The sequence below is a fragment of the Leuciscus leuciscus genome (genome assembly GCF_965113295.1).
Source record: "Leuciscus leuciscus genome assembly, chromosome: 10".
In the NCBI taxonomy this organism is placed as follows: domain Eukaryota; kingdom Metazoa; phylum Chordata; class Actinopteri; order Cypriniformes; family Leuciscidae; genus Leuciscus; species Leuciscus leuciscus.
This window is the reverse complement of record NC_138734.1, coordinates 33054417-33277558: the sequence shown is the minus strand read 5'-3', so window position 1 is coordinate 33277558 and position 223142 is coordinate 33054417. Positions and strand designations below refer to the sequence as shown.

General features: G+C 36.6%; 12 protein-coding genes across 23 annotated transcripts in view; 8 read left to right on the top strand and 4 right to left on the bottom strand.

The window, feature by feature from the left end:
• Nucleotides 1-8652, bottom strand: part of LOC309507620 (chitin synthase chs-2-like) — an 8997-nt gene extending 345 nt beyond the window's left edge. Inside the window, exons 1-13 of the mRNA XM_082181925.1 lie at nt 8500-8652; nt 8069-8204; nt 7761-7949; nt 6643-7661; nt 5736-5825; nt 5483-5662; nt 5229-5403; nt 5054-5155; nt 4822-4963; nt 1077-1277; nt 703-987; nt 411-590; nt 1-314 (exon numbers count right to left, since the gene is read on the bottom strand). The exon at nt 1-314 is cut by the window's left edge and continues 74 nt beyond it. Of these exons, the coding sequence (XP_082038051.1) occupies nt 1-314; nt 411-590; nt 703-987; nt 1077-1277; nt 4822-4963; nt 5054-5155; nt 5229-5403; nt 5483-5662; nt 5736-5825; nt 6643-7661; nt 7761-7949; nt 8069-8204; nt 8500-8528 (3042 nt within the window). The 5' untranslated portion in view covers nt 8529-8652. The remainder of the gene's footprint in view (nt 315-410; nt 591-702; nt 988-1076; nt 1278-4821; nt 4964-5053; nt 5156-5228; nt 5404-5482; nt 5663-5735; nt 5826-6642; nt 7662-7760; nt 7950-8068; nt 8205-8499) is intronic.
• A 14170-nt stretch (nt 8653-22822) lies between these two features.
• nr1h4 (nuclear receptor subfamily 1, group H, member 4) lies at nt 22823-37323 on the bottom strand. 3 transcript variants are annotated; one of them, XM_082181961.1, is made up of 10 exons: nt 37173-37323; nt 35611-35787; nt 32966-33343; nt 30075-30215; nt 29413-29549; nt 28885-28983; nt 28532-28631; nt 28009-28155; nt 25040-25153; nt 22823-23380 (listed from the first exon to the last, which is right to left on the bottom strand). In XM_082181961.1, exons 2-10 carry the CDS (start codon nt 35705-35707, stop codon nt 23142-23144), a joined length of 1452 nt encoding a protein of 483 aa, XP_082038087.1. In that variant the 5' UTR covers nt 35708-35787; nt 37173-37323; the 3' UTR covers nt 22823-23141. The 3 variants fall into 3 exon arrangements, with proteins under 3 accessions (XP_082038087.1, XP_082038088.1, XP_082038089.1); XM_082181962.1 differs by having other exon boundaries at nt 35611-35784; nt 37173-37303; XM_082181963.1 differs by lacking the exons at nt 35611-35787; nt 37173-37323 and adding an exon at nt 35136-35513.
• Nucleotides 37324-41009: 3686 nt separating this feature from the next.
• slc17a8 (solute carrier family 17 member 8) lies at nt 41010-56210 on the bottom strand. Its single transcript, XM_082181960.1, has 11 exons — nt 56099-56210; nt 55037-55155; nt 53373-53487; nt 52818-52905; nt 51079-51165; nt 50715-50857; nt 50464-50613; nt 50232-50364; nt 46707-46817; nt 46326-46453; nt 41010-43388 (listed from the first exon to the last, which is right to left on the bottom strand). The coding sequence occupies exons 1-11, from the start codon at nt 56144-56146 to the stop codon at nt 43044-43046; spliced, it is 1467 nt and encodes a 488-aa protein (XP_082038086.1). The 5' UTR covers nt 56147-56210; the 3' UTR covers nt 41010-43043.
• Nucleotides 56211-63027: 6817 nt separating this feature from the next.
• bmal2 (basic helix-loop-helix ARNT like 2) lies at nt 63028-89224 on the top strand. Its single transcript, XM_082181952.1, has 17 exons — nt 63028-63354; nt 74550-74676; nt 75994-76047; nt 76149-76190; nt 76416-76573; nt 76729-76808; nt 76966-77058; nt 77688-77805; nt 80174-80320; nt 81173-81413; nt 82371-82477; nt 83086-83236; nt 83354-83421; nt 83858-83975; nt 84350-84440; nt 84529-84628; nt 85310-89224. Exons 1-17 carry the CDS (start codon nt 63297-63299, stop codon nt 85459-85461), a joined length of 1905 nt encoding a protein of 634 aa, XP_082038078.1. The 5' UTR covers nt 63028-63296; the 3' UTR covers nt 85462-89224.
• An 846-nt stretch (nt 89225-90070) lies between these two features.
• LOC309507674 (guanylyl cyclase inhibitory protein) lies at nt 90071-98231 on the top strand. Its single transcript, XM_082182018.1, has 5 exons — nt 90071-90882; nt 96638-96770; nt 97213-97362; nt 97506-97611; nt 97739-98231. The coding sequence occupies exons 1-5, from the start codon at nt 90806-90808 to the stop codon at nt 97858-97860; spliced, it is 588 nt and encodes a 195-aa protein (XP_082038144.1). The 5' UTR covers nt 90071-90805; the 3' UTR covers nt 97861-98231.
• Nucleotides 98232-99333: 1102 nt separating this feature from the next.
• ppfibp1b (PPFIA binding protein 1b) lies at nt 99334-132312 on the top strand. 3 transcript variants are annotated; one of them, XM_082181926.1, is made up of 27 exons: nt 99334-99475; nt 105921-106004; nt 106743-106948; nt 107615-107701; nt 108248-108361; nt 109695-109826; nt 111772-111864; nt 114363-114480; nt 114885-114929; nt 119433-119494; nt 119570-119654; nt 121179-121318; nt 122387-122487; nt 122936-122995; nt 123202-123262; nt 123549-123720; nt 125521-125662; nt 126358-126489; nt 126693-126843; nt 126977-127088; nt 127243-127331; nt 127995-128117; nt 128204-128329; nt 129410-129598; nt 129698-129865; nt 131005-131070; nt 131315-132312. In XM_082181926.1, exons 2-27 carry the CDS (start codon nt 105941-105943, stop codon nt 131399-131401), a joined length of 2925 nt encoding a protein of 974 aa, XP_082038052.1. In that variant the 5' UTR covers nt 99334-99475; nt 105921-105940; the 3' UTR covers nt 131402-132312. The 3 variants fall into 3 exon arrangements, with proteins under 3 accessions (XP_082038052.1, XP_082038053.1, XP_082038054.1); XM_082181927.1 differs by lacking the exon at nt 114885-114929; XM_082181928.1 differs by lacking the exon at nt 122936-122995.
• Nucleotides 132313-133140: 828 nt separating this feature from the next.
• On the top strand, nt 133141-137326 carry endouc (endonuclease, polyU-specific C). The gene is made up of 8 exons (XM_082182002.1): nt 133141-133336; nt 133745-133804; nt 133914-134013; nt 134098-134209; nt 135191-135312; nt 135815-135927; nt 136023-136173; nt 136279-137326. Exons 1-8 carry the CDS (start codon nt 133326-133328, stop codon nt 136537-136539), a joined length of 930 nt encoding a protein of 309 aa, XP_082038128.1. The 5' UTR covers nt 133141-133325; the 3' UTR covers nt 136540-137326.
• An 813-nt stretch (nt 137327-138139) lies between these two features.
• On the top strand, nt 138140-159581 carry polr3b (polymerase (RNA) III (DNA directed) polypeptide B). The gene is made up of 28 exons (XM_082181924.1): nt 138140-138347; nt 138451-138483; nt 138973-139029; nt 139162-139226; nt 139924-139999; nt 140139-140239; nt 140337-140428; nt 140558-140675; nt 140848-140956; nt 142646-142768; nt 144982-145098; nt 145705-145839; nt 147938-148099; nt 148536-148736; nt 148929-149091; nt 149683-149836; nt 149965-150039; nt 150162-150260; nt 150734-150861; nt 152588-152797; nt 153015-153173; nt 153305-153422; nt 153566-153708; nt 156520-156623; nt 158156-158322; nt 158638-158751; nt 158838-159011; nt 159133-159581. Exons 1-28 carry the CDS (start codon nt 138282-138284, stop codon nt 159260-159262), a joined length of 3393 nt encoding a protein of 1130 aa, XP_082038050.1. The 5' UTR covers nt 138140-138281; the 3' UTR covers nt 159263-159581.
• Nucleotides 159582-161944: 2363 nt separating this feature from the next.
• Nucleotides 161945-181437, top strand: rfx4 (regulatory factor X, 4). Of its 2 annotated transcripts, none has more exons than XM_082181948.1 (18): nt 161945-162564; nt 165011-165097; nt 165356-165416; nt 166141-166264; nt 167060-167121; nt 168007-168220; nt 168756-168833; nt 169001-169164; nt 171073-171173; nt 171269-171327; nt 171440-171584; nt 172143-172237; nt 173047-173164; nt 173952-174071; nt 176453-176614; nt 176825-176951; nt 177055-177190; nt 180176-181437. In XM_082181948.1, the coding sequence occupies exons 1-18, from the start codon at nt 162522-162524 to the stop codon at nt 180443-180445; spliced, it is 2166 nt and encodes a 721-aa protein (XP_082038074.1). In that variant the 5' UTR covers nt 161945-162521; the 3' UTR covers nt 180446-181437. The 2 variants fall into 2 exon arrangements, with proteins under 2 accessions (XP_082038074.1, XP_082038073.1); XM_082181947.1 differs by having other exon boundaries at nt 176786-176951.
• A 1012-nt stretch (nt 181438-182449) lies between these two features.
• ric8b (RIC8 guanine nucleotide exchange factor B) lies at nt 182450-196881 on the top strand. Its single transcript, XM_082181956.1, has 10 exons — nt 182450-182640; nt 184551-184598; nt 184741-185358; nt 188771-188865; nt 191739-191889; nt 191970-192065; nt 192171-192315; nt 192445-192589; nt 192746-192865; nt 195907-196881. The coding sequence occupies exons 1-10, from the start codon at nt 182557-182559 to the stop codon at nt 196010-196012; spliced, it is 1608 nt and encodes a 535-aa protein (XP_082038082.1). The 5' UTR covers nt 182450-182556; the 3' UTR covers nt 196013-196881.
• A 300-nt stretch (nt 196882-197181) lies between these two features.
• LOC309507656 (NAD-dependent protein deacetylase sirtuin-3) lies at nt 197182-211615 on the bottom strand. Of its 7 annotated transcripts, XM_082181992.1 has the most exons (10): nt 210196-211615; nt 208025-208097; nt 207203-207322; nt 204435-204555; nt 203086-203269; nt 201556-201735; nt 201248-201480; nt 199861-199961; nt 199616-199777; nt 197182-198815 (listed from the first exon to the last, which is right to left on the bottom strand). In XM_082181992.1, exons 5-10 carry the CDS (start codon nt 203259-203261, stop codon nt 198528-198530), a joined length of 1140 nt encoding a protein of 379 aa, XP_082038118.1. In that variant the 5' UTR covers nt 203262-203269; nt 204435-204555; nt 207203-207322; nt 208025-208097; nt 210196-211615; the 3' UTR covers nt 197182-198527. The 7 variants fall into 7 exon arrangements, with proteins under 7 accessions (XP_082038118.1, XP_082038119.1, XP_082038114.1 ...); XM_082181993.1 differs by lacking the exon at nt 207203-207322; XM_082181988.1 differs by lacking the exon at nt 210196-211615 and having other exon boundaries at nt 208025-208260.
• On the top strand, nt 209794-214144 carry tmem263 (transmembrane protein 263). Its single transcript, XM_082182021.1, has 3 exons — nt 209794-210041; nt 211641-211711; nt 212705-214144. Exons 2-3 carry the CDS (start codon nt 211648-211650, stop codon nt 213001-213003), a joined length of 363 nt encoding a protein of 120 aa, XP_082038147.1. The 5' UTR covers nt 209794-210041; nt 211641-211647; the 3' UTR covers nt 213004-214144.
• The last annotated feature ends 8998 nt before the right edge of the window (nt 214145-223142 follow it).

Below are 223142 nucleotides of genomic sequence, written 5' to 3'. Positions count from 1 at the left end.
ATCTTCTTCAGATTCCAAACATGGACATTTGCAACATGTGGCATTCATGACCTTCTTCTTGATGGTATCGACTGCTGTAGTCTTAGCCTGGCCGCCGGTTTCACGAGTGCCCCACGTGACATTGTTCATGTTGACTATAGAGTAAATGGCCAAGAGTAAATACCCGCTGGGAATGCAGAGGAAGTATAACAACCCATAGATGACCAGTGAGAACTCCTGAGGGTGTAAAGCTGCCGTAATGATGTACAACACCACCATGCCGATGAGGAACAGACCACTGGGGGTCAGAAAAGTTTTTTGCCTCACTAAATCCCCTATGAGAGTAGAAATGAGGAAATAAAGTATGTGCAGTCTAAAAATATTGATGTTCTGAATCGTTTTTTACGCATGAAAAAAGACACAGCCGTTACCTATGATGCAGAGAATTGTTCCCGCCATGAGAAATGCGTAGAACACACTCATAATTGCTGCAATTTTAATCTGCATGTCAGATGTCAGTTTGAAGCACAAGATGAGATAGACAGTAGGGGGCACTATGGCCATAGCAAGAGCAATATTTTCACCGATTCCCAAAATGAACACAAAGCTTCCTGCAAGATAAAGAAAGCACTTTAATTAGCCCTTTTTTTCTGCTATAAAACAGCACACTGAATCTAATGCAAATAAATGACAGTCAATTTTTCTATGAAAGCAAAACCTTACCTGATATCATGAGACAGATAGTTGCAGGGCCCAAGATGGAAGCTGCCATACTGATAATCTGGTACAAGATGTAAAGTTTTGAGATAGAGCTGTTCCTCTCAGAGGTCAGTCCTCCTGAGCCCAAGAGGTCGATGGTGTTGGCCATGGTAGAAGGTCCCCAGCGTCTGCGCTGGTTGTAGAACTCTTTAAAATCCTGAGGCGCATTAGTGTAGGCATCAGATGCTGCATTATACTCAACCCTCCACCCCTGCTGCAGAAGCAGAGTGCATAACCAGCGGTCCTCACCTGACGTTACACGGAAAAGAGGGTGAATTTGTTTAGTCTAGGCTGAATTTATATTATTTGTCATGTGGTTAGCTTCATGTAGACATTACCTTGATCATACTGGACGTAGTGGCTGGCTTCACTTGCTTTAGTTGTATACCTCTTCATGACGTTGTCATCCATGAGTGCGGCTCCTCTGAAAAGACTGAAACATCCAGGGCTGCACAGTACACAGCCGAACACGTGCTCTGCAGTCTTTTGCAGCCAGTGGCCTACTGCATATTCAAACTTCTGATACCACACCATGGGCCCTTTAAGCATAATATCTTATTAGTCAGTTTATCACCTTTATAATTTTTCTATACATAAGTAGTTGCAAGTGCAGTTTTCTTTAGAATAGATGAGTGGATCTCAGATTTTACAATGGTCATCAAGCGGCGAAATAGTTAAACATAGACATCGTACCATATTTAATGTAGATGTTTCCATAGTTTTCAAAGATGAGTGCATGTCTATATTTGCGACTAGTTTCTACCAAATGACAGATGAATTTGGTGGAAAATAGCACCTATGAGTATAGGTGTAATGATTCATGTCTGTGTTCCTCTGTCTTGTCCCGTGTTTAGCAGTTCCCCATTATGTTGATTAGTCTCCCCAGGTGTTTCTGATTAACCACGCCCCCTTGTTATCTTGTTTAGATTGTTTGCCCATGTATTTAAGCCCTGTGTCTAGTCTCAGTCTTTGTGAGTTCTTGTTATTGTATGTTGGCTGTTTGGGTCCTGTGTCCCGAGTCTAAGTTTGTCTAGTTTTGGATTTATTTAATAAAGTTTGCTGCATGTAGATCCTGCTTCCTCCTATCATTCAACCCCAATGTTACAATAGGTATCATAACTGGCTTTATCCCTACAGACAACACATACAGCTCAGACATATTTGGTTGTTATCTTGATTTTATTTTATTTAAAAAATGTAATTTATTTATTTTGATTGATTCTCTTTGAATGCTTTTTCTAATTTATTTTATTATTATTAGTTTTATCTGGTTAATTATTCTTCACACTTCCTCTGCCTCACACTTTGAAAACCATTCTAGAAAAGTTTTTTAAAAGTTTGGATTCCAGGAAGATTTTAAAAATGTTTTTGAAAGAAGTCTCTTATGCTCACCAAGGTTGCATTTATTTGATAAAAAATACAGTAAAAACAGTCATATTAGAGTTGTATGGCTTTTAGTCAATGCCTATTAGCTTCATATAGTCCATAGTAGTGTACTCCTTAAAGTTGATGTGAAATAAAATTACAATTTAAAATAAATATTTATTTTATTAATATATTTAATATTGTTATTGTTATTAACAGTATTATATACTGTTATTGGAGTTCTGTGCTAGTTACAGCTTGTCCATAACGAACATAAGGGCGTCCATCAGTGCACGTGGCAGCAGGACGCCCTAGGCCGGAGGTCGATGATCGACTTTGTGCTCGTTTCATCTGGCCTCCGGCTGTATGTCTTGGACACTCGGGTGAAGAGAGGGGCGATCAACCTGTCAACCGATCACCACCTGATGGTGAGTTGGATCCGATTGCCGGGGAGGAGGCTGGACAGACTCGGCAGGCCCAAACGTACTGTGAGGGTCTGTTGGGAACGTTTGGCGGAGTCCCCTGTCAGAGAGAGCTTCAACTTCCACCTCCGGCGGAGCTTCGACCGAATCCCGAGGGAGTCTGGAGATATTGAGTCTGAGTGGACCATGTTCTCCACCTCCATTGTCGACGCGGCCACTCAGAGCTGTGGCCGTAAGGTCTCCGGTGCCTGTCGAGGCGGCAATCCCCGAACCCGGTGGTGGACACCGGAAGTAAGGGATGCCGTCAAGCTGAAGAAGGAGTCCTGGCTGGCTTGTGGGACTTGACGGGTACCGGCAGGCCAAGCGGACTGCAGCCCGGGGGGTTGTGGAGGCAAAAAATCGGGCTTGGGAAAAGTTCGGTGAGGCCATGGAGAATGACTATCGGTTGGCCTCGAAGAGATTCTGGCAAACCGTCCGGCGCCTCAGGAGGGGGAAACAGTGCCCTACCAACACTGTTTACAGTGGAGATGGGCAGCTGTTGACCTCAACTGGGGATGTCGTCGGCCGGTGGAAGGAATACTTAGAGGATCTCCTCAATCCCACCGACACGTCTTCCATTGAGGAAGCAGAGGCTGGGGGCTCGGAGGTGGACTCGTCCATCACCCAAGCTGAAGTCTCCGAGGTAGTTAAGAAGCTCCTCGGTGGCAAGGCACCGGCGGTGGATGAGATCCACCCTGAGTACCTCAAGTCTCTGGATGTTGTGGGGCTGTCTTGGCTGACATGCCTCTGCAGCATCGCGTGGCAGTCGGGGACAGTACCTTTGGGCTGGCAGACCGGGGTGGTTGTCCCTCTTTTTAAGAAGGGGGACCGGAGGGTGTGTTCCAACTACAGGGGGATCACACTTATCAGCCTCCCCGGGAAAGTCTATGCCAGGGTACTGGAGAGGAGAATACGGCCGATAGTAGAACCTCGGATTCAGGAGGAACAGTGCGGTTTCCGTCCCGGTCGTGGAACACTGGACCAGCTCTATACCCTCTCCAGGGTGCTGGAATGTTCATGGGAGTTTGCCCAACCAGTCCACATGTGCTTTGTGGATTTGGAGAAGGCATTCGACCGTGTCCCTTGCGGCATCCTGTGGAGGGTGCTCTGGGAGTATGGGGTCAGGGGCCTTTTGCTCAGGGGCCCTGTATGACTGGAGCAGGAGCTTGGTTTGCATTGCCGGCAATAAGTCAGACTGTTTCCCGGTGCATGTTGGACTCTGGCAGGGCTGCCCTTTGTCACCGGTTCTGTTCATAATTTTTATGGACAGAATTTCTAGGCGCAGCCAGGGGCCGGAGGGTGTCAGGTTTGGGGACCACACGATTTCGTCTCTGCTTTTTGCGGATGATGTTGTCGTGTTGGCCCCATCAGACCAGGACCTTCAGCATTCACTGGGGTGGTTTGCAGCCGAGTGTGAAGCGACTGGGATGAGAATTATGGGGTGGATGGGCGATCCCTTAGAGATAGGGTGAGAAGCTCAGTCACTCGGGAGGAGCTCAGAGTAGAGCCGCTGCTCCTCCACATCGAGAGGGGTCAGCTGAGGTGGCTCGGGCATCTGTTCCGGAAGCTTCCTGGACGCCTTCCCGGGAAGGTGTTCCGGGCACGTCCCACCGGGAGGAGGCCCCGGGGAAGATCTAGGACACGCTGGAGGAACTATGTCTCCCAGCTGGCCTGGGAACGCCGCGGGATCCACCCGGAAGAGCTGGAGGAAGTGTCTAGGGAGAGGGAAGTCTGGGCATCTCTGCTTAGACTGCTGCCCCCCGCGACCCGGCCCCGGATAAGCGGAAGAAGATGTATGTATGTATGTATATATTTTGCAATAGTAATTCCTGTGATGGCAAAACTGAATTTTCAGCATCATTACTCTAGTCTTCAGTGTCACATGATCCTTCAAAAATCATTAATACACAGATTTTCAGCTCAAGAAACATTTCCTATTATTATCAGTGCTGAAAACAGTTGTGCTGCTTAACAATTAAATATAACCATGAAACATTTTTTCAGGATTCTTTGATAAATAGTTCAAAGTAACAGCTTTTATTTAAAATATAAATATTTTGTAACATTGTAAATGTCTTTAAATGTGCCCTTGCTGAAAGTATTAATTTTATATATATATATATATATATATAAATAAATAATCTTACTGAACCAAAACTATTCTATTCTAGATGTTTAGAAAATTTTGCAGTAATGAATCAAAAACAATAAAATGACCTGATAAAAATGGTTTATACTTAATATATATATATCCAACCTGTGCCTGTTGGATGAATCCTGCCACAGGCAGCCCCAACCTCTGGGTAGAGTTTCAGTCTGTCAATTAATAGCATGACTGCGGATGGCTGGAAATCAGTATCCCCATCCAGGGCCAAGATATACGTGTTCTCCTTCTCTCTCTAATGAGCATTAAAAACATTCAGAGTCTAGCTGATATTGTATTATTCTGTAGAAATACTTGTGGTGAACTTTAAAGTTAAGCATCTAACCTTCAGTTTCTCCTTAAGGTCATCCAGTCCTTCTCCTACCTCAAACTTTTTGAAGTACTGTCTGTTAAGTCTCCAACCAAAAATGTAATACAAGTACATTATCTGCAAACACAGATGATTAGTGAAGTTCTGGGCTCAAAACATCTGCACCTGTGTTTAGCTGCATGACCCTTACCTGAGACCATCTTTTTTTGTGACGAATAAGTTGCTTGTCTTTGAAGTGAACCATTATCACATTGCCATTAGGAAGGGTGTATTCCAGACGACCTCCATAGGGGGTGTTTATGATCTTCTGCCATGGTAGTGGTGGCGTCTGCTTGAATATACATGGATCCTCCTCACTAAAAATGCTAATGCATGTGAAGTATATTATTAGATTAGTTTTTCCCATAAATTCTCAGTAACCATAAACATAAAGAGGATTCTTACGTGTAAACTTCTTTAATTACATCCACAAGAATTTCAGCGTATTCATTTGCATGGCGCTCCCTTCCATTATCAACATCTATGAAAGCGTCATCAAAATAAATATGGAATTCAAACTCGACGTCTCTTTGTTTGTTGGTCTTGGGATTGTATTTGTCGGTCTTGGGCCTGTATTTATCGAGCCTGGTAGTAAAAGAAATAGTATTCAATTACAAGTACAATTCAATTGAGACTGAACGAGTAAGTGTATGTTTACCTGAACATAGAGATGATTATCTTCATCATTTCATCGTAGGTCTCATGCCACATCGTTGCACACAGAAACACTCTGATGGTTTCTTCTGTGCTGAGGAACACATATTAAGAAATCCAAAGGAAAATTGTAATTCCTCAGAGGTCGCTCTCAGATACATTTAGTTTAATTACTAACATTTGTAAAATTAGAAGCAAGTGAATCAATTGTTAGTTGACATACAGTAAAAGTATAAATCTACAAAATTACAGTGCATGGCATAGCTGTGATCATTTGGATTTGGAAGAATGTGATAAGACGTGTTTGAGTTCATATTAAAATTCTTTTTTTTTTTATTTACTCAAGCAATTCCAGTTTTATTGCAAACTTTGGTATTTTGGCGAGTGTACAGTCTGAGATGCTGAAACTCTTTTAAAACTACAGAGGGGATACATGTCAAATTAAAGTATTTTTGTCAGACGAAACATTTGAGAAGCTGGAGACTTTAGCAAAACTCCATTTACTCTCCTTTTAATCTCACTGATGTCTTCACATTAAAAAAATCTCATTTGTAAATTTTAATGGGAACACATTTACTGTGTAAAATGCTTTGATTAAGATAAGTTTGTCTAATTTGTCTAAATATATTAAAAATAAAGCACTAAAAAGTAAAATATTTTTTTAAGGACACAAGTGCATCACAACATTACAGTATGAAAATGGGTATTTAATTACTTTGCATTTAATGGTGTTATTAAAATATTAGTGTTTTTATAGATGGACATGAAGTAAGAGTCAGATAATCTAAATGTAAAAACAATGAGAATGCACCATTAAATATTCAACATCGATACAGATCATTTAAAAATCTCTAATGACTGATATGAACAATATGCAACCATATTTAGAGTTAGAAAGTTGAAACACTTACCACCGTTTCTCCTTGATTTTCTTTCTGATTTCAAAACGGGTGTTCAGCAACATGGACTGTTCCAGAAACGCTCCTTCATACATGCGTCGCACGAACAGATCTTGGGTTCTTTCTATTCGATGGAGCTTCAGGAACCAGATGTAAAATGTACTGAGCATGAGTCCCAACCACCAGCTCAGAGCAGAACAGATCAAACACGCCAGTCCTCCTGTACTCATTTCTTTCACAATGTTCCTGGCTTGTAGAGTATTTGTAGCATCAGTCAACATCAACCGCAACAATGTATCACTGGATTTCGACTGAACGTTCTCAAAACAAGTAGAAGTTTGATTAGGCTCTGGGAGTTTAAATGCAAGTGGAATCAAAAACACTGCCAAAACTGCAATCGAGGCCATGTACATGGGCAAAGCGAAGCTGTGGTGCAGGGAGTGCATCTTGCAAGCCACAACTACAAACCAGCGGCACAGCGCAGAGGATACAATCTGGAGCGCCACCAATGAAATAATGACTGTTGATCCGTCGAAGACGGATTCGACCGATTTCCAGTTCTGACCAGACAGAGGTACATAAGCTACAACTACAGCTGAAGTAATCAGGATTCTCATCAAACTGGAGATGATGCACACCACATTACGGGACTGAGCGATGTCTTTGGAAATGTCCTCTAGAAATGAGATGGAGAAGAGCGTGCTGTAGTTTTCCCACCAGTTCACAGAAACACAGATGGTCCCCACAATGGCAAGGCCAATTGATATTCCCATCTGAGGGGAATCTTTGATTTCCAGATAACTGACTGCAAAAAGCACATAGCCCAGGACGATTAAGGAAATGGAGCTTACGGGGAGCATTATAAGCCGCTTCCTCTCTTTGGCGAGGCACTCAGCGACTACCTGGAACACTGCTGACAGGATGCTTACACTGTTTAGGATCATCACATTAGTGACAATGTCAAAGTGTGGCATGGCTACTACTGTTAGAACTGCAGCTCCCAATGCTACCAGGAACTCAACAAACAGGACCTAGAGCAAAGATCAAATCAAAGTCAGAAAGGTTACTGCCATAACAATCCATTTCTCTGCTACTATACATCTGTTTAAAAAAAACTTTTGTTTGCTTACCCAAAAAACAGTTTTTTTAGAGGGCATGGCTGCACTCTTGAAAATGAACTTCCATGTGCTTTTTAGCAAAAGGAGAACACTCGGCCCAACCAGAACAAAGCCAATGCCAAGTAGGGCAGCCGGCTTCTTTTCTGAACATATAATCTCAGTTTTATTGTTCCCAAATGTTATCAAAAGCAAAAATGATGTCTGTAAAGAAAAAAAATGTGTTTCAGTCAAACCGAGCCTTTTGTGTATATTCAATAGACAAGTTAATTGTTATCCTATAATCCAAAAATGATTAGCCAATGATTATAAAAGCAGCTCACTTTACTGAGCAGCGCAAGGGCAAAGACAAGTACGCCAACAATGGCACACGAGAACCATTTCAAACACCGCACTCGTTTCTTTGGCATCTGCTCATCTTGAATTATCGGCACTTCTCTGCATGCATCCCAAGATCGCCTGTTTGGGAAAAAAAAGGGAATAGATTAATGGAAATTTTAAAGTTCACTTGAACGAGAAATTTAAAAGATGTACAAAATGTTTTGGTATTGATCATGCTAGAGAGATTGAAGGAATATATGCCAGGAATAGGTAAAGAATTGTTCTTTATAAAGAAATCAATTTGAGAGAAAGTGGAATATTAAAAAATTTTTATTCGAAAATAAGCATTTAGCTGCATAATTAAATGTTTGTGGAGATCTTAATTTTAATTATTTAATGTAAGTTTGATAAATGAAAAACAAAAAATTATTACCTGAATTCATGTCTCTGCTGCTTTTCCATAGTGATGTTTGCAAGGCAGCAAAAACCTTTGATTGACCATATGTAAAACAGACCAGAGCCTTATAACCAGGTGGGAGGGAGTTTCTATGCTGTGACTGTGATCTTTACATATAAATCATCTACCTGTGCATGTTCAGTTTAATTTCCCACTCCCTTTAATGATGAAAAGAGTTTCTCAAATATTTTAAGCGACTTACCGGATTTACAACTACATGGTCAAACAAATGTGGTAAATTCCTTTTAATTACAGATTATACTATGACACACAATTACAGGGAAGAAATATTGTAATGCCACACTATACAGCGACATTCTAGATAATTCTCTGCTTCCAACTAATGGCATTCTCATGCACACAATATGCATAAGGAAATGGAGTCCGTGCGAAATAACTAGTTGACTTACAGCACACAAAGACCAAATGAGCATATGCAAAGAACATTAATGTAACTGTCGATATGCAAGATATAAACTGATCAGAAACATTAAAACCTCTGAAAGGTAAAGTGAATAACATTGATTATATCATTACAATGGCATCTGACAAGGTGTGGGATATATTCGGCCACAAGTGAACAGTCAGTTTTTGAATTTCATGTGTTGGAAGCAGGAAAAATGGGCGAGCGAAAAGATCTGAGTGATTTTGACCAGGGACAAAGATGACTGGGTCAGATCATCTCCAAAATGGCAAGTCTTGTGGGGTATTCCCGGGACGCATTGGTTAGTACCTAGCAAAAGTGGTGCAAGGAAGGACAACTGGTGAACTTTAGATATGGTCACTGTCTTCCACTGAACTGCCTCTGTGAGTGTTATGTATGTGCGACCAAAGTCTCTTATATAAAGTCTTTGGCGCGACTCAAATGCTTTGCTCTCACTCAGGTATCAAAGCTGTTGTCGGTTAATTTGACTAATGAACATTCGCCTCGACTTTTTCAAATGTGATAAGACTTTAAAATTGTATTTAGTTTAGTCAATGTCACTATGGTTATAGTTGATAGATCCTGTTACGTTCATACAGAGAGTAGTAGGGGTTATCAAGGGATTTTCATCTAGAAAAACAAGGAAGAAATGTTTCTAAAATTATGCAAGCATGAGCACAATTTGAAATGTACTGATTAACTGCCTAGTGAAATTTTTATTGTGGGGTGGGGGCCAACTGTAATGCTGTTGACCCTGAGCATCATAAATGGGCAGTGGAGCAATGGAAGAAGGTTGTTTGGTCTGATGAATCACATTTTTTAAGATCAGGTGGATGCCCAGGTGCATGTGCATAGTTTACCAGGGGAACAGACATTTGGACAAATCAAGTCAAGTCAAGTCAAGTATATTTGTATAGCGCTTTTCACAATACAGATTGTATCAAAGCAGCTACACAGTATTAAATTAAAATAATACAACAAAGTTTGTTTCAAGAGGAATTTATTGATTGATAAAATTAAATTAAATATCCCCAAAATATCCCCCAAAAAAACAATAGCAACAAATCTGATCCATAGAGACCCCTCCTCACATCTTGCAGAACTTAGAGGATCTGCTGCTATTGTTTTTGTGCCAGATATCACATAAAACATTCAGAGGACTTGTGGAGGACTTGTGGAGGACATGTGGAGGACATGTGAAGTCCATGCCTCGATGCATCAGAGCTGTTTTGGCAGTCTGATGAGGTCCTGATATACGCATGTGGCTCTAATGTTGTGGCTGATCAGTGTACAAGGAAGAAGGAAATTCAAAATTTAAGGAGAAATCCCTTCATGATCTAGGGTTTCCATTAATACGCTACGAGTAAAACATTCATGAGACAACAAGGAAACTGATATTTTGAAAAAAAGAGTTGGCCTTTGATCAAATTATTTTCTGAAACTCTTAGATCAGGAAGACTATAGCCCTATTCGCACTGGATTAGTATTATCTGGGGACCTCTTGTGATTTAGAAATTACCCACCCACATCTGAATTTCGTGTGGCGCATTCGCACGGGATAAACGAAGCCTGTGATTTTACTCGAAATTACTGACATATCTCCCGGATATGATGTCAACTGGCTATTGCTTGGAAATATCTTGTCGTTATTATAGGTCTGTATGATATAACATAAACAGAAGAATGTTCCTTACCGCATGCTGCTATACATGTCTGTAAGGAACATGGAACAATGACCCGCTGCTCACCCCTCACAGCCAACATTCACTGGCAAAATCCTATAGCTACGATCCGCTTATTTGGGACTATTTCGGCTACAAAAAGAGGTACTTTAACTGTAGTGTTATAAAGTTGTGGATGGTTGTCTTTTTTTAAAAGTATTTTGTCTTTTATTTTTCGTGTTCGCATTTATGAGGAAAACGTGACCGTTCTTCATAACGGACGCGACCGCTCTGAACGCAGCACTAAAAGACTGCTTTAAAACTTTCACAGATACCTAAAACAGAAAGCACAAAGCCTTTCTTTAAAACGAATTTCGTTTTGTAGTAATTGTATCTTAATTTTAATCAGTGTTTTATTATCCAATTTCCTGGATTTAATAAGTAAGTAGCCATTCAAGACACGGAGGGCGCCAGCGCCTCAACTGAACAGCGCTATCATCCATGAACCGAAACTCAGCGTATAATAGCCTACTCTCCTCACACACGTAAAAAAAAAAAAAATAAAAATAAAAAAAAAAAAAATATATATATATATATATATATATATATATATATATATATATATATATATATATATATATTTATTATCTACAGAAATCTCTACTTTTAAACAAAACCATTCAAAACAAAATAAAATTAAATGTGCATTTCTCTCCAGCGCGTTCACTAGTCTAGATACTGCGAAGATCGTGAGTCAGTAGCCTATCGTCATCTTTGCAGCCGACACAGAAAACACTTGTTTATTAATAAACAATTAAAATGTTTCATTGCAATAGTTTACATATTCAGAATCATTACTTTTGCTGGTTCTTAGTGACAGCTTTTAGGTGCCGTTTACATGAACGCGTCACTGCATCAGCACCAGAGAGAGAGAGAGAGAGAGAGAGAGAGAGAGAGAGAGATTTCATTTACTTATTTTTAGGAATTATAGCCTAATGAACAAACAAATATATATATTAAGAGCGCCGCCACGTTGTATTGCGTAGAACGTTCACCAAATTCTTACAGAAATATGTTCTAAATATTGCAATGTTTTTTTTTTCCAATATCGTGCAGCCCTAGTGTAGGCTAGCCATGACCCTCCACCCAAATACGATCAAAACACTCCAACGCAATCTCCATTCTTCGCGAAAGATGGATAAAAAAGCGGACAGAAAAAAAAAAAAACATTGACAAAATTATAAATGACTCCCAAATCACAGAGATGCCGATTCGCACGGGACTAATATTATCACAGGACCTCGGTGTTCGGCGAAATATGGTAGGTCATTTGCGGGGGAATTTTTACTTTACAAATTACAGACATGGCCGATTCGCACGGGATTAAGATCACAGACAATCTCCGCGATTATTACAAATTACTAGAGGTCACCAGGTAATACTTATCCCGTGCGAATAGGGCTTATGATTCTGTAACTTCACTTCATAGCTAGGACAAGGGCTTTCATAGGACCCACCAAGAGAGGTGTAATCAATCTTGAGACCCAGCAAACACTTTTCAAACTTTAAAAGTTAAAGAGCTAAATAGACCTATGATCTATTTTAGTTAATCTTTTACTGTCCTTGTCAAATTACAGAGATGGCTGTATTTATGAGGCTAATGATGCATTGGCATGGAACCAGTTGTTCTGACGGATTCATCTGACTGATTTGGCTACTCAGAATTATCCATTACAAAACTGACTCAAGTCATTTGTTTCTGAATCTGAAGCCTGTCTAAAATAGTTAGTTACTTTTTTCATCATATGTGATCCAGTTGTGTCGTAGGTTGTTGTCTCCTATTCATGGGTTTCATCAGGTCCCTTTCCACAGGTGTATAAAATCAAGCACCTAGATTATGAATGCAGACTGCATTGTGCTTGATTAATACACCTGTGGAAAGGGACCGGATGAAATCCATGAATACCTGTCACAATCCTCAGTCACTAGTCCTGTCACCACTGCACTACATTTCCCATGATCCTTCTGGCACCCACACTCATCAATCATCCACACCTGCCATCATTCACCTTCATCAGCTCCACTCCACTCAAGTCTGCTTCACACACTCATACTTGATACCTACACTGTTAGAAATTTCTTGTAATTTTACAGGAAATTCCTGGCTAATAGTTGCCGTAAATTTACTGTGAACAGTATACAGGACTGTTATTGTAATACAACATCCCTACTGTAATTAATTACAATAATCATGTAAATTTACTGGTATTTGCCAGGAATTTCCTGTAATTTCACAGGATAGAATACTGTAAATATTACAGCAAAATTTTATATTTACGGCAACTCAGTAGCCAGGAATTTCCTGTAATTTCACAGGACAAATCAATATACTGTAAAACATTAGTATAAATATTACAAGTAAAAAGCTGTCATTTTCCGTATTGGCCAATTAAAAACACAACAATGGTATATTTTCTTTTTTTATTAACAAACTGTGCAAAAATACATATTACAAAAGTATCCACTTTATCACACACAAACAAAATTTTACTTTTAAAGGGATACTCCACTTTTTTTGGGGAAATAGGCTCATTTTACAACTCCACCAGAGTTAAACAGTTGAGTTTTACCATTTTCGAATCCATTCAGCTGATCTCTGGGTCTTTAGAAGAATGTCAGAGTTTTTGGTCCCATTGACTTCCATAGTATATATTTTTTCCTACTATGGAAGTCAATGGGACCAAAAACTGTCTGGTTACTGACATTCTTCTAAAGACCCAGAGATCGGCTGAATGGATTCGAAAATGGTAAAACTCAACTGTTTAACTCTGGGGGAGCTGTAAAATGAGCCTATTTCCCAAAAAAGTGGAGTATCCCTTTAATGAAGAAGCTCACTTCCAGACGTCCAGGCAGCCTATCATCAGGGGGAACACGATGATATGGAACAAAGGTGTCCAGCCAGACTTGAACTGCATAGGGGAAGTTGTTCATGTTACTATCCCATAGAGCTGCACGATTCTGGCTAAAATGAGAATCGCGATTTTTTTGCTTGGAATCAAGATCACGATTCTCTCACGATTCTGAAAAGCTTTATTATTTTAAAGATCTACAAATCCTGAACATTAGGTTACCAAACAAGATAGAAACAAAATAAGACATAAAACGCTTGCTTCAGTCAAATTTAAATAAATGCAGTAAACAAAAAGAATGTAATATTTAAATAGATAAAAAATGACAATTAAACATTGACAACATTCAAAGGCATTACGCCAGGCTAGACCTATTAAAGATTCTTAGCAAGAAACACTATCAACATTTTTGGGTATGGTGTTGCGTTGAATAGCGTTGCTTTTATAGACGTTTGTTTCGACTGGCCGCTGGTACTTTGTGATTGAGCAGTTTTGTTTTTAACCATCTCATACTGTGGTTTAATTGAGATAAATTTATAATAACTTTGCTTTTCATTTATTACTGAAAGCTCAGTTGAAGTTTTTCGATAGCTACTACATTAAAAACTACTAGCCTGACTGATAAAGTTCACACATTATTTAAAACAAGTGAACAGTCAGTAATAAAATAAGAACAAATACACACATTACATAACATGAATACTAAATAAAGTTTACAAAGTCTAACAGTATATTCAGGTAGGCTACATAAATTAATAATTAAGCCTAAATGTAAAATAACACCATTTGTCACTGTATAAATTGAATATAGTTTAATCTTTGTTAAAGCTGTATTTTATTGTTTTATTTAAATCAATGACACAGAAAACAGTATACATAATATTAAGTGTGTGCTGTCACTTTAAGACCGACTGCACGGACCGAAAAAAACGGACAAATAGCCGTTTCTTTCTCAGCTGTTCACATATGACATAAACGAGAGAATACTTGTCGAGATGGTCATTTAGACCGGTATGTTGACAATTTTGTGTTTATGTGTCCGTTCAAGGGCAAGGAAACGCGAAAGAGGAATCAATTCTGCATTCGAGCGCTGTCTGAAACGCACCTCTCTTTCACTGCGCTTCGAGTGTGTGTGGCTGTGCATAGGTACACATATGAGAATGATGGATTCACTTTACAGTAAGGGGACATGAATTATCATGAATTCATGCATGAATTATGCATTCATATCTCATGAATCATCAGGAACTAACACGAGTTCAACATTTTTCATTCATGACTTCATGGGTGAACAACACCTTAATTAAAACATTAACCAAGATGGGTAAATCATCATGAATTATGATTTATTACGCATGATCATGATGTTTTCTTTGTTCAATCTCTCGGTCACTTGGTCTATTTCCATGACTCTTCACTGATCTTCGGAATTTAAAAATGGCGGGCGGGCGGTGCAGAGTGCAGAAGATCCTTCCGGAAATGCGTAGGAGGAAACGCGATGCTATCCAGCCGACCAATCACAGATCTTGCGGTCCGCGTCGCCGCGACGCGCAGTTACATTTTTGAGGAGGTGCGCGGGTACGGCGAAGGGTACGATGTATGGTACACGTCAACGCGTATGCTACGCCGTACCTTCTACGCGAACCCGAAGCAGAAGTATAAATTGGCCTTTAGGCTACGTTACAAGCTCAGCTCTACTCGATTCTACTCACCATGTTTGTTTTTCCATTGAAAATAGTGCCGTGTATCTGCATTTGGTAACGTTACCATTTTCTTTATGGATTGAGTAACTTAAAGAAGACGCCGCTTCACCGCGGTCGGTTCAGGTTTATAACGTCGTTACCCGGGAGTGAGCGGGGCGAGTTGTTGAGCTAACGTTATATCTAACATTACTCTAGCTAATGTTACTGAAATATACCAAGCGAAAAATTGTGAATATCTCGTACCTTGTAGCTGCATGTGGTAACTTTTTTCCGTATGGGTTGAGTAAGAAGACGCCACTTCACCGCGGTCAGTTCATAGTGTTGTTTTACCGGGAGTGAGCGAGTCGAGTCGGGGCGAACGTCACAGAAGCTAATGTCACTGAAATATACCAAACGAAACAATCACCACTCATATGACCGGTATTAATATATCCATAGACTTATAAAAATAGATTTCATGTTAACGTTTCATACCTGAGATGTGTTCCTTCCAAAAGCTGCTTCTTCCAAAAGTGTTTGATTCTGGTGCCGTTGGCCGCCACGGTACCGCGCAATTTCAAAATTCAAATCGCAGCAATCCCACAATGCTATGCGGTGGCTGTAAAATAATGCTTCTACAGTGTAGTTACAACAAAATTACAGGACTGTCCATAAATTTCCCATCATGCATTTGTATTTACAATAAAAACATGAATACAATATGTTGTTGTAAATTTTATTGTAAAAATTACATCAATTGCTTCCTGTGGAAAACTAGGCCTAACCTATGCATTGAACTGTCTCGTCCTTCGTCATTTTCAGTCTCCTGTTCATCATCGTCTGCCAGTCTCCAGTTACTTCTCTCTGTCACCTACAAAAGATAAGACTTTCATTCACATGCCAAGTATCACCAGAACTATCTGCAATCCAGAGACTCACCTGCTGATAACCGGTGTCATTCAATACACTCCATTCAGAGTTTACCTTTGTCTGCATTCTTTTGTTCCATGACAATATCAATACAAACAAACAAGAAAAAAACTATTACAATATAAATCTATCAGTTATGAAATCTGTTCTTCAACTTAATCATGAATCACTTCCTTCTGTAGAACACAAACATTGATTAGTGAATGATCAATTGATTCAGTTCACAAAACCAGGCAAAAAGATTTGTTCAGATTCTAACAATAAGCTTATCTATTGTTCAGCCCACTTGCAGTTGACAGCCGGAAAATGTTTCAGTAAATGACTTTGGTCTCTTCGTCACACAGTTAACATGTTTGAAATGTCATGAAGGTGAGTAAATGATGACTTGATGTTTACATTTTTGTTGGTAAACTATCGCTTTAATTCAAGTTAATTGCAGTGACACATCTAAAAAAAAGGATAGTTCACTCAAAAAATGTTTTACTCACCCTCGTGTCGTTCCAAACCCGTGAGACTTCCGTTCATCTTCGGAACACAAACACAAACCTCATTGGTTCTTTCAGAAGCTCAAATGGCTTCGTAACACACGAGAATAAACCTAATGCCTTCTCGCGTGTGAAGTGAACATGCTTGAGCTTCCGTTTACCCCAACCGATGTGTGAGTTGATCAGTGTTGGGTAAGTTACTTAAAAAAAGTAATTAGTTATAGTTACTAGTTACTTCTCACAAAAAGTAACTGCGTTAGTAACTGAATTACATCATTACAAAAGTAACTAATTACCAGGGAAAGTAACTATTGAGTTACTTAAAAAAAAAAAAAAAAGTTTAAATATAAGAAATTTCTTGGATACCCCCAATATGAAATGTTAAATGAATGAAATTGACACTAAATAGAACATCTTATTATTATAAAACATTGTACACTAATCTACACTATTTAAATGTTGCTGTGGGACAATGTGAGAGACACCTATTAAGGCTACGTTCACACTGCAGGGCTAAATGCTCAATTCCGATTTTTTGAAAAAATTCGATTTTTTTGCAAGGCCGTTCACATTTCCAATTAAATGCGACCTTTTGTGATCTCCTGTGTGAACGTGAAATGACCCAGAAGTGACCCGCATGCGCAGAAGAGTACTCAACGGTCAACGACGTCACTTGTTGTTTGCGGAAGTAGGCAAGTAGCTAAACTTTAACTGTGATTCTCTCTCACACACACACACACACACACACACACACACACGAGCACGCGCAGCGACCGTTACACAAGAGCCAGACAGCAGCCGCTGACCTATCTAATATCAGATTCAGCACAAATAAGTTAACATAACGTATATATAATGGCCGTGGGATTTTTTTTTTTATTATTAACGGGCTCGTCGAGGTCGACCCGTTCGGCAGATTTACCTCAGCTCGACGAATATGCAGTCCGTTTTCAAACCGACGACTACTTCAACGCAGAATTATGACGTTTTCCGCGTATCAATGACGTGCGGGTCGGATACATGCGACCTGGCCGTTCAGACTGAAGTCGCATTTCAAAAGATCGGATATGTATCGGATTTGGGACCACATACCCAAGTGGCCTGGGTCGCATTTGAAAAGATCGGATCTGTGTCGTTCAGACTGTCATGAAAAGATCAAATACAGGTCGCATAGGGGCAAAAAAATCGGAATTGGGTCGTTTCAGCCTGCAGTGTGAACGTAGCCTAACTTAAATATTAAAATATTATCATTACTATAGTGCAACAATAAAACAATATGGTTTAGAACTTTTAATATTTATTGCACAGACCACAACTGGCCAACAAATAAGTCTAAAAATAAATTATGCTTCTTAAGAAATGTACCAAAAATAAATAAATAGTAGCCTAATAAAAATATACATACACATACACTGGTGCATATAATTAAAATGATAAAACTCACACACCTTTACAACTGGTAGACATTCTGTATAGCCTACTTCAAGTATTTTCTTCCTCACAATAGTAAGTTTAACAAAAAGTGCTCTCAATATAATACTGAACAATGTATCAACATAAATAATAATAATACAATATAATCTTTTGAGGGGTTTATTTTTATAACCTACAGAGAACGTCATCATCAGAGGTTATTTTAGCCAAATTAGTCGTGTTTGCCACAGGAGCTCACAACCGTCAAACAAATATGTTTGAACGTTCCCTGCAGGTTATTTTGGAGTTTATGTTATATAAACTAATTAAAATATTGCATATGATACCATATGCTACAGAGATTATTCAAATGCTGATATGTGTAATTTATTTATAAATAAAGTATTTATGCTCGGACACATTCGGTCTCTGTCGCGCACTGTCGAGTGCGTTCTCGGACACACTCGGTCTCTCTCGCGCACTGTCGAGCGCGTTCTCGGACACATTCGGTCTCTCTCGCGCACTGTCGAGCACGTTCTCGGACACACTCGGTCTCTCTCGCGCACTGTCGAGCGCGTTCTCGGACACATTCGGTCTCTCTCGCGCACTGTCGAGCACGTTCTCGGACACACTCGGTCTCTCTCGCGCACTGTCGAGCACGCTCGCGGCATTCGCCTCGCTTTTGTCGAGTCCCGCGCCTCATAAACACTCACAACACCAGAGAAAAAACTTTGCAGCTCCTATGGCTGAGAGAGAGCCTACTCGGATGAAAACCGCTTCAGTGAGCTCAATTATAGTAACGCCGCATTTTTATTGACAGTAACGGTAACGGCGTTGTAATGGAGGAAGCAGTAATTAGTTTGATTACTCGTTACTGAAAAAAATAACGCCGTTAGTAACGCCGTTTATTTATAACGCCGTTATTCCCATCACTGGAGTTGATCAATGTTTATATGTAAATAAAAGCCTAAATTTAATCTGTTCGTCATTTAAAGAGATTGTCTCTTCAGAAAATGTGAACTAATAGTCCAGTCATTGTATGAAAAAAGGTAGGACAAATTGCAACAGAAGCAAACTCAACTGATTTTGTATCCTCAATATGCCCTGAGTAAAAAATAAATAAAAAAGCCCAGAAGAATCCCATTAGGGGAAAGTTTAGAAAAAGACCCAAATATAGCCTATTCATACGCCTATTCATTCTTTTTCTCACATGAATAGGGTAAAAAAAATGTACCTTTAGATATCACCATGAAAATTACTGAGTTGATTACTTGCATCAAAACAAACAAAAAATGTATTACAAGTTTTTTGAAATTGTTTGTTAACATGGGCAACCGGTGCATAATCTAATTACATATGTGCTAATTTGCATAAATACCACAACAGATCTAAACATTGGGCACAGCCAGTTGAAAATGTCTTGTTGAATCTTGTTGACATATAAGAGTAAAAGACTTAATGTTCTGAGCATTAATGAGCATGAGCATTAATACATAGAGGCAGGAATAAGTACTTTAAACCAGCCTTTGGGGCTGGGTCCATGGGACTGACTCTTTTTCGAAACTTTCCCCTAATGGGATTCTCCGGGGCTTTATTTTCCTTATTCAGGACATATTGAGGATACAAAATCAGTTGAGTTTGCTTCTGTTGCAATTTGTCCTAGGTTGACCCCCATTTTGGCTTAAAATGACAGGACTATAAACCGCTCAATTCATTTGGAATAGATTTACAATCTCTTTATGAATGTTTTGAAGCATCAAAGTGGTAGTTGCGTGTTGCTGTCAAAAGAGGGCCCAAAAGCGCTCAGATTTAATAAAAAAGATGAACGAAAGTTTTACGGCTTTGGAACGACATGAGGGTGAGTAATTAATGACAGAATTTTCATTTTTGGGTGAACTAATCTTTTAAGGTTGGGCACAGGTGTATGGGAAGGGTCAAATTATTTGTAATTATTACAGAAATTCATTACAGCTATATTACAGGTAGATGTTTTTTCATTGTACTTCTATTTAAAAAATAAAACAAAAACAAATCATTAACTTAAATGTAAGGCCATTACATTTGGATGACAAATAAGACACTTAAATGGATAGTTCATCCCTAAATACAAATTCTGTCATTTACTCACCCTCAAGTTTTTCCAAACCTGTATAAATGTCTTTGTTCTGCTGTACTCAAAGGAAGATATTTGGAAGAATGTTTGTAACCAAGCAGATCTCTGGCCACATTGACTACTACCATAGTATTTTTATTGATTTTTTCTACTGTGGTTGTCAGTGTCTCTTTGACATAACGACAACACGGTCTTCTCTAATGCAGTTCAACTAGGCCGTGTCCCCTTTTTGCATATTCCATGGGTGGAGATTATTTAAATGAGTAACATTATAACTTCACAAAGCCCGGAAAAAAATGTGTTGTAGTTCAAACGAGTCGTTCGTTGTAGTTCTTGGAAAGTGGATTCTGTTAAATAAAATATCTCCCTTTGGAGTGGAGCTTCGATCGTAACCTTGCAGATCTTTATTATGCTCGAACAGCAACATTACACACTAACTCAATTTGAAAAAGTGAAAAAGCATAATAGGACCCCTTTAAAGCTCATAGTGGCATTATCTGTAGCTGTCCTGATATATAATGCAGTTATAACTGGAATCCAGACTTTGTTGGGACAGCATTCTTGCAATGCACAGAGAAAAGCCATTTTTAAGATAAAGATCGAGGCACTCTTCATCTGTGACATGCTCACTTACAGAATCAGACATTGCCGCAGATTATTATTATATCGCTTGGTTTGTTGGTCCGTTGGGTCGGATTGCTTTCTCACCTCAAACGAACCGCCTCAGAGTTTTTCCATTGAGTGTGAATGCCGTGTTTAGGCCTAAATGAACCCAATTAAGGCAAAAAACGCACCAGGTTCCGAAACAAACGCTCGAAACGAGCCAGGTGTGAAAACGTGCTGAGTGGGACCGAAAGCCTTCCCAGAAGAATGAAATTGTAATGAAGGACTAATCCTATTTTAATAAAGTTTTGAAATACCGTTCAAAAAAGCACACATGGGTGCATTCAGGTGTCCATGTACTTTTGGCCATATAGTATTTAACATCTGCTTTTTTGGCTATGTAGGCCTATACCATCACATCAACACTTACCCTTCACTTTTTTCACTTGCTCATGAATTTGATGAAAACGTATTGGATGGAATTCTGTCATTAATTACTCACCCTCATGTTGTTCCAAACCCGTAAGACTTTCGTTCATCTTCGGAACACAAATGAAGATCTTTTTGATGAAATCTGAGAGCTTTCTGTCCTTCAATTGGCAGCTATGTAAATACCACTTTGACGCTACAAAAATTTCTTAAAGAGTTGAAATCATAAAACTAATCCATATGAGCGATTTGGTCAAATTTTCTGAAGAGAAATAATCACTTTATATGATGAACAGATTGAATCTAGGCTTTTATTCACAAACAATGATCAAATCACACATCAGTTGTGGTCAACAGAAGCTCAAGAATGTTCTCTTGACGTGCGAAAACCAATGAGGTTCATTCTCGTGTGTTACAGCAAGAGGTTTGTTCTCGCGCGTCAAGCAGGTTCGGTTGAGCTTTTGTTTGTTTGTTGGTCAATGATTATATGTGAATAAAAGCCTAAATTAAATCTGTTGTTGTTCATATAAAACGATCATGTCTCTTCAGAAAATTTGGGCTAAACCGCTCATATGAATTAGTTTTACGATCCCTTTACGAACTTTTTGTAGTGTCAAAGTGGTTTACGTAGCTGTCTATTGAGGGACCGAAACTAGGGTGCTTTCACATCTGTAGTTGGGTTCATTTGGTCCGGACCAAGGGCGAAAAATGATACTTTGTAGCATTTTTCAGGCGTTTTGGTTCCTTTTCACACCACACTGATCGCTCTGGTCCGAATCAGTTTATGAGCTGATAAAACGAACCAAAATGCAGTCACGTGACAACATCCACATCACTCGTTGGCTAGATGTGTCTTGAACGCATTTCCATAACTGCACTTCGTTTGGTCAGACTTTAACGTGCGGGAAAATTCCAACAGAACTCCTGGAAGTAAACAAAGAGGTGGAAAATACGGCAGACAAACGCCGCTGTTTACTATGGAGAGACGACTGCGTGGGCTGATTGTATCCTTGGTCATATTGTATTATATAGTTTGTCTACACCACTTTAGACAAACAATAATATTTGAGAATGAAGCAAGGATGCGGCTCGAAAATAATGTTCATAATTTCTATCAGGCTCCTCACCTCCTCACAACTCCAAGTTTGTCCGCGAGCTGCCAAACTGTCAACAAACATTTCTCCTCATCCTATAGGCCTAATGCATGTATTCATTTGAAGTAAAAGACAAATGAAGTTTCTTCATTTGAAGAAAAGATCTTCATTTGTGTTTCGAAGATGAACGAAAGTCTTACGGTTTTGGAACAACACGAGGGTGAGTAATTAATGACAGAATTTTCTTTTTTGGGTGAACTTTCATGGTTTTGTGCTCTGTAAGTTACATGGGTCCTTTGTGTCCTCATATATTTGGCCATATAGTGTATCACTGAATCTCTATGAATGAATCTGTATGTATGTACTCATAATGCTGTTTATAAAGTATACAGTGGTAAACACCAACTTCCAGATAAACACATAGGCTATTTATGCACAGAAGAAGACTGGAAATTTACATGATTTTCAAAATGTGAAAGAGTGACCACAGGTCAGGAAGTACAGATTTTGAGAACCTTAAAATATTTAGATGAATTACACAATACACAAACAGACATAAAGTGTAAAAAGCCATGTAATCCTCAGATTAAGCAGATTTGAAACAAATCAAGTAGCAAAGGCCAGGTAAACATTTACAAAGGTATTACAATATCAAAATGTGTCCCTCAATCTTTTCTTGAAGAGCTGATAATGTCTTAAAATAATTTGTACTTCCTGCTTTACTTGACATTTGGCAATGTATACCGTTTACATTTTATACTTTAACAGTCAAATTCTCTCAAAAGTGTAAACTCCTTTATTTGGCAGCTTAGTTAAAGTCTTTGGTATTTCTCCTTCATTCACCCATTTCCCCCCCTGCATTTTCTGTCACAAAGTCACTGAACGTCCCAGATCTCACAGAGGAGGGGGGTGAACTTGTGGTCACTCATGCGCCATGACTCTAGCATTTCGGCGTGGTGGTGGTTGAGGGTGCGAAGCTCAGTTAGACGACCGAGAAGCCTTGCAAAGTGCTGGGGCTCCTGAGGGTGCTGTAGCTTACAGACCTTCCTCAGCACCTCCAACATGGGATCCTGCAGACGCTCCACTGCCTGCTGGTCTTTTACATATGGCCTGTCTGTGGTTAGATAGAACAGTTTCAGTCAAATTGAACAAAATTTTTTTGTGGCCTTCTAAAGCTTAAAACAATGACAAAAATGTGGTAGCTTCTCTATTGTGAATTTATTAATCATTAACCATTTAACTTATTATTAGAACAGAACAAATTGCATAATTGCTCAATTACATAAGAACCAAAAGTGGGTTTTAGATGGTTTAAAGGTACAGAAAGCAATTTCTTTGAAACATTGTTGATATTTGAAACACACCCCTCCCGTCATTGCTCCGCCCCCCAAAATGCACGAACATGCAATGCAAGAGTGGATGTCTCTTTATTGTAGCTGAAGAGAAGCAAAATAATGCTTTGGGAAAAATAAAGCGAAGATGACGAACGAAAGACAAGGAAGAACAAAAAATGAACATACCAAAAAGTACACGAGTATATACAGTACAGGCCAAAAGTTTGGAAACATTACTATTTTAAATGTTTTTGAAAGAAGTTTCTTCTGCTCATCAAGCCTGCATTTATTTGATCAAAAATACAGGAAAAAAATTATATTGTGATATATTATTATAATTTAAAATAATTGGTTTTCAATTTATTATACTTTAAATTATCATTTATTTCTGTGATGCAAAGCTGAATTTTCAGGATCATTACTCCAGTCTATCACATGATCCTTTAGAAATCATTCTAATATGATGATTCATTATCAAAGTTGGAAACAGTTCTGCTGCTTAATATTTTTTCATAACCTGCAATACTTTTTTTAGGATACTTTGATGGATAAAAAGTAAAAAAAAAAAAAAAAAGAAGCAAATGTTTTAAAAATAGAAATCTTTTGTAACAACAATTTACACTACTGGTCAGTAATTTGGGGTCAGTAATTTTCTTTCTTTCTTTTTTTGAAATAAATCAATACTTTTATTCAGCAAGGATGTGTTAAATTGATAAAAAGTGATAGTAAAGAAGACTGGATGTCACGTGACACTGAAGACTGGAGTAATGATGCTGAAAATTCAGCTTTGCATCACAGAAATAAATGATAATTTAAAATATAATAAATTGAAAACCAATTATTTAAAATTGTAATAATATATCACAATATTACATTTTTTTTTTCTGTATTTTTGATCAAATAAATGCAGGCTTTCAAAAACATTGGTTTGATGGTAATGTTTCCAAACTTTTGGCCTGTACTGTACAAAAAATAATTTGTTGTTATTCGGCAGAAGCACACCAGCTCCAGACAAACAATGACACTAAAAACTGTCCTGTAACTATAGCTCACATTACAAAATAGCATATTGGTTCAAAATCAACATATCAGAATGATTTCTGAAGGATAATGTGACTGAAGACTGCTGAAAATTCAGCTTTGCCATCACAGGAATAAATTACATTTTTAAAATATATTAAAATAGAAAACTTTTATTTGAAATTGTATTAATATTTCATAATATTACTGTTTTAACTGTATTTTTGATCAAATAAACACAACCTTGTTGAGCACAATATACTTTTTTTCAAAAAACATTAAAAAATCTTACCGTACCCAAACTTTTGCACGATTGTGTTCTTTTATTTTGCTCAAATAAGAAATAAACCAAACTAAACTAATTAATCAGCGTTCTGCAACTTTTTATTTCGAACATTAAGTGACAGATATCTGCTCACCTGGTGAGAGGATTGTGATGGCAGTAAGTAAAGCATGTTCCTCTTGCATCATCTGCAGCTCCCCAATGCTTTTATAGAAGTTAAACATGGGTGTCATAAACTCTTCAGATATTCCTGAGGAAATAAAGCGATTCATGAAGATATACACCGAGCTTTGCAATTATTTTCTAAATCACTCTATTGAAAGTCCAGTAATGACAACATGAAAACAGCAGTCATTTATTACCTCAGCCACCTGTAACCACTCCAAAACATATTTCTTAGAAGCTATATACATTTAAAAATAACATGCTGAGCCCATGCGCATATTTACATACTGGATATTACTAAAGTTAAATGAAGCATGCATTCTTTTACGTGGCACTAATCATACCTCCATAAATTCTTAAATTTTTTGAGCTTCAATAAATAAATCTGAGTCACACTTTTAAGTATTCAGTTGTAAAACTGTCTTTGTTAAATGTACAACATTTATTTGTTTTAGAAATGGCCTGTTTCATTCTAGGGCCTCAGGGAGGCAGTGTTGCCTATATTTAAAAGCAACAGTGAGTGTCCTATGGATTTATTGAATCACACAATTTCAGGATCCAGAATCCACCCATCCATCATTAAAAAACATTCATGGCTACATTTCATCTTATGCACTATTTGATTACATTTTCTTGTTTTCCCTTTAACAATATGTAATATTCTTAAAACATGATAAATTAAGCAAATTTTTGTAAGATAATAAGACTTAATTGTTTTCAGATATTACATCTTGAATTTACAGTATAAATTTCACTCAAGTTTGGTTTGAATTATACTTTAAATGAGATATACTATTTGCCTGTGAGATAAGGCAAAGACAATCATTTAAAATACATTTTTAAAGGGTTAGTTCACCCAAAAATGAAAATTCTGTCATTACCCTCATGTCGTTCCAAACCCGTAAGACTTTCGTTCATCTTCGGAACACAAATGAAGATATTTTTAATGAAATCTGAGCGATTTCTGTCCCTCCATTGACGGTCTATGTGTTCCGAAGATGAACGAAAGTCTTACGGGTTTGGAACGACATGAGGCTGAGTAATCAGTGACAGAATTTTCATTTTTGGGTGAACTAACCCTTTAAAAGAAATATTCATATCTTGTGATAGTAAGTTAAAAGATTATATATCTAATTTTAAGCTGTTTGGTTAGATTTATTATTTAAATGACATTTAAAAAAACAAAAACAATTTGTCAGTGAGGCATAAGAAAAATCAAATTAATTTAAAATCCATTCTTAAAATAATATTTCATATCTTTTGTAAGAAATGTATACAATTTGACAAAAACGAGAAATAAGAGGGGTCAGGGGTCGTGACCTTGTTGCTTTGTGTTGTCTGTTAGGTCCGAGCTGATCTGAATCTGGCCTCGGATCCCCACAGCTGTGCGTTTCCACATTCAGTGGGATTCTCGGTAACAGCAGTTCCATTTGAAGCCTGCATTTGAAGGGCTTTCCTGTGTTTTGTGCGAGGTCTTTGTCTTTATCATTATCATTGATATAATTATCATACTTTGCTGGCTATGCAAGCCGAGAGCTCTTTTCTGATGTAAAGCATTCAGTGTGAAGAGCCGTAAGGGTTTGGTTTCCAGACCGACCAATCAGGGAAACCCGACACACCGAAGACGCACTGATGCAGCTGGGACATTAAAAACATGACTTAACAATTCAGCTTACCAAAATGTTAATATGAAAGAAAAACAGTGCTGGAGTGTAACGAACTTTTCAGAAACTCAGTATAAACAAACAGTCGCCACCCGCCTCGAGAGATGAAATGATCACAGCACGCAGACTCCTTTCTCAGTTTCATTCATTTCCCTTCAGATGAAAGGATAACCTTTGTCATAACTTTCCAAAAAAAGAGAGCAAAAAAAACACTGACACTGACGCACTTCACGCTAGAGAAATGTCAGAGGCGCTGAGAGCCAGAGAGTGGGACAATAGGCCTCTCGATGTTTAGATAGAGAACAATAGTCTCTTTAGACAGTGCATCTATTTTTCCCCCGCTGGCCTTTTGCGTGAATATTCCCAAGCCCATGCTGGAGGACTCAAAACGGTGTACACCACTCTGCATTCATCTGTCTGTTCAGAAATATCACTAACTGGACGGATCGTCACAGCTTTTCAAATACTGAGAGGCTGAAAGCAACCGTCTTTGAAATAAAGGTGATTCAGCGTGGAGTAAACGTGGGGCAACAACAATGAGATGAACATTCTGTCATTTACTCAGCTTCAAGTTGTTCCAAACCTGTATAGGTTTCTTTATTCAGCTGAACAGATAAAAATATATTTAGAAGAATATGGGTAACCAAACAGTTGATGAGCCCCACTGACTTCCATAGTAGGAACCAAAATACTATGGTAGTCAATGGGGCATGAAATCTGCTTGGTTACAAACATTCTTCTAAATATCTTCCTTCGTGTACAGCAGAACTAAGACATGTATACAGGTTTGAAACTATTTGAGGGTGAGTAAACGATGACAGAATTTGTATTTTTGGGTGAACTATCCCTTTAAGAGAAAGAATTGATTGTGCATCCTACTGTAACACAACAAAGTGTTCTACACAATTCGATGTGATATAAAGCAGAAGATATGATATTCACTAGCAACATGCTGTATGAGGGCTTTCCTCTTTATGCTGTTCCTGGCAGTCATCCACTGCTTAGACTTCTGTGAAACCGAAACCAGTTGGACTTTTACACGTGTAACATACACCACGCGATTATCAATGGCAAATTTCCTGACGTTATTTAGGGCGGACAGATACATTATTAATATAACTTGCCCATTGAACTTTATGAACTTTGTTCTGGGCTTTAAGGGACTCAACAAGTAGTTTGAAACCCAATCCCAGAGTCATGATTCCTTTGAACACTCCATAGAAGCAGTTCATGAATCATGCTGTAAATTATGCTGCAATCCAAATAATGAGCTTACCGCTCCTTCTGATCCTGTCCTCCAGCACCTCTGTGTGTCCGTTGGGCAGTTTCTTGGTGAAAACCTGGGCCGAACGCAGGAACATCGCCTCTACGGCGGAACCTTTCAATAAAGCGATCTGATCTTCGTGATCCAGAGACTGAAAACCTGCTCCGAAAACAAGAACCTGAGTATGTTTGCTTAGAACTGGTGGAGTTTATTGCAACCTCTTCATAGGACATCAGTGTAATATAAAAAGTGTCACATGACCTTATCTTGAACTATGTGATCTTGTTTTAGTTTTTTTCAAACAAGTTGTATAGATACTACTATACACTGTAAAGAAATATGATCAATAACTTACGACAACATGTGTTTTTACATTGCTTTAACTTTTTTTTATAAGTTATACAAAATTCAAATCATTTTTCTAAAAGTCAGTTTAATGTAATATTGAAGTTGAAATTACTTAAACATCCAAGTTGATTGTACTTAAAAATTTAAGGCAGCAACTCTAGAATTCTAGAATTAGAAATAACAGTACCTGGTATGTTTTTTGTGAACTCAACCAGCACCTGGACGTGACTAGTTGCCATTTCGGTCAGTAGAAGGAAGTTTTCTTCTGTGTTAAATTGCTCTTGTAGCTATGGACATTAGAAGGGGAAAACAATATCAGCATGCAAATAAGCCACTGTTTTGTGACATTGGGGTGGCAATAACCTTGGTTATATAATGATTTAACAGAGATAAGAAAAGGCAAAGTTGTTTACTGATTTTAACAGTAGCATTTGAATGCTTTGTACATTAGTGAATCATAAAAAGATAAAAGAATGTGATCTAAAATAAGATAAGTAAGGGCGTAAGGTTGATGGGGTTTTTTATTTTCAGAAGGCATACCAGTTTTTTTGCCATATCCTGGGGGATGCGATGTTTGTTGTGAGCGTCAACTATATAACTTATTAAAGCCTGCTGGTCTTGGCTCAGTTCTAAATTTTCCTGAAATGAGAAAATGTGGCAAAGTCAAAATGTATAAACCTTTTTTTTTTTTCTGCATTTGGATCAGGGGGAATTCAGATACATGGACTAAAGAATAAACTAGCCAACTAGGTGTCAACTAGCCAACTTTTGTAACCGTATATGTGGGCAAAAGTAAGAAGAATGATATTTTGTCACCATGGTGAAGAGAATCATTGAGATTGTCCTTTAACCTTTTATAGCACTTCAATAAAAGTTGCCATAGAACACCCTTAACTTTAGTTTGCAATTATACCTGAAAAGTTATATTATAACAAGCATGGCATCAAGGAAACTGTATCTCAAAAACTAAAGTTGAATGAATCAAAAAGTGACATTTTTGCATCATTTGTTTTTCTAGAAACTCACAACTGATTATAATAATAACCCAATCAGTACCTGCGCTCTTACCTGGGAGGGTTTTGTGGTAGATACAACCTGTTTAGCATCTCTACTATCACCAGCATCATCCCCTATACTTTCGTCAGATGAGGCTTTTGTGTTTTTCCTCAGTCTTTTGGATTTGCACTGGATTTCGGTTAACAAGCCTGAGGATGCAAATACAAAAGAGATACATAAACTAGACTGACATACTACAAGCAATCTGTTTCTTATCAAGTTTTATGAACAATATCTTTTGAACGACAGACTCTGTTGTATGCTAATTAAAAAATAATGATTCTACGTAACAATTCAATATTTTCATCCATCCTATTCATGTGAAACTTTTCTATACAGGTGGAGCTGGGGAATGTGGAGGGTTTCTGAAAGCACACTGCAACTGCTAATGCCATGTATTTGAAGGTTCAGCCCGTGAACTCATTGGCTACTGATACAGCAGGAACCAATCAGCTGTGCCCTACAAAAAATGATGTGATTATGAGCAGGTTGAGTTAGGACCTATTAGCCTGCGCCATCTAGAGTTTCAAGACAGAACTTTGTATTTATTGAAAATGGCTGTTTTACGGATCAAAAAGGCCTACGAAATCAGAAATCATCTGATTTCACATTATCGCGTGACTTTCAGGCTGGCGAGGAACAAAGTTTACAAGGTTTGCAGTGCTTTTACTCACATTCTGCAAGCATGCCCATCTCTTTGCACTTCCTGAGTCGACACTCTTGGCATTTCCTGCGCATGTACATGTCCATCTCACAGTTTCCTCCACTCTTACACTTATATACAGCATTCTTTGTGATACTCCTCCTGAAGAAACCTTAGAAGAAATACCATTGCATCAATAACATAGTTATGGACGTCTTCCTTTTCAATAATTTTTTGATGTCTTCTTTTTGCTTATTTTATTATTATTACTAATTACTATTGTTACAAAGTTATTATTTAGGAAAAAATCACATTTTGTTATTTGCATTTAACATTGTTTTTTGTATTGCACACCTATAGAACAGACCTGAAATCCATTTTAGGGTCACAATTTACCCCCTAAAATCCACTGTTTTAGTAAATATGTATTTTTAGGGTTTTTTTCACTCATCATACTGTCAGTTGTCTGACACACAGATGGCAAGAATATACATACAAAAGCATTCAGGTGCAAAATTCATTGCTAAATAATTTGCTCTATAACCATTCTCTTATTCTGAAAACTAGTAAAAATACTAGAAGCAAAAGTGGCTACAAGCCTAGACTATTAGCAGAGACAAGAAGGTCAATTTGTAAACACAGATCAAGGAATAGGTTCATTGCAGCCCAGTACATGTAACGTATATGGTGTAATGTTTAAGACATTACGTTCAGTACTGTAATACCGATACTCCTGGATGCTTGATTTCCAGTTCTAGGCAGCAGACAAACATGTGCAGTTGTTTTTGGAACAGGTAATTATTCCAGCATGAACCCATGAGCACAATGACACACATTAACTTTGCATGGTGGCGTGTGGCTCTGGTTGCCTACATCATTATTCAGCAGAAAGCTGAGAGGGAACCCAATCCAAACTGAACGTGAAGGTGCAAACCCAGCCAACCCTATGGGACTCGGGACACATAGCCCAGAATCTGCCCTTTGGGCATTGTCCATGCACAGGTGGAATTACACTTGCAGTCATTCAGCCAATGATTTTCCAAAGAGCTAAAATTGGCGCATGCATGGGGTATACATGTCATTTATTGCGTCCTTCATAAGTTATGTAGCCATGGCTGCACTTTAAGACTAGGCACACTGCAATATGGAGGTTTAAAGAGGTCACAGAACAAAGGGTGCAACTGCACATGTTATATATCAAATAAAAAAAATGGCAAAGCTATGTTTGACCTTAAAGGTTATGTGTCATTTCTATGCCTCTTGCGTGAAATAATGTAGCAAAAATAATTGTTTTCAAAACAACTTTCCATTATGTCTTCTTTGAGTGAGGCAGTTAGTCCCGCTCCAAACTTAATAATAATAAACAAGAATTGCCAAATGATGAGAACTTTCTTTGTTCAAAATTAACAAAACGTCATACATTTTTATTGCAAAACATGACATTGCAAATTGTCTTAACCTGATTTACTTTGGTGAGCCTACTATACGTTTTTTATTTTTTAGACCAGTCGGGATGGTTTTCGCGGGAAATTGCGTAGGCCTACGTCACTCGAGCATGCGTTTGTTCTATCCGTAAACAGAGAAAAGTGTTCCAGCAACTTTCTAGGTAAGTTATCACAACCAGCGAACCAAAGCAAAAAGGTTGACATGGAGTAGCTAAATCTTAAACCTCCGGGGAATCACCCGTTTAAAACCTCCGAACAGACTCAGAGCCTGCTGGCAAAAAGAGAATGTGTCAAAGCTCGTAATAAAACGAGCAACAGGATTGGCTCGGCTTGTCGGAGATGGCGAGAACTGAGGAATTTGAAATGTTGTAAAAGCGAGAGATTGTGTTTTTATTACTCAACAGGAGAGTATAGGAATTTTATTGAACAGAAATTGCCATATGTAACAGATTGTAGAGCATTATCTGTGAAGGGTCATTTTATTATGGGTTTCCATAGCAATGTGCTGGAATTTATTTTCAAGGAAGAAAGTTACTGTGTCTATTTCTAAACTGGTTATGTCTCTAAAGCTTAGTAGTAAATCTTTTATTAGCTGTAGGATAATCTTTATCTCTTATAGTTATGAGAAAAAAACATCTGCACAGTCTGAAGCATAACCAAAACACTGTTCTTCCGCAAAACAGTTTTTTTTTTTTTTTTACTGCTAGAGGTCAAAAGTTACATAGTGTAATAAAAGAAAAGAAAAAAGATGCAATCCAATAATAGGCTAATAGTAGCTATACAGCAACACTAACACCATATTGACATTTCAACATATTTAAATGATTCATATTTATATAAAAACTATTAGCCTACTGAGAAAATCATAATTTGTATCTTTATCTACAATGTTGTCAAATGAACAACCTGTAACTATACTGATCTCAGTATAGCCTTTATAGTTAAGCCTGGGTGTCAAACTCAGTCCATGGAGGGTCACAGCCCTGCAGAGTTTAGCTTAAACCTCAATTAAACACACCTGATCCAGCTAATCAAGTCCTTCAGGCTCATTTGAAAAACAGCGCGCGGAAATGTAGTCCGATCCGATTCAAGAAAGTAGCCTATAATTTATATGCTGATTCTTTTTAGTCAAGCATAACCATACACCGCAACCAGTCTTGTCAGGTTCCCGAACTAATGACTAAGCATATTTTGGAGAATCAAAAACTAGTGTAGTCCGATTCCTCATAATAATAATCTAATGAATCGGTTCTTTTTAGTGAATCAAACACAAACGGCTTACACACGGGTGTCAAACTTAGTTCCTGGAGGGCCACAGTCCTTCATAGTTTAGTTTAGTTCCAACCTTGCTCCAACACACATACCTAACAGAACCGTGGAACCGAATCTGAATAAGAACTAAGAACGGTTCCCAGCCCTGTGAAAAGCTTGAGCGTGCCAAATAACGGCTGCACAATAAAAGTAAAATGGGATTCACCTTTACATCCTTCACATGTGAGTGCATTGTAGTGATACCCTGATGCTGTATCTCCACAGACAACACACAGTTCTTCGCCTTTGCTCCTTCCGGAGTGGGCTGCATGTCTGGACCTTTTACACGCAGTCGGGACTACAGGGCAAGACTCGTCGAGCTCATTATCAAAGCTGCCTTCCAACGGCCCTTTCCTCATCTCAAACACATTGGATGTAGAGTACCACTCCTCCCCACTGTACTGTGAGTAGCAATGCTGATTGGAGTAGTATGATGGTGATGACATGGAGGGCTCCACCGAGGTGTACTGCATGCTGGGATAGCTGGTGAAGGGCATGACCTCCTGGTCATGTAGCAAAGGACTGTTCTGCTCTGCCAGAATATCTGAGGAGAAGATGGCAAGAGTGAGTAGTGCTTGTCAGTTTACATGTGTCATGGAGAAGCAAAGATCAGGTTAACCTTACTGATTTAGCCCAGCACAAAGTGCTAATAGTTCTTATGCCAACAGGACGATTAGTGAAACTACAACACACTGAGGTACTGTTACCTTGCAGACACCCTCAGAGCCATTCAAATCTCCACTACTGATAAGTGAGTATTAAAAACATAACCAGCCTCTATCTAAATAGTAGCAGGAGATTTTGTGACACGTACTGTACATAATACAGAAGTCGAACACACCCAGAAATAAAACAAGAAATCATTAACCAAGATCTTTTTTTTTTTTTATACACAAGATCACTGTCTGAGGGTTTTGATTATATATTTTTGATATATTTTTGATAACAATTTTGGTTTGTCGATATTTGATAATTGTTACTTTTGTGGGTAGTAGGTTTAAAAGCATTCACTTGCAGACTTTTTCGGCTCTATTAATAAACAACAAGTAGGGATGCACGATATATCAGCCACCATATTGGTATTAGCCGGTATATGTTTATTTTTAATTGTATCGTTATCGGCCTGATAAGAAAATCTGGCCGATATATTAAAGCCGATAAATATGCACCAGATGTGCACTGTTTACCATGATGGTTTTGAATTGCTTGAAATATAATTGGAATCACTTCAAAAAATACAGTTAAGTGCAATACGCAGTGCAAATCTGTCATATAGGCTACATAACATTGTAATGAGAACATTATAATTGTGTGCTTGAGACCAAAAATTATATACAAATTTGGATTTAGATTTATCGGCCAAGATATCATTTATCGGTATAGGCCACAATTTTCATATTGGTGCATCCTTAAAAGACAAGTAACACTTTATGCATGTACACAAATGGATACAGAAGCGCTGAGCCAATGCATTAGTTTCCACTCCAAGGGGTGCTAGAGTTCATTTCAAATATCTAGTCAGCATTAATTGAAAACTCACCCTATCCATTTTCTAAATTAAGTTTAGAGATCTTACTCTGATCGATTCATCATTGCATACGTTTAATTTTTCTTTTTAATTTGAGCTTGTAATTGTTCATTTTTCCATTGAAACGTATGCCGAACTTCTCCTATCGTTTAGTATAAGCCCCGCCCCTTTCTTACAATCATCTACAAGCTCGCATACAGATCTGCCTCCATCCAATCAACAACCGAACCGATGGATACAACCTAGTCCCCGGCCTACGTTTATTTCATTTTCGATAATTAACACAGAAGAACAGATTTGTTGCTACTTCTATTACATTGCGACTTTAAACCGCATTTGTTATTATTTAGGTTACTTAGTTGCTGTAAACATGTTGACTTTAATTAACTTGCTTAGCAAGATTTTCTTTACATTGACCATAAAAGAAGACATTTTATGCTAATAACCGCTACAGCGCCTCATGTGGCAGCATTGAGAATTTTTACACGTTCTGTTACGTATTGCGCTATGAATTGTGGTCTGAACAATGATGCTGGAAATAAAGTTAAAATAGTGTCTAAAAATGTTGCTTTCGTTAAGTATGTTTCAAGCCTAGCTCTTTCAGTCATCAGGTCATCTGCTCTTTTCCTTTTTTATATTCATTATTAACAAATATTAAAAAAAAAATTTTTGCCCAAATGTAGTTCAGTTTCTAAAAATGTTTCACTACAAACTCAACTTTCAAGTAAAAAGCCATCTAAAAAGTTTGTACTATATTCATAACACAATATATTATGAGCACTGTGTCAGTATCATGAGTGGTACCGACCTGAACCCTTCTCCTGAACCATGGCCATTTCAGTGCGACCCAGTAAGGGTACTGATGATCATTAGCTGTATCGATTCCTAACCATCCAACTATATTCCTTCAACTCCTCAGCATGTGTCTTTGTGTCTCTTTTCACAAAGTATTACTGTTCCTGAACACTCGAAATCCTCAGAAGTGCTAGTGTGAACAAAGGTTGCTATAGTTGCTCATTAACCTGACAGTCACAGTTCCCGGTCTCATAACAGGTAGGATCGATCTAGTTTTATAAATGTCATAGGACAAAACATGCTGACGCGTGGTGGTAAAATTAAAGGTGACAGTTTCACTTTTTTGCTTCTACTAATAACAGATATTTGCTTCAGTTAGTTTCATAGTTTCTGACTCATAGTTTTATTACATCACCCATGGCAAAATATATAGGATTAGCAAAACATAAGAAAGAAATCAGTGTGAATTTCCAATATGGCCTACTCACCAAAAAAGTGTGAGCCCTCTGATAGAGGGAATGCATCGCTGGTTGGGATCTGTAAAGGTCCCACCACATTGACGTCATGGCCCACCCACTCATTCATTCAGAAGCCTGTGTGTTGAGTCTTGGCGTCCAAAGATCCCTCAGTTCAGAATGGAAATGATGGGGTTAATCCTGTTTCTTCTAGACAAATGGAGGAAGTGATTTCTTTACTTGCACATGGAGGAAAGTTTTATTGCAAATTAAGGTATTGACGCAATCTAGTAAAACACATAAATTGTTACACTTTGGTTTAGGTGCAATATTCAGGACAAAAAACAGTGATTAACCTTTTATACTACAGCAATATCATTCAGAATTCATTCAGGTTCCCTTGTGAAACCATTCAGGAGGACAATGTCCTGTTAATCTTATGGTTGTAACTGTTAGAAGTCATTTCAGATATGCAGGACATAATTATCGTGTTTTTTTTTGTTTGTTTTTTTTCAATGGGAAATACTAGAAATAATTGCAGTGATCTTTGCACCATTTCCAGCTCTGGTCATTTTATTTAGCACACCTGAACAATCTGCCACTAAATTTCATGTTACGTTCCCACTTTAGTCTAGGGGATGTCTGCTTTTTCCCTGTTTTTCAATAGCTAAATTACCTATCGTCGTCTTTTGGATTATTCACACTATGTTTTGATAGAACAGCACAATATCTCATCCAGTAATCTCAGATTCTTCTCTATAGGCCAGGTTAGACCAGGCAACAATATCATTTTTATAAAAACATAGTGTTTAATAATCCTGGTTAACAGGTTTAATAATCCTGACAGGTAGAGAGGGATCATTTAGTGTTCGCCTACCTTTTGTGGCTGAAATGAAATCTATATTAGATTAATGTTCAGAAGTTTTACTACATTGGGACTTTAAATGAGGTTTTAATTACTTTAAGTTTCAGCACTATGAAATTAGGTTTTAATTACTTTTGCTTCACAGTGCTATTACTTTAAGAAACCAGAAACTGAACAAAATGAACTTGTCCAGTAATGTTGTGTGTGCTTAAAAGTTCTTAAAATATCAAAATTAGCATTTCTTCTTATGTTCTTTTGAAACCGTATAAAGCAATTCTAGCACCATTCCTTTGAAAACTTTGGAGGTAACACACCATCTTACGCCCAGCTGCAATGCTCTTTTTCCATCAACAGTGCCGTTTTATGATGTTCACGCCTTTCTTGTAAATAATAGAAGATGAAACACTGGTTCTTTTAAGAAAAGTAACAGTGTTGTGATTTAGGATATGTGGACAAGGCCACAGTGTCACAAGCTACTATTAGACCAGGCCTCAACCATTAGCGATATTGATTGATACATCAGTCACAACAACCAGTTTCCCATTTTTTATATGCAATTAATCCAATCTATAATTTCCCATGAGCTTACATGCTCATACACACGGAGGGTCTCATAACATAGTGCAATTTCAAATCAGTAAATCTCTTCACCCACCCTCGCCAAAAGTTATATAAGCTATCAAAGCTGATTTATTTTAGTAACAAATAATAAGAAATGTTATTTTCTTACCTATTGCTTTAACAGACGCGGTGTGCTCTGTGGTCCCGTTTTGATATTCAAAGCCATCAGTATTTTGGAAGAGGCATCAAGCTTTGTGTGTAACTAGACAGTTCTCGGATGGGGTCATGGGGAAAAGGGACAGTGGTTATTAATTAAACGATCTCTCTGTTTCTCCTCATGAGTAGTAGCAGTCCCTCCCTCTCCCATGTGCTCCAAACTTTGGCTGACAGGCCTACAAACGCAGCATTACCTCCTTAATAGTGAGAGATAACCCGTCCAGCACACCCTTCTTCCCAACACATTCCCCAGTGATGCACCCCCACATACCCCTCATGTAAACACAATTATTACTGAATAACGCCAGTCTCTCATGCAATTCAAAGCATTTGGATAGAAGCACATCAGCTCTATTTTGGCTCATGACTGAAAACTTTGATATCCGATACTTGTCTTCAAATTATAAGCTTGATCTTTGATGGTTTGGTTCAAAATCATGCATTGCAATTTGGTCATATTACATGAAGAGAACAGTAGACTACTTCAGGGTCTGATGAATTGCTCAATGACCAATTATATTGCAACTTGGCTCATGATATTCTAAACAGGCATGATGACACATTTGGTAACACATGGCAGGCTGACACTAGTGTCAATTGCTGGAAATAAACTTTAGACGATCTGTTTCACTGCGCTTCTCAAAGACCGTTCCATACTATACACTGAAATGCACATTTACTAGAAACGTTTGCATCATTTGTGTTCCTAACTTTGAGATTATTAGAATGTTTTCAATCTTCCAAGGATTTTTTAGGAATACTCCATATACTTCATTAATAAATTCATAATTTTTTTGTAATATTATGCTTATTAAACTATAACTTTCGAAAACATTAAATTGGATTACATTTCTAAAATGTTTAGCATTTTTTGTATTATGTTGGGTCCTCTAAATAAATGAATAAAAATAATTGATTTGACAAAAAAAAAATACTTTGCTACTTGACTGCAACAAAATTTAAAAACTGTTTGCAGAACCCCCAATATATTTCTCGAAATAAAAAATTGAGACAATCACCACAATACACTGTAAAAAGACGTTGTAAATAAAACTATTAAAGTATATTTTACAAGAAAATACTACTCAAAATGTCACGTTAAATTCAATGTGTTATTTGCCGTTATTTTACTAGCAATTCAATACTAATACTAGCAGTTCAAATAGCTTAAAATTAAATCCTTCATCAATTTTTTTTGGTGTACAAATGCATAGATGATGTACTCTTTGAAAAAAAGTTTTAATGTGGTAAAACCCAAGGGATCTTGACTCAATTTTAAAGAACACTTTATGCCAAAAAATGCATAATACTTTCATGTTGTTATTTAAATTTGATCTGCTGTTTACACGCTGTTTAATTCATAAAATTAATTCATTAAAAGTAAGTCCATAAAATGATGGAAACCCTTAAAAGGCTCTATATATGAAGCGCCTGACAGAAACCCTATAAGGTTCTATATAAAACCAAGAGTGTATAATTTCTTCTCTATGCCGTGACATTTAGGTGAGTCACACCCCACTTGTGAGGTGTAATTTGACCAAAACGTGATGAAGTCCTGCATCTCAGTATAATTGCAAATGTATCTAAAAACAAGCTCTTAATCATTTACCGGCTGTTGCTCCATCCAAAGAGGGCCCTTCTGAGTCAACAGACAGCACTCTGAAATAAACAAAACCTTTGCCATAGGCTGGCAGTCGTTCTGAGCATGAAGGGTGGGGGAGGTATGGATGGCCTTGTGTGAAGGACACGCTCATGGCACCATTTAAATATCTTTTAACGCTATCATCAAACACTTCAGCTATTTTGTGAGTCACGCGGCACACACAACAGATTTAAATGCACTTTTTTTAAATGAAATTTCTCATCAAAAATACTTTTTGCTGTCTTATTGAGGTGTCCAAGTGAATGTAGCGAGCGCTTAATCTTTCTCTATGTATGTAGTTTGATAAACCTAAGCCAAAGCAAACTAAAAGGTCTGAAATGCAAGAATGTGCTATCTCTAATACATTCTGAGTAATTACAGCTACAATAATGGAGAGTAGCTATCACCTAAAGCCCCTTTATGTTTGACATCTGATAGTTAATCTCAAATAAAAAGTGCTTACTGCTTTAGAACCGCACATCAAATCATAAAAGGTAGATGTAGAGATAAGACCATCAAACAGTACTACAAACCAGTGAGAGGCTGCATATCAGCATGTTAAACATGAGCTGTCAAGGACTGTGGCGCAAAAAATGCCATTACACACCATAACAAGGTCCACAACCTTGAACTTTCCCAAGATTTACCCAAAAAAGTCAACCAAGCACATCAAATGATGGTGCATTGAATTACTGAAAACACACATTGCTGAAGTGTCACTTTACTCTGATCTATTCTTTAGGCTGTGCTGGAACTAGAGATTCAAGAAGTTGAATCTTGAGGGCTGAATAACAAAGTTTCCACATACGGTTTATGTTTGATTATGGTGGCACTGTTATTTGCACATTTTATGGTGGCAGTTACATTTAAAAGTTATTTTTTAATGTTCTTAAACTGGATAAAATAAAATTTGCATTAGGGATTTCATTGAATTTTCTTTTTATAAAGTGTATCCATACAATTATTAAACATTTTTATTTAGTGAAATAAAGCTGAAATTAAATAAAATATAAATATGTAAATATTTTTTTTTAAATAGACAAAAATGTAAAAAAAAAAATAGTAATCTAATTTTACTAACTAAATAAAAAATAAAACTAAGGTAAGACTGTCTAAAACTGAAATTAAATAAATTAAACCTAAATAAACCTTTTACAATTATAATTCAATATTAATAAAAACTATAATAGTATATAAATAATATACTAAAATAAACCTATCAAGGGAGAACACTCTTTTCAGTAGACTACATTTGTTAATTTATTTATTTATTTACTTGTATTAATTGAGAGTAAACTTTTTTTAAAGAATTTTTTTATATTTATTTAATCTTTTGGACCAATTATGAAATGTATACTGTATACACTTTTTTTTTTTTTACGCTCGGCAGTTTTCTGTGACGTTACGTTCAGAATGTCAGTACAAATCCTATTTTTGTGCATATCCGATTGAAATCAGATCAGATTTAGCAAGTGTGAACGGTCAAAAATCACGTGAAATGCATTCAAATGTCTATCTCTGATTGAATTTTGCGTTGTTTAGGTGACTTTCTCACGGCAAGTAAAACGTAAACGTCAGGCGTTGTTACAGGAAACACGCTGAAAGTTGCTGCAGAAACAAGGTTGTGTTGTTGCAAAGTGCCAGACAAGCAGAAAATGACAATATAATGGAGACCGGTTTTGAAACCGGTGGAGACGACAGCACAGAATAAAGCCGCACATTCCAACCTCCTACTGTTCTGCTGCTGTCGCCCCAAGACGCAGTAGTCCAGCTATTGTCATGTTGTTAATAAGACAACCTCTATTGCAAACCCCTCTATGTTGCTGTTATTGTCTTTGGCGTAAACCTACCAATGCAACGTCATTGCCATAGAAACCAATGCGGATATTCCGGAAAACGGAAGAGCGGCATGGACACACAAATCTGATCTAAACAGTTGCAATACACAATGTGGAGAGCCAATGATTTAGATTGGATACCCAAATAAGCAGATTTGGACTGACAGTGTGAACGTAGCCAAAGTGTCATTTTAACGCCCCAGTAAAGAGATTATTAAAAAATAATATTTGTTGCCAAGTAGTTCACGAAGCTTTGGGTGGTCAGACTAATTTGTTGTGTACAACTGTAAAATGCTGCTGTGAGTGTGAACATGTGTTTAAGAATAGCGATAATGCAAAGGATGTTTACTCCCACATGACAGAAACCAGGAAAGTTCTGTTAGCTCCCAACAAAGACAAAGTGAGCTAATTTAAGAATCCCAGTGTAAACAAGCTGTTTTCTCTGAGAAAGAACATGGCGTGGGCTAGAAGTCTCGGTTACGTGTACTTCGATTTCTTTTGTTCCACACTCAACTCATTAATAGAGTAAGATGCTGTTTAAAGAAGAGCAACCGCTGCTGCAATGTAATGTGCCAAACAGAATGAATTATGCATGTAATCTGAGCCATATTAAAATCCTACTAGCCGGCATTATTTTCTATCACATATAATTGAATTAAAGTAAAAGATCAATTGAAAGCATTTTTTTTTTATTCTCCTCCAAATAAACACTTAAAGAGACATCAGTTACAATGATGCAATGGTAAAGTGCACATTTCAAACAATCATCTTAACATCCATGTAAGCGATGAAATGTCTTTTCATAACCGGTATTGTGCAAAAAAAAAAGGTGGGGGAAAATCAGGCACATTGCGGATTTTTAATTTTTTTAAATGAAATCCATATTCAATTTAATAAGTTCTTCAGTACTAAAATGGTTAATTTCTACATATTCAACCACACATAAACTTCATCCATGCTCTCCCACCTAAACATATGTAAACGATAAACTGAACAATGAGATATTAATGGTGGTCATACTGCATTTTTCAAAGGCATTTCACTAAATACACATCCCTTTTCAGACCATTATTAACTTTCAGGATAATACAAGGACCGATATTTTCTGAGAAGTGTTAATCAAAACCAGCAAAAAGGTTTGTGGAGGCTGCACAACTGCATGCAAGAAAAGCCATGGAAAAATGTTTAACCTGCTTATGAACTATACGTCTGCTTTGTTTGCATAGCTGACAAATAAAAAAGAACTGATGCATTTTTTTGCTGTCAGCCTTATAATACGGTAGATATAAAAAGTTAAGATTAAGTTTAATTTATTCTGACATGGTCTATTTTACTGTAAAGCTTTTCAATGCATGTGTTTGTTCTTTGTTCTGTTTCCAGACTAAATTACAGTATCCTCAAAAGTATTTGGACACTTAAGCCAGACTTAATATATGAATGTCATTGCATGGGTACAAAAAATATCAAATCTAGTGGCACTTATTTTAGAAATGTTTAGAAATATAGCACAAGCACACTTTTTAAACAAACGATTCACAAAAAGTTATATAAATACAATTAGGACTATCTGCAAGTAACAGTGAAATCCGTTTTGAGAAAGTTCTAGAATGATTTGATAGCAGATGCCACGGTTTGATATTTATTATCTAATGCGAAGGCATTCAGACATTTTTAAGTGTCACTTTAATATCCACCTTTTGGGACCACTATATATAGACTACATTTTAAATATCTTTTTTCTATTTTAATATATTTTAAAATGTAATTTATTCATTCAAAGCAGACATTACTCCAGTCTTCAGTGTCACATGATCCTTCAGAAATTTTAATCATTCTAATCCTTCAGAAATCATTCTTAAAACATGATCCTTCATTCCTTGTGGAAACCGTAATACGTTTTTCAGGATTCTTCAATGAAAAGAAAGTTTAAAAGAACTGCATTTATATTAAAACCGAAATCTTCTGTAACATTATAAATGTCTTTACTGTCACTTTTGATCGATTTAATGCATCCTTGCTGGATAAATATTAATTTCTTTTAAAAAAAAGACAAACTTTAGAATGATAGTGTAGACTCCAGTTGAAACTTTCTTCACGGCTACAAATCTCCATCATGTCAAATTATCTACTCAGATCTGTCTCATGTGACTCTTCCTTCAGGTTCTACAGCAGGGTGAAATAATTAAGGAAGCCATCCAAAATATTTCTTCACAACTCAAATCTACTGTTGTGTCGAACGTCAAGTGAAATGCTGTAGCCCCTGGTTTGGGGTTATTTCTGCAGTTGCTTAAATAAATACTCCTACACCTCACCATTCAGTCTTGGGCGTTCGATAACCAAAATGTCATTGCTGGTTCTGATATTCCCCATTTTCATAATGATTTGATCCGTGATCTTCTTCATCAGCTTGCATGGTCACGCCTCTCTTCTTCTTCCAGCCTTGCCTGCGGCCTGCAGAGTTCTCTGTTGTTCCGTAGGTCTTCTGCTTGGTCGCCAGGACACTGTCGCTGCTGGGTTCGGTCTCATTAGCCAGCTCATCTTCCCCGATGATGCCGCATTTCTCATCACTAGTGCTCTCAGGATCAGCCCAGTCCTGCTTTTCACCAGAGGCAAAGATGGCATAGAAGATCACGCCAGTGTAATGCACCATGGATGCGATCATAAACACGTGCTGCCACTCCAGGCGAGTCTGTTGAAGACACAAATGTAATGAGGATATGCGATATATTATATACACGTGCAATATTTGTTATTCAAGGAGTGCTTTGTTCCAAAGTAAAATAAAGCTGATGGTGTACTTGTTTGCTCTGTAGTTTATGAACCTAAAACCTTCTGGTTACTTTCCTAGTTTTTATAATAACTTCACTACACTGTATAAAAGTGAAAATGTGCGGTTGTTACCTTTAAAGTATAATTTCTACCTGATCTGATCAATGAAATATATTTTTGCTGGTGTAACCTAATGTAGTCAGGTTGATTTTTATTATATTCCTTTTTTCTTTTCTTACATTAATGAATTGAATGAAACCAATATATTTTCGGTTACCTGTGAAAACATGTTTACAGTTGCAGTACACTATAGATCAGTGATCAACCTTTTTGACTCAAATGCCCCTTGTTATCCAACATAATATTTAAAGGCTACCTGATATAGGCTATTTCCGGTATTTCTGCCTTAAATTATGACAGATTTTTTTATTAACAAATTCTTATGTATTTCAATTTAAATAACCACGATTCATTTTGAGAATTTTCAAGAACCGTGTTCTTCAATAAAAACATTTTTATTACAAAAACAGTTATTGGGATTTTTTTATTTTTTATTTTATTTATTGTTTTCATTATATTATAATATTAGGTTACACTTTATTTTAAGGTGTCTTTGTTACACTAATTATTTAAGTTATATTAAGTAACTACATGTACTTACTATAGGGTTAGATTAGGGTTTGGTTTGGGGTAGGGGTGCGCCGATCCGATATTCGGTATCGGTATTAGTCCGATACTGGCCAAAATCACTGGATCGGATATTGCATGAATCGCGGGAGTATAACCCGATCCGATACGATCACGTCCCTTAGTCCTAAATTGTCATACAAATGCTTAACAACACCTGAGAGACATGCCGTAAAGAGAGATGAGCAACACGCGTCACGCAGCGTTGCCAGATTTTCACATACAAATCCCGTCCAATTGCTTCTTAAAAATAGCCAATCGCGTTTCGGGGTGGGAGAGACCGCGGACTTGGCAACACTGGCATCACGTGAACGGTAGCTAGAGGTGAGTGAGGTAAGCCCTCTCAGCAATTAAGTTATCATGTCAGCTGTGTGGAGTTATTTAAAATAAGACGCGATACGTTCATAATTAATAAACTACAGAACAGCGCGAGCAGGAAGCGGCGCGCCTCACGCGGGCACGGCTTATGCTCCGAGAACGGATTACTGCACTAGTGATATAAAACGCATCTTCCCCATGAACAACACAAAGTAAATACACTCGCACGTAACACACACACACACACACACACATGTCTGTTAACTTAAGCAATACTTTTAATAAGGTAGTCTAATATTTTTCTGACTAACAAATTACTGACACAGTAAAGGGTAGATTTAAATAAATAAAAACGAAATTTAAATAAAGAAAAACGAAATTTAATTAAAGAAAAAAACGAATTTAAATAAAGAAAAACGAAATTAAGTTAAATTAAAAATGAGATTAATTTAGATTGATAATAAGGGGTAAAAAGCTTAATACATTTTGTTTCTATTGTTCTATTTTCCACAATGTCAAAGCAACGCAGCTTAACCCAAAATACAAGCTCGCAGGCATGCACTTCTGTCCTTACAAACTCCGCTGTTCTGCGCTCTAGCCAGAGAATACTACCGTTGCAGGAACACTTTAGTAGGCCAACTCAAGAAGCATCAAATAACGAGGTTGGGTTCCTTCAACTGTCCATCCTATTAAAAATGGCTAGGCCTTATAAGATAGTTGTAAAAAAGAGTTCTCGGAGCATATAAGCCCTGCCCGCGTGAGGCGCGCCGCTTCCCACTCGCGCTGTTCTGTAGTTTATTCAAAGTTTATTCATTCTGAACGTGTCTCGTCTCGTGTGTCTATCTATATTTCGTCAGATTTTATAGTGTTGAACATATTCAAGCGCGAATGAGAACCATTTCGAGGGGGATGCCAGGTGTAAAAAAAATAAAATAAAAAAAACGAATATTCGAATGTCAAATTCTCAAATCGAATACCAACCCACCGAACGAATATTCGAATAGTCGGGTACAGCCCTATGACTACATAAGAGTTTTGTGTTACATCCAGTTTTTGGCACTGGAATTATAATTTTTGTTTTATTTGCACAGTTGCACTTTAAATTTCATTAATTGAATGGTGCTGAATAATTAAAAATGCTGCTACAAGTTCTGTTTAAAAATTGTTTTAATAAAAATTAAGCAGCAGTATTGCACAACTGAGTCATGTTGTGGGCTACTTATATAGAACATTTATTGCACTGTTTGAGCATGATGCTTTTTAGATGGCTAGGTTAAGCAGTGCATCCTCCTGACAAATGTGTTATTAACAGCTTAATTAAGAAAAAAATATATGGTATTGTATCGGTATCGACAGATACTCAATTGTGTGTTATCGGTATCGGTATCGGACATGAAAAAGTGGTATCGAGCCACCCCTAGTTTGGGGTTAGTTTCATGTAATTATGCATCATTTAAAGTTATTACTATAGTAACTGCGTGTAACATGTAACGATGACACTGTAAAATAAAGTGTTACCTAATACTATATAAGAAACACATTTCAATTTGCATATTTTATTTTAGATTAGAGATCAATTATTTTAATATATTAATAACAATTATTCAATTAAATACTTTTTTACTTGAGGCACCCTTGTAAGTTTAATGAGGCCCCCTAGTGGGCCCCAGCCGACGAGCAACACTGCTATAAATATTCATGTCATGTATTTAAATACCCAGGAATATTCACACACTCAAAAATTCCCTTTGTCTAATATAAGGAAAAAGACATGTTGCGTGAGATTGTATCTCTTAGGTTAGAAAAATAATACATATTGTTCTCTATGCACAAGGATAATCTGATTTAGTACCTTGTGTTTAGTAAGTGCTCCGACGATGAGGGGGCAAACCATGCCAGACAGGGTGCCTACTCCATTAGAGATGCCCATAAGAATACTGGCATAGCGAGGAGCAATGTCCAGATGGTTTACATTGAATCCTGTGTTGTAAAACAGAAATACATTTCACATATTTAGATGTTCTCCTGTGTAATTTCAGAAACTAATATTGCAGGTTGCATCATCATGCACTTTATACTTTGTTGTTCTTCCCCTATAACTGAGCAACAAAGAAAATTTCAAGAATTTTTTTTTTACCATATTTTGAAGGAAAGGTTAGACTCAAACAAAGCAAAACGACAAAGGGTGATGTTGACTGACACTCTGGTGACTGACACCCGTCTCATGAGTCACCTGATATCGCAAATCCACTGAAGCCTACTGCCAGGATGAGGAATGAGATGGCCACTGCACGTGTGTGTGAGAACCCGACCACCAGCAGCAACGTGGCCTCCATGCCAAAACCTATGGATGATGGCAGAAGTCAGATCAGTGTGTCTTTATACCTGTTCTCGTTCCTTGGCCTGCGTGCTTCTCGCGTTTTAATCGCAAAAATGCATTCTGTGTGAATAGCCTCAGGGATAGTTCGCCCAAAAATGAAAATTCTGTCGTAATTTACTCACCCTCAATTTGTTCCAAACCTGTATGAATTTCTGGTAACACTTTATTTTACGGTGCCCTTGATACAGAGTAATTACTTAATTAATTACTTAGTAATAGACTTTGTAATAACATGTAACAAAATGTACTTAACATGTAACTAAGTTATGGAACAGCCTATACTTACAGATTGTAATTACGCACATGTAATAGGCAGCTACTGTTACACATGTGTAACAAGCCGAGTCTGTTACATATTACATACACATTACTTGTATGTAACATAAAGTAAAGTGTATCAAGATTGTACTAAAGTGCACTTCCTGTGTATCTACAAATGGTATCCATCTGAATTAACCCACTAGATCATAGCTTAAATACATGCATTAGCTTCCTAATTACATTGCAATTACAAAATATTACACAGGTATAAGCTACGTAAAATAAAGTGTATCAAGAATGTACTTAAGTGTACTTTGTGTATACATACCTTATCCATCTCTGCCTTACTTTGATTTAACTCACTAGTTCACAGCTTAAATGCATGCAGTAGTTTCCTAATTACATTGTAATTACATAATATTACACAGGGATAAGCTACGTAAAATAAAGTGTATCAAGAATGTACTTAAGTGTACTTTGTGTATACATACCCTATCTTTATCTGCCTTAGTTTGATTTAACTCACTAGTTCACAGCTTAAATGCATGCAGTAGTTTCCTAATTACATTGTAATTACATAATATTACACAGGGATGAGCTACGTAAAATAAAGTGTATCAAGAATGTACTTAAGTGTACTTTGTGTATACATACCTTATCCATCTCTGCCTTAGTTTGATTTTACTCACTAGTTCACAACTTAAATGCATGCAGTAGAGTTCTCAACGGGTCGGGTCGGCCCGACAAACCCGACGGGACCCGCGGGTTCGGTCCGGGTTCGGGTCGGAAATATAAGCAAATGACTCAGGTCGGGTCGGACCTCGGGCTTAATCTTTTCCGCTCAGTGAAAAAAACAACAACAACAAACAATTTTTTATTAATCATCGCTGCTGTTCACCGTAAAGAAAGTCTGGCTGCTGCGTGCAACGTGCATCATGGAGAGGGGTGGGGGCAGACCTGACGCCGCTGCGTGCAAGCCTTTAGCCTGGAGAAGATGGAGTTGGTGAAAAGTAAACTTGCCGCAGGTGAATTCACCGTCGCTACTACAGGAGTGGGAAAATCAGAGGTCTGGAAAGTGTTTATTGTTTGTATTGTTAAAAGGCGTGAACATTAAAGGTTGATTTGAATTCCCGTCTGCTGGTCATGATAATAGGTGTATGAAAAAAAAAAAAAAAAAAAAAACGCGGGTTCGGGCAGATAATTCAAGTTGATGTGTCGGGTTACATCGGGTCCGGGCTTTAAAAACCACGGGCCGGGTCGGGTCGGGTTGTAATTTTCAGGCCCGTTGAGAACTCTAGCATGCAGTAGTTTCCTAATTACATTGTAATTACATAATATTACACAGGGATAAGCTACGTAAAATAAAGTGTATCAAGAATGTACTTAAGTGTACTTTGTGTATACATACCTTATCCATCTCTGCCTTACTTGGATTTAACTCACTAGTTCACAGCTTAAATGCATGCAGTCGTTTCCTAATTACATTGTAATTACATAATGTTACACAGGGATGAGCTACGTAAAATAAAGTGTATCAAGAATGTACTTAAGTGTACTTTGTGTATACATACCTTATCTTTCTCTGCCTTAGTTTGATTTAACTCACTAGTTCACAGCTTAAATGCATGCAGTAGTTTCCTTATTACACTGTAATTACATAATATTACACAGGTATAAGCTACGTAAAATAAAGTGTATCAAGAATGTACTTAAGTGTACTTCATGTGTATCTATAAACCTCATCCAACTCGGCTTGTTACACATGTGTAACAGTAGCTGCCTATTACATGTGTGTAATTACAATCTGTAAGTACAGGCTGTTCCATAACTTAGTTACATGTTAAGTACATTTTGTTACATGTTATTACAACGTCTATTACTAAGTACCTAATTAAGTAATTACTCTGTATCAAGGGCACCGTAAAATAAAGTGTTACCGAATTTCTTTCTTCTGAAGAAGATATTTTGAAGAATATCAATAACCAAACAGTTCGATGGGCCCCATTGACTTCCATAGTATTTTTTTCCCCATACTATGGAAGTCAATGGGGTCCATCAACTGTTACCCATATTCTTCAAAATATCATCTTTTGTGTTCAACAGAAGAAAGAACTTCAAACAGGTTTGGAACTACTTGAGGGTGAGTAAATTACGACTGAATTTAAATTTTTTGGGTGACCCGGCCTAAACACTATGAAGTTTAACCTTTAAAACGAGACTTTAAAAGCAATAAGGCGTTACGTGAACTGCTCCTGTTTTTTTTGTTGTTTTTTTTTGTTTTTTACATGTAAATGTGTGTATTTTTATACTTTCTCTTATCCCAATAAAATATGCATACACTCTTAAAAATAAAGGTTCCAAAAGGTGGACTTCACAGTAATGCCATAGAAGAACGAACCATTTTGGTTATCCCAAAGAACCTTTCAGTAAACAATTCTTAAAATAAATTTTTTTTCTTAATGTGAAGAACATTTGGTAACACTTTATTTTGATGGTCCCCTTTAGACATTCTGTTGACTATAAGTAACTTTGCACCTAAATGTCAACTAACTCTAAGTTTATTAAGTACTAGTAAACTGCAGTATGTACTAGGATATTTTGGGGATATTTAATTTAATTTTATCAATCAATAAATTCCTCTTGAAACAAACTTTGTTGTATTATTTTAATTTAATACTGTGAAGCTGCTTTGATACAATCTGTATTGTGAAAAGCGCTATACAAATAAACTTGACTTGACTTGACTTGACTTAAACTGTATGCTTAATATCTGCTAACACTTTATTTTGATGCTCCCCCAACAGACATTATACTGACTAAGTAACTTTGCAAGTACATGCCAATTTATTCTTCTAACCCTTAACTCCTTATTCTACTAACTCTAATCCTACCCCTAAAAGTCTACTAATACTCAAGGTGGAACGTTATGTACAGTCAAAAGAATATCTAAAGGGGACCCTGTTTGTAATCAAACATTTTTCCACTGTAAAGAACTTAGTAATGGAAAAGTTCCATGGATGTTAAAGGTTCTTCATGAAACCATAAGTGTATGTGTATGTGTAATTCTCAACCAATGGTGTGAGTTTGGGGCGGGGCTTCATGGAGAGCTTAGCATACCTCCACAGTTCATGATTTTTCGCACGTTTGTAGTAGAGAGGATTTTCCGACTCCTCAGGAAGTCAGCCAGCTGACCTCCTATGGGCACAATGATCGTCATCACCATGTGCGGCACCGCTGACAAAAGGCCCACCTGAAACAGTCCAACATCTATTAGTTAGCCTATTTCTAGAGGAAATTGTTAATTTAAATCACTGATATTTCTGTACGTATAAATCACATAACAGCTCACTTTGCTAATGGGGAACCCAAAGACCTCTTCAAAGTACGCTGGCTGACTAATAAGCAGGAGGTAGAAGGTCCAGCTGCGGCAGAAGTTTGCCACAATGATGGCGTAGACAGGCATAGATGTAAAAAATTTACGCCAAGGAGTTTTAAATTTCTACAAAGAGAATATTTGAATAAATATATGGGGAAAAACCTCCTTCTCTGTATAACAATGTGCTTATTGTACCAAATGCATGACAGAAGACTTAGAACTACCTCAGTAGAACTCATTAAATTGGCTCCTTCCCCAATAGAGGCCTCTATATATGTTCTTTCTTCTTCACTGATGGTGGGATGTATCGCTGGGCTATTATAAGCCAGCAGGAGCCAGAAGATATACCATATAATGCCAAACACACCTGGATATGAGCACATAACCACATATCACTTATGTATCACACACTTGATCTTTGAATGTCACATTATCACACTGTCCACTAAATGTAGTAAATGTACATATTTTGGAATGATGAGCTATACAGCTGACTGGGAAATCAATCTAAATCATTGGAGTTATCGCTTATTTTTGGTGTATAAATCATTCTTTACCAATACATTTCAAAGGCTAATCCTAACTCACCATATATATAGAAGACAGAGGGCCAGCCCACATACTGCACTAATATTCCAGCCAGTGGCATGGCTATCACAGCTCCTGCATAAGATCCTGTCAACCAGAACACACACACACAAGTGTAATTAAGAAAGTTCAATTAAAAGGGAGGACATTAATCAACCTGTAATATTCACCTCGCATGACAGTTCAATCATTTAAAGCCATTGCGGGGGTTTCCTTTTAGATGACAGAGGAAAACCGAGTGGTTCAGCTTTGAGAAAGCAGATTTGGTTTTGTAAATTTTTACTAGGGATGCACCGATAATATTTTAGTATAATAATACTGATAACCAATAATTCTTTATATTTGAAAGCCGATAACCGATATATTGGCCGATAAATTTAAATCCAAATTATTATATAATATTTGAGAGCCTGATTACAAAAGCAAAAGTCTCACCATTAAAAGCCATATCTCAAGCACACAATTATATTCTCATTATAATTTTATGTAGCCTATATGACAGACTTGTGCTGCACTTAACTGTATTTTCCTTTTTTGAAGTGATTTCAATCCTATTTCAAGCAATTCAAAACCATCATGGTGAGCATCTGAAGTGCCTTAGCTGAAGGAAATCTATTATTTATCGGCTTTAATATATCGGCCAGATTTTCTTAGGCCTGTAATAGTAACATTAAAAACAAACATATATTGACCGAGACCCATAAGGTGGCCGATATATCGTTCATCCCTAATTTTCACTGTAATATATTTTACATTTAGCTTCAGATTCTCATAAATTTGAGGAAACTTTGTAGCGATAAATGCCCGAAAGCATTCAAGTCCTTCACACCTCCGTGCAACACGTGCCTCTGCCTTAAGCAGCACAGCAGCAGGAAATGAGATTTTAATGAAAAGGTGCCTTAATGTATATTTTATTACTGGGATGCACTTGTAAACCTTCCTGTTTGGCGCAGGAGAGGATTCTCGAGTGAGCTTTTGAACATAGAAGAGGGCGCTGCTTAATTTGTGTCATCAGGAGAAAGCCTCTTAAACATACAGAAGGTGAAGCTGTGTACGGATCTTAATTTAGTTATGATGTCAAGAGCTGTTTGAAGCAGAGGTTGTCATGGCACCTGTTTATTGTGCAAGATTTGAATGCATTTTAAGGGGCAATGAGCATTGGAATATAGACCCTCAGTTGGCTCTGATACTGGTCAACTGGACTGTGAGCAGTTTAATTCTAATGCAGAAACAGGTATAAACCCATCCCTTTTGGGGTTAAGCGCCTTGAAGTATTACATCAAAGTGCCGCGAGAGCGATTCGAAAGCATACGGAACCACATAGGATTGTGGGAAATCAAAGGCAGTGAAGGATACATCTATGCTGCCTTCAAAAATCGATCAGATGCAGGTTTCTCAAGAGACAGGAAGGGAAGCTAACATTGGAATTAGACGTGCCTTGATGCCTTCCTACCCTGGAATGCAGCCTCCGGAAGCAGCATTTTTAAGTTTTCGGATGCAGCCATTGAATCATTCACTCAACGATTCAAACAGTGATTCATTCAGGATTCACCACTACTGTGTTGATCAGAGACGTAATGGTTGTTCTGCTTTGGCTTCGTTTGAAACCATTTTTCGTTGGTAATGATAATAAATACATTGATAAAGTAAATAGTTTGTGTTTTCTTGTAATTTCTAAAACATTAAACGTCTCCTGACCATTTCTATCAATAATAGGCCTATTTCACAAACCTACTCACCACAGAATGAGGTAGTAGCCAGACGACTTCTCTCCAGCGGAGGAGCCCATTTGCTCCACATCCCATGGCAGGCTGGATATGTGACACCCTGTTAACATCATGCACTGTTAGTATCTTTTATTAATGTTTTTTAAACCAAAATGGCTGATTCTAATGACCATTTAAATGAATACTTAAAGAAACAATTCACCCATATAATGACTTAATGAATAATAAACCTTCATCACTCAAAAGCTACTGTATCGTATGGCTTCAAATGACTTAAAATATAGTGTGTGACTACTTTTATGGTGCCTTAAGCTATTTGTAGAGCTTAAAAAATAAGCATATGGAAAAAGACTATGTACATATTCTCTTCTGATCTTGTGTGAAAAGAAAAAAAATAATTGAGAATGACAGAATTATTTTTTTTACTGATCAATAAATAACGTACAATTTACAATGAGTATGTAATATACAAAGTTACGGTATATGTAAATGAATTTTTTAAATGTTCATAATTTATGACGTGACATATTTGAAGATGTGATTTGAAGATCGCTGATGACCACTCACCTCCACCAGACCTTGTAAGATTCGCACAAACAAGACACAGCCGTAGTGAACCCTGGCGGCTGACGGAATAAACATGTTTAGCAATGACGTCAAGAAAATGGCTGCTCCGAACACCCTGAGAAACAATTCAGAGACATTTGGTATGTTAGTTAATTCAGGTATTAAATTGAAATTAAATTGATTTAAAATGAAGCAATGTAAAATCAATGAAGCCATAAATAATGTAGAATTAAATAGGATTGTTGTGGAAAGACATGCACAGTCAGGACAGGTAATTCCATAATGGTCTCTGAATAACTGAATTTAATAAATCTAACAACAGTTCTGGAATTCTGAAAGACATTAATCATTAGTAAATTAGTGACACCTAAAGAGTAATTTTTGTAACTTGAACCTTGTGACAGAACCTTTTAAAGTCACCAATTGACAAGTCTTGTTTTTTATGCAATATTGCAGTATTTATTATTTATGATTTATCCATTCACATCATTCTTTTTTCTTAACAAATTCATGTGCCCTCGTAATCTTTAATCAAAATATATTGCACATGCAACAACATATCTTCTCTGATGATGGGTTTACTGGCACAAAGGCGGGACATGCAACAACATATCTTTTCTGATGATGGGTTTACTGGCACAAGGGCGGGACAACCTGTCACTCAAATGAGATCATAGCTATGATCTGGGGGAAAAAAACTACAATAATGATCCAATCAATTCCTGACGGCCAAAACCAAGTTTCGCCCTATATATACATATATTGTTCAAGAAGCTGTTTCACTCGGACATACATCAAAAGACTATCACAACTTCCGTTTCATGGCAACTTCAATATCACAAGACAGTATCATAATGCATTAGAATTTCACTGAAGTTGAAGCGTCAGTGCAACCATCATTTTAAAAGAATATTGGAGTTACAGTTGAATATATTTTGTTTTATTCAGGAACTTTATGTTCATGACATGACATGACCATAGGTAAACATTTTTGAACTATTTAGTCTAGTGGTACAGCTTTTATTTAGCATGCACAGGTTCAAATCCTGATTGATCATATATGCATAATGCAAATGACCTGTGGACAGTGCAACTTGACTGGACTGACCAAATAAAAATATAAAAAATACCTTGAATATTCATGCAATTTAATTATCACAGACCTATTTTTGCATTCAAAATCCACTTTGCTCAAAATCCCATTAGTTTGAATGGGCATGATGCTTGTGATTCTAATGATTTTAGAGGCCCTGCACACTCTCACACAGCTACATCACCGAAGAGAGTCATTTTGGTTCATTCATTTATCCTTTATCTCCATTTAATCCATCCATCTGCCTCTTTTTTTTTTTCCAAAACACTGTGTAAGTGACACTTGTAATATTCTAGTGGCTGGTGTTTCAGCGAGAGATCTGCTGCTGGATCTTTCATTATTAACTCTGTCAGCCACGTGTCCTCTTTTCCTGTGAGGCTTTTATTACAAGACCGCTATCGCCCCTCTAATCAACACACGGCACAAATTTAACCCTCGCGGCCCTGACCACTGTGGTCCCTTGGGTCTTGAAACACCTCTGAACATTGAATGTAATATGAGAGTTATACTTTAACATGCGTTTTCCTTCCAAAACGTGGCGTGGAGGCCCGTGCATCAAGATGAGGCTCACCTGTTAGCTGCTAGCTTATTGGAGATGAATCCTCCAGGGATCTGAGTGACAATGTAGCCCCAGAAAAAAGAGCCATGTATCAATCCCACTGTCTCTGGATCCCAATTAAACTGAGCTGGCTAAAGGACACAAACATCAGAGAAGACCATATTAGCTTGAAAATATATAACAAAAAAAATACAAACTTGTTGCACATTTTTCCGTATAATAGGGAAAATTCAGGTTGATTTATCACAAGACATACATAGTAAAATGACCTTGTTAATATGTGTGTGTGAGTCATGTCTTCTTCCCAATATCTCTTATGACAGGAAATTACAGGAAATTGTGTCCGCTAACTACCAAACAAATCATTGATGAGAATAAAGAATCTGTCCTTTGAACTTGATAGCTGAAGAAGTAAAATGTATTGTCTTGACTGTCTAAACTTTTCGTGCCAAGGAACTGATTATAGGGACTCACTATGTAAAAAAAATATATTAAAGCTGTATATTTTCATGTATTAAGACCAATTGACTGTGTGAGAAAAATATTTATCGTGATCAAATCAAGCAATTATTTTCCAATATATACACGTATATATATATATATATATGTGTGTGTGTGTGTGTGTGTGTGTGTGTGTGTGTGTGTGTGTGTGTGTGTGATTGGAAAATAATTTGTTTAATTTGTGAAAAAAAATTATATATAGTGTATTTATATAGGATATATATATATATATATATATAGAGAGAGAGAGAGAGAGAGATGTATATATTATATATATATATATATATATATATATATATACACACACACATTCACACAAATACATCTGATAAAAAAATAGATACACTATATATAATTTTCTTTCACAAACTGTTAAAAATTGGAGCTGTCAATATAACAATTTCTACATTTATTTAATTTCCAGCCAGTTTTTTTTAAATCAGAATAAAAAAATAAAATATGTTGAATTAAGAAAATGTGGTAAATTATTAAGATAAATTTGATTGTACTAAAAATAAGATGCGGGATGTATGGGAATGCCATTATTTTCATTTGATATTTTCCTGGTTTCACCTGCATGACGGCAGTCCCGTTGATGTAGACAGTGTTGTTGTTAACCATTTCTACAATGGCCACACCGAGGTTGCAGCGGATGCCAAACGAGATGCAAAAGCCAAGTCCGCTGAGCATGGCGATGATGTAACGTTTGGGAAGGCCAAAGCAGCCACAATCCAAAAGGGGTGGGCTACGATTAGGGGCTGCCACTGGCCGGCCATCTTCTGTCAGCTCAATGTTGTCCTCTTCATCCACATTAGTGCCATCAATCTTCCTACCATGGGATAACAAATGGTTTAGAAATGGCTTGTGGTAAAAACGGAAAAAATTGCATGTCTAACAAATTAAGTTGTGGAGTTCTGTCATGACAACTCTCGGAGTGTTTGGCATGGTAATGGATATAACAATGCCGATATGTAGAAAGTACAGGACTTGCTACACATGACACCCTGCTGTGAGCAAGTAAGATGCTGCTGCTGTACAATAGCATCCTTGAATTACCCATAGCAGATATATACAGGTGGAGCTGGGGAAGGTGGAGGGTTTATGAAAGTGCGCTGCAACCGCTACAGCAAATGCTGACCAAGTATTTGAAGGTTGAGCAGCGAGCTCATTGGCTACTGATACAGCAGGAACCAATCAGCTAGGCCCTATAGAGAATGATGTGATTGCAAGCAGAATGAGTTACGGAACTATCAGCTTTTGCCATCTTGAGTTTCATGACAGAACTTTGTATTAATGTTCAAGACATATATAAGAGATATCAGGTTTTTAATCTCTTCTTATGTCGTAGATATTAAATACAGAATGTATGGACAGTTGGACACCAAGAAAGCTATATAAGATTTTTTGAATTTCTGGCCAAGGTTCAAAGTGAATGTATTAGGTTTGTGCATGATGATGTAGTGATAGTGTGCTAGATGCCGTGGCAACAGTTTGAACTGGACTGCTTTTTGGATTGCAAATTTATCTTTAGCTTTACCCATATTATGATGTACTGGATGGACAGAGTAAATATTGGTTTCCAGAGTGTGGAGTAGAAAAGGTCACATTGCATTTGGTGTTCCCCCCTCTCGCCTGCACGCACCTGTTCCATTACTGAACCTGCATCTTTCCTCTCATCCCCCACCTCACAGGAATTACTTTCATCTGTCTATTTTGAAATGCACACCTGAGTTCTTCCATGTACAGAAGAAGGAGCTCACTAAAAGCTGGATACTGGCAGATTGTGAATGGAAGATCAAGAGGAATCATTTTAAGAGCCATATGTTTGTTAACGCTGTTATTGCACAAAAGCCACTTTAAGATGAAGTCTGGTGCACACTCGAAACGGACCTCACACAATTTTCTTTTTCTATTGTGAACAATGCACACACTTATTCAGATCAGAAAAACTTTATTTTCCGTCTCTGTTTTTTGGTTTTAAATGAAAACTCTCCAGACACTTCTTATCATTTTGATTTTAGTATGAATGACTATAGATTATTTTATTTTTTTTCATAAGATAAAAAAATAAAAGAATTAAAGTCAAAAGTAATCAATAACACAGATGTGGAGAGTTAAAAAACTGTAACCTATATCACCTCTTAAATCATAATGTCATGTTGTAGGCTATATAACTGCTCAATGTGCATCGCTGTTGCCATCAACAGACAATAGCAGCTTATATATTAGAAAGATTTAGCCAAGATAATACATTATTCTCATTTCACCACAAAAAAGTAAAAATAAGATGCCATGTAGATACCATTCTATCTGAGCATTGCATTCTCTCAAATAATACCTGTGGTAAACTGTCACTACACTTATTTTCTATTATGGACATAATTATAATTAATTATAATGATTATATTAATACATATAATTAATTATATTAATATATAATATATTGTTTTTGGAAATGGCAGTGCTCTTGAGCAACTGTTACACAACTCTACTTTGACTTATTCATTCAAATATGGTGCATTTGCTTAGTTAATACACAAATCTAAATGTACTGTACAGTTTAAACATGGAAGAATTAAGTAGGAATTACAATAAATATTGCATGACTTTATTATTTGGTGTGCCCATATATTCAGTTTTGCCATTTACACTAGCTAGATGCCCTGGCAATATTACTCAGACAGGAAATGATTTACATTATCTCACATATTAAGCTGTCTAATGTGCATGCAATTTAAGAGACATACATCTCGCTCTTACATGGAATCTTCAGTTTTTTAATCTCTTCAGATGAACTAGATATTAAATATGTATGGATACACCTATAACACTATATAATGTTTTTGAATTACTAGCCAAGGTTCAAAGTGTATTTATTAGGTTTGTGCATGATGATGAAGAGATATTTAAAAGCATGAATCTTACATTTATAATGTAAGGTTTTCTTATTTATTCCTTTCTTTGAGAAACAATTTGTAACAGTTTTTTAAACATTATGGCATATTTAAAACAAATTATTGAAAATATATATATTTAGCAAAATTATACCAAAATCCAAATACCTATATTATAAACATCATATCTATCTATGTACTATACATCCTGTACTTTATTTATTTTACCATTTTATATATATATATATATATATATATATATATATATATATATATATATATATATATATATATATATATATATATATTATCATTATTATTATTATTATTAGGCTATTTCTCTCAAAAATCAGCTGCTCAATAAATTTTGAGTTGATTTCTAAATTCTATATCATTTCCAATTTCATTCAATATACCTAAAGCATGATACAGTAAATGTGCACAAGCAATCTTCTCACATCTTCCTTTCAGCGCTTATAGTTTCCAATTCAACTGCCATCACACTTACTTCTGTAGGTTCCCCAGAGAGTCGCCCACATTGTTCTTCAACTCCTCCTTCCCCGGGTTGAGCTTCTCCTTTAGACCCGCAAACCCCCCCAGTGGCATCTCTCCTTCCCTTGCACTTCTGTCCCTCAAACACTTGTCTTCTCACTCTTCTGCTCTTGCAGAAAAAAACAGCAGGATATCCACTAGGCGCTGGTGCGCATCCTCTCCTGAGCTGGACTGAGATGCTCTAGGTGTGCTGGAGGGGAGGAGGAGGAGGAGAGATGCCGAGCCAGGGACGACAAGAAGACGCACGGAGAGAAAGAAGAGGAGGGACTTTGGTTTTTGACGGTCTGGGTACAATCCTTCATGCGGTTTGGCCACAGAACATCCAGAAACAAGGCACAAGGAGAGAAACGGGACGAATCCAGGTGTCTTTGGTTCAGTGTATCAGCATTGCGAAAGTTATGCTGACATGCATCAATAATGGAAACTCCAACGTTCTCCTCGGGTCCCCTCACAGACAGTGACAGAAGATGCCGAACACCTGCCTCTTCTCCAACCCCTCCCTTTTCGGTCTTCTTGGCTATACAACAGCAGGCCCAAAAGAGTGACTAGCAGAACTCATCAAATATTGATAGAGAAGTCAAGGATCGCAGGCTCGAGGTTGTATGATATGAGCAGGTGTAACAAGACACTGCGTCCTACAGTCCCAGTCTAACCCTTATCCCGAGGAACCGTTCCAGGGGTTCACTGGTCAAACGTATCAACGTCAACAACCAAACACTGACATAAAGGTTCAAACTGTGAGTGCCAATGTTCAAATCTCACAGTCGCAATGGAATTCTATTGCTTTTGTGAGTGAAGCACTGCACCTTTTTCCTGTGAAAGCCTCTTTTAGGCAATAATCATCAAAAACGCAGTGTGCTTTAAAAATTCATATATTGAGGTCTAAAAAATTCATTGGTAGTCTGTATGGTGTTGCGCTAGACTTCCAGGCTCTGTTTCACCGATGCTTGTATGCCATAAATAAAATCTGTCTCATTGAAGGTCTGCCATTCAGTGCAAGACCCTGAAGTCATGAATAACTGCAGAAATCACGATTTTTAGGCTACTATTTTCATATACAATCAAAATCAACAGGTGTTCAAAAATAACATAACAAGGTTCCTGTTGGTTGCGCAATACTGACAATGATTTGGCAGACAAAATAATTTTGAATTTTAATAATATTGCTCCAATGTTTTCCTCCAAAATAAATAATGATAAAAGGTTATGTCTTATGGCGACATTTCTTTTTCTCAAGAAATTGAACCTCGTTAGACTGGTTTTTCTTTCTGGACAATTACACAACCTAGACTTTTTTACTTTTTTGGTAATACTTTGCAATAAGGTTTCATTTGTTAACATTAGTTAACATGAATTAATAATGAACAATTCTTCTAAAGCATTTATTATTCTAAAATTAAAATTAATTTCAACATTTACTAATACATTCTTAAAATCAAAAGTTGTATTTGTTAACATTTGTTAATGCATTGTGAACCAACATGGACAATGAACAGCTGTATTTGTATTAACTAACATTAACAAAGATTAATACATAGCATAACAAATGTTTTGTTCATTGTTAGTTTATGTTAATTAATACATTAATGAGACCTAATTGTAAAATGTTACCAATTTTTTTAATTTGTTGATTTTTTATGTTTTTTGAATAACATGGCAAAAAGGTTCCATGTCAGTGACCCATATACTTTTACTAAAAATTATTTATTATTTTGTTATTTTCATGTAGTGATACTATTGTCCATGACACTTTCTGTTTTTAAATAACAGAGTGACATCTAGTGGTTCACAGGAGTTCAAACATTGATGGGTCCCATTGACTTCCATATAATTTTCCCCCCATGGAAGTCAATGGGGCCCATTAACTGTTTGGTAGGTTACCCATATTCTTTCAAATATCTTCTTTTGTGTTCAGCAGAAAAAAGAAACTCATTCAGGTTTGGAAAAACTTGAGGGTGAGTTAATGATGACACAATTTTCATTTTTAGGGTGAACTGTCCCTATAAGTGTTCAATTATATTTGAGCTTTACTGTGCTGGAGACTATCAGGGTTTTAAAAAGAAATTCATGAAGCATTTGTCTTGCATCATACATCATACTTTATGGCCAGTTTAAAGCATTAGACGCAACAAATAAAAATAAAATAATAATTTTGACCTATATGCAAATATCACAAAGCACACAATCTTTATGTAGCCTATGCTTTTCCTGTGACTCATTTATTCTCCAAGCTCTTCGTCATTATTATAAGGGCTTTTAAAAAACATATTTATAGAGAAAAAACGTGCAATTACCTGGTGAAACATACATATATAGAGCTGAGCAAATTTACTAAACTACAGAAATTCTTTACTTTTCTAGGCTTGGAAATAATGATTGAATTGCTTGTGGGTATTTGTGTTGTTTGTGGCTATAAAACAGCAGTGTCAGTTTTAGTTGCAGCTACATCTATGAGATCAACAGAGTAAAATAAAAATGATTAAGATGTGCAACTCTTGTCCACTAGTTGGCGCTAGTGTTCATTTTTCCATTCAGAGTTGGTTATGCTTAATCAACCGTGTAGTAGACTGTAGATGCAAACAGGGAGGGTAGTACGGTTTTGTCAGTTTTTTAATCATAAGACAAAAATAACTCAAAATAAACCCTCATATATATATATATATATATATATATATATATATATATATATATATATATATATTAGGCTACCTTTTTTATTGCTGATCTCACAATATACTTTAAAACCCTTACAAACGTGACAATGTTAAAGCTTTTCAAATGAATGTTACTGCCCTAATATTAGCACTTATTATCCCAATATATTTGTGTCTTATATATATGTGTGTGTGTGTGTGTGTGTGTGTGTGTGTGTTCATTTTAGGTTTTAGATGTTGTTATTCTGTTTCACATAGGCTACTCTGAACTGTATCCTACTACAATTACATATATTTGCCTTGTAGCCTACTCTTTACATTGTACGTCTATAATTGAACTAAATAAAACAAATGCAAAGACACTTCCATAAGATACATTTAAATGTAGTTTCTTCAGATCACAATGATTAGAATCGAAATAAGAACAGATGCCGCATTAAGAACAGTCTTTATTTTTTCACGTGACCACCCCCCCCCCCCCCCCCCCACACACACACACACACACACACACACTCGATTTTCAAATATACAATAGTTCCTCTTAAAAAATTTATGAAATTTAAATAGACATTTAAAAACATTATATAAAGGGGCGTTTCATGTAAAAAAAAAAACATGCCATTTCACTTTTTTATTTCAAAGATATTACCAATATAGCTATCATCGTTTTTATTAATTTAGTTAACAGCATGAACGTTTGATTGACTACATCAAACAGTTTGATTGACGAGTTTTTTTCATTAAATAATATTTCCCGGTGAAAGCATTACTCAAATGACTACTAAAATTGAACAGGTAAATTTGATTGCCACAATGAATAAAAACAAAACAGTAGAATTCTCAATTTTAAAATGTCAATGTGATTTGTAAGTTTTTGTAGGCTACTTGAAGTAGAATAGTAGATTTCTAAAATATAAATTTGCTGCAAACAAATATGAGAATATTTACAGGCGATGTAAGACATTCTTACAATCGCTCCTTTTATGACATAAAAGGCTTTAAAATATGTTGACACTCTTAACCAAATAGAATAGGGAGCCTAACTAAGGTTTTTTTTATTTCATTTTTTTTTTATTTTTTTTATAGGCTACTGATAAACTTACCCCAACAAATAATCAAAACGACAGGCCTATGTTACTTATGTACTTTCAGGTAATGCCTTAATAAAACAAACAGTTCTAGTCTAAATATAAATATGATGGTGCAGAAGCTGAATGCGACATGGTCGAATCACATTGCTGCAATCGAAAGGATGACAGTGTCCAGCAGCAGCCGTTCCGTTCAGGACCCGCATACCGCCATCGCATCCGTGACCGCATTTTTCTCGGCTTGCGTAACATATCGCGTGACTTACTAGGTTAGTAACGTGAGGGTAAGGACAGCACGAGAAGGCGGTGTGATGATGGTAGGAGGAGATTGTGCGCCGTCGTCTTCCGCGTTTCCCGGGATTTCAACCACTGTCCTGCATACATCGTGTCCTCTCCTTGCACGTTTTTACGCTCAGCCCACCCTCCCAATTCAGTTAGTTGAAAAGAAAAATAATTGAATCAATATACAGGCCTCGCCGTCCCCCCCCTCCTTTTTCTCTCTCCCCCCTTTGCAAATAACCACCGCCTTCGGTTCTCCACATGCAGCATCGGAGTCCTGGGCCGCGGCGTACCGGCTCCAGCCATGTCGGCGAGGAATACAGCGACTGGTGGCGGTGACGGAGCGACGGGGGAAAAGACAGGTAACGCCGCCTGAAACAATACAAGTTACGTTAGTCCACCCTCAACGGGTCCGCATGAAGTTGGGTGTAATTGCGCTGTGTGCCGGCCGGGCGGAGGAGAGGGGAGATCTCGGTGTTCCCCGCTGATTGGTTTGCACACTCGCGTTCGCAGCGAAACTAGGTCAGTAGTTCAGTAGAGCGAACTCTAGCAAACACAAGCAGGGCTGCGTAGGAGCCGCTCTCAGAGGCACATTTTGATCTTTAACGCCGCGTTTAATCACATATTCTGGTTTTAATGTGACTGACAGGCACGTATTTTAAATGTAGGATGTTTTTCTGTAGATATTTTGCGAGGCCTTGGCTGATTGGCTGCCGTCGCATTCAGTCAGTTCAGTTGTGGTTTATTTTAAACGTCTTAATACATTTATTTACATTGCTACTGGCGACTTTTTCTTTTTTGTTTTGTTGAACTTTGTTTCGTTCATATGGCCAACTATTTTTATATACAGGTTATATTTTCCTAAACCTACTCCGAGATCGAGAAAAAAAAAAAGGAATCGGATCTTATCCGGAAAAACACGTCAAATCGACGATTTACTGTGTTTACATTTGCGTATAAGGGTTGGAAATAGTAATGTAGCTGTTCTGTTCGCCATTCTGATACATATGTTTTAATTATTCATGTTCCCTAACAAATTTAGCTATTCTTTTAATAGTACTTTTGAGGAATAATGTTTGTAGAAATAAGTAATGTTTTGAACTCAGCACTCTATTGTTTAACACGAAATATACAAAGTAACGTTAATCAGAAATTAAATATAAAATTCTGACTATTAACTGAGACATAAATGCATTTAAAAAGAAAACAGTAAGTTAAATGGTAAACAAACAGAAAATGTGATGACTATTAACTGATTCCTTGAATTATTTTGTATAATATATTACTGATTACCACAAACCCCATGTATCTCTAAACGTTGTCATAACCAATCAAAAAGTAGTAAAAAAAAAATTGGTTTATTTTAAGATTGATATGTTCTCGGTTCTCAACCATTAGCTTACAAATAGAAAACTAGGCTATAATGCTGGTTTCATACTTGCAATGCTGGTTTCATTGACTTCTCACTGTTTTGATAGTGAAATGAGTTCACAAAATCAAAAAAGATCACCAAAACTCTGTCTAGCACAGATGCCTTTCCCCTAGTGAATTCAATGAGTGAAACTGCATGTTGTTGTGACGTAAATGTGAATCATTCGCATTGTGAGGTCATCGTGCTGCCTGATGTAGTCTGATTTCTTGTAACGTGACCTTGTAACGTGACGGTTGTGTAATATGTAGGTCAAACACTTACACAGCGCACGTGCAGGCTTGGGCTGTGATGCCCTCCTCTTCTTCAGGCGTTGCTTTCTCTTTTCAGCCTAACACAATCAGTGAGCCTTTGCATAACTAGCCTATAAACAATCCGAAACAAAGCTGTTTAATGTAATAGGACAATTGTGCTAATAATTCCTGCTAAACGTGTAACCTAAATCTGCTGCCAGTTTGGTTTGTCTGGTCTCGTGACAGACACCCCCTCCCTTCCCCAACACTGAGAAACGTGACTGGAATTTAGGGTCTTATCTGGAAAGTGTGTCTCTTAGGTAACTGGCCTTTTGAGTTATAGTTTCCAGTCATTTCACTGATAGGCGTTTTTTTCAGGTCAGTTATTTATTTTCTGGCCCATCTGATAAATTATAACTTAGCTGACAAATAAATGCACTTGCCTTGGCAAATTGTCTGGGAATAATTCATGGAGGAAGAAGACAGCATAACATCAATACCTTCATCTCGATTTAATGTGGGGTATACCTCAATGACAATATATATTAATATTTGGAGATAATAAAGAGAATAAAATGTTAATTAAAAGTGCATTGCAAAAACAATGCAGTGCATTAGAAAAATGCACATAGAATGAGCTGAAGTCCTACATTTACAATATTATATTTAATATATTATTTATTATATTTAATTCTTTATAATTAATTTATTTTATTTAGTGCTGTCAAATCGATTAATCGCATCTGACATAAAAAATATTATACATATGTCTGTGTGCATGTGTGTATATATACATACTGTATACACACACATATATATGTTTATGTACATGTATGTATTGTCGAGTTGACTGGAGACTGTTATATTCAGACATGATTCACTAACACACAGACACTGACTGAGTGTTTTTGACCAAAGGGTTTGGAAACATTTAGGATTCAGTTATGATTAATTAAAAAATCCATCACAGTTTAAATATGTATCGGAGGTATACAGTATAAACACAGACATAAAACATCAAATGTTTTAATAGAAGTTCATAGTCTTTATGTATTCATAAAAGTAGGTCAGAAGAACAGGGGTGTATTACGATGCTTTTGCACTGTTTAATCAACACTTTGACCACTGCATGTCTAGCTGTAGATGTATGTCTGATGTAGATGAAATGTGTTGCACTATGGCTTGCTACACCTGATTCTGAGCTACAGGGAAGACTTTACATCTCAGAGGACCTTATTGCATGAAAGTCACGGAGAGCAAGTATTTGTTGTATTAGTCAGTAAATTTGTTTGAGAAATGTTATCGCAATTTATAATCTATTCTTTTTAAGGAATAAGGAACTGTATTTTAGTACAATTAAAATGAGAATTATTCAGCTGAGCATTTAAGATTGTAGTATTAGTGGGTCATCCCTGTAAGTGTTGAATATACACTTTGTCATGGTCCTTGAAGAGGTTCTCTGATTTGAATGGCGAGGCTATTTTGAGTATGCGTTTGATTAAACTGAATAGAGAGTTCTTTTCATGGTCTCGTTCTTAAGGACCTCTTTACATCATTGTTTTTAAATCCTGGAGATCATTGTCAGGAGTGATTGTTTGGCTGTCAGTCTTTCAGATTATCCCATCGCAACTCTTTGTGTCAGTTTTGTGGCTTTCACTCAACTTCCTCTCCTGTCAAAGAGATGGTTTCCGGTTGCCTACATGTCTATCAGAAAATCATGTGATTGTTGATTATGCTATTTAGATGTTAAGCATTTTAACTGATTGTCTTGCCTAGTTTCACGTTCTTGGTTATTCATGTTTGTATAGTGATTATTATTTTAGTTAAAGGAGTAACAGCGTCAAGCAAGTTTATCCAGTTTATAACAAATCCACATCAGAATAATTTCTTGTCATCAAAATCTGTGACTAGGTGTGTTATAATAAAATATAATCAAACTTTCTTAACTAAAACATGCAATACAAAGTGTAATTGGCAGATAAAAGGATTAGAAGCAATAATAATTAGTACATTAAAATTTAAAAGTCAATGCCACAATTTTTCTTATACATTAAGAGGTAAACACAAAAAAGCGTGAGACTGAAACTCATGTGATCCATTAGAAATATGTACGGTTTGTAAAAAGAATGATACTTTTATATAGCTACATAATACTTTTATACTTTTATTGTTGAATTTTTGAGTTAGTTTAATTAGTAAATGCTTTTTAAAATAGTGCTCTAGCTTATGAATGTGGTGGTTACAGCCCTGTATTAATTGCCCAATTATCAAAATGCTAAAGTGTTCTAAATTGTCAGCTGTGGAGGCAAGGCACTTTTGTAATTTGTTAGAAAAATTAGGTCATGTCTAAACTTGAATACCTTTTTTAAACTAATTTGTCACGTTTATGGATTCCCACATTTCTTGAGTAAAAATTAAGCGTTTTGAAATTAGGGAAAGTTGAAGTCATTTTCACAACATTAATAGCCTATGAAAAAGTCTGGAAATAAACATCAGTGCCTTCTGAGTTTTGCTTTCGTCATACAGAAAATCTGCTGTTTATTGCCAAGATGCTTCAACTGGCTTGGTTTGTGGTTTAAAACAACCTAGACATTAGTAATCGACATTTTGGCTTTAGTGACAGGAATGTGCCAGTGTTTTATTCAACCATGGGAAGAATTAACATGGTTTTTCATTTAAATCAGGGTTTCTCAAACTCGGTCCTGGAGGGCCACTGTCCTGCACAGTTTAGCTCCAACCCTGATCAAACACACCTGAGCAAGCTAATCAATTCGCGTCCCAATTCGCATACTATCCGTCCTAAATAGTATTCGAAAATAGAATTAGTACGTCCCAAATCGTAGTATGTTGAAATGAGTGTTCCAAAGATACCCGGATGGTCTACTATTTCCGGTCAGAATCCGAAGTGCAGATCGATGCACACAATAATGGCTAATATTGCCCACAACCCATCGGGCGTTGGACGAGGATTCGGTTAGAACTACAAACACGAGTGAAAAGTGTTAAAAAACTACAGACATGGAGGACGCGCGAGTCTGGCGGTTATTTTTTTTATTTAACCTTTATTTATCCAGGTAAACTGTTTGAGAACCACTTCTCATTTACAAACATGACCTGGGCCAGAGGCTACAAGAATAAATAGGACATACTGTACAACTGTACATAGTTGAACACATGACACATAGAACAAGCAATTGAATTAAGAAAGGTAGACAACAAAGAAAAGAGAAAAATAAAAATAATAAAGTGCTTAAATATGTATGTATAAATATGATTCATGATTGTCAGCAGGAACAATCCCGGTTATGTAGAGAGGTTTAGATAAAGGGGTTTGAGTGATTCATTATCAGTATCTAACCTGACGAATTTTTATTCGTTGTCTACATTATATTTCATCTGCAGATGCATTGTGAACTTTTGTAAAGATACGTTTTAGCCATTAACTTTTAAATGCATCATTATATTCAAATTGCAAACACATGAGGAGAGTCTCCGCATGAAAGACCCATGACTGGCAGATAAACGTGCAAATACATTTCTCTCTGAAACGGTAGGAAATTAAATTAGATTGAATGGAGGATTTTAACTGTGACAAGATGATTGACAGGGCAGTTTGCGGTGACAGGATGCACGCGACAGATCTGTCCGTTAAAATGACGAAATAGTATGTCCCAAAGCTTGCCTACTCTTTTGCTACACACTCAAAAGTATGTACTTTTTCTTCACAAAAAGAGTACATACTTATAGGGCGTAGTATAAGTAGGCGAATTGGGACGCAGCGAATGTCTTCAGGATCACTAGAAAGTAGAAACTCACAGCTAGGTGTGTTTGTCAGGGTTGGAGCTAAACTGTGCAGGACAGTGGCCCTCCAGGACCGAGTTTGAGAAACCCTGATCTAAATAATCAATCATTTGTTGTTACATTTTAATAAGGCACTAAACCATTTGTCAATTTCACAGTTTATCAGTAACCATAGCTTTTCTTTTTAAGCTTAAACCTCACACAACTAATAATTGCAAGATGTCTGTTTATTTAATCAATATTTCATTATATATATTTCATATATTTATTTATTTAGTTGTTTTTGGCAAGTAGCCATTTAATAAGTGGAGTAATCTACAAAATAAATCCATTCAGGTTGATAGCAGACCCCTCTGCCACAGTGACTTTTTATCTCTCAATTCTGACTTTTCTTCTCTCACAATTGTGTCTGTTGGTCTTAGAGGCTTAACGCAACAGGTGAAGCAGGTGGAAAAACAGATTGCACTGTGAAAGCCTGTTCATGAATAAGTTGCTCTGCTCACAGGGAGTTTGTGAATGGATTTTGGTGGTCAATGGCTATAACAGATGACAAATACAGCTTCATAATGTCCCTTGGTGGCAGGTAAAAAAAAAAAAGTCATACCAAAGTTTTTTTTCACAAATACTATGATCACCTCATGTGAAGTGAGTTTTTTCCGATTTATAAAGTCAGAATTGCGTGATATAACTTCAGAATTGCAAGATAGAAAGTCCAATTCTGAGATTAAAATAATGTTTTTTTGCTCAGAATTGCAAATTAATATCTTTCAATTCTGACTTTATAACTCGTAATTGCAACTTTACAGTATATCACACAACTCTGAGACAAAAAGTCAGAATTGCGAGTTTATATCACGTAATTACGAGAAGAAAAATAATAACAATGCATTGGCGGAAACAATGTTCCATACCCTCTGTTTCATGTCGGGGTTCTGATCACCCTGCTGTGATTTATTTTTGGGATTACTTACGTTTTTGTGTCACGAGTGATATATTGATTTAAAATGAAAAGCTGATTTGGCAGCGCAAGTTATTGTGATACCCAACTTAAAGATGAGAGAGCTGATAACACGATGTTATGACCTGTCTAAGCTCAGGCCGCGAATCACAAATCATTCTTCACTCGCAAAACCTCAAAGATGCCAGCCAGCTAGATAACTTAACCATGTTGTAGACTTGTAGTCAAGACCGCCTAAACCGAGACCAAGACACTACCAAGACCAGAGGGTATCGAGACCAAGACAAGACCAAGACCAAGACAGACCAAGTCAAGACCAAGACCAAGTCGAGACCAAGACCGAGACCAAGTCGAGACCGGAGGGGAAAAAAAACAGACTAGTGTTGAAGCTAAGCAACTTGTATGAATTCAAGAACAGCAGCATACTAGGGTTCAGCCGCAGTTTACATTCAATACATATTAGACGGTATTACTTCAACTACACAGGCAGAACAATACAGAGACAGACCATGTCATGTGTGTGACTGTGAGCTCACTGTAAATGTTTTTGCAGACTGGGTGAGATCAACTATGTGTAGCAATTGCATGACGGCTGTTACTGCACTATTAGAGGATTGAGACTCCCTTAACTTTTGAGTACTGTTGAGGACTGACATGACTGGTACTGATGGTTCATCTGACAAAACATCAAACACCTCCAACACCATCTTGCTCCTCCAACAACTGTCTAAAGAATGAGAAATATGTAACCAATTGAAATTATACTTAATGTGTAGATGAAATCGTAACATCAAATTAAAGATACAAAATTATAAACTTGGATTAGGCCTAATGTTTAGTCAACACAACGGAGATATGCAGATGATATTTAAAAGACCATTTATTTAGTCTAACACCATCTTAAATACAATACTGTAATCAAACAACACACACACACAGAGAGATATCAAAGTCACAAATTCATCTAAGCAAATGCCTGCCTATCTCTGCCGATTTCGGAGTCTCCAAATGAATCCATTCTGCAACTTTTAAATACATAATTCAATTTTTAAAAACGAAATTATAGGCTTAAGTAGTCGTTTTGTCGCTATGGTTACACACACACACACACACACCGTTGGCGGTGCGCTCAAAGTCATCTGTCCGTTGTGCAGTTACTCAAAATCTCCTGAATGAAGTTAAAACCCATCATGTCACTGATATGTGTTTTTTAATTCAAGTGATCAAAGTGCCCGTTGCCGCCGCGATCAGTGGCGCGGATAAAGTGTTTTCTGGTGTGGCTCGCGCACACGCCGAACTTTCACTCGGACGCGCGCTTCAATCCATTCCGTTGCGGATAATAATGTTGCATTATCGAACGTTGTGTCGTCGTGGATATTGTAGTATTGTATTGCTAAATTCTCCGACCACTATGTCGGTCTGAGACAGCGAGACCTAGACAAGACCGAGAGGTCCGAGACCAAGACCAAAGACCGTCAAGACCGAGACCACGTAAAAGTGGTCTCAAGACCGGTCTCGAGACATACATACATCACTACCATGTTGACATATTTAAAGTTTTTGCAAAACACTATGATCAGCTAACAAATGACAATGCGTCAACAGTAGTTATTATAGAACCATGTGTTTACCTGTCAAACATTTAGCTGAACTGTCACTTAAATGCTTAACTCAGGTTGATGAAGCGCAAAATACCAAGGTGTGGTGCCAAAAGTGTGCTAAAATCGATTCCCTGTCCTACTTTCATGCACTTTTGTCACATTTCTTTGCACAATGGTTGAAGTAAATAAATTGAGTTTGGACATGTTTCTCATGCAACTCTATGGTCACAGCGTAAAGTATAGGCTAATGAATAATTACCTCACCTTATGACATGATCATTTTTCTTTGTGATTTTTCACAGTAACCGTTTTTTCAAGTAATTTAGTTGGACTATCTAGTACTGACTTGACTACTGAGACACTTTTTCAATATGTGGGTGTGTATTGCTTTTAATGCTTTTAAAGAGTATAATTACACTTACAATGGATTTGTTTTGAGAACGAAGCAGGTAAGGTTAATATGTTGAGTGATGTTCTTCGTTTTGAGGTTGAATACTTACTACTTTGGAATATGATTGTTCCATTCCTACGCACATGCATGCATGTACAGTACAGGCCAAAAGTTTGGAAACATTACTATTTTTAATGTTTTTGAAAGAAGTTTCTTCTGCTCATCAAGCCTGCATTTATTTGATCAAAAATACAGAAAAAAACAGTAATATTGTGAAATATTATTACAACTTAAAATAATAGTTTTCTATTTGAATATCCTTTAAAAAATAATTTATTCCTGTGGTGCAAAGCTGAATTTTCAGGATCATTACTCCAGTCTTCAGTGTCACATGTGACATCCAGTCTATCACATGATCCTTTAGAAATCATTCTAATATTCTGATTTATTATGAGTGTTGGAAACAGTTCTGCTGCCTAGTATATTTGATGAATAAAAGGTTAAAAAGAACTGCATTTATTCAAAATAAAAAAATATTTTCTAATAATATAAATCTTCTTTACTATCACTTTTTTTAATCAATTTAACACATCCTTGCTGAATAAAAGTATTGATTTATTTCAAAAAAAGAAAAGAAAAAAATTACTGACCAGTAGTGTATATTGTTGTTACAAAAGATTTCAATTTTTTTTTAAATGGCTTCTTTTTTTTTTTACTTCAAAAAAAAAAAATTATTCAACAAAGTATCCTAAAAAAGTATCACAGTTTATGAAAAAAATATTAAGCAGCAGAACTGTTTCCAACTTTGATAATGAATCATCATATTAGAATGATTTCTAAAGGATCATGTGATAGACTGGAGTAATGATCCTGAAAATTCAGCTTTGCATCACCGGAATAAATAATTTTTTAAAGTATATTCAAATATAAAACTATTATTTTAAGTTGTAATAATATTTCACAATATTACAGTTTTTTCTGTATTTTTGATCAAATAAATGCAGGCTTGATGAGCAGAAGAAACTTCTTTCAAAAACATAGTTATACAATAGTAATGTTTCCAAACTTTTGGCCTGTACTGTATGTATGCATGCATGTGTATTCGTTTGAATGGTCCTTGAAAATCTTCACATCAGTGTGAATAGTGAGTCAGTGAAATGGCCTTTCTCTTGTGCAAATGACATCACGCAGTTGTCATGAGCGCTAGCATCTAAATGCAGGTCAGTGGAGTCCAGATAATATCATGAGCCAGTGAAAGACGGAGCTCTTCATTGTTGGGTACGGCCTCATAAAACCAAATAATCCCACCGCAGATCTTCACTCCAGCGCACAGAATTAAAAATCAGGTTGTTGCCGATCTGTTAATGTCTATTTAGGTCACAAGGCTTGCAGAGGACTGTTAAATATAGGAGCCAGGGCCACAAGCTGTGTTTGGCCTGGCCCGTGCCATTGTCGCCCGTACTGTACACATGCCCGAGGACGAGTGTGTCTGTTGGTCTTAGAGGCTTAAAGGAACAGGTGAAGCAGGCGGGAAAAACAGATTGCACTGTGAAAGCCTGTTCATGAATAAGTTGCTCTACTCGCTGGGAGTTTGTGAATGGATTTTGGTGGTCAATGGCTATAACAGATGGTGAATACAGCTTCATTATGTCCCTTGGTGGCAGGAAGTGCTGCAGAGTTTGATTTTTAAAAAAGTCACACTGCAGTTATTCCAACAAATATTATGATTGCGATATGAACTGAAATGAACCGCCCTCATGTGAAGTGAGTTTTTTCTCTTTGTAACTTTACTTCATCATGGACTAGGCTAGTTGTTGTTATTTTTTCAATAATATATATTTTTTTGATTTAAAGTAATTATTATTGATTGTCATAATTCGATTAAAGTAATTATTATTGATTGTCATAATAATAATAATAATAATAATAATGATAATTACACAATTTATTATCATTATTGAATTTTATAATATAGTAGTAACATTTCTGTTTACATTTCTTTACTTTGAGTTTGGTAAAAAAGATTTAGGCCTATGTTTGTTGTTTTCAATATGCTTTCCATTCTTGTGAAATGTTGTCATCCCCTTTGGTTCCCCAGTTGTGTTATTTGATTTGTTTAGTGATAATGTGGTGAAAAAGTAAAGAGAAGCTGGTGCACTTTGAATTCACAATGCATTTCAACTCCGCAAAATCATGTCGTGAACCAAACCACTCTTTTTTTCTTTTTAATGTTTATATATTTATTATGCACTGCAATTTCATTGTATACCTGATGTGCAATGACAAAGACTCTTATCTTATCACCTGCTAGAGTTTGTGTGGAGTACTTACCCTTTAACTTTGAACATATTTGTTTAAATTGCACTTTTCTACATTTTAATAATCACACTAGGCCAGTTAGCCATGGATTTTTTTTCTTTCGATAAATAGAAAACAAAACTGAAATGGTATCTATTGACGTTAAGAGATTTTTTTTCCATCAGATTCCAGTGCCTTCATTTGAAAGAGTAACTAAATACTGCTGAGTGAAAAAAAAAAACCTTTTTTTTAATTTATTTTTTGCCAAAACCCAGAAGCTAAATCTGTTTGAACTCAATGACTGTATGGTGTTTTGTCCTCAGACTGGATGTAATGTAAATAAACCTAGATACACGGCCATAAAGGCTTCTGGTTTTGAAGCCTTGTTTGTACAGGAGGCCAAAGACCGTATAAGAATTGATGTTTCATTGTCTAAATGGGCCGATAGATGAGCATAAAGGAAGGAGTGATGTAAGTTCTAGCGGTGGTGAAGTAGGTTGTCTGTATTGTGCTTATGGTCGGCTTGCCTCAATACAGCAAGTAGTTCTCTCTGAACTTTCTGGGTTTCTGGGTTTTAAGATTACTCTCTAAAAATGTTTGTTTTGTTTTGTTTTTCTTGTGACTGCTTTCACAAGATAAAAATGTCCTGTTTATTATTTAGGTCGCCACACAGGAAAAAAGTATCATTCTGAATTCACATAAAAATCTGTTATGAAATGTATTCCACGGTGCCCTGGTTCCAATATGTAGCACGTAGTTGAACTTTGCAGTCCTGCCTACTTCACAATGTTTTGGCACGTTTCTTTTTGTCACTTTACTAAAATAAATCCCTCCCACTAATGGCAGGAGATGCATTAGAGGAACCCCAGGGCCTCTCCGTCTCTCTGTCTGGTTTGATGACCCCCACCTCAGTCATCGGCATGGCCTCAGGCATGGAGCTGCCCAGGAAACGGAAAGGCAGCATGGACATCCCGTAAGTAAATTTTTTAATATTTTTTTATTTGTTTTTACTAGTAGTGACTAGTGCTTTGACAAAAATATGACAGTAACTGTGCATATCACAATATTGTTATTTTCGCAGTAAAATAAAATGAAAGATGCAATGTTTTGTATATTAACAATGTAAATAACAGTATGGTATTGCCTTTTTTAAATAATAAAATTACTCCAATGATTAATTTTATATACACCATTTTTTAGAAGTTGTTTTATTTTGAAAGAAATTAATACTTTTATCCAGCAAGGAGCACAGATTATTATTATTTTTATCAAATGTGACATTTATAATTTCATTTATAATAAGTAAATGCTGTTCTTTTGAACTTTCTATTCATCAAGGATTCCTGAAAAAAATAAAATAAATTATCATGGTTTTCACAAAAGAATTAAGCAGTTTCAGCTGTAATAATAAAATCAGCATATTAGCATGATTTCTGAAGGATCATGTGACCCTGAAGACTAATAATGATGCTGAGCATTTATCTTTGCCATCACAGGAATAAATGACATTTTAATTATTTATTAAAAAGTTATTTTAATTTATAATAGTATTTCACAATATTACTGTTTTGCTGTATTTTTGATCAAATAAATGCAGCTTTGATGAGCATAAGAGACTTCTTTCTTTGAATGGTAGTGTAATTTATTCCTAAACATTTTTTATTTTTATTATTTAACTCTATTTATCTCCTTTGTATAGTTTATTTGTTTATTAGGAAGTTGATAGACACAAAGCAAAAGTAATGTTTGTTCATAAGTTAATTAATATGGCAACAGTGCAAAAACATCTTCATATTGTATAACTTTATAACATGAATACAAATAGATAGTTCTGTCTCTTAATTCTGATTGGTCACTTGTACATACTTGCATATCTGTTTAATTCTATTAATTTGGCAAATTGAGAAGGTGTACTAAAGCTGTAAATAGCTGATCTTTTGGGATTTGCCTAACAATATATTAACTTGCCTCTGCCTCTTTGATTTTTGCATTATTCTCTATTTTTATGTTTTATTTTTTTGTAAAAAACTGTGCTTCCCACATAAATGACTATATATATGCCATACCCCCCAGCCACTAGTGTCTAGAAAGAGTATATATGTGGGTGTGAGATATTGGGCTGATTTGTATGACTAACATCCTCTTGTTTGGCCTGTTGTCCCCCGTCCTGCTTTTCTGAATGAGCCGAGATGTGTTGGGAAGGGAAGTGCGTGGTCTGTGTATAATGTCCTATTTGAATCACGGCAGCATTTCATGAGTCACTTTACTCATCTCACCACTTTCTTTCCAGAGAAACAAAATCTGCATCAAATCTAGACGAGGATATGGAGGATGATCAGGAAAGGTATTGTGCCAATTATCGATACCAAGTATGACTCGCCCTGATCCACAATTTTATTCTTTATTTTTAACGTCTGTATGCCTTTTATTATTTTGTTTTTATAGATCAGAAGGAGACGACCAGCACTTAAAAATTAAGTGCATCAGGTACTTATTGTCTCTAAATATTTATGGGGATTATTTATTTGTTTGTACTTTATTTATTCTCATTTACCCCCTTTATTTTTCTCCCTTTATTTATTTATTTATTTGTTCCCCTTTTTATTTGCAGTTTCAAGTCCCAATGAAACTCAAAGACTTAAGTAGTTTATTGACGTTATATTTCAGCAACGTTGAGTATCTTGGTACTTACGACATAATGTCGTCTTTTAGGGAACCTCACAGTCAGATCGAGAAACGACGGCGAGATAAGATGAATAACTTGATTGACGAGTTGGCAGCAATGATTCCCACCTGTAACCCCATGTCCCGAAAGCTTGACAAGCTCACTGTGTTACGAATGGCTGTCCAGCACCTCAAATCACTCAAAGGTACCTAGACACCTGTCTTTACAATTAGCTTTTCTATGTAGACTAGCATGCACAAAGATTAATATTGAGCTTAAAAATGTATTTTTCCTCATGAATACGTAATTAAAGCATAACAAACATGGTCATACAGTGGTGTAATGGAGTCCTGTTTTTAGGAGCGACCAACTCCTTTGCAGAAGCCAATTACAAACCTGCATTCCTCCCAGATGATGAGCTCAAGCACCTTGTCCTAAGGGTAAATCCTACAATTGTGCCTATGTCTTGAATATGCATACTATAGGAGAAGAAATATCACAGCAAATATTGATAATGTGGGTGGAAGGACATTTTGACTGTTTGCAATTGCGAAATGACAACGTTAAACTCAAGCGATCTCTCCCTCTCTTGTCCAGGCTGCGGATGGATTTCTCTTTGTGGTTGGCTGTGATCGTGGAAAAATTGTCTTCTTCTCAGAATCTGTTTCAAAAATCCTGAACTACTGTCGGGTAGGAGAATTTGACTCTAAAAAGAGCAACTATTTGCCAAGTATTTTCAATTGAAAGTAGCTAAAGGCCGCTCAAAAAAATCACTAAATGTCACCAGATGACGTAATTCACCAACTGTCTGCAGTTTACATCGTATTTTTTACATCGGTTTTCTCTCAGTGCTCACATACTGTAATTTTTATATAATATATGGCCACCAAATGTCCAATACAGCTGTTCTTATTTACATATTTTCTGTCAGACAATGGAACGAGTATGATAGCAGTCCAAAAATTTGCTAGATTTGTTGCTAGTCGCTATTTTGAAGAAGAAATAAGTTGCTACAGAGATCTGAAAAAAGTCGCTAAATTGGAATTCAATCCTGTGCACATATGTCTATAAAAACAATTTCAATCCTTTAAGCATAAGATTTTTGTTTAAAGGGTTTTATGAGGTCACAAGTAACATAAATCAGTCTAGAATGTCCAAACATTTTACTGGTGGTATAATATTTGAAGTATTTTGAGGACCGTTAAAAAAAAAAAAAATCATTAGTTTACCTGATGATAACAGTTAAGCTGATGATATTGTGAACTGTTAGCAGAATATATTAGTCAGATCATGGCTCATTTGAATATTTTTCTCCCCAGACTGAGTTAATTGGACAGAGCCTGTTTGATTATGTTCATCCAAAGGACATTGGAAAAGTGAAGGAACAGCTGTCTGCCTCTGAACTCTACCCACGGGAGCGCCTCATAGATGCCAAAAGTAAGCATATTTAGGCTATGTTCACACTTAGCGTCTTTTTTCAAACTGCCAGCGTCTGTTCTACATTATAACCCTATGGAGTAAACCGTTTTTTCAAAAAAGTCCTGAGCGCTTTTTTAGACGCCACCGCCGGCGTCTTTTTCTGCAGCTCAGAGCGTCTTTTTAAGTTGAAAAAAGTTCAACTTTTCTGAAAAGAACGCCCTACGTCAAGCGCCTTTTTGACAGCTGACCAATGACAAGCGAGTAGCGAGACCTGTCGTTTCCATAACAACAAGAACAACTGTCTGTCGTGCACCCACAAACGTCTTTGTGAACCGACATTCTCCTCCCCGGTAACTTCAAAAGCCAACGCAAGAGCCAACTTTCTCTTTCTTGACATTTTTTGCATCACACAGCACTAGGCTACTGTTGCAGCTCTTGTTATAGCAGCCCGGTCTCACCCCAAAACGTCATATACTGACGCGTCTTGACCATGCGTCAACATACGACGAAAAGGGTACCCCTTTAACGTCAATATGAGACGCAGACAGAAGCGCACCAGCAGCGCCTCCTAGCGGTACCCTAACGCATACCTAAACCTACCCATAACCCGAATCGTCACATATGGACGTTATGGGGGTACCCTTTTCGTCGTATGTTGACGCATGGTCAAGACGCGTCAGTATATGCGCCAGCCACAAAAGACGCGCTCGGCTGCTATTTGTAACCGAACGCTGCCAGCGTTTTTTTTTGCTAAAAAAACGCCGTTGTCAACTTTTTCTTGTCAAAAAAGACGCTAAGTGTGAACATAGCCTTAAGCCGTATAAATGTTATGTGTCAAGTATACATGCTTCCTTAATGCTTTTAAGTGCTTAAACAGTTTTATGTCTTTACGTGCTTAGACAGTTTTATGTTTTTCCGTGCTTATACAGTTTTATGTCTTTCCGTATACACTGTGTTCAACCTGCTTAAAGGTAGGGTAGGTAATCCTTTTTCTAAAAAAAAAACATTCCAAATTTGTTTAAACTGTCTTTATATACCAATACATAATTAAAATATAAGTACTCTGAAAAAGAAAATATAAAAATCGAGTGACTGTAGACCTTTTAATCTGCAATAAACACAGCTCATTATTTCCATTCACTCCACCCCCTCCCTTCTGAGCTCCTTCCAAAGCCACGCCCCCAAAACACATGAACGCGCGACGCCAAATGCTCAGGCTCAGCTGGAACAAGACGCATTTATTACCTGAGACGAGTGGAGAGGAAGGAGCGCAGTACATACAGTGACATCATGTCAGAATCACATGTAATAAAATACCTAACTTTATCACTATGAATATAAACAAATGAGATTTATTTTAGTACTCACTATCAAGCTAGCATATCGATAATGGTAAAGTTTCATTCGGTAACGAGCTATATTTATAAGGCAAAACTAAAAACAGGTTGCATTGATACACGTTTTTCCATTACCATCAGTTACACTGTGATGAAGGTGAATTTCGTGTAAGATTCATAACATATACAGTGTTTTGCATGTAAGAGTTTCCATGATGAAAACATTGTTGACTCTAATGAAGACTAACGTACACTCCGAGTCCGGAGACAAGTACCGCATCGTCGGCTCGAGGACAGGTCCGGGGTTGAGGGCGAAGCAGAGGAGGTCGTTCAAGAGTGCGGGCAGGGTCCGAGGAAGTAGTTTTTGCCTTGTTTGCCTTCGCTGACTGCATATGCAGGTGCTTTGAGCTGAATATTTCCGGGAACGGTGACATGTGATGAGTGCACGCAGGGCAGCGCGCGCAGTGGGGCTCGGGGCGGGCACGAGACATGAAGGCATCTGATTGGTTCTTTACATTCGCACCGAATGGCAGTGATTGGTCAGAGTTTTTACTGTCCTGCAGCTGCTACAGAGGTCTGATTTTTTTCATTCCTTTTTCTAAACACATAATGTATTGACTACTATCAGGATGGAAGGACCATTTCACCCAGTATAAAAAAAAGTGTTTCTGAACAGGATTACCTACCCTACCTTTAATAAACAAAGTAAACACTACCATTTAAAAGTTGTTTTGGAAAGAAGTCTCTCATGAGTGTTTAAAGTGTTAGTTTATTATTCGTTTATTACCTTCCCACATGTTTCAAACCTGGATCCTGGCAAAAAAGCACAATTAAAAGTAGTCCATATGACCCATGGGCTGCATTTGAAGCCCTTCGAAGCCATAAAATTGCTTTTTGTAAAGAAAACAGGATTGCTTTTTTGTAAGGATTTGGAACAACATGAGGGTGAGTAAATGATAACAGAACACAAATTTTTTGGGGAAGCATTCCTTTAACCAATCCAACTCTCTCGTGTGTGTGTGTGTGTGTGTGTGTGTGTGTGTGTGTAGCGGGGTTGCAGGTACAGGCTGATCTACCTGTCGGAGCGGCTCGGCTGTGCTCTGGAGCCCGGCGCTCATTCTTCTGCCGAATGAAGTACAATAAAGTTAGCATTAAAGAGGAGAAGGACTTTCAGGCTGGTGCCTCAAAAAAGAAAGGTCAGTAGAATTACAATTTTACAGTCAAGTTGTTAAAGGTAGTTTTCTAAATCCAGAGATGACATTAAATGAATCAGAAGAGACTTGTGTTCATGAAGCTAATCGACTGTGTTGAAACACATTACTAAAGTGTTTTGTGATTGCTCTGTAAAAAAAAAAAGAAATAGTAGAAATTAAAATAAAGTTTCAATTTCCTTGACTTCAGACCGCATATGAGCGGAAAACATCTTCATGTCTCTGTTCTTGCTGAGAACCAGTTATCCAAGTGGTCATTTTGTGACGTGTTGATGACGTGGCCTGCATATTTACTCCATTACACACGTCATCTTTTCTTCTTTCTTCTCGCCACATGCAGTAGTGTGAGCACAGCTTGTGGGATTTTATTCCGACAGCTGTATCCCTACAAACTTGGATAGTTGGATAGTGACTTCACTTTGGAAAGTGTTGTGCTGTGATGTCTGGACTTGGATAGCATTGATGTTTCTGTTCTTGGTGAGCATAGTCTTTTCCAAACTGGCCCAAGCAGTTAGTTGACTAGTCATTCAGACAGCCCCGTAAAGCTATGCATTGATTATTTTTATGCATTAAACATGCATTATCAACTATTTTTTCAAAAACACAATTTGTTCAACATGTTAAGCAAAAGCTTATATTTAAGCTTAGTGTCACTTTTGGCACAGTACAAAAAAAACAAAAAAAACATGTTTTTCACCACACGTTTTTAGATTAAATAGAGCAAATCGAAAAGGGAAGGAAACGTGCACCTTGTGACCCTCTTTAACAACATATGGTGGAACATTTGGCTCACAGCTCACCTGTAAATTGATTCGTGTTGATTGGCTGCCCCATCAGAGTCCCAGCGGTACTGCACCGTGCACTGCACGGGATACATGCGTGTCTGGCCCACACGCCAGCTGGGCACGGAGGGGGAGGCCGAGGTTGACAAAGAGAGCTCACACTTCAGTTGCCTGGTAGCAGTGGGCCGTGTGCACCCCCACACCCTCCCGCAGGCCAACGGAGAGATCAAGGTCAAGCCCACCGAATTTGTCACCCGCTACGCCATGGATGGCAAATTCACCTTTGTGGATCAACGGTTAGTTTACCCTCGTTTTAGGGTAAAACGAAATGTTTTTTTTTTCTTTTTTGTTTTTTTTACTTGGAATCATAGTCGTTTGCACAAAAATAGCCTCACAGTATGTAATTACCTTCATTTATTCAGTAGTAAGTTGACTTTACGTGGACACGACATTCTCACTAGAGGGCGACATGTGTTTTCTTATCAAAACTTGTATTAGTTTGGCACTTGTTAAAGGGAGACAACTATATTTAGTTGTAACGTTGGGGAGTAACTACACTGTAAAAAATGTTTTTTTGAAGTTGTAAAAAAAGGATTATTGGAGTATGATTTACAAGAAAATAGTCTTTCTACTACAAAATTTCATACTTAATTCAATGTTACTTGCCGTTTGTTTGCAATTATTTGTGAAATTTACTAGCAGAGAAAATTTGAGTAAATCATAAACCATTTTTCCTAATAGTATACTTCACAGTATTTTTCAGTAATCTATGTAAATTATTTAAAATATAATAAAAAATAATACAAATTAAAATATAATAAATATATAATACAAATACTTTTATATAATAAGAATAATTATGAAAAAAAATCATTCCAGTTTTTTCGCTTTTTAATCTGCTCAAGTTTGAAAATCGTTCAATGATAATTGAAGCTGATAATTTAAGATGAACTGTATAATTTCTGGTGTACCAAATATAATGAATGCTTTGAAACCGTCTTTTATTTATGTATTTTTTTATTTATTTTTGTAAACATCATCTGCAATTGGTCGGAAATGCAAATAGTCCCGCCCCAGACTCACAGCACTGCTGTCATGTAAGGATAGCCGAGATTCGAAGTTTTGATAGTGCCACAGTGTTTACACTTTCTCTGGGAAATCAACCTGTCAATGGTTTACTCACAGTTGCCTCTGCATGTTGTGACAGGGGAAAGTATTTAGCAAGTATTTATCCATTTGTATTATGCACACAGAGCCACCATTATTCTAGGTTACTTACCCCAGGAGCTGCTAGGCACATCCTGCTATGAATACTTCCACCTGGACGACCTGCCTCATTTGGCGGATAGACACAGAAAAGGTACAGTGCGTCTAGATTCTTACTATTAGGAACAGTGGAGCTGTAAACAGAGTTTCCTGAAAGTATTTTCCAAGAATCTGGGCAGATTGCCTAGAACAGAGAAGGACACGAGTAGCCAAATCCTCATCATCCATCATTAATCATTAGTCTTACTTCTAAAGAACATTAGAACAGCTTTCAATGGCAGATACGCATGGCCAGTGCCTCAGAGAGATCCTCGTAGATTTATATTGGATTACATGCATGCATGTGCAAGTACAAAAAAAGAAAAACGGTCATTGTTTACTTGCACTCGTGTAAATCCAATCCTGTATATGTTGATGGTACTGACCACTCGTCCAAATAAGGAAAGTGAATGAGGGCCCGTCAAGTTCCTCAAAATATAAAATGAGGGTTAAATTGACTGCTTTTTGGAGCTTTGACAGCCTGGATCTCCATTTACTTTCATTATATGCAAATTAGTGATCTGTACATTCAACATTATATTTGTGTTCTATCAGAAATAAAAAGTCATATGGAATTGGAATTTTGTGAGTAAATGACATAAAATTTTATTTTTGGGTGCACTATCCCTTTAATGTGTCATTTTGGTTGCTTCCTTTTTACAGTGCTGAGGAGTAAAGAAAAGATTGAGACAAATTGCTATAAGTTCAAAACGAAATATGGCTCTTTCGTTACTTTACAAAGTCAGTGGTTTAGTTTTATAAATCCCTGGACCAAAGAAGTAGAATACATAGTGTCAACCAACACAGTTATATCGTAAGTACCCTTTTTTGCTTTTACTCAGTATCGATGTCATGATTCAACCTGTCGAAGCCAAATTCTGAGATCGATGAGATAACAGATTATTATCGACTCTTTTTCCACCTGACTCAGCGGTAAAAGTAATCCAGGTGGATCAGGGGATAAAGCCGAACAGCCTAGCAGTTCCAAGGCCTCGGAGGGTGAGTATTAAGATCTACCAATGTTGTCAATATGGTTAGTTTCTAGGCGTGTGCCTATAATTTACATATTGGATTGCAAGATCATACACAAGGGAAAAGAGACAAATAGAAATACAAATGGGTTATTCAACGTGCCAGCTGTATGAATGGAAGTCTAGTCTTCCAGTTAAAAGAGCCAGTCACCTTTTTAGATAGATGCATCTCCATTTGTTTTGTTGTTAGGTTATTATTTTTTTTGTTGCTTTGCTTTTTTTTGTGTTTTTTTTAACTGTAGTTGTATGCCCTTTGCATGCATAAAAAAAGCTGCTCAGAGGACATTACCAAGACAGACGCAAACAGCATTTTTCCCCCCCTGTGTTTCGCAAGCCTCTGTTATTATTAACTTTAAACATATCTGACTCTGGTCCGATAGTAATTTTTGTGTTTTGTTTTGTAGATGATGCCAAGAAGTCTCAACAATTTCCAATCATCCCAGGGATCTCCAGTGCATCAGGCATGATTTACGCTGGATGCATAGGGACCCAAATCGCTAATGAGATAATGGACTATAATAGGTAAACCAATTATGTAGATTCCTTTCCATTATTATTATTATTATACGTGATTTACAGTGAAATATTACAAGCAATGAAAATTGCAAATGGATTGAATGTAAACTAGTTATCCAACAAATTACTTAAATTGTAAGGTCAATTAGTTTAAGTTTTCCTTCTGTATTTAATATAAAATAAAATAAATCAGATTTGACTTTTGATTTTTTTAGCAGCAGTGTTTTGGCGTACTGTACTTTATCTGTTGTTGCCAGGCAGTTTGCATGGTAAAAGATACTTGGAAGCACTGCGTCAATTAGTCAGTTTTGATAATATGCAGTTCCGCACATCCCTAAAGAAAAGATCTTTGAATTCTGATGTCACGCTGTTTTCTTAAGGATGAACTCCTCACCATCCAGCGGCAATACAAGTCCGTTCAGTGTACTGCAGGACAAGTCTCCACTGGCCCTTGCGCAGGCCAGCAGCAACGTGAGTCTGCCGAACAACTGTCTGTGTGTTTAGAAATGATTTTGTGCTTTATTGCATTCTAACACAACTGTACTCCTCATGCTGTAAGGTGCCAAATGGGGAAGCAACAGACGTGGAGATGCCTGGCAAATCAAGCTCAGAGGATGAAGCGCGGGGTGGGCCCTTCACAACGGGTGAAAATCTCATGGGTAGATAAAAGCACTATATTGCATTTAGTCATGTGGTACTAAAGATATTATAGCTTGTCAAGAACATGTCTGGGTTTTTCCTGGATGGGGGAGGATTGTTTTGTAAAAAGAAAATTAAGCCTGTTTTTTAAAACAGCTTTTTGTTTCACATTATGTAGTTTTGTTTTGTTTATTCTCATTCATATTGATTCTCATAATACAGTAATATGAATTACATTTATGCATTTGCCAGATGCTTTTATCCAAAGCAATTTATTCATCATGATAGACATTGTATCAGTTTTTGCTAAGAAATTAACTCGTGACCTTGGCCAGGCAAGCTATGAGAATCATGTTTATTATTAATATTATTTGGTATCAAATATATATATATATTTGATGAATCATTAGTAAAACGCTGATAAATCTTTTTGTCATGGAAGATGAATGATAATTGGGCCAAATTTTAAATCTATGCTGTTGACTAAAGACAAATTCATTAAAAACTAAAATCAATACTTTTTTGTTTTACAGTTGTTCTTATAAAATGTAGATGTTTTGTCCCTTTTGTTTTTAGAAATAAGTGTGGAAATCTTTTTGAAATTATGTTGCGCTAAAGATACTGTGCAATACTTTGCTTTAACCAAATAAAATATGGCACTCAGTTTTTTTCCATTCTCTTCCTCTGTGTCTGTCCTCCAGAGGGAAGCTCTCAGTTGGATCTTGAGGGAGTTCCTGGGTTGGCCGCTCTAAGCACTGATGAGGCAGCCATGGCAGTCATTATGAGCTTACTGGAGACCGATGCCAACCTGGGTGAAGCCGTGGACTTTAACGAGATGCACTGGTCTCTGTGAACACACAGCTCAATTTTTTTTGTTTTTTAAGACCCGTCTTATCTGGAGCTTTTTAAAATTAACCATCCATTAATTTTCACTAGGCAGCCAGCCTTCAACAATTCTTTGACTTATATGTTTTTAATTTATTAGTGTTTTTAAATGCGTATGGACAAGCTGCGTGGCAGGTTATCTAATGTGGCTGGCCTTGGATGGTGGATCTCTCGGAGTACCTTAAGCTGAGTACCTTAAGCAACAGGACCAGGTTTTATGTGGTCTGGTGTGCATTTCTTCATCTCAGCTCTGAGGTCACTCTTACCCCTTGGCAAGGATCAGAAAGGAGAGACGTTATTGGCCTGTTTTGCCATGTTGAGGAACACATGCCTCAGCCAAGCCATAAGGCAAGAACTAAAATGCTTCACTGTGATCCAGTGGCGTAAGGATTTCAAAATAGTTTCCTTAGTCAATCAACACTTGAACTGTACATGGATGCTTTGAGGCAAAGCTGGACTGATTTTTTTTTTTTATATATATGTGCGTGTGTGTATATATATAATATATATATAAACAAACGACATAGGATTCCTTTGGCAAGGGAAGCCTGGTAGTTAATTTTCCCTTTTAGAGCATAAATTGTCTTGAATTCAATGTTTCATGATGAACAACAGTGGAACAATTGGGAGGGGTATTGGTGAGCGCTTGTGGTTATTTGTAAAACAGAACTACTTGAAAATACTGTGTGGAAAAATTGGATGTTTGAGGATCACCGTTAGGCCTGACATTTGTTTTGTTTTTTTCCTCTCTAGTCTACAAATCTGTGTGCGAATGTGTGCTTTTCTGTCAGACCTTAGTCTGACCTGCCAGGGCTACGCTACTCTTGAAATAGGGCCGTCACTACAATTCACAGGGCCTGGGACAACTTTTTTTTACTGATGGGCCCAGTGAGTAAGCTGTATTATAGATATAGAGGATCTGGGAAAATGTTCCCAGTTTTCTCCCCTTCAGGTGTATAATTAGATCTTCTGTTCTGAAGGAATGCCTGGATGGAGATCAGCAACCAGTAAAATGGTGATTGGAAATTGGACAAAGTTGTCCGCAAATAAGGGCAGGGTCTCTCAGGGAACAATTCATGGAAACCCCGTCTCAAAATCCTTTGTCGGATCAGCCAAGTACAACTTTTTAGACACTTGTGTAAAGATGTGTTCAAACTTAAACTTTGTTCTTGGCTTCATTCTTTCATTAGGTCTTGTTCAGTTATGTGCAAAGAGGTATAACATGCTTATGTGAGAAGCATTTAGTAGGTGATTGTTTAAACTTTGTATTTTAGAATTATATCCCATAATGTAATTATGGGAATACATTTATTTCTACTAAACTTCAAAATACTAACAATCACTTTGTATAGTGTAAAACTCAACAATAGAGTAATGGGGAGAGATGGTCGCAACTTCTTCTTGCTTCAAGCCAAGATTTATTATAAATCCAACCATGAAGTCATGATGGTAACCTACTTTAAAAAGTATAATTAACCATAAAATGACCATCTATAATAATTTACTCACCCTCATGTCTTTTTCAAACCTGTGTGACTTTCTTTTATGGGACAAGTTTAGAATTAGAAGAATGTTAACAGCACTTTTTTTTCCCCAAGTAATGAAAGTCGATTGTGACCAGGGGCTGTCAAGCTTAAATGCGGACTAAAAATAATCATAGAAGTATAGTCCATAAGATCTGTACGCTAATTTAAATACAACTTCCACCTCTGTAGATCTCATTTGTGACATTTTCTTGGTTTCAGGGTTGCGTTTTACCTTATCTTAAGGCTGGAATACACTATACAACTTTTGCCCTGATTTACGTTCGTAGAGTGTGATCCTCAGTCGGTCAATGTATGACGTTGTTTGCTCTGAGTTCTTGTTGTATGATGCCTAGTAATTTAAAATCTGTTCAGATTTAAAGTCGTATACTGTATATCAGCCATTTGGAAAAAAAGAAAACTCTTTTAGAACAACAAGAAAGTCATGGAAATGTAATTTTTGGCCGTACTCTTACTTTAACCTAAGGCAAGAGACCTAAGAACATGTTTTTACAGTTTTTAAATGGTATTACATTAATCTTTGAATAGATCTATCAAAGGACAATGTCCACGGCAGATTTCAGCCTCGAAAACATGACACCTCATTTTGGGCAAATGACCTTTATAGGCTGTTAAAATGATTGAATGATTCCCTTTCTTATAACAATTCCCTGTTTTTTATATTATAATTGAGTTCTTATTTGCATATGCACATCCTCGGGATACTGATTCTCTCTCTGTCTTGCTCTTTCTATGTTTCGCACTCTCTTGTAACAAATATTTTCCAAAACAGTTTCTCTCGGGTAATCGTTCAGCTCAGTGAATTCACATTTCAGCCTGGCTTTGTATCCGACTTTGCACATTTTCTTCCCAAATTTTGCTTCCCTTGTTTCTGGTGACCTTTAAATCAGGCGGTCAGCGTACTGTACTGCTTTACTGTGACGGTGCATATGTGCCACAGGAGTCTCATGACCTGGTGATGGAAATGGCCGATTTTGACCAATTATACCAAAGCAATTTGACCCCATATAGACATATTTCAAGTACCCTTAACGCTCAGCTGCCCTGTGCTGTCAGATGTCTTGTGATTCTGTGACTATGGTGTGAGCTGCTTTTAAAAATGTCTTCATATCATTGTCTGCTCTGCCACATGCTGCCAAGAGCTTACTTGAAGGGAGGAACCCACCCAGCCCATCCAGCGGAAATGAAATCCCGCTAGATGATGTGAACGTAATGGGTTTATATTGTGAAAATAAGTCTTGCCGCGATCCATTGCTCACCCAACGCTTGGCTTTGTAAACGTACCGTATTGCCCTGAAATACAAAAGTGTAATTTCCTTAAACCTGACTGAAATTTCATGGGATCAACTGTAAGTGCTTGTCATACAGGTGGTTAGATGTGTTAGCCAATCACAGTTCTTGTAAGATGGCCATGTTTTGATGGGGCGGTTACAGCCTTAGGCACAGGAACAGCTGCTTTGTTCGTCCCAATGTACGAGCGTTGAGCCATAACTGCAGGCTGGTCCTAAAAGAGGTAAAATGACAATTGTGATTTTTATTACTATCCACTCCCCCACTTAGCGTAACTGTTTTTTAACGTGACTATGTTCTGTTTGGACTGTCGTTCTGCTGTTGCACTCGGCAGAAATCAAGTACTGTACATGAGTTTAAACCACAGACCTTTTCTGTCGCTTTTGTTCTAATTTCAGATCTCTCTCTTTATGTAGAATTTCTTGATTTTATATTGTTCCAGTACATTCATGCATGCCTTTTTGTGTACCCTTTGCTTTTCTTTTCTTCTTTTGTTGTTCTGTTAGCTGTCTAATGGTATTGGATAAAGGTTTTTGCCTTACAAGACAGTGAAAGACTTGTACGTTGTTCTGTTTCTCTTTGATTGTTGAGTGTGTGATGAAATGGGTTTGGATACTCTGAAGACTGTTCATCATTTCCGTGAATATCTCAGTCGGGGAGCAGCCGTTGGGTCAAGCCACCAGATCTGCATGCGTGCGCCTCGTCGCTCTGTCCAGGGGCCTCGTCCAGGGAGGGCCCTTTTTGTCTTTTGCTTATTTCCTTCTCCTCTGTTTGTTATCAAGCATTGGTATGATGCCATCGCTGCTGCTGTCAACAAGTCTGGTTAGTAGCGGAGAATCTGTCTCTCCAGATTGACATGTAAAAAGATTCTTAAATAAACAACATTAGTTTCCTGTACATCTGTGTTGGTTTGTCATGTGTTGAAAATACCTTTTAAATTTTGCATTAGCACACTTGCTTGTATGTTTAAACACTACTGCTCAAAAGTAAGTGTTAGTAAGATGTTTTTTTGAAAGCAGTTAATACTTTTATTCAGCGAGGATGCATTCAATTGATCAAAAGTGACTGTAAAAATGTTTGTTACATATCATTTTATCAATGTAGGCTAATTTCTATTCATCAAAGAATCCTGCAAAACAATGTATCAGTTTCTACAAAAATATTAAGTAACAATTGTTTTCAGCATTGAGAATAATAAGAGTTTCTTGAGCATCAAATCAGCATATTTGATTTCTGAAGGATCATGTGACACTAATGATGCTGAAACTTCAGCTTTGATATCACAGAAATTACATTTTAAAATACTGTATATTATGGTAGAAAAGTTGTTTCAAAATCTAATAATGTTCCACAATATTACTGTTTTTATTGTATTTTTTATCAAATAAATGCAACCTTGATGGGCATTAGAGACTGCTTACAAAAACTTTTTTATTTTTTATTACTGTCCCCAAACTTTTTATTTTATTTTTCTTACAAAATGAAAACGATTGCAATTTTCAGTTCTTAATTGTAAAGTTTGATTTAAAAAGTTCAACAAAAAGCTACGAAGAGACTCCAGAAAGAGTGTTCTTCAGTTCAAGGGTATTAAGCATTTTCTGGATGGTCATTTTTTTCAGCGTTTGATTGATCATTTGCATGGTGTTAGGGGGAAACATGTCCATACTTGCTCAATATATCATATTTTGATGCAAATATTAATTTTCTACTCCTAGATTTATTTATTTAGGGTTGAACTTAATTAAAATTATTTAATCATTTAAAATGTTAATAATAGTTTAAAATTAATACGTAAATAATGTGTAAATATTAGTTTATTATTGCATTCTTAGGGAATAAATTGGATCAGAACTTAACTAATGACTTTCCTCCAATTTCTTTGAATTACTTTTCAGGAAATTCTTCTTCCGGTCATCCCAATTCAAATTCCAATTTTCAGATAGGAAATCAATAGCACATTCAAATTTCACCTTCGCACTTCTTAAGCGGTTGAGCGTATTGCGAGAACAATGCTGACTCAAATGATGAATCTAGATCAACCACAATCTTCCGTGAGCATCTTTGATGGTCTTCGTCCCCGTCCACTTTTCTGAGAATATTCACAAGCTTTCTCAGCAACAAGCACAAAATGGTTTTTACTATTTGTTAACTAGGTCACCAGAACAAGTCCGCTCACAAGCAACTGACGCTTGATGCGTCAAAGGAAAATATGGAGATTCAAACAATGTTTTATGTAATGTTCTGCATAATCCTCAACTGCTGCTGGAGAAGCTAGTGGATTTCAAGTGTCACTCATGTAATGTGTCTTTGAGATAATTCATTTGTGTCACTCACCTGCCTGTTGCCCTCCTGTGGGGAGATTACTTTAGTTTAATTTCACAGATGCAGAAGGGTCTTGGTAAGAATGATTAATTAAGAGAGAAGTAAGCTGGGCTTTGCTATATATGCGCCTCTGCCGTTGTTGATTTTGTTGCACTGATGAAGATGGGACAGACTGCAACCTTACCCTGCAGAAAAGGTGGTACCTACGTCACCGAGCTTTATGAATGGTTCAGGTAAGTGTGCAAAATATTAACTAGGTGACTACTATGACAGCAGCTGGTCTTTAGGGAAAAATAGGATACGTAAGCATGGGTTCATGTCATCTGAGATGCTTTTATACAAGACAACCCCGACCCCATTCTGGGACTTTATTATTGGAGAGTAATTACACAGCTGTAAAATGTGTCAAGAATGGGTAATGCTATACTGGAGATTTTTTATTATAGGCCATAAAATGCCAACCATGACTGTAAAATCAAATAAACTCCATCTCAGTATAAGTAGGTCATCTGCTTGTAATTTTGACCTTTAGCCAGTCTTTTTCCTGGAACATTTCAGTTCATGATGTGCATAAGACAATTGCTTTTTTAATAATCATTCATAATGTTGCTGTGTTCTAGAAATCATGCTGACAGAACACAGCGTCTTAAAGTTATTAAGTGTCTTAGTAATTACTATTTTACATTGGATATATATATTAATGGCTTTTTTTTTGTACTGCAACTATACTACAAGTGAACTTATAGATAGGCCTATACTACTGACAGTTTAGATAAATACTTGTTCCACATATTTTTGTAAATGAAAGTACACTTTCATCTGAAGTAGGCTATACTCCAGGACCAGTAGGCTACTACTGGTTTAGTAGTTTAATACTGCTATTGTAATAGACAAGAATTGTATGGGCCTACTTGTAAGTTTTCTTTAGCCCTTTCACGCATAGTGGTCACTACAGTGGACAGCTATTAAAAAAGCATTTTCTTGAATTTGCACGGGTTTTTATGGCAAAGTTGCACATCAGCCTCTTCATTGGACCCTGGTGCATCATCCTATAAATTGCAACCAAGTGGCAAGCCTTTGTGTTTCGATTTTTTCCCCCTGATGGCCAAGGGTCAGCCAGACATGCCAAGTTGCTCCGGAATATCCACCCATTCCTTCTATCCTACGAGACTCTTGTAGGTAAAAAAAAAATATTGCAGCATCAAGCAATATCTAATGAGTCATATCACAGTAAAATTTTCCAAGTTTTGATTTTAGATTGAGAGAAAACTCTGATTAATCACATGTCCACTGTAGTGGACATCATGCATCAATTGCTATATTTCAGCTACAATTCATAATTATAATGTGAATATTGTTTTTGAAACTTAAAAACTTAATCTGCAGTGACTTTTTTTACTGTAAATACATGTATTTGTATTATTAGAATGTAATTTTCATTGACATCGAAAAAAGTCATGTGATTACATAATGTATGACACTTGTAATGCATTACTTTGCTTGTTAGATCAAAAAGTAATCTGATTACGTAATGCATGTTACTTGTAATGCGTTTCTTTACTCATAACATCAAAAAGTAATCTGATTACGTAATGTGCGTTATTGTAATGCATTTCTTTACTCATAACATCAAAAAGTAATCTGATTACATAATGCATGTGACTTGTAATGCCTTTCTTTACTTGGTAATGCAAGCTTACCAAGCTTTACTTGGTACATCAGAAAGTAAACTGATTAGGTAATGCACATTACTTGTAGCTAATTACTTGTTAGATCAAAAAGTAATCTGATTAGGTAATGCATGTTACTTGTAACACATTACTTTACTTGTAACATCAAAAAAGTAATCTGAATGGGTTATGCATGTTACTTGTAATGCATTACCCCCAACACTGATCATTTCAGATGAGATTGAAAAAACGTATCGCTAGGTTTTCTCAGAGGAGGGCTATGATAGAAATGTGCATGTCCATCTTGAACATAATCAGAATTATCAGCTAATAAGGGTAAATCTCCATACTCTGGTGCACTGGAGGGAGCATCTGAGTGGTTTCCACAGTTGTACCTTGACAGGCTGTAGAAAATTCTGATGGAATCACGTCCTCATGTTCTGATATCAAAGATACGCGAAGTGCAACTTGTATGAAGTTGTATGAAGCCTTTGCAATATTTTGCATTTATATTTTTTGTATATATTTTATCGTTTTCACATGATTTAATATAATTTTATTGATTAGTTTGTTAAATTCACATACTTTATCTGTTTGATTATTGTCTTATATTTAATACAGTATATCTTCAGTTTAAACCATAACCGCATGCTGTCCACTCAAGTGGACATCTGAAGATCTCTTTGAAAAATTTGTTAAAAAAATTAAAATTAAAATCAATTCTTGTTTTTCATGCCCTAAGAGCAATAAAAACACATAGGAAAAAAATCCTGACTGAGGTTATCATAATTCATGCATGAAAGGGTTAGGTAAACTTGTAGTTTACAATTTAAATATTATTTCTGCACTTTAAGTATAGCCTACTAATATGTTCCTTTTTTGGTATTTATACCTTTAACTGGAATATACCTTTAACTCTTTCCCAACCAGCATTTTTTTTATTTATTTTTTAAATATTTGAACATGCAATAGCCTATGTCAAGAAAGAGTGTCTGTGATTTATTTTATTTTAATTTTATTCTAGCTTCATGCATTTCTATCAACACTTGAGTGTGGGTTAGTTTTATTTATTTTTTTAAATTAAAAGCAACATATTGAACAAAAAGATGAGAATATTGTGTTTTGTCAAAGACTACATCCGGATCAGATTCAGTCAGAGTAATTCCATATTAAGCAATGCTTCTATTGCTTGTTTCTGCTGCTTCTTCAGATGTGTGTTGATCAGTCTGTAGCCTACTCTTTCAGAAGATTCATAATCGCGCCATTTAAAAAACGAAAAAAAGATTAGCATTAGCTATAGCGATCATATTAAGCTCCTCCTCATCAAGAGCGAACATATGGAGCTCTATTAAATATGAAGCATAAGACCGCCGACTTCATACACATCTCAGAATTGCTCAGAACAGAAGATAACAACAGACGCATTTTGTAATCTGTGAGTATATACTTGGGGTGGTTAAACCCTTGAATCTGATTATTGTCAAATTCCCCTGATATTTGTGAAGATCACCTCACATTATAAACGTCAAATGATATAGATTTTAACAGAGGTGGACAGTAACAAAGTACATTTACTTGAGTAGGCTATTGTTCTTAAATACACCTTTTGAGTAGGCTATCTGTAGGCTAACGTTACTTTACTTAAGGATTATTTTTTCTGGAAACTTTTTACTTTAACTTCATTAGCCTACATTTTAAAGACAAATATCGTACTTTTTACTCCACTACATTTCTGTCAAGGTCCTTGAGTAGAAAGTAGTAACCTCAGTCAGTGGATGATGGTGGTTGCAGGGGTTGCATTTTGGTTGGAAATGAAAGTCGGTTTGACGTCAGAACCCGACTGATGTTGGTTTCTGACGTCAACCCGTTTTACATTTTCAACCACAATACAACGTCTGTCCAACGTTGGAGATTTACGTCAATCTGGCGTTGGATTCTGACATCAACGTGATATTCATTTTCAACGTTGGGTTTGGTCTTCTAAATGCGAATTTTGTCATTGTTTTGGTGCACACGGGCACCAGGGGGGTGCGAAACGACCCCCATTCAACCCGAAATAAGTAATATAACCATTCCAATGACTCCGAAGCTGTTCAGTTAAGGTAAAAAAGTTACTTAGAGCACCTTTAAATAGTGAAAGTGAAAGTGAAAGTGACACGTGACGGCCAAGTATGGTAACCCATACTTGGAATTTTACCTCTGCATTTAACCCATCCAAGTTAATGCACACACATTCGGAGCAGAGTAGTGAGTAGTTAACACACACACACTGCAAATGTGGATACACACACCCAGAGCAGCGGGCAGCCTTTGTGTGGCGCCCGGGGAGCAATTAGGGGTTAGGTGCCTTGCTCAAGGGCACCTCAGTCATTTCCCACCGGTTCTGGAATCGAACCAGCAACCTTTGGGTTACCAGTTCAACTCCCTAACCACTAGGCCATGACTGCCTGTACGTCGTAGGCTGTGTGTAGCGCGCGTACTGTAACAACGCGTCAATTCTACGCGGACGCAAGCGCTGTGATTGGTCTGCCAGAACCCCTCCCTCAGGGTTTCACATGCTCCCTAGGTGCGCGTCAACGCGGACAACAACGCAGAAGTATACATTAAAACCAACACGTTGCCTACGGCGTATAGGCTCCGGCGTAGGTCCGACGCAGAAGTATAATGAGGTACGCCGAAGGGTACGCGCGCTACACACAGCCTACGACGTAGCTACGGCGGCAGTTCGACGCAGAAGTATAAATAGGCCTTAAGGCTAACATATTCATACGAAAGCCAAAAAACTTTAAAGCAGGGCTCAGTAGTTTCGGGATTTCTTCGCTGTATTCTCGCTTTTTGTTCGCAGGTTTCTCTCTAGAGCTCCCCCCACAGCTTCGGAATATATATTTGACAACACTGTTGTAAAAACTCGTTGGCGATTCTCAGACACCAGAGGCTAGTAGATCAACGACATCAAAGCAGATGGGACATTCTTTAAAATGTCTTCATTCGGGTTCGAACAGCGTGAGGGAGCGCAATAATGACAGCATTTTAGCAGATTTCTTTTGGCCGTAAAGCAATTGTTTACATCGCGAGACCACCTGATATCACGCGAGACTTCCTGACGCGGCGGCCGGCGGCCCGCCGGCAAGTGCGGATTTTCCGCTCACGGGCACCAGGGGGGTGCGAAACGACCACCATTCAACCCGAAATAAGTAATATAACCATTCCAATGACTCCGAAGCTGTTCAGTTAAGGTAAAAAAGTTACTTAGAGCACCTTTAAATAGGGCACTATTTGAGGGAACAGCCATTTGGGTGTCCGAAACCATTGTGGACGTTATTGAGTGCACTTATTCAATCTCACATTCTAGAAGTTCTAGAAATAAATTTGTGAAATAAAATAATGCATTGACATTTACTTTTTACTTTTGATACTTTTAAAAACAAGTAATATTTGACCAGTAGTATCTGTACTTTCACTCAAGTAACGAAGTTGTGTCTGCCTACTTTGTCCACATCTGGATTTTATACTTCTCCCTTGGCTAGGGCCTAGGCCTAGGGGTGATGAAAAAAGGGATTTTTTTTTTTTAATCTAATTTGTATCTTTGTTCCAGGCCAGCTAGTATATATTCTAAAAGTATATTTCTGAGAAGGCCTACATAAAATGTAGACTGAAGTACACTTTCTTATTTTTAGTTTATAAGAAGTATACTAGTAATAGCACACTTGAATAAACTTGTTTTTTAAGGGTCATGTTTATGTTCGCTGATCAATATGTGAATAAAAGCCTAAATTCAATCTGTTCATCATATAAAAGCGATCTCGTCTCTTCATAAAATTTGGACGAAACCACTCGATTCAAATGGATTAGTTTTACGATCTCTTTATGAACTTTTTGAAGCGTAAAGTGGTAGTTGTGTGGACTGTCAATGAAGGGTCAGATATCGCTCAGATTTCATTAAAAATATCTTAATTTGTGTTCTGAAAATAAACGAAAGTCTTATGGGTTTGGAACAACATGAGGGTGAGTAATTAATGAAAGATTTACATTTGTGGGCGAACTATCCCTTTAAATGTCCTAATTGAACTAATGTCAAATCCTGACTTAATCTAAACCCTGTCTGTGAAACCAGGCCTAAATGTTGTATAAAACGTGTCTCAAGTCAATAAATATTAATCAGTGGTTTAAGATAAAAACTTTTTAATATCAGTTTAGTTTTAAATTACACTGTTATACCTTTAGCTTTATAAATACCTCTTCAGATAAAAATATATATATATATATATATTTCTAAATATTTTATAAAATGTGTCCACTATGTGCTTATGTCTGGCAGGAAATTCCTGAATGAGTGTCCCAGTGGACTGATCACTCTCCATGAGTTCCGACGTCACTTCTGCAATGGAACCGTGGGAAAAGAGTCAGCGGAGTATGCAGAGCAGATATTCCGCACGCTAGATAACAATGGGGTATTACACAGCTCAAAACCAAATAAGCTTTGAGGCCTGACACATCTGATGTTTTAAGCCTGGTGTTTTAAGTGGAATCATTTTTCACACTGCCTTTACAAAACATGCATGTTGACTGAGACATGCATGACACTCTACTGACCCTTGTTCCTTTTTTACAGAACAGATTTTTAAAAAATGAATAAGATGGTTCATGTTTGTCAGAAAAGTGGACCCAAAAAAGTATTTGAACACATGTTGAAAAAAACAAAAACAAAAAACAAACATGTTATGTTATGAACATCTACAATTGTGTTCTGCAGTAGGCTACTCTTATGCTAAAATATCACTTTAAGAGAGTTTGATTCTTAAGATTAGTCCCAAATCATGACAGAAATGTGTTTTTTCTCCACACTTTCTCGCTATTTGTTTAAAAAGTGTGATTATGATTGCCATATAACAGGATGGAGTTGTGGACTTCAGAGAATATGTGACGGCTATCAGCATGTTGATCGAGGGCACAACGGTGGAGAAACTGCGCTGGTCCTTCAAACTCTACGACAAAGACAAAGATGGAGCCATCACACGGTCAGAGATGCTTGAAATCATGCAAGTAAGTGATTATAGTTCAACTCTATTACTTGCTATTCTAATTTGATTTTTACCATCAAATCGAATTCCATGGTGTTTGTTTACTCGATTCCGGATTGCTCCACTAGAGGGCAATATATAATCAGAATGAAATGCTGTTCTCAGGCTGTGTACAAGATGAGCGTCGCAGCATCACTGACCAAGCCTAACCCGCTCACTGCTGAAGAGTGCACCAATAGGATATTTTTACGGCTGGACAAAGATAATAATGGTACATTGCTATCTAAAGTACCCCAAGTCATTTCGACCACTCTTAAAATCCAAAGCACTGAACTGTACCAGCGCAAATTACAGTTTACAGAAAGTTATGTTCATTCTTTGTCTTTCCGTTTCTATAGCCATAATCAGCCAAGATGAATTCATTGAAGGTGCGCTGAAAGATGAATGGATCAGAGAGATGCTGGAGTGTGATCCAAGCATAGTGAAGATGGAGAGGACTCTCAAAGGCCACGCAGTATAAAACTGTGGGACTATTAACATTAAGGAGGTCGTGGCTGTTGGTACAGCATTGAATGTGATGGGACTGTTTTGGGAATGCCTTAAAGATGAGAAGTTCATGCATTATTCAGTATATTTAGTTTGAATTAATGTAGACCTAAATGAACACAATCAATGACACTCAAGTTTTAATTCTAATATTAGATGTATATTACATGTTTATGTAATTTTTTTTCCAATAATGAAATAATGGATGAACAAACACCAAATATTTTTTTTTAGCAAATCACAATGTAAATCTTTTTTCAATGTGAATTTACATAGGACATCTAAATAACAAAAATATTCGTTTTATTAGGTTCTTATAAGGCTGTTTTCAGAATAAATACGTCACTGCCCATCACAAGTTACTTTTATTTTTTTTTACTTGCAGCTTTTAACTTGACTAGGCTGCATCCCAAATCCCAAATCCCATACCCATAACCCATACCCAAACAGTAGGCCTATGTGACAAAAGAAGTAGGCTATGTCCGAATTCACACTCGTACAAAGTTAGGCAAAAATACCTGGATGACCTACTTCTTATTCTGAAGTGTGCATACGATGGACACTTTACTATCCCATGAGGCCACGGGAGAGGATTTATGAATGGCTTTTTTTTATTTAATTTTTTTTATTTATGAATGGCAGTGAAGCAATGCAACTGACTCTGGTAGGTCACATGATAACAACATGGCGGATGTAGTACGTCCAGATTACATTCATACTAAAGAATTTACTCTTTTTGTTGTGAAGTAATTACTTATTCAAAATAAGTACCTACTCAAGAGATGCGATTTCGGACGCAACCATGAGTCTCAGTCTCACCTCCTTAAGTTGCGTAAGTAAAACATTTATTACTTATTGATTACAAAATACTAAAATAATTTGACATATCAATAATTATTAAAAATAATCAGATTATTTTGTGCCATTTTATATTTGCATTAGAGGAATTTTTTCATGCAATCGTTTTTTTAATTTTTATTATGACTTGCTATCACAGCTTCAGCTCCCTATATGGTCAGTATTCTACAATGAATTGTGTTCTGCGCATTACTCTTCTACTTTTCTCACAAGTTACACAGAATCTGAAATCTCTTGGCAGAGAGATACAACTTAGCAGTTGATTTATGAAAAACACTTCAAACGTGGTCAAAAGTTTATCTTTTTATTTTATTTTTTTGGCATGATTCACCATATTTGTGTTGACATTTTCACAATAGCCTCAGAAGTATTGCCAACGCAAACATACACGTTATACGTTATTAATGCTATACTATGGCGAAGGCTCATTGTGAATATTAATTAGATAGCGGTGACGCAGTATGATAGCAGACTTATGGCGAAAAACTGTTTAGTGAATATTAATTAGGTTGCTCGATGACCATCCAATGGTAAAGACGTGGCTTATGAATATTAAGCAACAAGCCTTCGCCGTAGTAGGATGTTCCCTGCCTATGACGTCCCACATTCCCACTTCCATTGTCGACATGGCGCTGGCGAGGTGGGAACACCAACTACGGAAAGAGCAAATCCCGTAAAAAAAACAAGGAAAAGATTACATTTTCATACTTTAGACGGCAGTCCAAAATTTGGTAAGCAATCTCAACATACTTTTTGTCAGAATAATTTACAAGTATTTGTTCTCTGTGAATTTACTTGCTTTTCTAAACTTGCTTGAGTAGCAAACTTGCTTGTAATTGTGTCAAAATCTTTTTTTTTTCGTCGTTGTTAAAAGTACATGACAGAAAATTTCATAAGTTAGTTTTGTGCGGTGGTTATGCTATTATATTATCATGTCTTCACAAGTAGTAATATTTCCATAGCCTAAGGGATTGATTACAAACAGCATTTATGTACATGTGCATGAGGTTAAATTCAGAAAACTGGATCGCTAAAGAGATGTTTAGAGGTATTGTACAATACTTAACACAAAACACAAGGCATATTTTAAACTATTTAAGAAATATTAAGAAACATAAGGTATGATTTGAAGAGCAGAACTGTAGGTAGCGGTTGTGTTTGTGAAGAAGTGATTCACACATTCCACGTAGCCACAGAAGAACAAGAGCTGCTGTTACACGAGTTTCCTTTACTTCATCCTCACCTGTGATCTGGACTGAAAAAAACATACAGAACATGTCACTTTTTAGCTATGCAGTCTACAGAAACATTTTCCTCTATTAAAATGAACTTTTGTGATGGGTGAAAGTTAAAGGGGATATATCAGTGCCTATATGGTTTTGAGTCAAGTCAATAACAAAGGTGTGTTGTGTAGTTTTTACTTGTGTAGTAGTATAAGATTATATATTTTAATTAAAAGATTTAACTGCATTCTCAACAATTAATTATTTGTTGACCAAAACAGTGTTTAGAATTTTTGTTTTTCACATTCAGTTTCGTGATTTTTGTGGTTTGTTCTATGTTTGAAATTTACTAGAAAACCTATAATAGACTGTTTAAAGACCAGTTCAATTGTGATATGTGACATGTTCTGCAACTGGGGCAGTCATGAAATTTAGCTGTATCCTTTCAATAAAGGAGTTTAAAAAATAAATAATTTTAGCTATTGAAATAGACTTTCAGAAATAAATTGACCTGCGCTCTGGTACCATGGAGAACATATATGGAACATTTTCATTCCACAAAAGGTTATTTATAGTGGAAAAAGTTTCTTTAGATTATTGCACATTTTTAAAACTATGAAAAAAGTTTTTTTTTTAAGAACTGTTGACTGTAAGGTTCTTTGGGAAACCCACAATTATTCTATGGCATCACTGCAAAAAAACAAAACCCTTTTGGAACCTTAGGAGTGTGGATAAATTGTCTCTGCAGTGACTTAACTTTAAACCTTGTCCTTGTAATTGCTCTGATAATGCCATTTTCTGAATCCATGTCAGTCACACATCTGTCAAATTGGTGTGATGTTTACAGTAAATGTCTCCATTGAAAGACTTCAAAGCGCATCATTTGCAGGTGATGTTCTTATTTGTTGTTTGATTCTTGTGCTTGTAGCCCAAAGTAAGTCCGACTCTGCAGCTTTCATCACACCATCTCTTTTCTGTTGTGCAACTAAATTCTTTTACCATCTTGAAGGGCTAAATCACATGAGTGCATGTGAGGCTTTGATATTTGCATTTTGCAGACACATCTGTGCATTCTTTTATATTTTTACTGTTACCTATAGATAGCACATGGAACGCCTTGACTACAGACAGACATCCCCTCTCTGTTCCATGCGGTTATGTGAAGTATGATGCATCATATTCTACGACAACGCCTTGGCTTGGCTTTCATATCAGTGTCAGATGGGTGTCCCTTTAGATGGGTTGAGCGTGTGAGCCCAGTCAGCGGTGGTGTTTCATTGGCAGCTTATGTATAAAACTCTGCTTAGTGACGCCCCAGTATAGCCACAAATATGTAAAAGTGGATTTCAAAATTTTTTATGTTCCATTCTGTTTCTATTTCTGATATATCTAAGAAAAGGAGCCTGTTGTAACCAGGGGCTGTCCTCCTCCTACATGCAAAGGCTGGACTGAAGGCTTGTGCACATCTGTGTTTCTCTAGTTCTTGCACGGGACCCAAACATCTTTTATAACTCTCAGCTTGGCTCAAATGCAGCAATTACGTGTGATTGCTTTTTTCATAGATGTGAAACCTTTGTACAGACGAAAGATGTAGAAAAACATATACTCGCACCATCAATGTGACAAAAACACTATTAATTGAAAGAAAAAAAGGAATGTATCATGGCAATACCATGTTTTTGTTGTGTAGAACATGTATGTACCATGGTATTCTTTGAACTATATATGATGCTCAATATTTTACAAAAGTTTTGGGTCAGTCAGATTTTTTAAAGCTGTTGGAAGAAGTCTCATATGCTCACCAAAGAAAAATACAGTAAATATTGTGCAATATTATTACAATTTAAAAAGTCTTCAGTGTCACATGATCCTTCAGAAATCATTCTAAAATGCTGATTTGCTGCTCAAGAAACATTTCTTCGTATGGTCAACAGTTAATATTTTTGTGGAAACTGATACATTTTTTGAGAATTTTTTTTTTATGAATAAAAAGTTCAAAAGAACATAATTTATTTGAAATGTAAACTATTGTACTGTCACATTTAAAAAAAAAGAAGCATGATTTAACATTTATCATTAACATATCTATTATTTTCTGCCAATGTTGGAGATTTTTTAAAATATATATATTTTTATTATTGCTTGATATTGAATATTTAATTGTGCATTCTAATTTCACCTATTTTTACATTTAGATTACCTTTTCTATCATCTAACACTAAAATGAATCTCTAAAAACAATAATTAAATAACACTGAACGTTAAATGTAATCTTTACCAAATCGCTAAATGAATATACATTTTTAATTCTATACATTGCTTTGTTATTAGGGTTTCTAATTAATTTAGCAGAAATAGTACAGAATTTGTAAGAATTTTCTTGATCCAGATATTATATCAGCATTTACTAGAAAGCTTGGCATGCATATTTATTTATCAGATGAGCATGTGCTTATGGGTCCATTAAAAATGTCTTTCCCATGACTCTCCAGCATGCTTCTATGCTTGCTTTAGCTTGACTTGAGGCAAGTTTGCTGGCTTACACGGCTCGCCTGCCATAAATGCTTTTATTTCTGTTGAGATGAATGACCCGAAGGCTGCTATTTTTCTCCAGCATGTGCCAGCAGAGGTTTTTCTGTCAGTCAGTCAGAGCGCTTCAGAGAGGAATAGTAGCTAATGCGGCTCAAACAGAGTGTGTGGCGTGGATAAAGTTCATACACACAATGCCCCCTTAGGTGCCCGACTGATGGATTTGAAAGGCCATTAGAATTTCTTTCCCCTTATTCTCACTCTCATGCTCATATTCATAACTTTTTATTCTGTGCCATCTTGAGCCCATTTCAAGAAAAACATAAAAATGCTAATATTTACTTTCCAAAAACAGAGTTGACTGCTTCCTTTTGACTATTGCTCCTACATACTTGTGTTCTGTGAGTCTAGGAAAATGTTTCCAAACAAACGACAGGCTTCGTTATAGTTTCGTCCCACTTAATGTCATTATTGGCATGATTTCTCCTCAGATTTGTTCCAAGCATCGTTGAAACACTTACTTCATGATTGTCCTTTGTCTGTGGTTTTAAACTAGTGTTTTGCACATGCATAAATAGTCTTGTTGTTCGATCTGAACCTAGAGTCTTGATATTTCTGTTTGTCTTCATCCGATTCTGAGAGGAAATATGAGGTTCATAAAGGTTCATGCTTTTTGCAGGCTGGAAGCCACCGTTTTCCCGCCATGAGAGGAAATTCCAGTCATGCAAAATTCTGCAATGCAAAGCAACCTGTGCTTAGCTTGTGCTTGAGTCTATGCTGCGTGGTTGTTAGCTCACAACAATCTTGGTTGTAATGATGCAAGCTCTATAGCAGAATTATTATAATGAACTGAAACTAAAACAAAACCCATAAGAAAAAGTTGTTGCCTGAATTTTGAAATAAACATGAACATGAAACATGAAAAAAAAAAAAAAAATATTATATATATATTATATATTATATTATATTATATATTATATATATATATATATATATATATATATATATATAAAACATATATTATTTCAGCTACTTGCTGTGGCAACATTTCTCATTTTGGTTTAGTTTAACTTGATGTGCTAAAATAACATATCTCTATATATAGATTTTTAAAAACACAAAATTACTAAAACTTTAGAATTAAAAGGGAAAATAAAATAAAAACTAATTCAAAATATTAATAAAAACAATAATAATATATATTATACCTAATATAATTTTGTAAATAATATCAAAATTTTAAAATAAAACCCAAAATGACTAAAACTAAAATGAAAATGAAAAGGATATAGAATACAAACTATAATAGTATCTTGACGACACTAAAATAACACTACATGATGATATTAATGTAGATAGACAGAATTGTTTAGAAGCGTGCTGGAAAAATTGCACCAAATCTCACTGTGGGAACATGTGATGTTTGGATAGCACAGCTTTTCTAGACATAACATGAGTCTCTACACACGTTTTTGATTTGTTATTTACATAAACGGTTAAGTTAACCGATTGAAACTCCATAATAGTTTGGACTTTAGTCTTAAATCAGACAATTATTTTAACAACTGAACTTTTTACATGGCGCATTAGTTGACTCCTTGATTTTTTTATAGCATCTTTGAAAACTTTGACTTTGCTTGATCCACTTTTCTTTTGACAGAATGGCTATGTTCACACAGTCAGTGTGTTTGGGATTGAAGAGCTTATTTACTAACAAGTGAGGCTCTCATATCAGCAGATGGTTCGGATGGGTAACCTCAGTCCCCTTTTCTAACTTGCAGTGGCCTTGTGTAATGTCTGAAACCATAGCGACAGGATACTAATTTTTAAGATACAATTTTTGTTTTTTTGTTTAGTTTTGCAACTATGCATAAAAACTCCCACTTAAGGCCCTTTCACTCCAAGGTCAATAACTATAACAATAATGATAAAGATATAGTTTTAAAAATCATTCTAAATATAAAAGAATAGCAGAGTCCACAGCACGACTATAACGATAATGACACAGAGAAATGATATCGTTGGAATCACTTTCAGAACGATTTTTTCCCAACTGATGAACGATAAAAACATCCAATCAGAATCCCTCCTACTTTAAAGAGTTTATAGTTATCGTTCTTGGGGTAAACGGGCCTTTTATAGCACATATTGCGTACTTTTTGATCTGTATATATTAACCGTTGGCCTGTTATGTTTGTGCATTACGGCAGAGAGCTTTAACAACACTGGTGGATGGGATATCAGAACATGACAGGGTGTCTCTTCACCTCCTTGTTTTGAGGATTAAAACTGAGAGAATGCCGCCGCTGTATTCCCGGGCCATGAGCCAAAAGGGCCTAACAATGTGTCCCCGCTAGTCCCCCAACAAAGTACCCAGTGTCCCCTGCAGCAGCACAAGCACTGTGCCAATAATTGAAATAAATGGCTCAGTTATTCTTTAAAATCTGTGGCTAATGGTTGGAGCTCGACTGCGTTACCCAGGGAACAGCAGAGAGCTGAGAACCAGCTAACCTTTCACCCAAAGGATGTGTTTTGCTCTCTGGAACCACCATAGGGAGACCTGTTTCAGATAAATACGCTTTTAGATACAAACATCATTGGGAAGGTTGAGAAATATAGACATTTCGATAAGCGCTCGTGTTAGTCGGCATTGATATTTTTGTTATTCAACCATAAAACCTCATGCAAAATAGTTTCTGTGCTCACATCAGTGTTAAAGCTATTGCAAATCATAAATATAAATAAAGTTGAAATAAAATACTATATAAAAAGAATTATTTATTTTTTTTATTTATTTTTGTAGAAATGTTGCTTTGGCAACTAACTAAATTAAAATAAGTTGAAGTTGAAGAACTAAATGACTAAAACACAAACTAAACTACAAATAAAATAAAACCTAAATAGAACTGTTTAAAAAACAAACTAATAAAATAATAAAGCTAAATAGTATTATAATTACTAAAACCAAAATAAAATTAAAGCTAAATAGAAATAAAAAAAATTAAGACAAATAAACATGACAAAAGCACATAAAATAACTAGGCTAAAACTTATACTAAAATTACTAAAACTAAAGAATATGAATAAATTCTATAATATAAATAATACTAAAACAACTCTAGTTCATATTTGTCTGTGTATTCGGCCTCTGTATACAGAATGTTATTCTGTTCATCCTATATGGCTCTAGATTCTGTTAAATTCACCAACAACTGAAATTTTTTGTGTCCATGTAATACTTTCCTGAGAGTTTAAAAACATTAATCATATCTCAAACCAGCAGCACATTCGCATCGCTTTCTGTCTCATTCTGTCCCTAAGCCGTCAGAAGGTTTCTATTAATGCATTTAGAGATGACTTAAATGCAGTTTATACTGTCTAGTGTCGACTGTAAAATTTGTTCTGCTATTTTCCCTTTATACAGGATTAACAGTGTTGAACAAGATGATGTCTGATGCCAGTGACATGTTGGCAGCCGCCTTGGAGCAAATGGATGGTATCATAGCGGGTAAAGCTTTTTAATATTTGTATTAAACATAAAATTTTTTAAATGAAACATCTATTCCAAATGCAACTGTCCCTACACATTTAAATCTGACAAAATAATTCACTTCACGTTGGTGAATTTGTTCATTCTTTCCGGAATGGAAATATTCTGCAGTGGTACAAAGAAAATCTCAGACTCAATTTCATGAAACCTTTACAGAGTAAGATTAAACTGATATTAGTAGGCTGACCAAATGTTTTGGCATGGCATATGAAGTAATTCATCACTGGTTTATTATAAGGCTGACATTTCAAGTTGGAGTCGCCTGTCTAATCACATGATTTCCTGAGGTTTCAGCAATTAAAGCATTTACTCTGACCTGGTTCTGCTTTCAAGACTTGAGTGGTTATTCACCCGCAGCATGTTTTATTATAAGGTCATGCTATCTTTTACCCCACAGTCCATGATAATTGTCTTCTATAGTGATTTCTCATTGTGCTAAATGTTAACTATTGTAAAAGATTCAGTTATTCATGTATTGCCTGACTCTCCTGAGCATTTAATGTATATTGTGGAGCTCCACCAATTTGCTTGCACGTAATATTGTCTGAATAAAATGTGATCAACTCCATGGTATCAATGTTTGTGATATGGCTATGCTGGTGTTTAAGTAGAAACCCTCTAAAAGTTCACTTTGACATACATAAAATCAAATCCCCATTCACCACTCTTATTTATTGCCTTGTCGTTGACATTCAGGCTCCAAGGCTGTGGACTACTCCAATGGCATCTTTGATTGTCAGTCCCCAACATCGCCCTTCATGGGCAGCTTGCGAGCCCTGAACTTACTGGAGGACCTGAGGGGTGTTCTGGAGCTCATGGACACTGAGGAGAGAGAGGGCTTGCGTTGTCAGATCCCAGACTCTACCGCAGACAGTCTGGTGGAGTGGCTGCATGGTCACCTGGTGCGTACGCCACATTCCAGAACTCTGGAATTCACCGTGTCTACTGTGTGAACATGAGCTAACATACTATGTGTTGCCATGTTGTAGGGAAGCGCATGGTTATTTATACTTCCTATATTTATAGTAGTCAAAAAGCATGTAGTCTATTTTCAATGATAGTCAAATACGCTATGTGTTGGTTTGTGCCTATTAGAAGTATTTTCATGCTGGTATTGCTAGACCTAGGCTGACCATTTTCATTCTGACGTAATACTAGTGTTGGAACTTATTAATTGAGCTATTACAGTATCATGTGCATTAGTTCTATTCATAATTAGGACTCTGCAGTTAAGTTTTGTCATTGCCTTAAGGTATTAGTTACGGCAATTCAAAAACATTATTCTTGTGTGGCTTGAGACAGATTGAACAACTGCCAAGTGAAAGTCAACACATAATACCATATTTAGTCAGTTTACATGTAGTATTATGTTCGTTGACCCAATGTTAACTTTGTTGGCACAATAAATGGTGCATGAAAACCTTGAATATCAAGTGACCCTGTTTTTCTTAGTATCACTGACTTTGAAAAGAAACTTAAAGTTAACTCCGATTGTTTCAAGACATCTCAGGTTGGATTCCAAAAGTCTTTTATAATATAATCTTTTTCTAATATTTTTTTTCTTACAGTCAAATGGACACATTTCAATCACCGGTGATGTTTACCAGGACAGACTTAATCGTCTTGAAAGTGATAAAGAATCCCTTGTGCTTCAGGTAACTTTATATTGACATACAGCACATTTCAAAGTTTGGGGTCGATAAGATTTTAAAAATGTTTTTGAAAGGCTCACCAAGACTGCATTTATTTGATCAAAAATATATTCATATTGTAAAGTATTATTACAGTTTTAAATAACTGTTTTAAATTTGTATATATTTTAAAATGTTATTTATTTTAAGGCAAAGCTGCTTTTCAGCAGCCATTACTCCAATCTTCTAATTCTAATATGGTGATTTGGTGCCCAAGAAGCATTTCTTCTTCTTATTATTTGTTAAAAACAGTTGTTTTAATATTTTTGAGGAAAAACATTTTTTTTCAGGATTCTTTGATGATGAGAAAGTTCAAAAGCATTAATTTGGTGGACATCTTTTGTAACATTACACATGTCTGCTGTCACTTTTGATCAATTTAATGCATTCTTGCTGAATTAAATGATACATTTCTTAATAAAATATACTCTTATTGATTCCAAATGTTGAACGATTGTGGAGATAAGCAGACAAATAATGCCTAAGTTAAATGCTCGTCATTCTTTAAAGGTGAGTGTTTTGACTGATCAAGTGGAGGCACAGGGAGAAAAAATAAGGGACCTAGACCTGTGCCTTGATGAACACCGTGAGAAACTAAATGCCACTGAAGAAATGTTACAACAGGTAGGTTTAAAGATATTCCTTGTTTATTGGTGACATGGTCTGGTGGTTGGTTACATGTGCGTTTTGCATGGTGAAGTAGGGCTGGGTGATAAAACCATAACAATAATTATCGCAATATAAATGTCCTCGATAAAACGATACACGGACAATTTATCCGCTCGGCTCAAAGTTCTAATGGAATTGCAGCGCGAGCTTACTATCGGTCTCGGTTACGCGACCACTGAACAGTGCTGTGATATCCAGTGAGAAGCGCTTTTCAGCGAAGAAAACAAATGTCTGTGATTTAAACTAGTTTAAAGCCAGATCAAACAGCGCTGAAAAACAGGAGAAACACTGTGCACAAACGATGCAGTCAGAAGGGTTTTTTAATCTACAAATCACCATCATTTACCATGGATTGCACCATGGTATTGTGGCAGAAATGTGGGATATTTATATCAAGTTTTATTGTATTATTGATGTAGTTGTGTATTAAATGACGAATAGAATAAAATTATAGTATTTTTTGTGATTAAGCTATAGCATTTGTGCATTTATACTGAATGTATTTAGGCTACTGTTTTTCATACAAATACCATAGAAACCATATAGTTACATTTTACCTTGGTAGTGAGGTGCAATAAGCGTGGTTTTAACTGTGGTTATCATGATCTAAATGTATGCTACTTTGGAAGACCAATGGTTAATTTGAATAAAACTCAAACAGTCAGAATATTACAATTTTACCATAGAAAAATTAGGTTGTTACTGTTTTTGTTAATGAACATACATTTACATCCGCATCCTATCTCATGCTACTACTACCGTTAACTCAAGCTACTGTCATATGTGCATTTCTAAGAGACCAACATGTAATATTATTAATATTGCAGCCTGCACTGCAAACTTTGCTGAAGATGCATGTCAAAGTCTGACAACACAAACCTGGTTCATGACTTAAAACAATATCACCCCTTAGCACATGCAGAAACAAGATATTTATTTTGTTAAGAAATATTTACAACACTTGAAATGTTTGTCATGTTATGACAATAAAGAGTAGTTTAAAACCACAATTAACTTTCTGGTTTCTACTACTTTCATTTAGGAGTAAAAATCTGTTTTTAAAATAAAGATACGACATTTATCGTGATAATTATCGATATCGACTGATATGAAAAAGTTTATTAAGATAATTGTTTGGCCATATCGCCCAGCCCTATGGTGAAGCTTATTTTCAGCATATAGTTTTCATTTACTTCTTTACTGTCGAGATACAAGCAAAAAGTCCATAAAAATACATTTCTACGACTCATGCTGTAGTATGTTCATTTTTAAACTCTTTTTTTTCTAGGAACTCTTATGCCGATCAGCCCTTGAGACTCAGAAGCTGGAGCTGATGGCTGAGGTTTCCAACTTGAAACTGAAGTTAACAACCATGGAGAAACATAGACTTGATTTTGATGATCGATTCGGAGAGAGTGAGGTAAGAAACATGCATACATGCATGAGAGAAATAATTGTGTAATGATGTCTTTGTTTGAAAATGTCAGTGGCTGTGCTTTAATTGTAATTCTAGTCATTGGTTAATTTGTCATTCCGCCGTTGGTGCACAGAGCCCTTTTGTTTTGACCGCTTTAACATATTGCAGTTTGCTGGAAAGATGACATGAATGTTTGTTTAGAATCGTGATTTAGTAGTATAGCCAACCTTTTGTTTCTGTACAAGCCTGTAGCAGAAATACATGCATTCAACAATGCACTCTGTTAGTGCTCGGACATCTACCAATCACGTCATGTTCCGGGACAGAGGTCTGTTCCAGTACACTGGAATGTTGGGCTTTTAACTGTTCTCTGTTTTGTTTTCTGTCTGGGCAAAATGGCAAATGCAAAAACACCCTTTACCAGATACCATTTCCTCTCCAAAATTGGTTTGGGTGGCCACTTTTCTCTCTAGAAACTAGTCATTACCACAAAGGACTAGGTCACACTGGATATATGGGAGTAGGAATGGTCCTCAGCAAGAGGGGTGTTGGGATCCATTGGAATGGTTTTCCACAATGGTGGTTTCAGATAAACCTGCCCCTAAACGGCAAAAAAAAAAAGAACTAAGGCTGGCTGCTTTACATGTCGTTCACAAATAGACTTCATGTCAAAGTGGGCGTTTCTTGGTCCAAATAAGCTGGAAACTCGACCATACTTTTTGTTTGTTGAAAGTTTAGCTACTTGAGGGACTTTAGGAAGGGGTGTTATCAAAATTCACAAGAATGTTTGAGTCGGAAAACATGCAACAATGGAGAAAAACAAGAGGTTTTGAAGGTTTAGAAGGTTTAGTCTCTGCAGCTGTGTGTGTATAAGACCAGTTTTGTCTCCTTGTTGACATGCTTTCCCCTTCAGTCCAATTTTCTGTGATTGTGCCATCCATTATTCCTAGAATATTCTTGAACAGAGAGATAAATTATTTATTGTTTAAACTGTGCACTAAATTGGCAAGCGTGTTTGGTCTAGGATAAACACATTTTTCAAAGATATAAATTATTTCTGGCTTTTCCTGTGTTATTTTGCTGCCACATAATTTACTGTCTCAGCAAGACTCCAGTTTGTTTGCCAAAATGTCCTTTTTTATTCTGTTAAGACTGGGTCTATGATATGTCTTTCTAGATTTTGAAGAATTACCAGAATTGCTGTAGTCTGAATTACTCAATGTATACTATTGTTCAAATGTTTTTGAAAGTGTCCTATGCTCAACCAGGCTGCATTTATTTGATGATAAATTACGGTAAAAATGGTAAAATTGTGAAATATTATTACAATTAAAAATGACTTTTTTCTATTGAAATATATTCACTACATTTTTATACATTAAATGTATTCTGAGTTTTCCGGATCACTGCTCAAGGTGGATGTATCTTTTTTTTTTTGGAGCATTCACTGAGTGTTTACAACTGGAGGCTGTTCTGTTGTTTATTGAATCATAAATCCATGGCTGAATGCTAGACATCCTGACAAAGAGCTTGAAAAGGCCTGAGTGTTGAATGGAAGCTTGTCACTAGATTCTTGTTTTTTGCTCGTAAAGCATTTCTAAAGATTGAATACGTCTGTTTGCTTAACAAACCATTTCAAACATGAGAAAAGGCTCATCTTTGAAGCTTCATGAATGGGAATATGGCTTTGATAATCTGTATGCATTAAGAAGGGCGTTATTAATATTATTATTATTAGGTTCCATGCATTAGCTTCCCTCCGTTACTGAAACTGTGTGAAATTGTGTAAATAGTTATTTTATTTTGATGGTAATCAACAGCATTTATGCAGTCAATAGAGTTTAACGTCGTAAACCTATTATTTATTAATTTAATAGTTAATTTCACATTATTAAATTCATATTAAAAATGGAGATTGTTTGCACTTTAAAGACTTCTTTCTTTTTAGGGTTTGATTTTGGAGATTAATGAACTGAGATATCGCATTTCTGAGATGGAAAGTGAACGGTTACAGAATGAAAAGAAATTGAAATCCACTAAGGTGAGTTTCAATACTAGTTTCTTACTAGTTAAAACAGTACTTGATGTTTTCATTTTTAAGCTTGGGTAGGGTTTTCTCTACTGCTCTTGTCTCTCTTGCATAACCTGTCACTATTCTTGTTATCTTTAAGTTATCTATTTTCCTTTTCCTCCTTGGCTAACCTCTCTGCCGCTAGTCGCTAATGGCTAAACTCTCTAGCCTGAAACTCAAAATGGGCCAGATGCAGTATGAGAAACAGATGAAGGAACAAAAAATCCAGGAACTTAAGGTCGGCATACCTCAGGGTGGTTACTGCTTGTGGTTGTGACCCAAAGACCTTTTATTTACTTATTGTTGCACTGTAACTTTGCTTTCAGGCACTTTTATTGAAGCCTTCAGTTTAAAGTTTAAGCATTTACTCATATGCAGTGGCCATTCTTTAAAAAGTTTTTTATTAACAATACAATATTCAGTGTTTATTTCAGTCCAAATACATTCCAGGGCCACTGTTGAGTGTATTCTCTCATATCATTACAGAATTAAACTTTTAATCGTCTTGAGAGCTCTATAGTAGCTCCATAGCCCTCCATTATACACCATTTAAAGGGTACAGACAAAGTTCTCATCATGGTTTGAAAGCTGCTCTTTAAATCTGCCCTCTTCTCCAAGCAGTGGCACCAGTATAAGATCTCAGCATGTTTAATTAACCACAAGTATGCTTTAGTGTGAGGCTCTACGTGATGTTTAAGCTGAGAGGGCTAAATTTCAGACTGCTTTATAATGCAGGAGAAGCTATTTCTGTCGCTACTTCCTACTGTAGCATACTGTTAAGCCACACGCTTCAAAAAGCTCAGTGTGAGGTTTGCATAAATGTGCTACTCTATTTATTTTTTGTGTGTGTTATAAACGTCTCACCCACCTTGGCAATGCTTTGAACTCTTGAATGAAGTTCTTGAATGTGATCCTGATTAGTTGTAGACTGATTTGAGTCAACACTTTGCTATTTTGTGATGCGAGATAATCCAATAACCTTGCATGCTTGGCCAATTAACATATTTTAACAGTAAAAGTGTACATTTTGTATAAAGTGTTTTAATTTCAGAAATTTTGTCTGGTTTTATGTCAGTAATATGTCATATTTTATGAAAAATATTATTATTATTTATAATAATACATATTATTAATATAAATATCAGTATTAAAGGTCCCATGACATTAGGTCCATTATTTTATTATTTTATAATGTTTCCTGGGGTGCCCTTATAATGTAAGTATGTTTTTAAGATAAAAAATGAATAATTTAGAAATAAAAGGCATTTTTCCTTGCCTGATTTTAGCCTCTGATTTGAACACTCTGTTTGAAGGTGCGTGTCTGCTGTGAGACTTCAGTGTAAACGCCCACTGCTGTGATTGGCTGACATGCTTGCATATGAAATATCTAGCATTACATGTGGAACTCTCTCGAAAACTTTTACTATTACAGCTATTATACGCTTTTACTATTACAGCTATCGGGATTAACGAATCGTGAGAAGTTTTTAAAGTATTTAGATCTATTCCCATCACATAAAAGGTTGCAGTGATGAGCATTGATTGAGTACAGTAAGAGCTTCGTTGTGCAGCGTAACAGCGTCATTGATTTCATAACGAGTTTTGGCAAGTGTCCAGATAAACTCACGCTGTGTGATTGACAGCTTGGGCGATTGGAAAGGGATTGTTCTTTGATCGCTTTCTGTATATATTTTAATCACAGTTTAAATACGATTATTTTCATCCTACCAAGAGAAACGGTTTACTGATGCATAAACAGTATTGAACGATTTTGAGAGAAAGATTATCTATCTGAACTTGAACAATTACACATCAGAAATTCACATAACCCACTTGTTCTTCAGAGGCTCGGATGAAGGACCTAAAAAAATACTTTTGTGTTAATTTATACATCCAAACACTGAGCAACTGCCATGCTTCGCTCGTTTGCAAGCCATGATGTCTCTCGAGGAAAAAACAATATGGTGCTCGCGCAGCTCATTTTCTCATGGGCGGGCCAAATTCTCTTTGCGGGCAAAGAAGAGAAAGGGGAGGTGACCTTTCCCCTTATGACGACATAAAGGGAAGATTCTAGATTTGCCCGTCTGAGCTTTCATTTTCTCAAAAATACCCAGGGCTTGGTTTACACCCATCAAAATGTCTAGCCACTGGGGGACCATAGGCAGGCTAGGGGAACTCATATTAATGTTAAAAAACCTCATAAAGTGAAATTTTCATGTCATGGGGCCTTTAATATTAATAATGATAATAATATTTGTTTATATTACAAGTATTATTATATCTGTCTCTGATCCCCAAAAAATTATACATCAGACAGAACTTTTATTTTGCATGTGCCGTGTGCTGAACTCTCTTATAGTAATTAGTAACTGCATGGTTTGATGTTACTGGGCTTTTAACCTGTTAACTTTGTTGGTGGTCCAGGCTTTGGATTCAGCGTTGTGAGGTCTGTGTGTTTTAATGTTCAGGAGGAGCTTGTTACATTGAGAAGGCAGCTTGATGGGAGAGATGGTGATCTGAGGAGGCTGCAGGATGAGACGGGGTCCAGATCCCCAACGCCTGCAGGCCTAGACGGCACAGAGAGAGGTGGGTCATGTAACATAATCACAGCGTTGCCTGTCCCAACATGCCCTTCAGTTTTGTCTTGTCATTATGCTGGATCTGTGATGCTGTATTGACTCATTTAAAACAAAAACTGGAGTAGATAAACTTAATCTGTTTTTATTACATGCATAATTTTTTTTTTTTTTTTTACTTTTATTTTTGTTGTTGCTATTTTATTGTTTTATTTCGGGGGGTTTTTCCTTAGTTTTTTTGTTTTTGTTTAGATTTTTACTTTTTATTTTGCTTGACATTTGCTTTTATTGGTCTATTTAGACTTTATTTATTGTTCTGCTTTTATGTTTTTTTTTCTATGTAACTTGTTATGCATAGCACTTTATTGGTCCAATAACAGAATACATTTAATATCATTACTCTGTCTTAAACAGTTTTCCATACTGAGGAAACATTAAAAAAGAGGCTCAAAGAGAAACGTAAGGGGACACATGTCTACCTTCTACACATTCACCCTTTTTCATTTTTTAATCTTTGTACTATTTTTGTCCTCTTAGTCCTCTACTTCCTGTGCCTGCATGTTTGGGCATGGTACTCATGAAGCTTGCTTTTCTATGACACAAAGCAGTGCAAATTACAGACTTACAGGAAGTTAATGGATTTAAAAATAGCAGTTATTAGGTATAGGAAAGTGCCTGCAATTAACACTCGCCAAGCGCCAAATGCGAGTAAAAATTGGAGTTGGCGAGTATATGAAACGGTGTTAATGGCCGGTAACATTTTTATGAATTCTAACAATGCAATGTTGTATAAGAACATGAACAAACGACACTCAGAACAGTTGGCGGGTCAGTGTTGCATCGCCACAAAAGTTAAATCCTTGCCAATTTAAATATTCAAGTGCAAGAAGATGCGAAAGGGATCTCAATTCATTACTCGCACACTGTGGGAAGTTTTCTGTGCCTCAACATTTGAAGCACGTCCCCAGAAATCTGCACAAATACTGAATTGAGCTCTTTTTCACCACTTCTTGCGCTTGAAAGAACACATTCACACAGTGTATCCTAGTTAACATAGTCGGTTGTGTCTTAAAGGGATGGTTCGGAGTAAAATCAACCTAGGGTCCTTTGCAGTGTTGGGTAAGTTACTTAAAAAAAGTAATTAGTTATAGTTACTAGTTACTTCTCACAAAAAGTAACTGCGTTAGTAACTGAATTACATCATTACAAAAGTAACTAATTACCAGGGAAAGTAACTATTGAGTTACTTAAAAAAAAAAAAAAAAGTTTAAATATAAGAAATTTCTTGGATACCCCCAATATGAAATGTTAAATGAATGAAATTGACACTAAATAGAACATCTTATTATTATAAAACATTGTACACTAATCTACACTATTTAAATGTTGCTGTGGGACAATGTGAGAGACACCTATTAAGGCTACGTTCACACTGCAGGGCTAAATGCTCAATTCCGATTTTTTGAAAAAATTCGATTTTTTTGCAAGGCCGTTCACATTTCCAATTAAATGCGACCTTTTGTGATCTCCTGTGTGAACGTGAAATGACCCAGAAGTGACCCGCATGCGCAGAAGAGTACTCAACGGTCAACGACGTCACTTGTTGTTTGCGGAAGTAGGCAAGTAGCTAAACTTTAACTGTGATTCTCTCTCACACACACACACACACACACACACACACACACACACACGAGCACGCGCAGCGACCGTTACACAAGAGCCAGACAGCAGCCGCTGACCTATCTAATATCAGATTCAGCACAAATAAGTTAACATAACGTATATATAATGGCCGTGGGATTTTTTTTTTTATTATTAACGGGCTCGTCGAGGTCGACCCGTTCGGCAGATTTACCTCAGCTCGACGAATATGCAGTCCGTTTTCAAACCGACGACTACTTCAACGCAGAATTATGACGTTTTCCGCGTATCAATGACGTGCGGGTCGGATACATGCGACCTGGCCGTTCAGACTGAAGTCGCATTTCAAAAGATCGGATATGTATCGGATTTGGGACCACATACCCAAGTGGCCTGGGTCGCATTTGAAAAGATCGGATCTGTGTCGTTCAGACTGTCATGAAAAGATCAAATACAGGTCGCATAGGGGCAAAAAAATCGGAATTGGGTCGTTTCAGCCTGCAGTGTGAACGTAGCCTAACTTAAATATTAAAATATTATCATTACTATAGTGCAACAATAAAACAATATGGTTTAGAACTTTTAATATTTATTGCACAGACCACAACTGGCCAACAAATAAGTCTAAAAATAAATTATGCTTCTTAAGAAATGTACCAAAAATAAATAAATAGTAGCCTAATAAAAATATACATACACATACACTGGTGCATATAATTAAAATGATAAAACTCACACACCTTTACAACTGGTAGACATTCTGTATAGCCTACTTCAAGTATTTTCTTCCTCACAATAGTAAGTTTAACAAAAAGTGCTCTCAATATAATACTGAACAATGTATCAACATAAATAATAATAATACAATATAATCTTTTGAGGGGTTTATTTTTATAACCTACAGAGAACGTCATCATCAGAGGTTATTTTAGCCAAATTAGTCGTGTTTGCCACAGGAGCTCACAACCGTCAAACAAATATGTTTGAACGTTCCCTGCAGGTTATTTTGGAGTTTATGTTATATAAACTAATTAAAATATTGCATATGATACCATATGCTACAGAGATTATTCAAATGCTGATATGTGTAATTTATTTATAAATAAAGTATTTATGCTCGGACACATTCGGTCTCTGTCGCGCACTGTCGAGTGCGTTCTCGGACACACTCGGTCTCTCTCGCGCACTGTCGAGCGCGTTCTCGGACACATTCGGTCTCTCTCGCGCACTGTCGAGCACGTTCTCGGACACACTCGGTCTCTCTCGCGCACTGTCGAGCGCGTTCTCGGACACATTCGGTCTCTCTCGCGCACTGTCGAGCACGTTCTCGGACACACTCGGTCTCTCTCGCGCACTGTCGAGCACGCTCGCGGCATTCGCCTCGCTTTTGTCGAGTCCCGCGCCTCATAAACACTCACAACACCAGAGAAAAAACTTTGCAGCTCCTATGGCTGAGAGAGAGCCTACTCGGATGAAAACCGCTTCAGTGAGCTCAATTATAGTAACGCCGCATTTTTATTGACAGTAACGGTAACGGCGTTGTAATGGAGGAAGCAGTAATTAGTTTGATTACTCGTTACTGAAAAAAATAACGCCGTTAGTAACGCCGTTTATTTATAACGCCGTTATTCCCATCACTGGTCCTTTGCACCATGACCTCGAGCCAAACACCCCCCCCCAGAAGCCTTTTTTCCCTTGGTCGAACATTATTCAAGTTAGAGCTTATTTAGAGATATCAGCCGTATGGCTTAGTGCAGGCGCTAATGGATCCTAGGCTGTATCTTGTAAATTACCCCACTAATAATGCCCAGAATGGTACCAAACTTCTACAGTAGTACAAATAGGTTCTGTACTCATAAAACGAGGCATTAGAAAGTTTGTAAGTACATCAGGAGTTTATTTAAATAACACTTGCCTGATGACTAATGCTACTGCTAACCCACACGTCGAGGTCACTTCAGTGATTATGGAAAAGCATGTAAAGGTCCTGGCAGAAAGTGATGCATAATGATGTAGTGTAACGACACCCAGTTCCAGGAATGCACTAATATTTTGTTGGTAGTACCAGTTTGCAACAATTATTAGTTAACACTAAGTTGTCAACACTTCGAAAAATAAATAAATAAACGTCCGGGTTAGCGGTAGCATTAGCCATCAGGCAAGTGTTATTTAAATAAACTCCTGATGTACTTAAAAACTTTCCAATGCCACGTTTTATGAGTACAGAACCTATTTGTACTACTATAGAAGTTTGGTACCATTCTGGGCATTATTAGTGGGGTAATTTACGAGATACAGCCTAGGATCCATTAGCGCCTGCACTAAGCCATACGGCTGATATCTCTAAATAAGCTCTAACTTTAATAATGTTCAACCAAGAGAAAAAAAGGCTTCTGGGGGAGGTGTTTGGCTCGAGGTCATGGTGCAAAGGATCCTAGGTTGATTTTACTCCGAACCATCCCTTTAAGTGAATGTAAATAATTGAGAAAGAAAACGCATGTGTACAGTATCAGTGTACAGTATACAGGATCCGTGCAGGTCTTAAAGTGACAGCATCCTAATAATCCTGCTTTAGGAGGATTATTAAGAGTAAATCACTCACTGCTCATGTCTGTATAACTTTTTAAACTTTAATAAGCATTAATCTAATTTATAGTTTAATTTATACGGTGAAGACTATTTAGTGTTATTTTACATTTTGATTACAATTCTGTACCTGAAAATTGTGAATTTTCACTGGTATCTAAAATTTTGGTGTCATTACTGTCAAAAATAAGTAATAATATTTATGGCTGGTAAATTTTCTTAAGTCACCGGTCATTGGCAGGTGTGGCAAAAAGTTATATTTTAGATCCAGGAAACGAGTAATATATATCATTCCTTTCTTATGTTGTAGCCCTGACAAGAGTCAGATTGTGGTCGCCATCTGGCATGTCACATTTACATGATTGTCTGTTTGTTTCTTGCCTGTCACCTCCTACTGTAACACCTCCTGTTCCCCAAAGCTAGTTTCTTCACCTCACTTCCTCTCTTCCCTCCATTATCAGCAGCTGACCGTAACCCTTGTTCACACTCCTCATGACCTCACAGGCTGGACGTCCACCCTTATCTGTGGCTGTATACTCTCACGTTTAATCCCAACAAGCTCCTCCTCGCTTCTGTTATGTACATTTCTCATATTTATCACAGAAGGTCACTGTTGTATTTCAGCTCAATGTGTCTGTCTACAGTTTATGTGATGCTAAATGTCTGAGGCCTAATGTTTCTTTGCCCTTTAGTGTTATGAAATGGTCTTTAGTTAACTAAGCCTGTGCTTTGCAGATATGGAAGTACAGAGGATGAAGAAAGCAATGGAGTCGTTGATGGCGGCAAATGAGGAGAAGGTAGTTTTGGGTCAGAAGTTTCCCATTGCTTTTGAAAATCTTAACATTTAATGCTGATAATGATGCTTTGTGTAGGATCGCAAGATTGAAGAGTTGCGACAGTCACTGATGCGTTACAAGAAAGTGCAAGAGATGGTCATGTCAGCTCAGGGGAGAAAAGGTGATTTATTTTACTAACTTTTAATAAAAACTATTCCAAAGGGATGTGAATGAAGTGCATTTATCACTCTGTGTTATTTTTATATTATTTATATACTATTTATTAATGGTTTGAAATAGGTTTTTGTATATTGAGTTTTTATTTGAATTTAAAATTTAGTTTAAGTTTAGGAATTTTGTCGTGTACTTCTGTTATTTTATTAGGTTTTGTTTTTAAACATTTATATTTAGCTTTTATTTTTATTATAGTTTTAGTGCGAGTAATTTAGTATTAATGTATTACAGTTAGTTGACAAAGCAACATTTAAAATGTTTGTCTCTTTTTTTTTTTTTTAAGTTGACGTTTTTATATTACTCTATTACAGTAAAGAGAAACACCATGGGGACTTTCCTTTACAGGGGGAACAAATCATAATATCAGGGGAAAATTATATTATATAACATTATATTATACTTTATTATTTAATACTGTATTATGAATGTGACCTTGACATGTTTTCTAGATTAAACTACATTGGGCCCTATCTTACACCCAGCTTTTTTGCTAGTTTCAGTCCGACGCAGTTATCATTTTCACGTCCTGCGCCACGTTGTTTAAATAGCAAATGCATGTGCGCCCATGGGCTGCTGGTCTGAAAACGAGGTGTGTTCTGGTGCTTTGTTGGCATGTTGCTATTTTGAGGCAACATAAATAGACTGCGCCATTGACCAACTGAAACCTGGTCTAAAGTCAATGGCGCAATATTCTTTTTTTGTTATTTAAAGAGCGCGTTAGTAATGTGCGGCTATAGGCGGGTCCACAACGCGCGTACACTCTGCTTATTGAACACACAGGGACACACAGCAGCACACAAACATGTCAAATATAAAAAATAAAAGGATTACAATGTAAAAGATTATTATTGTGTACGTAAAGATATGGTGGAATCCGGCTTGTCCCGTAGATGGTCTGCTTGCGCACTTTTACCTCGCACACGAGCTGTTCCGTTATCGCTCTGGAGACGCGATCGGTCTTTCCACTATCATATTCCGTCATGTAAATAGCGAATCTGCCATGGCGCAAGCGCAACTGGCATTTAAAGGGAATGGGAGATGAGACTCTGATTGGTTTAACACACCCATTACTCATTAAGAGAATAGGGACAACCCTTTAAGACCATGCGCCAGCAAAAGTGGATTTGGACACGCCTCAAGTGAACTTGCGCTGTGCGCTTTAGACCATGCGCTTATATCGTTAAAATAGGGCCCATTATATTAATTATAATATAGTATATTTATTATATTATATTATATTATATTATATTATTATAGTACTATACTATGCTATACTATATTACATTACACTTTATTATATAATACTGTATTATGAATGTGACCTTGATATATTTTCTAGAGATTCACCCAATTAGTTAAATCCCTTAACATGCTGTTGTTAAGTGACAGGCTGTATTTGTTCTTATGGTGCTGAGTGGCGTGTTCCCTAGCTAATGATCTGATCTCCCTCTTCTCCTGTCTTTTTCATCAGATAAGGTCAAAGACGGAGACAGTGATGAGAGCAATAGCGACAGCTCCCTCTCCATGTCCACCCCCCTCTCCGTTTCCATGGACACGGAGAAGTCTCTGCTCGCTTACACAGAGGAAGTCGCTGTGAGGGGTCAAAATGAGGTACAAATTTCATATAGAATATCCCTCGAGGTTATACCATTCACTTTTGGTTGTTAATCTGCATATAATATTTTGTTTTGCCGTGCCTAATATGAAATCACTGCACTGCAAGTTCCTGCAACCTATAATGTTCTTAATTTAGAGCAACACAGGCTGATTGACAGTTCAGCAAAGTTGTGTTGTTGGTGTTTTTTTAGGCTAAAAGCACAACTGAACACTTGTAATACATGTAGCTGGCTCATACTGTCACTGACGAGCTGAGTATCAGATAGATTATCATGGAGTGACTATGTCTTCAGATATTACTGTTCAGAAGCGATGGATCATTGGAATGAGACGTATGCAGTAGGATTTCTCAAATTTTTTGAACCAAGGACTCCCAAAACTTATGTTAATGAAATTTGACATTCCTGTAATCAGTGTTATTTTAGTGTTATTTATATACTATTATTGTATTTATTAATATTTAATTAGCTTTTATTTTTATATTTTGAGTTTAATTTAAATTTAAATTTGTTTTAGTAATTTTATGTGCTTTTGCCATTTTTATTAGTTTGTTTTTAGAGTTCTAACTTTCATTAAAAAAAATTTCTCAGATTTATATTTTATTTTATTTCAGATTTTTTTCAATTAATGAAAATTATTTTAATAGTTTTTTTGAACAATAACCACTCTCTTTAATACAAAAAGAAATGCATTATTTTAATAGTAAATTATTTATATATTATGAAAGGTGTACATACTGTAGTACTGATGTAAAAATAGAAAAAATATTAGTGATGTTTTTACTGCATTACAGTAATGAGAACTCATTAGAGACTCAATCAGAATATGTAATAGGGTAAAATGTACTTTGTCATAAAAATGGTCAAAATGCAAAACAAAAAAATCCTTAATAAAAACGCTCAATCAAAATAATTTAATTAAATTATATTTATATAAAATATTGTATTTTTATGCTTGAAAGGTTGTTTGAGGTGGACCTCCGTGGGTCTGCATTTTGAAAAAATACTGTTGTAGAGAATTTACTGTTGTGAATTTTCCTTTGCATATTCTCTTCATATGTAGGCGGCTACATTTGTCAGTACATTCCAAGTGCCATCGTTCACAGTACCATCCCCAGACAAAGCAGACAGCGATTCAGTACTGGAACACATGCAGTCATCAAGGTACAATCTCAGATCAGTACATTAAAACACACATTGTGTCTGCTGAGGTTGTTTTTTCATGCAGGCTCATCATCTGACAAACTCTGGACAAGCAAACATTCGTTCATATCAAAGCTGTGGCTGTAGGTTTACATCCCGAAGCATCCCATCTATGTTACAGCCTACTAGCTAAGCATCCCATTCTCCATGTTGCACCTTTTCCTTTCTTGTGTTTTTATGATAGCATCCTCCTTCCGTCCTTTGAAATGCCTTTTGTCTATTATCTATATCAGAGTTCATGACGATCACCTTCTTCAAGCTATCTCATCATTCTATGGGGTTTTATAGTGTCACTTTCTCACTTTTAGCACATCAGTGTATGTCTGTCTATACACCTCACCTCACTGCTTACCCATCATGCTTTGCCAGCACCTCTGCATCCCAATGCTTGTGTGTTTGTCCTTTGTAGTGATAAAGAGTGTCAGGAGCCAACACAATCACAGGAGACCCCATTACATGAGAGTCCCGAGTGAGTATGCGTGTCTGGTGGAGTTGGGTTACAACAATGGCACATTTTGAAATGCCAGATTTTGGGTAACCTGAAATGCCACTATTATTGTGAAACAAATTGTGTGTCTGACACCTTAACATGGTGGTTTGATAACTAGAAGATGCCACTTATGAACATCTGTATGTTGGAAATAGTGATGGTAACAATGTCTTTTCATGTTTTAGAACATCAGAGGTCACTAAATCAGGAAGCCAGGACAACCTCGATGGAAAAGCCAGTGAAAAGGTGAATTTCAGCTTACTCGAGACTTGACTTGAGAAAAATTTAAAATGAAAAAGCCTTATTAGTTTTCATTAGGGATAGGAAATATATTGAATACTTGCAATGTAATTGTGAGGATATAAAGTAAGATAAACAATTTCTATTTAGCCATTTTTAATTCTAGAGGTCTTTAGCAGTAGATCATAGGCCAGCAGAGGTTATTCTATTCTATTATTAACAGAACCAATTTTTTTATTACATACATGAAATTATTTGAGGTTTCTGAAATGTTTTCTTCCTGTTCTTTTAGAGCAAATCTTTTGATGAGTTCAACAAGATTACAACTCTACCACCCAAATCCCCATGCTCTTCTCGAACGGCTGAGGATGACAGCTTCGGCAGCAGGAAAATGAGATCTTCCTTTGGACGGGGATTCTTCAAGATCAAGGGAGGGAAGAGGACTGCTAGTGCCCCTAATTTAGGTGAGACTATCTTACTTCTAGATAAATATGCCCTTGGTCTGCTAAAGTTTCACTGTGATCAAAAAAGCGACAATAACTTTGGAAAAACTGTGCTCTGTTTGTATGTACAGTAGCAGACAATCGTTTGGACATACAGACTTTTCACTTTTAGACTAAAAAGTTCACGAGTCAAACATATGCCTGGTACTGTATGTATGCATCTGTTTTAGTAGTAGTACAGACACTCTTTTATTGGCTAGACCTGCTGTATGGCCTCTCCGGAGAAAGACAAAGCAGAACTTGGGTGTGTTTTTATTTCTTTCTTTCCCTTCAAGGAAAAATCCTTCAACGCAATGCATTTTGTTTTTCCAAACATAATAATCTATTGGCTCTCTGACCATTTTGTACCATATCAAACATAATCACTGCTTCTGCTATTATAGAGGTCATATGAAGTGCTTTTATAAAGGCTTGATTTTTGCTTTTGGGGTCTACTAGTTTTTCATACTTGAATGTTCAAAAAACACATTATTTCTCACATTTTATATTGTTGCCCCTTTATTGTGTATACGTTGGGCGGGAATTATGTAAATGAGAAATATTGTGATGTGCACTTCCCAGAAGAAACAGTTCAGAAGGAGTTCAGAAACCATTCTTACTGATATACAGAATAACTCTTTGGAGTGGACTTTTTACTTTGTAACTTTGCAGACCTTTTTCATGCTCAAACAGCAACATTACACAAAAAAAGCATAATAGGTTAGGTCCCTTTTTAACCAAATTTAATGTCATACTTGAGACTCAAGGGTGCTTGAGTAATTACATTGTTCAGTTCAATAGGGGTTGCAAATTAGCCTATTGGCTAGAAACCTTTTATGCAACACATCTACACATATTGTGATGGTTTTGACGTGATAATTATGTTTGTAATAATGTGCGCTGCATTGTCCCTGACAAATAAACGAATAATAAAAATAAGTTGCTATATGAATATAGAGATCCAACAAGTATTTTAATGATTTTGAAAATGATTGTGATCTCTAACATATTGTAAAAGGGACCACATAGTTTATTTTAGTTTCATTCAAGCTTTATTTGAAAAAGTCTGTCTTTCTGAAAATAAGCAATTTAGGGCTCAAGTTGGTTTATTTTCATTTCTTTACTTCATAGCAGGAGATGATATTAAATGAGGTAATGATAATTGTTTTTTTAAGTCCTCTTTGTCAAAATAATAGTCTAAATAGACGTGTTTAAACATTGAGCTCTTGTGGTAACCAGCGTGAGCCCTTCAAGATGAAGAATATGGAGGTTCTGTCCTCATCACATGTTATTTTGTGACCACATTACCCAGCACTCAAATATTCAGACCACATTCTCACAGCTCTATATGTGCCCTTCACATCTAGACTACTGTACGAATGTTCGTTCAGGCTGCATTTAGTCCCATTCAACTACAGAGATGTTATTACTTTCATTGTGTTAACTTGCATGTCAGCATGTGAATTTGTTCCGTGGTTCCACTCCTAAAATAAACCCCATCCAGTTGTTCTTCAGTCCAGACGAGAAGTCATCTGCAGTCTTGCCCCGTGATGCTGATTCCAGTAGTTCAAGGAATACGCTGTAATTTTTGGGCTTTATTTCTTTTGAACTTCCTGTTATTCATGACATTTTTACTGCTCTGGTCTCCAACTGAACAACTGCCTTGTTTTTTCTTCCTTCCCATAATCCTCAGTTTATTTGATGCTCGACTAACCATGGCATTGTGGGTAATGTGTTGTGCTGTGGTGACAACAGGTCTTGTGTGTGTGTTTGTTTGCACAGCTGAGACGGAGAGGGACGGCACTGACCATCTGGATCTGGCAGGCATGCCGCAGAGGTCAGCTGACAGTGACAGCACACACACTCTCCCCATTTCTCCGGAGGGCAAGAAAAAGTCTAAAGGAATCAAAGCACTCTTTGGAAAGTGAGTATGAAACGGAGGTGCAGTATTGGATGTTTTGGACATCCAGCATATTTCATATCCTAGAAGTGTCGTTAACTAAAACTATTAAAAGTAGTTTTTGTTCATTTGAGGAAAAGCAATAAAATAAAGCGCTGAAATAAAATAAAGTATTAATATTAGATTACACAAAAAAAAATTAGACATGTTGCCTTGGTAACTAAATGAAAATAAGTTTAAGCTAAATATAATTTTAAAAAAAACTAATGACATGCACATAACAAAATTAATAAAATCTAAAATTAAATTAAAAAGAAAAGCTAACTCAAAATATAAATAAATACTATAATAGTAGACAAATATTTATCTGTTTTATTTAAAGTATTATTTTATTGCAATTTTCATTATTACTTAAATTGAATATTAATAAAAAATAAATATGTTGTTCTGATTTTCTTTAAACGTCTAAGTAACCTTTTTTATAAACAACACCCTAATTGTAGCAAAATAAATGTATATTTTAATGTGTATACAGTATAAACATACAGTATATATGTGTTTGTGTTGTTGTTGTTAGTTTTTTTTTAGATAAATGTGGAAAAACTTTTGTCAAACTGTCATTTAAAGCATGTAGTATCAATAAATCTGTAATCTGCTTAGTTAACCCACATCAGTTTGAGATGAACTTGATAAAAATGACTTTCTCCTCTTCTTTGAAGACTCAAAAGAAGTCAATCAACCACATTCAACCTGGATGATAACCTATCAGAGAGTGAGTTTAAACGGGGTGGAGTCAGAGCCACAGCTGGGCCCAGGCTGGGCTGGTCACGTGACCTGCAGAACACCAACAGGTCAGTATTCACAGCGACACAGGATAGAGCACCTCCTCAAATTGGAAAGATCTGCTGTTGGTAAAGACACCTTGTTGACGGGTTCATATGCATAGTTGTTGATTTATTGGTTCAGTTCCTCATTAAAAACTCATTTATTTTGTTGTCAGAGTCACATTTTAGTAGTACATGCTGTGTGAGATGTGCTTGTTTGTGTTTTCCAGCGAGTTGGATGCTCCGTTTGCACGCTGGTCCCGGGAGCAGGTGTGTGATTGGATGCAGGAGCAGGGACTGGGGTTGTACGTGAGCTTGGCAAGGCAGTGGGTCTCCTCCGGCCAGACGCTCCTGCAGGCATCCCAGCAGGATCTGGAAAGAGTGAGTTCTTACTCAGTATCAGGATGAGAGCATATAGTGGAGTCCAAACTTCTGAGACCACGTTTAAACCTCGTAATAATAAGTTTTCCTTCTGAAGTTCATGTTTAAGGACTGTTCTGCCCTCTCTATGCAGGAGATGGGAATAAAACACCCTCTCCACAGGAAGAAACTCCAGCTGGCCCTGCAGGCACTGGGCTCAGAGGAAGATGACAACAAGGGCAAACTAGACTACCACTGGGTGACAAGTAAGGAATTGATGTTTATTTATCCACAGTATCATAGATTGGTTGGTTAAATGATGGTTAAATTAAGGTTAACACTCAGATTGAATCATTTTCTTGATTGATTAATAACTGATTGAACTGTTTTTGAGTTGCTACCTCTTTCCTTCTGTTCTAGGGTGGCTTGATGATATCGGCCTCCCGCAGTACAAGACTCAGTTTGACGAGGGACGTGTGGATGGGCGGATGCTTCACTATATGACTGTGGTTAGTCTTTTTCTCAATCATTTCATAAGGTTTTAATCATTAAATGAAAGGTTAAACTAGCTTTTAACATACGCCGCCTTTCAAAAGTTTGGGGTGGGTAGGATTTTTCAAATGTTTTTGATAGAGGTCTCTTATGCTCAGCAATGCTGCATTGATTTGATCAAAAATACAGCAAAAACTGTAATGTAATGAAATATTTTTACACATTTTAAAATGACTGTTTTCTATTTTTTATATATTTTAAAATGTAATTTATTCCTGTGATGGCATTACTCCAGTCTTCAGTGTCACATGATCCTTCAGAAATCATTCAAATATGCCGATTTGGTGCTCAATAAGATGTTTCCTATTATCATCAAGGTTGAAAACAGTTTTACTGGTTAATATTTTTGTGGAAAATGTGATTTTTGTTTTTCTTTTCTTTGAGGAATATAAAGTTCAAGAGAACCGCAATTTTAATTGAAATGGATTTTTTTTAATAACATTATAATGTGTCCTAACTGAATAAATGTATTAATTCATAAATAAATATAACTTTACTACCCCTAAACTTTTAAATGGTATTGTAATAAGAAACAAGTTGTTCGGTTTGTTGAGTAGCATCAGCTTTCATAGAAAGGTGTGGTAGCATTTTAGTAATGTTTTTCTTCTCCCGCTAAACAGGATGACCTGTTATCTCTGAAAGTGGGCAGTGTTTTACATCACCTCAGTATTAAGAGAGCCATCCAGGTGCTCCGGCTCAACAACTATGACCCCAACTGTCTACGGCGACGACCTTCAGATGAGGTAGGAAGAGAGACTAAACTCTAATTTGGGCTATCCTGTTATTTTTGCACTTGTACTAGCATTCCTTATGCTCACCATCATTTCAGAACAACATAAGTCCTGCTGAGGTCTCTCAATGGACCAACCACCGTGTGATGGAGTGGCTGCGGTCCGTTGACCTGGCTGAATATGCGCCCAATCTGAGGGGCAGTGGAGTACATGGAGGACTGATGGTGAGAAAAGTCTATGTACTCGTTTAGATTATTGATTGAAATGGTTAAAGCTTTACTCATAAGAGAAAATGTGTAAGTTAAAAGCCTGCAAGAGTTGATCTATGAACACTGTACCCCTTAAAGGGATAGTTCACCCAAAAATGAAACTACTTACCCTCAAGTTGTTCTAAACCTGTATGAGTTTCTTTCTTCTGCTGATCACAAAAGAAGATATTTTGAAGAATTTTGGTTGACGGTAGCCATTGACATCCATAGTATTTTTTTCCCACTATGGAAGTCAATGGCTACCGTCAACAGTTTGATTAACCTTCTTCAAAATATCTTCTTTTGTGTTCAACAGAAGAAAGAAACTCATACAGGTTTGAAACAGCATAAGGGTGATTAAATGATGACAGAATTTGTCATTTTTAGGTGAACTATCCCTTAATGCCCCAATATATATTCCCAGCAAAGTTCTTTTTCATTCTTTGCTCAGGGGTAATAAGAAATTCGAAATTCCTTTGCATCGGTATACTTTTAGCGAACATCGCAACCCGTTTAGGTGAATATGTAAATATGTGCTGTGCTTTCTTTTCAATAACAAAATAAAAAACAAAAATGACTGCAGTGAGAAAACAGCGATTAACTCTTTCCCCGCCATTGATGGAAATTTCCATCATTTGTGAAACAACCGTTCCCCGCCGTTGACAGAATTTTCTGGAAATCCTTGTTATACGGTAAAGGGGCGCTATTACGCGTCTCCTGATCAAAACACATGCGAAGAAGATGCAGAAACGAACAATATCTTATGTAATCATATGCATACCGTATGTAAAATAACGCAATCACCAACATTAAATAGCCTATAAATCAAAACTGCCTAATGTTACTGAATGAATTGTCGACCCAGGATGAGCTATAGGACTGTGAAGCTTTAGAGGTGTTGATGGACTCGATCTACTCCATCTGTGTTTTGATCATCGTTCTGAATCCGATCCAGATGTAGTCTCAAATTGCTCAAAATTTTGCTTTTTTTAATGAAACTTACCAATATTCAAATGATGGATCAAATGGTTGTCTTTTTTTTTTTCTTTGTTTCAGGTGCTGGAACCTCGCTTTAATGTGGAGACGATGGCTCTGCTGCTAAATATTCCCCCCAATAAGACACTGCTGCGGAGGCATCTGGCCACTCACTTTAACCTGCTGGTGGGTTCTGAGGCCCAGCAACACAAACAGGAGTGTCTAGAGAACCCAGACTACATCTTACTCACTGCCACGGCTAAAGTCAAGGTATGATGCACAACATCTCCAGGCTATTTACTGCAGAACTGGCATGTGATTCATTAAAATTGGAGTATAAACATACGTTTGTGTCTGTGTCAATTTTAGCCGCACAAGCTGGCGTTTGGGGGGTTTGGTAGGAAGAAGAAGCAAGAGGACAATGAAGAGTATGTCTGTCCCATGGATGTGGAGATGCCCAAAGGACGCAGCTTCCAGAAGGGCTACAGAGGCATGGAGCTCCAGATCTATGATGATGACCTAGATCGATTCGACCAGGTAGTGATAGAAGCTTGTGGGTGCATGATGTCCGGTGGTCAGGATGAACATTGAAAAAAAAAAAATCTGGAATTTATCATTGTTAACATTAAATACTGCAAAACACATGGAAGACTCATTGAATAATGTGTCATTTTAACTACAATATTTTAATTATTTAATATAAATTTATAAATAATAAAGTGCTTCTTTTAATGTCTTTGAAGGAAACCTCTTATGCTCACCGAAACAACATTTATTTGATAAAAAAATACAGTAAAAACAGTCATATTTAAAATATTATTACAGTTTAAAATAAAATAACGTTTTCTGTTTAAATGCATTTTAAGATGAATTAAATAAATGTAAGAATTTATTCCTGTAATAATGCAAAGCTGAATTTTCAGCATCATTACAGTTTCCAGTGTCACATGATCCTTCAGAAATCATTCTAATATTCTGATTTGCTGCTCAAGAAACATATTCTTATAATCAATGTTGAAAACTTTCATGCTGCTTTATGTATTTGTGAAAACCATGATGATGATGTAAGATGTTTTTTTTTTTTTTTTTAGAAATTAATACTTTTATTCAGCAAGGACGCATTAATTTGATCAAAAGTGACAGTAAAAACATTTAAAATAATACTGAAGATTTCTATTTCAAATGAATGCTGTTTGAACTATTCATTAAAGAATCCTGAAATTTTTCACAGAAGTATTAAGCAACAAAAACAGAGATATGTAACACTGATAATAATTGAGCATCAATAATTATTGAGCATATTAGAATGATTTCTGAAGGATCATGTGACACTGAAGACTGAAAATCCAGCTTTGCCATCACAGGAATACATTTTATATATTTTAAAATATATTACAATAGAAAACAGTCATTTCAAATTACAATAATATTTCACAATATTACTGTTTTACTGTAGTTTTGATTAAATAAATGCAGCCTTGGTGAGCATAAGAGACTTAAAAAAAAAACTTTTATCTTTAATTATTCCAAACTTTATTGTATTGCATTATCGGTATTGTATGCTGAGTTGATAAATCGATAGTCAAGAATCTTAATTGAATAATTAAAGATAATGAATTAATGTAATCACTAACACCTTTATGGCTTTGTTCTTCTTTGCATTGTTTTTGATCCAGATGGATGACTCTGAGGGGACAGTAAGGCAGATCGGCGCTTTCTCTGAGGGCATCAACAACTTAACGGTAACAAGCAGCTGCACATCTGATCTCATTTGCTGCTTTATATGTATGTATATGTGTGTGTGTGTGTGTGTGTGTGTGTGTGTGTGTGTGTGTGTGTGTGTGTGTGTGTGTGTGTGTGTGTGTGTGTGTGTGTGTGTGTGTGTGTGTGTGTGTGTGTGTGTGTGTGTGTGTGTGTGTGTGTGTGTGTGTGTGTGTGTGTGTGTGTTCTTGAGCCTAAACTGTGTGTGATGTGTTTTGTACTCAGAGTATGCTGAAGGAGGATGAATTCTTCAAGGAGATCTCCACGCCATTTCCCAATGCCAGCTTAAAGGATGATGACTCCAACGTGTGAGGGCACTGCAGGGACCGTCTCACCCCTAGTGCTGCTGCTTTAATCGGAAGTGACTGTGCCAATTCCTCTGCCAACACCTCCACACACACATCTGAATGCCAAATATATCAATCACAGCCACGTCAACTCATCAAAACACCATTTTAAAGTATTTCAATTGCCTTTCAAGAACATTTTGTTGAATTAATATGTCTCCCGAAGGTAGATGGAAGAATGTCTGCCCTGTTTTTTAATCAGATTGTCAGTGGTCATTTTTGTGGATCGATATGATATGAAAAGCAGTCCTACTGTAGTTTGCTGGTTTGAAATAAAATCTGTGACAGGTTTGTGCCAGTTATGGTGGCAGAAGAGCACAATGACACTTTCAGTCAAAATCAAAGATATATTTTATTAAATTGTTGATAGATTGAAGTTTTACATTGCCAATAATGAAACTAGCATGTATCATCAATATTTGAAATGAAAGCTCTAGGTCCAGTCTTAAACATAAATGTTGGATTTTTTTTTTTTTACCTGTACAATTTATAAAGCCAGTACATGCATCATTACTGCACATGTTTCACACATTTGCATGCAAAACTCTGTACAATATATTTTACATCCAGTTTGTAAAGGTTTGCATGTTATTTAAGTCTCATTTGGATAAAATATTTGTTACTTTAATGAAAGTTCATTGTGAATTATTTTTACACTGCTGCAGTACTTTAAGGATAGCAATAATGTTCTCTTTTATGGAAATGCTATCATGTAGCATGAATGAATCTTTAATGCAATACTGGCATGTGCACAAAATTGTAAGCAGCTGAAAAATATATTTAAAATATAGTGCCACTCATAACAATTTCAAAGTTACATGTTTGTACTTCGTTGACTTTTGCTCGTTTTCAAAGGTGAATAAAACAGTGAAAGCATCCAGGCTTTGTTTGTTATTCTCGTGTCAATTAGTAAATTCTATATGTGACTTGGTAGAGCAGAATTTCTTAAAATAATGAAGTATGTATGATTCACTTTGAATGCACATTCTTGCATACATTTACAAGCAAACTATTTTACTAAGAGTAACATTGCTGCCAAAATAAATACTATAGTTCCCATAGCGATTTTTCTTTTCTAAAATATAAATTAGGCTTTTTTTCTTTTTTTTCTTCTTTTAAAACAAAAAAACAAAAAGCAAATACAGTAACTATTACATGCTTTAAACTATTACATTTTTAAGCTATTTTGTGTAAGGAACTGTTTAAAGTTGATAAACAGCGCCATCTGTTGGACAGTCTGTACAGTTGCTTGCTAGCATTTTATAATGAGTCCGTGTTCTTTCCATTTGATCATAAATCAAAATTGATATAACTTGCTTTCACCATGCTTTCAAAGTCAGGTTTTGAATCAGGTTATATAGTATCCTGTTTTTGCTTTCAGTTTTTAGAAATAAACTGATGAAATGAATCAGTCCTTGTACTTCATGTCAAAAATGTTGACTTTTTCCTGTGTGCTTCCTACCCTTTGTCCTACTGAATATATGTTTTGCACTGAAATGAATCGTTATCTGAATTATCTGATATACAAATTGTTCTTTGTTGTCTCCGTGAAAATGATTAAATCAAAATCCGTCCCGACCCTTTTTACAGTCTATGGTCCCGACCAGTGCAGAGAAAATAAATTAGTATGTGAAAAACACGGTGTCTACCCTTCTTGACCAATCACAGACAACTTATCCTAAGCCCCGCCCATTTGTTGTTTTGGTGTACATTTTCAATCTACTCCTTTATTCTTTTTCGATGCAAATGGTTTGACTCAGTCAGTCAACGTATTGGGGTGTATTCAGTCATGAGATAATCGTCAGTGGTCACTTATATAAGACCTTCAACAAAAGAGGAAAACTACACAAGTTCGCGTTCATCTGTGCACGCGCATCAAAGCAACAACCATGCGCAGAGGGTATGTTGAACACTTTATGTTTTGCATATACACTTGTATGTCTTTAAAGAGCATTTTAATAAGCAGAATAGTTTTACAGAAGGTCATTCAGTGTAACGTTGTGATTTTTAATACCTTGTTTTGGAGACCTCTTAAGTCGCATTTATGTTTGTAAGTTCATGTGTTTATTGTTATTTACAGTATTTTACAGTTATTACAGTTATTTTGCGATTTGATATTGCATTTCTCTTTACTGTAAACCAGCAGGTTAAGTTGTATAAACTTAAATTATATCATTGCATATTTTATGTCCATATAAGTAGGTAGCAGGCATGAAATATACTATACACAAATATACTATATTCATACATACATATGTATATACACATATAATCACACACACTACATTCTTATGTTTGTATGTTGCAGGTATGATTATGGATGGATTATTGTGCTGTTGGCACTGTTTAATTTCAGTGATGCGGCAAGGTAAACTATTTTCCAATTTGACCTGTATACATGAATGCAATGCACTACACCTGATAACTGTTTATACAAGTTTTAGACAATTCACTTTTTTTTTCCTCTACACTCTCAGTCAAAATGTCAACCAGGAGCTTTCGAATATTTTCAATGAGCTCTGGAAGCTGGACGTGAATCGCCTGAAGCCTGGAACTGATTACAACATCACACTACAGGTATCAGTATTTTTTAATGTCCCACAATATTAAGTATAGTGACCAATCATGTATTACATTAAAAAAATCTAACATTTCTTTTAGGGCAAAGCTGGTTACATAGCACAGGGAAGCACAAGTGCGGCAGACCATGCCTCATCCCCACTGTTTTCCAGTGTCGATGAGGCCAAATTGGACGGCATTACCACTTATGCACGTACGTTTCTTTTGTAAAAATCCAACACCTAAAGAAAAAAGATTCTTAACCCCCTTTAATCATTTTGTCAGTTTGCAAAAAAAGAAGGATTTTTCCATGCAGCTGTGCTAAAACATTTAACAGAGACACACCAAGAGTTGCATGTTTAGGCAGGCAGTTAATCTTAAAGTTGATTGGTGGAATGTTCAATGTTGCATTCAGTCCCTTCTTTTGGTGGAGTTTGGGTTAGGGCATATTTTCCCTGGGAAACCACTCATATATTACTTGATTGATGCAACACTTTATCAGAAAAATTTGAATCTGAAATGATATTTTAAAACCCTCATGCATATAAATTTAAATCACTTCACATATTTTGGATTTATGAGGTTGAATAGGATAGCAAAATATACATGATGCAATTTTTATTATTACACATTTTCACATTTACAACACAAGACATGGAGCATTCCAGTTCCGTAAGGCACAATTATTAACATACAAAAAAGTAAACATTTCGACCTTGAGGATCATACATTTTCTGTCTTTTTGCTTTAATTTTGAAGTACTTGAGACTTTAAGGGTTAGTTCACCCCAAAATGAAAATCCTCTTGTAATTTACTCACCCTCAAGCCATCCTAGGTGTATATGACTTCACAATCAGCCAAACACAATCAGAGTTATATTAAAAAATATCCTGGCTCTTCCAAGCTTTATAATGGAGTGAGTTTGACCCTAGATTTTGAAGCCCAAAAAAGCGGATCCATCCATAATAAAAGTAATCCATACGCCGGCTCCAGGGGGTTAATCAATTTTCATTTTTGGATGAACTAACCCTTTAAAAATTCTCACAAAATCACAAAGGAATAAAGTAAAAGAAGGTTTACATTTCTTCCATTTACATGTGTATGAATATGATACCTAACCACCAAAATGACCAGAAATTAAATTGTTTTCACCAACCAAAACTGGTCTTCTGTGATTTTTCTCATCTCTCAACAGGTTTCATGAAGCTTTTGGACAACTATGAGAGGTCCACTGGTGTGGCAGAGAGGGTGACCACAGAGGAGGTGACCGAAAATAACTCCTTTCTGGATGCTATCTTAGATACCGCAGTCATGAAGGTACAGTATGACTCAAATTACACCCTTAACCAAATAAGAAATCTCCTCCTCTTGTTTCTCAAGGCAATAACAAAAAAATGAAAAGTATTTAAAGTACTACATGTAAAGACAAGTTAACTTTTTTCTCGTTGCTAACCAAAATATTGTGGTTGTTGCCTGCCACACCCTGTGGCCGGTTGCATAAACATAGCCATAATGTTAAGACAGTGTCTTAAGTTCTAGTATGACCTACTAGCAGTTAGTCAGGGGCAGTCAGTCTTAGTTTTCTTTTCGTTATCAAAATAGGCTAACTATTTTATGTAACTGATTTAAAAAAGCTATGAACCATCTTAAAGAAAATAAATTGATGTCTAACTTGTAAGACTAGTCTTAGAGGTTTATGCAACCGGCCCCTGTTCTTGACCGCTGCTTATTATGCCAAGAGGAAAAGAGTGTGGAAGGGCGTATTATGATTCTGGGGTCATTAGTTCAGTTTTATATGAATGGTGTTTTACTCCCTCAGCGTGCCCACCGGTACCTGATCGGCAAGGGGAAATCACGCTCAGATCGGAGACAGTTTAAGAGTCAGTTGTACTACATGTGGTTCCGCCTTTATCATAGAGACAGAAATGGAGGGTGAGCAACATACACCAGTGTAACATGAAAAATGTCTATCTTTTATTCCCTATCTGCTCTATTTATAAAATGCATCACTTTCTTTCTTCCAAAAGGGAGGATTCCAGTGGATTTGAGCATGTGTTTGTTGGGGAAACCAAATTTGGCAGAGAAATCATGGGTCTTCACAACTGGGTCCAGTTTTACCTGCAAGAGAAGCAGGATCTTCTTGATTACAAGGGTTACAAAGCCAAGGACAATAATGCGGTACTTCTTTCATCAATAAATACGAAGATAACACAACGATAGATAATAATTGATTGTTCTGTGTGCAGACTTTGCTGAATGTGTGTTTGTTTTTCATCCACGCAGCCTGAAGATGATGATCATGTCTTGAACGTGCAGTTCAGCTGGCATGGTTTGGTCAAGCCAGTGGCCAGCGCCTTTGTTGGTGTGAGTCCTGAGTTCGAGATGGCAATCTTTACCATCCTGTTCCTCACGTCCACTGAGAAGACCACCACAGCTGTGGTCAATCTGGATGAGTACCAGCTGGAGATGGTGGTGCACAGACATGGCCGCTCTATCGGGACCGCTTATCCCAAGCTGATTAGCAGCAACAACAGACACGTATAAATCCCACATACTGTGTACTGACAATAGCTTTTCAGATTTTTTTTTACATTTTTTAAAGTTAGTTTTTAAAGGCACATTGTAATTTTAAATGCGTAGATATTTGTTTTGTATTGGAGAAGTCTTCAATTTAGATGCTTGTTTACTAATATGTTAAAGGAACACACTGACTTTGGGACTTTAGCTTATTCACTGTATCCCCCAGAGTTCGATAAGTCCATACATATCCTTTTCATCTCTGTGTGTGCCGTAACTCTTTCTGACGCACCCACCGCTAGCCTAGCTTAGCACAAAGACTGGAGGTAAACGGCTCCAGCTAGCATACTGCTCCCAATAAGTGTAGCAGTGCTTCGCCTTCTGAGAATATAGTTCCCAATATGTATACGGTTAGAAGATGTCTGTGTCTCATGTGACATTGTTATTTGTGCACGCTGTGACTCTACAAATCACAACATGTAAATAGGAAAATGTTGGCGTTATTTTGTCACTTATTGGGAGAAGTATGCTAGCTGGAGCCGTTTACCTCCAGTCTTTGTGCTAAGCTAGGCTAGCGGTGGGTGCGTCAGACAGAGTTACAGCACGCACAGAGATGAAAAGGGTATGTATGGACTTATCGAACTCTGGGGGATACGGTGAATTAGCTAAAGTCCCAAAAAGTCGGCGTGTTCCTTTAACAAACAACAGTATTCTCATTTAGAGTTTTTCTGTTTGCCTATTTTGACCACGACTGCTGTTATATACATAGTTGGTTACGGAAAATAGAGCTTTCACATTAAAAAGAATTTCTTGATCCACTTGTGTTTGTTTATTTGCAGAACTCATTACATTTATTTATTCGACTATCTCTACGATATACGTCACAATGGTGAATTAAAGATAATCGCAACTTCTGTATCATGCCAACCTTAAAAACATGCTATAAACAACTTATAATTATTGCATAATTGTTACACATACAGATTCATGGCCTCATATTTATGAAATTCATTTGTCACACCACAGCACTATTTAAGTTAACTGCAAACAGTAAAGCATACAAAAATAAATCAAAATAAACAATGTGATTCAAAATATATTATTAAAAATATGGTGACCAGTTACCCCATCTATATACACCAAATATTCACAATGGGTCCAAACTCCAAAGGTTTAAAACGTTTAAAACCACTAGTGAAAAGGCTTCTATTTAGCATTTTTCCATTCAAAACAAAAAATTTAATTAAAAGCTGAATACATTATATATATTTTTTTGGATCTGTCCATATTTTGCTTTAATAACAGCAGCACCTGAACACTCGGATGAATTAAAAAAGTTTTTGGAAAACCAGATGAACATGCTTCAGAAGAGCATTTTGTGCTTTAGTAGATTATGGTTTAATAATCGTTTAATAAAAATGTTGAATCCAGGCTTTTAAGTTTGGTATCAGACTTAAAATCTTAATTTAAAAAAATGTTTTGCATGTTATTTGACAACTATCCTTTTGTATTTGTGTATTATTTTATACATATTGTCACATGTACGTTATAAAAAATAAAAATAAACCGTGGACATGAGTCGGAATACACTTGTGCGCATTGCGTTCCTCCCCGGTCTGATTTTCATGTTACACCTCACACTTTCACGTGTAGCGCAAACTTCCGTTCAGAGTGTTTTTGCACTTTGCAGAGAGATTGCGGCGTGTATGATGGTTTCCTAACTTGTATTATATTTCTCAAGTTCATTGCTATCTCAGTTAATAGCAGAAATGCTGCAGGAGGAGTTTGGGGAGATGACTCCCCAGCAGCTCGCTGCTCCCGTACACACTGTGGAGGTGAGTGAGTGCTATTTCACAAAGAGCAAACGTTAGTATATTTGTTAGATATATGAATGAGAGACATTGCAAGGTAATTCATCTGTCCCCTTCTATACTGCAGGAAAAGTGGAAGCTGCTTCCAGCCTTTTTGAAGGTAAAATTATAAAATTATGTTGTCAGCCTTACTATAACAACTATCATTACAAATTAAACATAAGAAAGATATGATCTGACTGCATCTGGCGCGTGTCAAGTAATGACAGCTCTGAGACATGCTGTGATATTTTAAAGAATAAATAGTTTAAAATTACATTACACTTCATTTACTACATCTACTTTGATCATTATTATTCAAGAAATTTTAATGACCACGTTAATTGAGACTACATATTTGGGTTTAATCTGTCACACCACAAAAAAATAATAACTTGTTTGATTGTAAAATAGCTGATTTAAAAAAAAAATATATATAAAATCTTTATGTTGAAAAGAAAAATGTTTGTAATTTGCCAAAATCTATATATGCACATTCTTATACATATCATACATTCTTAGCAGCAAGATTTATGTTGAATGATGATATTATGTTTACAGCCTCTAAGCCAAGGTCATATTTATGTAATATTTTATTTTATTCTTTTAGGTTAAAGGCTTAGTAAAGCAGCACATTGATTCCTTCAATTACTTCATCAATGTGGAGGTTTGTTGATTTATTTAAGGATATACCAGTGTTCTGCACATATTTTGTAAATGCAATAAGTTTATTATCCGTTTCCTTAATTGGTTTAAAAAAGCTTAAGTAGCATAAACAAATGTCTACTTATCTCTCCAGATAAAAAAGATCATGAAGGCGAACGAGAAGATCACGAGTGATGCCGACCCAATGTGGTATCTAAAGTGAGGATATTGTTCAATTAGACTTTTTTGCACATTTGACATTTTTTCACATTTTTAACACGTGTTATATTAGTATTATTTTTATACTTTTGCTATTAGAACATTTTGTTTTTAATATATATAATGTTTTTTTCTATAGCTTATATTTCTATATTTTATATTTCTTATAAATCCTGTCTCGATTATTGATTAATTGCCTAATTGTTGTTATTCAATGAAATTACAATTATTTGAGAACTGCAATAATTGTGCAGTTTAAATTTCAATCATATTTTGCCAAAGAATATAAAAAAAACACTTGTAAAGTACACAAATATAATATGAAATGAAGGTTTGTGGGTTTGATAAGCCTGCATGTTATATTATATTATATTATGCTTACACTGTAGGTGACATGAACAAAACATAATTAAATCGTTAATTGCAATTATTTGTATTACAGTAAAACATCAGCACAAAATTCATGAACGTGACTGGCCTAATATAGCTCTAATAAATGATTTCAGTTTACATTTTTTTAGTACTTTAACTTATTTTTTATTTGCCAAATTTTTTGTATCTTATCCACCTAATATGTTTTATTTTAATACCAGCTTTTGAAATAAACGACAGAAATGTGAATAGAATTACCGAAAATGATTTTTAACAGTTTTATTAACAATAACAACACTGCCTGTTACATCTCATCCGTCCCTAGATATCTCAATATCTACGTTGGCATGCCTGACGTAGAAGAAAGTTTTAATGTAACCAGACCAGTGGCACCACATGAGGTAACATCTTTGTTTTCCTGTGACCTAATGACTGTTCTTAATCAAAGCTAACTTAAAAGTTTGTTGAAGAAAGTAAAAAAAGAGAACGAGCTCTAGACAGCAATATTTGCTCATGATGATTTTGCTTTTTGACCACTAGTGTCGTCTGAGAGATATGACATACTCAGCCCCCATCACTGTGGATATAGAGTACACCCGAGGCAGCCAGAGAATCATCCGCAATGCTCTCCCAATCGGAAGGTACATAAATACAAATACACTTACTGAAAGATTAGCATACACCTCTTAATATGCGTTTCCTTTTTTATTTCAAATGTCTTTCTCTTTTTTTTTATAGGATGCCAATAATGCTGCGAAGCTCCAACTGTGTTTTGACAGGAAAGACCCAATTGGAGTTCTCTAAGCTCAATGAATGTCCCCTGGATCCAGGTTGATTATCATTAAATCTCACTGATATTTCATTGTTTGCATGCCATAGTATAATGCAGATAATCCTATCTGAAGCTCATATGTGTGGGATCAGGTCATGGCGCATAAGTAGGATTTGTCTGTGTGCAGGTGGTTATTTTATTGTGAAAGGGCAAGAAAAGGTCATTCTCATTCAGGAACAGTTGTCCAAGAACCGCATCATTGTGGAGCAAGATCGCAAAGGTGCTGTGGGAGCCTCTGTCACCAGGTGCTGGAATTTGCTCTTATTATTAAGTTATAATAATAATCTTGATTTAAAGAGCAACTTTAATTGATATATTTGCTCAAAGTGTTTTATGTTCAAATGTTAAGTAGAATTGAATCTCTAAAGCTCCAGTTGTGAGCTCATATATCTTTCTTTTTTTCTCTCTGGTTTGTAGCTCTACGCATGAGAAAAAGAGCAGAACCAACATGATTGTGAAACAGGGACGCTTTTACCTAAAGCACAACACCCTCTCTGAAGACGCACCTATCGCTATCATCTTTAAGGTGAGAAATCGGTTCAAGACTTTGATTTAGACTAGAGCATGATGGTTTTGTATCTTTGTCTGCTAAGTTGAATTAACTGTATACTTTTTGCAGTTCTCATGGTTTAGCTCATTGCACATTGCACAGTCCATTACTTAGCCGTAAGGCCGCATTCTGTGTCCAACCAGCAGATGGTGCGCTTTGACAAAGAATACACATTTAAACGCATTGCTAAAATATTTAATATCAGTATGGTTCAAATATTTGTGGTGGTTTGTTGTTGTTGTTGTTTTTTTTACGAACGAATCCCTTCATTTAGCAAGAATACATTTAATTGATTAAAAGTGACACTAAAGACATTTCTAATGTTACAAAAAATGTCTATTTCAAATAAAAAAAAAATTCAACTTTTTTATTCATCAAACAATCCTATAAAAATGTACCATGGTTATATCAAAAATATTAAGAAGCACAACTTTCTTTCTTTGTTTCTTTCTTGAGCACCAAATCAGCTCCTGAACAATTCACTCAGATATTCAGATGTTTTTCAGACAATGAGGACAATCTAGAACATTGGTTCTCAAGAATGGTTTCTGAAGGATCATGTGATCCTGAAGACTGGAGTAAAAATGCTGAAAATTCAGCTTTGCCATCACAGGAATAAATTGCACTTAAAATATATTAAAATAAATGTAATTTAATATATGTAATATCTCACAATATCACTGTTCTTACAGTATTTTTTTATTTGATCAAATTAAACCAGACTTTTGAAAGTTAATATATCCTCTTGTGAAAGGATGTCACTTAATGAATTTGCTTCAGATAGCTTAAACTGTGACTGTTTTCTTAAAATAGAATGGTGCCTTGCATCTTATCGCTTTCTTATAGCAAAGATGAACCTCTTTGTGAAGCGTCCTTGAGCTCAGGAAAGGCGATATATAAAAACACTATATTATTATTATGTATTGACTGGTCAGCATCCATGACTGCAGAAATCCGTTTTATAATGTCTTTTTAAGATGTCGGAGAGAACTCACTGTAGATATACTTTGTTACTTGCCATTAGCATTAATAAGTATTTCTGAACTATTCAAATGTGTAATTGATGATACATCTGACATAAATAAATGACTAAACCAAGTCTTTCCTGAAACATTTACTATTTTAACTGTTTAGTCTTCCTCTCTATGCATTTCAATGACATTTCTTCTGTTCACTGACACTGCCTGTCACCTGACAATTGAAACCGATATTTAATTACAGCTCAAATCAGAGAACCGTCTCGTACCATGACGGCTGTTCCACCTAATTCCCTCACCCCAGGCTCTCTCTAAACATATGGGTCTGATTGGTTAGGGACAGGGCGCGGAGTAAATGGGCTGTAGAGCTTGTTTGCTTTGCACTTGTCTGTCCACAGCACATTCCACCAGGATTTCCTTGCAACACAGCAGCCGTGCCAAACGGTGAAGACCTTTAAGTACTGTGATCCACCCAGTCCTGTTCCCACAGTCCCCTATTAGCATAAATAAATGTCATCGAGGCCTATGGCACCATATTCACCTTTACAGCAGAGCAGAGTCCTACATGCTCAAATGGTTAATACAAAGTTCATCTCTTTGCTTTAAATATACAAGTGTATACTGTGTGTTTCTTCTATGACCTTGAATAAGTACCTTATTCTCTATGAATCTTTTTGTCGTCCACAAGGCCATGGGAGTGGAGAGTGATCAGGAGATAGTTCAGATGATTGGCACAGAGGAACATGTTATGGCTGCATTTGCTCCCAGTTTGGAGGAGTGCCAGAAGGCCCAAATATTCACCCAAACTCAGGTACCTCCGACAAGATCTCTACCATCATTTAAAAGAATGGTTTGCATCGCATCATACATAAACAGCAGTGCTAACATAAATGTTACTAGAATTACTACAGATTAGATCACTGAATATCGTTTATAACCTGAAAGTTTTCAACAACCAAGTGTCCAACTTTAGTGAGTCATTTTTTGGAGGTGTATTATCAAATGCTGAGGCAGAGTTTGCTGAATCTGAGATGTATTATTCATCAGAACACCCAACAATGGGTCAGCAAGGACCATATCTGCTTCCTAGCAACCTGTGTCTGAGCGGATGTGAATGCCTGTTTATGTGGTTGTGACAATGTGTGGGCCTCATCAAAGGTCCACTAATAAGCCTACATGTGTACAGACCTCAATTAGATTAGATGTGTCAGTAGGACCGAGAATCAGTCAAGAGTTTTTACTAGTTTTATGACCACTAGGGGCAGTCTTATTACATTTAGACATGAATTGGATCATCTTAAAGTGATATTGGACCAGAGTGCATACGTGTGTGTGTGTATAATATAAATATATATAACATTTATGTACCTTTATTTATTTATTTATTTATTTATTTATTTATATGTGTGTGTGTGTATGTATGTATGTATATATATATATATATATATATATATATATATATACTACTTAAATTTTTCACAAAATATTAAAGGGATACTCTACCGTTTTTTCATATTAAACTATGTTATTCCCTTAACTAAGACGAGTTGATACATACCTCTCTCGTCTCAGTGCGTGCACTAAATCCCTGTCTTGCGGCGAAACTTTGTTAGCCCAGTTCATTTAATATGGGCCAAGCAGAGAAGCTACCAAACACCTCCACGTTTTCCCTATTTAAATACAGTTACTCGCGAAGTGTAACTCGACCTAGGACGGTGACACAAAACAAAACGTTGCGCTTTTCTAAGCGTGTAAAATGGATAACTATATTGTATGGCGGAATACCATAGCAAGTGCTTGTAAGCACTTCGACTTGGCGCAGTAATATCTTCACTAGAGGGAGCGGGGGCCGGTGAGAGGATTTTTCACGAGTGAAGATATTACTGCGCCGAAGTCGAAGTGCTTACAAGCACTTGCTATGGTATTCCGCCATACAATATAGTTATCCATTTTACACGCTTAGAAAAGCGCAACGTTTTGTTTTGTGTCACCGTCCTAGGTCGAGTTACACTTCGCGAGTAACTGTATTTAAATAGGGAAAACGTGGAGGTGTTTGGTAGCTTCTCTGCTTGGCCCATATTAAATGAACTGGGCTAACAAAGTTTCGCCGCAAGACAGAGGGATTTAGTGCACGCACTGAGACGAGAGAGATATGTATCAACTCGTCTTAGTTAAGGGAATAACATAGTTTAATATGAAAAAACGGTAGAGTATCCCTTTAAGCAGCACAGGATCATGTGTCACTGAAGACTAGAGTAATAGCTGCTAAAGATTCAGCTTTGTCATCACAGGAATAAGTTACTTAAAAAAAAAAAGTTTAAATAGAAAACATTTATTATTTATTTATAACAATAGTAACAATATTTCACACTATTACGGTTTTCTACTGTATTTTGATAAAATCTAAGCATAAGAGGCTTCTTTCAAAAACAGCCTGTATGACAAAAGTTAGTCTACAGTATATGATAAGAACAAAATACTTTTTATTTTTTTATGTTTTGAGTTGTTTAGAGAGTTTTGACATTGTAGCAGCTAATGCATTTCTCACAAAATAAACTGGAAACATTAAGTAATTTTAGCTTAGCTTTAAGGAACAGTACTTCAATTGCACATCATTCCATGCTTCAAAGTGGGTGGTCTAATGAAGAAGCCTAATCTTTGTGACCTTTGACTTCTGGAGCAGAACAAGTTGCTGGCTCAGGTGTATGTGTGTGTGTATGCAAGTATCTGCAGAGAATGGAGGGTTCCAGTTCTCTGATACCTCTTTAGAGAGCCAGTGAACCCTGCACCGGCTCGGTCACTCCAGATTAAACGGTCTGATTTGATGCATTTAATCTTATTAATTGAGGCTCTAAAACATTATGCTTTTCGTTCTTTATAACTTCATTCATCATAACATACTTTGAAATGCAAATCTGCAATGCCATCAAGTCTAATACAAGAGAATGGAAAATGTTTTTTAAAGAAAATTGTAAATGTTGCATCTTAATTACTTGTCTTTTTGCATTTTTTGTGTCCTTTCAGGCACTAAAATACATTGGTAATAAAGTGAGGCGTCAGCGCATGTGGGGCGGCCCTAAGAAAACCAAGATGGAGGAGGCCAGAGAGCTGTTAGCTTCTACCATCCTTACCCATGTACCTGTACGTCATTTTAAAATTAACTTGAACATAAAGTTATACGCTGATTTCACGCAGCCGCCATTTTGAAATCGAAAGTGAGGCTCCGGTGGGAAGAACCCCGGAAGTAAAGATAAACAACAATGCCTTGGATTACCAACCTGAAGCTGCTGCCGCGATTTACACTATTGGATGTTAATATTCAATATAGGATATGTATATAGTTAATTCCTGCTTCTGTTTTTACATTCTGAATTATATATAAAAAAATTATTTTATTTATAAATGAATTTCACTGTATATAGTCTAAAGTATGAAAGAAATGTATGTACATTTTTAGAATTGACACAACATCATTAAACACAACAATACGCCATCGCATTCACAACTCTCCTGTGATTAAAGGCGACACTTCCGGTTTTCTTCCCACCGGAGCCTCGCTTTCGATTTCAAAATAACGGCTGCGTGAAATCAGCGTATTGGTCTCCCCACATCCAAACAGGCTTCTGATAATCTTCTCCATGCCTTCATTCTTCTTTTAACTGTCTTCATTATGGAATATGAAGTTGAAATCAGAGTATAAATAGTTTGTTAGCTGTTTTTTGGACCTGTCATGTGTTTGTCTCGCAGGTAAAAGAGTTTAACTTTCGAGCTAAGTGTATCTACCTCGCTGTGATGGTACGTAGAGTGATTCTCGCTCAAGGGGACAACAAGGTGGACGATCGAGATTACTATGGGAACAAACGTCTGGAGTTGGCTGGCCAGGTATCTGCTTCTTTAATAACAGGTCTTCTATAACTTCTGTACATAATCATTCAGCAACACATGCAAAATGTCCTTAATTGCACAGCAGCCTTTGTTTGTTTTGGTTAAAAGAAATGTATACTGTTCTTCAGAAAAGATACATTACATTGATAAAGTGATAGTAAAGACTTTGTTCCTTTGGCATTGTTGTGAGAAAAATTATATTTAAAATAAATGCTATTAATCAAAAACTCCCGAAGCAGCACAACTGTTTCATTAGATAATATTAAAAAAAGTTTTTTGAGCACCAAATCAGCATATTAAAATGATTTCTGAATGATCACGTGACAGTGAAGGCTGGAGTAATGATGATGAAAATTCAGCTTTGGCATCACTGGAATAAATTACATTTTAATTTATATTAAAATAGAAAACAGTTATTCTAAATCGTTATAATATTTCACAATATTACTGTTGTTACTGTATTTTTAATTGGGGAAATAATCAGCCTAGTTGAGCATAAGAGACTTTTCAAAATCTAAAACATTTAGAACATTAGACTAGTGTATGGTGATTAAATTTTCTGATCTTCGAAATGTTTTTATGTTCAAAGGGTTCAGAAATGGCATTTGGTTGGTCCATTGATTGAGCTCTGCTGCTCATATGGGATCAATAGGTTCGATTCTGGCCTGTGTCATGTCCTGATTCCTTTAAAAAAAAATTACGGTCCTGCTCAAACTTCAGCTGACTGATGTTTCCAACCGCTTGGTATTTGCGCAGATGAACGCAAGGCTCATGAAATATTCGCTTTAGAATGAAGAAAGTACGATGACGTGCAGCGCCACTCTTTATCCATCCATCCATCGCTCTCCTTTATTCCATCTCTGTCTGCCTTTTCCATTCACACCCCTATAATTCTATTAAGAATGACTGACAGCCTCTCCAAGCTCAGGCCGTTAATTATGATAATGCTTGTTTATTTATCTGTTTTTATCCTGCGTGGCACAGACAGTATTTGGGAGCTGAACTAAAGATTAGAGCGCGTAACGTTTGTTCAGTATCTCTTTTGAGATTGGCGCTCCTGTACGGATGATTTCATATTACAACCTGCATATGGGCGCCGTCTCGCTTCTGCGAGCAAACATTTTCTGGACTCTTGTCTAACATAACTGATCTCTCTTTCTCAGTCTTTACTCTCATTAGACGCACTGTTGGCCTCTCATGAAACTGATCAGAAGCCAAAACCAGCAGATACAGGCTTGGCTAGCGCCCAATCCCTCACCTTCCCTTTTGTTTCTTCTCTGCTTGTCGTTATAATACCGTCATTATTTTCCCAATGCTTTGTTTCATCTGCGCCCCCATTCTTCTGCCTTTCTCTCCATTCCCAGCCGTCCCGCTTTTGTTGTGGGTGAGATATGTGGCAGCAACGCCCGACTGCAGCCCAGCCAAACTCAGGGATTTCTCCTCTTTATTATAATTTAGCCCGGCTATGACAAAAGAATAGCCGCCTTGACTGGAGCGATTGAGCTAATCCACCAGCCCGACTGTGATAATGTAATTACCGCTGTCTTAAGTCCTTTAATTTCCCCCCACCAGCTCCGAGGTGGGGTGTGTTTATGTGTGTACGTGCTTGCTTACATTAGTGTGTGAGCAATTCGGAGTTAGTGAGTGACAGGAACCCTTTCAGCAAGGCTTTACACACACATGCCCGCTTTCCAACACCTCCAATCTCTTTTCTCCTCATTTACGATTCCCTGACATTCAACTAATTGGCCTAGCTGGGCCATGGAAGCTTAATTTCTTTATTAATTTTCGATGAGGATGTTTATTTTCACGGATGCAAATATAGTACACAAAAAAGCCTGAAAGGCCGGGTCAAATTTATCAGAGCATAAAAACACCTGTTTATTAAATCTGGGATAAGACGGCGGAGAGAGGGAGGTTTAGAGCTAGATAGAGTTAATAAAAAATAAATAAATTATGTGGTAATTTCAAAGGCTGTTAATGACTGGAATACAGATATAATGTAGTGTTGTGTTGCAAGATAACACACCGGTGCAGGTTTTTCCTCATTTCGGGGAATCAATTTGTAACGCTTTATGTTTCTGCGTTCCTTAAGCTCCTGTCCCTGCTGTTTGAAGATCTGTTTAAGAAGTTTAACTCAGAGCTGAAGAAGATCGCCGACCAGATCATCCCCAAGCAGAGAGCAGCTCAGTTTGACGTGGTGAAGCACATGAGACAGGACCAGATCACCAACGGCATGGTTAACGCTATCTCTACTGTGAGTCCAGACAATCAGCAGTCCAGCAGTCACCAATGCACAGGGCAAGACACATCAGGAACTTAAACAGTATTGCAAGAGTTTCTATGTTTGTTTCACTATCCATACCACTGTTTTGATTTAAAAAAAGTTGCATCAGTTTCAACCATTTAATCAAGAGTCTTTAGAAGATTTTTAAGATAATGAGACGCAAATTCAGTCAGTTATGTCTAAACTTTTGACTGGTTGTGTATTTAATTCAAAGTCAGCACAATGTTACTTAAGTGTTATTTATATACTGTTATAGTGTCTTTTATGATATATTTTGAAGTATTTTTTAATTTGTAGCTTTATTTTTATGTGCTTTTCTATTTTTTATTAGATTTTGCTTTTTAAAAACATATTTCTGTATAGCTTTAAAAAAAAATGTTTTAATTGCGTGTAATGTGTCTTCCAGGGGAACTGGTCTCTAAAGAGGTTTAAGATGGACAGACAGGGTGTGACTCAGGTTCTCTCCCGCCTCTCCTACATCTCCGCCTTGGGCATGATGACCAGGATCTCCTCTCAGTTTGAGAAAACCAGGAAGGTTAGCGGTCCCCGCTCCCTTCAGCCATCCCAGTGGGGCATGCTGTGCCCTTCAGACACACCTGAAGGAGAGGTCAGTGTTACAAAACACCACCAAATTTTGAAGAATTTTCACACTGCTCTTTTCCATGAAGTGAAACTGCTTTTTTTGCTTAATTTTTTTTCAATTCATTTATGCAATCAAATCAATTGTATTGGTTGACCACTAATTTATTTTCTTTATAAAAGTAACTTCTATTCTCACGGCTGTATAATTGTTGTCTAGGCTTGTGGTCTGGTGAAGAATCTGGCTCTGATGACCCACATCACCACTGACATGGAGGACGGCCCCATCGTCAAGCTAGCATTTAACCTAGGAGTGGAGGACGTCAACCTTCTGTGTGGAGAGGAGTTGTCCTACCCCACGGTCTTCCTCGTCTTCCTCAATGGTATCTGCTGTACACAGGCAGAACAAAAGCAAAACAGCATGTTCTTCTCCCCTTTTTTTTTTTTCAAGCACACAGACAGACCACAGGCATTTGAATAATATTCAAATGAACCTCTGCCATTCCACGACTACAAAAGAGTGTGCCATTGATTACCTTTTAATGTCATGTCACAGAAAGCTCACCCCATTAATTAATTCATGTATATGTTTTTCACAGCGCTGATAAGTTACAAATTATAAAGGCCTCCGCTGTGGCTAATTAATTAGCAAACACAGCAGGTGTCAATGCATAAATAAATACAATCCCTCCCAAGTTAATCCACAAACATACTTGCCCACAAATTGACTCACAACATTGAGGCTGTGTATGCATCTGGGTGGCACCATAGTGGGTCTCTCATATTGCTCGAACAAGCCAAAACTTTTCCTTTGAACGTGCATTAATACTGCTGTCACACATGTAAATCTTAATTAGTTCATGGTAAACCATATTTTATGTTTATTTTTTAGTGTGTGAATGCACACAGGCATCTTATCAGGCATGAAACTATAGTTTTATACTATAAACAAAAAAATTGGGTCCTTTTTCTAGGTAACATTCTTGGAGTGATCAGAGACCATCAGAAGTTGGTCTACACCTTCAGGCTAATGCGAAGAGCTGGTTTTATAAACGAGTTTGTGTCGATCTCAACTAACTTGACTGACCGCTGTGTGTATATTTCTTCTGATGGGGGCCGTTTGTGCAGGTACCAGAAAAAAGTATTTTTTTTTTAGATCCCGAAATTATGCAAATAATTTTTAAAACCAGTACCAGATGTTAGTTTCCTTATATTGATCAAAGACATGTTGTGTTGCATTCTGTGTGCTCTGGCAGACCCTACATCATTGTGAAGAGTGGACAGCCAGCTGTGAAGAACAAACACATTGAGGAATTGTCTCAGGGCTACAGGTGCGTTTGAAGCCGATCAATATTTGAAAGTTGCATTTGAATGGGGAGTCCAGTATGCAGATTTTAGACTGTCTTTATGCATGCCTTTTCATTGTGTTCCTACCACCCATTTTTCCCTGTAGAACATTTGAGGACTTTCTTCATGAAAGTCTGGTGGAGTATCTGGATGTAAATGAGGAGAATGACTGTAACATTGCTTTATATGAGCACATGATCAGCAAGTGAGTACTCATAAGCCCAATAATTCAGGCCTTAAAAGTATTTGGACACTTGAACCACACCTCAAAATGTATTTTTTTTATAAATTGTAATAACTGTAATAATAGTAGCTACTGGATATTTAATTGTACATAAATTACTTACTGTACACACATTCTATAATATTTCTGGATTTTAGGGTTTTATTTTTAATTCACTTCATAGACAAAATGTTATAATTTTATTATCAGCCATAACATAAATACATATTTAACTGTATTTTCCTTTTTTGAAGTGATTCCAATCATTTTCCAAGCAATTCAAAACCTGAAGGAAATAATCTATCATTTATCGGCTTTAATAAATATATATATATATCGGATGATAGCGATTTGGTGGCCAATATATCATTCATCCCTATAAAAAAATTTAAAAAAAACCACTAATTCAGGTTCAGTCTTCTGAATATTCCAGCTATGCTATTTGTTTTATTCAGGGAAACGACCCATTTGGAGATCGAGCCGTTCACGCTGCTGGGGGTCTGCGCTGGTTTGATTCCTTATCCTCATCATAACCAGTCCCCCAGAAACACCTACCAATGTGCCATGGGCAAGCAGGCTATGGGTAAGACTACTACAGTCTCCATGTCCAAGCATCCTGGAGGACTAGTCGCACTTACAAACGCAGACATCCACACACACTCCTATTCAGTCACAGACACACTCACTTTCACACTGACATTCAAAACCTTTGACGCACACACCACATTCTGTATGTATGTGGACATCAAACATCGCCTGCTTGCGTAGTCATGCTTTTGTGTGTGTGTGTGTGTGTGTGTGTGTGTGTAGAGGCCTTTCCCTGCCAGTGTCTCTGAGTGTCATTAGGCATTCATTGTGTCCTGAGCTCAGTGTGCGGAGCAGGGTTAGTGTGCTCAGCTGCGCAAGAGGGAGAGAGCACACACACTCCGCTGCCCTGGTTACCAAAACTACTTAAACCTCTCCTGGCCACCACCCCCATTACAAAACCACTGAGACTGCTACTATATTTGGCCCAATATCCTCAGCCTTGTCTTCTTTTTTCTGGACGGACAGCCCCATACATGTGCAAATCCAGTTGTGTGGCCCCAGCCCTATTATCACACACTGTGTGCTTGTACCCTGATTGTGGAGTAATAGCATCTGACAAATGTCAAGGCCTCAAGGGACGGCAGCTATTATACTATAACCTAACACCCCCCACCCCCCCACCCCAGAGATTTTAACACTGCCAACACCAGCCTTTACATCAACACCCCTCAGACAGTCAGTTAAATGTGATTAGATGTGAAATAGTTGTTTCATATTTTTTAAATTAGATATTTTAATGGAGCGACAAACCCTTTAAGTTAAGAAAACCCTTAGTAGTAATTGTAAAGGCTTTTCTGGTAATATTTTACAGTAAGGTTCTATACATTAACATTTGTTAATGCAGTATCCAGGACTAATAAATACTGCAAAAAATAGATCATGATGTTAAAAATGTATTAGTATAGTACAAATTGACATTAGTTAATGCATTATGATCTATCATAAATTAACTATTAACAATAGTATATTATTAATTAACATGAACCTAGACTTAAAAATGTTAAAGTATTGTTCTTTATTAGTTCATGGTAATGCATTAAGTGTCAAAGGGATGGTTAACCAAAATGTGAAACATTATTTATTATTAATTCACCCTTATCCACCCTTGTTCTAAACCTGTATTATTTTTCTTTCTTTTGTGAAACATAAAATAAGATATTTTGAGGAATGACGCAGTGTTTTGTTTTAGTTTTTCCATTCAATGAAAGTCAGCAGGGTTTTATTTTGTTTAAATTTCCAACATTCTTCAAAATATATTCTGCCCAAGAAAGAAAGTCAGACAAACATGAGGGCGAGTAAATAATGACAGAATTTTCATTTTTGAGTGGATCAATCTATCTATTCAAATTTAACCTTAAGTGTCACCACCTTTATTAACTTCAGAGGTTTGTTGCAACCCATTGCTGATGTTTTTTCTATTTTGAATGTTTTGTCAGTTATTAAAATGTGTTTTTCTTGTTCTAAAATCTTACTACTGTATGTCGAATAGAGCAATGTTAAAAATACAGCATAATACCTAATATAGTGTATCATATATGACATTTATTAGCCAATAAAAAGTGTAAAAAATCCCAAAATAAATTATATTAATTATGTTATGTAAAATATATTACAATATTATCTCATTTATATACTGAGGCAGCATTTAGTTATTATTTTTCCTCATTTACGTCTTGCTTTTGAGTTTTTGCTCAACATCATTTCTTCTGTTTCCGAATCAGGAACTATTGGTTATAACCAGAGGAACCGTATAGACACCCTGATGTACCTGCTGGCGTACCCACAGAAGCCCATGGTGAAGACAAAGACCATCGAGCTGATTGACTTCGAGAAGCTTCCCGCAGGCCAGAACGCCACTGTGGCTGTGATGAGCTACAGTGGGTATGATATAGAAGATGCCCTGGTGCTTAATAAGGCATCTCTTGACAGAGGTCAGAACTAATCATTTAATGCTGCTTGCTTATTTTAAACACACTCAGTTTTCTTTAAACAGTCAGAACTGTTATTAGCTTTCTGAAGTGACTATTACATTTCCATATAAAATTGAAAAACAAATCTGAGACATAAGTGGTGTTAGTGGAAAAAAGGCTTTTACTTCTATTTTGTTCATGGTTCGTTGTCGTCTGTTGTTCTTCTGTCTTGTATTAGGCTTTGGTAGATGTTTGGTTTACAAGAATGCTAAGTGCACCTTGAGGCGGTACACCAACCAGACCTTTGACAAGGTGATGGGTCCGATGCTGGACGCCGAAACGCGCAAGCCCATTTGGAGACACAGCATCCTGGACGCTGACGGCATATGCTTGCCTGGTGAGACTCTTAGAAAGTTAAAAAAAACTCTTAGAAAGTTATAGTTGGTTAAACTATATTTCAGCCGAATCATTTTTAATATATTAATCTAAGGATATGTATTGAAGTTTTGTATGTCACATCTCTGCCAGGTGAGAAGGTCGAGAACAAGCAGGTGCTGGTGAATAAGTCCATGCCCACTGTCACCCAAACTCCACTGGAGGGCAGCGCCCAGCCAGGCCAACCCCAATACAGAGACGTGCCAGTCTCGTAAGAAACGAATTAAACAAAATTTGAATCCCACTGTGCAATATTCCTAGTTTTATTTGATATGTTCATTTTCTAAAAGCCTCGCAAAAGTTGTTTTTTTTCTCCCACACCAACCAAAATTACTTACTTTCTTCATTCTATAGGTACAAAGGAACGACAGACTCCTACATTGAGAAGGTGATGATCTCCTCAAACGCAGAGGACGCCTTCTTGGTGAAGATCCTGCTCAGGCAGACACGTAGACCAGAGATCGGAGACAAGTTCAGCAGTCGACATGGGCAGAAAGGTACTGCAGGATCCAGACCGGCATATTCTCCTCTGCTTTAGTAGATACTAGCGGATAAAACACAATTTCAGCATTGTTCCGAAATTAAGACAATGAACCCGTCTTAATAACAAGTGGGAAGAGATGTTACTAAACTTGTTTTTTGATGTCAGTTTTATTTTCAGTGTCCAAGCTTTGTCTGAGCTGGCCCTCCCATCCTCTTCAACTTTTTTTTTTTTTTTTTTTGCTGCCTGTTTTTCAATTAATTAGCTTGTTGTCCCATGCCAGACTATGCAAATTTATAACAGCAGCGGCGCAGTCCTGGGAAAGTGTTTACAGCCCCCATTGTTTTTGAGCACCTCCGCTGAGAGAGCTGGTCAGTATGATGTTTTAATCAGAGCGTTAACTGGCGCCATGCATAATTCACTCATTTCATTAGCGGAGGTCGTCCACTGGCACTCATCACGGGACGTGACAGTGAGGAGGGGTCAGGGAGGGGTTAGCCGCAAACCGCCCGAGATGCTATTTACTGCTCTTTTTAAAGGAGCTTTTGGTATTTAAAGGAGCAGGCAAGTGTCGGTGGACCAGGATAACACAGGGCAGCTAATTGTTGTTGTGAAGGATAGTGCCGTTCTCTTGAATGTCTTTTGTGTGTTTAGAGGTGGGCTTTTATTGAACGGTCCCACTTGGAGAAGTTGAGCTGTGTTTTCCAGAGGTGTGTGACTGCGCTGCCAACCGCACAATAATGTTCAGCAGGAATTAATTTACTTTTCTATATTGCTTCGCAGTGTTTGTGGTGCTTTAATTAATGTGTCGCCTATTCGCGCACTAAACGGGCACTTTAGGTGCTTTTTGTCACAAAATTTGTTCATGAGAACGCTGTACTTCAAAGAAAGAGATTTGGCTACCTTTTGGGTCGCAAGAAAGCCCATTAAAGACGTCCCACTGTGGTTTGGAGCCATTGGCTTTTAGAAAGATTCACAGGAGTTTTGTCTTACTCATTTTAAACCCCTCCTTCGTCCTGCGCCCCCATTCTGACCAGCCTCTACCACCCTCATAAGATCCGGTCACCGGAGAACGATAGGTTAATTATTTACCGGTGACCCAAACACACACCGAAGCGCTCGCGCACACACTCACACACACACTCTGATACTCACACAGCTGTCTTGGCAGGGTTCATTGTGCGAGCCGCCACAGAGGGGCTGTATAGCCAATGATGGAGGGCCATGGACTCTTACTGCTGTCCTGCTTTTCTTTGCTGATTTCATGCCTCTTTTATCATTCACTCTCACACAAAACAAACAACACAGAGGATGTGTGCTATGGGAACCGCTCTAGCTTATCTCTCTCTTGCTCTTGCTCACTTTCTCTCATCTTCCCCTATGAAATCCTTCTACCTAATAGGGCTGCTACTAACGACATTTTGGCCATTGATTTATTTCTATGATTTTTTTCAGCTAACAATTATTATCTGTACTTAATGTTATTTGACTTCTAAAAAAATATGCAAATTGTGCAAAAAAAAATCTTTTTAACAAACACTACTGTTCAAAGTTTGGGGTTGGGAAGATTTTTTTTCATCGATGCAGTAAATTGATCAAAAGTGACAGTAAAGACATTTATAATGTTGCAAAAGCTTTAGAATTCAATTAAATGCTGTTCGTTTGAACTTTATATTCATCAAAGAATCCTTTAAAAAGGTATCACAGTTTCCATTAAAATATTAAGCAGCACAACTCTTTTCAACATTGATGCGAAAGTAAATGTATGTTTGAGCACCAAATTTTAAAATGCATTCAAATAGAAAACCGATATTTTAAGTTGTAATAATATTTCACTATATTACTGTTTTTACTGTATTTTTTTTACCAAATAAATGAAGCCTTTCTAGGCGTAAATACGTTTTAAATTAAATACAAGTCCAAACTTTTGAGCAGTAGTGAGAAAGGGATAATTTTTCTTTTTTTTTATAAAAAAAAAAAGACTACCATAAAGTGACATCACTGCCAGATGTTCCCTGACTAACTATTATGAAATTCGTTGTTTATTTTATTTTCATTATCATTTATTTTTTGTTGATTCATTGTTGCAGTGCTTTAGGCTCTTATTTTGGTCTTACAAATATTATCAAAATATTGAGTAATCTCTGCAAAATTATATTAATGTTTAAACTATTTCCAGTATGAAAAACTGATATATGAATAGGGTATATATATATATATATATATATATAAAATATATTTTTTGACTGCCCAAGTTCTTGAAAGGCCAGAATTATTTATTTTTTTGCATATGGATGTATCGCTCTCCTCAGCTGAACCTTTCTTTGTGCGCTCTATGGTAAAGGGGAAACTATGGGTGTATAATCCCCTTCTCACTGTCCAGCTAAGCACCTCTCCTCACTTCCTGCCCCTGTTCTTCTCTCTTTTATCACTTGCAAATGGCCAAATAATGTGTTTGCTCTGGCTGCAGGAAGAGTGAGGAGCTCTTCTGCAAACATTTACACTCTCACTGACTGCTTTGGACCACTTTCACTCCATCCTGCAGTCTGAATTTCCAACGGTTCCACTTCAGCAGACATGAATACGTCTGCTTTATAGGCCGTTAGACTAGATGAGTTACCCAAACCTCACACTTTCATCTAGCATTTGTATGTGATTGAAATCACTCAAAACTCAATTAAGCTTTATGGGAAAGGTCTGCTCTAACAGGGTGGAGTTAACATTTCTTGCTGCCAGTTTGAATATAGGGATGTCTTTGATTCTAACTTTAGTAATTAAATGCATTTTATGTATCTGTAAATAACATGGGCCACTCTCTCTGTAACAGGTGTGTGTGGACTGATCGTTCCTCAAGAGGACATGCCCTTCTGTGACTCCGGAATCTGTCCTGACATCATCATGAACCCTCATGGTTATCCCTCCAGAATGACTGTACGTCCTTTCCCATCATCAGATTATTTGACATTTATCTTTTAATGAGTTTTGGTAACACTTTTGGTAACAGTTTTTGATAGTCTGCTTTAGACATTCTACTAACTAGAAGTAATTTTGCAACTACATGTCAACTAACTCTCATTAGACTATTAGTTAAACTATTGTGTTTGGGTTAGGTATTAGGGTTCAAGTTACTAGAGTAAGTTGACATGTAGTTGCAAAGTTAGAATGTGTGTTGTGGGACGATCAAATAAAGTGTTAGCAGAAATAAAGCAGACAGTCTACTAATACTTTGAGAGTTAGTTGACATATAGTTGCAAAGTCACTAATAGTTAGTAGAATGTCTAAAGTGGACCATCAAAAGTGTAACCAAACTTTTTATTCTAAATTATTTTTTATAGAACATTTTAAAAAGCAGTTATGCAAGATATTTTATGCATAATTATTATTTATCTTCAGATTTTAAAATATATTTTTAATATTTCAATATTTTATTAGGATGCTTTATAACACAGCTCACTGGAATACTGACTACTAAACTATAAATGAGTGATGTCCCGGGCAACTAATTAAAATCAATATTTTAAGTCCAATTATGTGGTAATAAGCCATGTAATAAGCAGGATAAAGCATATCAGCTGGCTATTTTGCAATAAATGCATATTCATAAAAAAAAAAAAAAATTATATACGATTTTCTAAAAATGTTTTTGAGTCTCTTATGCTCAATAAAGCTGAATTATTTTATAAAAGTGCAGGGGAAAAAACAGCAATATGGTGAAATATTATTAAAATATATATTTTTTTATATTCCTGTGATGGCAAAGCTGAATTTTTAGCATCATTACTTCAGTCTTCAGTGTCACATGATCCTTCAGAAATCATTCTAATATGCTGATTTGCTGCTCAAACATTTCTTTTCAATGTTAAAAATCAATTTGCTGCTTAATAATTTTATGAAAACTGTTTAAAAAAACTAACTTTTTTTTTCTTGATGAATAGAAAGTTCAAAAGAACAGCATTTATTTCAATCTTTTTTTTAACATTATAAATATCTTTCCTGCCACTTTTGATGCTCCTTTGCTGAATAAAATTATTCATTTATTTTAATTAAAGAAAAATACTGACTGTAAACTTTAGTGGATTTCTGGAGTACATGTTCCTCTTTTCCTAAGATTGTCAAAGTTTTTATCTTGTTGTCATACACAATGCAGTTTTCAGGAACATAAGTTTCTAATTTTGAACTCTGTGTTTGGGTGCACACAGCAGGCGTCATATAGGAAATAGTTTGAGCCAAGTAAAAGATTCCTCTCAGTGACAGAGAGGGGTCAAAGATCTTCCGGCTCTTTCTGTGCGTGACCTCAGTAAAGGCTACTGTCGTGCAGCGGTGCGTGACCTCAACATGATGTCACACTCGCATTCACCAGCTGCAGCGTCAGGAAAACTGTCCTACAGAGAATCTACACCGCTGCATTAAAGAAATGTGTTAGGGTCCCATGATTATTAGTTGCCTGGTTTGTTCTGTGTCAGGTTGGGAAGCTGATTGAGCTGTTGGCGGGTAAAGCCGGGGTGCTGGATGGCCGTTTTCACTATGGCACTGCTTTCGGGGGCAGTAAAGTGAAGGACGTTTGTGAGGATCTGATCCGCTATGGATACAATTACCAGGGCAAGGATTACGTCACCTCAGGCATCACAGGGTAAAACATTTTTTTTTAAATCACTCTTGTTAATTTACATAATCATTTCACTAGTACAAGTTAGTTTAGTTATTAAAGCTTCATTTAATATTGATTTCAATAATTGTGAAATTAACAGTTACTGTTCATTTCACTGATAATGATATGTACCTTGAAGTCGCTTTGGTTAAAAGTGTCTGCCATGTGTAAATGCATGTACATGTTAGTTATATTTGCATATTTGTATATTGCAAAAATCAAAAGAGCCACCAGAGGGTGTTTTCCTAATGGCCCTTTGCTTTAATTAATCAATCAATTATTATTATTTGCTCTTAGGGAACCTCTGGAAGCCTACATCTACTTCGGTCCAGTCTACTATCAGAAACTGAAGCACATGGTGCTGGATAAAATGCATGCCAGAGCACGTGGGCCGAGAGCGGTACTCACTAGGTAAGAAAGTCGAAAATGTGTGTTCTCTAAAATTTGAATTGTATAAGGTAACTGTATTATTCAGGATTCTTTGTAATGTAATGCAGGCAGCCCACTGAGGGTCGTTCCAGGGATGGTGGTCTCCGTCTGGGAGAGATGGAAAGAGACTGTCTCATTGGCTACGGAGCCAGCATGCTGCTTCTTGAGCGGCTGATGATCTCCAGTGATGCTTTTGAGGTGGACGTGTGCGGGCAGTGTGGCTTGCTGGGATATTCAGGATGGTCAGTAAAATTGTACCCCGAAAAAATCGGGCAATGACTACTTTTCAACAATAATCATATACAATAGTGTATTATAGTCAAATGCATCGCAGGGATTAATTTATTAATCTATTTATGGCAGGTGTCATTACTGCAAGTCTTCGTGTCACGTGTCGTCTCTACGAATTCCCTATGCCTGCAAACTGCTCTTTCAAGAATTGCAGTCCATGAACATCATCCCTCGCCTCAAACTGGCTCGCTACAACGAGTGAAGGGGAGCGATTACAGCAAGGAGGTGTCATACAGTATTAACATCTGCATAAGACATTGTTTAAGCCTCAAGTGAGGCTTTGAAAGATCTTTTCATTTTTGTTAAATATCTTATATCTTATAAGATATTTATGTATAAAAATAAGTGCCTGCTTGAATGTTGTTGTTTTTTTTGTTTTTTTTTAAATGAATTGATTGATAATTGGCATTTCATTTAGTTTATGGATGTTTGCTGTCCTAAATATGTAGATTTATTTGTTTCAGTTTACCTTCAGAATAAGATGGGGTTTTTTTTTCTTTACAATAAACTAATAAATTGTGAATGTAAATTATATAAAATGTCTACATTTGTTTTTATGTTGCATGTCATGACAGTTCTTTTTTTCTTTAGTGCGATCATTAGGAAGTTTTTGGGGTGGAAGTATTGAGCAATCTTGATGAAGTGTTAATGTGACAACACTGACAGCAGAAAGGAGCTTGTTGCAACATTGACCACCTTCCCACTTTGCTGCTACTTTTTTTTTTTTTTACACTAAATCATCCACTATTCAGAGATTGCTCCCACCCACTAAGCAGCCGTGGAAGGCTTTGATTGGAAGAATGCATCTCACATCGGTAGAATGGGCTCTGACAGTGCGGCTCGCTCACTGGTTGGGGGTGTATAAGGGTCTGAGGGTGTCTCTTTTTGCCGGCTGCACCTGTCCTAGCTAATGAGGGGCTAATGAGACTGAGAGTAGACGAACAGAAAAAGGAAGTCCTCTGAGGAGAGGATGCAAAGATTCCCTTCCTCCTCCCTCCTTTCCTTCACAGCCTCCATCTTTAAAACTGTAATTAAGGAAATTTTCATTGATGTTGTGCTCTCTCTTGCCATACACTTCCCAGCTTGTTAGAGGTGCTGGTTAATCCATACACTTTCAAATGACTGCTGGGATATTGGCCTTTTGATGAAGCTTTCCATTGTTTGTTTTTTTTCTTTTTCTTTTTTTTTTCTTTGATGCATCGTAGTATTAGTTCTATTTTATGTTTTGTTGTTGATTCCGTACTTCCGTACATTATTGTTCCAAAGTTTGGGGTTCTTAAGATTCTTTTAAGTTTTTAAAAGAATTCTCATATGCTCACCAAAGGCTGCATTTATTTGATCAAAAATGGATTAGAAACAATATCGTGAAATATTAAAAGTCAAAATAACTTTTCTATTTTAACATATTTCAAAATGTAATTTATTCCTGTGATGGCAAAGTTTTCAGCAGCCTTTAAGTTCCGTTCACACAAAGAACAATATAGTTTTGTCGCCTGTCGCTTAAATGCTCGAGCTCTTTAAAGCAAAATTGATTCTGATTGGTTATCAATGTTTTTGTTCACCTGCTGAAAAAACTAACAAAAAAAAGTTCCGAAAGTGATTCCAACGATATCTTTTTTCTGTGCCGTTATCATAATAGTTGTGGTGTGGACTCTGTTTTAAAAAAAAAAAAAATATTTATAACTATCTTTATCGTTATCGTCTTTGGTGTGAATGTGCATTTTCAGTGTCACATGACTCTTCAGAAATCATTCTAATATGCTGATTTGGTGCTCAATAAATATTTATTAGTATTATCAATGTTGAAAACAGCTGTGCTGCTTAATATTTATCAAATAATTTTAATATTTTATTCAGGATTCTTTGAATAGAAAGTTCAAAATTTTTAAAACATGTCTTGACTCACTTTTAATCAATTTAATGCATCCTTGCTGAATAAAAGTATTAATTTCAAATATACTGTAACCTTCCACATGTGATCTAGTGTTGGTTTGCTTATAGCCCCCCAAATTTTATTTTTTTTAAGATGATAAAATATCACATCAATGGCATCTGCAAACAAATGAACTTTAAATAAAAGTTTAAACTTCTACAACAGCAAGTAAATCAGTTCTCCTCAAGTTCACACGTGTCTTAGTGGAGTAATTAATCACATTACCCATCATCTATGGACATTTTCCTCAAATGTTTGACAACCAGAAAGTGTCCAAATACATTTTAATCAGTATATCTGTTGCTCGTGACACTCATTCTTTTAAATGAATGGATGTTGGTTTGATTTTTTTATCTAAGTGTCCGATGGCTACTGTACAGCAGGTTGTTCCATCTAAACCTCAAATACCAAATAAATATCTCCAGGTGAAGTCCGACCTTCTCGCAGTGAGAAGGCCGTCGCCAGCGCAGTCTATAGGTGTAGCGAGCGTTCCTTTGCCGTCCACCAAGTGGGGAGCAGTTCCACCATAATCCCCCTTTCTCCTACTCGCTCTCTCTTTCCCCCGTGGTTCCATTCATATTCTAATCACAGCTTTCCCTTCTGCAGTTTGTAGGCACTCCATCAGAGCCCTCCCTGCCTCGGGCTCTACACTTTTACTTCCCTCTTTTGTGGCTGCGCTCTCCTCCCAGCACACTAAAATAAGGTTGCTTCAAGGAGAGAGAGAAGGGGAGGGGGGGGGGGGTCCACCAAACTTTCTCTATCCAGTTTTGCCAATGGCCTATGAAGTTTCTGGACTTTTGGCTTCAAAAGATGACGATGAATATGTTTGCGTGAGACTTTGATTTTGTATTGTTTTTTGCACTGATTTGAATTAACTCAACTTTCACGCTCCCGTTTCCAGACCTATTAACGGCATCGCAGACATCAAAAAAGTTCTGCAATGGGCCAAAAAGTGGCCCTTGGATGGAGAACTTTAAAACTAAAGCAGCAGGGGCAGAGTGTGTATTTGCGTGTGAGGAGAGGGTACGAAAACGTATTAAATGCTATAATGGGAGACGGGGAGGCCACAGTGCTGGGATTGCGTAGATCTAAGCCTCTTTTTTTTTCTGGGAAGGGAGCTTTTCTTATTCAAAACAGCCCCACAAAAGACTTCCAGTGAGCCTTGCCACATCCCCATCTGACTCGAAGCCATTCATCAGCCTGCCGAGCCTATCAATGACATGTCCCCCATCAGGGCTCCTATAAAATCAGCCCCTTTCCCATGAAACATCAGCAAACATTTTGACGGCTCTGGCTTTTCCCCCGCTGGATCTCTGGAGTCTGTGACCCCCCCCCCACCCCCCACCCCACCCGCTCCTACAACCCACACCCCCACCTCCATCACCATCGCCACCCTCTCCACGGACCTCACATCTTATGCATCTCTACGACGGGCAGTTCTCTCGGAGAGACGGAGGGAGCTGAGGAGGGGGAGTCCAGCACGGAGCCATTTTCTCAGAGGAGCCCCTGGAACGTGCATGGGAAGAGGATGCATTGTGGGCTGCTAGAAGAGCCTGACATGGATTCCACAGGTTGGTTCCTGCTGCACCGCCGCGACATTGGGACGCCTGGGATCTGGGCTCTTTTGGAACGCCAAACGGGCCTTGGGATTTTGAGACCTGAGATTGGCTTCAGAAAAAGTTATTTAACCTTTCGTCAGGGAAGCTCTTGAATCTAGTACAGCAAGAGATAAGTTTGGCGTGTTTTTTGGCCTCGTTTTTAATTGCCCCGGATGGGTGTGCTTCTGCTGAGAATATGGTTTTACACAGTTTTGGGACTATGTAAAGTTGGACGGCGTTTTTACGGAGTAGCAATATGACCTTAAATTGAGACTAAACTCATGCAAGGTCACAGGTCTGAGTTTGTTGTCCAGTTTAAGAGTTTTTTTTCTTCTTTTTTTTAATGATGCATGCACCTGCTCAAGCTAAGTTTTGACTTGAGTCAAAATTGCACTTGGTACTATTGGTAAATATAATTGCTTCTCCTGAAGGTATAAATTGTAAAGACAACATTATTTCATATAGAATATTTCTAGATTTAGTGTTTTAACCACAAAATGTTACTTATTTACTCATTTCAATTCTAAAATGTAACACAAAAGGCAGTGGCTTCAAAAGGCAGTGTTACCCATCGCTCAATTCTGTTCAATGCAGTTGTTTTGTGAGAAAAAAAAAAGTTAATTATTAGATATTTGGGGGACTTTTCCACGCTGATATTCAGCGCAGGATTATTAATGATCTCAGATCAGTCTCGCCTTTAGATTGGATTTAATCCAATTATTTAGAGAACTACTTAAACTGTTCACAGAGCAAATGATTCAATTACAGACTGAAAATCTGATCTCAACTGACCATGAGCCAACACTGACAGAGATTAATTAGATTCTGAGGGAGAAAAGAAAAATAACAGCTGCAGTATAATAGCAATATTTTTTAATTTAAATAAAATAAAATGTCAGCAAAATTTAAAATGATCATTTGGCATTTCAAATGCATGTTAATACTTGAAATAGTTTATACAGCCTGTTATCACTGATTGTAGCCTTTTAAAAATAACCTTATAAAATGTATAACGCAAGGAATATTTCACATTAATTAAATTTAACTTGTTCAAAAAAAATTCTCCATCTCATTGCAGGTTTATTTTGACTAAATTGTGTGTTCTCATAAAATCCAAAGCCTTTCATTAATTGTCTCAAAAATGAATACTTGAGGGAAATTTTGTTTTCTAGTTAGTAAAAGCACCGAACTTTGTTCAGAACTTTAACAAATATATTAGCCTACTGATAAAAAAAAATATCTTTGCTCCTTAGCATTGTGTAATATGTAATAGGCTATTTTTGAAACTTAGCTTGATTGTTTCTTGCTTTTTGAAATGATGAGGATTTGTTTATTATGATAGGAAATGAGCAAATCAAAGCTGTAGATTGTAGCGTATTAGTAATTTCAAATCAAATGCATATTTGCCTCACTGAATGTATATTTTAATCCAGTCAAAAATACATTTCACGGTTTTGTCTGAAGGCTGTCAAATAACTTATCCAAACAAGTGTTAAGTATCATAACTTTCTCCATAACTTCAGCCGCGATATGAAGCATCAGTAGGCTATTGGTTGCCCAGTGACTCAGCCGATGCTATAGTAACTGTTGTCATGGCCCGTGCAGGAAAACATGATTGACTTAAGTTCGAATCGAATTATAAGTGTTTCAGTCTTGTGATGTAAGGACACCAGTCGGCTTACTAACATAGCATAAATGAGAATGGCGCTAAAAAGGTTCTATTATGACGACACAGCAATGGAGGAGCGGCGAGCGCGCAGAATCAATTGAGCGTGCGCGCGCCTGTAATTCGCCTCGGGAACAATGAAGGATTCCTGCAGTTCTTGCTGAAAACATTTCAAATAGAATCCCAGCTGCCCAAAGATCCTCACAATCGATTATAATTGAATTGCCCCGTCATTATTATGCCCCTCAACTCTTTAGGCAGCGGCTGCAACGCAACCACGTTTTCTACTGTTTATTGCACTCGTCCACAAACTGACAGGTAATGTAACTATAGCATATGCTATGGAATTTTAAATTACAAAAGTTCAACACGTTCACCAAATATTTCAAGCTCTGTGGGGGAAAAAAAAAACGAAAAAAGACGAATAGGCCTAACGTTAGTTATGTTTAGGAACCACGGCGCGGTTGCACCTGTTGCCTCTGCCGATGGGAATAGCCTAAATGGATAAATCACATGCTGTTGAAATATAGGCTATGTTAAATAAGTAAGTAAAAATGGAATTGAATAGAAAAAGGCCAAATTAGATTGCTACATAAAACGTTTGTAGTTTCGTTTACTGTTTAAAACAAAGTTTGTTTCATCTAAAAAAATCTAGCGGACGTGCCAAATAGGGCCTACGAGGAGACAGCCGTGTGCCTACGATACAAATGCATAATCTAAAAATATTATTTGTTTTTTCCCCTCTTTTTGCAGAGAGCTGGATTGAAAGATGTCTGAACGAAAGCGAGAGCAAGCGCTTCTCCAGCCACTCTTCTATTGGAAACATGTCCAACGACGAAAGTAAGTAGTAATGTATCGTCATGAATAAATTAAATCAAAATAGACTGCATGAAACATGAATAATTCTGCTCAAAGATAATATAATTTGAATGTTATCAGTGACTGAATCTTTCAAAAAGAAAGAAAAAAAACTGGGAAACTTTAATTTATAGGCTACTGTATATAAAATTTAAATGATATAGTCTACATATATTGCATTATGTATAATTTATTTATTTGATTACTGATTCTCTTTTTTTGTTTTTCTTTTGATAAAAGATGAAGAGAAGGAAAATAACCGAGCATCTAAGCCACATTCAACACCTGCCACATTACAATGGTGAGTCTAATTTACACCAGAGATGTACATCACTTATTTTCATACCACCGCCTCACACAAAGTTGAACTTTTGAAAGGTTTTTAAGTAAAATGATGAATATAGCAATTAACTTTTATATTTTTAATGACATCCAATAGGAGCAAACGGCTTCAGTCTGTGGGAAAACTCCTCCTAAGGTTTGAGATAAATACGCCATTTTGTAAAATATGACAAATATAGTTACTTGCTTTATAATTTTCAAACAAATCATTCACTTTTCTAGGAATTCTAGATCATAAAACAGCAGTTGAATTTCCAAATGTCATGTTTGAAAGTCCTGTTGTTTGTAAGTATCAGAAAGAGACAAAGACTTATAACCTCACAGAGAAACTTTAAATTTCAAATTGCTTATTGAAAGTTCAGTCAATAATACAAGATTTTGCTCGTCTATGGCAAACAAAACTAAACTCGAATTTTTCAGTCCATTTTCACTCATATTTAAGATATATTGATACTGTTATACTTGAACTACACCATTAAAAATTTCTTTAAGAAAGAAAAACAATTAGCAAATTTTTATGTTGACCATTGCTTGAAGATCCCTCCGGTACACACAGTAATATTTGTTTTAGACCCCCAGAACTGCCTCGCCTCCATGTTTCACAGCAGAGTTTATTTAATATTGACTTCTGATGCGTAGACCCTAGTTTTCTATGTGCGCTGACCTAACTGTGTTCTCATTAGGTTGGAGGAGAACTATGAGATCGCAGAGGGTGTTTGTATTCCTCGCAGTGCACTGTACATGCATTACTTGGACTTCTGCGAGAAACTTGATTCTCAGCCGGTCAACGCTGCAAGCTTCGGGAAGGTATAGAAGCCTGCATTTAATAACTGTTTTGATGAGGTAATCAAATGTAAAAACGCTTAGTGTCCTATAAAAATGCATGTTCACATGAAAGAGGAAGGAAAACATCTGTTACAAAAAAAAAGAAAGAAAGAAAAGCATTACATAATACTGGGTATTATGAAGAGCCACAGCCAGTGGTCTTTTCTTACACCTCTTCTGCAAACTCATAGCTGGACAATAAAAACAATGAACATGTTCACCCTTGTTCCCACAACCCCTCAACCCACCTACTCATATAGCCACCCCCCGACACCCTTGTCCCGCTCCCCCGGGTCCTGTCGGAGGATATTGAAAAAGAGAGGGGGCCTGGATTAATGTGTAATTAAAGGAAATTTGGAAGGGTGAGATGTTGCGGAATGTTAGATCAGTGGCTGGAGCAGCGTGGGGTGTCCTTTAGGAAGGCTTCATTGATTCAGGACAAAAAAGAGAGAGAGAGCTGGACCTGCCTCCCTGTCTGCTCATTTATCAAGCCAAGCCTGACAGAAACTTCACAGCTTGGCCTCTTTTTTCATCCCGCACAATAGAGAGCTTCACTGTTTGCAAAGTTTTCTGCACCAGGAGCTGGACCAAGGAGCTCATGGACAAAAAGCACAGAGAAAAAGAGAGATTGGCCAGAAAAGAAATGTCAGTGGACATGTATGAATCGAACAAGATGATTGAGAAGATATTTTTTGTCGTAGTTGTTACAGATAACACACTGATGTCACAAAAAAGGTCTGGCCAGAAAAGTTTAATGTGTGTGTGTGTGTTTTACAGATAATAAGACAACAGTTTCCTCAGTTAACCACACGGAGACTAGGAACGAGAGGCCAATCGAAGTAAGTTTCACATTTATCATATCACTTTAAATATGTTTTGTCAAGTTGTTAACAATCTGAAACTGAGCCAAGTGGAGTCAATATTACTTCCAAAAACGAATAATTAATTTGCAAAGTTACACTTTTTTTCCCTTATCTATCCACCCTCATGTTGCTCCAAACTCCAAAAATATTTTCCCCCGTGAAGTAGGAGTTTTAAAAAATGTATTTATGATTTATTTGAAAAATATTTTACTCACTAGTCAAAAGTTTGGAATTATTAAGATTTTTTAATGTTTTTGAAAGAAGTCTCTTATGTTCGCCAAGGCTGCATTTTGATTTGATTAAAAATACAGTAATAACAGTAATATTGTGTAATATTATTACTATTTAAAAGTTAATGTTTTCCATTTTAATATATTTTAAGATCCAATTTATTCCTGTAATGGCAAAGCTGAATTTTCAGCAGCCATTGCTCCAGTCTTCAGTGTCACATGATCCTTCAGAATCATTCTGATCTAAATATATTATATATAAATTACATTTTAAAACATGTTACAATAGAAGATAGTTATTTTAAATAAATCATATTTCACAATAGTACTGTTTTTACTGTATTTTTATAGATAAATAAATGTATAAATGCAGCCATTTTATATATATAAAATAAAATGTTACTTGGGCCTATTAAAAAACAGTTATGAGGATCTTAGTCATTGAGAGACATTTTACCATTTACACCTCCACAAAATTTTTTATTCGTGTATAAAAAGAAATGACCACTGCAAATCTACTTAAGACTTTGAACACTTTCTAATCATGACTGCTTTAGTACAGCAAAATTTTCAGCAAGCGCATTAAAGCTCATATATAATCTTCATCCTGCCACTCACTTGTCCCTCTTAGGTATCACTACTATGGAATCGCTGTGAAGGAGAGCTCCCAGTACTACGATGTGATGTACTCTAAGAAGGGCGCTGCGTGGGTGAACGAGACGGGCAAGAAAGAGGTCACCAAACAGACAGTGGCGTATTCACCGCGCTCCAAGCTGGGCACTCTCCTGCCAGACTTTCCAAATGTCAAAGACCTAAATCTGCCTGCCAGTCTGCCAGAAGAGAAGGTAAACAGATCACTAAAACCTCTAACTGCTAACCTCCAACTCCAACCCCCCTCTCCCTCCTCCTGCCCGCCACCCACCCCTCTAGATCCTGCTTTCATGTGTCAGGCGGACCTTCCCTGGGCCTGGATTTAGATGAGGACCTGGAGGATTTATGTGTTGGTTCCTAGCGAACTCTTAATCTTTCGAGTAGATAATAAGATCTCGCATTGGACAAAGGACGGGCACTAGCTGTCCCGCTTTAAAAAGGTGCCTGTAATTTTAAATGGTTTGTGAGTTTCTGATCTTTAAAGCCTCTTTTCATACACTGGTTTGGCAAGACCTTGTAAATAGGCATTGTTCGTGAAAGCAGCTTTTTTGTTGTTTGGTATTTGTGTCCTCTTTCTTTAGTGTTAGAGTCTTTTAGTGTCTTATTAATGCATGACCATGAGTCAGGAATGAATTTGGTATGACATCATTAACCAAGAGTTTCGTTGAATTAGTCTCTGTGGGAAAGTATTATAAAAGTCATTTAAATGGGCTTTTTTCTCTCTACAAGGTCTCAACCTTTATCATGATGTACAGAACTCACTGCCAGAGGATATTGGATACAGTCATACGAGCCAACTTCGATGAGGTTTGACATTTCTTTTTTTTCTTTTTTCTTTTTGGTTGCATGCATGCATTAAAATGCTTTGAATTATGTTTTCTTCAAGCTTTTTCATCCAGTGGCATTAATGGTTTACACAAGAAAAGGCTTCCTTCATATTTTATCACAATGTTTATTTGTTTGTGTATATATAGGTCCAGAGCTTCCTGTTGCACTTTTGGCAGGGCATGCCGCCCCACATGCTCCCTGTCCTGGGCTCTTCTACAGTGGTGAATATAGTGGGTGTTTGTGACTCTATATTGTACAAGGCCATCTCAGGAGTCCTCATGCCCACCGTCCTACAGGCTCTACCTGACAGGTGAGTCCCATCCCTGCCTATTTTGATTTTGTTAAAAAAGTGTATAACAGAATTTATACACTTAAAGTTTTTTGAAAGTGCTGCATTTCCTGGCATAATTCTGGGTGAAAGGGGCAGAGGTGTAAAGAGTATAGATATCATATAATAAAGGCTAGATGTCTTACGGCGGAGTCACTTCCGGCATCACCGGCGGCCATCTTACCACAGGGAAGCTGTGCATTAAGGTGAGTGATCAGCACGCACACAAATCCTCTTATCTCGCTGAAATCTTGACGGATTTACAAACGGTTTGGTTTCTTACAAACGTTATTAACGTGGCTATAATTCTTTCATATGGAAGTCCATTGTTATAATTATTCATATGTATGCAGTATCATAACTACATCTCTGACGTTTATAACAAACCAAACCGTTTGAAAATCGGTAGAAAATTGAGCAAGTTATGGTTATTTAAAAGTACATGCACCATGTTACGAGTGAGCGAGCGCCCTGTGGTAAAATGGCCGCCGTGTGCGGACGTCGACCTCCATTGGCCAGCAGCGCGGACGAGACATCTAGCCTTTATTATATGATATCTATGGTCAAGAGTACCTGAAAACCATACTTCCAGTCACCAATTCCAATACGACTTGAGTAAAAGTCTTAGTATCTGATTTTAACAGTACTTGAGTATTTTACTCATACTGAATGTAGGCTCAAATATGCACTAGTCCTCAACACCTTAGAGACATGCCAATGAAAAACAAACAGTTGATTTGTGAGGAGAGTAATCACATGTTTATTTTCTAAGAAACCTCAAAATTGCTGTAAATCAAGGTTGACACAATGTCTACAAACACTCAAGTCTCAGTTAAGCTCAAGAGTTCAAAAAAAGCTTAAGCAAACTAATGTCCTTAGGTCTCTTCAATATAACGGATAAATAAAAATGTTAAGTAAAATGAAATATCCAAAGCCTTCTTGCACTGGACACTGGTTTCGGCCTCATCACCGGCTGCAGTCATATCCTCATCTCGTATATATGAAACACCTGCGATTCACAACTACCTGCTAATGCACTTACATTCGCTTAGAGTAGCCTTGTTGGCAAATGTGGTTAAAAACGCAAAAGATATAGTACCTTCAAAGCCCTGTAGATGGCAATATCACTTCTTTTGTAGCAGAAATAAACTGCTGCAGAAAAAGTTAGGTTCCATGTAAATGTTAATGAGAAATTGCATTACTCATCACAGATATACTGGAGTAAAGAGTACATATACTGTTAAAAAAATGAAGTAATTTATAGAGTAAAAGTTGCTAATATCTTTGATACTACAAAGTAGCCAGATACAAGTACAAATACTTTACACCACTGGAAAGTGGTTATTTAATGAGAAAAATTTAAATTATGACAGGACTTGATTTTATTCATTGGAACTGGTTGGATTAAGAAAAGCTGTAGAATTTGGGGAGGGGAGCATTTGGCTAAGTAAGACTCAAGGGTTTGGTGGCATCAGCCAAAAGTCAAGTAAAATCACATTTAAATAGGATAACAAAAATTTGTTAAGATTATGAAGATTTTTACTTGCATATTATATATGATACTATATTTCACATTCAACATCATCAGAATTGCCTCAGTGCTGATTGAACTCCAAGCCTTGAGACTTTTTTCTTTTGTCAAATGGACTTTTGTCTTCAAGCTAAATAAATACCTTTAATACTATTGCCACATAGATCATGCTAGCATTGCATAACTTTTGCGTCAGGGTAATTAACTTACCAGATTACCTGTCAATGACGCATGACTCCAATTTGTATTGCTCCAGACAAGAGGTAAACAATTTCATTGCGTCAGAGCATTCTTTGTGTATTGTACACATTGAATGTTTTATACATTTATGTCCTTGTTTATGTGTTTTGATAATACAGCCTCACTCAGGTGATCAGGAAGTTTGCCAAGCAGCTGGATGAGTGGCTGAAGGTGGCATTACATGACCTACCTGAGAACTTGCGCAACATAAAGTTTGAATGTAGGTGGCAAATATATTCAATACTCTCAAAAACATCAAAATGAACTTTGCTAGTATTCTAAGGCTATTTTTGAACAATTTTTTTAAATTCTCAGTGTCAAGAAGATTTTCCCAGATACTTAAACGACAAACATCATTAAACCATCTCTGTCAGGTATACAGCAGATTTATGTTTAATATTTAACTTTTTAATATCATGTTTTTGCAAATGGCTATGATCAGTCATAGCGCATGGAGAAATTTCAATTAAAATCTTGCTCTTGCAGGCCTCTCGGACAGTGATCCACAGTGCAGACATCACCTTTCAAATGCTTGAAGACTGGAGGAACGTAGACCTCAACAGCATCACTAAACAGACTCTTTATACAATGGAAGACTCCAGAGAGGACGAGAGGAGACTTATCATCCATTGTAAGGAATAGTGGTGCATTTCACGATCAGATTTTAATGAAAAAGTATCAGATAAGACATAGCCGGACTGATTCAGATTTATTAATTAGTGTTTCTGTACTCCACCACATGCAGTGTTATTGCTGCAGAATCACATGCAGCGCTGTGTTAAAAGCCCCACTGGTTTACGTTTCGGATTTCACACAGTAGCTGTCAACCAGAGCTGAATCATTCCCACGACCATGAGCGTCGAGCTTTAACCACAGACACTGAGAGGTTAACCCTCACAGTTTGACACCCCGAGGAGCATTTCAAATTCATTTCAGCGTCAACCTCTCACATGACTGATCAGGTCAAAGTTCAAAGATTCTGTCATGTCATCCTCAAAAGAGGATTCTGAGCTCCTCTTTCTACAATTTCATACGGAGATCTCAAATCTGTGCCAATAGTGTTTTTGTAATTGTGGATTAGCAACCTTTACAAGCAATTAAAATGGAATTTGACCAATTTGAGAAATGCATGATTCAAAATAGAAATTTGTTTTTAATCTCTTAAACTCTTTTCTGCTGTTTTTCAAAGTGTATCAAGAATTTGACAGACTGCTGGAGGACCAGTCCCCTATTGAAGCCTACATCGAGTGGCTGGACTCTATGGTGGAGAGATGTGTCGTGACGGTACGTGTACGCAGAACATGATTTCCCCAAGTACAACATGTTCCTGGATCAACATTTTTGTTGATCCTGGAACAACCAATCAGATTTGAGGGACAAGTTTTCAGTTTATGTCAACTTTAGGCTTACAACCAGGGTTAGGTGCTTCCTCATCAATGTTATTCACCTATCATTTCCCTCTGATTTTAGGGAAAACTTATGGGTAGGGTTAGGTTAGGTGTAGGTATATGGTTGGGACTAAATTTTCAGACAGGAATGTTGTTCCAAGATCAACAAAATATGTTGACCCGGCAAAATCAGGCTTGATTTATACTCTACTACAGTATGATGATCCTATAATTAGATATCTGATTGTATAGCTAAAATATAGGCCTATATATGTAAATAATAATAATATAAAACCTAATTTAGATATTTCAACAGAAAAATAATCAAGAATTGTCATTACACTGTTTTATGTTCTTCCAATCCAAACTAAGTTTACAGGTGTCCAACCCATGCAACTCTAAATGCCGTCACAACATACTTAAGACCTATCGTGATGCAATTCCCCAACTTAATGATGTCTTCATGGCCCCCTTTAGCGGGGCCTCAATTATAGTCCAGATATGGGCTTGTAAATCTGGTTGCCATGGGAACTTATACTACCTACCAGACAATAGTTCAATGGGAGGGTGTTTCCTTAGGGGCAAATCAAATAGTTGACTTGTTGACGTGTTTTTCGTACTCAGGGGTTAGGCCCCAGTATGGACCCAAAGGTTAAGGCCCCTGTGCCTTCCCCCAGGCTTTTCTAATGGTAATACTCCCTTTAGGTGGCGGGGAAGAGACCCGGATGCCTGAAGAGGGTAGCTCAGCAGTTCCTGCTCATGTGGTCATGTTTCGGGACCAGAGTTATCCGGGATATGACGCTGCATAGTGCACCCAGCTTCGGTGAGTCAAGCTGCACCGTTTTGTCACAATCATCCTATTAGAAAGAGTAGAAACTTCTTACTGATTTTATTTGTTTGGAAGCGTGAGTTTTTCAGGTTAACTAAAAGTTTCTCAATCCACAACACCAAGTGTCAACTTTTAACTAAGATGGCAGCTTTGTTAACTCTTGGCTTACACCATCTAGCCGTCTATGGCAAAGTTACTGAAAGAAGGGCCATAAAAGAGGTAAAAGCCCCCTCCCTGTCAGCTCTGTCTGTGAATATCAAAGGCACAGTTGGTTGCAGTGTTTTGATAATGCAGCTCTCTGTACAAAACAGCTAATTAACAAAGGCAAACCCCCACCAAGTCTTTCCCCCTTCTTCCCATTTTATGACCGGGCAGTATTGCGCCCAGTCCGCTGAATAGCAGCGATGTTTATTGTGCACATAGTGGCTGGAGTTGCTAACACAATGTGAGGATTGTGCCATGCTCCTTATGAATTCTTTCCCCCATCTCATTCAGAAAATGGACTCAAAGCATCATATGCTTCAGTAACTCTGTAGAGTTTATGGTTGGACCGCTAGTTTGGTTCTGACTTGGATTTGAGCTCTTACCGTTTAAATTGTGCAATAGTATTGCCCAGTTAACAACATCAAATCATTTTGATCTCTCAAAGCTCTCAGAGATTCAAATTCAAAATGCTTTATGGTAGTTGTCCACGAAGCCTTCATTTATTACTTGTTTCAGACAGGAGACTTGAATTGGTAGGAACTTTTTATGATAAAATTGGGATTCTTTATATTTCTAGGCTCATTCCATCTGATCCACCTCATGTTTGATGACTATGTACTATACCTGCTCGAGTCTCTGCACTGCCAAGAGAGGGCCAATGAACTGATGAGGGCTATGAAAGGAGAGGGCTCCCCAGGTAAGATCGATTTGTTACAAGCAATAGAGCTGATCTGTCATGACATCAAATTTGTAGACTAACACAGAAAGCTGATTTGTCATTAAAACAGTCATTTTCATTAGTATATAGTTGACTTTACTTGAAGTTCTGCAACATAAATGACACACAGTCAAACCTCAAATAGGAATTTTGAAGTTGCAATTTTTCAAGTTTATAAAGCCTGCTGTATCAAATTTGATACACAAATTTCCAAGGCCTCTAAATTATCAACATGAACAAAACATTGCTGAAAAACCTGTTGTACACAATCTATTACATATTCTGTCGTCATCTTTTTGCTGTAAAGTCTCTAAAGATCTTTTTTAAGTAGATATAAGAATAACTTTTATATTGATAGTCATATTTCAGTATGATCACTTGCTGGACTGTACCAACTTAGGTTTACTTCATTATCCAAATCATTTTTTAGAAACATCATGTTCAAATATAATTCATCAGGCTTTTGAGGAATGTTTATTTACACGTCTCTCAATCATCATTGTATTGGATTTCATTATATGAAAGAGCTTTGAGCTACAGAGATTTGATCATAAAACTAAGCCTTTAAAAATCATCTTTCAAAGACATATAACTAGGAGATAGACAACTGAATTGGTAGGAACCAATTCTACTGAACAAGTTGAGTAACAACCGATATTTATATGCATTTTATGTACAATAAGTAGTCTGCTATATTGTTATTAAGATCCAGAGGTGGACAGTAACAAAGTACATTTACTTGAGTACTGTACTTAAGTACACTTTTTGAGTATCTGTACTTTACTTGAGTATTATTTTTTCTGGAAACTTTACTTTAACTTCACTACATTTGAAAGACAAATATTGTACTTTTTACTCCACTACAGTTCTGTCAGGTCCTTGAGTAGAAAGTAGTAATGTCAGTCAGGGGATGATTTTGGTTGCAGGGACCCGCAGGGGTGGCATTTTTGCAGGGGTTGCATTTTGGCTGGAAATGAAAGTCGGATTGACGTCAGAAAACCGACCGATGTTGGTTTCTGACGTCAACCCGATTTTCGTTTTCAACCACAATACAACATCTGTCCAACGTTGGAGATTAATGTCAATCTGGTGTTGGATTCTGACATCAACCTGATTTTCATTTTCAACGTTGGGTTTGGTCTTCTAAATGCGAATTTTGTCATTGTTTTGGTGCACACTAGCTTATAGATAACAGTAAGGCTAACATATTCATACTAAAAGCCAAAAAACTTTAAATAGGGCACTATTTGAGGGAACAGCCAGTTGGGTGTCCGAAACCATTTTGGACGTTATTGAGTGCACTTATTCAATCTCACATTCAATCCCACTACTGGAACTGTGTTCTAGAAATACATTGGATATTCATATGAGGGTAGGCAGGCATAGATTCAGAGGCATAAGGTACTGTAAGTATTACACACAACAATGCAACAATAATAAAACAATGCATTGAAATTTACTTTTGATACTTAAGTACTTTTAAAAACAAGTACTTCTGTACTTTTAATATTAATATTTAAAAGTAATATTTGACCAGTAGTATCTGTACTTTCACTCAAGTAAGGAAGTTGTGTACTTTGTCCACCTCAAGATCTCATTGATTTACATTCCAAGCCATTAAAATTTCATATTGTTTTTTGGCCATATTAATAAGGAACAGCACCAAATTGCACATTTTTGCTCAGCTTGGACCTCTGAATAACACTGAGGTGTTTTTCCCTCCTTAAGTATGAGCTACATTATCATATATCATACTACTAGCCATAAAAGAATGACTACTAGCCATAAAAGCCATATAAGCCTATGATTCTTAACACAAAAAAAACACATGCAAATAAAAAAAAATATATATATTTTAAAATATATAAAAAATCTGACTAATATTTCATGTCCAGCTTTACAGGATTAAAGGTTGCAATGTAATGAAAACAATTGTCTAATTCAAACCCACATCCTTCTGGTAGTTGTAGTCCTTGTTAGCTACTTGTTCGCTCTTCATATTCTAGATGCTGTAAATCAGCTTAGACCAGCATGTTTAATGCTATATAGAGCTGGTTTGGTGATGATCTATCTGGTGAAAGAGGTTGTCCAGCATTGTCTTTCTAGCTGATTGACCATAGCGGGGAATTCAGGTTAATTGGGACACTTTTCTCCATTCATCTCAATCAATGGTAAAATAGCGTCCCATTCACATCTGGTTAAGGTTGTTAAGATGTCTGCTGGGGCATCTTACACCAGCAAACCATCACCCAAAACATGCATTGTGGTTATTGCAGCAGAGAAAATCTAAAATATTGTGATAGTTTTCAAAATCGCAAAGATTTCTTAACATTTTAGGCTTTTGTTTTGGTCTACTACAGCAGATACTGGGGAAGAGCAGATGATGATAGGCTCCACCCCCACATCTACGTCACCTGGACCCTACTCTCCTGCCAAGTCTGTTCACTCGGTGGGCGTACCAGCAGTAGGTTCCCCCAATTCAGCCCAGTCTCCGGAGTACACCAGCATATCAGCTACCACAGGTAAATGGTGACTCCGAACTGATTATAACACTCAAATATTACATCACAGTATCACATTCAACAGTACAACTGGCACATTCCATGCATTCATTAAAACTGTATCTCACAGTAAGCTCATTTAATTAACACGCCAAACACGTTTTTTTGTATATGTATGTCTGTATGTGCCAGGAGCTGTTCAGTCATATACCTGGTCCCTTACATACACAGTGACAACCTCAGGTGGCAGCCCACCCGATACTGGATCCCAGCTTTCCTGCATGAGAGGCGGACCCCCTCTACACAGCTCCTCCTCCACCCACAGGATGCCAGTTTACCCACATCGGGATGAGCATGGGTGAGCCCCCAAAATCAATGACAAGACATTAAATGATGTTGAAAACAACATTACAGTGTGGATTGTGAAATGTTTTAAGAGATTTGTACTCCATTTTCTCCAGGTATACTGGCAGCTATAATTATAGCTACGCAAACCAGCACCATCATGCCATCCAGAGTCAGTACTCCAGTTTAACCCATGAACCAGGGCTGCCAACCCCTCTGCACTATTCCTCATACCACCGGACCTCCGCACAGGTCAGGCTCCTCCCACCCAAAATCCTAAAATCATACACTACAGTATTATTTTAATATTATACTTTTTATTTATAAGCTTAGGGGAATTTCTGAACTATTTATAAAATATCTTAAAACATCTGATTACAGAATATAGATTGACAATTTTCACAGTTAACGCCCATTTCCATTATACATAAGGGGGAAAATATTCAATCAAATTAAATGATAGATCATAAGTATGACCCAAAAAGTCAGCATTTTGATATAAAAGTCAAAATTAGGCCATATGAATTGATAAAAAGTCAAAATTGAGAAACCGTCAATTATAACATAAAAAGTATTTTTATGTCACAATTTAAACTTTTTATCTCATAATTATGATTTAATAGTAGTCAAAATTGACATACTAAGCTATAATTTTAAGATAAAATGTCGAAAGTTTGATAAACTTAATAATTGTCATAACTTTTTATCTCATAATTATGACCTATAGTAGAATGTCATAATTAAGACTCATTTTTTCTCATAGTTATGACCTAATTCTGTATAAAACTTATTTCAATTTTGACTTAGTATTTTATTATTTTGACTTCTTATGTCTCATAATTATAGGGGAAAAAATCTGTCTTTGGTAAATCATGTGTCAGAAAAGGCTTACATGTGCATTAATTGCATTTTCAACCAATTTTCAATGAGAAAACATATTAGATGGGAATTGATTTTATCAACCATCTAAAAAGGAAGTTTCAGAGTAAAATCTCTTGAATAAAGACTACAAAAGCAAAGAATTTTTTCGCAGATGAATCATGAACAATAAGACTAGGAATGAGTATTAAGAAAGTAAACATAATAACAGATGGAAATGGGTGTGTATTCCCCAGTATTTGGTGTGGAAGTGTATTCTATCCTCTTTCAGTATTTAGTGTATTCTAGTCTCTTTTACTGGGTTTGTAACTGAGAGAAGAATACTATGTACATACTGTGAATGTGAATGGTGGTTGATGTATTACAGTCATTAGCATCTGAAATGTTCTTTTAACTGGTATCCACAGAGTTTTATGGATAGAGAATGCTTGCTTGCCTCAGCACAGACTGGGGTAATAGGCTGAACTCCTCCTGATCAGAAATACTGGTCATTTAGCATATGTATTTAAAGTGTATTGACTTCTGAAAGAGAACAAAGGTGGAAAAGCTCAGTTAATTGTCTTTGTTAAACCTCTAGACAACTACTGGGTTAAAGTTTGATGAAAACAACACTCGCTAAATCTCAAAATGTTTCCGTTACTTTAGCATGAATCAGCCAAAGCAACATTTTCCATCCAAAAATTTAGAAAAGGTCAACTTTGAATACTGGCCTGGAAAAGCCTTGTTTAAACGTTAAAATTCCCTTGATAACTGAGGCTTATTTAGGCCTTATGTAGTTGGACTAACTGGAATGTTTGAATATTTGAATTTTAAAGTACATAATGAGTATTAGCCTATATATTTTAAGTTTGAAGGATGTGCAGTTTGAATAATGGAGTAGTTTGTTCTAGACTAGTTAAAGAAAGAAAGAAAGAAAAAGACAGATATCTATGAGCTTTTTGATTATCAGATACACGAAAACCATTCGTCCGATCAGTTTGAAAAGATATAGCACACTAAGAAGCCTGTGCAGGTCTGTGCCAAATTTAGTAGATGTAGCCTGAAAATTTTAGGAGTAGTTATACTGAATTGTGGATAAGCATTGCATTGTTGCATACAAATACTAAGTGTATACAAAATTTACATGCTGCATGTTACTAGTTCCGAAACTGAGGGAATAGTTGAATGTTAAGTAGTCTTTATTGTGCTTGAGATTGAGAGAGTGTGAATAGTTGAATTAAATTGTTTAGTTGTGGATGGAGAGGAGTGGGTCTGGTCACATATATTGAAAGTCAAAGCGGGTGTGATGGTGGTCCAGCCTGCATTTGTAATGGGGGATCAGCTGGTCCTCAGAGTTCTCCTCCACACAGCGGATGCAGCCTCTGAAAAGTGGACCGGCTAGAGCCAAGAGAGCCACACACACTCACACACACTCACACACACCCAATGTCTCCTACCATCCACTCAATGACCGTCTCAGACAACTCAACTAGCGGCCGGAAATCCAGATGGAAAAGCGTGTTTATTAAAATATTGTTATTCAATGGTCTCTTTTATCTGCATGAACAAGAGGTCACAAAGCATCACATCTAGGTCTCTGACCCCGCCTGACTTTCTTTTTCCGTGCAGCAGCCGTTCATAAAAGCTCTGACTGTGGACGGTTTCTATTTAGAGAGCACTTATAGATTTTTACTTCCACTTATTTTCCGTCAACTTAAAATGGAGACAATGTCCACACTTTGTTCAAGAGAGCTACTCTGAAGGAGGCAATGGAGAGGAGACAAATGAAGATTTTGTTGACTTCCCCAGAGAGAACAGATTGTTTTATATAGACACATATCTTGAGCTGACATTCTCAGTTTTGTTTTTAGACTGTTACCCACAGCAACAAAAATACTTTTTTTAAGTGCTATGTTAACTTATCTTTCTTATTTTATTTTACCAGTACAAATTATGGTGAACTGATGCACATTTAGTTGATTATTAGATAGTCTTGCATCATAATTTTAACAATAACAAAAAAAAAGCCAAAAAGATTTATTGAATGCATAACATAGGGGACGGATGTATGTCCTGTTTAGACAGTTGGTCCAAGTTTTATTCTTATCCAATCCTGTATGAGTTTCTTTCTTCTGTTGAACACAAATGGCTACCGTCAACTGTCTGGTTACCAACATTCTTTACAATTTACACAGAAGAAAGAAACGTATACAGGTTTGGAGCAAGTAAATGATGTCAAAATTTTCATTTTTGGGTGAACTGTCCCTTTAACATGAAGGAAGATGAAATTAATAATTTACAGAATGCACAACATCACTTGTTGTTGTCACTTGTGTTTTGTTGCAATAGTCCTCATGCATGTCTCTCTCTGATTTGTAGTATCCACTCAACAGCCAGATGTCCAGAATGGAGTCCTGTTTGATGAGTGGGTCTCCTCTTCTACACTCGAGCCCTGTGACCCCCCGTTGGCCGGACATGCCCTCGGCCAACAGCTGTTACACCAGCCCCGCAGTCCACACGTCACGCTACTCCACCGGAGACATGTACTCTCCTCTGGCCCCACGCAGGAACTCTGAATATGAGCATGCGCAACATTTTCCAGGATTTGCCTATATCAATGGGGAGGCCACAACTGGGTGGGCAAAATGATTGTACACCTCCGAGAGTCTTCGTCCAAGACAACAGATGTCTGCGTGTGGAAAGCTGAACAGATAAAACAGCAGCCGCCCATATTTAACCTAATTACAGAGAATGTATTTGAGTGGAATTGAGTGGAAATGTTTTTATTGGTGTGGTCAGTGTTTACAGTGTAAGCTGCCAATGAAACTCTTTTCGAATCGCAATCATTGTGTGAGTGCAAAAAGGCAGTGTCCCAGTTGTGCCTTTCCTCGCCTTTTTCTCATTTATCTCTATCTCTATACACATTATAGACCATTGTACTCTCATTTACTGTGCAAAAACTTTCATCGCTGACCTCGTTTCAGTGTAAAAATGCGCACATCTCACAGCATTCTGTCACCACAGGTTGGGTGTTTGACGTCAAATAGTGATCTGTTAACAAAACCACAGGGTTTTTTTTTCCTCAGCCCCTGTCAACATCAAAGTGTGCTGCTTTCCTAGCATAAACATAACACATTCTCAGCACCAGGAAGAAATGCCTTAATATTTCACCTCAGAACGCCCTATTGGCCAGCTGCCAGGTTGCGAACGTCATAGGAGTCTAAACAAATAAGGGCAGCTCATTAGGGCAATGTAAACATAAGATTTCTCATATTACACAAATGCAGAATTACCCCAGTGTGATCCTGGGAGAATATTAGAGATCTTTTCTGTAGCTTTGTAACATTGTGTCCCTTTGCATTGTTTATCTGTGTTTGACCTGTATATCCAGTTTTGTATGATTTAGGAAACCGAAAAGTGTTAACCTAGGTTTGTGTGTTTTTGAATGCACTCAAAGGTACTGTGGACCTATTACCCTATGGGTAGGAATAAAAAGGAAAGATTATGAAAATGTAACATTTATTATCTTTAGTCACTTTCTCTTGTAAATAAAAGCACTCAGTAACTTCTGTGGTGACAGCTGTTACTTAAATGATATATGTGGAATTATTTGTTGCCACATAAAGATTTTTAAAAACCCAGTTTGGATTGTCTTTTTATTATTTGTGTTTTTTTCTTTTTTACTTGATATGTCTATATGTTTTAAACATATATTAAGAAATTCATTATACATATTTAGCTATAAATTACTGAGAGGTATCAAACTCTAATCAGGTACTATTAAACTTTTTAATAGTTTACTTTGTTAAACCAGCACTGAAGAGTCTAAAAATCAGATTAATCTGCTGAATTTCACTTTTTTCAATGGTCACATCTTGATCATTCAACTCAAAATTTTATTATATGTATTTTATGTATTTATTTGTGCATGTATCACTGTAAATTGTTGCCTCCATCTATGAATTTTGTGCAGTGACCATTTACATCTTACACTATAAAAAATTACTTAAAGTATTCATTCAAAAATGACACTTTAAAGAAATGTAGAGGGAGAAGAAATAGTTATGATATCATGCATAATGCAAAATAATACTGCAGACAGAAAAACTTAGAAGCTTGGTATTTGACATGAAGTATGGAGCCAAACCCTCAGATAATTTCTTATATGCTCTTATTACTGCAGGTGATATTTATATTCTAAGTTATTGAAAATGTTGGTCCAGAAAACATTCTAAACATCAAGTAATCTTTCGTCTATTTCTTGTTGGAAAGACTATCTGTGTTTTTGGAACAATGTAGCTGGTTTCTAGCTCTAGCTGGTTTTCTTGGATCTAGCTTGGTTGACCAGCTATCACGTTATAAAATATGTTTAACCATCCTAACCAGTTTGACTAATTATTATATTTTTATAATTTTGTTTGACAGTTTGACAGTTTTCAGCCCAATGTTGTAAAACTACCATTTTAACTTATATTATATTATATATTTTTATAGTCTTGCTGTTCCCACTGCCACTATAACATTTCCAGTGTACAATGAATATTATATTATAAGACCTGGTACATTTGGACACTATCCAGGGAACTTTGTTTGAGGAAATCCTCATTACTGGCATGTGCCTTATAGGCGAGAAACGTGACGTTTAACGGGTGAAAGTTGAACAGATGAGCGAAACAGGAGGTGTGTAACTCTCATCTGTTCTGTTGTTGTGAGAAGGACTGGCAGTGTTTCTAAGTGAACGGCAAAAGCAACATTCAGAGATGAGTTTAAGTGCTATTCTATCAGAGATCGACGGTGGAGATGACAAGGCGGTTGAAAAGCTTTTGCAGAAGTATAACACAGAGGTAAAGTGGCTGCTGTTAGCTTACTATCTCATATTGTTTTAATGCGCGCTAGCAATGTAACCTAAATGATTATTAGCCAGTTAACGTTAGCCGCTCGCTAATCTCAATATACCCAGTGTGTGTGAACCAACAAAAAGGTTTATGATCTCTGCGAAATAAATGCTTTGTTTCTGAAATTTAAACATGTACTTCATTTGTATTTAGCGATGATTAAAGCCAAGAGGCGTTCGCCTTGTGATGGTAAACTAGCATCCTCCAGCTGTTAGCCATGATAGAACCTATTTGCTACCTCCAACATGACTGTTTTTAAACAAAAATGCCATATTTGCCCCCATGTATGAGCAGTGTGTGAATTCTTGGGCAGAAATGGTAATTGCTGACGAATAGAGTAGAAATGAACTTATGTATTGGTTGTTAAGTTACGTCAAGTTATGGAAGGCTAAAGTAGGTTAGCTTGACAGCTGTCAGACAGGTAAGTTAACTTAACAGCAGAAAATACTGCTGGAAATATTACTGTACTGCCAGTTTATCAACGACACATGCCTGTATGAATTATGCTGGTGTGTTAGCCATATATTCGGTGTTTACAATGATTTTAATGACGTCGAAATGTAATGCAATTTTTATGTTTCCAGGGTAACGTTAACGTTCCAGGATTTTCCTTTACCTATTCCTCGATACATGCTTTGAAATAAACCACATTTAGTTTACAGTTTTTAGAAAGAGACTGATACTGTTACTTATTCTAATTCTAATTAAATTAATCAAATCAGATGTATTGCTGGTAAATCCATCTTAAACTGGTTGCTTTACTTTTGACCATGCCATGGTAGTTGGTTTCTAGCTGGTTTAAGATAGTCATTAGTTGTTTGACCATCATCTTAGACCAAATTATTTATTATAATTATAAAGTTTGGCATATGTAAGTGCTACTGAAGTGGAGATTTCTGAATCTGTGCATGAGGGGAAAAAAACTGCCTTTAAACTATGTACTTTAATTGAAATCTACAGAGGCTAATAGATTATGGGCTGGTTTCACAGACGGGGCTTAGATTAAGCCAGGATTAGACTAACTAATTTAGTTCACTTTTAATTTTAAATTAAATTAGGACAAGTAGCTAGCTTTTATAAACACCCTTAGAAAAAACATTACTGGTAAACTTTACATCTTGTGGAAAAAAACAATGGCACTGACATATTTAATATAATATAAGTTATAATATCCCCAAATCTCTAAATTGACCAGTGCTTTTAAAAACAATGGTTTTGCCTGTAGTGTCTTGCCTTTATTTGGTCAAGCTTCTTTATGGAATATCACAGGTGATCAACTAACTTAGACTAGGGATGCATGATATAGGCTATCGGCCACCATGTTGGTATTGGCCGATATATGTTTGTTTTTAATGTTATTGTTATCGGCCTGATAAGAAAATTTGGCCGATATATTAAAGCCGATAAATGTATTATTTCCTTCAGATGCGCACTGTTCGCCATGATGGTTTTGAATTGCTTGAAATATGATCGGAATAACTTTTACGTGCAACATGTCTGTCATGTCGGCTACATAAAATTATAATGAGAACATTATAATTGTGTGCTTGGTACATGAATTTTAATGGTGAGACTTTTGTTTTTGTAATCAGGCTCTCAAAAATTATATAAAAATTTGGATTTAGATTTATTGGCCAATATATCGGTTATCGGCTTTCAAATATAAAGAATTATCGGTATCGGCATCGGCCAAAATTTTCATATCGTGTCCCTAGCTTAGACCAGCTAGAATTTTACAGCAGGATTAGTGAACTGTTTTACTCATGTCTGGCTACTCTATGACTTTACAAGGATGCAAACATAGGACTTGTTTATCCCAGATTTATATCGTCTCATGTCATGTTTTCATTTCATTTCAGAACAGCCACACGTTCGCCTTTGACCACAAAGAGGAGGATGCACGAATTGTGAGTTAACAGATTTATGGTCTATTATGTTTTGTATCTCAGTATGGTGTGTTCCGTGTTGTTTCGGTATGTAGTACCTTGTTTTATTTATAACGATCAATGACATTTTTTAACCTCTTGTGTTTTGTGGTCCCTTCTGCAGAAGTTGTGTCGGGGTCTTCTCACAGTTCTCCGCCGGTCAGATCTTCCACTTTGCCAAAGCACCTGCCTGGAGACCCTGCGCATCCTGTCCAGAGACAAGCGTGTACTTGGTCCCGTAGGCACCAGAGAGGGCATCCTCACTCTAGCAGGGCTGGCCCGGATCCGTGTGGCGGGACACGACGGAGAGCCATTAGAGGTGGCGCAGTCAGCAGAGGAGGAGAGGGTTGTGGTGGAGGCCCTCAAGTGCATGTGCAACGTGGTGTTCAACAGCGTGTCGGCACAGCAGGTGGGAGCTGACTTGCAGTTGGCGGAGGGCCTTTGTGCCTGCTTGCATTCGGTCAACTCGTCCCATCATGAGGTGGGCCTGTTCTCCCTTCGGCTGCTGTTTCTGCTTTCCGCCCTGCGGACAGATGTGCGTGGCACGCTTCGGAGGGAGATGGGTGCAGTCAGGCTGCTCACTAACGTGCTGGAACGCACCCTCAATGTGCGTTGGGTGGGGCCATATGAGGCTGCGCCCCCTGATCCAGAAGCCCCGCCTATTTCACCAGAAAACAACGATCGTGCCATGGAAGCCCTTAAAGCTCTGTTCAACATCACTATGTCTGATTCGAACGATGAGGTGAGATTAACAGTATTTGTAGAACAGCAAAATAACATTTTATGTCTATTTTATGATGCTTTTTACATACCCACTATATATTTTTATATCCACACAGAGCCTGAAGTTAACTCTCGCTAAGCGAGTATATGAAACGGTGTCAATTACCAGTAGGCCGGTATCATTTTCATAAATTCTAACAATGCAATGTTGTGAGAACATGAAGGTGAACAAACATGAACGACTCTCGGAATGTTTGACGGGCCAGTGTTGCATCGTCACGACTCGCTTGTGTACAGTATCAGATCCAATATACAGGATCCGTGCAGGTCTTAAAGTGACAGCATCCTAATAATCCTGTTGCTGACGGTGTCGTTAATATTAATCAAACAACAAAAGACAACGAGAAAATCACTCACTGCTCTTGTCTGAATAACTTTTTAAACTTTCGTCAAGGATTTATCTGTTTAATTTATACAGTAAAGACCACGCAACGTTATTTTACATTTGATTATTTTATTACATTTCTGAACCTGAGGTCATATACTGTTACACCTACCTGAAAAACATAGATACTGTAAATAATTTACAAAGATGGATAAGATTTAAATCGCTTGTGTATCTCACACCAAAAACAGAATGGAGGATAACGCAGAGCTTAGGTTTCCTGTTATACTGCTGTTGAATAATTGATGCTTGCTGAGTGGAGTTGGTGCTCTTGCCCCCAGCAGAGTGAGGAAAGACAGGCTTCTTTCTCCTTAATCAGATCGTAGGTTCATTGACTTTAATATTTTTAACACCAAACTTTATAAAATCTAATTCCAATGCTCTGTTGTCCTCTTTTCATTAACTTTGGCAAGATACTCATGTCTCTGGATCATTAAACCACTGTTGTTTGACATCCACAATGTTTAGATTTAGTTAAAGTGATAAAGCTGTTGTGATAATCAGCAGTGTGTCAGCCTATTTGTAACGTGTTTGAAATGTCTATAAAGTGCTTTGTACATTTTTAAAGAACGCAAATGATGGTTATGGCTTCATTTGTGGTACTATATCATCACTATTACTATTACGCATACTTAAAGGTACACTATGTAATTTTTTTCGCCGCCAGAGGTCGCATTTTCAAAACAACAACAAAGACGAAGCTTGATGATGCTATGAAGGAGAATGGAACTATGGGAGATGTAGTTTTCACCATCCAGAGATGTATAGAATTCACGAATTATATAAATAAATATATCAGCTAACAAATTAGTTTTTGTATTACCTGTATGTTTGATCACACTTTACGTCATCGTAATAAATTAGCTGCCAGGAACGTGAAATGTAATGCTATATTAGCCTGTCACTAATGTGAATATTTGTCAAATGATTTGGCGGGTTAATGCTGCGCAGTTTTACACGTTTAAAACAATCGTACTAAAAGTACATTTGAACAAACCCACAGTATTTGCAACTAATGGCAAAATATTTTTGTGCAACACATAGGCTACTTAATTTCACTGCCATAGACTTGGTCACCAGACTTGATAAAAGGTGTTTCTGAAGAACAAACAAAGTGCAATATAACTGTAGTGTACAATAAATAATATATATTTGCTTACCTATCTATTAAAACACATGCGAGAGTAGAATCTCTGTCGACAGATCAAGTCCAAGTTTGTTGCGAAGCTCTCCCCTCCTCAAAACGGTTGATCTGTTTACTTTTTTTTGGATTTTCTGTACTCGCCAATCTATAATCGTGAACAATGATGACTGAATGACACAACAGCGGTGTGTGAGATATTGTATCATAGATATGCATACATAGAGCCCTCATTAATGAGGAATCTATGTATTGTTTCTGTGGTTTCTACAAGTGGAAACTGAGGATAGCACAGATATTACGTCATTGATAGGCGACAATGACAAGGGACGAGCCATTATTAAAAACTGGAATTTCTCTGGATTTACAAATCCTTGGGAACTTTTGGGATAATGTAAGTACACAACTGCATGAAATATATCACACTGTGAAAGTGGTTTTTGAAAATTTTATTACAAAAATCGTATTGTACCTTTAAGTATTATTTTTGTCATCTAGCAACAGTGTTATGCTACTATTGTTGAGAGACTACTACAGTATAGTTTATAGTCTCTATATATGTTTTTTATTAAAAAATGTTAGTACATCAAGTTAAACTAAATGAAAATGAGAAATGTTGCCTTAGCAGCTATTTTATTTCAGATAATGTTTTATTTCAAGTAATGAAAATGATTTAATGACTAAACTATAATAACCCTGCCTAACAATTTGTACTAAAACCATGATGCCTGATTATACCAAAGACTATGTATACACCAAGACGGCTCACTCGTATTAATATGAACAGGTGAAAGTGCAATGCATAACATGGCAAAATACGTTCCAAATTCTAAATAAAAGCCAATCACAAATCGATGAAGTCCTTGCATCACTTCAGCTGCTGTTCGAAGCTCCGGTTTTCAATAGAAACAGTCAGTGTCCTGAGATGCATTCTTAGGACTGCATATATGCATTGGCTTTATCCAACGTGTGATTTTTACCTGGTGGATGATACTCTAAAAAGCAAATTCAGTGTGCAGGATTTTTCATTTTATGTAGTCAGAGTATGTATTGCATTTTTTGGAGAACTTTTCAACCATTGATAAAGTCTGTTCTGTAAGTATGGAGTCCACGTTGCTGCGCTCTGTATTCTCCACCATTTATAGCATGAATATGACGTCTCCTCTCTCATAGCCTCATGGAATAGTAAATTAAACTGATTGCTAATTCAGAATCTCAGCCAAAGTAGTAGATCATCTGGGTATTTTTCACTAACTATTTTATAGTGCTGCGTATTCAGACAGAACTTACCTATATAGTATGGAAGTTAGCATATTCAGATATGGAGCCACTGATTCACATTAAATGAGGGGCCAAAACCATATCTAGAAACCAAAATATAATAAAGACTTGTGAGTGCGCTATTTTGATCACCCACAACAACACCCCTACCATTGTGGTTGGAAGTTTTGTACGTGCAAGAACCACTCACATTTTCTTTGAGAAAATGTACAAATTTTAGTTTTAAATGTTAAAAGCTCCCACCCCCACCCTTTCACCAAGTAGATGAAACAACATTGGTACATTCCAGAGTTCTCAGCCCTTTGAATAGTTACTGAAGTAAGGCTAAGTGTGTCTCAATTGCCTGACCTTTTGTTGGTTTCGGTATGGTCAGGATCACCCTGACATAAGATGTACTTTCTTTTCTCAAGCCAGTGGATCTCTCAGTCCCTAGATCTCTCCATTGCCTCTTAACTCTCTGGTTGTTTAATTTGTAAAGGAAGCCCAAACATGGCATCAGTCTGCTATGGTTGTGAAACAGTTTTTTGGTTTAACGCTCACACAATTTCTCCTTTATTTTGATAGGACAGTGACCACCAGCTTCGGCTCATTGCAGGCATCATGAGACATCTCCTAATGCTTAAGACACACACTGAAGATAAAACAGAGGAGGCTCACAGGTACTTCCATTCTGAAAGATTGACAGCCAAATCCAGTTTGTTTTCTCTGTATACTAGGCCTGTGTATTTTGTAATTGCTTCAAAACCAGTATTCCAGTGAGCCAGAAAGCAAAAGAAATGCAAGTGCGGTGAATGTGAATGATGAGATGTCTTCTCCAAGTGATTAATGACACACCCCTTTGCCCCATCGAGACAGCTCAACGCATTCTGAAACTCCCACCCGTTTATTTGGGCTTGACTCATTGTGCCCACGGTGGTGCCGTCACCAGCCCTTTCACACTCCTGGAATGCTACCCTCTCTAAATGCATTCTACAGCACTCTGAAATGACTAACTCTACGCTCCCCCTTTAACAAAGTGCGTTGAATGTGCTGAACCAGTCCTGGTCAGTAGATGTGTCTTTGTTATTCAAATTGTGTCCATGGACTGAAGGTCCCCCCTCAGTGTTTTCAGAATGCCTGCTCATGTCTGTCTGCCGCCATCACATTCCTAGAACGTGACATGAGTATGTTGAATGTTCTTTTGCGTCAGAGAAGATAATAAAATGAACTAATGATAGTGGCATACAAATATTTATTATATCTATTTGCACAAGGTACTTCCAGTTTTTTTTTTTTTTTGGCATTTCCATGTGGTCCTGTTCGGTATCACAACTTGACTTGTCTAAAATGTTATCAAGCTCTTTGCAGTTGCACTGCACATGTACGTATACACTGAATTCTGAAAAGATTTTTTTTTTGCGTGTGCATGTGTTTAAGAATTAAATGGACTCCTTGTTTTATTTGGAGTTTTTTCTTTTTCTTGGAAAGACCTAAATTTACCTTGAAAAATAGAAAACACAGTTTTGTGAGAATCACCCTTCAATCTGATGGTTTACTTTGCTGGATATAGCAAAAGAGGTGGACAGTAACAGTACATTTACTTGAGTACTGTACTTAAGTACACTTTTTGAGTATCTGTACTTTACTTTTATTTTTTCTGAAAACTTTTTACTTTAACTTCACTACATTTGAAAGACAAATATCGTACATTTACTCCACTACAGTTCTGTCAAGGTCTTTGAGTAGAAAGTAGTAATGCCAGTCAGAGGAGGATTTTGGTTGCAGGGGTTGCATTTTTTTTTTTTGGAAATGAAAGTCGGTTTCTGACGTAAACCCGACTGATGTTGGTTTTCTGACGTCAACCCAATTTTCGTTTTCAACCACAATACAACGTATGTCCAATGTTGGAGATTAATGTCAATCTGATTATCCGATTAATCCCAGATGATGTAACGTGTTTAATTATTCAACTTTTTACATAAGTCAATCATTCTCAGTTGAGAAATATGTAGCTTTACAATTAGAAATTAGCCCAAAACAAAGAAAAATTTGACAATTTGCGATAACAGTAATTATTGTTATTATATAATTTTAATAAATTTACCATTTATATTGCAAAAACATTGCATAAATAACAATAACATTAATGATAAAAATAAGGCAGCGGCTATTTAAGTGTAAATAGTATTTAGATGCTATTTATATTTATAAATAGTGGCACATACTATTTGCTCCTCAGTGTTGTTGTACTTTAAACGGTATGCAATGATAAGAATCAGAATCAGAATCAGAATCAGAAAGAGCTTTATTGCCAAGTGTGCTTGCACCCACAAGGAATTTTTCTTGGTACTGAAGCTTCCAGTGCACATATACAAATACAAATACAACAAGAAACATAGTAATACAAATTCTAAGAATAAAATATATTTAAAAAAAATAAAATAAAAATAGTATAAAAAGTAAAAAAAAAAGGGGTCACAGTTGGGTTTAGTCTGAATAAACATTTACAGATTATGAACATATTTACAGTATTTTGAGAAGTATGAATAATATAAATATAAATATCACCTGAGTTAAAGAATATTACACTAGACAGTGGGAGTCTAGTGCATGTTACAGATTATGAACATATTTACAGTATTTTGAGTAGTATGAATAATATAAATATAAATATCACCTGAGTTAAGAGAATATTGCACTAGACAGTGGGAGTATTGCACTTACAGGCATATGCCTTGGGGGGCATGTTAAGTGTTCAGAAGGGAAATGGCCTGTGGAAAGAAACTGTTCCTGTGCCTGGATGTTCTTGTGGCCAGTGATCTGTGTCGCCGTCCTGACGGTAACAGTTCAAACAGGGGGTGTCCAGGGTGAGTGGAGTCTGTGATGATTTTACCTGCTCTCTTCCTCACTCTGGAAGAGTACAGGTCCTGGAGGGTTGGCAGGGGGGCACCAATAATCCTCTCTGCTGTCCGGACTGTCCGTTTATAACATAGTTTATAACATTTATAACATAGTATAAATAATTATATTTAATAAAATTACTAAATGGGTGCTGCCTTATTGTGACAATAAAGCCCTCCCTACACCTACACCTACCCCAACCTAAAGTTAGACACTTTATCTCCACTTTTCAAATATTTCTTAATTTTTATTAAAAATAAATTAACTGATGTGTGATGGGAAAAGGGAGTAGAGCAAGTTCAGCATTAGGTGGATTTTTTCTGCCACGTGCTTTTTACCCCGACACTATTGCTACTGTTGACTAACCAGCATCTTCTGTAATTTTGTCAGATATCAGTGGGCGGAGTTAGTGTAAATAGCCTCTGCCATCAAGGTGGGCTATTTGCACTTATTGTAGACACTCCATAATAATAATAATAATTATTAAATTAATTGTTCTGCATGTTGGTTATACGACAGTATCAATTTCTAGGGAAAACTTTCTTCTCAAAGGCCAGCTTCAAAGAAAAGTTCCTTATTTCAAGAGTTGCATGCTGTGTTCTCATCTTATTGTGTGCACTGCTTAACCTTTATCATTTGTCTTTTCTTCTAGTCATGCCATAAATCTCCTGAGTAACCTTCCCGTGCAGTGCCTGGATGTTCTGATAGACGTCCCTGTCCAAGGTGGGATAGAAAAGTATGGTGGGAAGAACATGGACACAGTGCAGATGCTGCTAGACTTTATGGAAAAGAGGATAGACAAGGTATTGCACTTCTGATGAACACCTGCAAGCTTCCTCAGCTGTTGCGTTCGTTCATGCTTCATGTGTATTTATCCACTCAGGGTTCCAACTATAAAGAAGGCTTGACACCTGTGCTGAGTCTGATGACAGAGAGCTCGAGATACCACAGGGACATCCGCAGATACTTCAAGGCTAAGGTGCAGGGTCGAGTCCATGCTCAGTGTAATTCACTTCTACTGATATTCAGCTAAAGTAAAGATTTAGTCGAGTTGAATGTGTTCTCTTTGTTTGCTGCTGTGCAGGTGTTGCCTCCCTTGAAAGACGTGAAGGAAAGGCCAGAAATCGGCTGCACCGTTCGAAACAAACTGGTGCGTCTCATGACTCATATTGACATGGCGGTGAAACAGGGGGCGGCCGAGTTCCTTTTTGTGCTCTGCAAAGAGAGTGGTGAGAGCTGTGCTTTTTTTAATGTCTGAAATTGTCTGTTTTTGAATGGATTGCTTGCAGTTGTAATCTAAAATACAATAATTAATATTGAATGAGCTTATTGTGTCTCCTGTTGGTCATGTGATGCAGTGGATAATCTGTTGAAGTACACTGGTTATGGTAATGCTGCGGGGCTGTTGATGGCACGAGGGTTGCTGGCCGGAGGTAGAGGAGAGACGCAGTACTCCTCTGATGAAGACTCTGACACTGATGAATACAAGTCAGCCAAACCTTTGTAAGTGCATTTTGATGTATGCAATAACGGCTGGTCTTAGTTCAAGTTAAGAAATTGTATCATATTTTTCCTCAGCAATCCTGCATTTCTTTCTGCATTCTTAGATTATTGTAACACTCATTCTTGTTTTTGTTTTTTTTTTCCTGTGTTTTTCAGCATTAACCCCATTACAGGTCACATAGAGCACCCGATGCCAAACCCCATAGATGAGATGACAGAGGAGCAGAAGGAATATGAAGCCCAGAAGCTTGTCAGTATGATTGATGAATTATCAAGGTGGGTTTTTTATTTAATAATTTTTTTTACAATTAATCATTTATGCGATTAAATAGTAACAATTCTGAAATAATAAGAAACTTCTAATTAACATTATTAGTATCAGTATTATTAGTAGTTGTAACATTATAATTACTATTATTGTTGAGAGTATTATTATATTATTATAGCTGTATTTGTATTTTTTTTTAGGGCTGTGCAACAATTAATCACATCCAAAATAAAAGTTTGTGTTTACATAATATGTGTTATTATTTAGTAGAAATATTTTAATATTTGAATGTGTATATATATATATTTATAGATTATTTGTACTATATAGAAATATAAATATTTTATATATACATAACACATTTTTCTTAAATATATACATGTGTGTGTGTATTTATATAAAAAATAATTATACACAGTACACACACATATATTATGTTATTTTGGATGTGACTTTTATTTTGGATGTGATTAATCATTGCACAGCCCTAAAAAAGTTTTTTCCTTTTTTTATTGTTTTAAGTGATCCAATTTAAACACCAAAATTAAGATTTATTCAGGCATAAGCCATCAATCTTTAACATTAAGTAGAAATTAAAATGTTTTAATAAGCAGAAATGAAACCAAACTTTTTCCATTTTATTTGCTGCAATGTATATTCTGGCCATTGTGTTTTTACTCTTGCTCATTAATATCAGTCAATGGCTCTTTCTGTTTTTCATCATCTTGTGCGAACCGGTTCATAATGCCTTCATAGGTGACTCCATCTGCTAGAAGCATTGTGCTTGTTTTCTCATCACCCTCCTTGGAGGCTGGATATGTGCAGGGCCGCATTCATGTTGACCTTTTCCTAAACAACCGGCGGCGTAAACTAGCGAGACACCGGTGAGAGGTGTAGTGCCGTTGCTCCCAGCGCGCTCCTTACCAACCGCTTCATTAAGACAAGAATCCTCCACCATCGTCCTCTGCCTCATTTACAGCTGGCCTTCCACATTCAACAGGAGTCAATGCACACCGACCGGCCACCGCAGCCCCGCTGCATTAATTACCAGCTAATTGGCGCACACAGTGGGGTCGCGGGCTCAGGCTCTTTTGTACAATACACTGAGGTTTCATAATACATATATACGTGGTTCTCTTTCATACGCCGCCTGTTTTATTCAGTCGGGGTGCCAGACATTGTCCTCGGACGTGAAGTGGTTTGAGACACTGGCTCAATTAGGGGTGCGCGTATGTACGTTAGCTGCCGGGTGATGTTAAATAAGTTTGCAAACACAAGAGGACGAGTCATTGTCCATCTATAGGGTGTTTGAGTCGTAATGAGCAGCGTGTGCCCAAGAGAGGCAGATTCCTGTCTTTGAGAATGAATCCTCGTTCCTTCTCTCTTCCTCCTATTCTTTTTTATCAGGATGAAGGAGGTGTTGTGTGGGAGAGGGAGGGCACTGGTGCTCCCCGCTACGGCTGCTGGGGAGACGCAACATGTCCATGGAGGAATGTCCCTCCCTGTGTCTGCTGCTTGACTTGCTGTCCAATTAGTACTGACTCTCCACCCCATATCCACACAAACACACACACACACACAGACGTACGTACGTACGTAAACACACAATTGCTCGGGCTGCTGATCTACGCAGATTCTGTTGATTGGATGACAGATCATTCTGGTTTTCGAGGGACGCAGTGGAAATGTCTGTTTTCTTTCTAGTCGACTTATCTTGTTTACAGTCACCATGACTCGTGTTTGACGTCAAGGTTTTCCTTTGCAGCCAGTAATTTGTTTCCTTGCATTTTTGTAGATAACTTTTCAAAAAGTGTTTGCTATAAGATGTTATTCCATTTAGTAGCGTTTAATACCTCTTTATGCATTTATACACAATTTATCTGTAACACTTTACAATGAGGTTCTGTTTAACATTAACTATGTTAACATGAACAAACAATTGCAAATACTTCTAAAGCATTTATTATGCTTAGTTAATGTTAGCTAATGGAAACTTATTGTAAAGTGTTTACCAGCTGATCTGTATATGAATGACATAAGTGAATGCAAATGAGCTTTTTGATGGCTTTGATTGGATAATGCTCTTATTAATCATTTTTGGCCGTGCTTTGATTGGCTAATACTCTGATGAATCATCTCGGGGTGTGCTGGTGACACACAGTGCAGATATAATTGGATTAGCGTGGAGGAGCTGGCCAGGCTTTGAAGAGATTAGAATGAGCACTGATCCTGTAATTAAACTGCAGGGCCGAGGTGGTGGTTGTGGGGGTGCAGGACTGCTCTGGGATTGGTGGGGGGGGGTTTAGGGTTGTGATTCCAAGGGCTCTTATTTGGCCAGATGTAAAGGGAAAGAAAGATGTTCTACACATCAACAGGCCTCTTTAGAGGACAGAACTGAATGCTGCTACAATGGTCAGTACAAAGGGTTTCTTTCAAAGAGCAGGTGGATTGTAGTGACAAATTAGTGGCCCGAAAAACCAAATCGACAAGATGTGTGAGCACAATAAATATGTAGGGTAAATGACGGCTGCTGGAGTTTGTATTTATTATTACAATGTAAAAGAACTGTTTGCTGTTTTAAAATAATTTAAAATGTAGTTTATTCCTGTGATGGCAAAGCTGGATTTTCAGTATCATTACTTCAGTGTCACATGATCCTTCAGAACTCATTCTATGATGTTGATTGGGTGCATAAGAAACATTTCTTATTATTAAAATGTATCAATGTTGTTGAAAGCAGTTGTGCTGCTTAATGTTTTAAAACAATGCTACTTTTTTTCAGGATTCTTTGATGAAAAGAAAGTTTAAAAGAACAGCATTTATTTGAAATGTAGCGTTAGACTGCAGAATGTGTAGATTGCAGTTCCGTTTTGTGTGCTTTTTCGTTTTTGTGCAAAGACATAATGAAATTGGTTCAGTTTCCACTGCACTTGGTCATTCTAGCTGGTTGTATCTCCCTGTACGCTTATTTGCATGTGACGTGAGCATGCAAAGCTGAATTAGCACACAACATGCAAAAGTACTGAGCTCTGTCCTTCTCTTTCAACAGGAAAGAACTGATCAGACCAATGGGAGTGAGGAGAGATGGCACACTAGCGCCCCTAGGACAAGCTATCCACGAGTGCAGCCCACCACCCAGCAGTGACTCGGACTGAACTGGAGTTCACCCAAACCCTACAGGCACCGCTGCTGATGGCTAACCGTCAGTCTCACAAACTGTTCCTTACACAAGGCGAAACTTCAATTACTTTTGTTGCACGAGGGGCATGCCTTTCAAATCGGGACATATATGGTGAAGTACATATTGAGCAGAGAGAAAAGAAACAGAAAAGTTTAAATAGATATCTGGATGTGGTCAGACATCAAATGTGATGTATCAGATGGAAGTGTTAAGTAGGACTTATTCACGTGTCTTTGTGAACAAGTAAATGCACTTGGTCTTCAATGATGAAGTAGAAAGGCTTTATAACCTTACTCTTACAAATCAATGTTTAAAAGCTGTATTTATTATTACGGTCTGTGGCTGTTGCTGGTTCACAAATCGAAGAATCCGGTTTTATAACGCTTCAAAATGTCTGAATGGCTTTTGAAATGTTATATGCCAAGACAAGCCATTAGATCTTTACATTATTTGTTTTGCACTCAAATGTTTTTACAAAATGCGCTTTTTTGTGTCTCTACCACTTAAGCCTTGAGTTTCAAACAATTATCTGTCTTTTCTAATGTTATATATTTTAGCTACACAGTTTTCTATATACTATGTATTCGTTTCCTTTTTTTTTTTTCAATGCTGTCGGTGTAATTTTTTTCCTTTTTCTAATGTTCGGTTTTCTACACAAGACAAAAGCATGTAATTAAATTCAGATTTTCTAAATACTCATCTTCTATAACCACTATAATAAAAGTCAGCTGAGTAAAGGGGCTTTGTAAAACTTGTATAAATTGTTAAATTTCCCTAAACTTAAGCTTTGTTTTTCATTTCAGACAATCATTTGCAATAAAATAAAATCTTATAAGTCTTTCACTCATTGCATGCAGAAACTTTTCTAATGGTTTTCGTAATATTGCCCTTGAATATAAAAATCCAAAGAAATGCTAGGTCAATGAAAACACTAAACCTCGCTCTAATGCAAGATTATATCAAAGTTTATTAAACTACACTACCAAGTGATTGCTTAAGGATATTGAATATGACTGTTGCTTCACCAAGTAAAATCCTTAGTATCCAAATTCCAGTGTTGGATTTCTTTATATTACACTCAGATCTGTGGTTAATGTAATATTCCTTAGTTGATCATATGCAATGTACAAAAAGATCAGAAGCTGAAGAGACAAATATGAATATGTTTATTAAATACTATAAGATGCAATGTCTATTAACAGGGTAATAAAAAGAACAGATAACAAGCATTTAATATTCAAAGCACAAATCAAATGGCAATGTCAAGTTAACAAATGCAAGCTCAAATATTCATATAATCATATATTGAGAGGCACATGGTTCCATTTTTGTTTTAAATGCAACCGTTGCATGAATCAGAAACACTGACAAAGACCGCTGGTCAACAGGCTTTAACCAAACATGACAGACTGCACATATGAATAAATTAAAAAAATCTGATGGATTGAAACATTTAAATGGGGCATTCAGGCTTTTTGTCCACATTTCCCAAAACATGCCAAACTCCTATCAAAATCCTTGAGGGACATGAACAGATATGATCAACGCAATTACCAGCGACTTCACTGATCCTGTGCAAAATGGAATTGCGCTCACACGCAGAACCTCTCACACACACACACACACAGCAGCAGGATATTGGGGTTCTTTGTGGCTGACCAAAGACATTTATTAGAGTTGTGGGGGGGTTGGAGCTCCCGCTTGGAGGCTGCAGTGCCTGTGAAAACACACAGTGGGGGCACTGCACACTTGGGAGGTCACGCCTCCCATGCTAATTTAGCACAGTTCGCTCACTGGGGCCAAACCAGGACTCGCGGACTATGAAATAACCTACAACTAGCAAACATGAATATATAGACACACAAACACACATTATTCCCAATCCTTTACACAAAAACTCTGCACCAAAATATACCACCAACTTCTCCAAACAGATTAAAATCTCAAATACAGTTTGTAGAAAGCTAAAGGAACTTTGACATAATACATTCTTGGCTTGCCCAGAGATAATTAGCCATACTAAATTATTAAAACAACCAAAAATAAGTGCCATGTTTGTAGTTTTTCCCCCCTGCAGTAACGGGGCCTGATAAAAATGTACAATTATAGCCATTTAAGTAGAGCTAAATCTGCTAGTTCTCCGCGTATACATTATGGACTTTAAAAGAGCCAGATTTTCCAAGATATTCTGATATGGGTTTTCAGTCAAAATAAGCAGCAGACACTGATTTCTGCTTGGTTTAATATAATGAGTCTAAACATGGCCAAGTTTCACTGCCTGAACAAATATGGCTGGAGTTCATCTGGTCAGAAAAAGACACCGCTACAAATACAGTAAAACTGGCTGTTAAATACTGGTAAGAACACTGAAATAAAACATACAGATGTGTTGAATTAGATAAATATCAATGCAGGTCTTGAACCCTTGCCAGGTCTCCATTCCATAGCCAAGGTTATTTTAAACATACAGAGCATCTCTGTGGATGATATTAATGCATGCTATCAGTCTCAGAGGAGTCACTGTTCTCACCGCTGCTACTGCTGGGGTCAGTATAGGAACAAACACCATTTTCATGGCTGTTCATCAGGTCTTGGATCTCAGTATGCCACCCCAGGATCTCTGCAAGTTTTCGGACCGAATCGGAGAGATCCCCCAGCTCCATGTAGTCGCCCCTCCTCAGGGGCCTCCGTTCAAAGGGCCCGACCGCATCGCGGTTCAGCAGCAGACGAGGCACTGTGGACTTTACGGTGTTAATCAGGCTGGCGAAGGGCTCAATCTGTCACAAAGCAGATTAAATATCATAATTTTAGATTTTATAATATTAAGAACACATATAAAGAAATTACTCAAGAACGCATTGCATTTATAAAGCAAAAGTAAAGACTTTTACAATGTTACAAGAGACGTTTGAACTTTCAATTCAAAGAATCCTGAAAAACAAAAACGCTTCAGTTTCCATAAAAAAAAAACAAGTTTTCAACATGGATAATAAAATAAAAAAATAGAGCGCCAAATCAGATATTAGAATGATTTCTGAGGAATCATGTAAAAGTAGTAATGATGCTGAAAATTCAGCTTTGCCATCACAGACATAAAATCACATTTTAAGAAATATAGTAAATCAGAAAAATTATCCTGAATGTTTCCAAATACTATTTATTTATTTTATATATATATATATATATATATATATATATATATATACATACATACATACACACACACACACACACACACACATTAATTTATTAACTTCTACAAACAGCTTTCATGAGTTCTTTATTTAATAACTTTTTTTTTACATGGCATTAATGGAATGTTTATATATATTCACTACATTAATGCAATGAAAAAAAAAAAAAAAAAAAAAAAAAAAGACCTCAAATCAAAAGCTGTATGTAGAAGTTAATAAATGAATTAAATCAAATCACCAAAACACTGTTTAAAATAAAGTGTAATCGCTCACTGCAAAAGAACTACAGTCAACTATACTTGCATACAAAATAGATTTATATCCGTTTTATTATAGTTAGTTATTAATAATAACAATAATAATAATAAAGATTTTAAACCCACCTTTAAAGAAGTGCCCATGATCATGAGAAGGTCAGCTTTTGGGAAATCTTCAGCATGTTGAAAGTACTTTTCAGGCAGATCCTCTCCAAAGAAAACAACATTAGGTTTGACTGCCCCGGCACAAAAAGTACAGATGGGTACGTTGCCGTTCATTATAGCTTGCTAATAAAAAAAGAACGGAAGATTATGTAGTGTGCTAAAACGGTGTGCAGTCTATGAGTGATCTAAATTACGAAATTGATTACCTTGGCTTCCTCTGCAGGATACGGCGTATAGCAGAGGTGACAGGCAGCAGTAGCGAAACTCCCATGAGCCTCCACGAGTTTGTCATCTGGGATACCGCACACTACAGACAGGGTTGAGAATTTAACACACAACATGTTTATATGGAGTTCCCAATTCTGTCATTTATTCACCCTCAAGTTGTTCCAAACCTGTATGAATTTTTTTTCTTCTGCTGAACAGAAAAGATCATATTTTAAAGATTTTCAGTAACTAAACAGTTGATGGGCCCCATTCATTTCCATAGCATTTTTTACCCATGCTATGGAAGTCAAAGTGGGCCCTCAACTGTTTGGTAACCCATATTTCATATACATATTTTCTGTTCAGCAGAAAAAAAAAAAATTAATACAGGTTTGGAACAACAATGTCCCTGGTTGTCCTGCATCCTCAATAAACAAGCTACAATTAGTCCAAAACACAGCTGGCTAGAGTTCTTACTAGGAAAATATGATCATATAACACCAATTTTATTATCTCTACACTGGTTACCCATTTAGTTCCATATCAATTACAAAGTATTGCTACAGACCTATAAGGCCCTAAATGGTTTAGCTCCTGTGTATTTAACTAATCTTCAATCGCCTTACGATCCATCACGCTCTATCACAAAACTCTGGGCTTTTGATAGTACCTAGAATAACTACCTAAGTCCACTAAAGGAGGGAGAACGTTTTCACATTTAGCTCCTAAACTCTGGAATAGCCTTCCTGATAATGTTCAGGGCTCAGACTCACTCTCCAAGTTTAAATCAAGATTAAAGACACATCTCTTTAGCCTAGCATTCATATAATCCATCTCCTAACCGTATACAGTTACATCAGATCAAATGCACATGATTATCCTTGAATAATGTTATGAACAGCACCTACGCTAATTATTTTCTAATATCTACCGTTTTATATTGGGATGCCCATCCTGAGGTAACTAGAGAGTATGTCAGCTCCAGTTTGGACCCAGCCTATTATGAAGACTTCAGATGCCCAACACCCATGAAGAGATGGTGCCAACCACCGCAAAGACTTCAGATGACGCAAACTCTGAATCAACATGCACCAACGCTAGATTTTCTAAATGTCATAATCATTTGTTAACAAACAAGTATTCATTGCTTCAATGAGCTCATTGTATCTGCATTAAATTATTACATTGTTTAAATTAATAAATTTTTAGCATTAGATTTTGTATATGTACATTTCTGAAATACATAACTTAGAGAGTTACCTCTGATAACAGAACACTAAATTATAATGGACTCATGCACTTTCTGTAAAGCTACTTTGAAATGATGTGTATTGTGAAAAGCGCTATACAAATAAACGCAAATTTAATTTTTAACTTTAATCTCACGCTTTTCAAGTCCATCGATGTTCTGAGTGTACATGCGGAGCAACAGGCCCTTCTGATGCAGCATACGGATGAAATAGTGAACGTAGTTTGGACGGTGGTGTCCAGGGTACAGCTCTTTAGCCAATGAGAAGAAAGGATGAGGATTGTCAGAGAAGTAGTCAATGTTAAAGATGGCCTCTGGATAAGGGATGTCATACTTGGCAAGGTTTGCATAAAGACCCGTCCCTGGTGTCCTGATACAGAGACAGTTGTTAACTGAGTGACATGATGATTTAGAAGTAGTTTAAAGGTTTTCAGTAAGTATCCACCTGAAGTCTGGTATACCGCTGGCTGTGCTGATACCTGCTCCAGCAACCACCACAATGTTTCGCACCCGTCCGAGCTTCATCAGCCTGCCGATAGTTCCCAAAGCCTCGCGAGGCACAGAGCTGCCAGAGGCTGAGGAGAGAACAGATTTGGTGCTGGGACTCTGGTAGGACTTCCCTTCCCTAAAAAGAAGGAAAAATGCATAGAAAAATAAACAAACATAAAAAATAAAATAAAAACCTGTAATTTTAAAAGATTCTCTATTTAGTAGGGGTGTAATGATACATTGAGATATTGAGATATCACGATATAAAAAAAAATGTGAAGACATGTATTGATGTAATGATATGATTCACGATACAGAGTTTATCCAAAGCTCAGCTTACTGTATTTATAAGGTATAATCCACAGAAAAATTTAAATCATGTACTTTCAAACCTATGATTTATTCAACTTTCAAACATAAATGAAGATATTTTTTATGAAACCTGAGAGATTTCTGTCCTTCCATTTAAAGTCCATTCCTTCAAAACCTAAAGATCCAAAAATGTCATAGGCATCATAAAAATGATAAATCGAGTGGTCTAATCCAAATCCAAGTCTTCTGAAGAGACAAAATGGCTTTATATGATGAACAGATTTACCACAACGCGCATACTGTAATAAACACAGACGTTCAAATAATTGTGTGACGCGCGAAAACACAAGAGTGAGTAAATGCAGAATTAATTTTTGGATGAATTAACATTTACAGTTTGAGAATTGTCAGCGGGACATAGTGAGCACTGGGAGAGTGTGTGCGCAGTTTAAGATCCATCGAATGCCTGCACTGAAAGCGCGAGTACTGCATGAGAAGAAAATGAAAGTTTACAGAGTTTCAGTGACATTACTACATTAAACTACTATACATATTGTTGAATATAATGTATAATAATGCACTGGGAGAATATTTGTGAGTCCTGATAATAATATAACAACAATATTATTTCAATAATAATAATAAAAATAAACGTTTTGGCTTAAAATATCACAATAAGTATCGTATCGTGATTTGTATTGAATCATGACATGAGTGTTTTGTTACATCCCTATTATTAAGCTTTAATTTTTTATTTTTATTTTTAGCTCTTATTTTTTCTTCTGTTGCAAAGCCAACGGTTCTAATTGTTTTCGACTTTTTATTAAGTCAGCATGAAACAGTTTTTCCCCTTTTCCGAGTGAAAATGCTTCTCAAACAAAAAAAAGGTGGTTTGTCCATCATTTAATGAACATGCTAAAACAAGAGAACCAACAAATAATTTTGTCAGATGAATACCTTAACCAGGTTTAGGGTTTTATTTTTCCTTAATATATATATAAAAAAAAATCTCGTATTTTGATCATTTAATCAATTTTAGGGTCATAAAAAAGTTAATATCTTCTTTGCCACTAATGTATGTTTTACAAATGCTAAAATCTTGCTTGGAAAAAAAAAGCTTTTGTAATTGCTGATTGTTTGCTGGAAAGCACAACATAAGGATGTGGCATCTCACCGTGCTAACAAGGCCTGCTGTACACTCACGCTCATTAGGCTGAGATCATCAACAAGGCCTGAATCTGTAGGTCTAGTGCGCTGAGAGTCCTGAGTGGTGGTGATAGAACTGCGGGTCACCCTGGTGACGCCAGGCGGATTGATCCTTCTGTCCCTACTCGACTTCGCCTTGCTCATGGTGACACCTAGAAAGACACATTTAAGTTTATTGGTGCAAGTTTTCATTTCTAAAAGTAAACAGCTAGATTTTAGAAGGAATTATCAGTCCTAGCAAGGCTGCAATAAATGTTAAAGATTTAAGCAAGCTTAGATTTAATGCAATTCTGTACTTGCTGATGTGCAAATGTAGCAAGAAAACTGCATATCTTTTCATATACATTAAGTATTGAGTTGACCCCATATAAGAACGATTTCTGAAGGATCAAGTAACTGTAACAATGAAGACTGGAGTAATTGCTGCTGAAAATTCAACATTGCCATCACAGCAACAAATTACAATTTTAAAATGTATTACATTTTTTTAATCAAATAAATGCAGCTTTCGTGAGCATAAGTCAAGCACTTCCCGACCCTGGTATGCATGTGTGAGTATGTTTTTACAGTACCTTGTAAATGCTGTAACTATGTCTTTATATAAAATTGGTTCTAATTACAGAGAAAAATATATATAGTATATACTAGCTACACTTTTTTTTTTATACATGTTTTTAGAAGACACTTTTTAAAGAGATGACATGAATTGCTAGTTGCTCTTTACTTTTACCTTTCTTAATCCACCCATCACAATATTTAAAGTGTAATTAAAATCATAGCAGAGCTCTGCTGTGTCCTGCCTTTGGCTGGCGTAAAGCTTCAACGTATTAAAACTGTCAAGCCCCAACAAAGCTAATGGTTGTAATATATTTAATGTCCCCCTCCACTTTCGTTCAACAGCCCACAGCTGTGGCAGCTTTACAGCTCGGGGAAGGGGAACGGGTACAAGAGGTGTGTGTGTGGGGGGTGAAAGTGTCCAGGATTGACTGTGTGTCAACAAACCCAGCTGGAGGTGAAAGGAGGAGGCCATTTAGACCAAAAAAAAGGAGAGTGAATGGAGACAGATGATGCAGAGGTAGAATCCAATAAAGAGAGTTTGTGGGAAGCGAGAGGTGAGGAAGATGCCTGGAGCCTTGAGAGGACATTTCTCAAGCCTTTGACATCTTCTAAGGATGAATGACGGACAGTGACTGGGACAGACAGAGGAGGAGGGAGAGAGAATAAAAGGTAAGAGGGGATACAAAGAAATACATGCAATAAAACAAGGCCTGCGTCACAGAATACAAATGTGATAAGACGGGCCTTTCAACGACGCACCTTATCACAGCCGAAAGGGGCACCGTTATCACATTCACAATGACAATGGGTCAGTGTTCGGCGTGATAAACCACTACCAGGGGCCGCAGGATGCAGACGAGTGTGAACAAAATCTGGCAACCTGCAAAACAAGACCCACTATAACCGGCCATGACTCAATTCAACTCACTGGTTTCTTAACTGACAAAGCTAGCTGCAAATGAAATTGAATTAGTCAATTGTTGGCTATTTAATCTTTTTAAGCCCATCAAGGCAAGTCCTCATGAGATTCCCCTCTTCCACTTCCAATGGTGTAATGGCTACTCCTGCGGAACTATTAAAAACTACAGGGAATGGGAGGTCACTGCCTCTGACTCCTCGCTAACCACAGAGACACTGCTGTGCACATCCAATATTTCACAGCTGAGGTTATTAAGACTCGCACAGACGGCATGGAGAAGTCTACAGTACAATGCGTTGCTCTGTTCTATCAAAGTCAAGGACTCAGAATGCATTAAAAAAAACTTGTCCTGAAGTGGGAAGCCTTAGGGAAAAAAAAAGTCTTAATATTAATGACTTTAAGACATTATGTTTACTAATTCATTGTTATATTTTAATAACAGTAATAATGAAATCCAAAAATACCAAACTAGCAGTTAATAATAAAAACAACAACTATAATTATTATTAGCCACTACTTTGATTAAAAACATTAATTATTTTTGGATAATTTGTTAATAAAAACAACAATTATTATTATTGATGCTATTATTATTATTAATAGCCATTAGTTTGATAAATGATTAAAATCTCGAAATTAATACAATTATAAAAATAAAATATTAATCATTATTAATATAAGATTGCCATTAGTTTGATAAATGATTCCCTATATTTTGATAAATCATAACTATATAATATCAGTAATAATAATAATAATAATAATTATTATTATTATTATTATTTTGATTTGTGTAGAAAAAAAACTAGTTTGTTAAATTAAAATACTTTTAATAAAATGGATAATTCTGGTCCTTGATTATGATTGGCTGGGACATGTTCAAAGCTGTAAAAACACACTATAAAAACACAACAGTATAAAAGTAGCCCAATTTCACAGGAAAACTGTGGACTCTGCAACACTGTTGCTGAGTCGCTGTTCTGCGTTGTGCCGAACAACTCCCAAAAATCACTGAACTACTGAATGAGGGTGAATCAGGGTGCCCCCGACGAACATGAAAACTTAAAAGATACATTTTGGTTAGTGCACTATGCCCATGGATACATTCCTGTTACCTAACGCTCACTATGGAGAGGAGGCAAAAAATATTTTATTTTTTTGGCTAATTTGAAAGAAAGAAACATCCAGTTGCAAAACTATATTTTAACAGAGACTTCACCAATCATAGGCACAGGGGCTTCTCTCCAAAGAAGAGGGAAAAACCAACATGACCAGTGGTGTGACTGAAACCATGGAGAAGAGGTTAGCAACGGGCAGTCAGGGCAGGAATGAGCTGGCTGTCAGACTCAGAGTTAGTAAGACAGCACAGAGTCATTGTGCTGATATTAGCACACATCTCTGGCCTCTCGCTGCAGACAAATTGAGCTTAATTAGTTGAGCTGTTTGTCGATAAGCAGCTAAAAAAAGACTAAGATAGAAAATTAGTTTAGTATGGAATGTTATGCTCATTTATTCTTTTAATCATTTTTTTTGGGGGGGGGGGGGGGGGGGGGTATATATAGAGAGAGAGAGATTTTTTTTAATCGTTTAATGTCTCTATTCTTGCACACAGCTAGTTTTTTAATCTCTGCTGCCCCCTTGTGAGATGCCCCCTCTGCTGCCAGCAGGTCATTAAGTCAGTAAGGGGGTAAGTCATTTAAAAAAAAAAATCTTTTTACATATTAAGCAAGAGTACACTAAATTGATTAAAAGTGACAGTAGAATCTTTTACATTGTTACAAAAATAATATATTTCAAATAAAGCTTTTCTTTTGCACTTATTTGTAATGCCTGCTGAGAAGTCATTTTACTGTAATTTTAATCAAATACAGGCATGGACAGCAAAATAGACTTTCAAAAACACTTTCAAAACTTTTGAACGGTACTCTACACACAGTACATTTGATTTATTTATTAAGATATCAATAAAAATAATAATTGCAAACGCATTTATGTATATCAGTAATAGAGAGCAAGTCAGTAATAAAACTAGTTTAAAAATCACCCAAATTACATGTCCTTCATTTTGAGATCACTGAAAGTCATTTGTTAACTGTAGTCAAGTGTTGATCCAGTAACAACTATTATTCAATGAACTCCTCTGATAAAAGATTTGTCAGACTGATTGATACAACCCCATAACTTGAGCAGGTCTTTTTAATGAGACATACAAAAGACCCTCATGAGACGAGTTATTTACGAGTGCATGTTTAAATGTGTAGTCCTCAAGGAGAGATTTTATTGCGATTTTTTTTTGTGTGAGACATGGTCTTTTTATGTCATCACATTCAATCAAAATCAGAGTGCGGTGCAGAAACAATATTACAAACAACCAATGACAATCAGCACACTGTTCAGAAGGCCTAATGTTATTAAATGCTGCCACTCAGTGGCCAAAGTACAGTGAAATGAGGGAGCAGGGTGTAATATTATAACTTTTTTAACTATCTCAAGTAATTGGCTATTTGTGAACTCAAACATTTAAAACCAGTTAGGGCAGAGGTGCTCAATCCTGCTCCTGGACATCTACTTACCTTCAGAGTTCAGATCAACCCCTGATCCAACATACCTGTCTGTAATTAAACAAATTTCTCCTGAAGAACTTATTTAGCTGGTTCAGTTGTGTTTGATCAGGGTTGGAGCTGAAGTATGCAGGAAGGCAGATCTCCAAGAACAGGATTGGGCACCCCTGAGTTAGGGGATAGAAATTAATGCAAAGCTATCAGTATCAACATAAATCACTAAAATATTTGCTTATTGGTCATTTCTTCCATTGAAACACAACTGGAGCCACATTTCATACAACACACATTTTGGTTTCCATTTAAACTACAGTAGATAAAGTAAACTTATTTTATTATGAATATATTTTAAGAAAGTCAGGTCTAGAATCAGAGATAAGGGCAAACAAAATCTGTATATAAAATGGATTTAAAAAGTAGCAAAGAAAGTAAATGAAGGATTGGTCATAAGCTTTCTAGAACATTTAATATGCATGTAAATATGTGCAAGCAAAAGCCTCAGTCTGGGTTTTAAATAGAGATATCAAACAATACTCTGCATTATTAATACACATGAGCAGAACATCCGTGAACATGCACAATCCCGTTCTTTATGTCTCGCTTGGTTGATCAATATCTGCACATTCATTCATTCATTCATTACAATGTGTGATGAGCTGCAAGTGAACATGTTACAGTGTAGCCAATGACGAAACGCTGCATTAAATATATGACCATATCAATATTGCCCATTGCTCATGATTAAAATATAACATTTGGCGGCCACAGAAAGCTAGAATATAATATTTTTTGCTAAAAACTTGGAATATGCTTTTTAAAGGTTAAATATTTAGTATATGAAACATAAAACTAAAGAATTAGTTACTTGCCTTATTTGTTTACCCGACTGAGGAAGAAGGGAATACAGTCAACACGAGCTGCAGCGAATCTATAATGATAAACCTGGCGACAAAATAACAAATTGGGAATTAATTACATATATATCCACGTGATGTCTACTGCAAACTGAATGCCATATTTGACTCTTGAGTCTAAACATAAACAAATCCGTTCCCGCAAAACATTACAAGCTGCGTGACAATACAGGAAATACGTCATTTTATGAATAAGGGCGGGAAACCACCCCTGTGACAGCTGCTGCAGATCAACAGCCAATAAGAGCTGCTGGTTTAAATTGTTAAAACACCTGTTTACATGCAGTCCGCAGTTTATTTGCCAACCGCCATAAAATACCTAAAGAAGAAGAAGAAGAATCCGCAGTTTAGTCTTTTAGTAACAGTTTATGTCTCTGTTAAAGGGTAAAGAGCAGGATCTCTATGACATATAATAAAATAGTAGCCTACTTCCTCTAGGGTTGGGCAAAATTTTTATTTAAGAACTGATTCCCTTTTAGTTTGTGAGGAAATTAGCCCATTGTAGGTTGAATTGTAATGACATAAAGTGGAATTTACAAATCAAGAAATGTAACACAATCTTACAACAAACAATAGATGACCCGTTAGGTGTACTTTTCAGTTTCCATCTTGTCTGAACGCTTGTGGTTTGGTTTTATATAGACTGGAGTAAATTAGTGCATGGTTGTTGTTGTTTTGCATGTGCATGGTCCAAATTAATGTATGAGCTATATAAAATATACCAGTGAAATTTCAAACATTGATTATTTTATCAGTAAGATATTGATGATTGATTTTTGAATTATTGAAAATGAATGCAGGTGGTAATGTGGCCATAAGTCATGTCACAAAGCGGTATAATTCTGAAGGGGTTTATTTTTAGATAATGAGCAGGTATGTACATTATACCACTTAATGTGACCAGAAATAATGGTTGGAAGGCCTATTTATTAGAAGAGATGAGCACCATGTTGAAAGGATGAGCGGTCAGTTATACAATGTTGCCCTGGACAAGAGTCATTATTCAGAGATGTTTCATTGTTAAATGTTGTGATTATATTGCAATTTTCCATAAAATGTTTTCAGAAATACCACATATGTTGTGTGAATGATAAACGTAAACCTGTTTATATAGGTAATTGAAAATGAATGTATTTTTAAAACCACTTAAAGCTGTGACATTAATTTGAATTTCATTCCATTTTAACTCAAAAAGGAATTGCAATTCTACTGTACATAATGTTCAAATAAATGTTTGAACTTAAAAGGCATTCTTAATTCGATTCTGAATAGCACACAACCCTGCTGCTAACAATCATTTAAAGCTTTTGGATTCACCTTCACAAAAAATCTGCAGGAAAATGGTAAAGCTGGTCATTTTCTTATTATTCACCTACATTTTAACCCTAAAACAATACAATGCGCCATTCAAAGTACAGGTAAAGCACCTTTAAGAAAAATCAAGAATGGAGGTTTCTTAACAGCACATTGAACCCTATTTTTTTACAGACTTTTACTAGAGTTAATTATAAAGTGAGTATAATCACTTTGCACTTTTAGTTATCACTTTGCAGTCCATTCTCACAAGTTGTTTCAAAGAGACAAGTTAGCTGATCCATATGTCCATTATCTGGTCAAGTGAACAGAGCAAAGATAAACCCTTAATTTTCATCATACTTTACATACAGGCAAAGCATGGAGTCATCTCTCACACACACCAGAGGGGTATGAACAAGAAAGAAACGTCACTTCCTCTTCTATGTGTCCACATTGGTACGTGGTTAAAAACAGCTAGGACGCCACGTACACATTATTCAAAGATAGGTCTTTATAAGAAAAGTCTTGTCAGGTCCCAGATCTATCGTAATTTTAGCGTGTGTCTTTTTGAATCGCTGAAGGGAGCACCATATTTTTCCTTTGGAACAAACAAGGGGTGGAGACAGAAGTTTCCAAATTGATCTGCAGAAGTTTACAGCAGCAAACTTCTAACACAGTAAGTATACACTACAGCTGACAAAGTTTTCTTCTTGCATGTTATACAGGGGGTTGTTGATATTTTCTTCTAGTTATATGATGTGATTCACAAGAGCTTTATCGACATGGTAGACAATGGCTGGATGGATTGTCTAGTAGTGTATCTCTCTTACCTAACGTCATGTAACTGTCGTTTAATGAGCTGCCGCCCTGTTTTCATGTCATTTTCTTCAAAACTATCATTTTCTCCTCCTGGTTAACATGTTGTCTTCGAAAAGGGTTTATAAATGTTTATAAAGCCCAATTTCCTAAAAGTCTATATTTTGTTTTTTCCTACCTAACGCTTAATGTTAGTGTGAAATAAAACAACGAGTTAATTTATGTGCAGGATATTATTATTCATTCCCGGGGAAAGAAAATACATCTCTCAAAAGCGCCACGTCAGATTCAGTTCAGAAACAGAAAAGGTTTATAGCGACGTTCGATTCACTAATGAATCATTCTTTTGAATCGTTTTCAATGAATCGTTTGAAACTGAAATAATCCCTCCCGAGCGGTTCTAGAGTTACGTATTAAATATTTCAAATAAAATGGACTGGATATGTTTATGACTTGATATTACAGTTTTGCACTGGATACTTTAATTTAATGTAAAAATAAATAAATAAATAAAACATGCATGAATCATTTATATCAGGCCTAGTTAACGTAACTTAAATGTAAGCCTAAATTATTTTGTTTTTATGAGCTGAGTCATAGCTGCAACAGACTGAATCTGAGAAACATAATGAATCGTGTCATTGACCACGTAATGATGTAATTGGACCAGCGCATAAAATAATTGATTTTTTTTTAACCTGTTCTTTTAAATTCTAAAGAACTGGTTCAATGACACGAGTCTGACTATCTTTACTAAAGTTCGTTTTAGGACAGACATGACACTATGATGTACTGTTCCAGTTGTTACGTCATAAAGTTTCTTCAAGACCCTGATGTACACTCATTTCCACTCAATCTATGATTGCTTACGTGTAACTGTACACGTATTAATATACTGCTCAATGAGCTGTATTTTATCTTTATTGTCCTGAGTAAATGTCCCAATAAATGATTTCAGAATAATAAATGATTAAACTGGAGATCTGCATCACAGCTGCTATGTTAATATTTAATTATGATTTCTTAATTTCACTCATGTTCATATGGTTTACTAATGAAAATAAATATTTCTAATTTCAATTTAATATTCATTTAATTCACTTATTATTGCTTCAAGCCATTTATGAGCCTTGGTATGGTATATCCCATATGCAGTAATTTTATTTGTCTTAAAATAATCCTGTGTACCTGTTCTCAATGTTTGCTGCAATGTTAACAGGGTGTTGCAGGTTACATTTTGTTGACAGAATAAACTGGTCCTCCTGGTCCTATGTTGATGTTTGTTGGGTTGTTGGGTTTAGTCCCAACCTTTCACCTGGTTTTCTGTGTCTGTCCCGCCCAGATTCTTGGAAGACATATTAGAATATGTTCTCTGGAAAATGAAGGAGTGACATATTCCACATATTATTCTACCTGCCACATCTTGTTTGTAATTTTTTATTTTTTATTTTTTTTGCAGAGTAAAAATGAGTGAAACAAACCAGCAACAGGATGAGTTACCTGCATACATGAAAGATGAGCCTCCAACAGGTACTGGAAGTTATGCTGACATTTTAATATCAGAGTGACTTGCCACAATTATACCTTCTTGCAACAACCAAGCTTTTATGTTAGCATAGACATGCTAAATAAATCATTTTACAGCTGTCCTTTGTACATCTTCATGCTAGAGAATGATAACCCTCTCTGCCACATAGTGGTGCTCTTGCACAATCCAAGACTGACACTACACTGTATTATGTAGTAGATCTGTAGTAGAAGATTATTGAAGTAAAATTTCATTGTTACTTTGTTTCTTTGTATTTTTTTGTGAAATTTACTAGCAATTTCTGAGTGAAAATTGTTTCTACACCGTTATGTTTTCAGTGTATAGTAGTAGATCGGGTTATAAAATGTTGCTCCAAAAAACTGTTTAGACACTATTATATGATTGGCATTGCTTTAGGTGACACATTTTCAAATCAACTGGCATTTATTTTAAAGCAAGATGCCACAAGCACACTCTTCACGCAAAATATTTCACAAAATAAGTTTGCGTTTTACATGATAAACCATTTATATGCATGAATAAATAAGTAAAATCATGCATATTGTTCATCAGAAATATATAACCAGCTACTCCTTTTGTTCTATTTATTGAAAGTGAAAGTTATAATTGAAGTATGAAATTAAATTAAGTAGTAATTACTTGTAATAGTATTTTTATTTGTATGTAGGGATTCACATCGTAATTTTATTTTGGTTACACTTTATTTTACGGTGTCTTTGTATACGATGTAATTATACCTTTTAAGTACTGACTGATATTCATTAAGAACATGCATTTACTATAGGGTTAGGATTATGGTTTGGTTTAGCTGCATGCAATTATGCATTATTTACTGTTATTATGACAGTTAATACATGTAACAAGGACACTGTAAAATAAAGTGTTTTTTTATTAAATTTTTTAGACTAGAGAGCTGCTCCATTATCTTATCTGATGATATTTTTAGTATTAACATTTCCTTTTATTTCCTGTAGATACCAACAAAGACCATCCCCAACCCCAGCCTGGCATGTTCTCCAGGGTGGCTGGTGGGCTGTTCAGTGTCACGAAGGGGGCCGTTGGGGCCACAGTGGGCGGAGTCGTCTGGGTTGGAGGGAAAGGCATTGATCTCACGAAAACTGCTGTTACCTCAGTTGCGTCTGTGCCAGCGATGGGGGTGGGGCTTGTGAAGGGCAGCGTGTCTGCCGTGGCTGGTGGCGTGAGCGCCGTCGGCTCTGCCGTTGCCAGCAAAGTTCCCATTGGCGGAGGCAAGAAGAAGGACAAGTCTGATTGAATCACATGGCTCTGAGGTACATTTGTCAGAAGCATCTGCATCATGTCTTCTTTGACTCCTGAGCGAGATGATTGTGGAGTTCATGCTTACGAGCATATTTGGACCATATCCGTCTGCCTGACCGGACCAACAAAACGTCATTCGCAAGCTGGGTGGCCTTCATCTGCTCAATGCAAGAACTTTTGTTTTTGTGTTCTATTGGAATATGACATTAAGTGTGTGTTGTATTCAGAGTCAAACTGTTTATCTCTGAACTATGAAGTATTACATTTCTGACCAGAGATTGATACGTGGACCTCTAAATGTTCCGTTTGTGCTTCACTGAGCACTCAAAGGCACATGCTTTGTGTCTGTGACCATACATACAACAAATCTCATATGTTTTAAACACGTTACAGTAGAATTGCTGCAAGCAGGTAGGAATGAAGATAAAGATCAATCAAGTGTCCCTCAAGGTGCTGTTGGGGGAAAATCACAGACTGTGGGGTGCTGATGGTGGCGTCCATCCATCTGATTGAGTGTTTGTGAGATTACTTACTTTGTGCCTCTGGGGTCCACGTCGATCCATGCTGTCCTCACACAACTCCAGCGATCGCTCTCTGTGTCCCTTGAAAAACAGAAACCATAAATCTGAATGCTCATAGTACTGTTTTTCTTTGTTTTTTTTGTTTGGGAAACATGCATGACAATCCACATCGAAACATCTCTGTTTTGATGACTGTATCCCAAAACTCAGTGACATTTTATTTTTTATTTTCTATGTGTCATTCTATTATTCACTGTCCTTTTGCTTCTTTGTTCTGTTTGCTCTTTTAGCTCTTTAATGTTTTTCTTTTTTTTTTTATGGGCTAACAAAGAACCACATGAGGTGGTAAAGTATAATACAGTATTTTCTTCTAAAGTATTTGTTTTACCTTTACCAAAGATTATGAAAAGGAAAAAAAGTTCAGTGTATTTGAGGATTTCTTTTTTTGTTCACGTCGATATGCAGTAAACTTTATGGTATTCAGTGTACTCTCTCTTTTTAGATAGATAGTTATCAAATATATATTTTGTTTTTTGTTGTTTTTTGATTTGAGGCATTCCATATTTCAATGTAATAATGTGAATTGAAAGGACTTAAATAAAAAAGTATCACAGATGCTTGCGATTGTTTACTCTTGTGAAAGGTGCGGGCCTGATGCCAGGACACACAACTTGATTCCGGGTCTGGGAAGGTGGCTGGATTTGACAAAAGTATCATTTCAAAGCCATAAGCATTAAGGTTTGTTCACACCAAGAACAAAAAACTATAACCATAAAGTACAAAAAAAAAAGACTCTAACTCCGAATGGAGTCCACTCCACATCTATAATGATGACACAGAAACAATATTGTTGAAATTAATTTCAAGCCAGTTATTTTATGTTGTTTTTATTTTAAACTAAAACAATTTAAAGTTGTTTTAGTTTAAAATTAAGCTGAAATAAGTTAAAATATGAATATTAGAGGCAAACATTAAAAAACTAGAAGTTTTGCCTTGGCCACTAACTGAAATAAGTTAAAGTACGCCTTAAGTCAAGTCCCAGACTAAAATGCATGTTTGAGCTGTATTAACTGAATCTTAAAATATGTCAGTGCCATTGTTTTGTCTCAAGATGCACACCAGTAATGTAAGGCATGTTAAAAAATAGCACTTTCATATGTACTACAAATGTACTTCATATGTACTACAGTACACCCAATGCGCTTTACAATCATGTTGGGGTCTTTCCTTAACCACCACCAAATGTCCAAATTGAACTAAGGCCTAATCCTGGCTTAATTTAAGCGCTGTCTGTGAAACCAGCCCAAAGTGATATAAAAGTAAATTAAACCCAAATAGAAGTATAAAAAGCAAAACGCCAAAAATGACAAAAGCATACACAATTACTAAAATTAAAATGAGAACTCAAAATAAGATAAAAGCAGTTTTAAAATATGAATGAATAATAGTAAATAAAAATACTAAAATAACCATTCCAGCTGAAGAACAATAGAAATACAGACCACCAATCAAAATCCATCCTTCTTTAAAGTGCTTGAAAATTATGTTCACAGACCATAAGCGTGCATTAGTGTGGATGGTAATATACAGCAGTGGCCAAAATTGATGTCCGGCACTGGAAAAGTGACATCTTTGCCCTTTATCCAACATTATTAAAAATGTGTTACATTTTTCTAAGTATATTGCATAGTGTGCTTGATTTATTTGTGTTAATACCAAATTGTGCAAACATTTTTGGCAAAGCTGTCATACAAAGAAATGATGAACACATGCTAAAACAAGAGAGAACCAACAAAATATTAATATCTGATGATGTTGTAGTAAATGTATTCGTATAAAAAAGATTATGGACCATGCCATTGTCCCACAGCCTCTAAATCCTCAGGACCCCCACAGGCCCCATAACACATGAAGCTGGTACATAACTACTATATATATATTTTTCATTAAATGTTATCCAACCTAAATATGTACTGTATTTTCTTTTCTCTTTTTTGTTTCATTTGCCTAATTGGCTGTTGAAGTAACGGGATAAAGGGTCTGCCGCTAAGGAAGGGTCTCTGCGGGACCAGAATCCAATGAGTTGAAGTGCAGGCCAGTCAAGTTCTTCCACACCAAACTCAATACACTATTGTTTTATGGACCTGCACTTTGCGCACAGGGCAATTGTAATGTTAGAGCAGAAAAGACTCCAATTTACTTAAAATGTTTGTCTAACCTGTTAGTAATGAGTGTAGCTTAAATGCGCAAACCTGTTTATCAAAATAGGGGGTCTGCATACTTTAGAGCATGAAGAGTACCTCTATGAACAACAGACACCTCCCTGGCCTTCCCTTAAAAGTGTTTTGTCAGAGTAGAAGTTAAGCAACGAATCAGTTAAAAGAATCAAACAAAACATTTTAGAACACACTATGTGTCTTTTGTGCAGGAAAAGTGATTTTTCCCTTATATGGGTGTCTGTACCTTACAGGGAGAGGCGGCAGTAAAGCCTGTCAACGGTGAACAAACGCTTGCAATCAAGTTCCAGTCCCAAGGTCATGCCGGATGTCAGTGTCTAATGCTTAGGGAATGAGGCGACAGGGGTCTTCCCCACTCTGTCACCTCCTGGAACAAATTCATTCCTCACACTCCTGGAGCTTCTCTTTCAGTAAACACTTTAAATCAAAAGTAGACAGTGAAACTCACACTGCAGGGGCCACAATCATTGACTTCAGCCTTTTGATATTAGGATGGTAGGCGGCCCTCAACTGAGTTATGAATACCCGTGAAGGGTATATGAAGTCTATGTTTTTGCTTATTCTTAGTCTGAATGCATTTAGCCATGTCAGTACTGATGAAAGATTTATCTAGCTAGGGCAATGAAGGTTAAAGGGAAGCACGGTATTGATATGTTTTATATAAATCCAATGCGCTCAGACCTTCGATTATGAGAAGACCTTGTGGCTATACTCTTAATATAGGGCTACGTCCGAGGAGGAGCAGTGAGCTTGAGCTGGCGAGCGTAAATTAGCGTGGACAATGTTTAGAGGGAAAGAATTCAACATTCACATCCTGATTTTTCTTTTCTCTTTCCCCACATCCACTCCATGATTCAGGCAGCCTTTCAGCAAATCAATAATGAGGCCTGTACTCGCTGTGAGCTGAGGGGGCTTTACACTTCAAAGACCAAATATAAGTGTTTGAGTTGTTATGGAGGTGGTGTAAGTGCTCTCCTGGACTGTAAATAAATAAATAAAATAACGTTAGGGGAACGTTAGTATAACGTTATAGCATTAAAGTAATGTTAAAATAACGTTTGGGGAATGTTAAAGTAACTTTAGAATAAAGTTACACTATAAAAAATAATATGATCAATAAGTTATCACAACATATGTTTTTAGATTGTTTTAACTCATCAAAATAGGTTAAGCAATTTAAGCAAAAGAGTTTCAACTCATTTTTTAAAGTCAGTTTAATGTAATTTAAGTTGAAATAACTTAAACAACCAAACTGTAAAGTACAGTTGATTGTACTTAAAATTTAAGCATTCGGCATTTTCTTGTACAGTGGTACCTCTCCTATAGGGGAACGTTAGAATAATGTTAGACAAATGTTAGAATTTTTTTTAAAATAATGTTAAAACGTTAGAATAACGTTAGAGCAACGTTAGAATAACATTAGAATAATGTTAAAGTAACATTAGAATAGCGTTAAATAAAGTAAGGAGAATGTTAAAGTAACGTTAGAATAACGTTAGAGCAACGTTAAAATAATGTTGGGGAAATGTTAGAATAATGTTGGGGTAACATTAAAGTAACGTTAAAATAATGTTAGGGGAATGTTAAAGTAACGTTAGCATAACATTAGAATAACGTTAGACATAGAAACTCTATATGCTTTGACTAAGAAATGCACAATTCAGATGATTGTTTTTGTTCCTTTAAAACCTTTACTATGGTTCGAAAATGGATGCAAGATGAGCATGAATGCTGTATTTCCTTGTATCAGTTCCATTAGACAAATGAGTACTGTAATCCTTCTGTGGATCAGTGACAGTTGCTCCCCATGCTTGATTTTGTGACACCATCTGTGTAGGTGAGATGTTGTGAAAAACAAATTAGCATTAATCAGGAAAAAAAATCCATTTTTGTTTTTCCCTCACAGTGTTAGTTTAGTATTATATATCATTTTAGCTTGTATTCATAGTTTGAATTAGTTTTTATTTTAGTATTTTCATTTTAGTTTAAGTTTTAAGTAATTTTATATTTTATATTTAGTATTTACTTTCAGATAGTTGCCAATGTAACGTTTTTTCATTTTCATTTAGCTTACATTTTAAATATTTTATTTCAGTTTTATTTAAATGACTTAAATGATTTAAATATTTAAATCAAATGTTATTTTAATAGTTTTACTATTAGTAAGCAAAACTGTTTCCTCAGTACAAGTTTCAGAGGGTTTTTAATGTTTTGATTTAGAATAGAAAAGAAAATGGAACAGTTTTACACTCAGGAGAGTTTCCTCAGGGAAACCTATGGACTTTAAAATTGAAGTTCGAGTGATGCATTAAGCCAAGAGGAAAACTACAAATGAAGACGCAAGCATATTGCAACTAAACAAGGGCTCAGATTCATAATCAGGGTTTGAGGTGAACAGTGTTGAGGACATCACACTTTGACAGATGGATTGGAACTTTAAATCCTTTAGGCTTTAAAAGGTTTTTAATCAAATATTTTTTTAAGATAAAAGCTTTTGATCCAAAATAACATGCGTTGAGAGATATAGGCAAAACAACAACGTAACACATCCAAAGTGTGCTATAATTGACAAAATGCATACATTTTTCAACAATAGGCTGCTAATGATATATGATTTATATGTATGTGAGTTTCCTCTTGTGAAAGGGACTGCTAAAGGATTACATTTTCAGCCATGTTTAGGATCAAGTTCGCATGAAATACAGTAAGAAAGTCATGTCGACATACACATCCACCCATTCCACCCTTTCTGCATCACAGTCTTCAGGCTCAGCACAAGGACTTCTGAAAGATCAATTACAGTGGGCGAGCAAAACACTACACAGGAAATTAGGGAAGCATAATTTATTTACATGACTGCTCTATGATTAAAGTAGCCTAGAACAACAAGCAGCAGGGAACTGATTCCTTTTTTTATCATCTCTGTTTTCACCGAACAGTGCAAGGAACAATCAAAGAGTTTGCTCGGCTTTGATCTTGAAAATACATATCATGTTTTCTTATCCGAGCATGACTGTCGGTTAAATATGTTTAATCGCCCCCAAAGAAAACAGATTATCAATTTTACGTTGGTGCCTTGTTTGTTCTTGGCTTCTAATAATTAACTAATAATGAGATGGCAGTGCAACTGTTTAGGGGCTCTGTGCAAATGAACCAATTGCAATGTTAATGTGAGAAACTAAATTTATTTTTCCTCATGCTATCAGCACATTTGTCTTTAAAGAAACATCCTCTGGCAACGATACTGTAAATAGCTGTAAATGTGACTTTGACTGTCCTCAGCAATGATGATCACGTAGACACTGACACTGAGGAGGTCCTGTCAAACAAAATTTACTTTCAAGTCTTTTCTACACTCTTAGTTCAATGGTTCTGTATAGAACCCTTGTAACAATACTGACATGGAAGCAGACGGGGAAAAAATGATGTAGAGGACCCAAGTGCAGTTTATTATAATGGTGATAATCCCCCAAAAAAACGTGAAACATAAACCATGAGTTAATCCAAAGCATGTAACACAAAATAAACATGAGCTAGAAACTTGACTAGAAACCATAATCATGGAACAGCATTCAAACTTCAATAAACAAAGTAACATGGCAAACATGAAGGCTTGAATACACAAAGACTATTGACAACAAGGAACACCTCAGCAATCAAACAATGAACCAAACAGAAAGTGACACATAATCAGAAGAAGCACAAGACATGATCACATTATGGCAAAGGAAACACATGACAAACAGGAAACATGACTGTGAGAATAACAAAATAAAACACATAGGCCTACTGTAAAAGGTGAACCAAAACAGACGTGACAACCCTAGGGTTCTTGACTCAGTTTTAAAGAACGCTTTATGTCAAAGAGGTTCTATATAAGGAGAATTGCCTTAAATGATTGCATGATTATTTCATGTTAAACAGTTTTTTTTTCTAGTGATAAAATGTGTGTATGAGCTGTTTAATTCATACAAGTAAAAATGAATCAACAAAATTAATTAAAACTAAATCCATAAAATTGTCCCATGACGGGAACCCATATGAAGCGCCTGACAAAAACCTTTAAGGTTCTTATCACAATATATGAGATCTTCAAATACTATATAAGCCCTCATTTTTTTGTAAATCGAAGATATACTCTCTCTGCATATTCAGATGGGCCTTTATTTAACACACAATATACATATTCATTACGTGGCTCTCTAGTACTTGATTCTGATTGGTCAATTGCAGCCTTCGGCAGTCAGATGTTTCACTGTTGCCATGACAACTCCGAATATCAAATAGCTCATCTGAGTAACCTAAATTGACGCTACTTTAATGTCTCTCATATCTGCTAAACAAGAAGCTGTGCCTTAATGCATTGTTGTATTTTATTTATTTATTATTTTTTTGCAAATGTCCATGCATACTGCATTCATTATCAAAGCACTTAGAGGTTAAATCGAGAAAGCATGGTAAGCAATTCACTGAATAGCAATGGAGCCTATTAACATACTGCAACTTAGAACCATTTGCGAGGACACACAACATTTATAGTGATATGATGGCATGGCATATAATATAATATGTGAATGTAAACAATAAGGAGTTTAAATAGACAATGATTTTTTAATAAACCAGTATGTACTACAACTCATTCACAACAGCAAATGTGGCAATGTATGTCTATTATTGCATCCAGTTCTATCCTTTCCAAGGACTGATCTGAAATAAATATAAACGGCCTCTGCATGTCCTTTAAATCTGTTCAAAGTCAGTTACTTCAAAGAGATTGTCTCTTGCCACCAACAATAATACAACAACAAGATATAAGAATACAACCGAAACCCATAGGTATAGTAATGTACAGACTGATTTGACTAATTCTATTTATGGATGTGAGATTTTTGACATCTGCATAGTAACTAAGTTAAAGGAAAGCAGCAGTTTTCTGTATTGCAAGGGGCCTCCCTGTTATTTTCTCTTATTGTTGTTCTTGTGATCAATTTTTATCTAATCTTATTTGGCATCTCTGGTTCAGTTCACATACTTCAATCTGTTTCTTGGTGTTTGGCACTTTTATGTCCTATGGATTTTTTTTTTTTTTTTAACCAACAACACATTTCAGTTCTTTCATTTTTGTTATATGAAGGTCACATTAAAACAGACTTTCAGTCTTAAAATATTCAAATTCATCTTAAACATATTAATATTTATTTTAAATATGACAATCTAAACAAAATAACAAAAAAAAGTCATTTTATTTTTTGTAAATTATTTCCATATTTTTTACACAAATTATGACAGTTGTGATGTCATTCTACAGCGTCCCCTGGAAATCTGGTTGTAGCCGTTGATAGCTTCCTTCCCATCCAGGTAGTGTAGCCACTATTCCTTTAACTTTGAACTTGCGAACTATGCTTCCAACAGTCTCTAGGAACATTTGGTGCTTTTGTTATATTTTGTATCCTGTTCCTTGTTTGCGAAGGGCGATGATACCTTCTCTTAACGTTTTGGACCATTCTGTTGACTTAGCCATGTTTCTAACATGCAGTCAAACGTGACACTCAACAAACCTAGCCAGTTCAGATATTTCATGTGTTTTAGCTCAAGTACACCTGGTGCAACTAATGAGGCCCTTGATTAGTTGCATCAGGTGTTCTTCAGACAACAGATTTGCACATTTGTGCTGTTGTTCGTGGTTTTATTCAGGGGTTGAAAAATTTGCAGCATTTTATAATAATCTGCACAAGACATTAAAACTTGCATTTTCAGTTCAATTTGGGGACACCACTTGAAACATTTGTTGTGTTGAGCTATTTCAATTTTAATCGATTTGTTCATTGCATCGATTACAACTGTAATTGTGTATATTTAGGATACACAAAATGCTAGCATTAAACTTGGCAAAACAAAGTCCGGCATTTTGTGTAAAACATTTTTTAAATGTCATTCCCACTATGTTATCAGACACAATACATCATTTTCTGTGACAGAATTAATTTGTGATGCATGTAAATACACTTTATTTTTGTTTGCTTAAAAATATATTTCCCCCCAAAAAGTGGCTTTAATCAAAGAGACACACCTCTGCATCACCCTTTGACATATATATATCAAAGTCCTAATAATTGGAAAATTATCTTGCCAGATTTTTAATCTGCAATGTCAGATTATGGTCAGCTTGTTCCTCGGGCTTCTCTTACTCAACTTTGCCCCTTTCTTTCATTAAATACTTCATATGTTTGTGTTGAGTGATAGAGGCAAGGTCAGGCTGGATGTCCTGAGGTTTATACATCTGATCAGTCCCCCACATCAGCTCTGTGACTCAGAAAGCTTCATAAAGGTCAAGCTGTACCTAAGGCTGCAGAGAGCCATTTGCTAAGTATTTGAAGAACAGGATTAACCTGGTCACAAGGGTACTTTACTGATGTATATTTGCTAAATTGTTGCAAAGCTGTACATACCGTACACAAGTAATTTAGTGTATGCTGTATCTTAGACTTATTTAATCTAAATGCTCTTATGAATATCCACCAGCTCCCATGTGGCTTTTAGCAATCTTGCAATGTTTTTTTTTTTTTGTCATTTTACATTTACTCATAAGAGATGAAAGGTGCTTTGAAAAGCAGCATCCTTGAGAACTGCTGGGCCTGCAAACCTCTATTGAACCATGAACCCCTATCTTTCTGTGGAGCTCTCAAAAGGAAATTTTCTTACCGCTAATGGATTTACTTATGCAGCACACAAAAGTCTGGGGCGTAATATGATTTTGTTGGGATCATCACTATGAAGGAAAAGAAAAACGCTGCCAGATTTTTGAAAACATCTCTGCATGTACACTAGTAAATGCTAAAAGCTTTGAGGCAGGGTTATTACTGTTAACTAAAACAAAAACCATAAAGGAACCTTTTTATTATAAAATAAACATCAGCTGAAATAAAATAAAATATAAAAAAAGCCTAAACAAGGCAACATTTCTCATTTATGTTTAGTTTAATTTGAGGTCTTAAAACTAAAACCAAAACAAAAAAATGACTAAAACTTAAAACAAAATATAAAAATAAAATCTAATTCAAGATATTAACAATGTAAAAAAAAATTACATCCCCAAGTCAAAAATTTCTAGTGACTGTTAACATCAAAATTTTTCAATTAGTCTGACGTATTATTTCTCATTGAGCCAATGTTAACAGACTATTGCAACAAGAATTGCACTTGGGCCAATTTAAAAATTTAGATGTGACCAGTCACTAGAAAATTTTGACTTGGAGAGGTTAGACATTTTTTACAGTGAACACAAACAACAATATCAATGTTATACTGCTTAAAGGTCTCACTTCTTCAAAAACAGCACAAACATCAATACTGCAGCCATATGCATCCTCAAATAA

Bases quoted from the DNA above. Each gene is read 5' to 3' on its own strand.
- nr1h4 (XM_082181961.1), bottom strand. From the start codon at position 35,707: ATGAATGAGTGGGTGGGCCATGACGTCAATGTGGTGGGACCTTTACAG. The intron at 29,550-30,074 runs GTGAGTAAAAGC...TTGCATCCTCAG, and splicing joins GATGGGCATGCTTGCAGAAT to GCTTGTTAACCGAAATCCAG. The intron at 23,381-25,039 runs GTGAGCAGATAT...ATCTAACCACAG, and splicing joins CATCACAATCCTCTCACCAG to ACAGGCCATATGTAAAAGAC.
- slc17a8 (XM_082181960.1), bottom strand. From the start codon at position 56,146: ATGGTTAACAACAACACTGTCTACATCAACGGGACTGCCGTCATGCAG. The intron at 52,906-53,372 runs GTGAGTGGTCAT...TGATGTTAACAG, and splicing joins TCTTACAAGGTCTGGTGGAG to GGTGTCACATATCCAGCCTG. The intron at 50,614-50,714 runs GTAGTTCTAAGT...TTCTCTTTGTAG, and splicing joins ATTTAATGAGTTCTACTGAG to AAATTTAAAACTCCTTGGCG.
- bmal2 (XM_082181952.1), top strand. From the start codon at position 63,297: ATGTCGGCGAGGAATACAGCGACTGGTGGCGGTGACGGAGCGACGGGG. The intron at 77,059-77,687 runs GTAGGAGAATTT...TTTTCTCCCCAG, and splicing joins AAATCCTGAACTACTGTCGG to ACTGAGTTAATTGGACAGAG. The intron at 83,976-84,349 runs GTAAACCAATTA...TGTTTTCTTAAG, and splicing joins GAGATAATGGACTATAATAG to GATGAACTCCTCACCATCCA.
- LOC309507674 (XM_082182018.1), top strand. From the start codon at position 90,806: ATGAAGATGGGACAGACTGCAACCTTACCCTGCAGAAAAGGTGGTACC. The intron at 96,771-97,212 runs GTATTACACAGC...GCCATATAACAG, and splicing joins GCACGCTAGATAACAATGGG to GATGGAGTTGTGGACTTCAG. The intron at 97,363-97,505 runs GTAAGTGATTAT...TGCTGTTCTCAG, and splicing joins AGATGCTTGAAATCATGCAA to GCTGTGTACAAGATGAGCGT.
- ppfibp1b (XM_082181926.1), top strand. From the start codon at position 105,941: ATGATGTCTGATGCCAGTGACATGTTGGCAGCCGCCTTGGAGCAAATG. The intron at 111,865-114,362 runs GTGAGTTTCAAT...TTTAATGTTCAG, and splicing joins AGAAATTGAAATCCACTAAG to GAGGAGCTTGTTACATTGAG. The intron at 129,866-131,004 runs GTAGTGATAGAA...TTTTTGATCCAG, and splicing joins ACCTAGATCGATTCGACCAG to ATGGATGACTCTGAGGGGAC.
- endouc (XM_082182002.1), top strand. The intron at 134,014-134,097 runs GTATCAGTATTT...CATTTCTTTTAG, and splicing joins ATTACAACATCACACTACAG to GGCAAAGCTGGTTACATAGC. The intron at 136,174-136,278 runs GTACTTCTTTCA...TCATCCACGCAG, and splicing joins AAGCCAAGGACAATAATGCG to CCTGAAGATGATGATCATGT.
- polr3b (XM_082181924.1), top strand. From the start codon at position 138,282: ATGCTGCAGGAGGAGTTTGGGGAGATGACTCCCCAGCAGCTCGCTGCT. The intron at 140,000-140,138 runs GTAACATCTTTG...TTTGACCACTAG, and splicing joins GACCAGTGGCACCACATGAG to TGTCGTCTGAGAGATATGAC. The intron at 153,423-153,565 runs GTAAGAAACGAA...TTCATTCTATAG, and splicing joins TACAGAGACGTGCCAGTCTC to GTACAAAGGAACGACAGACT.
- rfx4 (XM_082181947.1), top strand. From the start codon at position 162,522: ATGCATTGTGGGCTGCTAGAAGAGCCTGACATGGATTCCACAG. The intron at 171,174-171,268 runs GTAGGTGGCAAA...TTAAATTCTCAG, and splicing joins GCGCAACATAAAGTTTGAAT to TGTCAAGAAGATTTTCCCAG. The intron at 177,191-180,175 runs GTCAGGCTCCTC...TCTGATTTGTAG, and splicing joins ACCACCGGACCTCCGCACAG to TATCCACTCAACAGCCAGAT.
- ric8b (XM_082181956.1), top strand. From the start codon at position 182,557: ATGAGTTTAAGTGCTATTCTATCAGAGATCGACGGTGGAGATGACAAG. The intron at 188,866-191,738 runs GTACTTCCATTC...CTTTTCTTCTAG, and splicing joins AAAACAGAGGAGGCTCACAG to TCATGCCATAAATCTCCTGA. The intron at 192,316-192,444 runs GTGAGAGCTGTG...CATGTGATGCAG, and splicing joins TGTGCTCTGCAAAGAGAGTG to TGGATAATCTGTTGAAGTAC.
- LOC309507656 (XM_082181992.1), bottom strand. From the start codon at position 203,261: ATGAGCAAGGCGAAGTCGAGTAGGGACAGAAGGATCAATCCGCCTGGC. The intron at 199,778-199,860 runs GTAATCAATTTC...TTTTTTTATTAG, and splicing joins ATCCTGCAGAGGAAGCCAAG to CAAGCTATAATGAACGGCAA. The intron at 198,816-199,615 runs GTGGGTTTAAAA...GCTTTGTGACAG, and splicing joins TCATGGGCACTTCTTTAAAG to ATTGAGCCCTTCGCCAGCCT.
- tmem263 (XM_082182021.1), top strand. From the start codon at position 211,648: ATGAGTGAAACAAACCAGCAACAGGATGAGTTACCTGCATACATGAAA. The intron at 211,712-212,704 runs GTACTGGAAGTT...TATTTCCTGTAG, and splicing joins GAAAGATGAGCCTCCAACAG to ATACCAACAAAGACCATCCC.